The following is a 248,568-nucleotide window of genomic DNA, read 5'->3' as shown; positions in this document are numbered from 1 at the left end:
AACCGGGATCCGTGTGAGCTGTGGTCCTGCGGGCTGACCGTCTCCATGCCTCGCTGCGTCTCCAGATGCTCGGCTGTCCACCACATGGTAACTTTGCGCACACAGCACGCTGGAAAGAGGACATATAGAGAAGAGATCTGAATGACTGGGGTCGAGATTCCCTCGCGTTTCTCTTCTCGCCTCCCTAAGACAGTTGTATGTGTTTTATATCCTGCTGGTTGACGGTGTCTCGCGTTATCGGCCCGTATCGATCCAGCGCTGGATAGATCACACCTCATCCAAACAGGGAGCAGCAAATGTCGAAGAAACGGAAAAGTCCTGACGACCAGGGCGTCGAAGAATCCCCGCCTGCAGGGTGCAGCCACCAAGGTAGGAGTCACGGTCACACACACGCCATGTGGAAGTTGAACAGTAGATCGGAGTGCAGGTGGTGGTGGTGGTGGTGTGTGTGTGTGTGTAATCATCGAAAGGAAAGAATGGAGTAATAGGTGTTTAATCTGGTGTTTACAGTCTATAGAGCACTTTGTGAGCACTTAATGTCACAAAAATCACAGGTCCATGTGCCAAGACACAGCCAGGGTGAAGGGTCGTTTGACTCTGGTCCCATCTGAAATGTATCACTACCAATTTAAAATGATAAACTGATGGGAATACATTTGTATGACAGATGGATATACCAGATTAGGTTATTGAGAGAAGGTTAGAAGCAAAGTGTCCCGTGACATCACTGTTGTAGAGGCTGAGTGGACTCTTGTAAGCTCGATTGGCTGTCCATCCTTCAGACAGACCGGACCTGTTGATTCCAAAGGTGGTTTGAATTCTGATATGCTGGCTCAGAGGTTGTTTACAGGGCTGGGTCTTGGCAGGATCTGCCATCAGGGCGTCTCTCTGGCCAATATATGCCAGTGGGCCCGAGCATGTAACAAGAGGAAAAGCAACGCATTAGAAAATGGCCATTAATGAGTAAAGATGTGGCCCAGAGCACAGACCAAATGACATCAGAAGGCCTGTGTCGTGTTGAGTGATTGGTAAAGTAGCATTTGGTGGTGTTTTACACAAATTCAATGTCGGTATTCCAGTGAGTTAAACAAGCAGGTTTTGCAGTAAGTAAAGAGAAACAGCTGCCCCTTAGATTGAACACCAAGTGGCCCATTAAACACATCGTCTCAAATTTGATCACAACTGTATTGTTTTTCTTTAAAAATGAAAAAGAAAAGACTAATCTCATCAGTGTGAGACTAAAGACTATGATACATAAACACATGAGCTTCTACTACATCACTGTTTGCGAGTATGGATGGAAATGTTGTCTCAGCTTATCCTTTGGATGAAATACAAGCTGTCCTCTAATTCAGGAAGCAGCTTTTGAAAGACCTGGATCGTCAGCGTGGCTGTTCTTTGTACCGGCAAGCACAGCAGTTACAGTTCAAGTTCAAGGCCAAGAAAAGCATCAGAGTGTGGAGTGTTCGTTTCTCTGAATGGCACTGCAGGAATGGAAAAGGCTCAGAAAAGGACTTAGAAGTATGACATGTTCCTTTTCTGTCATATATAATCCCATGAATGATGCTGTGTTTGTCATGGTTACAATATCATCATGTTCATCTCTATTTTGATGCATTTGATGTTTGTTTCGTCCCACTTGGCCTTGATGTAACCTTCTAAATGTGTGTGACGCAGCTGCTGTCCACAGCATGTACGTCTTTTCTCCGGCCTGTCGTATTGTTCCTTCGCACTTAAAGATTTGACCTATTTCGACTACAGTTAGTGACTCTGTGTCTTTTTGGGTCCAAGCCCAAGTGAGAGTTTCCCTTGGCCAACGCAGAAGGAGAGCCGGGCACTTCCTTCCCCGACTGAGCCGGGGCATCTGTGACTCGTCAGGGGGTCCTCGCCGCAGCCCGTCCCTCGGAACACTCTGCCATGTTGCATGCTTTGCTGTCACACACACACACACACGCGCGTTTCTGTCTCATACACACAAACACTCACACACCACGTTGATTCTGAGCAGTAGGTTTTCTGTACATATGACTGTGTGAGTGACTGTGAAGGAAAACAAGAGGGGCACTCATTAGACTGCATACCTCCACCAAGCCAGAGCAAGCTTTTCTCAAAATGCGTCTTCTAATAATACACAAACCAAAACAGGAAGAAGCCTCTTCCAAGGCTGAGGAAGAAGCCTAGCAGGCACCCGGCTATGCCTGGAAAAATATAGCTGATTCCCCGGAAGTGCATTTTTGGGATTGTTATCCATAAAGCACAAAAAATTTCCACATTTGATCTCTCAGTAATAAATAATTTCCTAAATTCACACCTGGATCCTCATCTGCCTTAAAATGTAATGAATTCTTCTGTGGCCCAAGACACACATATGAAGAAAACTTGATAAAACATTTGTCTATCATCTATTGAATTATCCAAAACACAAGCAAACAAACAAACAATGGCTTCATTTGTCACAAAGAACAGGGATTTCTGGACCAGATTTCATCTGCACCAAGTTATTGTGGCATAAATATGGCTGATTTGTTTTCCTTGACATTAGTGTGTTATTTGTAAAGAAAACAGAGCAATGAAAAATATTGAAAAATACCCCGTTTCCAGATGTTTCAAAACAATGTTTTTACAGATTCTTTGGGGTCGGATCAGGGCAACAGTTTAATAGGTTCTTGGCCGGTGCTATTGCTCAAACTTCTTCCAAAGCTGATTAATCCTGCTAACAATCAAGCAAACAAATAAACCAACAGACTCTGGGGGAAACATACATCCATGAGGGAGGGTATGAAGGAAAATGTGACTTTAGTCTAAATCCTGTTTTTGTTCAGATGGGCCAATAATGTGTCATCCTTTGCTCAACCAGTACAATCAAGAGGAGCTGATCACTTATGAATTGAGCCTAACCTCACCAAACTAATCATATCAAAGTTTAACCCTACATGATCTGGAGGATAATGTGTGGATTCTGTTGAATTTAATAAGTTAAATGTTTTAAACACAATGTATCTTAAATTTGAGTCAGTCAACACTTTTTAAAAATACATTTGTTCATAACTGCTGCTGTTATACTAGCAAAAAAAAAAGCAAAACAATACAATACAATGTAATGCCCTTGCTATAAAATCATACTTTAGATTAAAATAGATTATATCTTTGCAAAGGGGAATATAATGCAGTTCTTTATAACAGCACAAATAACAATGGCCATAACAATAACCGTTGAATTAAATCAACATATCTGACACAATGTCAACCAAACCGAATAGAGTTTTATAGCAAGAGTTGTGTTGTATTGCACTGGATTGCAAAGGTGCGTCCAATAAAATGGCCACTGATTGTATTTGTGCATTACATCATTAAATTCTGAGTATCTGTCCATTTGGCTCCGGCCTTGCACCGTTAACGCTGCGGCCCGTTTCACAGTTGCCTCTCGGTGCTCAAGCTTGTATTTTCTCATGGAGATTGTTTTTGTGCGCTCAGATGTCGGCGGTGAGGCCAGGAGAGGAGGGCATAGAGACACGGGCATTGAGATTCATATCAGGGACACAAAGCGTTTTTTGTCTTGCCTCTTGGTGTGCGGCCTGGACCTGTCAATTGCAGGGACGCTCCTGGTCGCACACACAACCCAACCCACCGCCCCAAACCCCCCCACAACCCACAACGCGCCGCCGCCACCGCTGTTAGCCGGCAGCCTTCAGCCATACCTCGGATCAGCTCTCTCCACTGAGCTGCTATTGCGAAGCTGTAACTTCTAATCAGTACAGAGTTTATGGAGGATCATGAGTTGAGCACGATACTGCCATGATGTACAATATCCAGTCAGCATGGGCCTCCTAAATTACTATAAGAGGAAATCACAAGTCCTTATATCACAACACATGTAACAACTGATCTGAACTATCCTCAGCATTTCACTACAGTATTCCAGTGTTGTCCAACATGGCCTTGAGTGTGTGTGTAGGATGATTTGTTCAGACTAATATTATTTGTATCATTTTTGAGATCTGATCCAGTTTAGGAGACTAGTTTAAAGTGTGTTCTGCAATCCATGACTATGATTTACCGTTACTGTGAGAAATTATACTATCAAGGGATTCCATATCTAGTTATCCAAGATCTGCAATTTATAATCATGGTCACAGGAAGGTGTGTCTTTAAGTCATCAGGAGATTTCCTGCGATAAATATAGCATAAATAGAAATGCAAAATTTGTGATTGTGTGGTAATTACCCATAAAAGAACGGAAATACGTACAAGGAAATTCTGCATTCATTCAATTTCTTCCTCACGTTTTGCACCAAGCTTTGGTTCTGCCACACCTTTGATTTCTCGCACATGCCTTCTTTCTGCTTTACATCAGTTCCACTCAGGGTGATAGCGTTATTGCATCGTTAAAGTATTCCCACCAGTAGCATATTTTATATCGCAATCTGCAAAGCGCGAACCAATCACAATCCCAGCTGGGGACAGGCCACCAAAAACAAGAGTCCAGAAAAAAGCGGGATGTCTGGTAGCCTCTTTTTCCTAATGCACATTTTGTGTACGATATGACCGCGTTTCGCAGATTTGTGGGTAAGTCGTTTTTCTTAGTGGTATCTGTTACGATTTGACTTTGGGCAGGAGATAAGCGTGTGTGGAGCTTGTGCGCAGTGTTTGGAGAGTGTCCACTCACCCTCCATGCGCTGTGCACTGAATGTACACATGTGACATGATGCCTGAGGATATGTTACACAAAATACACATTATATCTTATATATATTATACATTATACAAACTTCTGTACGTCATACTCCAAAACAATTCTTCAAATAGTAAATTTGCACTCTGTAATAGTTTAGTGTTTGCAAACTTGAACAGCAGGTCAAACCTTTCTCATGTTGAGTGATATGTTGCTGAAATGCAAAATGTTTTATTGTGTGTGTTTAAATTAGAAACATGTGTTGCTTGAATATGAAAAACAATGTTCTGTTCAGATTCAACCTGTGTAGAAAGACACAAATGCAGCCCAACAAGCCTATAACACAACAAATTGGCTGATACACCGTCCTGACTTATCACAGCAGTACAAAGTTGCTGAATGTGGCAGCAAAAAGTTGCCCACTCACCCATTCATCAGATACAAAGCAACTTAAGCCATCAACATTCACTCTGTAGTACTTTTCAGTCTCCACTAACTCCTGATCAAAGGATCTTTGGCTTCAGTTCTGTAGATTATGACTTTCTTCACCAGCTACTCATTCATTTGGCCTGCAGTGTGGTTCTGTGGTTCTGTGTTGGTCAGTGTACAGTTGACTTATCACAGCTTGTAATGGAAACAGCTGTTTTCCACTGAAAATAGGGCTGGTGGGATCAGCCAAGACTCAGTTCAACCGTAAATGTGCAGCTGGAAAACCACAACAAGACTAAAAGTAACTCAAATCTCTACAGAGCTGCAGTCGGCTGAAATCTCTGAACGCAGAACGTTTACATGGATTTTAAAACTTTGATTGTATTCTGACTAAGGCAGCAAATCCATGATTCAGAAGTTGAAGCTTATTCTGACCCACAGACTTAAGGCTATTCAAGTTTATGTGGATTTATTCAGTCATGTTAATGTTATATCCTCTATGATTCCATCCAAGCCACAATCGTACAGACAACATGTTGTAATCCAAGTCTTATTCACATCTTTGCTTCATATGCAGTACAGGCAAAAGTGTGTGTAGGTAAACATACTGACACATTATCTTTTGATTCCATGATAATATCAAGACGTTGATGAATGCAGGTTTGACCAGTCTGTCCTTGTTTATTAACCACAGTATGTCTTGCAAATGCAGGAATAGGTAAGGTGAGGTATGGCCATAAAATGATGACAAAACATGTCACAGATAAAACAAGAGGATAAAGCAAATCACTGCTCTGTAATAATAGCCAAATGTCTCTTCAAAGTGACGAACAAAAGCATCACAAATGATGATGGTGGGTGGCAGGATAACATTTTAACATTTTCAATGTGTCATCTTTCTTTTCATGCATCAGGCTCTTTTGAGGGAACGGTTGCCACATACTTTCCACTGAAACAATGCTGCTGCTCCCACCTCATTAACAATACGTTAAGAAGAACATTACAAATTGGCACTGCACTGACTGGAACAAAAAGCCACTGTTCTTGCATGACAGAAGATCAGCTTGTTCTGGGCCTGTGACAGTTTCTCCTTCATTCTGCATTGAGCTGTAATATGAATGACTGTCGAGACCAAAGGTCCAGATCTTGTGGACTTGATTGTCCTCACAGATTAAAGTGAGAGGGAGCCAGCATGGCTCTCCAGCGGTGTCCCATGTGTCTATGTCGCCAGTTTTGTGCTCAGGATGCTGAGAGACTTTGGAAATGCAACAGAGGCTCATGGGATTGTACTTGGCACTTGCATAACGTCACAACTTTGGCCAACAGCTCAAAGCTGTTAGTGCTTAAACCTCATTCAACTTTACACACACAGAGATTTGTGTGTGTGTGTGCGCACGAGTGTGTTTCTGTCTGTCCTTCATGTCAGATCTTTTAAAGTTCTTAACCTTGTTTTAAGATTGTTATCAGAAAACAATATCTGATTCTCTAATAGTTGTGCTATTTGGAACATGGTCAACTTGTACAATAGCACCAATTAGTGGTATGGTCTGGAATTGCAAGTCACAAGTATGTATCACTTTTACTCATTTTAACTGTTATTTATTATGTTTTTAAATGACACATTTATCAGATTTTGGCCTTCTACATTTAACCCTAGTTTGGCCATAGTTGCAGCAGTCAGTGTCCCCAGACAGACAGACAGACAGACACTAGGTGGGGCTGCAGTATAAACAACACCCATGGGGAGTGGTATCTAGGGAATCCAAGGAGGAGCAGGCAACCGCTAACATTAGTTTAAGATATTCAACATGATTATGATTTGCAGATGAAAAGACTGATAAATAACTTTAAAGGCTTCAAAATATCACAGGTTTATCTGTTAATATCTAATCATGTACGGTCCAATAAGGTTTTCATTTCCAGCATTTTTGGTAGATGCCAAAATAACTAATAGTAAATAATTCCATTCCGTTTTAATGAAGTCAGTAGATGCTGCAATATTACAAATGTGAAATGCTGTAAATTAAAAATCACCACAGTAGACTAGAATTGTATTAATGAATTATGTATCAATGAATTCATACATATAGAATTTGAGCATGTTACAAGGTGTGTGTGGTTGTGTGGTTGTGTGAGTGAGTTTGTGTGTGTGTGTGTGTGTGTGTGTGTGTGTGTGTGTGCGCTTATGTGCCTGCGTGTGTGTGTTTTGTTCATGAATGGATGGTGTGCATGTGTTATCAGGAAACAGGCAGGCCTGACGTCTGGCTGCCCGGCCTCTCGCTTTGTTCTGATGTCTGCTCTGTGTGTGATTGACAGGTCTGTACGTCAGCACCCATATTTCTCACCTATGATTCATACTGACTCTGTTTGGCTTCTGATGAGGGATGCAGGCCATCACTCTCCCTGCAGCCACTCCCCAAATTCTTTGAGCTCAAACGGAGCTTTTTACTGGCTCTTATTTTCTGAGACACACTCACTATTTTATGAACTTATAAAACATTTCGGGCTTCCCTGCATCAGTCACTATGGGCCGAGGTTTGTCTTTCCATGATGCTTCTCTCAACATTGAACTGAACTAAAGTAGACTGCATTCAGCAATTCACAAACTAAACACAACATTTTAAATACGGTTTTATAATTTATTTGTTACCATACTAAACTTCATGAGCCTTGATGTTTACACATTTTTAAATTTTCATATTTGGCCCATAACTACTCACCTTAAGATAGATAAACTTGATAAATCGGTGTTGTGCCACTGATGGAGGTTGAAGCGCCCCCTGGTGGTACAAACATGACCTCAGAAAATCTAAATTTCAATTTCAAATTCAATTCCAATCTATGGAAATTCTGTCACTGTAGCAAATTCCTCACAAATAAAATGGTTTCATTATGAAATTAAAGGTTAAATTCTTATTCTCTTTTGATTAAAAATGCAATTTTTCGTTGATAGTAGCATAACTCCTTCCAATCTGCGTGGCTTGTTGGTGAGGTTGTAGCTATAGACTGTATGTTTGACACGAAATCCGCGCTTCCATCCCTTTGATGCGGTCTCGCTTCACACAGCAACAAAAGTAGTTGGCGTGACTGTAACTGTCTGCCATGTTAGTACAGTCACATGACATTGAGACGCAGGTGAATATGGTCTATTAGTTAAATCAACAAGGTACATGAAGTGATTTGAGGTTCAGATAAAACCGTGTAGGTAAAAACTAAACTGTAAATGTGGGGAATCAACTACACTGTTTAGACCTAAATGCTTTGAACTGCGCTGCTTTGTTAAATAACACACACTCCTGCTAATTTCCTCCCTGTGTGCTTGTGCAAGAGGCAGAGTTAAACAATCAGTCGACGGCACCTCACTGTATATACAACGTATACACTGATAGGCTGTGTGACATCACCGGGCTGTAAGTAATGGTTCCATTGTGTGTTGTCGGTTAAAAGGCGGCAGACGTCTGAGCACATTGTCGCAGGTGTTGGCGTGGCAGCACGGCGAGCAGCACACTCGCGTGCCGCCATTGGTTAGAGCTGAACGGCAGCACAATTGCAGCATGTAACACTGGGGGGTTGTTTGCTTTTTTGTGGTGCCAGTAATAACTCGGCCCTGTGTGTGTGTGTGTAGGAGAGGTACAGAGCAGCATGATGGTTTGATGGCGAGCTGATGAGGTCATGGCTCATGTCCCCTGCTTGCGTCACCACCTATAGGAGCTGGCTCCTGCTGGCAGAGCTCCAGCTGCTGCTGTCGTCGTCGTTGCAGTGTCACAGACACACAAAAAGGCGCCGCTGGGTCACGTGTTATCCCGACAGATTGATGCAAATCATCAGAGGCAGACACAAGGAGAACGGCAACAATTGTGTGATGAAAGAATTACAGAGTGCGTCTCAAAAAATAGAATTTCTATTTTTACATTTTTACATCACTGAATTTAGTTGGGGTACTTACAGCACGGTGTGTGTGTGTGTGTGCGTGTGTGTTGATCTGCTCTCGGCACACGGCTGCACGTTTCTGCTCGCATTTGCACACTGGAGGACCTTTTTTTGTCGTTGACCTCTTGTTTTGCCTGCAGTTTGATGAGACTGCACCGAAGCGTGTTACGTGTGTGAGTGACGTCAGTAAAGTGAATGAGCAGCTTTTGTTTATTTCCCCCTGAGATGCCTCACCACATGCTCATCATAATCTTCCTCCTGTATTTACGCCTGGGATAATCTAGGTTAGAAGATGCACCGACGGAATCATTACCATCTCATCTTATTAACCATTGGAAACCATGCGTGTGTGTGTGTAAATGTATATACCATCTGTGCTTTTATGAATGTGTGCTTGTGTTTGCATTTGCTAGAAGTGTAGGTTCCAAGGAATTTTTTATGCAGCACTGCTCCATGTTTTGAAGATTTAGTGCAAAATACTGCAGTAAATTTTCATGCGATATCTTTGATTTCTCGGAATTCTTACCAAATTACCAATGATATATTATAAATGTAATAAATGTAACACCGTTCTGCCCTCCACAGTCCTGTACTAAATAGAAAACCCTTTAAAGCAATCATAAATTAGCCATTAATTCTGACAGGGCATGGCAGAAAATTAACTGCTTATATACGTAAATATGTCAACCTGGCTTAGTGTCATAGCTGGTGTTACAAATAATGTGAAAGATTGTGGATGATAGAAACAAGACTCCACTTATTGTATATTATGTTTCTAATGCGTAAAATGATCTTGCCTGTACTTCAGCTCAGACTGTCTGAAAGTGAACTTGTCTACATGCCCCTGAATGGTGCAGATAATGTGTGTGTAAGGCACATAAATAATCTTAGTGCATGTGTGTGAGTGTCTGATTGTGTGTGTGTGAGCGAGCGAGGGGGAAAGCGAGAGAGACACGCTGGGGCAGGCATAATTTGTGCCAGCTCTGTGACGTAGAGGACATGAGGACCAGTCGGGCACTCTGAGTGGCAGTAACAGCATCTCCTGCTTGAGCCTGCCCTATCTCTGACTTCATTGGCTCCAGCTCTGACGCAAATACCCCCCCCACCACCACCACCACCACCACCACCACCACCACACACTCTATCACACACACACACACACACACACACTCCTTCCCCATGTTCCCCACCCCATTCACTTCTTTTATCACCCTTTTTTTCTCCTCCTCCTATTTCAATGTTTTTTTGATTCATACTCTCTCTGCAGCTCCCCCCCACCCCACCCCCCCCACCCCACCGCTGCAGCGTTCCACGCAGCTCCAGATCTGCACCACCTGCCCTGCCGTGTGCTCTCTAAATGTATTTCCTCGTGTGTGCATTGATTTCCTTTTTATTTACGTCTCTCCATATTATCCACATTAATCCTCAATCCTTTTAAATGTAATTGTACAGTATGCGGTCTGGCTCACAGTGAGCCGCTGAGAGCATCAGAGGTGTTATGGTCACATTAAATTTGTCGGCATGTGGCACGCAATTATAACAGGGGCTCCAGCTTTTTCACTCAACTGCTGCATAAATACTGGTGTAATGTAGAACAGACTATGTTCATCATATGGGAAGTCATTCATTTCATTCTGTCTGCCAATCAGGACTGCTGCATCATCCAGCGTTCTCCAACTCATTTCACTATATTATGTTTAATTTATAACAGATATTTTAGGTACTGTATAGGGTTTATAATAAGTCTGACCTCTTAATTGTGACGGTCTTTGTCATTTCCTTTGGGTCATAGTTATCTACATCTATCTGTGTCTAATTCTGCATCATTATCAATAGGCGCAATTTGATGTGCCGACGGACTCAAATGTAAGCTTGGGCCGAGACCACATTAACGGAATTGCTGCACAGTAACAAAAGCGAGCAGAATTATGCAACAGCCTCTGACGTGCAGATGATGCTGAATCTGTTACATATAAATGGTCTCAATGTATCTTTAATGGTTACGGAGAAAGATCCAGAAAATCATTGATGACTGTATCAGTGTCTCTCTCTTTGGGTTTAACACTACTGCTTTATATCTATAATACCACATATCTATACTACACGTTTCTATTATTAGTATATTATTAGAACATGACAACTGTTTGCCCTTCAGCACACTAAGCTACAACCACAGCAAGTCCAGCATTGTAGCTTTTGGTACCGTTTGGACTTGAACGGTAACTTTGCTTTGTGTCTCTCCCTGATCAGCTCCTCGCTTGTGGATTATACGTCAAAGGTTCTCAATCCCTGTCCCCGGGGAGCCCACAGTGTACATGTTCCTCTCCCTCGGCTCTACCCAGGCCTAATTAGCGAAGCCAGCGTTGAGAACACGTCACATATATGTCCCTGTGCTTAAATGAATGTAAGTGTTTGTACTGATATAGAATGAGTTTGAAGGAGCAGCTGAATGCATGGAAATCAGTGCAGCTGTTAAACACATAGGCGATGTCACCGATACTGTGTACTACTTTCTTTTAAAGCGAGTGTACACGACCCTCTTACTCTGACGCAACGGTGTTTGCAGTCTAACAAAAGGTGGATGAAGAAATAGAGACTGCCAGCACTATAGACTCTATAGACAGCTACTCTTGCCCAATCCTGATTTGCAAACATTTCCTCGAGTCACAGATATGTTTGGCTTGTCTGCTATCGTCGCTGGCAACAACAGTTTCATCATTTGCACAGAGATATTTGTCCAAACTGTGGATAAGGGACATTTCTAGACGGTGTCTCATGATTTTACATTTTCTATCCATTTCATCACTCGTCATTTCATAGCAGGTAAACATATTTTGTTACTGAGGTTCCTTCAGTGTAATGATCTGAGTGTATTGACAACATTCTCAGGAATCGGTTCTTGTCTTTAGCCAAAATTGATGGAAGTCTAACCCTTCCAAAAAACACTTTTATTCATATTTTGGCCCACTGAAATCAAGGTTATTACTAGTAGAACAACTAGTATTTAGTGGGTATTGCAGTCGTACAGTCTAAGAAGAGGCAAGAGTAGAGAAAGAAGGAGCGAGAACAATGACATTAATGTCCTGATGATGGGGAAAAAAAAGATAATTCCAAACATTTGCTTATGAACGAATATGTCATCTTTCCCCCTGAGACTGAGGGGATCTCTGACAACAAACTTTCCACTGGCTCTGTTGATCTACTGCAGTCTGACAGCACTTATTCAAAACGGCAATTACTAAGATGACAGAGGGCAGGCGATGATGTGCCTTGATTTGTATTCCCACTAACCTGAATTATGCACCTATGTCACATTTGTCTCAATAGATTACCGTGCGGTGACGTACATTGACGTCACGCTTTAGATGAACCGCATTGCAGTCGCATGCAAATTTGTGCATGGCAGGCTTTGTGTAAACGTCGATCTCCTTTCTTTATTATTGCATTTTGGGCAACGAAAAAAAACGAGTAAACAGAGGCAGTAATGTGCTCATTGGTTGCTGAACTAGTTGCGAGCCAAGCTGTGAAGATGTGCATAACTCCCTCAGCCCCCCAGGGACCCTGTATTTTCATGGGCCTGCCTCTGACGTCAATGCTCCGGCTGTCCTGTGGATTGTCAGAACAGACTATTCAGTTGGGGGGAGGGGACTGGAAGTCTCTGTGGTGTGTGTGTCTGCTGCATGTGATGTGTGACTGTGTGTCTGCGCTTGTGTGAGGGTCCGTGTGTGTGCCTGAGTGGATGTGCTTATGCGCTTGTGTGTAAATACTTTGTGTGTATGCGAGTCTGCTTGCATGTGATCTGTAAATGTTTCACTTATATGCAGCAGTGTGTGTGTGTGAGCAGTGTGCAAACGTGTGTACAGCGCTTTGAAACGAAAAAAAGCTGCTTCACTGAATGAGGTCTGTAATGCAGGGGTAGCGGGGGTTTAGGCTGCGTGTGAACAAGAGCGTACATGTCAGAAAATGTGCGTTTCTTGTGTCAGGGCCGTAGTCATCATGAGGATGCATGAAACACAGACGAGAGGGAGAAACCTTCTGACCACCGACTGCTTTACACGCCTCAGTCAGCTGTTGATCCCCCAGTGCACAACAGCAATGACCAGCGGTAGGAGTACAGGGACCCTCTACATCTATAACACACACACACACACACACACACACACACATACATACATACACAGACTCGCCGTATTAAAACATACAAATTTCACCGTCTTTCATCATCAACCCATTTGATTTCCCTAAGTTTCTCTGTAATACACGGCATCCGCTCACAGCTGGATGTGGGATTTGGTGGCAGGATAATGTTGACAGAGAAAAGAGTGCTCACCGCCTGTCCAAACTGATAGAGATCAAGCTAGAAAGAGCCCCCGCAGACGTTTACAAGGGTTTCTTGGGTCTGGGGTTTGTTCATCTATCCCGCCTTTGTCCACTATGAAAGAAATGAACAGATGAACCGATTGAGCCACGCAATCCATTTTACTAACCTATCAGTCGGCCTATCTGTCCTTTTTTTTTTTATCAATGTTGCATTTTACCACATTTGAGTCTCGGTACACGAGATGGTAAGACACTGACATACTGCATATAAGTATCAATGAAATGAATCTGGTAATAACAATACATCAATTAAAAACAAAAAGGTTGTTTTTTTATTTAGGAAGAAATTAAAAGAAATGTGAAAATAGGGTAGACTGGTCCTTAGTTAAATCCCTGGCAACTAACAATGCAGTTTGCTATGTGTGCTTTTTATATCGGAAACATCTGACTGCTCCAAAGTTGCTGATTCATTTTTCCCCAAACGAACAAACATTGCTGCGTGTCTTGTATACATACTTTTAAACTCAATATATAAACTTATTTTTAGTTCTAGTATTGTTTTTCTGCCTCTAACTGCAATGTCACATGAACGAACATTCATGTGACATTACAGTGTTCACTGCCGGCTGATGGATGGAAGTGAGGGATTCCTTGTGATCTACCGTGTGATTTCCCTATAACATCTTCATCCATAAGTTCTCACAGACGCCAATAAACCTCCAGGCGTGAACTCTGTAGTGAAGGTTTCACAGCATTTGTCGTCGATCTAAATCTTCCATGCGTCCTTAGGGAGGAAGAAATTAGAAACAATACTGCTTATGTTCCCTTATCTAAAATTTTTACGATTATTTGGAATTGAATGTAACTCATGTTAAGGGAAATATGGTCATGAATTGAGTTTCTGTGTGTATGTCCTACCTCAAAATGATGTTGATATCACATGTATCTCTCCTCGTATTAATAAGTGGTTGCTTGTTTTGAAATGTCACCTGGATTTCATTTGGTTCTCCCTGTTACAATCCTTTATCTAATTTACTGGAGATACCTATAGAAATAGTAATACATTACTAAAAGCCTAGAGTTGGACAGGATTCTACATTTATCTTGGATACGTGCACATGTAGCCTCACTTCAAAGACTTAAGTGTCATCTAATACCGTCATAAATGATGGCAGGGCATGTGGGAGAAATGGGAGGAGTAAAGAGCGAGAGAAAGACGGATGGAGGGAATGAGATGAGAAGGGGGGAAAGAGCAAGACTGTGCCAGAGAGAAAACATTATGTTATGCATGACCTCTGAGTGTAGCAGCTGCTTTCAAGAGTAGGAATGCCACTGATTGATAGCTCACATGCTGACGTAACTCAACAGCTCCCACGCCTCTCTCGATATGATCAGTATGTAATCCTGTGGCCGTGAGGGACGCTGCCAGTCTGGCACACCTCACGCTGTATCATGTTGCCTCAGAGCTGTTTAGGTGCACGGAGAGCTGATAAGAGCTCCACCATCGACGGAGGTTGCGAAGATAGTGGGCAACAGGTCTTTTGGGAATACTGTCGTTTCATGATCAGCAGCAAAGTGGGATCTTCACCAATGCTGGTCACAGAAACAAAACATGAACAGCAACTATTTAAAGATTTGTTGCTCATTGCTGTCATTTTGTCCTGTTGTTGAGTCTAAACCAAGATCTGTTTGTGGGATATTATGTCTATTCTACTGACTTATTGCACTATATTAGTTCCATGTCTGGATTTTGTATCCACATCCTAATATTTTATACAGGGTTTTTATGTAAAGATCTTACATCTGTAAATATAATCTGTTCAAAACGTTGTTAGTCACATGACCCTCTCTGTAGCGCTTATTAATGTGAATCAGCTTCTCAGACGTTGTGAAGGATTACCTGAATATTTTGCCATGGTTATCTATTATTAGCACTGCTGGATTGGGTATTACTAGAAAGGATATTATAGAATGTAAATTTGTGTCTAGTGTTAGCTCTTCTAGTGAGCATGTCTAAATATTTCAGTTGCACTGCAGATGGAAAGTCTGCATCGATATGCAGAGTTAGGCTAAAGGAATGTATAACTGATTTATTTTATCAGACCATTTGAAGGTGATATTTACAATTATAATTTATGTAAATCTGAGTTGGCTTAGTGATACAAATCCAGTCAATCCACTCCTTTTGTAAGCACATAATTGCAAATCTCTCCAGGTATTTGAAGGCAGGAGCTGAAATAGTAACAGGGATCCGCAATAGGCACAACATCAAATCTTATTCATGTTTGTGCAGACAAAGAACTGTAAACAGAATATTGAGATTTGACAAGATACGAATCAGACCTTATGATCAATGTTGAGACTGTCCCTTTGTGTAGCACACAGCTCATGTATCTTATTCTGTCTCACACGTGCAGAAATGTGTGTTTTTGTCTTTTGTGGAAATTATAGTTATTGTTATTATGATGAACATACGCACATCTTTATTTAAGCATTTGAATCTGGATTGTTTGTCTGATGCAGATGAGATTTGTTTTTACACATAAAAATCAGCTTGAGACTTTATTTTGTCTGTTAGAAATTTGAGGCTGAAATCTGAATTAAAGTGCTTGCATTCAAGTAATTCAAGTGATTAGATGACTTCAAAGGTCAGGGTCAATTACAGAAAGGCACCTCTAGAGCTTGAATGAAGCACCCTTTGAGTCACTGCCTGTATTTGCACGTTTTCTGTTTTATTGCTTGTGCTCTATGTATTATTGTGATTGTATTTCCATGCTTAATGTTGACAAGTAAGTATATTGACCCTCCTCTATGACCACTGGGTCGTGGATCAGGAAACATTAAGTGTGTCTCTGGAGAGGGCAGTGGGCATGTGGCTCTGCCCCTTTTACGCAGAGAAAGTAGGGAAGAGGAACAGCAGCTCATTGCGTCAATGTACGCTTCTCTGACGACAATAGGGACCACACGCCTCTTCAGAATAAGAGCACTATTTGGTAGCGTGATTTTAAAAAAAGTACAGGCCTTCGAATCAATCTTACCAAATGTTTTTTCAAACGTAATAATGATCCTCCAAAAAGTCGCTTAACATAGAATATTTACAGCCAAACTACGCTTTTATAGTCTGTGGAATTTTGCAGCAATATTGTCTGACGATATTAAGTTAACGGAATCACAACTACACCTTTCTACACCTATTTAACATGAAATTTAAATACCACGATTGCGTGCAACATTTCCCTAAATGCAGTTTTTATGACAGAAATTCCAGATACGATACTTTGCGCCTTTATTTTGAAAACTGGGTAGGAACTAGTATTTCATTATTCTAGTTAAGTGACACTGACGCGCGTCGCTCACCCGCTCTCCTTTTCTCTCGTTTGTGTGCGCGCGCGCGTGTGCGTCTGTGTGTGCGTCTGCGTGTGCGTGTGTGTGTGTGTGTGTGTGTGTGTGTGTGTGCGTGTGTGTGTGTGCATGTGTGTGTGTGCATGTGTGTGTGTGTGTGGACTCCCATTTCTATCAATGCGCCGTCGTCTCCGCTCCTCCAGTCTGCTGCACATTCACAGCGGAGCTAGCAAGACGAGGAGGCGGACTGACCGTAGCTACACCTCGGCCAGCGGTGCTGGGTAATAGCGCTGTTGGAGGCGGGGGGGAGCACGCAGCTCTCGCCGTGCACAGCCTCACGCATTACGGGCACCATCACCTCAGCGCGTCCTGGAATAGTTTGGCTTTGTCAGACGCACCAAGTTGCGGCTGCAGAGGCGCACTTTTCTCCGTGGCTCCTCTCTCTTTTTGCGCTCACAATCCGACATGGAAGATGGTCCGTCTTCAACAAGCTGTTTCAGAAGGTTAACGGACTGTTTCCTGGGTGCAAGTAGGTACAGCTCACTTCAATCAATCAACCCAAAGAGTTAAAATTATATCTGTAACACAACGGGTAGCTTTTACACATTTTCAAAAGGTGATTTGACTTGTAATCGCTTTGTAAACCACCTTATTTGCCTATTAGGCTTCTCAACTTTATGAATGACAGATTGAACGCTGATTCAGATTCATGGGTGGGGACTCCATCGTAGGGTACCAGACTGAAGTGCGATCCAAGAAAGGGTTACGATCAGTGTGTCTAGAGATAATTCAATGCATTGATCAGTTAGTTTAATTACACACATCGGATTTAAATAGACTTGCATCCGGACAGTTACACTACAATAAGGCACAGAAGGCGAAATGAAGACAACGTGGACTTAACCGAGTAAAACTCTCTAAAATATTACTTATGTACAAGATATATGCCAAGGACAGATAATGTAAGGCTTTATGTACTTTACGGTAATTTACATATTCGGTACAAATTCCGTAGATGTGTCACAATGTTATTATCATACATCCCACAATTACCTTTTTATAAATAAAATATTCAACATTTCGGACTACGTGATAAGAAATATAAATACTCGATCACTATTAATCTATTCTACCTGGATTAAATATGTTGAAAAACGTTTTTAAATATAAGGAAATCAGAAAACTGTTCAGAACACTGAGTTCATCCCAATCTATGAATTTATCCTAATTTCTCCTTGTATGTTTGTGCTACAGTGAGAAACATTGTGCTGCTTAATTGTAATTTGTTATGATCTGTATCTGCTATTGTACAGCCGTTGTAAAGATACACTTTCACAATGTGACAGTGAAGAGTCAGTGAACATCCCAGGATAGATTTGGACACGTTTCGTTGTGTTACATGAATAATACTGGTAGTGGCGGTGGCACCTCAAGTGACCTTCAGTGGCAGTCCTGTAATAACAAGTTAGCAGTTTGGGGCCTGGATACACAGTGATGCCAAAGCACACACATAGCAGTAAACTGCAGTCATGGAATGTGTTATTGAGATATGTAGGTATCCCCCCGCCTGCATGTTTACCAAAAAAGGACAAGAATTTCCAGAAAGCGTCGGCACATTATGAAATTTCAAACCAAGTGCAGATTTTTTAAATGAGCGTAACTCCAATTTAAAGGAACACACACTGTAGTAGGAGCTGGAATACTCAACCACTTTATGATATTTTTAATACTATAAATCTTTTTTTTTTACACCTGTCGTCTATCAACATTGAATGCTGCTTTTGATGTGCTCACATTTAGAGTACACTGCTTTTTGAAACATTGTACAACTGTTATTCATTTATTCTCTGCTAAATGTAAGATGATGTTGAAACACTGATTTCCTCTCCTGTGGTTTGTCGGGCACCAGGGATCCATTTTACTGTACAGTATACGAGACTGGGACTCCCATTGTTTAATTTTGATATTGATGGCGCTGTTATTATTATTAGTATTATTCATAGATTAATAGATGACCCTAAATACTGTATATAATGTCAGACAAGGTCACAGTGCAGGGAAGTGTGTGCCCTTTACTTTATGGGGGCTTAAGTTCTGGTTTCTTTTCTAGTAATTGATGGCAGATTTATCCTCTTGTCATTGTCTGTGTGTGTGTGTTCTGAAATTGGACTAGTTGTTAAAGCTTTGTACAGTGTATACCTTATTACTGCAGAATGCCGTGTGCATGTGTAAGTATGCGTGTGTTGTGTTTTGTTTGTCGCTGGCTCTCGTCTGTATCAGAGGTCAGTCTGGGTCAGCCTTAATGTGATCTCTCAGGCATTTTCAAACCCAATTGGATGTCGACAAATTGCTTAACTCGGTGAAGAAGGATGCATTGTCAGGCAGGAAGTGCTCATGCTGGACATTTCCTGCTCCACTGCATGCCTTCTCTCTCTCTCTCTCTCTCTCTCTCTCTCTCTCTCTCTCTCTCTTTCAGAAAATCATCAGCGGAGTCACTTATTATGGAAATACGTAGAACGGACAAAGTGCTTGATCTGGACATCTGTATGATTGGAATATGAATATAAACATTTGATTTCAAAATGGAATGGCTAAATAATTCCAGACTGGGTGCGAGTACACGCCAGATTGTTTCACCATGTGACTCATCTTCAGTGTTTATTTAAACTTTTAAGACCGGTCAAGCCAAAGAAAAAAGTACTTGTTATGCAATTTGAATCCTTTTTATGTCAGGATCTATGAAGGACTGGATCCACGCCAGAGCACATTGCATGATATGAGTAGCGAAACAGATGACATTATCCTCAAGGCGTCCGTTGACCCCGTGTTGACTTATGGGGGGTTAAAATCGGAGGGGATGGGAAAAGGCCACTCGCATGTAGATTTCTTCGACAACTCGTCCTCATGTCACGGCTCATAAAAGAACACAGAACTGGAGACGACGCGAGGATCTGTGGTTCTCATTACCAGGTCCCCACTGGCCTCTGTGGATTGGCTGCAGAGTTCAGCATCAGTCCAGATGTGGAGCAGGGAACATGACCCCTATCATTGATGTGGCTCTAGGGGACAGGCAGAGTGCTACATCAAACCTCCCAATTTGTGCAAGATGCCGAGGTCCCAAACGCAGCGAAGCCCCAGCCGTACTGCTACGTTTCATTATCGGCGCTGTCATAGGTTCTTGGCCCAACACCGCTTTCCTTTGATTGAAGGAAATGCATACGCAAGTTCACGTGTCGCACCGAAGTTTGGAATAACTCACTCCGACTGGATAATAATGGCAGTGTTTCTGAGTTGAGTGTGAAGGTTGGTCTTTCGTGTGTTTGACTGCAGTTAAGAGTGTTGCAGCTCGCCTGTGACCACACCATTAAACTGCAGGTCAAGGGACATGCCTTATCTACATCTCAGTTTGCCATTTATAGCTCTTACCCTTTATGTCTAATGACCTAGGCCATGGAAGTGGAAATAATGCAAATTACATTTCCATGGAAATCTCTCTCTCTCTCTCTCTCTCTCTCTCTCTCTCTCTCTCTCTCTTGCTCTCTCTCTCTCTCTCGCTTCCTCTCTCTCTCTCTTCCTTTCTCTCTCTCATGTGTGAGTTGTCACCGTGTGGGGGCGTGTCTCCGATGGCACTGCAGTTGCAAGAGCATTTTCTTAATATGACACCTACTCTCCGACTAGTGCATTGATAAGGAAATGTAGACATAAAGCAATAACTGTGTGTGGCATTGTATTGAGCATCTGTACGTGTGTGTGTTCACATGCATACAGTCACATGCTCACACTTGTCCACAGGCTGGATGAATAAAGGAGGGGAGCAGCAGGAGAGGAGTCAAAAGCATTTTCACCCTTTCTTCCTCTCCAGCCGCTCGCTGAATGCGTGTCGGACCCTGCGCTCCAGCCCTCCCATGGATAAGATAAGAACCACATGCTCTTCCCACCTCCTGGCAAGGGAGTCCCAGGCGGGCCTGCTGACGCACGCGCCCCACAGCCCCACCCCCTCCCTCCACTCTCCTGCCTCAGCCTCATGTCAGGAAAGTGAAAAGTAGTACCTTGGCAGCTTGCCCTTGACTCTCTGCCAGAAGGAGCGTGCTTCAAGAGAAGTGGTCTTTTCCCTTTTTCTCTCCTGTGCATTTTTCATCCATGTGTTGCAGCGGAGGAGCTTATTGCTCGCTCAAACATCGGCGCTTTGGAGGTGGACGTCGCGCCTCGACATTATCACGAGACACGCGTTTGCCTCTGCTCAGACACTACCAAAGAGTCAGACAGCTACTTGGTGGACAGTAGGGATGATTGATTGAGGTCGAGGTAGAGTTGTTGTGACTTTCTTAATCAGAGTCAGTTTACTGTGTGAAGTACAGCTCTACAATGGTTTCGGGAAGACCCACGAATTTTGTGATTTGTGGAGGAGCCTCAACCTGTCTCACACAATCATACAGAGAAACTCTTATTTTGAACTAGAGTGCCTCAAGTTAAATGGAAGTCAGCGGGGAAGTTCAGACTGCCGGTGCAATCAGGCTTGAATTTTAAAAAAGCTGGTAGATGAAGACGATAATATCAGGACAGATTTATGGACGCAGAGAGAGAAATGAGGCCACGCTTCATTCAGAGGGGTTTCTTGCAAATTTTCTCTTATTCTCTGAAGAACAATGAATTGTTCTTTGCCTCACTTGCCTCACTTGCGTCGATGCTCAATAGTGACCTGCAAAGTACATATTTGGACTATTAGGGAATTCTATCCTTAAGTCATTTTGTATTTGTAAGCTCACAGGCGGTGGATTCCTGTCCCAGTACAAATTCTGGTGCTGAATCAGGTTTATTGGCGGATATGATAGAAGAATGGCAAAATGTCATTAAAGCAATAAATGTTATCAATACAGAACAACTTTGTATGGATTTGTAGCGACCACGTATTTGTCACTCACCTTTAGATTTAACCCTTTTTTTATATTATTGTTATTGACTGTGAACTTGTGGATCGTTAACCATTGTCAACCATTTTCAATTTCAAAACTAGTATCAGCTGATATGTCACTGTCAGATTTGACTTCATCTCCATTGTCTATATCAGCATCAGCCTCAAAAACCACATGCACAACACAAAACACACCGGAGTGGAGTTTAACTGCAAGTAAATCCAGTGATTCTACATGAACAGGAACTGTGTGTAGTTACTTTACGACTCAGGACTTATTAACACAAATTGTATTTCATCGCCACTGGCTATAATCCAATTAATTACCAAAATAAAAGTGCTTTTTTATTTATTTTGTGAAATCATATTTGATGATGTCATGGAGTAACTTACGCACAGTTAACAACATTTCTACACGCCGTTTACTTTTCCATATAAAATCAGGCCGTGACTAATTGATTTCCTCAATAAAAAAACACCCGTTAATCTCAATCGTAACTCTGAGGAATTTACTGTTTTAAAGCTTTTTAAGGATGTTTCCAATCCTAAAATTCCGTATCAACACCCCCACCCCTTGGAATGATTCAATTATGACGATCAGCCTGTGTTTCCCCTGTCAGGCGGGAGCAGAAACCCAGACAGACTGGACTGGTCTGGCCTCCCCAGTCCCAGGGTGAGGGTGTGTACTGTTTTCTAGATGTTATGCAACAATACCTCACTGCATGAAGTTAGGTTTCCAGTTTTTTACGCAGGAAGCTTGTGGCTGAGTCAGGCACTTAAATCTGTGCAAACTGATCTTCACCGCTCGCAAAACATACGACACAACCAACTGCTTCCCTGGCTATAGGGTCTTGTAAATGAGCCACTTGTCAAACTCGTTTAAGCGTGACCATAAACATGCAAAGTAAAGGATAATTATAACCTGACGTTTGTTTTGGGCATACAGAACTATATACAGAACGTTGTAGACATGGGAAGTGCTAACTGCTCTGAATTAGAATTTTATGTCACGACTGACAGGAGTTGTCTAAAGGATCATATTCAGAGGATTTAGACTTGTATCTTGTAGGTTTTCTCCTGTATTCACTTGACGACACCGATGTCCTCAGCAGTTCTGGACTCAATGCGAAAGGAAAATTCTGAGGTTTTGACAAAAAAATTCTTAGGTCAAGCCAGTGACCAGAGCATTTCTGAGCTCGCCCTCTCTCTCTCTCTCTCTCTCTCTCTCTCTCTCTCTCTCTCTCTCTCTCTCCCTCCCTCTCCCTCTCTCTCTTTGGGGATTGAGCGAGCACACGCGGTTCCCAGTGGGGTTAACCATCCTGGGCCACAGCATCTGGGATGGTGTCGCACAGATATGGCCGCACCTTTTGATTAGCCGCCGTAGTCACCGGCCAGGCACTCTGACGCATCTCCTGCAGCACAGAGCGTCGCCGCAGTCACACCAGGTGGAGCCGTGGCTTGGAAGAATTTCACAAATGATACGGATAAATGCCTGTACGGTCGACAGAAAGCAGCAGGAATGTGCGTAATGTTCTGGAGAAACGGCCATCAGCCATCAACACACTGGAATAATGGTTGTTGGGTCAGAAATTGGCGGGTGTTATATTTTCCAGAGCTCTTTATTAGACATATTCACCAGCATACATTAACCGTCATCATCACCATAGTAATTTCAGCCAAATGTTCAGTTGACGGCTAGATTTCATCTAAATTGTGAGGGTGTTCATCTATATTTTTGGAATACACCAATCACAATGTCTTCCCATGTGTATGTATCCCATGACAATATTTATGACTTATCAATTAAATAAATCCTTAATTATATTTGTGGTCCGCTTCTCCTCTCATCATGGCAGCACAGTGGCCTTTTTCTTTTTGAAATATAGAAATTTAGAAATCCATTCCTGTTCTCAGTTTTTTTCTTCCTTGTTTTTATTGAAGCAAACATTTTACATAACATTGCGCAAACAATTATAGGATATTTTGGAGATCATTTTTTATACAGAAAGAGGGAGAAGAGGAGAGTGAGAGATAGAGAGAAAGGAGGAAGGTTGTATTATTTGTACTATTGTTGTTGTTAAACTTTATACATAGACCCTGAGGCAGAATACAACTAGATTGAAATTGCAATGATCTCATCGGGTAAAAACAGTTTTTACAGGATGATGTCAAACAGCAATGTAGGCTAGTACATATCGCATCATAGGTAAAGAGAAGGAGAGAAGAGAGAAACAAAAAACAAGAGAGGACATCCCAACCCAGCAGTCACACAACCCCACATCCATACAACCCCGTCCTGGCCTGCCTGGGATATAAAATAAAATGAAAAAATAAAAAGGAACTTCCATCAGCCAAGGGAAGGAGTCAGGGTTCATCGATGGTCGTGGTTTGAATCGGCTGTATGCTCCAAAAAGAAACACATTTTTATATATATTTGGACTGTTTTCAACGCAGCATTTTCTCCGTATTACAGCAAGTCTGTTCAAAACCTTTTTAACAACCATTTCACACGCAGTGCAAATCCTTACCTCCATTGTGTGTTTTCCCCCTCACAGAAAAAAAGACATTTGTTGTTGTTTTTGGTTCATGTGCACACATATGACAGCGGTATATTTTTCAGGGCCAGTTGACACAAAACATGTATTCATAAATTCTTACAGCATCCTTGTTTTTGATAGTGCCAGTGATCACAGTGCATTCTTTGTGTTTCAAATAGGACAAAGTCGTCAGGGTGTTTTGCTTCGCTCCCATTTTTTATTACTGTGTGTCTTTCTGTCCCCTGTAGCTCCCCCACTGCCCCCCTTAACTTTCTCTGATTTATTGAGCCGTATTCTGCCGATGTGCGTCAGAGCTGGCCCGGAGTCTCGTGAGGCGTTCCGCTCCTGAAGAGCTGTGTCTCGTGTCTGGACAGTGTCAGACCACAGCGTCCTCCTCCCCCCCCCCCCCTCCTTCTTCCTCTCCACCTCTGTTTGGCTTATTTGCCTGCGACTGAACACCCGCTCAATCTACACACACGAGGCTTTAAGCTGATGATCCACCCTGACTGAAGATCAAACGCTTTGTTTTTGGGTGGGATAGGTTAAAGGTCACAGCTAAGGACGGGACAGGGATGTTTACCAGAGTCAGGATCAGTCCCACTTTGATGCTGTTGCTGATTAAATGAAACGCTAACTAAAAACATAGACCTTAAACACATTTTCACTGAAATATAACAAGTTACCTGAGCTGAATTGGACGTAGCAGGAACCCAAAATATTATCTTTTAGCAATCTGCATTTATTTCACACCAAAAAATAAACTCTCAACCCCAAACCCGTATAAGATTTAATACAGATGTCCCACTTAGTGCTATATTCATGGTGTATATGTCTGTGTGTCTGTGTGTGTGTCTGACGGTAAGAACACATGCCTCCCAGCTGCATGTTCTCCTGTGATTCATACTTGAAGGGAGTCTACACAGATGCTGCTGATAACCAGACATTTCGTGAGAGAGCGGTATAAAAGCGATCAGGCCTGTGTGAATACATTGGCTTTATCTTTTCTATTATCTGATGAAAGATTGAATGTCTGTGTAACATACCATAAGTGCTTTAAGGATTGTTGTTTTTTTCTATTCATGATTTTCTCATTATTCTTAGTTGTTCTCCAGCATTGGTGGTCTGACGATGATGTGACATCCCGTGTCTGAATTTGGACAATTCCATTTCTTTTAGACACACACTCTTGTTTGTGCGAGTAACCCTAAACCTGATAGTTTCCTGGTGCATCACCAAAGCCTCTCAGTCAAACCGTAACAGTCGCCGGCGGGTGTATTAAAACAACTCTCCTTCAACGATGATCTGGCAAAAGCCTTTTTACCCCGACAACAAAGACAGTAAACAGCTGCACTCAGTGAGCTCTCAAGAACCTAATTGCCTATTAAGCACAATCGAGTCCTCCTTTATCCTCTAGCCTCTGTTGGGGGCTCAAATCCCCGGAGACACAGCTTTACAGTAAACATAAGTGAGCTAGCCGGGCTATCTCAGAGCTCGGACCAGGCAGGCGCTCAACCTGCAGAAGGAACAAGGGAGGCCTTTGGTTGCGAATAGGCTTGGCTGTCACAAGTCTGGTGTGTCGTGATGTTATTTTCATCCTCTTAGATCTGGCGTCGTTCCCCTCATCCGAGTCTCACGGTGTCGATATTTTCTTGCTTAGTCATTAGTAAAGTGACAAAGTATGCAAACAAGTGAGCTGTGTTTTGCTTATGTGTTCCTCAGGCTTAACCGATGACAAAGTGAAGGCCTACCTCTCCGTGCACCCGCAAATGCTGGATGACTTCGTGTTGGAGAGTGTGAGTGCAGAGACGTTGGACAGATGGCTGAAAAGGAAAACCAGCAGCAGGCCTGCAGGTACCCCCCCCCCCACCGCCACACACACACACAAATACACACACAGACGCACACAAACCGACTGACTCATGCCCCTGCCACACATGGAAATGCAACCCACTGCATCACTCACCATACTGCGGACATAATGACTGGATCAGCAGATTTCAGTGCATCAGTGCAGACTTGTAATTTTTGAGATATTTTGCTTTGGTTAAATGTTTGTTCTTTTTAGCTCACATAATCTCATACGGTTCCCTGAGTCCTAAAACCACAAATACTGGCTGCTCCGAATATCTGTAGCCACGTCAGTCATTTGCTTTTATTGCACTCAAAAACCAAAAACCTTACTCGTAAAAGACCACGGGATAGCCAGAGCCTGAGTGTGCCTCTGCGGGCTGCGTTTATTACTCGGCCGTTTGCAATACAAATCACTCATCTTAACATGTGTCTCCTTTAATCGTCAGCGTGTGTGTGTGATAGACAGGGGAGAAGGAGAGGGAACGGCCTGTCGGGTGTTTACGGGTCATTAGATGTGTTTGAGCGGGCCAAGTTGAGTCTGTGATGCGCACTCCGCACAGCGGACCGCTTCTCAGACCAACCGCATCCATCAAGGGCCCACAGGGCTGGCGCTCTGCCCAGTTGAGCTGCTGACGTCAGAGGCGACCTCCAGAGACACGCAGCCGGCTGAAGGGGGCCCACAGGGGATGGAGGGGAGGAGAGGGGAGGGGGTGTGCTGGCTCAGGGTGTGTTGAAGTGAAGAAGGAGGGGGGGTGCGGAGGATGTATTCGTCACTTTTTGGAGCTGCTTTCTAGATGAGGTCTGCAGACAGTAGTGTTCAGTCCCACTGTGCCGAGACGGTGCTTTTCTCAAAGCTAGGGTTTAAAACAAGGTCTGTGTACGTGTGTGTGTGTGTGTGTGCGTGTGTGTGTGTGTTTAGGCTAATAGGTATCGAACTGAGGCCCTCTTGTTAATCAAACTTGTTCGGGGCACAATAGGAGCAGCTAATATCCTTGTGAAAGCTTATTCCTTTCAGAGAGAGAAAGAGGTCTGAGCTTACAAAGCCTTTGCAAAGCAGAACACTGATGCACCGATTCATCACTTAACCCCCGGCTGCACCCAAAGGTGAAAAGTCTGAAACCGTTTTTCTTTTGTTCAATCATTTTTATTATACGAGACACGGAGCTGAGCCGTCCAAGGAAATGTCTGTTTTTGAGCTCTTCTTTCATAACTACAGTGTTCCTATGTTTCTCATTTAAAGAGCCATACCACAGTTTTGGCTCATTTACTACAAATTACATATAATTAACATGACTGTTAACTGTTTCTTCGAGGGATATTGTAGGGATGTTTGAATTGTGTTTTTCCTACTTTCCAGGCTCTCACTGGTTTCCATCGCTCACAGTACACTATGGTAGGAAAAACAGCTGACAGAGACCTGAACCCCGCTCGAGAAAAGTAATCCATCACATCGAAGCGAGTCAGAGTTGTGATTGCGCAATAATCCAGATGTAGGTGTAGATTGATTTGAAGTCTGCAATGCATTACCAGGCTAGTATCATAACTGTCACCAAAACAAACACATCTTAATGTACTTATATACAAACATATACTTAGAGGGATAATCTACTTCTACAACAAAGACTCCATGTTTCTAACAGTAAGGAACAGCAGCTCAGAAGAAGAAAAAACACATTAACACATCATTTAAGCACAATGACGGGTTTGTACAGTTTAGGGTTAGGGTTTCCTGTTCACCTACTCGCTACCTGCATCGCCAAAAAGTAAACAATGTCACAACAAATATAGGAAGTGAAAACATCAACAGCTAGAGGGCACTGAAGGTCACACACCTCTGCTAAGACCCAGCTGTCCTCTGATCAGATGTGATTCATCACACATTAGATCTATGTCTGTCAATTATTTTAGCTGTTAAATGATTCAAATTATTTTATCTGTTAAATCAGCATCATGTTTCTAGACTGTATATATACATCTACATAAGTGGGACCCCCTGTCCAAGCATGTATTTTAATGATGATCAATTTCTGTATTTGGGCTAAATTTTACCGTTTGAAAATCCATCATTGAAGGGTTTTCCATTACGGTGTTAGTCCGGCAATATTACAAAATCTTGTGATTTCCAGGGAAATCAAGTCCAAACTAGGTCACTGACATTGACCCTTAGTCTGCAGAATGGACCTGATGAATTCAGTTCTCTCTGGATGACTAGCATTAGAGCGTTTTTTGCTATTTGTTTTTATTGAAGCAAACATTTTACAACATTGTGATTGGATATTTTGGAGATTATTTTTTTATACAGAGGGGCAAAAAGAGTGAGGGATAGAGAGAAAGAAGGAATGTTGTATTCCTATTACTATTGTTGTTGTTGTTAAACTTTTATACATAGACCCTAAGGTAGAATACTAGTAGATTGAAATTGAGACAGTCGGAGGCCACTGCTGCTGGGGGTTGTGAGAACATGGCACAGTAGCTGGGGGCAGAGAGTACAGGATGGCATCAGCGATGTTGATGTGAGGATCTCATAGCAGAAAGTTTCTACAGGATGATGTCGAAAAGCGATGTAGGCTAGTACAAATCGCATCATAGGCTGTGGTAAAGAGAAGGAGAGAAGAGAGAAACAAAGAGAGGACGTCTTATCCCACCCAGAGACCTAACCCAACCCAGCAGTCACACAACCCCGCGGATCCATACAACCCCATCCTGGCCCGCCTGGGATGTGAAATAAAAGGAAAAAATAAAAAGGAACTGTTCGGGGGTTCTGGTTTTGATCACAAATCACAAGTATCTGACCACCATGATCCTGCTTCGTCTTGGAAAGATATATAGGGGTATATGTTCAGAATATTTAACAGCAAAGTGCCTATCCGGTATGTTTTAAAGTAATGATGAGTATACTTTATAGTACCTTATACTACTACTAGATACTCACCAGTATTGCATTTCCTCAACAGAGTCCTCCTGTTGAGGAAATGCATGTGGAGGAGGCTTACCCCTAAATGCCTGAATAAATTCATTTAGAATTGCATAATCTAGGTCTATTACTCAGAGTAAGCATGGTGCCAATTTCAATTACATTAAGGTGAATGCATGACGCTTGGACAATTATTTTGCCTTAATTGCAGTATAATTGAAGTTGTAACATGCATGTAAATGTAATGACTGCTGGCTGTTATGTTAAATGAGCTCAAATAATATCCAGCCCCTCACTTGTTATCATCAGGCATTGATGCTGGGGACTTAAAGTGTGTGAGAGGCAACCAGACTGTGAGCCAGGCTCAGGGCAAACATTAGTAATCAGCCTGACAGCGCTCTCATTATGCTGCATGTGTCTCTTGGGGTTGGTCTTTACGTCACAGCAGCAATATCACTTTAAGTCCACTTCCTCTGTAAGCCCACTGTGAACAGACACTTAGGCACCACTCTGAAGATGCTCTTCGTCTCCCTCTCAATGGCTCTATCCACTCAGATAACAAGCACTGTCTGATTACTGGGTCATCACAGGAGAGAGAATGGTCACTGTGTGGTGACGAAGGTTTAAACTCATACAGTAAATGAGGCGGCTAACGTGTCCGTAGGAGAACCTGTTTCCTTGTAGCAGCCAGACCCTTACCATAAAGTCATTGATTTACTTTAAATATGTATTTTTCCGTCTAAAAATGCGGTGATGGCTTTTTGGAGATACGCCTTATCTTATAATCTTTACATTGAGCAGCATGTATTAGATTCAAAAGCGGTGGAATAAGAGCAGCAGCAGGACAAGTCATCATGTGAGCTCGCTGAGATAACAACTACTCCCTGCAAGCAGTCCCTCCAGCCAGTCCCGTTCTCACTCATCATGTGATGGACAACATTGGATTACATAAATCAGTTTGTCTGTAAGCGTGTGAGTGAGTGAGGAAGTGAGGAAGTGAGTAATAGGGAGAGAGAGAGAGTGAGAGAGAGATAGAGACCATTCCAAAAAGAATATTCTGACTTTCGTTCAAACATGAAATCTGATGCGTTGTGAAATCTTAAAGTTCACAATGCGAAATGACAGAAGTCTTTTTCCTCTATTTATGTGTTAAAGTATTATTGTTGGAGATGGCCGTGATGACTTTAGCACGAGGTGTACTCAGCTACAGAGGGAATCTCATGCAGACACATGGACAACATGCAGATTCCACACACACGTTACATGCATCTGAATATAGTGTGCATGCAAGAAGGATTTAGTTTTGCTTTTAGGCAAAGGGTAACTACAGAGACATGTCAACAAAAAACTGAAAAGTATCAAATCAGATGACACTTTGAGTGAAACTAAGGTGGGAGAGATAGGACTGCAATTAAACATCGACCTATCAATGGATCACCCAGGGCTTTCTGCAGACCTGGTTTGCAGCAGTGTGCCAGCGAGCCGATGTTTTATGGCAGCACGCTGCACAGTGAACAGCACTTACAAGGACTCTAAAGTCCCACTGACGTCAGTTGACCATCACACCTCTCTGGACCACTATCCCACTGGCAATGTTTACTTCACACCCCACACTGTCATGGGGTATTTAATAAATCCCAAACCCTCTGCTGATCCCATCCAAAGGCCCTTCACTGCTAATCTTTGCCCTCACACACACTCAGACACTATATATGTTAGTCTAATTGTGTAACTGGCAGATTGAGAGAAGTGTTTGCCCTTCCCTGGAAATATTATCTGTATATATATATATACACACACTGTTTATATATGTATATACGTATATACACACACATATATACAAAAGGTAAACTGTGTGTTTCATGTTTCTACCAGAGAAAGCACTGTTATTTTCCTAAATGTAATATTCCAATTTTCCTGTCTAAAAGAACAGGAAAAATCTTTATAGGCTTGACCAGATTAATGATTGAATGTTTTGTGAATATGAGGACCAATGATCAATAAACAAAAAAATCAGGACCAGTGATCTAAAATGCATTTGCTTTTTGCACACACTTTGATGGAAAATGTGCACAAAGTGGTGGCTGGGGAATGAACCCTATGATCAATTTCCACTCTCTAAATGGAAACTTTGTTTTGATCTGGAAAACAGACAGCAGACAATACATTTATTAGATAATACTAATTAAAATTGTAAGAAACACTTTACTCTTGTGATCATTTGTAAAAAGTGTGGAAGGATATAGTTTAACACAAGAAGAGTACTCATTAGAGAGCACACCTCCACTAAGGACCAAAAAGTATGGGAAAGAAAGAACCAACGTTCACTTGTTGATAGTCTAACAAGAGATAAATCTGCCACTTTTTTCATTATTGGTGTATTGGTTTTGAAAACATGTGTGCATGTTTTCCACCATTGATTTGTAACACTGAGCAGTCCTGCAAACTAAAAAACTAACTCAGAGATCCAGGTTAAACACCACCTGCATTGTGGAGGTGAATAGTTGTGAAATATTTTGACAAGTTAGTATCCATGATTTATTTTTATTGAAGCAAACATTGTACATGACATTGCACCACCAGTTGTAGGATATTTTGGAGATCATATTTTATATAGAAAGAGGGGGAAGAGGAGAGAGAGAAAGAAGGAAGGTTGTATTAGTATCCATGTTTAGGAAATCATTCAGAAAGCTGCGGAGGTAACCCTTACCTGATTAGACTTAACGTAATGATTAGTGATGAGCTTTGGGGAAGAAGTCTGGTGACGTTGTCGTTGGTCTGGGTTGGGTAAGACAAGAGCATACTGATCTGTCCTGAGCTGGCCAAGCTTGAAGCAGCTGATGCTGTTTATCAGCTGTGATCTGATTGCAGTCACAAGAAGACAAAGATATGCTTGTGTAGCAGAACCTCACACCCCTCCACTGTGATAAGAGAGCTGTCGCACCTGCAGGGCTTACCATCAGAGAGGCAGCAGGCCCCCATGCAGCACTCAAATGCTGGAAAGACTTAGTTTAGACTTACATTTGTTGCCAGAAATGAAGGTTTTCGGTTTTAAAAAGTAAAATGAGAGCCTTCTTTACATAGTAATGCTTTACAAGGCTTAAACCTCCAAATTATTGTCTTAACTATGGAACAGCTGTGCGTTATTGGTGGACTTGTGTGTAGGTGAGAAGAACACATAAGGCTGTTTGCTTTTGGCAGCCACACCTCCTACATGGGATAGGTCGATGCAGGATGACCACTAGGTCAACACATTGGCCGCTGAGTCACTGCTAGTTGACCGTCCGGTGGGAGACTGTGTATATGTGGCGGCAGATCAATAAAGCTCCCATCAAGTATCGCCCACATTAGACTCAGCTGACTGAGGGGTTTTTTCCATGGCCTCAGCCCGGCTGGCTGATATCTGGTGGGTGCTTCTATCTGTCAGTGTGGTTGTGTGTCATTATGGGTGCATGTGTGTACCTAGATAAAAATCTCTTTCTCTCTTAAGCCAGACACTGCCTGTCTTTGTTAGTAGTCTTTAAAGTCAGTGGAAAAATATTTTTTAGGAACTATAGTGCATTTAGTTATGTAGAAATAATAGACCATTTTGCTAAACAGTTATATTTTTGTTCCAGTATCAGCGAATCTCCCCGCACTTTGTTCAACTTTTTAATACATGTCTTTGCATTTTTTTGTTATTGTTGTGTGACAAATTTGCTGTCTTTGTGCTCTGGGAATTAGAACAACATTTTTATCCAGGCTGAGCAAAGTTTTTTTTTTCTGACCTCAGACCAATCTGATCTTGAACTTTGCAATTAAATGCGTCTGCGAGTTGCACTTCTTTATCTTTATTCTGACCACATGCTTAAAGATGCAAATCAAGGTCAAATCAGTCAAATGTCATAGAACCATATGTCAGCTCAAGAATGTCACACTATACATTTTAATCTCTGAAGACAGACAGTTTAAGAAGGAGGTTAAAATGAAAACATGTAGTGAAGGTCATAAGGTTATGCGTTCACCCTCATCTGTTGGTTTGTTTGTTTTAGCTCAGATACTCAGAAAGTTTTGGGGCAGAAGGGATGTTAACTTTCTATCCAGTGGTGGATCCAGAGATTCTTTACATGCTGTCTCATTGCCTTTTTGTATACTTTTGTCAGTCCCCTCAATAGAAAAACATTAATCTCAATTTAAAGTAGATGCAGTTTATTCCAGATCTGGATAATCATCTAGATCCGGTAGACACAACAAATGTTCCTAGGCTTGTTCGGCCTCATGTATGGTCTCTTCAGATGTATGCATCAGAAGTAGTTCCATGGGCTTCAGTATTCAATGTTCAGTATTTGGCAGTAGGATTTCGAAGGAACATGTCCTCTCCCTCCTCTTTGGTTTACTAAAAGCACAGGGCATTTTCTGGAAATAAGGGATGACATTTGACCACACTACTGGTTTGTGTCTGTGCAGGTGGCTGACCAGTAGTGTGCTGATTACACACAAACATGCAGGCTTCCACACACGCACATGTACCTTCCCTCTGGCCCTGGGGAGTAGCTGTATCATTAGGGTTGATCCCATGACGCACACCTGATGAAACAGAGATGTTATTGTTGTCAAATAGTGGACACGGATGTCTACATATTTGCAGACTTGACCATTTATAAAATATGTGAAGCTGAACACAAAGATTATTTTCAAATTTCACAGGAGGGTTTATATACAGTATACCGTGTATTCCCCTAATGCAGTTCTAAAAGCAATGTGGAGACTACAGCAATACAAAGCAGAGATAATCCGGATTAAGTATGTTGGTGGTGTATAACCGACACGACTGCAAAATACTATAGACAACTTCATTTGTGTTGTTCGTACTATAACACTACACACCAATGATGAGTGGCCAAGACGTGTTGGTGAAACTCTCATTACTTACATGAACAGGCAGAGCAAGACAGTTAAGATAAATACTGTATATCACAATGCTCGTCTCTGGTTGCAGATAGAACGCTTGTTAAGTTGTTTCGCAGGGAAGACCAATGTCCGAACATTCACCTTCTTTAGTCATTGTAAGAAAGAGTGTTTTTTTTTTGTCATTTTGAAAGGGGTTGAAGCCTTTCTTCTAGTTTAACACTATGTCCCCGTATTGACGTCACGCCTAGCCAGGGGATCACACTAAAATAGCTCCCAGGGCTAAGTTAGGAAACTTATAGCATACGGGAGGAATGTTAAAAACAACAAACAATGTAGCTGGATTTATTTTTCCTTTTCACATGTACAAAGGGATTTGTTTCAAAAGAAGACCAGCTAGACCCCGCTTCTTTTTTCTTTTTTTTTTTAAATCTGCCGAGGTTTTTTCATGGTTTGATCACATGAAATGTTATCAAAGGGATCAGAGCAGTTAGCTGGTGTTCCCGTGTGTATTGGCTCATGTGTAATGCAAACTGTTTAAGCGAGTGGTTCTGAATGCTTTTATTTTCATTTTAAGTAGCACTCCCCTAGACTATAAGTCCAGGAACTGTTACGGTAGGGTGAGGTTCTCATTATTTATTTTTTTCTCATTATCATCACATTCTTCAGTGTCCACATCCAAAGACAATAGTCATATATCTCCTGTTTCTCCTACCAGGAATTTAATCTTGATTTCAAGAAATTGCCAAAAACTCATCAAGTTAAATTAACACCTCTGTTAATTTGGTCAGAAAATTTAACATCATTTCCATGCAGTGTTCAAATGTTATTCAAGTGATGTACAATTCATTTCAATTTGAATTTCCTTTACCATTCAACTGGCTACTGCTCAACATGTGGTTTTGCTTACGTATCCATTGCAAAGTATCCTACCTTAAGAGCACATTGGCAGCGATTGTTCAAGAAGGAAGAGTCAGTTTATCAGTACAAACTATATTTCTATTTAATCCTACACATTGACAAATCCTTATCATGGTGTCTGTCTGCGTTGATTATGATTAAATCCTGTAGAATCGGAATAATTCAAAGATTGTGACTAAGTTAAATGTGTGTAAAAGCACACACATACACACACACACACACACACACACTCCCCCCACACCATTAACTATATCAGACTTGATCCTGGAACACTATCCAGCTATTGTTAAAGTGTGTGTTTTTCTCTTTATAGATGACACATCAACTAAGGAAGTCAGCAGGGTAAGTTATTGCTTCATTCTATGTGCATATTTCTGAATTTGTGTGCTACAAGGTTCCGAACTTGTTACTATTTCCACTGTCAATACTTTCTCCACCCCCCCTTTAATTCGTAATGCTAACATTAGCTCCCAGGAATGGCGACCATAGTTAAACTTAGAACAGAGTTCAATGATGTCCTTGAATAACTGCAGATATGTCCTGGTGTACTTGATTAAGATGCAGATTAATTGCAGACTTTGACAACAGTTTTGCTTGCCCTTGTGTTTACTTCCTCGAGAACAGCGACATTATGACTTTGCCTTCCTGACTTGAAAAGCAAAGATTACTGTACATATTTATATCTGTGCCCACTTTGTCTGGATTCAGTACAGTATTGACCCCGTAAAGGTCAGCCTGTAAGCACGCTTAGGTTCAGTGCCCAGTGCATAATCACTGAGAAACAATATTGCAGACATGTTATATGTGAATGAGTTAGTAGAACATGCGTGGGAAAGGTTAGATACCCTTCGTTTTGTACATTCTTTTGTCATCTTGACACCATTATGCCTCTGTGGGACAGGGTTGTCAACAAACATAGAGGACCCAGGCGCTGGGTAGAAGTGACTTACAGCAAAAAGGAGATCCATTCTACTCCTCAGTGCGTCATCCATATGTCTGTGCAAACAGGATGTGGGAGGATGGAAGGAATCTCATGGGGAAGGCTTTCTAGTACGCCACTCTCCCTGCAGTCCTGTCCTTACCCTCTCTCCAGACACAGAAATAGACAGCTCTCTGGCCCTGTACAAGGCAGGAGGTCTGCGTCTTACATAACCACACTTTTAAGCTGAGACTGAGCAGTAAGGCTTGCCAGGACTCTAATCAAAGCTGTGGGGCTCCAGTGGCCTCCTCTTGGGACTGTAGGGGGATCCCTGTGCTTGAATGCAGCAGTGGAGGGGAGTGTGAGGGTAGTAAGAATTTTTGTGATGAATGGCTCTTTCTTTGTGAATGGCAGTAGGATAACTCCGGTTAAATAAAATGTTTCTATTTGAATGAGCGGCTAGTTGGTGCAGTGACATTATAATGGGTGACATACTGTACGGAATGCAGCTTCTCACATTTCATTGTGGTAGCACATGCTCAGTTTTGATGGTCAATCTCAGTGATCGTGCAAGGCTGTGGCGTTGCAGTTGACGTGTGTCTTGTGTCCAGCAGTACCAGGACACAAATATGCAGGGTGTGGTGTATGAACTCAACAGCTACATGGAGCAGCGTCTGGACACTGGAGGAGACAACAAGTTACTGCTCTATGACTTGTGCAACATCATCAAAACAGGTAGATGAAAGAAGAGACTAGCCAATTTATTGTGAGTCTTTCTTTCCAGCATTCTGTCTTTTCTAGCCAGCATTCCCATCTTTTCTATAAGATGTGACACAGCCAATATGAGTTTCTGGATACAAAATCTGACAATGGAGCAGCGGTTTTCAGACCGCGTCAACCAAGTGCCAAAACAAACCACAACATCGAAGTAGCACCTCACCAGCAAGCCACCGAAATAACAGGAAAACCTCATATGTGACGTGTGCTCCGCTGAAATCAGATTCTGAACTCGGATAATTTAACAATACTATAGGGTTATGTTCTGGCATTCCGGAGAAATCCCATTTGCTCTGACAGATGGCTCTAAATATTGCAGGACCCAAGAGCCTCAGCGGCCGTTAGTATGTAGGAGAGGTTTTTGTTCATTTCAGTTATGAGCGCCACGACTGTTGAATGGCTGCAATGATCCATACAGCCAGAATTTGAATCTAAATTGAATTTAAATCACCGTGTGTATTCACAGTTTGACTCACAGTTGTTTATTGTTTGCACTGATGATTCAACCGGGAGAATCTCACGAGTGTATTCAAAGTGCTCTAACTGCTCATAACCTTACAGTGTCTTTGTGGAAAACAAAAGCACCCTGACGTCCAAATATCTCCTCTAACACTGTAATTCCATGAGAGTCATTTTGAAATTATAAGACCCAGTTCTTCCTCTCATTCATCTCCATCAAGCGAAACTATGCTACTCATTAACTCGTGAATCATCTGTGTATTCAGTGACGCTCCCTAATCTCGACCCGTCTCTTTTCTGCTGCCGTCACAGTGTATGATAACATGACCTATATCTCAGGATGAAATGGGATTGGAGAGGACTGGGAACGAGGCAATCTGGATGGCAACGAAAACCCTTCGGTCACTGTGCCCTTGTTATGTGGGGCATTGTTAACAGATTGTTGTTAGATTTTTATTGGGTACTGTTGTGTCCTTGACATCCTCCATCTCAGATAGACTCATCATTTACATATGTTCTCACGTGAAAAATATAACGATTTCCTGAGCCAAACATTGTGATCTAATTGGTGTTACAATTGCTAAACGCTCATCCGACTGGTGCGTTTCTTGTTTCTACAGCAACAAAAGCTGATGGATTTGCACTTTACTTCTTGGGAGAATGCAACAATGTAAGTGCGGAAGACATTTCCTGAACACATTGCTATCGTCTATGACTGTGTTTACATATTTCACTTTTATTCCTCCATTTCTGTCTCCCACTCAACAGAGTTTATGTTTGTTCACTCCAACGGGGGCCAAGGATGGACCACCAAGCCTCATCCCCTCTGGCCCTATTGCATTTGGGACAACCATTGCCGCTCATGTTGCCAAGACTCGCAAAACACTGCTAGTAGAGGACATCATGGGGGTGGGGATAACTCTATTTTCCACCCATTAATATATGTACTAAATACTCTATGCTTGTTTAGTTTGTTGTTGTGGAGACAGCGCGCTATACTTCAGCGTATACTTTCACTGCCTCCTAATATCATACAGGTGTGATTGACAAGTTCTGAGCCTGACACATAAGAAAGCAACAATTCCTTAGATGTTTTTGCACCGCAGCTGAATTCGTTAGAGCTGAGTGATTATTGCTTAAATTTTTTTTTTTATACAATGTATAGGGTGGATTAAAAAAAAGCCTTCTGTTGTTGCCATGGCTGCCATTCACGACTGCACCTTGAAATAGTTTGCCCCGCTGACCTGATTTGCCCCTTTAGACCCTCACCACTTGCCAAACATGGAAGATGAAGATGGCTTTAGCTGGAGGCTGTTTCATCACAGATGACATCATATTTGCTATGGAGGATTTTGTTATTGGACAGCGAAGAAAAACTAGGAAGCTAGGATATGAAGTCCCTCCAGCATTGTTGGCAGAAGTGTACCAGTACCTCTGAATTAGATGTTTTAATGTTTGGCTCAGGAGTCCTTGAGGGTGGAATACATACAGACTGGGAGTTAAACAAAGTGGGATTGTTACATTCTCATTGCAAAAAAAGTAAGAACAATTTACAAAAGTGTTTACAGTCTGTTTGATAGTGAAATGTTACGACATAAGCGCATAGACAACACACGAACATGCTGCTGCTCATATGTACTATAGACGTAAACACAGCCTCACACAGAAGAAGTTGTGTCCAAAATGTCTTTAAGTCTTTGTCCTGTGCCTCAGTAGATTCTGAACTAATTATCTAACCTGACCTGTGTGTTACAGGATGAGCGCTTCCCAGAAGGCACAGGGCAGGACTCAGGGATCCACATTCACTCTGTCCTGTGCCTCCCCATCCTCACTGCCATTGGGGACCTCATTGCCATTCTGGAGCTGCGTCGACACTGGGGCAAGGAGCCCTTCAACCTCAGCCACCAGGAGGTCAGTCTGATCCAGACAAAATACAGGAACAATGGGAGACTGGATTGAGGCTCACAAAAACTACATTTAGCCTGGTATTCACCTTAATCTGGATCTGTTTAAGATCTCTATAGCTTTGTGTGGTTCTGTGGGAAATTAATATATTTCTGTCATTACTTTTATTAAACTTTATTCTTTTATTATTATAATTTTTTTAATTATTCTGGATAAGCTAGTTAGTGGTTTGCGAGATGTTTGTGGCTTCTGTTCAGATTTGAGTGTATTTACAATAAATGTACTACTTAATAATTCTCAGAATGTTTTACAAAATCTTAAACACACAGTCGTAGCATTACTGTTACAGGTCTGAGTACAGAATGTGTCTCTAGACAGTGTCTGAATCTTAAGGCTCCCAGGCTCATCGGGGATTATGAGACTGCCTGTGTGGAGAACAGATCATTATGTGGCAATAAGTAACATAAAATAAGGGCTAGATATAGAGATATAGATAAAGACATAGATGTATAGCTATAGATGAGCTTACTGTCACTTTCTTTTTCAGGTTGCAACAGCTAATTTAGCATGGGCATCAGTGGCCATTCATCAAGTGCAGGTGAGGAATAATTATAGAAAGATCTGATATGGCATGAATTTGCAAATCCAGAATATTTCAAATATGCACAGTGTGGCCGAGGTGAAGTCTACCTGCCCCACTTAATATGTTCTTGGATGACTTTGTTTGTTCTGGTTCTGAGCTGGTGTTTTTAATGGAGAACTCCACTGTGTACAGGAACTGGGTCCAATCAACAAAGCCAACGATTTAACAAACAGCTCCCCAAGGACGTCATTATGCCCCAATGCTGTTTTTATATGAACACCTCAGAGAAGCAGCGTCTCAGTGCAGCACTGGGCCACAATGGGCCTGTGTGAGGGCTTACTGGTTACTCTGTTGTAATGTAAAGTCATGGTGATGGTCCACAGCCAAATGTGTAGATACCGTGTCGGTTTTTATTTACAGTAAACGCAGGATGCCATTTCTGCTCTATGGGAAATGTGTAACACCTCTGTATGCCCGGTCATGACCCCTCTCTTCTGTGCTTGTAGGTGTGCAGAGGCCTCGCCAAACAGACTGAGCTCAATGACTTCCTACTAGATGTGTCAAAGTAAGAACCACTGTCACAGTTTGATTGTCATTGAAAACGGAAATTTAGGCTGACGTGGAGAATCAGAATCTTTGAGAAAGGCTGTATTGATAGTGAAAGCACACTTTGTTGTTACTTTGGTCTCCGCATTAAATAGAGAGATATTCAATATGTAAGAGTCACTGTCTCATCTCCTCTCGTGTCGGGTCAGTGGTAAAAATCTAACTTCTTGGTCACACAGTAGAAGAGACCGCTGCATTTTAGGAAGTTCTGTTTTCATGTGTTGAATGTAAACCTCATCAGAGCTTCCCATTTGTCAAACATCTCAATGCACCATTTCTTCTTTTCACACAGAACATACTTTGATAACATTGTGGCAATAGATTCTCTACTTGAACATATTATGGTGAGTGTGATTTCTGCAAGTATGTAATCATTCGCAATTTCTTCAAGGTTAGACATCGGGGAGGAAGAGGTTATACTTGTGAAACACATAACAGTCCATCTGGGTACTTTGGGGGATCATAAGATGATAGCAATAATAATAATAATAATAATGGATACTTGTGGATGACAATAGGAAGGTTAGAAAGTACAGAAGATATTTGGTTTAACATTTTCCTAAAATATGTCATCCCAAAACAATGCATACAGGCAAATGTGATATGGCTAAGTGGAGTATAAGTGTATAACACAATTCCGATTTCCTGTTTCTTTTTTATTAATACATACCTCTTTGTTTGCATGTGTATGTTTTGTTATCTTGAGACTGTGATGTCATCTCAGGTCATCCAAGTCATCTGTTCAAAACTTTGCAACGAACTGCAATGGCCTTCAGTAAAACTATATGTTGCAATTCTTTACCTGTAGCAATTTATCTGAAGTGATTCAGCTGCAGGTATCAAACAGAAGTGGCTGTTTTATGTAGTTTTAAACCTGTGATGCTAATGGTTGACTGTTCCTGGTGTTGTGTTGCAGATATATGCAAAAAACCTGGTGAACGCAGACCGATGCGCACTCTTCCAGGTAGATCACTCTAACAAAGAACTGTACTCTGACCTCTTCGATATTGGGGAGGAGAGCGAAGGCAGACCTGTCTTTACGAAAACCAAAGAAATTAGGTGTGTGCCATTTCCTCTTTTTCTCGTACGGTATGCTAACATTTGTATGCCCATTCAGTTTTGATACTCGGAATTATGTTTGTCTGTATTATGATTAAGGCACAAATGAGGCGTAAGACATAAATGGATTGGATTTAATACCATTCCATCATATATTCCCATATATGCATGTGCCGAATTTTGAGCTGATGGAGCGTTGACATGCTTAGGTAAATGGTAAATGTTCTTACAAATCACATAATGAGGTCTGCAACCCTAAATACACAGTATCAATGTATGCTGAGTTCAATCTGAATATGGTGTTTACATGGCATTTGGAAAAAGCCAGTTTATTGCTTTAATCCGAGTGGAATCAAAGTTTTCGCATGTATTTATACTGATTTTATTTCATTTTATTTATATACAATGTATTTGATTGGAGACAGCACTATGAATGATGACCAAAAACCTAACTCTGAATCATCTCCTCTGCTAGGTTTTCTATAGACAAGGGAATAGCTGGCCAAGTGGCTCGGACAGGGGAAGTCTTAAATATCCCAGATGCCTATGCAGATCCACGGTTCAACCGGTAAACTCCAACAAACTCTGCAAAAAGCCATCTTTACATTACTATTCTATACTATGATTATCCCCAATATAATTTCCTTCCGCATGATAGTAGCGCTGCGACTTATGCGGCGCTTCAGTTTGATTTACGTCTGATTTGTCTTCTCGTCACAGAGAGGTGGACCTCAAAACTGGCTACACGACGCGGAACATCCTGTGCATGCCCATCGTGAGCAGGGGGACCGTTATAGGTGTGGTGCAGATGGTGAACAAGCTAAGCGGAAGTGCCTTCACTAAAACAGACGAGAACAACTTTAAGATGTTTGCTGTCTTTTGTGCTCTGGCCTTACACTGTGCAAATGTGAGTGAATCTGATTAGTCATATTATTTTATTCTCTTAACAGCTATCATGATCCTTAAATCCTTGTCTTTTTACACCAGACAACAACTACATCCATGTTCACATACTGTCAGGGAAAATGAAGGCGTGGAAGTGGTCAAGTATAGAGTTTTAGTTTGAAATATGTTGTCTCAAAGTATGACAAAACATTGTGGACCCACTGGTATAAGCAGAATAATGTGCTTATTAGAGGTATTTTCCCACCGATTGTGTTTAGACTGCTTGAACCGGGCTTGTTTCCCCCTTGGTACGGTTCATTTGAGCAGGCTTTGAACACAGCCAGCGCACTTTGGGTGTGGGCCAGATCAACCACATCAAAACTCTTTTTTGGAAATGTTGTCTTGGTTTGGTCTCAGACAAACCGGAGCGGTTCCTTTGTGGTATGAACAAATGATCAAAACTGCTTCTGAACCGTCTAGAAAGTGATGTATGGATCTGTTGATTGATCTAGTCTAGTGGGCTACGGACACGTGGTTAACCCACGTCTTTGTTATTTAATATCCCAAAGCACTACATCTTTTTTTTTAAATGGCAAGAATTTTTTTTTAGACGTGGTCTTGATCTTGATGTGTAATCAAATTTGGAATTCTGTTGGCCTGTTGTTCGTGATACAGTAATGTCCAAAAGACAACTACAACTATGAACATGCTCTAATCCTCTTATTGTCAAAAACTCCCACCCCAGATCACCAAGTTGAGCAAACGCTGCTAAATTTTGGTCAACAATTATTTTTTTACCAGTGAAACCAAAATAAACGGTAAATACAAGAAACTGCGACTCATTTCAACAAGCGCAAACAGATACTTGTTTGTAAATGTCTTTTAATAGTGCGGAGGTAATTGGTGGTTTAAATTAGCTGGATTATCCATTACGTAGTTATTAGACCGTAATTAGGTTTAGTTTAGTGGTCTGTCTGTCTGTCAAAGCTTCTTCCCTCTGTGGGGCCTGATTTTACCAGAAGGCACAACAAAATTGTACAGCGTCACAAAGTTAGTTTCAAAATTGATGAGGCATTTTAATATTTTAATTCAAGCAGTCAGCATCCACCCCCTGACAGGATTTATGTTATGCTGTAATTTACGCCTGGTGTCTCTAGGAAGTGGACTTTGGCCAGCCCCTGATCTATGGTGATTTATGGTAGAAGGGTGTGAGTTTTGGCGTCTGTACCTGTCTGGAAAAGGGACAGGGATATAAACCAGATGCTGAGAAACCTTTTGGAGACACACAGATACAATGTGTTGCAAGACCCTAGCGGATGTTTATCAACTTTTGTCAATGCATCTGGTTACATTTCAAGAGAGAAACCGTCTTCATATATTTAAAATAATTCAACAAATATATGAGCACTTTCAATGGAATTTCCAAAGTGTTCACCTTCTGGTTTTTTACGATTTCCCCTCTGTGTGTCTGTAGATGTACCACCGGATCCGGCACTCTGAGTGTATTTACAGAGTGACAATGGAAAAGCTGTCCTATCACAGCATCTGCACATCTGAGGAATTGAAGACCCTAACCCAGCTCAACCTCCCAACACCCATTTATAAAGAGATTGAAATGTGAGTCAAGAGATTCGACACCTCATTGCCCGGCCTGTGTTTTGGATACAGTGTTGGCTTGAGATCCAGATTGCGCCTTCATCACTATCTCTATCAATGCGCTGAACCTGTGAGGCTGACTGCAGTTTGGCCTGCAGCCGTGTGTCTGTGAAGGAAATGATGACAGAGTCCAGACCTGCATGAAGAGGCTTTGCAAAAGGTTGGGGGGGAGACATTAAACAGGAAGGGGCTGGATTACTGGATGCTAACCTGTCAGAGCAACACCTCCAGGCCTCATATGTCCTCTGATCTGTCTCTCTTCTCTTCCCTCACAGATGTGCTGTGCACCTCATCATATATGTCACTCTCTCTCTCCTAGGTTCCACTTTGACGTGAGTCCCTTTGAGGAGATCTGGCCTGCGGTCTTCATCTACATGGTTCATAGCTCCTGCGGAAAGACCAGGTAAAGAGTTGTTATCACTACTTCAGGAACGGACTTCACGGTCCATAAACGCATCAAAACCAAATCTGTTTTCCACTTCCTCACTGCTTAGCTTTGAGCTGGAGAAGCTGTGTCGATTCACCATGTCTGTGCGGAAGAACTACCGTCGTGTACCGTACCACAACTGGAAGCACGCAGTGACGGTGGCGCACTGCATGTACGCCATCCTGCAAAAAACCACTGGGATGTTCACAGAACTAGAGGTTTGCTCCTCAAATTGAATCTGGCTTCCACCAGTAGCACACAAAATGGATTAATATGGAAATAAGATCAGCGTCTGAGGTCCTTCACAAATTAACACCGTTTTCTGTTTTTACCCATACTGCTTTACAGAAGAAGGGTCTATTGATAGCTTGTCTCTGCCATGATCTTGACCATCGGGGGTACAGCAACGCGTACCTGCAGAAGTTCGACCATCCGCTGGCTGCTCTCTACTCCACCTCCACCATGGAGCAGCACCACTTCTCTCAGACCGTCTCTATCCTCCAGGTAGAGCTCCACTATGTAGAACCTCTTGTGCAATTCCTATTTTCTATCTATGAAATATATTGCTCATAAGTGAATGGCATAGGACGTTTTTTCCTTTTCATTACTTATGCCTGCTTTAAGTTACCTTTTAAAAGGGGGAGCAAAATGATTTATTCACCATATAAACAAGCATCTCGATTGCAATTACAAAGGTAGCTACACTGGCAACTTAAGGCAACATAAGGCAACTTTTAATCACACCTTTTTAAAATGTTTTGAATCCAAATCATTCAAACATCGACTATTATATATACATGTCTGCAAATACCAGAGGCCAGGATGGGGCTGAGGTGGTTCTGCATGAGAGAACTGGGGCTTTATTAGTCAATTCTGAGTATAAGCTCAAAACATTTAGGCTGACGTTGCAACATATAGACTTTATGTAATTGCTGAAATACAGAAATCTTTTGACTGGTTTTAGAAAATTAGAGCTCACATACATGCATACTCACAACACAAACAATACCCTCAAATATTCCTTTTGACTATTTAGGCCAGTTGCTACTTAATGTATATTTAATATTTGGATTCTGTTTATGCAGCAACCAGTGTTTACACATCTAACATCCAGGATCTGCTGCCCGGAGCTGAACGAGACTTCCCCACTGGCTTTACAACCTGTTGTAGTCTAGCTGAGCTGAACGCCTCATAAGTGGAGCTTTTGCTTTTTTATTGATCTCTTTGTTTCTCATAGCTGGAAGGGCACAATATTTTCTCCAACCTGACTTCCAGCGAGTACGAGCAGGTGCTGGAGATCATTCGGAAGGCCATCATTGCCACCGATCTCGCCCTGTACTTCAACAACCACCAGCAGCTGGGTGAGCTGCTGACCTCGGGCGTGCTGGACTTGAACAACCACTCGCACAGGTCAGGTCATGACTCACGCTGGTCCACAGGTCAGGTCAGGATGCTGCCATGTTCCATAGCACAGCACTGACAAACACGGACCTGATGCACATGAGCAGCACATGGAGTTCCTTCAAATGGCTATAATGAGGCTTTGCTCGCCCCCAGGGACCGTGTGATTGGTCTGATGATGACAGCATGTGACCTGTGTTCTGTTACTAAGCGATGGCAAAGCACTCGACTCACAGCCAATGACATCTATGCTGAGTTCTGGGCTGAGGTACAGTTTAGTGTCATTCTCAGGCCGTACATACATAGCTTCATACTCAAGAATGAAAGATCTTAGGATTTAGCAAAACTCTCTCCTTGTTGTGTTCTTTTGTGATAGGGAGACGAGATGAAGAAGATAGGGATGCAGCCTATTCCCATGATGGACAGAGACAAGAAGGACGAGGTTCCCCAAGGCCAGGTGAGACCCACTCTTCTCCCTCATATGCGTAGAATTGGAAAATTCAACTTTAAGTTGGTGAACTAGGCTTTCATAGGAGTAAAACAACACGGAGAAGAAACTACACAATAATGGGAAATACTACAATAGCAGTGTTGTTATATGTTGTAAATATCCTATTTAAAATACAAACATTTGTGAAATAGTTTTACTTTTTCTTATGTTTTAAACAAAGGGAAGGGATGGCGAAAGATTTTCATCCATTGTAATAAAAAGAGTATGCTGTGTGTCCAGATATTTTGGCAAAGATACTAGGAAATGTTCATATCATTCTTATAAAACTGTTACCTATAAAAATAATTACAGAAATATGATTACTTGTGTTGAAAACTGCTCAGGTAATAGTTGGTAGTAATCAGAAGTCCTCCTTTCATACTAAATACCTTATAGAGGAAACATGCGTGTTTGTGCCTGTTGCAAATGCATGCAGAGCACATTGTGATTGCCAAATAAAATATGGATGTGGTCTGTCTCCTGTGATCATATCTGAATGACTAACTCGTCATTTGTCAATACAATCCATACAGCAGGGACACATTTCTGCGATAGAATCTGCCCACCAGTTGAAAATGTCACACCACCTTTTTCTCCCTTGGGTCTGATTTGGAGTTGAAACTCACTGTAAACGCACCGGGATCACAGGCAGTGACGCCCCATGCAAAATAATGGCTTAAGAGAACTCCCTACTGACATCCAATCACAATCCAGAGAACAGCAATGTTTTTTTTAATGCAACGTGTCTCATTGTCCATGTAACATATCCAGATAGGAGGGTCAGGAGGTGTGAATAGATTCAGAGTCACAGTGAAAGGTCTCATGTGAGAATATGTGCTCCTGTCCAGTCATTGAACTGAAATGTATTAACCCTTACTTACCAATAAACAAACTCTTTTAGCAGGTTCCTGGTGGCAAATTTTCAAACACATAAAACATATATATAGTCAATGTAAACAGATGTATTCTGGCCCAAATTGCAAATACAACGTTAACAACTTCCCTGCATGAGAAGCTGGCTGACAGTCTGGACCCTTGATTAGCATGTAACAGGATTATGCTGGAATTTAAAGCTCACCGACTACTGTCTGAGGTCACCCAGCATATCAGAATACACTTATACACACACTAACAAACCTCAGACACCCTCAGAGATTACAAAGAGAATGTTACAGCTCATCCTGAGAGATCCTTCAGCTGCCAAATTCAGTCAAAACAACCTTAGTAGCTGATATTTATTACTACTTTGAATAAATAAACCGAGTCTTAAGGTTTCCGATTGTCCCCAAATATAGGTGTGTGTAGCCTCTTTTGTTAACTTAATGTTCTGTGTGACTGAATTATATTAAAATCTATGAGAGAAATATTGTATTTATTTCTTCTTATTGATAATGGCTTTATTAACTTTTCCAAGCTCAGCCAGTTATAAAATCAACCAGTGATCATAACCAAAGCAGAAAGCTGTTGACAATGAAATGTTAAATGACTGTACCTTCCAAGTAAAGAAATGCAGTAAACAACACACACACACATCATACATCACATGTACACAGGGGAACAGCTGTTGTTCATGGCCGCGGGGAGCAAAGCCCCCTTCGCCCCCCCGCCCCCAAACAACCCTCTCGACAGTCTTTATCTATGAATAAACCATTATCATCACCTTACAGACACCAGAGAAGATGAAGATCACGAGATGTGTGTGTTGCCTTTCCGCTCATTAGCACAAAATTAATTTGTGTTATCATTTTAAATAAAGAAAAAGTTGCTATTACTGCTTAATTATTTTTTGTTTGTTTTGTAAGGTGGGATTCTACAATGCTGTTGCAATTCCATGTTACACAACTCTATCAGAGCTTTTCCCTCCATCCAGTCCTCTTTTAAGAGCCTGCAAGTAAGTTTCAAGAGTTATAGTTTGCAGAGTGTGAAAGCCTGTGAGTCCTATCTGTGTGCGTGCGTGTGTGTGTGTGTGTGCGCGCTGTAATTAAAAGCCATGCAAGATTTCGCTGCTGAGCTTTACCACAAGGTTTCATTTGAGTGATTCACCGTTTCCGAACTGTTTCTCTGTACTGATAATTATTCTAAATCCATTGATAGATTAAATAGATTAATCTGGAGAAAATGTTCACCAGCACATGTTCAAGTCTAAAGTACCAAAATGAACTAATAACCTCTAATAATACAATTATAATGGAAATACTACAACTAATAAGAAGAAGAATAGAGTGATAAGGAGTAAGTCGTACTGTATGTAGGTGCAACTTCTACTGCTTCTATATAAGCGTCATATTAAACATGAAATGATACTGAATGACTACTACTTGATGCTTAAGTGTGTTTTGTTCGTGGAATTTGTTTTCCTGAGTCAGCATTCACTGTGTGTGTGTGTGTGTAAGCTACATATCCATTTCTGCACGGTGTTTGCTCGGCTTGTTGCACAGGATCACGTTGCACAGTTGCTTCTCCCGGGTAACCTGGGGCTGTTTAAACCTTTGTGACCTTGATCTGCAGGGAATGCAAACAAAGTGAACAGTGTAATATGTAAGCCAGCGTCGCACGTCAGCACGAGCCTCTGGACTGCTACGGGCGGGCAGCAGGTCTAGACCCTGCGGAGCCCGGATTGTTGTGGGATCTGCCACAGACGTGTAAACTGCAACAGCCTTGCTAATTGAATAGAAAGGCAGCGGAGGGCGACAGTTGTTACACTTGTATGTCAGGTTTGGTTTCGAAACAGAGGAGGTCACATTCACAACAGCCAGACGAGATGGATCTGCTACTACTGATACTGAAGAATTACACTGTTCCACTCTGGCTTTGTTACTCGTGATTTTGTTTAACCATTTTGCTTTCAATCAGCTTTTTTGCACTATTGATTTCTGCCAAGTGTGTTCATTTCATCTCTTCTTCATAACACCTTCAGCTCCATTCCATCCTTGATTCTAAAGCCACCACATGTTCAAGCTGAATCCAACAGAGGTGTTTCTGTGTTTGCAGGGACAACTTGGGCCAGTGGGAGAAGATAGCACGAGGAGAAGCGGAGGACATAGTGTTTATCAGAGAGCCCAGCAAGCCTTGTGATTCAGGCCCCGTCAAGGTGGACAACTAACTACCAAAGGGGGTCGCCGGACCACCAAAGGAACACTACCTGAATCCTGCTACAGACTTTGGAACTCTCTAGAGAAAAGAACCTCCACATCCTGTGTTTCGCAGGTTACACGTAGAAAAGGCGACTCACTTTGAAAAACACAAACACGGTTACCTCATTGGGTGACGGAGGTGTCAACACTAACGGTTTCACCGATCCCAGAGACTGACAGACAGCCGATGGGGAAGGACTTCAGCCCATCACCCTACGTCCACTCAGCTTGGGAATTCATTTTGGTAGAGCGGACTCGTGCCGTTTCGTTTTGTTTTGTTTCTTTGGCTGTTTCTTTTTTTTTTGTTATTTGAATATTTTTTATTTGAGCTGATTCTTTTATGGTCTTGTATTTGCAGAGGCCTTACTCTGAACCTTTCACAGGCTTGGATATGTGAAATCTTATTGTGGGTTCAGGCGTTTTGAAATGGTACTGTTTGCCTTCTGTGGTAGGTTTATCGTATGCAGACTACTTCAGCGAGGTATTCACAGAGACAGAAGGAATGTGGAGAACAGATGCATGGTGTAATGCCACCTGTATTAAGCAGGTGGATGTCAGAATGTTTTTATTACTTTTGAGCAAAAATCCTTTGCAGTACTTGAATAAAGACACACAGCCTACTCTAGGTGGAGATTGCAGAAATCCCCCAGCAGCAGCATATTTTATAAAACATGATAAACTGTGACAAGAGGACTTAGATAATGTCAACACTTGCGAACCTGGTAGAGTGGCAGGAGAATGAAAATGTTTCATCCTGAAGTGGCCCCCTGAACACTGTCACTGGCCCCTGGCATTGGTGAACCTGCGACATACATCAAGGAGAATTTGGAGTGGGATTATCAGACCCCAGTTCATTTTTAGGACAAGAGGAAAAGTACAATGTGACAGCGTACTATTGAGTAATATCCCAACTCTCATTTATATTTCGTACCATTCTTACATCATTAGTCATTTCTCAACAATGATTTGTAAGAAAAAGTCATCTTTTCAGCGATAGACAAGATAGAAAAAAGGAAGATGTTACACACTGGCTAACTCTCCTAATGGTCTTTTAAAGATTAGTTTGTTTGCAGTGACACATTTTTCACATGTTCACTATTTTCAACTCTTGACAACCAGTCAGCATCTTAATTTATGGCATCATGAAGGCACAATACATTTTGAGGTGTAGATCAAATAAATGGAGACGATTGGACTGAGCTGTCTCCGAAGGTTCTCTGTCGCGGAGGTCATGCGATGTGGAATTCAATGAGCAGTTGTTCAAGGCACCTGGACTCGCCGTCTGAGGATCGTTCACACCTTGGATCAGGTGACTCACGGGAGTCATGTGAGGGTTAGGGTTGTTGGACTCCAAAGAGTCACCCAACAGTTATGTAACTCCCAAGCGACGATTGTAATGACCGTTAAGCGACCCTCACAGCTTCCATGTAACCCATATTACTGGGCCCAAGGTGTGAATGCCTAAGAGCGACTGGGGACGAGAACTCAAAACATCCTCAAGACTAAACAGCAGGTCAGTTACCTTGAACAAATCTTAGATATTGGAATAATTTATATTCTGTACACTCAAGGATGTGTTTCCCTTTAGTATGCTTAGTCCATGTCTTTGCAGGTTTATGATCCAGGAAGATTAATTTATCATTTTGCTACTGATTTGAGTCATCGTGGCTCAACAGAAAAGCTCCTGTGATCAGTTAATTTACAGCTTGGTCTTAGAAAGCTGCCCTCAGTGTCCTGCTTCTAAGCTGGGGATACAACTTCTCCCCCCCCAGCCAAGTAGAATCTATTGCCTGCTTCGTATTTCACCGTAAAGTCTAACGATTGCCTGTTAAGCTAAAATACATCATGTCTATCTCTGGGATTGCAGCTCATGAGTGTGAGGTTGACAGTTTGCAGGTGTGTACCAAAAGTCCTCTCCTTGCCTTCGACCTGTCAAAACATTGACCAACACATACATGGCTGCATTCAGACTCCTTCAAATGAGTTTCCAAGATCTTCCAAAAGACCATTTTCCGTCTAAAACCGTCATTCCAGTGGACATTGTCCCTCCAAGAGTAAAATTACGGTTAAAGTAATTAGTTTAATGACTGGTACTGTGGCCCCAGTGGTGTGAATGTACATTATGATGAATGTTAGGATTGGAGATCCTTGGTGGTGGCATGTGGGTTAGCACGCCATCAGTTTCCATGATGTGCTCTGTCTTACTTTTCACAATTGCTTCCAGTAACCTTCAACCAAGAGCAACAATAGCATGCACCTAAACTGAAGTTTATATATCATTTTGCATATATGGTAATCGGTGTATACTGTGTACAACCTAGCAATTAGTTTGTACAGACTAAGATGTATGCTCTGACGGTGCTAAACTGAATGGCAGTCATGCACTTTCTGACTGGATGTGTACACTGTGTGCGTGTGTGTCTGTGTGTGAGAGAGACAGAGAGAGAGAGAGAGAGCTTTTGACTTTTCTCTTTTCCCACCCTGCCCCACCTGAAAACATGGTTAAGTCCATAACACTGCACTGTCCCTTCTACTTTTCAGCACCAGTTATATCCCATTGTCTGCACTATGTTTAGCATATGATCTTTATCATTATTATTATTGATGATTATTATTATTGCTATTACTACTATTGTTATTTTCTTAGAGTTAAATTTAAATTAACTTATATTTTTTATACAAAGAAAAAGATGGCCTTTTTGTTTTGTACAAAGTAAACATTAAGATAAATGAAACGGTCTATAGACATTTACTGTTACCCAAAATAATTGAGGAATGTCTCAACTGTAAATGTAAGAGCTGTAGCCCTAATTACTTTTATTAAATACATGAAAAATAATACCACTGCGCTGCTTCGTTTCTTATGTAACTATATAACTATTTATTCAGCTCATGATACTTAAATGATGTTTCACTCCTGACTGCTGAGCCTCTTAATGCACTTAATTAGGTAAATTTCTGTCAAATTGAATTGCATTTGTATTATTTTTACATAAAATGTTGTTACTTATTTATGACGATTGTAGTGGGTTGTACTTATATTATACTTTGTACTTACATTATACCTCAAATTCACCCATTCATACAGTGATGCAGGCTCATACCATGCAAGGTGCCAAGTGTCTTGCTCAACAAATGCTCCCGTGGAGCCCAGAATCAACCGGGAACCTTCCCATCCCTTGACGAGCGCTCTACCATCCTGAGTCACCCCCAATGCATTCAAGCATTCAAAAGTAATACGTGTTTCTGTAGAATTTCCAAACTGATTATCTAGTCCTGGAGGAAGCATCTATTCAGACACAGACACAGATTGACTGTTGTGACATGTCTTTACTTATTTACTATTTCCCTGAATAATTAGATATAAAATAATCCTTACCTGTGAGCCAAATGGCCTCCTTCTTGCCCTGTTGACCTTTGGAGTCAACATTGCTCACTGGACCTTCATCCTCTCTTCATCTTGGATCTTCATCCACACACACACACACATCCAAGTTCTCTGTGCCTTTCTCCCGGCATATGTGTAACATTTAATATAGTAGAAGAGCGTATTGTTTCGATTATAAAGTTGTATCGTATTGTAGGAGACTGATTGACAGGCTAAAGGTAGTATGTGTCCACATCAAATGTGTAATATCTATTTAAAATTCTACTTAAATCAAGACACAGTAACATCAGGGACATGAAGGACAAAGTCAAACTCCATTATATACGCCCTTATTCTGGCTGAAATTCTCTACTGCTTCACTCTGTTTTTGCTCTGTAGACTACACTTGTGTCTCAGTATGTACTTACAATATCCACATGACTATTGATCACCAGTTTAAGGTAATAGATTGATTAAGTGTTAAGGAATGTTTGCAGTAACCTGATTGCCTTGATGCAGCAGTTGCAGACAGTTGGCACATTGGTGATTCTGAGACCAGAGGAATGTGAAGTATTTATAAATAGTGATTATGATAATAATGAACTTGGTCGCGGCAGTGACATCAAAGCATAGTAAGTGACATATGTCGTGTCTCTGCATGTGTGTTCGTACACATAAAACTAGGCACTGATAGATGGTTTACTTAGCTTTAACTTGAAATTAATGTAGGCATGTCTGTGGCATCAAAATCCCTACATCTCTGCCTCCCAGCTGCTAAACAACCTCATCTTGGTGACGTTTACATTACTTTTTGAAGGTTATTCTAATATATATTGTTAAAATACATTTTGTCAGGAGGATTCTTAGGATTTCCAATATTCCCACGTACCTGGAACGCATCATGAGTGTCACGCTTTGGTCTCCAGAACAACCGGAGAGGAAACAAAAGTGAGAAAAGTTTAGTTTGTTGTATTTTCGTCGAGGTAAAACATTTCAGTAAGCGGGTAGGTTCATAATTTCCGTATTGTTTGTGTTTGTGGTGTTTTTGTGCTTCGTGTGACTGTTAGCATTAGAATTTCAAAAGTCAGTGTATTGTTTGTGTCTTGGTTCACTTTACTGTCTGAGTGTAAACACGTATTTAGTGATGTTCATTTTATGTTTACTTGCCCCATTTCGTATACTTTTTATAACTTACTGAACAGCTCTTACATCGAAATGAAATTCTACTTTTTAATACATTTATATAATAGGAACTAGAGTCTGATCAATACAGAATCTGAGAGATCAATACTGATATCTATGAGTGGAAGAAAAAGATAACGGTAGCCGATTTATTATTTTACAGGCTATTTCATTATTTCATCAATTTTAACGGTATAATTCTAACACAAAGATTAACTGGAAATAAACTTCAACTTACATGAACATGCAACCTGATAAGTTATCTTTGCATATGTGCATATTTAAAATTCACTATTAAGACAATATAGCTGTGATAAGCAAACACTGGTCAATCAAATCAGCTTGCCTGACAATTTTGGTGTCCCTAAGCAAATTTTAAGTATCTTTTCTTTACTCCTCCTCTTTTTTTTCCTGATATACATGCTTACATTATTTTTAGTGCCATGAGTCCAACCACAAAATGCTGATCTGTAAACTTAACTTTGTTATGCATTCAATTCCAAATAGTTTGTAGTGTGTGTGTGAATGCTTTGTGTTCTAACTGAACCCTTAGGCAGCCCTCTGGTGGTTGAGGGGCCGTCAGCAGGCTGAACATGGGACTGCACTGCTTTACCTGTCGTACTGCTTTGCTGCAAAACATGTATGCTTTTCAGTAATGTTCCACTTGCTCTTCACAGCCATGTCCAGTAGCTGTAAGCTGAAGCCTGGGTGCTATGGGAGGGACATACACAAAATGCTTCTGGCAGCAGAAGTTGGTCAAAAGGCTGATATCCATACCTACTGCTCAGGACATCTGGGACCCCACAGCCTGGTCCAGAACAAGCCTCACACGGAGACAAAGAAGTCTTTCTGGAGGACGTCTCAGAGCCAGAAAGCAACCCCACACCTTCAGCAGAGGCACACAAAGACCCCTGCCAAGATAACAAAGAAAGAAAGCAAAGACTCTGAGGTCAAGACAAGACAAGGGCGACCGGGACAACACCAAGCTGCTCCCTCATCACATGCAGACAGCAGAGAGAATGCTAATCTGCCCGAGATGGATGTTGCAAACCCGTTCCTGGTCATGCCAAGAGAGGACCAGACAAAGTCAAACTCTTCGCCTGAAAAGGAAGAGAAGCAGAAATTCGGGTTGAGCCATTCTGACCAGGTAGACCTGACCAAGAAAGGTCAGGTAAAGACAAAGAGGTTTGGCAAGAAAGATGTGAGGGAGCAGAGCTGTATGGCTGCAGGGAACATGGCTGAGATGCATGAGCGCAAACTACAAAAGGTGAGAGTGGTCACACACACGTAATAGAGCTGCTGTGTGTGTGAATGTTTTTATTTAACTGTAGACTTTTAAGTGTTGTCAACGTTCATAGTAAATTGCAATTGCCATCTGTGCTCTACTGCAGGAGGCGCGTGAATAAGCAGAGAGAGAGAGAAACCCACACATGTGTTGACTTCCCATTGTGGCTTTGAGTTAGTTGTGTGTGTGTATGTGTGTGTGTGTGTCATATCCAGGAGCTGAGGAAGCTGTCAGTGCAGAGTTGGCCCAGCAGAGACCGCCTTGCGGTGTTCAGTGACGTCTTTGATGATGTATGTGAAGGCTCTCCAGTATTTGGACACATCCTGAGGGAAATTAAGGTTTTTCCATTTCCTTTGTACCCACTTGCACATTTTTAGCACGTGCTGTCAGACGTATTAGAGCTGAGAGAGAGAGCGAGTCCCTGGTGGAGCAATCGGAAGTAGAGCATCCAGCGGAACCTGGTCCTGATGCTTCAGGGAGCAGGTCAATGGTTCCATTACTGCTCATTCACCAATTTAGGGTCATGGGAGTTTGTCTGTCACACGTCTGGCAGCCATGTTGGAGATTTACTCTGTTCCAAAGCACGTTTGTCCTGATGAAACCCTATTCCTTCTCACATTGTACCTCAAATTCAATTTTGCTCCCGTCAAAAAAAAAAGCAACACAAAATCAACAAAAGAAATGGATTCAAATCTTTCTCTTTTCTTTTTATCTAGACGGAGTATGATTTGTACCTCAACCATATGATGGCTTCCCAGTCGCCTCTACAGAACACGGTAAGGAACACGTCTGTCATGTCTTACATAGTGTATTACTATTAATATTAGTCATATATTTGATTTTCCCAAAGGAGACTATTCAGAGATTTAAGAAGAGCAATCAATCCCTTTTCAAAATCATAATTATATAATGATACTACTACTACTATTATTACTACCACTAATAATAATTAACACTATCTGTGCTGATATTGAGACTTATAAGTCTGTGATTAATATATTTAAAATGTTTGTTCAAGCAATTATTCGTACTAGTAGCACATGATGACACGCTTAAAGAAAACCTTCTTATAAATCTCTGAGCAGACTTTCACCCTTTATAGTAAATATGTCATGTCAATCTGATTGGTTGCTAATGTTGATGTGATGCTGTAGTAACTTCTGACGCCAGCATCTCGGATGAAGAAGAGTAAATGTGTCTTTGAGGCGTCATTTCCTGGCACAAACTTCTATTTCCTTATCTGGTTGCCAGTGAATTGGCGGCCAACACAACATAAAGTTTTACACATATTGATATTAAGGAATCATCTAGCTCAGGCATGATTTTCAGCAACTTAGACAATGTATTCTAACTGTTAAACTGTATATTATACAATTTGGAAAAGTTGTGACTCAGGAATCTTGTGGACTTCAGGTAACGTGATCTTTCTTCTCCTGTTACTTTTAGTTGGAAGGTCACTGTGTATCACCGACACAGCTGAATGCAGGAGGATGTTTACTGTTACCAAGTGCTTTAGAATATTAAAACTTTCAACATCTGTGAACTGTGCTTTAAATAGGTTTGTAACAATGATTACAGCAGCATCCTCACAGGCACCATTTTGTCTTACACTGATATTTATTGTTACAAGTTGCTGAATACTTCGGTTGAACAGCTCAGAAAATCAGAAAAAGTAAGTGTAGAGGAGCTGGAAGAAGCTGAGGAGGAGGTGAGCAGACTGGAGGAGGAGGTGCTCAGACTGGAGGAGGAGGCCAGAAAAGCTCGAGAGGACAATCAAAGGTACAGTGAGAGTCTGTGTAAAAAACACTTTTTAATTCGGCCTCATTAGCATTGACTCTTTAAGCTTATTTGTTCTTATTTGTCCCCCCCCCCCCCCCCCCTCCCCCTTCCACACACACACACACACACACAGGGTCCAAAAGGAATTACAGAATGTTCCAGTCATGATTTGCCCAGAGGACAGCGGCACAAAGAGCAGCTTTCAACACAACATTGGTATGTCTGATGATTGGTAAACCACATCTAAGCATCTTTAAGGCAGCAACAAACTCTTCACATTTAAATGTAAAAATAAAACTCCTTTGTCACTGGAGCAGGAATAAAGAAAGACTTGTAAGCATCAGTAATGAGTTCACCGTGACTTCAGATTCTAGAGGAGTAAAGTCGCTTGTCCATGCCTGTGTGTGTGTGTGTGTGTGTGTGTGTGTGTGTGTGTGTGTGTGTGTGTGCAGATTGGGCCCTGTCAGAGTTCCTGCAGGACGATGGGACGGCTGGCAGCCACACCCACAGGCTTCACACCAAGAGGCTTCAGGTGTGGAACATGTGGAAAGAGACACAACAGCTGGAGCAGGAGATTAAAGAGCAGATGGTCTCCACGGCTACAGCCACTGCCATTGAAAGAGGCATCAAGGACACAAAGGTGCAGGGGGCAAAAAATACATATCCTCACGTTCCACCATTTTACTCAAGCTTTATTTTGACATTATCATTTCTTTTCCCTCTCTTTGATTCCAGGCTGAGATAATGAGACTGATAGCTTCAAACCACCGCCTGAGGAGCACCAACGAGGCAAGAACCTTTGACCCTTCCCCTGCCACGTCATCATTTTCCTTCACGTATAACAGATAATGGATGTATGTGCTGTGACTGGAGCAGAGCAGGTCATGTTTCTCACTCAGTGTTTTTCCCCCTGAAGGATCTGGAACAAAACATCAACGGAGTGCTGAATAGAGAGAAAGCAAGCAAGGCCATAAGACGGTACATGTCGTGATACACGTGCACGGTGACGCAGCTCAGGAGCTTTACTAAGAATGATCTGACTCTTACTGCTGCTCTGTTCTGTTTTTACTGGTAGAACATTATGGGATGGAATAAGGCGAACAGATGGGGAATAAGTCTTATCACTAAAGAAAGCTGAAGCTCCTCATGCAGCATGCACTGACTGACCGAGTCGATATTCAACGTGCTCGCAACACCATGCCACCACCAAGACCGAGCAAGCCTACACTTATCCTAACTAGTAGTAGTGGGGAGAAGCGTTCAGGGTCCACAGCCTAGAGTGCCTGGATCAAGGGCATTAATTCTGCCTATTAATCGTCTGTCGTGGGATAAACACACCTGGTTTTGTTCTTTGCGATGGATATAAACAATTTGGCAACTGGCCTTTCATGTAATGTTAACCATTTAAAAAAACATGTGGATCCATCACTGAAACCAGAGCAGCATCCAAACTGAATAGATTCAATTCGATTCCACTGTTTTTCCATATTTGTGAAGAATTCTGCTCCCAAACAAGAAAAGCAAACTCTTGCTGCTGAGGTCAAATGTTGTCTGGCTTGTCTTATCACGATGTATTTAACAAACCCTCACAATCTATACCAGCTTGTAATATTACGCAATATGTCCGAGCTCAGTCCTCTTTGGGTTCAACCTCTATGTTGAGTTTTGTTTCATAGGCATTAGTATTTGTCACGCTTCATTTCTCTAAAGTGCTTCAGGTGCAGCGATCACATGCTCACAGTAGAGTACGATGATCCTTGTAGAAAACGCCACAATCTGCACTTTTCACTTCTCTGGCAGTTAATGAACAGCAGTGAATCTGACACACTACATATGTTATTCTTAGGGCTTGGGGCGTTCTAATTAGTATTTGTGAGTATGAGCAACTTGTGCCTAAAGGTACAAATGAAATAACTTGTAAAGCCGTACACATGTACAGCCCAGAGCCACATCAGTCGTAATGAATGGGAGCCGACTGTAACGGTTACAGTTTCAAACCACAGGCTCCATCAAAAGAAGGCCTGGAAGCCATCTTTTTTTCTAATTTGTTTGGCGTACGAAGAGGAACATTAGCGTGACATTACAGACTATAAATGAGGATAAGTTCTTCTCTCATTTCTGGCTCAATAAAAAGCAGCTTCAACCCTGTTTACTCATCACATAATACACATAAGTGGCATTTTAAGAAATCGGACAAGGCATCCATTTTCACATCATAGTGTGCAGATTCCGCTTCAAACACTAGGGGGCAGCAGTAACCATGAAAGGAGAAGCCGGCGTGTTTGACAGTAGGTCGGCACAAACTCAATCTTCCTTAATTTGGAGTTTCATTCAGATATTTTGATTGTTTGGCAGAATATATTAACATATATATATTCTTATATCTTCCTCTGTTTTTACCTTTTGACTGACTCTAAAATAAAACTTCCCTTCACCAACACAGCTTCATGTCAAATTAATCAAACTGAGTCAGTATGAGACAGACACAGAGCTCAAGTGTCAGCCTGTGACCTTTATCAAAATACAGTGAAGAGTATTTGAGGTTTGTGTTGTTTGATAAAGGTCACAGGCTGTATTGGGATGATTAGATGTTCTGAAAGTTACCATGGATATTAAGTGGTTTTCCTTGAGGCTAAAAAAAAATCCTATTATAACTTTCTGGATAAATATGTGATGAAATTATTCAGTTGATGGGTTGAAGAATGACAGAGAATGAATAGATTAGAGGAATTGCACCAGCCAGGCCCTTTCTTTAGATTGATATGGGCTGACCTTTGCCCCCAGTATGAGAGAGTGCCTTGCTGTCTGCCAGATCTGATCAGGGGTCAAAGTCTGCCGTGTGAACAGAAATACAGTGTTTTTGGCCCCACACTATCTGAGCTGCTCTCAGTCTGTTTATTACACCTTGACTGTGACCATGCTGCTTCGGACTACGGCCCTGCTCCTCCTCTGCGTTTCGGCAGGACTGTGTGCCACTCTCGGCTTCTACCAGAGTCAAGAGAAGGAGCAGGAAGTCGTTGTTGTGGATACAGTAACTGCTGACCCACTGCTTAGTGCTGTAACAGCTGATCATGAAGCTGTGGACCGTGTCGCAGACCAACCAGTGGAAGATGATGATGCAGTTGAAGGACAAGAAGCTGAGTCCGATACCGAACCTGCAGATGCCCAAGTAGGGGACGCCCTCACAGCTGAAGAGTCTGTGGCTGATCCCCTTATTACTGATGAGGTGGCGGCTGAAACACTTGAAGCTGTGAACTCAGCTGCTGTGGAACCTGAAGTGGAGGAGCCAGCAGCAGATCAGCCAGAGCCAGATGTGGAACCTGAAGTGGAGGAGCCAGCAGCAGATCAGCCAGAGCCAGATGTGGAAGCTGAAGTGGAGGAGCCAGCAGCAGATCAGCCAGAGCCAGATGTGGAAGCTGAAGTGGACGTGCCAGCAGCCACCGCCGAGCCAGAACCAGCTGTAGATCCTGAAGTGGACGTGCCAGCAGCCGCCAACGAGTCGGAGCCAGCTGCAGAACTTGAAGCGGACTTGCCAGCAGAAGATGAGCCAGAGCCAGCCGTAGATCCTGAAGTGGACGTGCCAGCAGCCACTGACGAGCCAGAACCAGTGAGTCATGTGAACGCTGCAGATGCCCCTGGTGTGGAAGCCCTCGCTGATGAAGGTCTAACCCAGGACAGACTTACAGAGGAGGCGAACATGATACCAACAGAAGAACCATCCAGCTGGGGCATCGGCTCATTAAGAGGCAGTTTCCAAGCTATGCACGGATACTTTGACTCTCTGGTGGAGCTGGCTGGGGGGCGCGATGGTGTGTGTCAGTACCGCTGCAGATTTGGTAAGAGTCGTTGAGTAGATTTCATATACTTTAATTTTGATGAACTCCAAGGGTCTTAGTGTCCACAGCAGGGGCAGATGCTCATGTATGAGGGACTCACAGGCCTCAGGTGTGGTTCAGCTATATTCAGGATACTATAAAAGTTCTATTCCATACAAACCTCTGAATAATAAGTGATTAACATGTAGTATTCCATGTTTATCTTCTTCTTGAGTATAGTTCTTTATTCTGCAGTCAGTGGAGAACAACTGATAAGCAGAGACAATCTCAGCCCCTTCTGACTCACCACACATACAGCACATACAGCACATACAGCACATACAGCACATACAGCACATACAGCACATACAGCACATACAGTACAAAGCTATCAGCAATATTCTGTCAGATATGTAAAAGGAATTTTGACATTGTATGACCTCAGTATGTTCAAGTTATATATGGCACTTTAGTCAAAAATAAGTAAACCACGTCAACTTAGTCAGTGAAGAATGCTTTATGTTCTTGTAGGGTAATTTGTCTATTTTTCTAATTTATGTGTTAAATATCAAGTCATGCGTTATTAGATTTCAGCTAGATGGAGTCTCAAAATGTCAGAGTGTCGTATCTCAAAACAGCTTTCCAGATCCTTTAAAGATGAAAGTTACAATTTGCAATATTTCATGTCTATTTTACAATTTTTTCCTAATTTAGTTTAAAGTTTAATGTTCTTTTATTTTAATATTTTACTTGTATCCATTACTATCTGCCAATACATTACATTACGAACATTTGGCAGACGCTTTTATCCAAAGCGACTTACATTACATTACCACCCTTCGCAGAGGGGGGAGCAATTGAGGGTTCGGTGCCTTGCTCAGGGGCACCTCAGCAGGGGCTCGAACAGGCGACCCTCCGGTTCCCAAGCGGAAGCACTACCCACTGAGCCACTGCCTCCCAATACATATATATTAGTGCAGCAATGTTTTAATAACTGAATGATGTAATGATTTATTCTTGTATTTATTCTTATTGGCTGTTGTAGCCTTATCTAATTGATCTTATATTCAATTATCGTTATGGTAATGAACCATAAAAAATGTAGGATGAGGTGAACTGTAATTATCATTTCATCAACCATTTAATTCCTTATCCGAGATAACTCACCTGGCTCTCCTGCTCCTCCTGCTGACACATCATCAGTCAGAGAGGCGGGCAGTAATCACAGTTATGTAATCCATACAGACTTCCAAACAGAAGATAAATCTTATCTATTACTGAAGTGATGACATCAGTTAGTTAATGTTCTTTCCCTGCGTTAGCATTTAGCACGGTAACATAATTGCTTTTTCTCCCGTCTCCTCAGGAAGACTTCCTCAGCCTCGTCCCGGCTTCCAGCTCCCAGAACCCAACGGCTGCAGCTCCTCTCTTGTTGGCTACGAGGTGAATGGAGCTGTATGTGGCCTGTTCATACTGCATGCACTAACTGGACACTTCTTTGAGCACATACCTCTGTCAAGATAACAGTTTTCTTCTAATTATATGAGTTGTCTATGACCCGCCAACTCTGTAAGCATTATAGGACTTGCAATAATAGGACTATGCAATAATCAAATTTAGCTTTTTTAAATTACTGGATCCACTTGATCAGCACCTTCAAACCCCAAATGTTTGCTGGTCCTTTGCTTCACCCTTCAATCAAGTTTGATTGAAATCAGTTTATAACTTTTTGAACAAACAAACAACACATTTAGGCCGAAATTTAGCATCTTTAGCGGAGGTAAAAACTCACATTGATACTAACTTTAAGTGATTCACGTTCTCTGCTCTGACACACTTTGTCCTGCTTTGTGTTGACAGTTTGATATGGGAATCCCTGCTATGACCAAATGCTGTAACCAGCTTGATGTTTGCTACGACACATGTGGCACAAGCAAGTATCACTGTGACTCCAAGTTTCGCTATTGCATGCACGACCTCTGCTCAGATCTTAAGACGACTCTGGGCTATGGGTCCAAAGTACAAGGTAAGACATTTACAAAATCTCTCCCCTTTGCTCATATACATGTAAGATCTCATTATTCCCTTTGAAATATCTTAACAAACTCCCTCCTCCTCCTCTCTCTCTCTTCCTCTCCCCTCCCCTCCTCAGCCTGTGAGTCTGTGGCAGATGCCCTGTATAACACGGTGTGGACGCTGGGCTGCAGACCTTACATGAACAGCCAGAGGGCAGCGTGTCTCTGTGATGGAGAGGAGAGAGACGAGCTGTGACACAAAAACAAGCCGGACCCTGACCTTTACTTACAACACTTCACAGGACAAATAAACACAGTCAAGAGTTTTTCCAAAGATAACATATATTTGGTCAGTGAGGAAACCACGATACTCAGACTTAAAGAGGACAGAAATGAGAACTGCAAATGAGGAGTTTGTTCGTTTTTACAGTATTAGGTCTCTGATTGCATTTACATATTATACGCCCCTAGCTCTTATTATTTTTTTGCAGGATATTTTAAATCTAACAATCTAATAAAACTTTAATGACTCCAAACAAAGTGCCTCATGGGAAGGATATTATATTAGAATTAATATCTTAAATAAAAGCGGGACGCATTTATAACTACAACACACAGAGTTTGTTTAATGTTGCAACTGTTATCAAAACCAGTCTGTTCAAAAAATGTCATGCACACGTAGATTACAGCTCCGGTTTTAATGTGCCATGTAACTTATTATTTTCCTTGTTATTTTTCTATGAATAAATGCATTACTAATTACAGTCTAACTGACACGATTAAATGCATATTAATGATCAGAGTGATGAGGTGAATGCATAATTTGCAGCCAGAGCAAGATGATATCTTCTATCAAGTGATAGCTCCTATCACTGGGAAAGTAAGGCACAACGCATCTACGGATGTTATGATATGGTATATGATATGAGAAGTATAAACTATTTTCATAAATCCCCACTTAATCTTTGCTCCAGACTGAGGAAATGCCTGGATGTGTGACCTTGGAAAAACATAATTCATGCTGTGGTAGTTGCAAATGAGCTGTGGCCCCACTGAATGATTTCTAATGGAAATATCACTCTAATGCCCAGTGAAGTGAACTGCTGAGATGTTCTGTTTCGTTAAGATGCACAACGACATCATAGACAGCATTGTGACTGACAAACTTGTAATGGACTAAAGAGAAGAATGTACCAGGGTTGAACGATAAGTCCTGAGCCTGAAACAAAAGGAAAGGAGGCCATTTTTCCATTGTGGTTGTTGTTATGTAAGTGATGTATTTCCTTTCTTTATAAATGTTCTCTGTGATCCAGGTCATTGTAGTTGTAGTACTTCAATGTGACTGGCCTTAGTGTTTAGTCTGGAAGAGTCATCAATCATCTCTGTAGTTTGTTCAGTTTTGAGCAAAGGCTGGCCGTAAATCAGCATTTCTCCTCTGAGACTCATTCACAGCTTAGACCCGGTGGCTCTTCGGGAGTCATCACTACTCTAGCATCTTTATTTCCAAAGCAGTTGGCACCTCCAGTCAAGTCGCTCAACTCCAACTGGAACAGACTTTAACAACTCCAGCGACCATCTCCCGACTCTCATGTGAGCCATGGAGCCACCTGGTCCGAGGTGTGAATGAGTCTCAGAGGATAAATGACTTTTTACTGCCCACCACTGAATCAGAACTGAAATAACTACATGGGTTGAGTGATGGAACATCTCCAAGACTAAACAGTGAGTCCAGATGCTGTGAACCATGACTGCTACATGCAACTCCTCTGGGATTCATTTCAGATTATAAATAGCATGTTCCAGAGGTGCCCGTTGCTCTGTGTCATGTATAAAATGGACAAATTATGTAAACATACAGTAATACTTCCTTGCTTCCTCCAATTCATTACTGTGGCTTGATTTGGCCCCCATTTAGCTTTCACGTCTCCCTAAACAGGAAACGTCTCATTTTATCCTGTCTGGCCTCAGATGATGACATCATACCAACTGAAACTTGGATAAAACCCTTAAATCTTTGGTCATTCTTCGCTGTGCTGTGCTCAGAACTTATCAATCAATATTGCTATATGTTGTACATCTACGTGTATATGTGACACTATAGAGGCAAATCCATTTACTGTGTATGGACACATTTGTTTAAGTATATTTTACACCAAATAAACTGAAATGATGAGTTCACCTCACAGCACACTAGTCATTTCTGCTAGTTTCATATAGCCTGCTGGTGTCTCGTGGTGCTTTGTGATGTTATTTTGTGTTGTGTCATGGCTCAGGCAGGATGATGATGGGGCCTCCACTTAGTGTACGCCGGTCCTCAGGTTCAGAGGCCCCAAGTTGCCGACGCACACGACCCCTACAGTGCTGAGCACAGCGAGAGTCTCCTGTCCCACACACCAACACTTGGCAGTGGAGGAACACTTCCTGTGAACACACACACCCACACACACACAGAGACTTATGTAGGAATAGAGATGGACACAATGATCATGCAAAAATTCTAATGCTAAGTCAGATAGACAGACATTAAGCTGTATAGAAATAGTTTGAGACTCAAGACCACACACACGCACACGCACACACACACTCTAGCTAGGGTGTCCCTGTTACTCACTTGGTTGTCCTTGCCAATAAACTTGAAAACGGGGACCTGGTAGTGTTTAGAGAGTTGATCCTTTGAAGAATATTGCGTCACCATTTCATCAGAAATACACCTGGAAGAGAAACCACCGAGGGAAAGTGAGTTATGCACACTGTCTGTTTCCTCAGAGAACACACACTGATCCATATATACTTCTAACAAGCCACTTCATCAGGATTAGCTCCAGGCCCTGAAACACTATTGTATTTTTAATAGGAATGGGGAATGTAAATTACAGCCATGCTGCTGTGTTGGTGTCCGCTGGACAGCAGAGGGAAAACTCACTCTGGACTTTGGGGAGAAACAGTTTGCCCGAACCAAGTGTTCTCCTGGTGACAAGGCAGTTCTGTGCTTCGATTTTTCTTCCTAAACCATTTTTCAGTTTTCTTTCCACATTTATCAGACTGTGGGGTCGGTGGTACTTTTCAACATATCTTCCCCCCAGAGTGGAGATGTGTCAGGTGGACAAGGACTAAACATGTCAGAACTCAATCCATCTCTGAAATTGATCACTAAGGTGAAATCTGCTGTCCCAGGATTCCACTGAAATGTACAATGATGAATATGTTGTCAAATTCATCATGCCACATAATATGAGCCGCAATATTGGACCGCTGTGGCTCAAATCCTCTACTTGCTTTCAATAACACAAGATATACAGGTTAACACTTTCATTAGTGGGTATGGGGTGGATTATTATTATTAAAAGATGTATACTATTTCTTCTTCCAAACCGATTGATCTTCTATATTATTCACCCGTCTTTGATGAGGTAATATTTAAGGCCCTCGTCAGCCTTGGGTCCGGGTGTGGCAAAGCAGCTTTCCACCAGCGCGGCGAGGCCCTCCACTTTCTCCTTTGGCTCCACACCAAAGAACAAGGAGTCTTGCAGGCGGAGATGCGGAGGTGCGCGGTAGGTCTCGGAGAACTCTGCGTTCTTGAAGAGCTCCAGGGAAAAGGGAAAGATCCCCTCGCTGCGGCTCGCCAGCTGCAGGGCTGAGCTCCGCAGGCTAGCCTGGTAGCCGTCCGAGACCTGGTACTCTCTGGGGAACTCGCAGGTGACTGGGAGCAGTAGCTTGCTGGTGCGGACAATCAAGTCTCCCATGCTGCCCGGGCTGCTCCTCGGCAGCCCTGTCACCAGGTTGGTCCCCACGATCTTATCGTTTGTCACCTGTAGTCATCAATACAGTTTGCATTATTTCCATTATTTTCCATTATTAAGGGATTCCTAGCTCTGTGCAACCAGTCTAAGATCTTCTACCCTCTGACCTCCACCACTGTGCCGCAGGTCTTCAGGCTGAAGCTGAGGTTGATGTGTGTCCCATTGGAGACGCCGCGGCATGAAGAGTTGGACAGGAAGAGCTCCAATCCACCTACAAGGTCCTTAGGTACTGACACTTTAATGGAGCTGGAATCACACTGGACGGGCACTGCAGGAGACATTTACACTGCAATGAGTAAGAAACAAAATGGCAGGACTCACAACAGCACTTGACATCTTGGAATTGCTTGACTAGATGAAGACACACCACAACATGTCCCTAAACTTAATTGCACATAATAACACCTCAAGCTTGTGTTCTTGATTTTGATTGGACAAAAGAGAAGCTTAAAGACACAAAGCCAGCTGGCTGACATCAGAACTTAGCCATAATTCTCTGCCAGTTTGTGAAAAATTGCCTATCTAATGGCTTCAGACTGGCCTATCAGAGCCCCTGATCTTGAGTTCAAACAACCAATGAAACTCACTGTAGCATTCTGACCCCCTGTCACATTCTATGGAAACAAACAAGGCGACACGTGGGAGATTTGGTAGCACATCTGAGGAGGAAGGCTGCAGTCTTCCTCAGTGCAATAAAGGACAAAACCCCTGTATGTCAGTTTGGTATGAAGGCTTTATCCTTAGGCAGTATTTGCACAGACCTGACAGGGGTTAAGTGTAATAACCAGTTGAAGCATATTGCCCAGCAGTGCAGGGGAAGTGCTGAGGGAGGATCAGGACTGCTGTTTTTTGATGATACATTTCTCATATCAAGGATTACACTTATTCTATCTGAGTACTATGATGCTTTTTTACTATGTTTTAGAACTGGTTGGTTATGGAAACAAAGCTGTTTTGTTATTTTCCTCATTTTTTTTATTTTTATGTTCGCAGAAGTTGAAACACACCGACAGCTGCAGACCTGGAGTGTGATGTGATGTCATGATGATGTGAATAATCACTCCAGGTTTACGCCTCAAGCTTGTGTTCTTGATTTTGATTGGACAAATGAGAACATCAGAACTGAGCCATAATTCTCATCTGCCAGTTTGTGTAAAATTGCAAACTGGCATTCCATAGAATGTGATGGCCAGAATGCTACGATAGCCCAGTCTGAAACCATTAGATTAGGCAATTTTGTAACACGTATGAATTAACCTGCCAAGGAAGCGGTACATAAAATGGCCTGGTTTCACTCAGTGTGCACAGTGGGGGATAGAAGAAGTGGATCATTATGTTTTTAATCTAATTTTTCAGGTGTGTTTTTACTTTTTCTTTCCCGTCCATTGATGCACATTTGTTGGGATCAGTCAGTCTGGTTTGTTGTTATCTATGACATCACAGCAGCTACTCCTTATTGGCCTTCACACAATTGTTTTGTCCTGAATACTGCTCCCCCATGACCAATAACCTTAATTTGAGTTGTAAAATCTGCCTGTTTAAGAATTTCACTAATGTAGATTTATCCAAATACATAAAATGATTTCTACAGTGTCAACAACAGATTCAACTAAATCCGGTGGACAGAACTAGTATGCAAGTAAACTAAGTCGGCGATCAATAAGCAGTGTCTTTAGTCTGTAGGTCAGTAATAGCCTGAGGGAATTCATTTTGGTTTCAGTGTGCATCTATGTGCCACTTTATCCTGCTGCCTGATTATCATCTGCACACACACACACGCCCACACACAAACACTCAGCTCTCACCCTGACATGTACGTTTGTCCTCTCCGAGCTCCAGCCCCCTGGGACAGTGACACTGATAAGAGTCCAGCAGAGAGGAGCATCCATGGCTGCAGCCTCCATTGTTAACGTGACAGCCCGCTATCTCTGCGTGAGGTCAGAGAGAGAGAGAAAGAATGAAAGAAGAGCTGTAGCTGCCCGTGCTGCTGCTCTGTGTGTCACGAACGTCTGTGTATACTGTGGATGTACCTCTGCAGCTGCGTCCATCTTCATCCAGCACACGTCCCGGCCCGCACTCACAACGCCTGGAGCCTTTGGTGTTCACGCACACCTCCATACAACCCCCGTTCCCCTTCTCACACTCGTTCACATCTGAACACAGGAAACACTCATAAGTTACACCAGGCACTATAAGATAAATGTGGTATTTACATTAATTGAGCGTAAGAAAGGTGGTGTTTATCATATGCATTTAGTGGATATTAAATCAAGTCTAAGAGATTTTAAAATTGAGTTTAGGATGTGTAATGAGGGATGAAGTGAAAGGAGGAGCAGAGGTGACTGAATGAGAGAGGAGATAAAGTGAAGACAGAGATTAAGGAGGGAGAAATGAGGAAGAGAGGAGATATGTGTATAGTTTAAATGAGATCAGATGTCCACAGCCTCCTGAACCATCCACAAAGACCCACACTCACACCCACTCTCCTCCACTTGACACTATGACATCACACTATGGTAACACATGCTCTCTGTAGCCAATCAGCGCCCAGTACCTGCACCTTAGTCTTAAAGTGAATATTGAGGTCCACTGCTTTAGATTTCACTCTAAACTAAACTTTCTTCTTTTATTTATTTTTTTATATTTTTATTAAACTAAGTGGAATTTCTCATTTTGATCTACCCCAAACTGTGTAATGGCAAAGATCCTATAGATTAGGGTCTTAGTTCCACCAGTGTGATTCTACTCTGAATACCCAGTTAATTCAACTTTATTTGGATTAAATCAACCGTTTCTTAAATCTTTTAAGCTGCTAAGATTATTTTGAGGACATTAATTACTTGACAAGATAATGAGTGAACGTAGATTCAAATATCTGTGTTGTTGTTGTTGTTGTTTTGCTGTAAACATTCCCCTCCTATCTCTCCTTGCATGTTCTCTCTCTTATCTGTGTCTGTTGTGCAACCTCCCCCCTCTCACCCAGGCATGTTTGTTTGTCTGGTCCCAGGACAGTTCCAGGTGCACAGCGACACTCACGTTGACATCTGGGACCTGTGCACTCCACCTCATCACAGATATCATAGAAGTCTGCACAACAGAGATACACAAATACGAGCATAGTAACAAGAAACGTGACAAGCAGCACAACAGCACAATATCTGAGGCGCTCACTCACGGCCGCAGTAAACGTGGAAGCAGACCGAGGGTCGGGGCAGACGGTACACAAAGTATCCTCCCCTGCAAGCTTTCACATCCGCAGATGCGTTCCACTGGCAGCAGTTATCATTGAAGCTGGCACAGACGGGCAGGGTGATGATTCCGTCGCGGGGTTGGGGGTGGCTGCCGTTGAGCCAGATGGGAGCGTGGGTGCCACAGTGATTCTCAGAGATGCAGAAAGTGGGCATAGCGTCGCCGGCCATGCCAGTGAAGCGGTACCACTCTCCAGACACTTGGCTGTCACACAGGGGAACGCCAGAGGTCTGATTCACATGGTAGTCTGTGTTCCTCCAGGGTTCGTTCAGGCTGATGTAGGCCGAACATGGGTCCGGCACTGAGTCAGAGGAGGGGATGAGAGGAGTTAATGTACCTTACTTACTTTGTTATTGAGAAAGAGGAGAAGAAGATAAATCACTTGGTCAAAGAAGGAAGCCTTTGTACAACTGGTTGATTCCAATTGAGCCCAGCAGCTTGTAGGGTCATTTCAGTCCAGCCAGTTGTGCAGAATCAGGAGAACAAGCGAACGAGCAGCGTAAACAAAATGCAGCACGGCGATCGATAGTCTCTCCTCTCAACAGTGTAATTAAGAGGTAGACATAAACCAAAAGAAGAAGCAGAAGACGTGAGGCGATGACGGAAGGAATGAGAGTGGTGTGTGTGAGTGGTGACAGCAGCAGTGTGTCGGCTGGACTTTATGATGGACCTGCAGATCCTCCAGGTGCTCCAGTTTAGAGGTGGAAACTTAATTGAGTTAAAGTGAATAAAAGTTAAATTACTCTTTTTCTGCTCTACATTCCAGAGGGACTTTTCACCACATTAAGTTAATGGAGTTTACTTTGCAGGTTAAGACTTAAATGCATAAACCTGAGGAACTTGATTTTATTTTCTAATTGAAAACATTCACATCTGATAAAACATGTATAAATAACATAGAATCTAAGGACCGGATATTTTAATTATAAGCACAATATGATATAATATAATGTCATTTTTTGCAGCAAAATAAGATGAAATCTAAGGGGAAAATCCAGGATTTAGGAGGATGAGTTCAGCTCTTGTGGGGTCAAATATTAATAATCAGGTGAATCAAATAGTTACATACATAAACTATGATACTAATTGAAGATGTTTCTCTCTCATTAGGCCAGGATATTAGTGAACGAAGACATTTTCTCTATCCATGTTGGATCATGGTGGGGATTTGCCCCTCTAGTCATTATAGCAGTGTATATATAGAGTGTGAGCCATAGACTTTACATACAGTCTAAGGTGTAAGTAACTTTCTGTATGACATAGAATGTTATGTAAGAGAACAAGTTTCGAGTGGTTATTTACAATAAGAATCAGAACAATGAAGTCTTTCTATCTTCATATCTGCTGTCTTGAAGAAACATGATGACAGTCACACTGAAACACACACACACACACACACACACACACACACACACACACACACAAACTCAGATTTACAGTAATCCTGCCCCTCTTCTTCTTCTTCTACTGGCTGTCAGCAGCCATCTTATTCTGCACCTCGTTCCCCAAAGATATGAAGAAATGTAGAGGAATCTGCAACTGATTTCCCTTGCCTGAAACCTTCCCACCACAAATCATTCTCTCTGATAGAACATCTCCTTCACTTTCAGGGCCCTCCAACCACTAATGGACAATCCATCTTGCCACTGCCTGCTACTCCAATAAGAGCATCAAGGATCAATCTGCAGCCTGAGCCAGATCGACAGTATAGACGATTGTGTTTTACAGAAATATGATGGACCAACTATGCTCCAGCTCATGCGGCACAGAGGGGGCACAGTTCCAAGCTGACTAGGGAGGTTGCATGCTAATGGAGGCGTTAAATCTTCCAGGAGGGACGAGATATAATAACTTCACATGGTCATTAAGAGAACGTAGAGCCTGGCCTGACCTGTGTGAGGAGGAGGAGGAGGAGGAGACTATAACAGCTTATCTGTGGAGATGAGGCCTGCGGTGTCACACAGATCTACATACCTCTGCACAAAACATCAAGAGGAACCACCTGCAGATCATTATTCTACAGAGATGAGATTGTGATCTCATGTGATCATATATAGATCACGTGGTCTAATTTGGGTGAAAACATAAGAAAATAATCCACTCACCTACAGCTGAAACAGCAAGAACCCCCTGTAATAAAAAGGTGATCAGAAAGAATATCATGATGTGCAGAAATGTATAATCCAAGTTTGGGTCTGTGCATGTAGAGACCAGATCCTCTGATCATCCATAAGGGAAGTCGGCTTTTTAAATAGGTGCTTGTTATCTTTGCGTGTGTGTCATATTGTCATATATCTCTCTTACCTTGACCCCAGCATCTGATCCCCAAAATCCAGTGACAGGACCATCCTCCCATTGTTCAAGCTCTCGCCTCCCCCATCTGCTCTATTCTCTGTTCATGTGACCTGTGACCTGAAGGTAGGACCAAGTCATTGTTTTGCAAGACACAATGTCATAATGTACTCGATATCAAATTCACATCACACTACTGCCATGATCTGATCAAAACATTCCAGACAACCTTAGAGGCAGAAATGTGGAGATACATGAAGCTGAATGGGGGGAAATTCATCATAATAACACATTTTAATGGAGAATCTAAGGTAAGCAGTCCATCATCGAAAATGACCACAAACACAATTAAACCAAAAGCACATCTGTCTAAAAAGAAGATTATGTGTCTTTTGGAGTCCACACACACACACACACACACACACACTCTTAATCCCTCCCTTCCAAAAACAGCTTTTTGATTGCATGTGGAGTGTGTGAATTGTGGTTTATAATCTCCTTTGTGAATGTATGTGTTCTCAAATCTCTTTGCTGTCAATATCCTTATCCTCTTCTCTTTTTAAATGGGTTAGGAATGATCTAATCTGCATTAAAACGATCTGATCTGCCTAATGTCAGCAGGGTTCCTCCAGACCCTCGCTGAGGACAAGCCGAGCCTGTGGAGTGAATATGGCTGACAACAGAATCGTTGCCTTATCTGCAGTCTAAGCCAAATCCTGCAGAAAGGCTTTGGCTATTTCCCTTAGAAGCTTTCCATACTAACCTGACGTTGGCAGTTTTTGTGTCTCATATGTAATTAAATCAATGGAGACAGGAATCAATGACGCTGTTGGGAGTAATGAGGTAGAACATGTCAGGCTTCCTTTGTGATTAAACTTTGGAAATAGACACTGTTAACGCTCCTGATCACAAAACTTAGCATGCCGCAGTGACACTCAATCAGCCTACAATCTACTGCACTGTTTCTCCATGTATAGGAGAGGGAACTAGATCAACACTACACACTCTATTTACTCAATTTTCCTTTAAAATTGGCATTGTGAAAACACTTAACCTGCACCTTCAACATTCAGGTTCATTTGAGTTTGAATACTTCCATTAAAACATAGTAACAGTTCCCTCTGAACACCAACTCTTCTCCTCAGCTTAAATGACGCAAACACACAAAAAAACGTTTTCTTCTGACTCTTTGATCGCAAAAAATGTTTCTCTTTCTTCAAATGTTGAAAGTGAACCCTTGGGAATTTCTTAGATTTGTGCATAAATTACTCATCAAGCATGATCTGATCTCCACCCAAGTCGCAATAACTGACTTAAGAGTTATGATGAAGAAGAAGCTTTTGGTTCAGATTTTACAGAAATGCTCCATAGTGGTAATGAGCAATGCAGTGAGATGGAATCGAGGGACGTCTTAAAAAAAAGACTATCTGCAAAAGATGAACAAAACAAAACCTGTAGAAAGAAAAAAAATGAATATTGCATAAAACATTGCAGCACTGAAGAAGTTTATGATTGGATAAACGTCACTGAGCAGCAACACCAAAACCTCCTTCAAGCTGTGAATCAGCTTCATGGTTTGGGGCTGTTTTGCTGTTTTGGTGCCACGTGGACAAATTATCATAACTGAGGGAACAGATTTCACAGGATAAAGAAGTGTTATACAGCATAATGTCATCTGAAAGTCAAAATGAAAATGGAACTTGGATAATGCATCAAAACAAAGTAAAGCAACGACAAGGTGGTATGGCGTTAGTTTGGAATGACCGGGTCAGATCCCAGGGTTGATCTCATTGCAGATGATGCGACAGTTTTGTGGCATCAAATCTGATCAACTGTGTCAGAAAACATTTGGTGGAACTTAAAATGCTAATGGAGGTTTTTTCGTAATGATGAATCACCAGCTTTGCCAGCCTCAAGTGTGAATGATGAAAGAACATTTTTAATAAAAGCACTGACATCCGTAAGTGCTCATGTGTTATTAGTTAAGGCGGAATGTGAGTCAGAGTGCGTGTTAGTGTGACTTCAATGAGGATCAGATGACATTTAAGACTTATTAATCCAGAGGGGGTTCATCATAACTGTGATTGCTTCATGTCCCTCTTGCACACACAATATTTCCTGAACTGCAAGTCTATTTTCAAAGGATGTCCTGTCCAGAAAAACATGGGAGGTCAAGGAGAACCGGAGGAGGTGGTCAAGAGCACCAGGATTCTTGTAAACAACAGTAAAGCAACACATAAATCAAGTCCAAACACAAGAAAAACTTCAAACTTGACCACTAGCTCCAAAAACTGGATAAGGATTTTATTGATAATTGAATTACATTTTCTCTTTTATACATATTTCATAAATGATACAGGATTTTACATTTTCTTTTTTGCCAACATTACAGCATCAGATGTCAACAGAAAACAAAAGGACAAGAAAAATAAAAAAAGAGGTCTGAATGGAGTACACGATCATTTCAATCCTGCATTCTGCATCGCTCTTTAGGCATTTGAAACATTTTTCTCATTGTAAGTGCACACAAACAAGATATGCAAAAAAAAAATAAACACACGTTCAAAACACATCATATATGTCATTTGGAGAACAAAAAGGCTGAGGGATGGATGAAAATGACAGAGGGAGAGGGGCGAGTGAACAGTACAAGGAGGTGATCCCCGACAAGATGAAGGGTGCGCCCGAGACGTTCTTTGGACTCGAATCCAGGCCTGTTATGCGACTGGGGTCAAGAGGTCAAACGCTTCCTATAGGTGCACCGAGGATAGAGGCTGGTTTTCCATCGAGTGGGGAATATAAATATACAACGGGAGAGTTGGTGTGTTAACTCAAGGAGGGATGTGATGTGGTGTTGGTTGGTTGGTTGGTTGGTTGGTTGGCTGGGATTAATTCAGATTTGGCAGGACAGATTCTAAAGACGCCCTGTCCTCTGCCCTTTATAACTAGGAGTCTCTACAAACCACGTTCTTAAATGATCTTTGCATTTTTTTTTTTGGTAAATCATCTTTTTTGTTTTTACATAATTTCCCATGTAAACATACATTCATGCAACACCCGCTTTATAATAAAGTTCCCTATATTTGATATATTTTTATAAAAAAGAAAAAAAAAAGAAAAAAAGGCAATAATCGGTGGATGGTATGATCAAAAGGAGGAGGTGATGATGGAGAAAAAGTGTAAAAGGAGCAGTGGGGAGGACTCAGCTCTCACTCCTCCACAGCACGTCTCCAAGGAAACACTGTCACTGTGTGAGAGTGTGTGTGTGTGACTGTGAAAGTGTCTGTGTCGGCCTTCTGTAGCGAGGGGGTGAGGGAAATTTAAAGCTATTGATTGTGAGGGCAGAACTGATTTATATTCTATTGATCAGCAGCGATTAAAGTCAAAGAATTCATGAATATGGTAATCTTGTGTACACACACACACTCACGCACACACACACCACAAGCACTCAAACGGAGCCTCTTTGATATAATCCCCCAATTACCTTTTCATTAGCATTTCCCAAACACTATCCATCTTCTGCATTCCTTTATTTAAATCCTTAATCATCCAAAAGACAAACACTCCCCACACAGACACACACACATACACACACACACAGCGGACCAAATCTTGCCTTAAGATCTGAATGGGCGGCTTCTTTTTCATCCTAAATGCATCTTAAAAGTAAATCTGCTGAACACACACACCACAAGCTCTTTAGGAGGATTCGGTCAGCTGGACACACAAGACACAAGAAGAAGATGAATTTGAACTAAAATGTGTGTATCTGGGTCCTTTGGGCCTTTCTTTCTCTCTTCAGAGGTGAAGCTGTCACTTTAGATTGACAAACACCGACTTTGAGACCATATGTGAGACACTAATGAGGCCAGAGTGAGAGCTGCCAATACTCTCCGACTAAAGGGTTCATTCAGTGACCTAGAATGGAAAACAAAGAAATATGGCTTCTATTACCTCTGAAATGACCAACGTGAGGGTATGAGATGAGCTGGATGTGGCAAAGAAAACTGCCTAATTAAGTACAAAATGGCAATAATGCTCCTACACATTCACAAATTTCTACTGAGGGCATACCACAGCATGCAGTCTACCCTGCCTTACCATCGAGGGAGCAGGGGGCATTACAGCGACAGTGGGAGGAGAAAACTCGGGGCTTGATCTCAGGATGAAAAGCCTCTATGAATCAACACTTTGCTTTTTTTTTTTTTTACTTTTTCAAAGACTCATTAAGAAATATTGTAAAAAGCTGTACTTGAACATCTATGATATCTTTTTAATCAGACATTGAAATACACATTTCATGCTACTCAACCAAAGGTCATGTCTGTCTTAAACATTCTGGAAATGATAACGTTTACAAGTCCACGAGGAATGCTTTCAAGTCAGACAAGGCTTGATCCATATTATATCAGTTGTTGCTCAAAAACATTCCAATTGAAGCCATTTTAGCCTGATTTTATTGTGGCCATGCACAGCGGGACGGTGCTGCTTAAGAGTCTTCTGCAGATTATCTGAGGCACCTACCTGAATGTAGCAGCAGTGTTCATCACTAAACGATCGGAGGTTTAAGGTAGTAAATGGACATAATGCTGCGAGTACATGTGTGCGTGACTGACAGATCCAAATAGCAGTAGATCCAAATGAGATTTCGAATGAAATGTTGGTGAGCGAGCTCCTCCCCCCACTGAAAAAACTAGCCTCTGTTCTTCTGTTTAGTTGATTGTATACATATATTTATATATATTTATATTCTTTTCATAACAAATATACTATGGCTTTCAAAATAAAAAGTGCCAAAATATTTTTTTTGGAATAAAAGAACACACAGTGATGTTGTTGTCGGTAGTTACTCTCATCCATACGCATCAACAGGAAGAGGAAATGAGGCGCGTGGCCTGGTGTCACCCCCTACATCCTGTGACGGAGGTCACACTGAGCAGGACAGCTTTCCGTCACCCGGAGGGGGGCGTGGCCCAGGGAGGGAAGAGCAGCAGAGTTTAGCCACAGGAAGATGAAGGTCCCCCGGTGTCCAACTGCCACCAGCCCCCCCCACCCTGGCCAACAGCAGTGGGCGGGGCGAGGACTTCCTTGTAAACTTTAATGTATGGGACACAGGCTCTCCCTGGAGCCTGTCCCATCCGAGAGGAGGCATGTGTGTGTTTACAGTTTGACTGCAAGGGAACGCGGGATAACACTGTTGTGTCGACCCGTAGATTGGCCGCGGTGGGTGTCCCAGCGCAGACAATGACCACACACACACACGCGCACACACGCAGAAGTGGATGCCAATCTGCATGTCCCCCCCCCTCCCCGTAGTGGAGTGCCACAGGCGCGACACTTCCTGTTTGTCCCCTGGAGTTCCCTGCAGGCTGTCCCTCCAGAGTCTTGAGGCATATCCATAGTGACCAATTTAATTCCATCGTCGTCGTTCTTTTCATCATCACCATCCTGGGCTGTGAGAGTTTTTCAGTTCCAATATTCTCACCATCTTTCCCTTTCAGCGGTCTTGCTTGCCAATCCCAATTGGAGTTTTCAGTCAGGAAAGTAAGAAGAGGGAAAAAAAGGAAAACAAAGAAGAAAAGAAAACTAACTCCCGATAGTCAAGAAAGGGTGTGGGATAAAGGGTTAAGGAGAAGGAAGGGTGGAGTAGTGGGTGGAGGGAGAGAGAGAGAGAGAGAGAGGGAGAAGGGGCTGTGTTTGGACGGAGAGGGGGGGTGTATAGAGGGGAGGGTGTCACTCTTCCCATCAATCTTTACTAGCGGTGAGCTGCTGCACTGGGAGCTGGAGCTGGAGTGGATCCCGGAGACGCTTCAGATCTAACTCCACCTGGACAGGAGAGAGGGAGGAAGAGGAGAGAAAGTGAGGGAGGAGATGAGATGAGAAAAAAGGAAAGGAGTGCACCAGGGGGAACTTGCGTGTGTGTGGAGATGTGGGCGTCATTCAGCCGCTTGCATTTATGTCACTAAATACACAGATGACTCTACCTCAGCGATGTCGTCCTTCAGCTTGTTGTACTTCTCAACGTCGAAGCGTGTCCTCTTCAGCCCCTTGTGGAGGAACAGCAGGTACTGTCTGTCTCTGGCGTCAGGATACAGATACTCCTGCGGGTCACGGACGAGAGAGCGAGAGAGAAACAGGACAGAGTAAGAGACACTGGTTTAAACTTCCTAGTCCTTGAAGCAAAACTGGTGATAAATCCAGGATTAACTGGACCCTTTGTCCTTTTATTTCCCGTATTAACATACACAGCCGTGATTATGAAAGCCGAATTCAATTTTGCGGCCAGCAGTGTCACTTTATCAGCCTGTGATTAGGTAAGAACGTCGCTAAAGGGCAGGGTTTTCTTGTTTCCTGCTTGCAAAGAGGAGATAGTGTGTGCTTTTATTGCCAGTACATTACATTACAGTTCCTTCCTTCAGTCCCTTTCTGATAACAAAATACATACCTGCTACTTTTTCAGCACAACTTTTAACCAAGTTGAATACGGTTGATTATATTACAACAGCAGCGTAAAATCACTACACTGGTGGAAATTCTTTTATTAAGGCTATTATACATTCGTAATGGTCTTTGTGTGTATATACAGTGTGTAATGATACATAGTGTATCATTATTTAACAGTGGTTGAAGATGTCCACAGGGGCTTTGAACCCTCAACACTCCCTACAGAGGAATATGGCTTAGTGGACTTCACACTCCAATGTGCAGAATGAGAGCCAGGTCCTCTACATCTGAGGTCATGTTACTCTGGTGAGGAAAGGGAGAATTGTCCCCTCCAGGTGAGACGTGAGGGTAGGATGGGTGTCTGGATTCGCCCATAGGGACACCTAGAGGCGGCTGGGTAGAACTGCTGACCCCCTTTGAGGAGCCAGCGCAGGTTCAGGCATCTAATGAGGACGCCTCCCTAAGGGAGTATTCCAGGCATATCCAAGTGGCAGGAGAACACAGGGTGGGTCAACAATACGCTGGAGGGATTACATATGGGAAAATCTTGGGATCCCCAAAGGAAATGGATTTGATGGAGGGATACTGGAGCTACTCTCCTTTGCCTGCTGGATGGATTTTCTATGCTGTGTCAAGGTCACGTTCAGAATCCCTTACATAGTCCTTTTACAGAGGTTGTCCTTCCACTGCGTGACCTCTATTTAAACACATCAGTCATTTCTTTCCAGCTGTCTCTGTAGATGAAGGGGTTAAACTGAAAGTGTGCACTATTATCCCCCATTCTGAATGTGTGGAGTTTACAAAAACAGAGGAGAATCATTCACTCCACCATGCAGTACCGTATTAAGTTTCCTTCTAACAAGGTCTCTGACTGAGACTCAGACATCGTGTGACGCTTTCTGCCGCCTCGACTCCGCTGCAGGCTCCATTGATTAGATTTTTCACGTGTCTCGTCTCATCTCAAGAACATAAGAGACGACTTCTTTATTCTTTATGTGCATGTAAGCAGAGATAAGAGGCTTATTTGAGCCGACTTGCATATAACTTGGAAAGTAGATGACGGCAAGACGCTGCAGTCAGTGGAAGTAAAAAAAAAAAGCTCTAGGAAAATTTTAAACGCTTCCACACACACACACCACTTATTGTTTTTACTTTGATGATTTTGCACATGACTGGGAGGGACGGACACATTGGGAGAGGATCCTTCTCAAACTTCCTGCTGATGTGGTTTGTTGTTGAACTTCACGGTTTTCAGGCCTCTAACTGGTTTCCGTCTACATCAAGAACACCCACACTTGAATGCTCTACCGAGAGTTTGTTTCAGTAAGGCATAACGGAGCACACGGATTGGTTACTTGTGGAGGTCAGTCTCGAGATTACATCATTTTGATTGCATGATGTTGCATTTGAGCCTCTGCATTATGCGAATCTACTCAGAGCAGCACTCGGCTCCATATTAAGTCTTAAGTTCTTCCACACCAGCTGGTAGACTTTTGAACTTGCAAACAAGACATCTAATAAGCTGCCAACATGTGTAGTCAAAACAAATGTTTAAGCCTGCGTTGTAGGTATAACACTATACTATCTATTCACCTTCTCACTTCTTTCTGTACCATCACCTAAAGCGTTGTGTTTGACTACCTTTCAAAGAGATATGAATACTTTAATAGGCCCAATGAGTGACATTAGGAATTAAGGTAAAACTTGATGCCTAATCAATATGAAAGGGGTGTAACCACAAACCAAAAAGGAAAATTGATTCTAAAGTCAAAGATACGACAGTATTGATTAAATAATTACAATCTGGTACGATGTCAGTAGGAATTCAGCCAAACAACGCTGAGGATGTCTCACTTTACTGCATCTTGGGAGTTTTTTGTGAGATTTTCCCACGACAGCAGCGGGTTTTCACTGCTTGTATTAATAATATGAATGAGGTTTATCACATTGTTACGGTTGACATTTTGGCAGTCAGTTTGCAGATTGCTTGGCAACCGGCAGCACCTTTGTTCTGTCTTGTGCAATATTGCTTACTTCAAATTGTTTTTATGTACACTCCTAAAATATAGCATGTACACTAGGTGGTATGATTGATTACGTCTTGTTTCTTACCTGGCGTGTGAGCACAAAGTATGCATACATGGCCATAGCTGTGCCATAGGTGATGAAGTATGTGACGGGCTCCATGATATCCCAGGAGTACTCCCACCAGGTCAGCCTGGCCAGGATGCCAAACTGGGTGGCCATGTACGCCATGCCGCCCCACAGCACCCAGGTTGTACGGCGTTCTGCCTTCCTACACAACTCCTCCTTCACCTACACAGTCAAGCGTGTCGTGAGTGAGGCAAACCGAATTACAAGAATGAATATTTATTCATATTCTAATGAGAAACAAGGACAACACCATGTAAAAATGTTTTTGGCTGCCAAACAGAAGCCCAGAGATAGAAGCCCAGAGAGAGAAACCTAAATCCTAATTATCTCTATGCCCGTTGTCCATAGCGATGACTTATGGACAGTCAATTATGACTGAAAGGAAATGTGCTTAATATCTCGAGATGGAGACATAATTAAATCAACATTTTGAAATGACAAGACGAAATGCGGAACCACAAGATTATAATTTGTAATCAGGAAATTATGAAGTCATGATTATGAGAAAACATTTTAATGTCTCAACATAATGAGGTAATTAATTCCCGAAGTTGCACATTAAGGATGTTCAATTAACCGCACGGTCACACATGTTTAGGCATTCTGACATTTTAGAGTAAATATTGATTGAAGTGAAGTGACTGCCGAGTGTGTGTGTGTGTTAAATGTGGACTCAAACCTTCTCTAGGGGGCGGAGCTGAGAGTTGAGGTCCTCCAGTCGTCCAGTCAGATCACGTTCTTTGCAGAGTTGGTGCTCCTCGATACGCAGGGTGGTGTAGAGCTGCTGGACCAGAAACTTGACGTCATTCAGCCTATCCGCCTCCTCGTGGGGCAGCAGATCTGGGAAACACACACACAAAGACATTTGATAGGGTTTCCTATGCTCCGCTTACTACCAAGAAACCATCTCTTTCATTGACTTGATGGTGAAGGAATGACGCCGGCCCGTCTCTTTACTTTACCCCGGCCTCACCTCTCCTTGGTGGCCGCACTAGGTGTGTGGTATCATTGATGACAAGCTTGAAATCATCCAGCAGCAGAATGTCTATACCTGTGGAGGAGGCAACCCTCGCTCCATCTGCACAACGAGAGAGAGAGGGGGAGGGAGCAAAATGGAGACAGACAACCAGACAGACAGACAGAATGGCAGAGACAGAGAGCTGAGCATTAGCCACTTGAAACACACTTAACTTCTCTTGATAATCAGGCTGTCTGATTTTCAACAGAGGTAAAAGCAGACCAGGACCGTATGAGCATGCAGAGTATTTAACATAAAGATAGAGCAACAGGAACACTTAACATCTGAGAGGCTGTAAGTGTGTGTGTATACGTAAATGGATGTAGCATTGTGTTGTGTGTGTGTGTGTGTGTGTGTGCGCGTGTACTGTATATCCACATGCTTGTGATCATACCTATGGAGTAGATGGCTACCCTGTCGATGCCTCTGTCCTCCTCCTGCAGCTGCTGCAGGAACACTCCCACGCAGTCGCTGAGTGGCTTAAGGGTGAACTGGCAGCGCTCTCGCCTGGACGGCAAACTGACGGAGATCACTGGCAGCCCATTCTGATACACCACCGTCACCTCTGAGGGGCAGGGAAGCAAAAAAGCAGCGTCACACAGAGGCAAATGGCCCCTCTCCAAAAAGTGTAAAATTAATATACGATGGTTGAATATGGGGGGAAAAGCTTTCATGCACTCTGTTGTGGAACCCAGTAAAGGTGTCTTTCTCCAAATGGCATGTATAAATCTGATTGACCGAGCTGAGGTACGGAGGCGCCCCAGCAGGGGGCAGTGCAGCAGCAGCTCCATCTGTCTGAGGAGTTCCAACAACCAGAGCAGCCCTGGAGCTGAAGCACATAGCCTACATATGAGCTGGACGCAACCCTCGCCACAGTCAATATCCCTCAAGCTGCACAGTCACATCATTCTTGGCACTTTGCGACAACACTCATGGAGAATCACCTTGGCCGGGTTTACCACATTAGCCATGGGAATCAACTTTAGGACTTTTTTAAGGTCTGGATGAATTTTGTGCTCTACTTTACAGAACACATGCTGTGACAGTTTATATAACAGCGTTTCACTTCTACTGATGCTTAACACCACTCGAATTTGATAATCTATGCAATTGCTACATGTTTATGTCTAATATGACTATATGTGCACTTATGATGTAGTATTATGAGCTCTTATGAAAGGCGACAAGGCCTCATATTGATGCTTGTGATAAATAAAACATTATTGAGGTAGATTACAGTTTATTCCTTTCTCGTTTTGGCCTTTCAATGCAGCTATTCACGTCTGCTATAAAGAAAAATGATTCCATTTGGAACTCTCTGGCTATTATGTCACATTAATGCATAAGGAGTCCTTGTGGTTCCAAGCATACAAGTCACTGTTCTGCCCAGTAACATAATTTTCTAGTATAACAACAATAATGGTCTCTTAATGCAGCTCTACTGGTCCATAACCAAACTCCGGTTATATAATGAGCCTGCACAGCTTATACCATTATCATGCTGAGTGGTCCCCAATGACAGAGAAATGAATCAACGCACAGGGCTGCCAGCCCACAGACACAGGTGATCCAGGCTGCACCCGACAACCTCTGCCTCCTCCTCAGGACCACTGCAGTGAATCAGCACATCTCCGCCTGGGTTCACACCGAGAACTGAGGAATTGCGACTGTCACCAGCAAAACCACTCCCGATCGCTTTCAAGAGAGTCTTGACCAAGTTAGGAAACGCGGCGGCACATAGCTGCACATATATTTCATTTTACACTCTATTACAGCAACGATTTGACATCTTGCCCCAAGTGGCTGAGCTGTTCTCTTCCTGCACCTGCTCCCTCCGTCCTGTTATACGGCGTCATCACAGAGACGGGCTTTAAAATACGAGGATCCTCTGACTGCCTGCCTGCCTGTCTCCACACTCCAATTGCACAGCTATTAAAGTCTGATTTAAAATCAAATCAGCACGCTCTGCAATGCTGCTTCTCTTTTCAGACATCCTCACCCCCCCTCACCACCACCACCACACACACACACACACAGTGTTGGTTCTCTTCATCTCCCCCGCCTTTCACACAAACGAGCAGATGCCGCTTGACACAGATTCCATATTAATGACTTCTGGCTGTTAACTCCATATGAGCGTCTCTTGCCTGATCAATGCTGAATTCATCTCCAGCTCAGAGCTTTTTTCTCTCAGACAGAGCAGAGAGAGCATGTTTGCGTTTTCTCTAACAAGGGAAACCCAAGCATCCGTTGCTTTCTGCCCGAGAGCCGCTTGTAGCCCATATGGGTATAAATAAGTAAACTGCAGAAGGTGTGGGCTCAGATTGGCTGAGCAGCATGTGAGGTGTAAGGGAGTGAGAGGACATGTGGTCTTACCCGCTGGAGCAGCAGAGGTACACAAAAGTCTCTGGCCGTGCCATGAGGGGGCGCCCCTCCAAACCTGCAAGGAGAGACCACAAGGTTAATAGAATTTCATCTCACTTATCTCATCATCTTTCATTTCATCATCACATTGAACATTTCAGTCCCCGTCAGCTGGAGGCGCTGAGAGATGCGACCATCAGATGAGACGACCATAACATCTAAGCCATTTATTTTGTTTAACTACTTAAGTGTGAGACTGACCAGGTGTTATGTTTTAAAATGGCTCCCTTCTGCTCCAGGCTCTAAAATGTTCCCATATAAGGAATGGAGCCACTCCCACTGCAGCTGCCCAATCATGGAAACACTGTACAATGTTCTGATGACACAGACTGAGCCACATTCTTCCAAGATCAGGTCCACGTGCACCACAATCCTCACACAAAAACCACACAACTTTGATGGAAATGTCACAGAGGGAGACACAGAAGAAGAAAAAAAACGTATCCCTGAATAACAAAGTGGTTCAGTATGAATTCTCCACTTATGCGAGAAGCTGAGGGAGCAGAGCAGGAATGAGGGGAGGAGGAAGACTTTTCAAATGGGAGTGTCCATGTGGGCTGTGGCGCTATGTTGGGAATTACAGCGATGGTCGCCTTTTCTGCCGAGTCCCTATAAGGCAGAAGATCAGCTGCTGGGTTTCCTCCAGCTGCTGGGTTTCCTTCTCCTTAACAGAAAGGAGAAGTCTGCTGAGGAGGAGGAGACACGGGAAATGAACCAAGAGGAGCACCAGCGGTCAATCAAGTTCTGATTGAAGATTTAGTCCCTATATGTCCACATACACAGACAAAACACTGCATACTTTCACTACACTACAAAGAAAAGCTCCACAGATCCCAAGAGTTCCCAAGACCCAAGAATTGTCAGATTTCATATTTGTTTTGTCAATATAAAGCCAGCCAATGAAATTTGATGTGCAAAACGATTAATTATGCAAATGTATTGTGCAGATATCCATTAAGATCAAAATGCTGAACCAGCATCAACTTGGCCATATATTAGTGGTAGAGTCATGTGTCCTGACACCTGGATCAGTTTGTGTGTGTGTGGATCTGGACTGGATGTCTATTTTTTTTTCATTATGACTAGTGACTTATTACACAATGTGAAAAGATGTTGCCAGAAGTCATGCAACTTGCCATGCTGCAGTGCTGTGTTTGCACTATACACACACACACTCCCAGGAGCTCAGAGCCTCTTTTCCCCCCAACACATCTATTTACTCTGGCTCCTTGTTTCTACTGCAACCGACACTCTGCTTCTTTCACACCCCGTCTCTCCACGGCTTCTAATAGACCTGATCCGACCCGGTCTGCCTCAAGCATCCACAGCACTCCTGCATAGAATTGCAGCAAGATAAATTTTCCCGGTAAACAAAAATTCATACCCTTAGTGAACCGAACCATAACAGTTTATAGGAGACTCAAAGTGCAGCGTCTCTTTTATGAATGTAACCCCAACTGCCTTCAGCCCACACTGAGGTATTAAATGATGCCCCGGAGAGCTGCAGGTGTGTGTTAGAGTGTGTGCGTTTGTGTGTGCTTCGTGTTGTGTCGCCACCGCAATTCTTTTCCCTAGATCTGTAGCACCTAGAATGAAACACAGGCACTGCGGCTATCTGATCCTCTCACAGCATCTCCTTACTCAGCAGGAGCAGGCAACCGATCAACTTCAACACTAATGTTGGGCGGCAAATGTCACTGGTCTGGCTGCTAAGGCCAGATGTTATCATGTATCCCTGGCAACAATAGAGGAAGCCCACGTGTTGAGAATGAACAGTTTGCTCAGTGCAAACCAGGGGCTTGGGATGTATAATGGAGCCATTATCAGTAAAAGAAAAGCTCTGTATCAGATCGTTCACATGCTGACTGACAGGTTGCCAAACACTATCTGAATTGTCTGCACTGCCAGATTAAAACCCACCCAGGGCAACAGAAATGCTGGAAATATGCAAATAATCGATGTCTTAAGTTCGAGAGGCCCCAGCAGAGTGGCCTTTCACTTCTGAGCATCAAACAGAGGAACAGCACTGTGTCAGAAGCTCAGAGAAACAGAGCTGCCACGCAAAAGTTTGCTGATTAAATGTCCTGGCTGCCAATCACAACTCCACTGTGGACCGATTGAGTCTAAAAAGTAAGGTTTAGGTTTGAGTCCATACGCATCAGGCAGCTGTAAGTGCGAGTAATGAGGACGTGTCTGACGGTAAACATTTGGGACGTCAACAGCAATGCAACACTGTCCAGACATTGAGAGGCACAGTGAGTATCCAGATGCAGCCCCTGCTGAGTGTTCACTCTGCTCGTGTTGTATTCATGCTTCCCTCCCACGAGGGAAATAAAAAATATCTGGCGAGGGTGAACTTTCTGTTTTTCATCATCAGCAAACACAAAGCCCCAAATTAGAGACCTTCTAAGTCTCGGAACAACACCGCCACTGCCACCACTGCAACAGTAAACACAGGACTTCTACAGCGACATCCACTGTAAACTAAGAACCACCACAGGGACCACAGTAGTCTGAGCACAGGCATCAGAGTTGTGAAATTTATTTTTGACACCAAATAGCCCCCAGAAGCCTGAATACTGCTGCAATGGCTGTGTGTGTGTGTGTGTGTGTGTGTGTGTGTCTGTGCGCGTTCAAAGAGTATAGTGATAAAATTCCCATGGCCCAGAAACTAAGGGGCAGCCAAACAGTGATTAGTGTGCTGATCAGACGAGATGCTGACATGAGGTGTTCTGGCTGGTGTTGAATAACAGTCCCAGTCTGCACAGGGCAGACCAGCGCGGCTCCGTCTGTGTCCTTTCATTATCGTCCCTGTTAAACGGCAGGGGGAGAGGAGTTCCTCTAGATAACCGAGATATCACCAACACCAACCCACGCACGCTGAGGCAGGGCAGCACTACAAACATATGCAAATGGAGGGAGTGGTGTCTGCCAGCGAACACGCACGGATGTGCATGTGCAAGTCCATCTGTGCTCACCAAGTGTGGAGTGACACGTGCGTTGAAGTGTACCTCTGTTGCAGGTGCGCCCGTCTGTTCACAAGTCGGTTTGTCAGCACTACTTCCACAGCGTCTGAGCAAAGGGAGCCCCCCCCCCCCCCCCCTTCTTCCCCCCCTCCTCTCCCTCGGCACACAGCCACTGAAATGCTGCCTGAAATATTTAACAGCGTAGCAGCAGTCAATAGCACAGCAACCTTGGAATCAATGTCGTACAGCTAAGAAAGGGCAAAACACAAAAAAGGGGGGAAGAGGAAGATGGACAGAACGGAGATAGGGAGGGGGGGAGAGAGAGAGAGGGGGGGAGAGAGAGAGAGAGAGAGGATAAATGGAGGTGCAGCTCGGGAGAGACGGAGATAAATGTAGGCCGGAGTCAAAGAGCGTGACTCGTGAGTCGTGTTTAGAGTGCATTACCAAACCATGTGCTGCATGTAGTAGGAGCCCAACGCAGACGGCCCTCCCTGCAGAAACGTGACTGTAGTGTGTGCAAATGAAGGAGAGGGGCGGTGGGCGAGAGAGAGAGGGGAGGAAGGATTAAGGGTACCAGAAAGAGAGCGAGGGAGGGGGATAAAAGAGAAACGAGTGAGCTGCCAGTGTGAGAAAAACCAGAGAGCAGGGAGAGGGGGAGTGAGGAAGGGGGCGGGGTGGACTGCTGATCACTGCAGTAAAGGAATCCCTCGTCTAGAAAGGGGGGTTGCCCCTCGCCGTCAACTCTCCCTCCTCCTTCTCCATCCCCATCTTACCCTCACTGAATCCTGATGTGCCGGTTAGATCGCCGCTCAATTCTCATCTGCACTGCGCTTAAACTTCCACCGCATTTCACCCCGCTTGTGTGTGTGTGTGTGTGTGTGTGTGGCGTGTGTATGTGTGTGAGTCCACGTGCCTTTAGTAAGCAGACCTAAGGACACTACTGAATATCCTCAGACATGAAAAGATAATGCCTCTCTGATAAGAACAAGAAGGAATAAGAAATCACATAAGAAAAGGAAAGCGCAAAGCTCCACAGCACTAAAAATGTCTCACCCTCTGCAGGAGTCCAACATTCTGTAATAACCTTTGCAATCTGCAGTTAAAATTAATCATCCTCGCGACTGACCGGTAACGAAGGCGTACAAGCTTTGCCAGCTCTCAGAAGAGAACCCATTAACACATTCACACACACACACATTCCAGTGTGAAACTGCTGCAGCTACAGCCCGGCTATCAATATCGTCTCTGTGTGCAGCGACGACGACGACCGTTTCCCTTCGCCTGCGATGGAGTCGGACAACATAATCACATTCTTGTATTCATGAATTCGAATATGTTTTAGTGCAGATTATTTATGTGGAGAAATTTGCAACATTTATTACTTTCGTTCCTCCCTAGACACAAATACAGATTCAGAGAGAGTTTGCGGGTCTATTTTGAGGGCTGATGGATTATGTGGGAATATTTGAGATGATGAGAAACATCCCCAGAGGCTATTTCCATTTATTTTTCAAAAAAACGCCCTCTGAGCTACAAAACTTGTGGAATGACTACTTCTTGGTGTGTGTCCTTAGTGAGAGACCTGACCAAATGACACAGCAGCTTAAATGTTTTATCTCCACAGACACACTGCAGGGGGAATCTGGTATGGATTAGAGTACGCATGTCTGCAAGTGGGAGACCAATGTTGAGGAATAACACCACTGACATAATTCCCATTACACGGTGCCCTTCTTCTAGACTGGAAACCCCCCCCGTCATTTATCTACGCAATAGCTGCATCCATCTACTCTGTAATGTGCTGTCCAGGGTGCAGCCTGCAGGCCAGATAATGCGGGCGGTCGGGCGCTGGCACCAACATATCTTTCATAAACACACACATAAGCCCGTATAACTTAAAGGGCATTCCATTGCGGCGTAGCTGCACACACACACGCCTCATTCTCACGCTCGGAATCCCTTCCTTTCTAATCTACTTTAATGTTGGACGTAAGAAAGCCTGGATGTATTTACTATCGAGCTTGCCGGGGATCAATTTCAAAAGTCAATGTGATAAAGTTGAGGGTCAAGGAGATGCGATGCGTTTCATCATGCTATTACGACATGTGAGGCCCGGAGAGGAGCGCATGGTCAAGGTAGGGTCAACGAGAGGTCACTGGTTTGTGCGCTGGGCGGATCAATGCAAACCCGGTCACACGACAGACAGGGACCAGTGAGTCAACGGGTCCATCCATCATCCTCGAGGTGGATAAATAATCGGATGAGTAAAGATCCTATGTTAAGTAAAGTTTCTTTGCCATTCCTTTGATTCACTGCCAGCTGATATTAACAAGGATCTAAGTCATCACCAACAACCAGCTGAGACACTTGATTTAACTGTGGGGACTAATTATGTGTGGATTGTTAAAACGGAAGCAAATGCGGTTTATGAGCTGTTAAATTGGAAATATCACACCAAGCCTACCGGGAATCTGCATCGAAACACGTTCTTAGTCATTTGTCATGATTTCAAAATCTCTCTCTTGACATTATTTCTCTCATTATTAACTTGGTGTAAAAGAAGCCCAAGCTCCCCTAGTGTTGTCTCATTGTAATAGCAGGTATTTAGTGAGAGCGTCTCTCCCTGATCCACTCTTGGCTCCGCGCCAAGCACACACTCCACGCTCCACTGCAGTGAGACAGCTCGGGTGTGTTTGTACGTCTCTATTCACAGGCACACACGCCAGACTGTGGTGGTGGCGGTATTTGTTTGTTAACATCGTGCAGTCACTTCTTTTGTCAAAAGTTACATTGTGCCCTTTGAAACGAAGATTGAATAAAAGCAAATGCGTGTATCACTTTGTGTTTACGACTGAATGACTCAAAAAGTGCATACCTCTACTCGACATCCTTCTTTTGATCACTGTGCACACTGGGACTTTAGGCTCCATTTTACCTGGAACCATAACCATAACCGCTATAAACAAAACTATCACAAAACCATTTGATACTGTGGTAGATGCCCATATCTATCAACAGCAACCAGATAAGAAGCTTCTCAACGCAGAACCGGGAAGTTAACACAATCAATATGTTATGCATGGTTCAAATTTTAAATCTCAACTCGTGCAACTCAACCATATCGAATGAGAAACTGAAGCGTGTTGGAAAGCTCCCGCGTGCCCAAACTGACACATCCAGGGGATGAACAACACATTTTAATCCACCAGACCCACATCTAATATGGATCTGGGCTGAGCCGCGTCTGAAGGAAACGCACGTCTGAAGATATCTTGGGTTTTGGGGAAATAAGCAAATGTCAATCATGGGCCCAATGTCTTCCTTGAGTAAATTCCACCCATCTACAAAATGTATTCAAAATCTGGAGAATCCTTCTGCCAGACATAAGCACAATTATAGAGGTAAATAATGCTTATGAGGACAGTCTTGACAGTTCAGCACAGGCTTAGATGAACAGATGCTTACAAGATGTGAAAGTGGCTAAACTTGACTGATCTTAACCCCTCTAAAACAGCTGCCCCGGGGCTCTTCACACTATATAACAGGTATGAGGGGGTGTTGGTGCAGTACAGCTGACGTGTCCTGTCTTCTGTGTCATCTCAGCTCTCTAACCTGCTCCTGAGGTCCTGTCCACTCAGCTACCTGCCAGCTCACACACCCCCACTGTGGGTTTATGAAGTAGAGACGCACAGCTGCTCTTCATCTGAACACGCTCACATTCACAATCCCATGCACGCACACACACTCCTTCCCTTTAGAAATAGAGACAAAAGGAAACATCTACCCAGATAACGTCAGCACTCTGTAACTGCTACGGAGGAAAGTGGATTTCAATACAGTGACAGTAATCACTCACTTTTTTCTAGGCAGTGACAAGCTTATGTAACAAGGGAAACACCGCCTATTCTCTTTCCGCTATTGTCCTCGCCTGGTAAAAAGCTATTAACAGATATAAAATCTGTAATCACATTCTAAGAACAGCCACAGTATTAGGCAATTTCTGCCTATGCATTGCGAGGGAGAGCGTGACAAAGCACAGCGCCTCATATGAAAACCCAAACCAATCTCATCTCTCCACTGCATTGCAGTCGACAGTGTAAACACCCCCCCCCTCCCCCCCGATTAGGAATTTCAAACATCAAAAATCACTGCAAGATAAAGCAAGCGGTTCATTTTTCTGGCCCGATTTTCTATATAATTTCAATAAATTGCCCACTTTGATTAATTAATGCGAGCTCATGGCCGGCTTAATCCACAGGATAAGATCTCAGCTGAGAGGAAATCTATTTTTATGACACGCAAGCTTAGGGAGCGCATTGCTTCAAACAGCCAGCAGGGACGACCTCCAGCCCAGTGGATTTCTGATGGGAGTTTTGTTTTAGTATCTCAAGAATAAAACGAAGCTTAAAAACAAAATCCAACCACAGCCTGTTTAGGCAAACAAGAGGATAATGACTTTTTTCCCGAAACTGCCTAGTTTAGTTTTATAGATATTCCAAAATTGTCCCGATAGTACATTTGCCAATATTTGACAGATACTAGATTTTTATGTCTGATCTTAAAAAATAAAAAACTAAAAAGAAAAAACTTGAAAAGAAAAATCAACTTAAAAGGAATGGACCCAATTTTCAAGTTCAGATTTTTAGTTAATAATCAAAAATCTACTGACTGGAAGGAGCACAGACCAACACCACCCACATCCCCAAACATCCCCAACACCTCACAGCAACACACACTGCTGCTGGCTGCCTTCCCAGGGACCAACAGCAGTGGAACCTGATGCATTATTGAATAACGGCCAAGGCTTAAATGCCTCAGTTGAGAAATCAGTAACTAACTATTGAAGGTTTTGATTAGATAGATGATGCTGAGAACTGCATCCAAACCACATCTGCATGTTCTAACCTCCTCAAGTCATTCCATAGATAGAAGTGAAAACATGGTTTGCATACAAGATGTGTGTGTGTGTGTGTGTTAGGTCTTGCAGGCACAGTGAGACCCTCTGCGATTGCTTCTTCACCAGATGGCACTACCTGCTTGTGTCAGTGTTAATTTTAGTGCAGGTCACGCAATCCTCAACCTCACAGTAGACTGGATGTGGGACCTTCTCCTTTTCATCCATCATCTTTTCATATTTCCCTCGATCCTGTGGACCCTTCACGTTCACCAAGATTTAGTAGTTTCCCTCTCTTCCAGGCAATTCCTTACCTGGCATTCATAGACACGCAGCAGCATCTATGGAATGCATGCATGCATGCATGCACACACACAGCCTGCACTGCACACACACACACACATGCACACACTCGACACCGGCTCTCATCTTCCTGGTGATCCTAACAGGCCTGATAAAGATTCAGGAGAAGGTGGACGCCTGCAGCTCCTTCACACCGCACATACTGTCTCACAGAGAAATCAATGCTGCTGAATAAGCACTATCCAATTCTTAGTCTCACACACTCTCCTCCCACCATCACTACTGTGTTGAAAAGCCTGCTATCGATACTGACCCACGATAGAATTACATTTCTGTTTCAAATACACCTCGCAGAACAGAATTACACTTTGCTCAATCGGTTCCTATTGTTTGCTGATGCATTGTTGGTATTACATATAGATAGTGGGGGACAAAACACTCCTTTGGAAATAAGCAATACTCTACCTCCCATTCATCCTCAACATGTTTAGAAACGCTAAGGCTGCTTTAGGCAACGGACAAACCCAAATATTCTATTGAGGATTACAAAATGTTTGGGCTCAGAATATTCCAAATAATCTCTAGTCTAGCGTTTGAGTATGAGGAATGTGATACCTTATAGAATTAATCCTGCAGCAAGCACATCCCCATCCAACATTCACTGTTTAGGATCAGTTTTATTAAATCCACATTGAATTAAATATTCACTTTAGAGTGCATACATTTGTAAAGAAGAACATCAATTTATATCTCATCTATGACGCTGAAGGGTGGAAGATTCTCCACGTTGCCCCTCTGCTGCTTCCACTCTTGGCTCACTTCATAATCCCACCCCGAGGTGATGACTTGGCACCGAGGCAAATACAATTGCGCAGCCACAAGCCTTATAAGTCATCTGATTAAAATCAACATTAATTAATAATATTGTCTGCTCCTGTGCATATTACAACTCAGTCGGGTTGAAAATACATGAAGAAAAAAAGGCCTTTATTCTCGTTTATGTGAGAGGGTTAAAAATGAACAAAAGCTGTTCAATGGGTTTATTTTGCATCCGGCACTGACTAATTAAATGTCCGGTCCGATAAAATATTCAGTGAAACTCTGGTGAAAATGTCAAATTTAAATATCAAGGCAGCCAGATGGCTTCAGCACTTATCTTGATGGACTGACCGTTTTTCTTCCTCCTTGTAGGAGGTGAAGGAGGCGTTGTCGTCTGGCTAATGGGACACACTGGTGGTGACATTTTGCTTTAACCTGCAGGTACTAAAGCCATCCACTCTAGTCAGACCACCTCATGGTGATTCAAGCTGAACAATGAAGAGACAGCTCAACAAATCGCAAACTTTTAAATGTCTTCTGAACAGATTCAACACGCATCAGCACCCCGATGCGTTTTATCCTTAATGCAATTACAGCAAATATGAGTTGTCGGCCGCACACATTGATGTAATTCAGATTACTGTGTTCACTCACGATACATGACTTGGTGCTTAAACGGTTTACAAGGGGGGGTTTGTGTGCATGCCGTGTGGGCACAAACATTGATTTTCAATCTGATTGTGGCATCAACAAAGAATGGGGTCGTATAAAAATTGGAGCTTGTATGTAGAAGTAGTGAATTAATAAGAACATTAAAGTTAATTGCAAAACCAATTGTGGAATTCATTTAAACACTATCTGCATGCGGATTTAATGCCATAATGAAATATTTCAATTCATAAGGTCACCTTTTATGCAAAACACATTTATGCATCCTCCCTTTGCATACTAAGCAGGATACAGGCGGCTGTAGTGACTAAAGACTATTTATGAACATGACCGCTGCAACCATAAATGGTCAAAAGACTGCTTGTAAAAGTGCAGAATAATCCCATGACACAGGCTGCGCAATGACAAGCGGATCGTGTCTCAGCTGTGTGCGAGCGTGCGAGGCTGCGTTCAGGGCAGCATACAGAATTTCAGAGACAACTGTGAACTCTTCCTGAAGTGGATATTGTTATTTATGGAGTTGAGTCTGGGAAAGATTCTTTTGAGGAAGTATCTCACTATTACCTCGCATCACAGCCTTTTGCTTCTGCCCTCTATCCTTTGAAAACACACATACACACACACACGCAAGACCATGAACATTCAGTCATGCCTGCGGTTAGATTTGGACTGTGAAAGTAAAGTAAAAGTTCAGCGGAGCATCCATTAAGAAATGCCCAGAGTGCCAGTGCTCGCTCACTGTTTCAAGTTGTCTTGTCCTGGTCACGAGAGGGTTTATGAGACTAATCTGGGATGTCTGGGAAAAAGCTCCTCTGTGCTCCCTTCGTTAAATTAGGGAGACTCGGAGTATTTAACTTAGCCACGGTACATGCCGACAGATGGCACACGGGCGTGCCAAAGCCAACTCTGGGCTAATGAACAGCGGTGAGACCCTCAGGCTGGAGCCGACTCTGTGTTGAAGTACTGTGGCTGAGAGGAGGCTAGAACACAACCATTGACTCACACAGCTCTCATCCTCCTGCAGGCTTCATTTCACGTGGTGAGGGCTTTTCATCCTGGCCTCCAAATAATAATAATAATAATGATGATGTCTGGTGTCAAATTTCTTGGCCGCGCCATGCCACATTACTAAATGTGTGTTTGTGTGTGTTTTAGGTTTATATGCATCATAAAATGCACATGGTATCCTTACTTCTCCTCAAATAGTTTGCTGTCAAGTTGCCACGGTGTACCAGTCATTGCCTGTGTTCCCCTATCATTGCCAACCCCTCTTCTGGCCTTAGGAGAAAGTTGCCTCCATTTTGCCAGCTGCTTCATTACACCCAGCACAGATTTTCAGCGGAGGAGCAGAATGCGTGAGGAGGCCAATGCTCTCTGCTTGGCCAAGCTGGCAGAACCACAGCCAACAACTGAAGCCCGTTTGCTGCTGTCTTGGTAGTTTCTCCATCATGGCACATGTGTCTCCTACCTGCATGAATGATGAATGAGTTTGCATAGTTAATGGCCAGAAGAGTGACTACATATGACTGTCGCTCTGTGATCATGTTCATCCTGTTATTGACTAACTCCTGATCCCCCTCCTCCCCCTCTGGTTCCTTCGTCATCAACACATTTTAACTGTAATTATCACAATATCAGGTTGATTGATGTTTCTTTCTTTTCTTTTTTTTGCATAAGCAGCGAGTGCACATCCCCGCCAAGTTTGCTAACAGTCGACCAATTCATTCATTCATGAGATCCAGCACTTTTTTGAAGAATGGCGCCCACTCACATTTGGCAGTTAAATTATAGCAAAAACAGTAAGAAACATCCAAAGGAAAAGATGAATCTTACTATTAACTTTTGTCTGGCTTGGTCTGTGCGTTCTACATATAAAACTTTGTGATAAATGATGCAAAATTGTAGGAGGAGACTGCCAAATGGTGTAAAACGTAGTTAGGCACTTTGATTCTATGATTTATGGTTCAAAAGATAAAGGTTGAAATGTAAAAGTAGTTATAATAGCGCTGAAATTAGGCCAAATGATGCCAAACTTGAATGGATTCTTCCCTGGATCACGTCCAACAAGCACAGCAAGTTTCATTGAGATCTGTCAATACATTTCCGATCATAGATGACCAACTCTGTGTTAAAGTCAACACTGTCAGTTTTTACTGATAGGTTGACAAAAACTGAATTTTTTATGACTACAAAATTTTTCCCCACTGCACCGAATAAAAAAGCTTCACTCTAAGACAGCAAACATTAATTATTCAGAGTTCTGCTATGGGGATCTCGCACAGATCCTCAACAGTTTATGGAAAGTGGGTCCGCATCTGCGAACCGCCTGTCAGTCCGCCCACCTGCATTGCTCAGGGAACCAAAGTCACAGCCAGCCAAATGCAAAGTCAAATACACAGACAGCCTGGTCTACAGAGCTCAACGGGGTCCCGGGCAGATATACGCATCTCCTCATGCCAGGCGTGTTGATATGATCCCCCGCCCCCCCCCTGGCTCAAGAAGCTTATGAGTGGAACACACACATAGCAATTTGACTCTCGGAAGACAAAGGCCAGAGTGTCTGATAAGACTGAGGAGTGTATATTGGTGTTGTATCACAATGATAGCTGTTGACTTTGTAAGATTGTGTCTTCCTCTCATCTCTGTTCTTTCAGATCCACTAAATAACACTGTGACCTGAAACTGAAGTCTGCCAGTCATCCCCCTGTCCCCATATCCATCCATCCAGCCTCACTCTCCCAGTCCCAATGTCTTAATCCTAATTATTATTCAACCCACTCCCATCTTTCCTCCTCGGTTCCTTCCAGTTGGAATGTCATTTCCCATATCCCTCCATATTCCTCAACAGCTTCCTCCATCCCTCGACAAACCCCCTGCTATCGTTCCTCCATCTTCCCCTCTCTCTGCAGGGCTCAGTCGAGCACGGATGTGGGTGAATGAGCTCAGACAAGGGCACCCAAGTCGTCCCCATCACCCTCCCTCCCTCCCTCCCTCCCTCCCGCAGCAGAGTTATTGCTGCAACTTTCAGTCCAGGAACAGCTCCAAAATGATGTAGAGTGACTCAGGTACCTTGCTGCTGCAAAACGTTGCTTTGCTTTCTTATTTTGTAAAAGATGTTACAACAACTGTGTTTGTTCCCTCTTCACAGAGGAAGTGATGCACCCAACAGACCTATACTGTGCAGGTTCTTCAGTCAATTTCAGCACAATCAAACTAACAACATTGACAACAAGCATCATCTTCCTGTGTTCAGCTCAAGGAGTAAGGTTCTAGTTTCGCTCCAGTATATTGAAAACAACAAGATGCACTAACTGTTCCAGTTTTAATTTGTCAGACATTAATCAAAGGCAATTTTTAGTTTGCAGCACACAATGACACATACCACAGATGTTCTACTGTTAAGACGCTTGTTTCTTCCATTGTTTTGATATTTGAAAACAATCTCTAAGCTTGAATTTCCTGTTCAGACAATAATGGTGAACGTTATTGGTCATAATCAGGTTTTTGTGTGTATGTTATGAATCTGTCGCTATGGGTGGAGTAACTGACTGAAGGAGGATATTAACAGCTGCTGGATCAGAGTTTCTCCTTCATACAGCTTGTTGAACTAGCCTAAACCTCTACACAGTAATGAAGACTTGCCTTATTAAAGGTGCTATTTAAGCTGCCAAGAATTTAAGACATGAAAATCAATAGGTCCTCAAACCCATTGCCAGTCACCTGACAGAAAGTGTCAGATAATGCTATGCAAGGGAAACGGCTTTCTTCGTAGAATTCGTAACATCGATTTTGTGATCAATGAAAGCGATACACGGAGAAGAAAAACAGATGAAAACAGACAAGCGTATTGATGTGATGCCAATGTTAAAAATGAAGAAGTGATTTTCCCTGATATGGTGTGATTCAAACTAGTGCACACACTCAGAAAGGCATATTACAAAGTTTTTGTAAAGATTCTCTTTTCCGCAAACTTTAAAAGTAGATGTTCTGTAACCTGACAGCGGTGTACATTGCATGTGATGAGATTGTGTGTGGGAGACAGATTCTAATCAAACATTCGTCATTACTAGCTTGTTGCTTATCAAAAGTTCACTAATTTGTTTACATATATTCAGCTCTGCTACCTTTCTGTGCCTACGGCCAAAAAAAGTCAAATCTCATTAATAAACCAAAAGCGCCTTTTACTGCAATTCTATCCATGTAAAAGATCCAAAAGCATGCGCAAACACACACACACACACACAAACGCATCATTAACCTAATTCGATACAGCAACTGTATCTCAGCTTTATGAAGCCGTACAAGTAGTTTGAAGATTTATCAAGCCTACTAGTATCGCTGATCTTTTTTCATGGTTGAATCTGTTTTGAGATAAACAATTTCACTTGGAGGCAAAAAATAATCCCACATTAATTTCTCAGCTGTCAAATGTTTTATCTAGTTTCACTGCATCAGTGGTTTATACACATCTGATAAAACAGATATATGTGCAAATTAGTGTAGCACAATTATGATGACTTTAAAAGCTCTAAACTCCAAAGCATGTTAATGTAAGAAAGATATACGGTAAATGAATTCACACAATGAGTCAGTCACAGTTCTAAATTCATCAGGCTGCTTTCTGGTGTGTGGATGGTGCTTGTTTGACTTCTACCTTAATGCCTGCTGCCTGACTACAAAGGATTTCCCTTGAAGGGGACATATTAATATTAATGGCACGCCATTGTTTTCATTCATGGTCAGTCTTAAAACCTCTGCACTTTTGTAATGTGCAAGAAAATGCGTACATTGATCCTGTTCTACTTTCCCTTGTTGTGCATAAAGTATTAAAACCAGCCATCTTTAAACACATACACCCACTGACGAATGGAGGCCTAAATCAACTTCAGTAAGGTTGTGGACACGGGCAGATCTCTGCATACGAAACCTTAATGTCTCCTGTGATGACCTGCTTTGCACACATGCAATAGTTTGGTTTCTACACATGTGCGGTAACACACCACCACTTGGGCAATTTCTCACTGACAGTCAATTTTCAATTTGCAAGTTGTATAAATGCAGGTGGAGACGGACTTCTTCACACAGCCGCTCATCAAAAGCAGTGTAGAACTGCTAGATTACCTGGTCTACATTCACCCACACCACAAGATGACAAAATTTGTGTCACTCAGACCCTAATTGTCCGATATGGAAAGTACAGATTGGCCTTTATACAGTGTGTGAGTGTGTGTGTCCTTTTAAGAGCATTACACACAAGCCAGCAGCACATGGAGCCTGGCCACAGAAATGTCCCACTGGGTTCTATCTCATTTATTTCTCCTTCCATCCCAGCCTTGAAAGATAAAGAAAATAGAAATGATAAAAAACTAAAGAATGAGGTACCGGTCGATTGATCAACACACACTCCATCCGCCCCCGTCAGAACGGTGCAGTTTGAACAATTACAAGAGCTTCAGCACCAGCAGGCGAGTCCTATCAATCTATTGTTTAAACAAAAGCCACCAGAGGATAGAGTTTATCTGCTCTCATTATTAGCTCCCGCTTTAACCTTACAACAACACACCTTTACACACACAGACACACACACACACACTCAAATTTCGTGCACGACACAGCCAGTTAGACAGGAAAGGGGCTGCAGGTTAATCTACTGATACAAATGGAGTGAAAGTGGGGTTTTTTTTTAACATATAAAAGGTCTATTTGTGTGTGTAACTGGGTGAACATAATAGGTACACACATTACACACACATTGGCGCCAATTGCATGTTTCTTATCTTATTTCTTACAGTGCAATGAAGCCATAAAGGTGAGTATACAATTTAAATTGCCTCTCTTGGTAGATTTAGTTGTAGTTTTTGAGAAATGCCATTTGTCGAGAATAAAGACAAAATCAACTAAATCAGTGCCACTGAGCTACACAATCCTGCTAAAATCCATCCGTTACTTTTTCAGATATCCTCCTGACAAATAAGCAAATGCCAGTGACAACATAACCTTCTGAGAGGAGGTAATAAACAAGTCAAATGAATGAAATAACAGGAAAAGGCCATATTATTTATGGTGAGCCTATAAAGAATGATTGCTGATTCATTTTGAGTGCATATAAGGGACACATATGAAGACAGCGTCAAGAACACGGCTGTACCCTTCACAGTGATTCCTGAGAGCATCACAAAACACATTGTAAACATTATATTATCTGTCAAGATTTAAAATAAGCATTCACTAAGAATAGTTTGTGACAACAATCTAATAAAATGCTTTGACCCTCAACTGCAGGGTGAGTTACGAGTTTGAACAAGCCGCTGCAAGTAGTTTATGATCAATCAGCGTAAATGGAGAGTATGGCACCAAGTCTTGCTGAGTTGTTGCCATTAAAGGTAGGAGAGAAATGGAAATGTATAATGTATATGATGGGGGGGTGCAGGGCAGTGAAGCAGCTCCTTTGCAGGGAAAAGATTTCCTGCTACGTCTGCTTGATCAGTTCAATATGTCATTTTAATAGGGCAACAAACTTCCTAAAGACTCTTCTCATAACACTTCTGTCGGCCTGCTGGTGAAGACAGCAGTTTTCAGTAATTGGCCGGCCATTTCGTAAAAACCTTATCACCCCATTGCAAGCCTGTACATGACAAGCCAGTACCTTTTCACGCACTCAGGGGATTCTTCTTTGTTTCGCACAAAAGGAAAAAGTACTCAATTAGGTACTGTAACAGTTTTAGCTCCTACTCCGCTGGAGCTCAGGAGACCAAACCATGCCCATTGGTCAGAGACAAGCTTTTCCCAGCCCACACAGAATTAAAAGGAACATATTTTTAACTGCTCGCACTGAAAAAGAAAGTGAGGTTTAATGAGTTTTGATGGAAAATTACACAAATGTGTGAAGATGCAAGCCCGTCTATCTGTTCACAAACTTTAGGACAGAGCCTTGTGTCATCCATGAAATATAGCGAAAGACCTCATTATGTTTACTGAACCTAAGAGTACTCATCAGTGCAGAGAAAGAAGATGTAGGAATTAAACAAGGCTAAAAAAAAGGCTTGCTTCAATAGATGGAGACCTCGATTGGTTGAATATATCCGTAGTCTTTCAATTACCTTATGTGTTGTGGGAAAGTGAGCAAGGAACTGACTGAGGAACCTCCCGTTACTCCAGTAATTGAGAACTTTAAGTCCACAAGTGGCTCAAATCTCTGAGCCAACAATTTTCTGAGCCAACAGAGAAGAAAGAGCAAGGAAAAATTCAACAGACCAGCACACGTTAATACCTAAAAAAAAATGCATATGTCACTGAGAGGAATCTAACATGAAAGAGCTGAGTCTGCTTTCAGCAAAGGGGGAGACAATTTCAAAGCAGGCTGGTAAAGACATCAGCCAGAGAAGAGGTTCAAGGTTCCTGTCAAATGTGATTTGCTCAAACACTGACGTCTGCACTGTGACAGCCTCTCGACCCTCTGAAATGGAAAAGTACCACTTTACTTTTAACTACTGCTGCAACATTTTTATTGGCCCCAATCCTGATACTCCTTCCTTGTTTGTCACAGTAACGCCTCCACAATTAATTCTTTTTATCTTTGCAAATGGGGTAACAAACAGATTGCAAGATTTAGCAAGATTCTATTAAGGAACCAAGAACTTCCTCTTCATTGAGTTGTTTCTATTCGTGTGCCTGTGTGACAACTTCTCCAAATTGCCACCACAGATGGGTTGAGAGGTCCTTATGCGTATAGAGCTGCAGAGTGTAACTCTGTATACGTGTGTGTGTGAGAGAGAGAGAGCGAGAGTGTGAGAGTGTGCGCAGCTCTGACCCATCAGGCCTTGTGGGAGGTTGCAGCTAAACTGATGGATGCCAAGGCATGACAGAGGGAGAAGCGAGGGAGAGGCGGCAAGAGAGGGAGGGGGTACTGGCTGTGCCAAGTAAGAGACAAGCGTTTGTACTGCAGCAATGCAGGAACAAGCAAGATGTCAATGGAATGAGAAAGAAAGATGGAAAGAAAGTATTGACAGAAAACAATGCATACACAGATGGGCAAATGGTGATCATGCCTACTTCCGATCCTTCAATGTGAGCAACTTCCACCCATCTTCGTCCATCGATGACAACGTCATCCTGAACTGTAGATAGAGACAACAAGCCCTGGCGAGGCAAACACTCCCTGCAGAGGCTCCCATGTCTTCTCCCTTGCATGCCCTCTGAACAAACAGCTCTCCCTCTGGAGGCTACATGAACAGGCAGGGTGACATCGGGGAGTATTGACTGGCTCCCTCGCAGCTCTAAGGTTTCACCCCGCTGTGAACAAGAAGGCCTCGCCACGACGTCCCATGGCTGATGTTTTTACTTCCTAACAATGTATGTCTACATTTCCTCTGTCCGCATTTAGCAACCCTATCCCATGTCAGACAAAAATACCTCCTTCTGGACATCCTGCTGCAGTGAAAAGTAAACACAGTCCCAGGAAAGCCTGCTATCATTGTTCACTGTACACCGACTGTAACCACCCCCACCCTGTGCAACCCCGTGTGCCTGCCTTCTCCATTTCATAAAGCCAAATGACACAAATGCGCAGGCACAAACAAACCTTACGCACACAACATGATCTGTATACTCCCATGCACGTAACCGCACAAACACACACACATGAACAGAAAGAAAAGGGTTAGCTAATGCACCGCTATCCACAGCAGAAGGATTGCAAGCACTCAAGGAACAAATATCCTGTTATCATAAAAATTTCATCCCATGCAAGCTTGTTGGTGGGGCTGAGCTGGGGCCGAGCGCATTTCCTGGTGAAAAATATACACACTTAACCTTCAGTTGATCTTTTTAACATAATGCATCTGCTTTATTGGATTCTTGCTGGCCCCCAACTCACAGAAAATACCAAGTGCAAGGAGGCAAACTTGGAAAAGAGACAAAGGACATCATGGCAGTGCTGAAAGGTCCTTCTGCCGTATCTTGTGACTGGCCCTCATGTTCTATTGGAAGGGCACTGACTTGACACCTTGTGTTGAGAACACTTTGATAGTGTTATATTAATCCTCAAGTGATACCATGGAGGACCCAGATAATTTCTCATGCAATCATCCACAAATATGGTCGACAACGACGCATGCTCACAAAAGTACCAAAATATATATTACTTCTATTTAAATTCCGCAGAAATCCAAACTTGAATGGAAAATTCAATCGGACACACCATGAATTTCAGGTGAGCTGACCTGTCGTGGGCTGTATTTAGATTTGGTGACCTAAGTTGACAGCATAAGCAGGGCCTTGTAAGTCAAAAGACATATGGAGAAAGTGATGCATATTCTGAGTTGTGCTGTGCTGGTGTTTAAGCATTACTTTGATTTGCTGCATCTAGTCTGCACAGCACAGGGTGCAAGGATTGTCTTGTGTTCAGCTTTACTGAGGGTTTGTATCGCGTCATTCTAACAATACACGGCACAACATCAAATGTCCAATGAGTTGTACACATATAATAATAATAATGATAGCAGCCCATTACGTAATAACATTTACATGTAATCACATGGATTGTCGCCATTATTTTTGACACAATTTGGGCCGCACAGTTCATCATATCCAAATCGAAATTGCATTTTGGCTACAGTCGATTACCAAGTTGTAAGACGCAGCAATTCATGTAAAAATACAATAGTGTGAAGAGCTCCAAATTGTGGCAGTAGAAGTGTTCCTGGGACTGGGATAATTATGGTAATCCTGGAGCTGCCCCATGGGGAATCGTGAAGTAGTCAGTTGCTCTAAAATGCAGCGTGTTTTGCCCAAAGAGATTGTAGGTGCTTCATGCAGCGTAACCACAGAAATGTGGGCAATCAAGCCAAAAGTACTGCAGTGTAATTTGTTTTACATTTAATAGTTGTCTGATCTTTTGGTTTATTCATCTTTCATCACATTTTTATGTACATATTTCAAAATATTAGGTATTGAAATGGTATCACAACAGGTTGGTCTGTCCATTGTCCAATGTGACATTGCAGTCCCTCAGGAGACCTGATTAGGACAACAATCTATATACGAATGTTTTAAACACTATGTTGGCATAGAACCTTTATACACATCATATTACAAAAGGTAGAAATTAATCATAGTTGAAATCATAATTGCAATACAACTTGCAGCCCTGTACAACTCATGCCAACATGAAAGCTGTGAATATGAGTAGCAGACTTGCAAATGATACATAGTGAGTGCAATATTGGCTCTGCCTACCTTTGTAGCACCGACACAAGTAGTCTCATTTATTTTGGCTGATCTGAACTCTTCTAAAGACCGTGTGGGTGTGCACAGCCATGCGTGATTGGCAGCTCCCAGACTCTCCAATTACATTCCTTGCACCTGTGCTGTGTTGAGGTGAATAACTTGATAGGTCTGCTCGCATATTAAAATCACATGTCGCAAAAACAGCTTGTTCTGCAATGGTACATGACACGTGATATTGCCAAGATTGGAGTTTAAAATCTAACAGTATTCTTGTGAAGTTGAGGATTTGGTGGTGCACACAGTGCCTCATGTGAATGTTGTCAGCTATATTAAATCAAAGCAATAAGACTCCAGTGAATAGGCTGCACAGAACACTGTGAGCTTTTAAACACATTTGAATGGATTTTTCTGGGTAACTGCATTATCTAAAGGCTGCTATCTGGTGACCTCATCACACATTTGAACCTTTCCCAATAAAAAGGCCACTAAACAATGGGAGTAAATAATAAAAAAATACTCTAACTACACACTGTCATTGAATTGACATCACAATGCTCCGATTATAAATATAAATGGAACTCGCAAGTTGACAAAGAAAACACAATTCTCTGCATTTTAAGAGATTAGGTACAGATGAATAATTCCCAAATGTTAGGCAGAAATGCTCCTACTGCACGTGTGTGTGTGTGAGAGAGAGAGAGAGAGAGAGAGAGAGAGAGAGTGAAAAAGAGAGAGTGAGAAAGAGAGAGTGAAAGAGATAGTGAAAGAGAGAGAGATCGCCCAGTGATAGATTGACGATCAAACAAACTGAGGGACTAGTGCCCCATCACAGACATGTTGTCTGTCCATCTGTATCTGTAGCTTTTAACAAGAATACACTGTTCGACCTGTGAGATGAAGAGACACTTGAGGAGGAGGCTGTTTTGAGCACAATGGCATTAAAAGTGGAAGAGCAGATACAAACTTGCCAATTAAATGAATTGACTAATCACCAGGTATGTTTATTTTACTAAAACTAACAGATGTGGGACAACACAAATGATGATGATAATGATAATGATGACGATGATGGCTGTTGTCTGTATAATAAGAACCCACACAATCCTCTAGATTCCCATTTTGTTCCCATCCATCAAGGTACACACATACAGATGGTTTCCATAAATGTGGAGTTTGCTAAAATCCGTAATGTACAATTTGGTAACACCAAGTACTCCCAATACACTTGTGATCCACAGGCAAACACATACACACACTAACCTGTGGAGACAGGGCAGTGGGAGTCTGGGTGAAGAGTGTGGAGCGGGCTGCTGACTGTAGGCCATGTGCTCTCCTGACAGTCTGATGTGGGAAAGGGGCAGATAGTGCCTCCTGCTGAAGAGAAGACACACAAATGGATACAAACATCAAGTTGGATTCAACATTATTAAGACAAATTGGAAACAACCCATCTGCGGTGACCAAAATACAAATGGACAACAGGAGCGCGCATGCTATTTTAAACACAGGCACCATCAGGACTTAAAAGAAGCTTAAAATAATGAGCATGAAAGCTGGCAGCACAGTTACATTTTCTATTCCTGTCACGGTTTTCTTCTCTTATCAAACGTGGCGTGAGGTCAGTGTTGTTTGCAATGTTTGAGAAATATCAATTGCAACTTCCTGTGTACACTGGGAGAAGTGGCTAAGAACCTCAGACATTCTGCAGTTGCTACGCTCTGAAACCAGAATTAGAAGCACAGACCAACTTCACACTTGAGAAAAAGCATAAAACAGCATTGCTCTGTGTATGAGTGTATAAGAGAGAGAGAGATTTGGAGAGTGTGCGTGAAAGGTGCATCACAGTGGCACCGAAAATTGGAACGATTAAAATAAAATCACCTTCAAAGTTACCATAGGCACTCAGATGTTCCCTCCCTCCCTGTGCAGAGGAAAGATAAGATGGTGATAGGTTGGGACGCTCTCATCCCTGAAACTCTGAGAGCACCTTGAACAACAGCAACCTACAACTCCAAATAGAAAGTAGTGCCACAGCCCTGCATATCTCTCCAGTCTATGCCTCTCAGATCTAGACTGGAATCTGGGAGGAATCTAGCTCATCAGGTGGGGAATATGCTGTGCTGCAATACTTGAGGACCAGTATTGAGAACTATGAGCCTGGTTGTTTACAACGTGATGCTTTTCTTCTATTTATCATTGGTTCAGTTTGATTTCATATCTACTAAACCCAACCGAGTAGTTGATTGGTTAGAAATGTCTCAGGGAAGGAGGGAGAACATCAAAGCAAGAAGTGGTTAATTATCTTGGGGTAGTTATGTAACATGGACAATGAGAGAATCCCATGCCAATGAAAAACTATGTCGACAGATTGCAAACACAAGCTGCCTTCAGACAGCTAGACAGAGTGAAGACAGAATGGAGAACATGCAGTGACCTTTTAACCTTCAACGAGCTAATCTGATCAGGTTGAATATGCAACAGCTTTTTACAAGGCCCTTTGAATGCACCTTGTAGCCGGTTATAAACTGGTTTGGGACAAATCAAACGGCTCCAGAGCTCCTTGGTGATCAGACCCAGAGCAGTTTCTCAATACTGTCACTCAAACTAAATATTTGAACAAAGGATGATGCAATGAGAATACAACACAACACTTAAATAAAAGATGCTCATTTTATTATTTTCCAATAATTATTATTGTAGTTCTCTAATCTTGTGTCACGTCTCCCCCTCACTATCAGAGCTCCTATTTATGAACAGATGTCTAGAACTTGCCCGCTCTGACTCATATTGTTTTCAGTACGTTCAATCTCGTCAATAATTATGTCTTCAAAAAGATAAAGACAGATTTTTATTTTTTATCTGGTTCAAACTCTTTACCTGCAGACATCCACATAAGCAATCCTGCAGTGTTACTGTGATGATAAATGACATTTTCCCTCCAACTCTCAATATCCATCACTGAAAACAAGAAATATGAATTCCTGCAAGGTGAGTTAATGAAAATGAATTTCCCACGTTGATAATTATGTTTGATGGAGGATTTTCAACACAAAACTGAGCCAAGAAACAAACACTGGCTGAAGCTCGTTAGAAAAGCCATTCTAGGCCAGATAGGCAATTTGACAACCAGACAACCAGCATCAAGTCAAAGGAGAGGACTGTGTTCAACAGTATATAAGATTATACAAGGTCTCCATGGAGGAGGAAGAGTATTTGTCCAGTGTTTGATTTTCTGTGCAGAGATCATTACAGAAGCTATGACTCTGCTAAGTAACCACACAGACTCATTTCCATTCTAGCAGCAAACCTCTCTGCAGCAATACAGTTACAGAATATTGTGCTTGCATGGGCCAATAAGCCTGCTGTCAGAGGTTTCAGTTACTGTGAAATAACTGTGAACCTAAGGTATAATTGTAAGACTGAGGGGGTCTAGAGTGTGTTCTGTGTCTGGAATAAAGACAGGCTAAGGCTAATATGAATAAAGTAACAAAATCATCATTATAAGTGTCCAAAATAATATGTGCATTCATTATTCTGCTAAATTATGACAACCTACAAAGAAGAAACAGACAAGCACTGATTGGTCATTCATCACCGTTTTTTAAGGATGAGCCTCAATTGTTGGGCGGACAATGTTTTTAGGGTATCTACAAGTGCGGCCACCATCATCACGTCACTATCACCCCCATGTAGCCATTCAGATCAGAGCAGGCTTTGCGTTTGTTCTGTAAAAACTTAATCAACTCACTTTTATATTAGTATAATAACTATAATCAATATAACTTGACAGGATTGGGGTTTGTTAGTAAATTACCAGTCAAAAATAAGCCGTCACAGTAGTCTATGGGACACAAAACGCTTTGTTCTGAACAATAGTCAGTGTGTGGGTATGTAAGCATATGCTTCAGACACAAATAATATATTGTTAAGTGCAAAGAAGAAATAGATTTGCTATTTAAGCGGTACAAGACAGAACAACTGCTCCATGCCAAAATTAGACATTGACAATGATTCCCTACAAGCTAATTACATTTATTTACAAGAGTAGGTATTAATTGTGTTTACCTCTTACAGGACAACGACATATGCAGCAGCCTATATGAAGTGTTTTTGAGAGCAGATACTGGTGTGACCTATCTCTACAACAAACCCTGAAGCCCAGCAAGGAGCAGCACCATCTATTTCTGTTGATTAGATTGCCAGAGAGGACAACAGCTGCTCTCACTAGATACCAAGCACAACAAACTGAGCAGGGTCATATAAAATGCATACACATTCAAAACGCACCACTTACTCCACTGGCAAAAAATGCCTCAGCTGGCTGAGTCCTGACTCCCTCTTGACAACACCCTACTTTGTCGACAAAGCACAATAAGCAACAAATACTTGACGTACTTACTTTCTGCTTCAGAAACTTACAAAATAGGTCGAGCGAAAAAAAAAAAGAAAGCGAAAAAACCCATCCTGAAAGTAATATCTATATTTATACATAAAGCCCATTCTATGTGGCATCAGTTTAAACAAATCAATACCAAACAGTAGTGCCATAAGATAGGAGAGGTCAGAGTGATTGGAAGGTGCTTGTAACCCATCAAACAATATGGGGTTGTTAGTGCCCACAGTTATAGCTTTCCATAGGGTCCAAAATCACTGACAGTGCCCCTGCATGTGACACACAATCCTAAAATCCTACAGTGCATGCTTCATGATTCATGTCACGCTGAGAAAATAAGCAACCACTGCCCGCCGTTCATTGATTTACTGATTGACTTATGGCACAGCGTGTTATTGTGCTTGCTGCTCAGGGATCACTCTCAACCCAACACTGACACATCAAAGCTAAGCTCTGGGTGGCGCTGAGCCTGCAGTCTCCTTAGGTATGTACAATCACTCTACCTCATTATCCAGCATGTTTCGCATGTTGTCATTGACACCTGAGCACTACCCAACAAACAGCAACAGATACAAGAGTATATACAGGAGCCAAGGCCAGACTTCAGCACTTTGTCATGTCTGCACATTCCCCATGATCTTCACCCGGCCCTAATTACTAGAAGCCACTCATCAGCCTGGATACAGGAGACTCTGGTGTCACATTATGCATGACATCTCACACCTCAGATTGGCTTATAATTAATCTCAGATGTCTCTGATGCTAAGTGCAAAAAAGATAGACCTCTGTGTGTGTGTGTGTGTGTGTGTGTGTGTGTGTGTGTGTGTGTGTGTGTGTGTGTGTGTTCTATCTAGGGGACATCAGATTGTGTTTTTTCAGCACCATCTATCTAAGAGGTGATAAGCCTGCACAATTTTCAGATATCAAAATCATGCATAAATGGATAAATTTGGTGTTGCCTTATCTATCCTTGACTATGCCCACACCAGGTTGATATGACTAATAAATCAAAACATTAATGAAAAACAATGTGTGAGAGGAAATGTAGGAAGAAATCTCTGCATCTGCTACATATTGTACCATATTGACCAATTGTTCCCATAAAAAGGTCTAAAAATGAAACCTTTAGAAACTTCAACAGACCACAGTAGTGGCTGAGTGAATCCTGATGAAGCTTGTGGCTGTGTTTTGTTTAAAAGCACGGTGAGCAGGATGAATGCTGGATGCTCAGCAGGGTAAAACATATGACCTCACCGTTTCGATCAACCTGGGGTCAATATGACAATTATCCATGGATGCCAGTAGACCACAGCTTCAAATTTGACTCCACTATAGACCCTTATAACCTTAAGCACATGCTGATGGCCCATAAATTATCGAAATGTGTTTTGCATTCGGGGTAAAATGAAAATGAAGCCAATAAACCTTGGTCCCTGAGCAGGGTCACATCAAGCGGCTCAGTAATGGAAACAACATGATAAAAGGTTCATGCAGGTATCAGAATGTCATGTCCATGTATGCGTGTGATCCAGCATCAGATTTTTCTATTGTATAGGGCTGAGGAACAATTACAGACAAATCAATGACATTGTTACTTGCGTGGGTTTCTCAATCAGGTCCTAGTTAAGGGATTTAGAGGGGCAAACCATTACATCAGATTGTGAGAACAATGGAAGCCTAACAGAAGAGGCTAGTGGAGGTGCATAACTACCATTTTTATCCACAACCCATCTTATTGTCTTCATATATAATCAGTTTCTCTGTTTCTGCACCAGCGTGACCAACACTGGACTGTACTTGGCGAGTGATTCACATTCTGATCTAGGCATCACTTTCACTTCCTGTCTCCGTGTCTCGTCCTCTATCTTTCTCATTCCCCCTCTCACCATCTTCTTCACTACTTGGAGAAAGGCAGTCAGCCCAAGGGAGATGGGGGAGAAGGGGGATGGGTTCAGAAGCGGAGAAAGTGGGAAGGCTCCAGGCAATCACTGGCCGCAGACAGGAGAGATGGAGGGAGAGAGATAGGAGGAGAGTTAAATGAAATTTCCAACACATTAAGCACACCATGTTACCCAGCTCCTGCACATACAGGAGCAAGAGGAGCAGGGGGTTACTGAGTGACCGCTGACCAATGAAACTCTTACAGTCGAGGGGAATTGGTGAAGTTACAGGGGTTCCCTGGATGTTCCCTGCTCTTAAGCAGACATACTTTACAGTGATGAGGAAAGAAATAGGCTGCGCAGGTAAGCTAAGGGCATGTGAAGGAATCAAATTAATCACATCAAAGACATGTTCAGTGAAAGAGACTCCCAGCTCTCCGTCAAGGGCATGCGGACATTTGCACATGTCAGTGGAAGGACATGTGTGGGGGTGTTTGAGCTTTGCTGCAGGGCTTGACAAAGAAATTAGTTAACAATAGGGTTCCTGTCAGGCTATATGACCAAGAGGGAAGGGGAGAAAGCTGCATGTGCACTTCCTGAATTTCCCATTTCTCACCTGAGCAATGTGGAATCTCCCTTGCACTTGGGTATTCCATACAAATAGTGCATTACTTTGCTGTTATTTACTCATAGTTCATATGGGATATGTAGCGAAAATATCTACAAACGAACAGGGTCGTGAAGGTGTGCAGACTGTGTGGTTGACAGCTAAAGTCTCCTGATGCAGCAGAGATGAATGGCCAGGCTGAAAAAATACCTTCATTCATAATGGAATAGCTGTCTCGTCCCCAGGTGGCTAAAGGACTATATGAAGTGAACAGAAAAACCAAAGCTGCAGAGACAATGGGCTAGCATAGGAGGAAGCACCAAAGCTGATACATGCTGGAATAAAACCCTACATCTCATCTTCAAATACTGTCTCTGATTTATTGCCCCAGGTGTTGCCCCGACAAAGCTCGGAAGGGCAGGAATACTGTGGAAAACTTATACTGTCTTGTTAGATAAACTACCAAGGTAGTGCTGTAACGGCCTGGAAACGTCAGAACTTACAATGCTGAGTTTCATATTGTGAAGTTCTCGGTGCTAGATCTGCTTATCACATAGAAAAGGGGCACAATCCTGTAAACAAGAATGAATTAGAAATGGAGGAATAAGTGGCACAGAATCAGCTGAGAGTGGAGAGAGGATGTTGTGCTTACAAGGTTAAAGCCAGTGAATAGAAGAGGAACCAAAAATGTTCTGCAGAGTACACTCCTTGCTTTATCTCATACAAAATACACATAGACATGCGGTTAAGCATGGAGATAAGGCTGATCATCAGCAGTACACGGAGTAGATGCGTGGGCGTGAGGGGGAGGGAGTGCAGGCAAGAAAAAGACTGAACAGGCATTAGAGAGGAAACAAAGTCGAAGGACTGGGAGGGATAAAATTCTGTCTCAGTGCGTGTCTCTTCCACTGCATGTGTGGGCGTGTATACTCGTGCTGTACTAACATTACAAAGCCCTCATGCTTAATATCAGTGATAGCAACCTAGTAGTACAATGCTAGGCAAATACAATAACAAAATTCATTGTTTACATTAGCTATTAGAGGTGTAAATCGGTTAACCGTTAATAATTTACACAATTGACACAGTGAGGTCTCACAAACGTGCTGAGTTGGCGGATCACTGTGATTGGAATTGACTAGTATGGTCTTGCCTCCATCATCAAACTGATGTACGTCATCTAAAGTGTATAGCGCTGTTTGCACATTGCTCTCCTGCTTATACAATTTGTGTTTGCGTTGAATTCCTAACCTAGATTTTCCCATATGGGATTTATCCTTTATCTGCTTTGAGACATACAGTGGACGGTAACCAAACTTTGTTATCGTACTAAGCTTATTGAGCGAGCCTGTTAAGCACATCCTGTAATGTTATTTGTAAAATACGACAATCAAACAGACCTCATAGGTGCACACCTTATCTACTTGGAGAAAGGGATGTGTATTTATTTCATCAAAAGAAGCAGCTGTGTCCTGGGGTTTTATTTCTTGGAACAATTAACTATGTTCATGACAGCAGCTCAGACTCGGACAGAAAGCCCCATGGAGAACACCAAAGCTGTTATTGCAGCTTTCTGTTGGACCCTGAATGCTGAAATACTTGGCAGGAAAATCAGCAGTATGATACATATTTTGTATATTCCAAGATATTTTTTGTAATTTAAGTTTACAATAATAATGGAAAATGCATCCGAGTCTACTTTTACCTTTAAATGCGTAATCTATTGAAGCTTTATATTTCTAAAACCCCAAAGAATTGAGGTCCACCGCATCACTGTAAATCTGAGTGGTGATGTTTTAAGTGCCTTTCATAACTGTGTGTATAAAACTTCACTATAGCTCTGCAGCTGACTGTATATCATATCTCCTGTAGCCTTACCTAACCTGCCCCCTGACAAGGAGTTGGGAGGCCAGCCACGCAACATTGCAGCTCATGTTTGACTGGGCTGTAATTCTAGTCGAGCACATCAATCACAGTTTCATGTACCTGTCAGAGTAAGATATCAGCTGGTGTTGGAGATTCTGTGTAGATGTGGATCTAATTAAATTATACTTAACCGCGTTCCCTGATGAGAACTTTCTATGTACAAACCAAGAGGCCAAGAGGCATCACCTCTGACGTAGAGGAGGTGCAGTTGGGTGTCGCATGGCATGAAAAAGTGCACCGCAAACAAAATCCTAAAATAGCACAGTGTGGTACCACGGGTTTCATGGCTGTATCTCTTCAGAAAGTTTGTCATTGCGACTCTTCTGTCAAATATATTTGAATGGTTTAAGTCTATGTTCATGAGCCCCGAAATGTAAATTTTGGCAGGTTTTGCATCTCGTGAATACATAGTGTCACTTCTAAAGGACAAACCAATTCTTCAAACAAACAGAACACATGAGGTAGCCATCTTACCCTCAAGTACACAGAAACGGCAACAAGCATAAACTTGGCCTTTAAGTTACTGTGGGCAGCAACCAAGTGCTAATATCTTGTGTGATTAGGCTGGACGGGAAGAGGGTATGAGAAGAAGAGTTCTTACTACAATGGTCATTCATGAAATGGTTCATTGCTTAGTTTTCAACTATTTATCACGTTTTGCTGTTTGTTTTCTTAACAGATAGCTTTCCAGCATTTGGCATATCAGTAACATAAGACATTATTCTAATCGAAATCCACTCTGCTTGAGGCCCACTGAACCTGGCTTACTGTCACACACACATATCAATCTAATTCTTCTAAAAATAATCTTTACATATTTCTCCTTGTGGGTTTTGTGACAAATACAAAATAAATGAAGGGAAGGGAAAAGCTTAGCATGACAAACGATTTCACAGCAATGTTTTATATTCAATTTTTGCATCAAGGGGAGCATAAACATGAAGCTCAGCCTCATGGGCAATTTAATAATTCAAGACTGTAATGAAAAGAAAACTCATGCAGTGGCACTGCCTCTGCATTGTACCATTACATTTCATCCAAAGAGGCAATTGAATGGACTGAAGTGAACAGTGCAGGACAATGGAGCAGCCAGGTCATGAAGGAAGCTTTCTACTGTAACCTGCTAAGAGAAGAGATGACGACCAGAACAGAGAAATGATGTGGGCATAGGATGCAGTAAATAACAGACAATGCGAGCGATAACCTTCAATTCTCTGTAGCAAAAAGGACATTTTCTGTCTGCAAAGTGTTACCCAGGCAACAGCAGCACATGAAGTTTGGCTCTGGCAACCAGTTATTTTACCAGGTTGCTATTTCTTTCACATCACAGTTCACACAACTACTGAACACACACAATCCTACAGCTTCGATCACTCGTCTCATAAGGAGGCTGTCATGTCATCCTCGCTTTAGTGTAATATACCTGGATTTCCAAACAGATTCAAAAGACTGAAACATTTAAGTGCTGCCTTAGGCTGACAGCAGGAATGAAAAGCCTCGCAAATGGGCTTTGGGGTTGTGTTGCTGTCGTCAGTCATGTAAAGGAGAATGTAAAAGGGGATACTCCCACTTTCTCCTTGTCTACTGCTCTGACATCCATCCTCCCTCACAATCCATCTTTGCCACTCTGTTCAGTACCAGACAAGGATTTCCCTGGGTTCCCCTTATCAGACCCGGGTCAGAAAAGGCTATGACAGTTGAAAGCTCAGCTGGCGGTGCATCGCCGTTGCGCTCTGATTCTCAGCTGCTCTACCCCTACACAGCTTGAGCTATTTTCCCTGGGAAAACAACAAACGGACTGATTGGATGACTCACATTTGAACTCCATGTTGGGGTTTTATGGATGACTAACTAACTAATACCTTTCTGATTACCAAGTAATTGTGGTCTCTGAATTCAACACCGACGCTGAGGAGATTTGTTGCTCTGTAAATCTGTATGTACAACAGATTTCATATGGTTTAAAGTGGACGACAGTGTCGTGTTCAAAATACTTCATCAGGGCGGCAAGAAGGACTTCAAGTTGAGAGATCTCACTTAAGCTGTTTAATAAGCAAAAGAGGTTAAAGTTGTGATACAGAGCAAAACTCAGCTGAGGTCTCATGGTCTCAGCCGAGGTCTCACTGAGTTTCAGTGGTCCACAGACTGCAACCCAGTCTTGTGTGCACCTCCACTCAATGAGCCCCGAACTCAAGATCTTCATAGAATTTAAAGTGTTCCAATGTGGGTGTGTTTCTTCCTTTGTGTTGGTTGGAGGTTGGTGATCCCCTCCTCTTGGCACATCCCTCTTCATGCATCCTGTGCATTGTAGATGATATGATAGTGGCATCTTCTCCATCTTGATTCAATCACCACTTCTTTCAGTGATCCCCTTCCAATGATCACATCATGCATTATCCCTGATGTACCACATCTGATGCATTCAGTCTCTTGATTCCCTCATTGATCCTGAAAACCTCTGGACTTGATATCACTGTCCTTTGATAGATGTTCCACTCAACAACACTCTACTACAGTGCTCTGTATTGTCTTGCATTGTCCTCTCATACTAACTGACTCAACATGTGAACTTCGAACCTCCCCGCTATGGACAGAAGAAGAATCTGATCTAGTCAGTTGTAGATCACCTTAGTTGAAGCTTCCTGAGATCAAAATCTCTATCTCTGTGTCAGCAGACTTCTCTGTATCATAGTTAACCCTTAGACATAGACCACATCACACAGTTATATGACAAGCACAGTTAAAATGAAAATGAATATGATCAAACTCAACAACAGCCAGTGACACGCAAAGCAGAAATTACATGCAACAAGGTCCTTGATCAGAACTGAACCAAGGGTGCACCCATGCTTTGCATCTCAGACTGCACAGAGGGTTTTTCCCATGGAGGACCTCGAGGCCTCAGCTTAGTCACTGTGGAAATACAGAAAAGTTTTATTCTGATACCACTGCAAGTGTATAATAGGCCCAGAGCAGTACCCTGGAGGCAACAGCCACACTTTGTTGCCCGCATTAGAGGGGAACAGCTGAAATGGAACATTCAAATAATTTAAAATAGCTGCCATGTGACGGCCATGTGAGCGCTCTTAAAGCAGCAGTCTGTATGATTGTGGAGTGACAGAACAACCATGCATGACTACAGGTAGCAATTCTTCCTGTGGTAAATATTGGTATGTTTTAGGGTCGAAGTTTTCCCCCAAAATTAGAAACCACCAGTAGGAATCCCCTCAGAGACATATTTAACACATTTATTCATCCGAATGTAATGAGGAGTTCAGCAATTCTGCAATTCTACTTCAAGATATAAGATGGGGCACAACAACAGAGCAGTTATCTAATTTCATGTGAATTATATCAATTTTCTGGTGTCCTATCAGGCTAGGCTGCAGTGCCTGGGGCGCTGCTGAAGCCACGTGCTTGCTGGTTATTTGCTTGTAACCAAAGCTGATCTCGTGCCAACCAGGACTATTGGTGCAGCGGCAGCTCCTGCTGCCGCCCTGAGGGGTGGATTCATTAGCTCGCCAGATGACCGGCAGTTTAACACCACACTCCCTCCCAGCAGTGCCCTATGGAGCGATTTATAATAATAATCATGTAGAAAATAAACAAAATAATAATGATGAACAGAGATCCCCTGATGGTCCAGACATTGGGCCCAAAACCTGGATTGTCTACAAAATTATCAAACTGACACACCACCATAAAAATGTTATAACCTAGGAAGAGCCTCCAACCATCTCCAGAGCAAAACACACCTCATTAATATGATCAAGCCTCATTACAAGCTGGGGTTTGGCAGATATGTGCAGTTTTGTATGATATTCAGAACCCTGCAAGAAAGGGTGAATTCATTACCAGTATTTAAAATAATATAATAATTTATAGCCTAACTAATGCGTAGGTTTATGTCCATTCGTAGAAATTCAAAGACTTGTGCAAATAAAGTTTTAGAGGCCCTTTGTGAATCTTAGTAGTTCACTTCTCTGCGTGCAGTGCTTCCGGCTCTATGAAAATCAGTGCTTGTGGGTCATCAAGAGAAATTTTGCATGCATGCGTGCTGTGTGTGCGCTTGCTTTGCATATTGTACAACTGGCATTAGGACAGGCCCAGTAGTGTAAACCTCAGAAGTACAATTGTGCAACTGGTTTGCTGTAGTAAATGGAGCTTTTCTGCTGCCCTATTTAAAAGAGTTTAACACACAGTCACAGGACTCACAGGACCGAGTTTGTTCAGACATCTACAATCAACACAGTAACAAGCTTCCATTTTGACCACATTCCCCTGACAACTGGATAGTGTATGGCACACGACCACACAGTACACTAAGGACCCTTAACATACTTTTACATAAATGGACATCACGAATTTCACCCCTAACATCGGCTCTCTGATCACAAAGCCACAGCCCAGTGAACACGTCTCCATGGAAATGTATGCTCCAACAATGTCCCCTCTCCACCATCATCCCTTATAACCTATTTATAGACCAGTGTTCACACGCTACCTGGCAAAGGATGAGAAGCACTAGAGCAAGCATGGAAATGTGTAGTATTTCAACCTCTATGTGCCATTTACCGTTATCCTCAGAGTTGTATTTGAAATCAGAGCTTTGGAACATTGCATTCACACAAACAGCTAACTCATTATCCACGGTCTCACGAGAGATAAAAGGTTCTCTATGTGTGTGTCAAGTTGTTGCTACGCCTGCAAGCAGAGTAAAGAAGTAAAACAGCAGGCAGGAGGTTGACTGGTCAACTTCTCCAACAAAACCTGCATAATCTGATACCGTTACCATAGCAGGGTAGGAAATTGTGTTTTCATGCATATTTTTATGCCCCGTCTGAATGCAAAATACTTGGGGACGCTTTGTGAAACATAAAAATAAAGTGGAGAAGCTTTTGCTGCAGGTCTCTTTACAAGTTTGACAAGTGATTGCCTGGTTGGCTTCAGGAACCATTTATTTACAACTTTGCAGACTCCAGTGACCACTGCGTCTTCATTAAAGAGCAAATTCCTGTTCTCAGTTACTGTATTATTACAAAAGTAGCTACATATCAGCTGTGTATCAGTTTATGAAGTCATTCATTCATATTGATTAACCAAAATAAGGAATTCAATCAAAATGGTAAATGACTTGTATGAACGGTCTGTTGTACAGCTGTTTGCACCCTGATTTGACGTTGATGTCACTTGATCTAATATCCATCATCACAGTGTTTGAAGCACTGTGCACATTTGAGCAAGGCACTCTCTGAAGGAGCAGCTTATGGTTTCTACTCGAGGTGAAGTAGTTTTTCGTTCTGAGCCTTTGTTGTGAAAGTGCCTATAGACATTTTCTAATTTCCTGAAGCACTCCTCTCTCCCTCCCTTTCTCTAATGCACAGGGCTCTCTTTCACCCTTTGGCACTGCAGATGCAAACAGAACACCAGGACTGGTATGTGGCTACTCAAGACTCTTGACTGTGCAACAAAAAAATGACCTTTATCCGCAGTGCCTTTAGCTTAAAAAATATGTAAGAACTCAAGCGGGAAATACCTTCCTTATCACGCTCCTAATTAGCATTTGCCTTCATGAATGGTGTACATATTAATACCACACAACAGCTGCTTCAAAACGATGCTCCTACAAACATCACGGCGATAACTCAGTGAGCAATAGCAGCGGCTGTCGGCTCTCATTAACAAACACACTCGCTCTTGATGATCGCTAACAAGACCGCAAGTCGCCATTGGTTTATTCAAACACTTCCGTATCTGCAGCAGCGGTTGTTAAATCCCTGGGTTAATTAATGTCCCAAAATTGCTGTAAATAAAGAGTTAAGTGGTAGGTTAATCCAAAAAACAGAAGAATTTCCTAATTTTATGCGACTTGGTGTCACATTTGAGACCTCATCAACAATAGATTACAGCAGTGGGGCTATTTAAATAAGCAATTTACTTATGCCATGCTTCCCAGAGGTGCCTTTGAGTGTAGACAAGATTGTATCCCACTCAAATTATCCCCCTTTATTCCTCACTGACTTTCATAGACCAGCGAACAGAACATTACAGTATAAGGGCAGGACAAGCTGTTACAGCATTGGCTGAGATGGAGTCGCACAATGTATGCTTCATTCATTTAACACTGCCAACCGTAGTTTAATTCAATGAACACAATGATTGAACAATAAAATAATAACTGCTGTCACATTATAATATGCAAGAAAATGGTTAATATCTTACTTCTATGTTTTATTCTATTCTACTGCTATAAAGTCAAAAATCATATAAATCTGCTTCTTCCTACGTGTCCAAGAACATGCAGATTAGGTGAACCGGAAACTCTAAAATGGCCGAAGGCGTGAATGCGACTAGGAATGAGTTTGCTCAGGGCGTATCCCGTCTCTCCACTAATGAACACAGCGATAGGCTGCCTTGTCACCATCTGAAGTGGGTATAAAAAATGGATGGATGGTTGTCAAAACCTCTCCTCCATGTAGAAATATCAAATGCCGTTAAAATCACTGGATGGTTTGAACGAGTCTCCAAAGTGCTGAAGCTGAAAAAAGATCCCCCCTAAACCCTCCCACATGTTTGACCCCCTCCTCCTCTCCCCACTACACACACAACCTCAGCTCAGCTCTCGGACACGGATGGACACGGTTAATTCAACGCGGGTCTACGGTCATTGATCCACTCGTGTCGATAGAGGAGTTAATTAAAAGAGACAACGCAGACTGCTCAAATGCACGATTCATTTTCAAAGTAACCGTTACATAGCCAGGGGAGGCGGGCTTCCTGTGAACACGCTAAGCCTAGAAGAAAGTAAAAAAAATTGAATACACAGGCCAAAACACACGCTATAAACATGTGAGGTTGTGTTACAGTTGAGCTTGTTTGTCCGGTCCGACTGCATGTCACAAACATTGAAATTTGAGTGTTTAAAATGAAACGGTGGCCACAGGTGTGCATCTTTGTTTGTTTTCTCCATGGTGAATCCCCTGTGTGCATGTCTGCAATGGCACTGCTGAGGTCTGGGTAATTACATCGCAAACAGATTGGGCGCCAAGCTCAACAGAGGCTTCCTTTCTGTGGCTTGTAGGCTCTAAGGATGTACAAGGGGTCTGATAAATCTCAGCTGAGAGTCGGTTCCAAACTCTGCCAACGTTGTCACGCTCATCACTCGCAAAACACAAGACGGTTCATTTCAGGCAGAGAAAATGGACGAGAGTGAGGAAAGATGTACAGAAAGAGGGAAGAGAGGACTTTTATGACTCAGCAAAAGTGGCCTTGGACCTCTTGGTGGAGGACATGAGACATGAAAGAGCACAGCTGAACGTTTTCCCCCCCAGATGCACCTGTCTGTGTCAGAGGGTGCCAGACATGCCAGACATAGTTTTCTCTCATGACCTTTCAGTGATGGTCTGTTTTGGTTTGTGTGCGCCTTCTGGGATATCTACGCTATTGTTTCACATTTCAAAAGGGGACATTTTGTGCTTTTTGTTATTTTCTTTTTAATCCCCTAATATATTTGGCCAGTATTGTTGTTTCACAGTCAGTGATTGTTGGCAGCTCCGGCCTGATGCTGCTAAAAAAACAGATCAAAGTGGGGTGGCCTGAAAGAGACGGGAATTTAGGGAATTCATCTTCCTCCAAAATATTAAGACGAGTTTTCTTTGCTTTCACATGTTTCAGGAAAATTGATTCACTGCTATTTTTGGGCTAGGTTTGATCAAGAGGGCTGAAATTTCAGTTTAATTGCCCTAAAAGCATAAATAAGCTCTACTGTGATGGCTGTAACTAATGTGCGTCAGCCACCCAGGGTACAAAGGAGCAATGTGAGTGGATGCTAAAAAGAAACAAAAAATGTAAGCCTGCTTGGCAATTTGCCTCACTAAGCCAGCATGGAGATAAATCCTCTCAGCGACACACACACACACACACACACACACACACACACACACACACACACACACACACACACACACACACACACACACACACACACACACACACACACACACACACACACACACACACACACACACACACACACACACACACACACACACACACACACACACAATGATGTCAGAGCTCTCTCCACATCCTGTTTAACCAAGACCAGCGATACACTCATTTGCCTGGTAACCCAACACCAGTATGTACACAGACTTCCCTTTCTGCATGCAGCTTCATCCATGCACCACCCTGATCTGCTGGCCTTATCAGAGGAGACACTGGCCCATATTCTCAAATTACCAGGACAACACAGGTGTGACAAACTGGAAAATGTCAGGTCCTTGTGTCTTTAACCCCGTGGATTGATCCAGCAGCTTGAGAAATGCTACTTATGAGCGGGGAAGTGGGGCTAAGGGGGCGTCCAAGTGATTAGAGACTATTAGCTGAGCTGTTTAGTAATGTTTCTACACTTTAAGGCACGTTTCAATGTTTTCTACCAATATACCAGGTTAAACTTCAACCTAATTGAGCAGAATTGTCGCTCTGAACGCTTGGTAATGCATTACCAATTGCTCAAACCGAGGTTAGAGAGCCCCTATATGAAAATGAATGATTTACAATGTAATTATACTCAAATCAGTTGGTAAAATCATCATTTTCCCTGTAGGTGTATGCTTCTTGACGCATGGTTGCTTATGTACTCTGGAAACTGATGCTCAAATTTGAATGACATTAATTATAGATATTTAAAAGTGTGGTTGTTGCAGCAGCAGGAAGCAGAAATCTAATTTAACGCCAAAAGCACACCTCATTATGTTCTGTTTGCCATCATCTGGGTGACAACATCCGGATTGAAACCTGTTCTGTAGTTAAAACATTCCTCCTCCCACTGCTGTAACGAGCAGCTCCACCTAGCTCCTCTTCAAAGAAAGAAGTGAGCCGGAGGCTGAGGGAATTCCAACAACACACGGTCAATTATACAGCCAAGGACAACAGGCCTCCAGTTATACTCGCAAGAAGTTCTGATTAACAGTCTCCTCTCTCCTGCTTTTCACTGCGACATTGTAATTTATGGATATGCCAGATTCAATATGCAATATTGTTCTCAAATCAATAAAGCCGCATCATGAAAACAAGTGTGACAGAAACAGTGGTTAGGATATGAGCACATCTAAAGGATGGAGGAATCTGACTACGACATAAATTCTAGTAGTTCCAATGTTTATCTGCAATCCAGAATGACTGAGAGCGGCTTACCTCTACTGATCTTTGGCTTCCATCTGAGGGGGAGGGGCTTACCTAGAAGTAGGAGGGGCCAGGAGGCAAATACCTTCAGTTATGATATAAGGTAAATCCCCGAGGGGCAGATGTGGTAAGACTGGTTAGGTCATGTGTGAAAACACAGCCAAGAAGTACATGTCGATCTCAGGAACTGGGTAAGTTCCCCCAAAGGGCATCATTTGAGCAGCAACCCAAAATTAAAATAAATAAATTTTCAGGATGCGCAATAACACGCATTTGTTAGAGAATGTTATCAGTGATCTTTACAGCCCCCCCAAGCTCCGTAAATAGCAGAAATACCTTTTTGGCTAAACTGTGCCCCGGTGCCATATTGTTTCCCCTACATGATGTACAAAGTAAACATATCGAGGCAGCTCATTTCAACTAAGTGAATAAATACGGCACCAGTGCTCAGGTCAGTTAAAGGAGTAGCAGAAGTAGTTTTGGGTTGCTGCTAAAAGTCACATTGTTTGGAGGAATTAAACTACTTGTATTCATTTTACACCAGCACACTCCCAGTGGCGTACATTCTCGCTGCAGGGAAGGAGTTGATGGGTCAAACTTGGAGGATGCAGCAAGTACTTAAAATAGCCATGGCCGTGCTGGTTTAAGAGTGGAGGAGACAAACTGACAATGCTTTCACCATTACGCACTGTTTGACAGATTCAACTGCGGCTGACCTTCATGTAAACTGAACTGTCCTGCAAAATTTACAATGCTCATTGGACCTGACAATGCCGTAGATTTGTTTTGTTGTCAAAATAATGAGCTCAATTCCATATTTCCCTTATCGAAAAGCTGGGCAGCTGATGACCTTCAGCTTTTAGCTGCAGCCTCACCTGTCCCCCTTGCACAAGGACAACCCCAGCCAGACATCCTCGAGATGAGAGGGGGTAACCAAGCGTTGCTTCCATCAATCATCACATTACACACGTTGGCCTAGTTTAATGTCCTTTTCAGACCTGACTGGAAACACTGTGAGCCACACAGCAACACGGAAAGCAGCTAATTAGTCTATGCCAACAGCAGAGGTTCACCAGTCATTTACCACTTCAAGGGTGAAATTCCTTCCACAGTCATAATGAGGAGTATGTCCATCACCATAGTATCATCCATTACACTGTTACAGCATTACCATAATGAACAGAAGATTACAGCTGTCTGCACCATCAACGCAGCTGCTCAGTCTAGTGCATCTAAGAGTCTGAAACAGTGAAATAATGACAGTATGCACATATGCAGAGGGGAAACAGATTGATCAGCCTTGCTTGCTACTTCAAAACACTTGCTTCAGCGAAAAGTTCAGTGTCTAACGCCAAACCTCTTGACCTTCCAGAACAGTTCCTCTGACCAAAGGGCAAACAGCTGGTGAGCGTGAGAAGCGTGCTGAGCAGGTGCTGCAATGTGATGGACTGTATAAGGGAATAAAAGCACAGGGGAAAGAGGACACACACTCATAGGGGTGAAGAAGGACGGAACATATATTTTCTTCCTTTATAGCCATTGTGGGCCTGAAATGGCAGAAATATTATGCAGGGTTTGATTGATGAAAGCAATCAGGACATACTGGTGGATTAGTGGTTTGGGGCACTTATGTTTTAATCTCAATGTCCCTAATTCTATTCCAGCTCTGCACCATCGTCACATGTCATCCTCCTCTCTTTCTGTCCACACGTCTGTCTTCACTGTCCTATCCAATAAACAAACAGTGCTTTATCCAGCAATGGGTCGGCTTCATGTACTCAACAAACAGAACAAAGTCATGCAGACTGGGCTGGATGATGGGGGACAAAAAGCTGCTTAAATTGCAGCGTCTTGTGTCAACTTAAAAAAGCAAACACCTGCAAATATGAGGAGTGTTTTACAATACATAATAGCCACACAGCTAGCAGAGACAATGAATGATCTCAGTGATGGAAGTCACAAATAAAATCCTGTCTAATGGTAGATGTGATATAGAAAAATTCATATTATGGTACTTTGCCATTGTTCCATATACCTGTCAATACCTTAACTCTAATGGAAATAGGCAGGAGGAAACACCATTGAAACATTTGTCATTGTCACCAAATACAAAACCCATCCTGGAACACCTGCAAGGTCAAGCACACAACTGCTGATCAAAAGCAGACGTTGGAAAAATTAGAGTGAGTACTGAGAGAACCAGAGAACATTCATCACAGTGGATCAGCCTTTATCCAGATTATTACACACACTGTTGATTTTCTGTAAGAGTGTGACAACCTGTGACACCACATCGAATGCACTGGAGCCTAGAGTCTCACTTGAGTCTCTCAGGTATGCACTTGGTTCAGTTCAACACTTTCTCTGAGAGCTTATCTCATTATTTGTTTCCGCTTATTTCATCCACAATAAGTGTAACTGTTGATAGAGCAAAATATCCTTAGCAGGTCGATAACCACAAGAATAGCTTAAGAAGTGATAACAGCATGGTAGGAAAGCTTACATTTGCAACTTTTAAAGCTACACACATCCACTGACCTATTTGAGAACTACGAGTATACAAGCATGCTTTTTAAAGTTAATTTAGTTTGTCCTCTGGAAAGCTATGCACCTGTCTTTTGTATAGTCATAGTGCTACTTACCTATATGAGTAAGGTTTAAGAGCAAACAAAAACAGTGAACTCCAGTATTCCTCTTCTCGTTTTGCAATGTATTTCTCAGCATTTTCTCCTTCACTCCCAAAATGAAATGCCCAATTTACTTGCAGCCTTGTCATGGTGAACACCAATTGTTGGCCTGAGGTGAATTAGATGCGCCACCTCCTCCAACACACATGGAGTTCCCTCTGCTGTCTCTTGTCACCTGACCGCTAGGAGCTTTAAGAAGTAGACAAAACATACCCTCTGTTTCATCCTGCACCCCATATCTTGTCAGGGGGAGTCACTAGTGCCCTGACAATGTAAGATTCCTGAATAAATTCTCAGTCACATCAACTGTTGTCTGAACCATCTAAACATATTGACTGGTGCACGTGAAAGCACAATTGTATTCAACATTAGATGTATTCTTAGGACACGGATTGCTGCACTTTTTGGCTGCTAATGCTGGTTAATTGCTGACACATCATGCTGCTGCCAATGTTGGTCTCTGTATTTGGGTCTATTCAGGTCGACTGCATATTTATCTAATTCAGACAGGCAGAGGTCTGTTTCAGATCAGTGATCTGTGAAGACCTCTAAAGATGGTTGCCCAAATATTTCATAATGTCAACATTTATGATACGATCCTAAATGTTTGACACCAATATGATGAACAAAGGATTCATTGGAATAATTTGCTAAAATATCATGAACTATACAGCCAGCCTTATCATGTAAGCTCTTACCCTGACATCTGCCGAAGCACACACACTCAAACACACCTTTGCAAAGAGCCGTATCTGATGACACGCTGTTGGTCTCTGCCAGTAAAACAAAGGATAAAATACTATAGCAACGCGGCCTTGTTTCTGGATGGCCAATACAAACACAAAATAAGGAATCTACTGTGTGACAAGTTACACAGTTTATCGGGTGGTGAAGCACTACAGAAGGGCAAACACATCAAGGGAAATGTGGTTATTTGGCATTTAGAAATAGGCCAAGGATGGGCTGCCACTGAAGCAGAGAAGAATAACAAGTCTTCCTGGCAACAAAAGACTGGTTGCATGAGCTGTCTCTCCTTTGCTTCCTGTCTTGTTGTTGTACAAGCCCACTATTTAACACTAATTCAAACACTGAAGAAGTGGGCAGTCGCAGGCAGACTGAACTGTTTAGTTTAAGTGCTTAGTAGGGCTAGATATCAAATTGGCTTTAAAGCTTGATAAACTTTCAAGTTTCTCCTAAACATCAGCAAACCAATGTTTGTTAAGGTGGAATTGCATGAATACCAACAATTTAGATTATTATCAGGAATCAGGAATAATATTATAATATTACTGACTTGCTTTTTGTCTGGCTGCCCATTGTACACCTACAAACCCTTGGAAGTTGGCAGTCTAATCCTTTCCTAGGGTTTTTCCATTTTAGCCATTGATGTTTTTTGGAGATGTTCCTGTCATTTCAAAGAAGCTCTTTGGATTCCATGTTCACCAAAATAGATCTTTATGATTAAATATGCTCACGTCTGCTGGCCCCATTATCAATCCAGTTTAGATCAGGGTTAACTTGTCCAGCTCCCATTCATTGGATCCGTGCTTAAATAGGCTGCAAGATGCAACTCCTGTAAGATTTAACGGAATACATGGACGCAGAAATAAATTAATTGATGAATGGATGGGTTTGTATTGGTGGTAGTAATTGTTTGTACAATCTGTCTTAAAATGTATATTCCTCCCATATATACTCCTCCCAACTCGATTTGCTCATGCTGATTAACACTTTCAAAGCACACAGAGTATTATGTTATCCAGGCCAGAGTGAAAACATGTAATGATAAAAGCAGAAAGACAGCAGCACAGTCCATGGATTTGATAGAATATATTCTGTAGAATCAATCATCTCTGGTAACCATACCTTTGACTAACTGAAATCCTATCTCATCCCTTCACCTCAGACAGAAAGCCCATGGGAAAATTTAATTTTCTCACCCACTGAAAAAACGCCTGTAATTGCAATTAATGTCCATTAAAAGAGCCTCAGCATACTGATGGTAATCCTATATCAATGAAAAAGATGGAACAATACAACCGCACTAACCAAAGAATGTGGGGATTCATCTTCAGCGATGTATTGTATCCAGGAATAGAAATGGTGGTACTCATTGTAAACATCTTATGCCATAAACAAATGGCCGACCTGGACTTCACACCGATATACCATTAATAATTTCCCTGACAGAGACGAGCAGTCAGCCGTCAATAATGAAAAGAAAGGGACAATGAAAGAATCAAATCACTGGTTTGGAAGAGCACATATGGCACCCAATGTGACATATTTATTCATTTAATATCAAAATGTTTTGACCTCATTACAATGGGTACAATTGTAAATGCGGTCATAAATTGCGGCACAAACCAGTTTGGCCATGAAGGACAGGGTTCCATTGATGGCACACCCTCTGTGGACAGATTTATCAATCATTCGAGCATCTTATCGCCCACTTTGGTACAACAGCCACAAGCTGACAGTCACTCCCTTATCACACTAATCCGGATAACTTCAGCAGTGAGTCTGTGAAGGCAGCAGGAATAAATTAGTTTACTCCTAGCCTGATTGGATTAAAAGCAAGGCCTGGACCTCAACCCTCTGGCCCCAAGAACTACAGCTACCAACTACTCTATTTTAATGAACATGTCAGCTTAAGTGGAAATAAATAATTTAAGAAAACATGATGTGATTTCTAGACTATGGAACATTGCTCCAGCTATCATTTCCCTGCAAAGTCCACCATCTACCCAGCATGAACATGTTGACTTGACTTGCTCAATACCACACATCGCCTACCTGTGATTTATAATCACTTTTACACGGGCTGTTTATTCTCAGTGACTCAACTCCCGTGTGACACCTGAAGATGGGAGCATTTTATAGGACCGCTGTGTCAATAGTATTCCTGTGCAGGTTAAGTGTGAGTCTCACAAGTGTATAGTCGGCTCTGCATCCATTTAGAGTTGACCCCGCACAACTGCACCACATTTATGGAAGCACCATTCACATGATTTAACGTGCTCTGCCTGCAGTTGGGCTCAGGACAGCATCTTCATGTCTACTAAAAATGCTTCCCACTAACAAACCATATACACTTAATAGTGCGTCATAAGAATGCATCCCATTGCAGCTTTATAGACACAATTACAGGAAGTGAGCTACCACACTGCAGTGAAGGACTCACAAATGAAAACAGAGTCTTGGCTGTCAGATACTGACAAGATTGTGTTAGGAGCTTTAGCAGCCATGCCTCAGTGGATGAAGACACAATATGACAGGCAAACAAAACTACAACCTGAGCAGACTGACATAAATTCATAACTTATTAGGGGCAACTCTGCCGAAACCTTGGCAGCAACTTGTTTATCGCAAATGCATTTTTATACCTTGTTTTATTAAGGACAAAGGGAAGGATATTAACTCTCATCATGTACATTCTACTGGAATAATTCACAGAGGGTAGGAGGGTTCGATGCCAGTGGATAAAGTGTGTTTATTCTGACAGCTACTTAACCTACAGGCCAACCTCAGAGTCACCCTGTTCAACACGACTAGTACTTGTTTAATTTCACAAAGCCTCCGGCAATTTGTGTGCTTGTAAAGAAAGAAATGAGACCAAACAAGAATAAGGTTGAGGAATACAGGAAGGGAAGGAGGCAGTCACAATTACAGACCCCCTGATGTCTAAGCAATGTTCCCATTCCTATCTACGGTGTATTGAGGATTGGTCTGTTCTGGGCCGCAGTGACTTCCTCATTCTTTTATGTTCAGCTTCATCCAGTGCCTTAACCTCCCTCATCAGGCAGCCACTGAGAAAGGCTCAGAGTTATAGAGCAGAGGGAGTGGGTCAGCAAGGCAGGAAGGGGACACATACAACTATTGCAATCGACTTGCTTTCGTAATCACAATTACCTTGCTGCTATTGTGAGCGTTTGATCGCTACAGCGGTTCTTTAAAGGACATGCATCAGCTTGCAGGAAAACCCAGGATCTCCCAGCTGAACGGGGAAACACCCGCAGGGAGGGGAGAAACAGCAGACTGGCTGGAGAGTCTGACATCATCCAAGTGTAGGCTTCCATGTTTCTCTGTGTGTGTGTGTGTGTGTGTGTGTGTGTGTGTGTGTGTGTGTGTATAAAGTCTACCTTGCTCTCTCTCTCTCACACACAAGCTAAAAGTGACAGCAGTTTTCCTCTCCAGCTATGTGGAGATATTCATTGGTCTGAGTTTCTACTGCACCACACACACACTGAGGGAGACGCTGCAGTTCACACACCATGTAGCAGCTGGGAGGAGAGAGAGGAAGCCTTCACATAGGACAGACAGCTTAAACCTCCTAAAGGTGCAACCAAAAGGATGCTCACAAGCACGTCACGTCACCTGAAGACATTTTAGTATAACCCCAGCTGCTGGTATTCAAACCAGTCCAACAATCTAATGCAGATACTCGTAATCTATATCGTAATACCTTGAAGGAGAATGTGGTCAAATTAACAAATAGCGAGCAATGGATGATCAATCTGAGTGTTAAAGTTGAAGGATGCGGGAGAAATCATGTTCTATGAGGAGGTTTTTGTGACAGCAGGGTGTCTGGTGGCTTGTTACTGTAAACGGCGGGGCAGCGCCAGCGGGGTGTTGTGGGGCTTCAGCAAGCGCTCCTAAAAAAAACTGCAATGCAACCGTGAAAGCCTCACAAGCCCGAACGGAAGCCAGATTCAAATACATGACGCCGTCTCGTCTTGCTTTTTGAAAAGCGTAACACACTAAAATACAAAAGCGGACAATCTTGAGGCTAGTTAGCTTTACTTCCTTAGCCAGCCCGGACGCTACCTCCGCTCTCTCTCGCTCTCTCTCTCTCTTCCAAGCCTGAGCCCGCCTGTCCGCCCGTCCGCCTGGTCCTCCTCTCCCACCGGTGAGAAACACCGACGTCCTGGGACTTACCGGTCTTATGTGCTGATGGTGCCGCTGTGAAGAGACAACAAGTGCGGGGAAGCTGCCGGCCACCGCTCCGCTGCTCCGGGACAATAGGAGAACCGACCTACACACTTTCGCAGCCATCTCTACAGTGAAGGTAGGAGACTGCTGCGGGCGGACCGAGACGCATCGAAGGGAAGAGGGAGGGTGGTGGGCGGGTTGCGGGGCTGGACTATTGCTTCATACACATGCCCAGTGTTGCACCAGTATGCAATCATAAAACACTTCATGCTGGCCAGTTTGCTGTTCATTTGACGTGGATTGAAAACACTCATCACTTTGTTGCCCATGTGCGCAAAGGATCGTTCGTTATAGGTGATATTATTGATTAAATATAGGCAACATGAGTGACAGCAAATTCCATATTGATATTGCAGGTAGGTATTGATTGACTGATAGGGGCTCGGCAAAACAGATAAGTTGCTATAATATACTTGCATTATTTTTAAATTCACTAGAATTATCCCAAACAGAATTTAAGTATAGATAGACATAACCAATCGAACCACTTTTATCTATCCATTTTCCTTTACATGTTCTGAACTTCTTGATACAAATTCAAGAAAATCCAAATTATTTCAGTGCAGTATGAAAATTATTAAGAAATGTATCCTAATACCTCATATATTTCTCCAGAATATATGCAGTTATGCCTTTTTATGTATACCAAAGTATTTTATTGAAATGTGTTTCCAATATCTGTCCACATCATATCTGTGATTGAGAAGGACACATTTTAAGAAACAAATTTCAATACAATCCTTTTATATAATAGCTCAGACACGTTGTCAACAAGAACTCAGAGCGTCACAAAGGTAGGATTTACAAAAGGTGTTATACTGGTTTGTATCTACTATGGTTGCCAGTGAGAGTCGTTCAATCATTCAAGATTTGAATTCATTGGTGTGCTGCATAGCCAAGAGAGCATTTGTCTTTGAATGTGTTTTGAAGTTTGAACAGGTTGCTCTGGATATAATCAAGGATATTGTTTCCCCACCTGGCTTAAGAGTACAATACAACACATATACACACACTGCATTACAGTTTAGACTCATGGTAAAGCCAACTTTCACTCCAGAACTTTCCAACATGAACCATATATATGCCACAATTACTGGCCACACCATCCATTCCTGGCCACACAACTGTCTCTAATATTAGCTTGTCCTTCAGTCACTCTTGTCAGAATGTCCCAAGAGAATCAAATATAATTCAACTGATCTGCATTGACCCTTTCTGATACAAGTATTTTGCATTTAAATGTATTTCAGATCATATGTCCCAGAATAGTAGGACACAATCAGTCAACCACTACAAATGCAGGTAATGTGAGTGGTTATGGGTCGTTTGATCAATAATTGTCAAGGAGACTCACTCCCCTTGCTGGAATGTAACCTGCAACTTCCTTAATCTTTGACCAGGGTTGACACACAATACTCTCTACCACACCTGTACTCGATAGAAACAAGATAACGTACTCACTTCAACTCACTAATGAATAATGTAAAAGAGCAAACAGTTTCCAACCTTCACTCTAATTCAGCTTTGGCTAATAAATAAGAAATCAGATTAAAAAAAAACAGACAAGCATGGTTTTTGTTTGATTTGTTGTTGATTGTTCTTGTTGTATGTTTGTGAAATATGATGAAAAACATCTGAGGTCAGAATTCTTCAGGTGCGGTGCTTCCTGCAGTGGGAACAATGCAATTTAAATGCAAATTCTAAGCCATAGACAAGGACCTGCTTGAGCCACAGGCTGCATTGATTCACAGAGTGAATCTTGGTGTGATGCCAAATACCACCAGGACTTATCAGTATCAGTCACTACTTCACATAACTGTTATCTGCAATGATGGTGGTATGTATTTGTGCATGTTGTGTCAGCAGCTGCAGTGAAGTGAAAAATAACTTGAGGTATTAGATTTCATCAAGATATTTTTGTTCTGTTAGATGCTATGCAATTTATGTAAAGAGTGTATAGAGCCAAAGACAGCCTAGATGATTCATAATTCATTAGGTTCATATTCTTTTAAAATGTTTAATACAGTAATGGATAAATGTGATTGAGAAATGTACTTTGCTGACATTGTTGCAAACGTTGGTTTAGATGACATCACCGCTGCAATGACATCATTGCTGTTAGTTCGATGGCATCACCTGGATAGTTTGATTATGGTATGCTTTAGCAAGCTTGATAGTGCTGTGACATCAGAATCAACACAGTTTATTGATAATACATTTGACTTTGTAATTTTGTGTTTTCTAATTAAACATTTAAAAGAAATGACCTAACTCACTTGAAACAAGGCAGCAGCTCGTCCTGGAAGAAACTACCTTAGAGCAATAGAGCAGGAAGAAGCCGGCATAAAACAGCAGAAACAGTGCGAGCAGGAAGAGGCCAGCTTAAAACAACAGCAGCAACAGCGTGAGCAGGAAGAGGCCAGCTAAAAACAACAGATGCAACAGTGCGACCAGGGAGAAGCCACCTTAAGCAATAGTGGAGTCTCAAATGTGCCGCGGCACTGAGGAGAGAACAACAGCAGAGTCATGAAGAAGCCAGACCACAGGTTAAAAGAGTCACAGTGGAGTTGATGACTGGAATAAAAGTACTTGAACTTAAAAGTGCTTGAAGAAGTCAGAAAGGCAGAAAAGGGTAGGAAAGCAGTGGGAGTACCAGCACGCTGAAACAAGTGAGATGATGCGTTAGTGCGAAGAAAGAAAGAAGCAGTGTTTCGCTGCTTTAACCACTTCTTTCGGGCACGCTCACAGATGGCGTGCGACCAACCACCACCAGTGGTACAACCAAGCAAAGAAGACCTGCATGAACACCAACAAACCCTGTATCCTCGGCCACCAGCAGCACCACCAACACTGTATCCTCAAGTACAATGTCCAGGCCAGTGGAGGCAATGGTGTAATTGATTTTCTTGTAAAACAAACAATCCCAACTGCCAACAAGGGACATTCCCGTGTTCAGGGGCGACAATACAAGTCCATCTGAGTTTTGGAACATTCAATAGAACACAAGACAAGGATCAAGACAAATTATACTACATGGAGCAATTGATGTCCGAGCTAGTTCGTAGTTGTGCTCACATGCCAAGCCACGAATGTTACAATGAGGTGAACCAACTGCTCCATATCATTACGAAAATGAACTATGGATTGCCAGTGCGTTCATTGATGGCCACAAATCAAGCCTGGTGATAGAAAGGTTTTCAGTGCTTATGCAATGTTTCTGATTGAATGTTGCAATGCTATTAAAGACATAGCTTCACTGGAAGAGATGGACAACCCTACTAACCTATGGTGTTTAAACTACAGCTAGAGAGGGGTTGAAAGGTTGCAGTGGATCAAAAGTGTTGGACTTGGGAAGAAACAAGATTAAGTTTAAGTCTAAGTTTAATAGTTCATGGACAGTAAAAGTAGATTGGCTGTTACTGTTGAAATTTCGCATTTTCGAATTAAACGTTTAAAAGGAAAATACCGGGTCTTGTCGTGCGAGTATCCAGTGCAGTTTGCAAAGTTACCTAAGAAGAACTGTCACATCTACGCCGAAGATGTGACACATACATGCTGAAGTGGCAATGACATACCACTACAGTGCGTAATATGTTAACAACATAACATCAGTGTAGCCAGGTCATATGAGGAGGGTTGTACAAAGAAAACATTCTGTGAGTTTGCTGAAAAGATATCTGCCCTCACATTTTGTTTATTTTGCATTAAATATTTGCTTGTAAGTCAATACATGTACACAAAATACATCATACTCAGACTGATTAATTTTTTTCTAAAACTAAATATAAGGTAAGAGATTAGTGCCAGCAGATGCTCCATTTGAATTTGCTGTGAATGCATTATATAACAGATTAGGGAATAAGGGAAGGGAATGTGTAAGACAAGCATTTATTTAGAATGCATACATAATACATATTACAACTGATACATAACTTAGCAATTATGTTAAATGTATTTTTATTTAGCCAGTTTAGACAAATCCTTCTGAGACACATTGAAGGAAAGCAGCAACATAAAAAAAATTAAATACAAAAACAACACTGACGGATTTTCAATGAGTTTTGAACGGAAAGATGGATGATAACATTGTAGAACAAAATAGAGGACAAAACTATGAAGTAACCTATTGTGGCACCACCACTACCTTACAATTCTGTGGCTTAGTCCCTAAATGTGTCTCAGACAGATCACACTGAACTGAAACAAATGACATTCAATTGAAAGACATTGAGGTTAATATTAATTTGTGTCTTATAAATTTAAATCTCTTTCTGGATCTCTTTCCACAGTTGACCCCAACAATAAAAAACAACAGACCGTGAAGACGTTCTCTCAAGGTCAGCGTTGGGATAAATTCAGGTTACAGAGTGGTGTGAGTGTGTGTGTGTGTGTGTGTGTGTGTGTGTGTGTGTGTGTGTGTTCCCCTCGCATGCATACACCACTATAAATATCTTGTGGGACTCTGAATGATGCCCTCCTACATTTTGTTGAAAAGGTTACTCCCAAAGCAAGTATACGCTGTGGGTGTGTGACCTCTATTTCATCATGCCACCAATCTGGTATAAGACAGCGTAAACACTACCTAATTAGGCAGCGCGGATCAACTTTTGTGTTTGCTTGCTCTCACATACGAAGGTACTCTCATAACACAGCAATATGAAACTGGAGACTGCTCATTGTCTTTAACCAGTCATCCTCACTCATCAGTCCAGGGCAGGTTTTCACAGGTCATTGATCAAGTTTCAGCATTGTATTCATTGATCAAATTTCACCATTGTTTTCTTTCAAACAAGACATTAGCCATGACTTGTCTTGCATGTACAAACTGCATTAAATATGTTCATGGATTTACAATTGTTCTAAATGCAGCAATGAGTAATGAGACACCCTCTTAGACCAAGTTACCTCAGTAACCAAGTCACTAAGGTAGCAGCTTTGTTACTTACTATAACAGTTGCAGGACAGTCTATTACTTAACAACAAGAACACAGTGTGTGATGTTGTTCTATTATGCTGCTGTCCCATTTCTACATCAAACTAAATTACACATAGAAACAAAGGCAGGAGAGGTAGAAAGTTAACAATATGCCCTCATGGGCCACCTTCCTCTTGACATTCAATGAAGACTTTCGACCCTGGAAAATACTGTGTGACCTTTGAGGGTCACTGCGAAAGCCAGACTGATAGGGAATTACCACCTGACAACTATGGTAGGAAGCTCATCAATTCTGGAATGGTGCAAGGTGCAACCCCACACAATTGACAGACACACAATCTTTTCTTGCTGAGCCTCCCGTAACATCCTCCCCCTTTTATATTTTACATCAGCCCCCTGACTATTACCCGTTGACTTGGTCTTGTTTTTCTGCTCTAGAGATGTTCTCCAAGTAGTATTTGTCAGCTGAAACATCAGTGACATCACTCATGATTCTAAAAGGCGTGCGTTTCAACTTGGACATTATTCATGATTCCATTCATCCCTCCCACTACAACTATTTGGTTAAGAATAACATATTTAAGAAATGTATTTATTTATTTATTTTTAAATTTATTTTGTATTATTTTATGTAAATGAAATGAAGAGTACCCTATGCAAATGCTGGATCTAAAGTTGGAGGCGATTGGAGAAATGTTGCTCGTTGTATAGACGTACATACACAAAGTTATGGTGTTATAAAATAAGATTGTGTTAATACGCATTCATGGCTGTATTCTCCTATCTGTAGTCCTCTGCCGCGCCCCTCTGTCTCTGTGTCACGCCCCTCTCTCTCTCTGCCACGCCCCTCTGCCAGCGCCGTCGTTGGGGAACGCGGAAATGCTGCCTGTGCTTCATCTCCGCAGCTAGAAGGGAGAGACGCATCCTAAAACACTCAACATTTTCACCTTTTTTGACTGACGGGCATTTGTGTCACCACCAATGTGAGTAACCGCGTATTTTCTTTGCTAATACAGACGTCTGTGGCGTATGTAACTGCAGTGTTTTGAGGCGAACGGGAAATCTAACATGTTATATGCTCGCTAGTTTGCATTAGCATTAGCTGTCCTGCGAGATTATTGTAAGACAGCTGGACTCGTAATACATGTCGCACTACTGTAAAAAACGAGTGGCAAGAATTAGGAGTCGCAGAAGACACGTCGTACTGGTTTGGAGACATCATTATCACAACGAGCTGTATCATAGTGGTGCTAAAGGCTAAAAACAAACACTGACGTTCTGTCTAACATGAAACTTTATTTCAATGTTGCTCCAAAATGCCCATTTAAGAAGACTGGAACACAGAAGTTAGACCTATTCCTTATTTTGCAAGGGGTAGGGATTTCAAACCAATGTAGACATTTTAGGTTGGTGTCCAATTCTCACATATGCTAATAGCTTGTTTAGGCCAGTGGTTGTCCAACCTGCTGCAGCACTGATTGAGTTCTTAACTGGTCAAATCAAGATCTCCAGACTAGGGCAAGGAACTAGATACTTAGCAAACCTAGACATGTTCAAGTGTGGGTAGAGTAGGAGAGATGCCAAATGTTCAGTGCCATGGTATTCCAGGACAGTGGTTCCCAAACTTTTTCTTTCGCGCCCCCCTTATATATATCAGAAGTTTTTTTCGCTGTTCGCTGTTCTAGGACAAGGCTTTAGAACCACATGCTTACAACATGGTGATTGTGATGTTTTAACAGGCACCTGTAAACCAGCTCAACAGCACTGCACTCAGTCTGCACCTGTGCTCATATACTGTAGTATTAGTTTGATTTGTAAGTAGTTGGGTGAACTGATCACTTTCCTGCAAGTTAGTGGAATGTCAAATGATGCAGCTGAGTGTTATTGTCGACTGTTAATGTTACTTAGTGTATCAAAACGTAAAAAAGTGTGTCACAAGCGCCATAGATGTCCAAAAGAGAAAGTTTATAGATATTTTCATGAAGGCAGGTTGGCTGGTGTTAATGCTTTCCCTGCATTGTTCTACACTTTTTTAAGTTAATCAAAGTCCCTAACTTAAACACAACTTGGAAATCAACATGTAGTCGTCAGCAAGAGAAGAATGTTTATGTCCTAAGGCGATGCTGTTTATCATATATTTACCAGATGATGACTGCAGGTTGGTTCCAGGTTTTAAGGTCTTATTGGGAGCAATTTTGAAGGATCCAAGTTGAGGGTCTAGAAGAGGGTTATTTAACTAAAATTCCACTTATAAGTGTTGTTGTTGTCATTATTATTATTGTTGTCATTGCACCTAACTAAATTAAGATTAACGGTATTTCATGTTGCTTTTACATTATGTGGAAAACAGTAACACCATAAACTTTTTATTTAACTTTATCTTACATGAATTTCACCAACTTTAAACTAGCTTTGGTATGAGGAAAGATTTTACTCTTAAGGGTAAGCTCGAAAAAAATTTCATTACCAAGACATGAAAGTGCACAACTAATGTCAACATTTCTGAAATTACTAAACCAATTAAGATAACAGATAAGATCGGAAAACAAAAACATTGTCGGTTTTAGTCCAAAAATGTGTCTTTGATAATACAGAGAATAATTTCAACACAATTGTTATAGTCATTTACAGATGAAACTTCCCCTTTATTTCTCTCACTCTCGCTGTTCATTGTTTTTGATTGCTATCATAATATAGTTTCAACAGCTGCATTCATGCATTACTTCACTCTCTCCCCATCAGTAAAACAGTCAATGTGGTTGTTACAGGAGGAATGATTTGTCCATTCATATAACAATTATATAAGTTCTCTCGGCTCCAGCTAGAAGCCTGTTGAGATCTGGACGGGGACCACGTTTTGCTAGTGGGACAGACTAATCTTCTCACTGAGGAATAACCATTGTACTTTATAGCTTCTATTCACCCAGATCTAACATGAAAATGAGCTAAATTAGACTATCTAATTATCTGTTTCTATCGCAAGGGTTCCTTTCATACACTGAAGAAAAACCGTCACAATTCACTACCATTTTGAGAGGTGCAGCATTCATCTTACAGCCTCAGTGTGGCTGACAGTGTTTACCAGTTACCTTCAGATTTCTGCCCCTTTTCTGGTCCCAGGTGTAGAAATGTTTTTTTCAGTATCGGTGTGCACTGGAGCTTCATTGGTAAATGATGGATTCAAATGAAAATTTATTTTAATTAAGTAGACATGTATCAAAAAGCCCAGGAGTGTTCCACACAGCTTGAATAAATGCCGGTACTAAGGGTTTATTTTAATGGGCTGCTCAGATCAATCAGATCGAGACAAAAAGGCAGCTGTTTGTGTTTTATTTTTGGCTTGTTGTTGGTTGTGTCAGGCCACATTTGTATTGATAAAGTGTTGAAATACTACTGTCTTAATTATACATATAGGACCCTGAAATAAATACCTGTCAAGCAGACTTTGCCGATGTGTCAACAAATTCTCTTTGGTCAGCATATCGGTCTGTAATTATTGGGAAATGCTAGATCTCTCTTTTTGTTGTTGGAAGTATTTACAAAGCCGTCTGTTCCAGAGACTGCTGAGGCGTGATGCAGGTGTCTAGTATGGTTAGTGTCTCTAATGACATTGGTACCAGTGTTTTCGCTTCAGGATATTCCGATTCCAAATTATATGTGCACAGGGATTCCTGCGTAGATTCCAACTCAAGAACTGGTCCCTTTGGTCCACATGTATTGTCATGGACCGACGAATAGTCCAATTACTTCATGCCTTCTTCTTTTTTCTTTCTGTCCAATAAGTTTGACTGGCAGTGTCTGAATTGTTAGTGGGTTATTGACAGGTGGCACTTTCAGACCTCAGTGGGTTAAACCCCCCTGTCCCTTACTTGGGAAATTGCACACATTGGACTTATATAGAGTAAATACACACAGTAGCCCCTAACTTATTTGTTAATCATCTTTCCTTGACGCTGAAGAATGAAGTTCCAGAGCTTAGCTGCACTACAAGCAATTACTTTTTTACCTTAGTCCTTATGCTGTTGATTAATTGAAGTGTGCGAGGATTTCATTCCAATTTTGCATCGGCTCTCAAAGGTAATGGTTTTCCTGCAGTGCAGTAGCAACGCAGACCCCAAGAGTGCGGGGCAGTTGTTCTAAACACTTTACTTCAGGGATGAGTGTTAATTAGTTTTTCGCCAAATCCTTACATAAGACTTTTGAGGCTTATCAGCGGTAAAGGGACGTGATTAGCACAGTGATAGCCAAGTGCTAGCTTGCATTTTTGCGAGCCAAGATATTGCTGTTTATTAAAAGGTTGTTTTAGATGTTGTTCTATGCAATCTCATGAGCAAAGTCATTATGAGTATTGGTACTCTCATTAATGTTATTATTATCATGCTCATGTTATCTAATCTAGCTCTGATGCCATCTAGAAGTAATTTTCCTTTTGCCCATCATGCTTGGGACATTTATTATCTTTTATCAGTTTTGTTTATATTTCATTTTAAGCAGTTTTTGATTTAAAAAGTTCACAGGCCCAATATCAGTTTAGTGCATGTGTGTCTGTGTTTGCACGTGTCTTGAGCATTTCTCTCGTCCCCTGCAGAATGTTCCGCTTGCGGCCATTATCGGCAGCGTCAGTGGGGCTGTTGCAGGCGACGCGGCGCTACCACAGCGGGGCAGTGGGAGGGTCTAGCCGTAGGAGGCTCATGCTGGCGGCCCTAGTTGGGGTTACTGGTGTGTCTGCTGGTGCTGGACTGCTCTGGACAAGGTAAGACTGAATCTAATCTACTTATCCTACCTATTACTCTTACCTATTTTTACACATCTTTAGTATTTGTTTTCCTGCAACTTGCTTAAAAACAATATCTTTAGTTTTTCATGTGAGAATATCCATGTATCAATGTTTTTTTTTATCATTACTATCATTTTCACGAAATTACAATAGTTAAACAATCAATCTAAACTCAGGACCAGAATATAGCATGCTGTTTTTTTCTGAAATTATTTTGAATTTGCTGCCAAATTCAGGAAATGGCAGTAGTAAAATCAGTGGGTGCAAGTAACTTGGTTTTCTTAATGATAGATAATGGAACCATCTTTCTTTCCACTGTGATTCAAAACATGAACTGTGATTATGTTTGCACTGATCTATTCATCAGCAGTTGGACAGCCATTGCAAATATGAGAAGTTCTCTTCTCTTTTTGAGAATATTGCCAGCTCTTAACAGAAACTCATTGCTTATATTCCATTGAGGAAACCACTTCATGAAGTTGCTTACTTACATTTCTGTTTACATTCCAAGCGCCCACCCCAAGGGTGTCAGGAAGGTTTTTATGGCAATCAATTACTAAGGAGGCAAGTGTTTAGTTAAGGCAAAGCGTCAGGCAGGGTTTTGATGTGCGAGCCCTATGGGACAGAGTGACTGTGCTGGATGAGGCAATATGATTGATGGTGCCTCTGGGCATTAGAAACTGATGGCACGAGACCATTCCCAGCATTCATCCTGGCCTCCATTCTCACTGTTTCTCTCCTTTTTAACTGAATTATTCAGCCTACAGCAGACAGGACTCAGCTCTTTATTATTATCAATGCAATTTTCAAATTAGTCAGCATTGGTCAAGGGGGAGTTTGCTTTACGTTGTACACGTAAGCACACAATCTTTCTGTTTCCATCAATCTGTTCATTAAGTTTAGTTAGTTAGTTCCACACTCCTCTCATCTCATGTGATACCAGAGCCCAAAGACAAAGATACAGTATATTGATTATGTGTAATATTCTAATAAACCTTGTTTCCCAGATGATGCTAACCTGAGCGGTGCTTGTGTTTGTGAACATAGAGCCTATGCAGATGCAGGGCCCTCCGTCCGACACGCCCAACCACCTGTGAGAGAGGAAAGTGAATTTGGGAGGGATACAGAGTCTGAGGCAGAGTCTGAGATGTCGGTTGAGGCCAGCAGCGGAGATGAAGCTGAATTGGATGAAGGTGATGACGGGAAAAAAAAGAAACCACGCTCTGGATTCCGGGACCGCAAGGTAATCAATGAACAGTAAAGATTTAACCATTCAATCAATCGCCCATTTGATTCAGATTCAAAATGTCCAATCAATGTCCAACAAGAAAGTGTTAGTATATTTTGACATAATATTTCACAGAGACACAACAAAGTTACCGCACATTCATTTTTATTGTCATAAACTTACCACCCATCAAATGTTGTTGCTGTTTATTTGGGATATGGTCGTTTATACTGTGCCACAAGGATGGATTACATTTAATATGAAAAGAAAATAGTAATACACGTCATTAATGGGCGTTGATGTAAAGATTGTGTAAATCACTCGCCATTGTCTGCTAACATCATAGTGATTTATCAGGAACAACGACTCACAGCACTGTAGGATTCACTACTACTGTATTTTGGTTACTATTAGTTGTTGTTATCATAGCATTCGTGTTAGAAAAAGAGCCTACACGTATTTGATGACGCTAGACAAATGTAAATAATGTACGTGCTCACGTGTTCACGTAGATTGTACTGTGTGTCTCTATGTGTGCATCTGTCCTCCAGTCTTTCTGGGATTTTCTTTTTTGTCACTCCATATAGGTGTTCACAAGATAGCACTTAAATTTTGCTATCAGGTTTTTAAAGGCAATAGGGACTTTCTAAATAGCATTACCTCTAATGCCAAATTATACAGTAGGAGGATATGCTTTCACTCTCTAACTTTGAAATTGGTTTATTACCATTTTCTCAGCTTTTTCATTTGCATTTGGAAATATGAGCAAAAGAAATGGAAATGTGGTGAACGCTCAAAAGAAAGGATTATTTTGGTGATGATGAAGTCAACAGCCTGTAAATCTGAGGAAATAAAAGCCAGAGAGATGTCAGCGCTTCCCAGGGTTTCCATCCGTCAGGCTCCCCTGCATTTCTTCACGTTTGTCCTATAACCCTTCATCCTAACACTAATGGGTGTCTGGTGATTTCCCTAGAGGCCAATAAGATTCGCTGGAGAGTGAGATCCAACGCTGAAGCACGCAATCATAGCTTTAGACTCAAGAGAAGACCCCTGTGTCACCAAAGTCTCTGTGTCTGCCGCTTTCTCTTTTTCTCTCTCTTTGTTTTTTTCACACAAACAGCCATTGCAAATCACAGTAAATGGAAGACATGTCCTCATTGATTTCTTTCACTGATTCTGCAGCTACTCTTGGTCTGTAATTGTCTGTATTTACAATAAGTACTAGTGTGATTCTTCTTTTGTCTTAAGGGAAATAGAGCTAATTATTATGGTAAGCTGAGTGTATAAATTGAAACAATAAAACAAAAGCAACTGGAAAGGGATCATTAAATCAAAAAGTGAAATAAAAGAATCTTGAGATTGCTTCCCTGTTGTCAAATAACTGCCATTACTGTTTCAGAATGATAGCGGCAGTCAAATGTGTGTTTTACTTTGTCTGCAGGGAGTCTGTACATTAAACAACATTCACTGTCACAAAAATAACTGCATTCTATAACTGAGCCCGGCTCCCAAACAGAAACATTTCAGCTCTTTGTTAGTTTTGCCAGCTATGCCGCATCTGTTTCAATCTGTCTTATTCCCATTGAGAAGTGCATAAGTTTGTAAAAGCAAGTGAAAAAACAACTGATGCGTGTTGCAGAGCTGTGTGGATTAGTTTTTGTATTTCTCAAAACATTTCACTGTAAGTAATGGCTCTGACACAGTTTATGTAAAAGTCTGGGAGTCTTGCCTTCAGTCGCAATTTCCCCGAAGACACTTTTTCCCCTCTTTGATTATGTGGCAGTGTAGTAAGGAGCCATGAGGTTACTGTCCCTCTTCATCAATACTGACAGCTTGTTTTCCTTTTCTAACCTGCTTCTCTATTCTGGTCATTCCTTCACTCACCCCTTTATGTGCCTCGCTATTCATCAGATTGAAGAATTACTGGTTCTTCCATTTAGTTGATGATTCACTGAATTAGAAAATAGTGCTAATAGCTCCTGCATTCGTAAGTGTCTTCATATTCATTTGTCCTTCCTGTCTGGATGTCAGGTGATGGAGTATGAGAACAGGATAAGAGCCTACTCCACCCCAGACAAGATTTTCCGCTACTTTGCTACACTGAAGGTCATCGGTGAGCACGGAGATGCCGAGGTCTACATGACGCCGCAGGACTTCATTCGCTCCATCACTCCTAATGAGAAGCAGCCTGAGAGTGAGTCTTCTCTCTTGTTCCATAATCTTTGCCTACTATGACATCATCCCTGGCTTCGGCCTCCGCATGTGCTTTTGTTGTGTCCAGCTGTCAAGATGAATGTTGAGGCTCATCTTACACCCATGCAGTCAATGATGATGGTTATCACGATCCTTGGTGACATGTGGTGAGGGCGTCATCATTCCAGGAATAGAGCATTACCAACCCTAACTCCCTCCTGTTCTATTTATTTAGAGCGGAGTTGGCAAATGTTTGATAATTTATACCAGCTGATGGCGTGCAGATCTGACTGTCCATTTTCTGTCTGGAGGAAGATGCGGAGGTCCAGTTAGTCTTGGTTGAGGGAGCTGCGTGTGCGGTAGACATTACGACATTGCAGTTGGTGTATCATTTAACAAGTTCAAACCAGAGCAGATCTCAGGTGTCAAATGTGGAGAAAGTCAGAGATATTTGATCTTCAGCCAGGGGAGGGTTGGGAAAGCAGGGAGCTTAGCTTGGCATAAAGTTATTTTAGCACCGTCTGTGTCTTTATCAGTCTTCATCAGGTTAGTCCAGTGTGCAAAACAAATCTGTTAGTTTTGTGTGACACTTGCTGGTGCGGCGGTGTATTCGCCTCTATCGCAGATTTGTGGTTCAAGGCTCAGTGTGGGAGCGCCATTAAACCCCAAGCATTCATCCAGAGTTGAAAAGGCGGCCCTGCAGTTAGCTCTTAATATGGTCATACACGGGCCTGTCACGTTCTCCACTGCCTTTCTTGCCTTCCTCAGCACTTCCATCTAACCACCCTCAAGACTTGTCCCAGCCTGGTCCCATCCAGCTCCTTCCATTCATACTGTATGCACTTTACCCATCATCATTTAGATCTTTCTTTATCGCCGCTGTAAGTCCTTTCTAAACTGGAATTGAAGTTACGACGAGCTGAGGTCTATTGGATATGTAAAGTCAAAAGTCATACAGCAATAGTAAAAAGCCAAGAGAGAGGAATTTATTTTAGGGAGTTATTTTATTCTCTGCTCAACTTTCATTCGAAGCTCCAACACCAGTAAGATTAACCAGCAAACTTCCTGGTCTCTGTGTTGTTAGAACATAAACGTGTTGGTGGTTAAACACCCCGTTAATAATGTGTCTGAAATCTACTACTACTCAGTGTTAGTGACTTTTAAATAAAAACCTGATGAGTAAACGATTTGGTATTTATCGCCTCTGTTTGGGCAAGTTTAAGTTCCAACGTGCTGTCTTGTATTGGCTTGTACTCTGGTCTACACTGAATCTGGATAAACAGATTGCAGCATGAATCAAGACGTGCAAGTTTTTGCTCGCTCATTTCCGCAGTGGAAGAGAGGGAGAAGTTGAATCTGGTATTCGCTGAGGTAGTTTTGGCTGTGATTAGGCTCGCCAGTATGTTAAGGAAGCCACTGTCAAACTAAGCTGTGATGTTAACTCTATTAAGGTGCAGATTAACATCACTTTATATTCCAATCCTCACCCTCAGTATTCATCTTTATCAATACAGTGTGCCGTTAGTTTTTAATATTATAGCAAATTTCAAGCATATGTGTTAAAGTTCTGTGTGCTAGACTTTGGGTGCAGGTTTGACCAGACTGCCTAATTCCAAAGTCTGTTCTAAATGTGACCAAGTCTGCCTTTTACCGGAAATTGGAGTTTATGTTTTGACGCCCTCAATCCATTAGGTCATTTGTGTAATAAGCATTTAAGTGGTCCTGGCCAACGCACAAAGTCTGCAAGTAGAATTATCACATCATATTTACCAGTATTTTGCATTCAGGTAGACGTCCCTCCGCTGTGACTATGAACTTCACCAAAGAAAAAAGCACTTTTAATTTGTGATTATGGAAGTCAGACAGAAGGGCGCCACGGGCGGCGTAGCACATCCGTCTTGAATCGAAATGCAAATGTGTTTAGCTCGTACCTTTTTGGTGGTGGATTGCATACGGAGTTACAGAAAGACGAAAGGGAGCTTGAGAGAGAAACGTTCACACCACACCACACATAGCCAATCTCTGCCGGTGCCTGGCAGAGTCAGAGAGGCACAAATTCTGTGGGAAGCTGATTTCCTGAAGCGACTGTTGGTTTTCATTCCAACCTCGTTCCAACTCTCCGCCTGGTGTGTTGGATGAAGCATACAGCCTTTAAACACCACTGTTTGTTCCCATTAGCAGCCTGGACCACAGAGATGGCAGCTCACTTCGCTATTCACCTGGGCCTAGCAATTTCAAACCTTTGCCATGAATAATGGTCAGAAAACTCAGAGTTGATTGTTGCAAATCAAGTTTAAAGAAATTACAAAATGGAAATGGTTTGCTAATGGCTATTATTAATCTGAGACACATTTCAGTGATTATCGAGTTACAGTAGTGCCACCCAGTAAATTCATTTGCTCCGTTTCATGCCTTGCATAAATCTTTTCCTTGCTGTGTTTCTAGACTGGCTGTCATCTTATTTGTTCTCTTATCTGTGTGCCTCTCTTTTGTCTCCTCTTTCTGTCTCTGTTTCAGGTCTAGGCTTGGATCAGTTCATTGTCAAGCGCTTCGATGGCAAGGTAAGAAGTGGATGTCTTGGAGAGTGAGGTGTCTTCAGTACAGTGGTATATTAGCTTTCACAGAGGCCAGCAGAAGGATGGCAGTGGGCAGTTTACATAATTACATTTCAGAATTGCTTTATTCCTCATGTGTACATTCAATTAGAAATAATGAGAATTGGTGCTTTGTTGCCCCAGAAAGCTGTGTCCTATTAATATAATATTAGAGGCTATTTCCCTTACTACTGCACACATGCCAGGATATGGGAGGGTTTCATTTCTGTTGTAATCCTGGCCCAATGATAGAATATTTATATTGGATGTGATGATGTAGCGCAAACTATTTCAATAGATCAAACTGTTTCAATATATTCCATACATTTAAGGCGTTAAATTTGCATAATTTCGATTTACCTGACCCTTAATGTACTGCGACTTAATTTGGCATTAGAGACACACTCTTCCTTAGCAAAAGACTAGATTGCTCATTCAGACAGAGCGTAACCGAGGTCACATATGAATCATATTGGCCATTTAACATATAGTACATGAGCGCCACAGACACACCCTGGAGCGGTTTGAACTTAGCTCAGGGACTGAGTGGCAAACATGTCCTCTCAGCTCATCTCTGCATGTCTAACAGGCCAGATGCAGAAACACTCAAATATGTTCAGTATCTCTCCCAGATGCCCGCCCCACTCAGTATAACTATCCCAATGATGTGTGTAATCCAGTGGTTCCCAAACTAGGGGTCGCGCCCCCCTCTTTGGGAACCTCCGCTCTAATCCATACAACACAAGAACTAATGAGTATATACTAATTAATAACCTTCAAATGACATCATGACTCGTGTGTGAGCTGCTATCATGTCTTATCATTTGTGTTCAGAATGATCTGCAATATACCAAACTATTTCTAACTTTGTATGTTTATGAATTAATGTTTATCTGCGTTATCAAGGGAGTTTTTGTGTTTACACATGATGACGTAAGAGCAGTGCATTGACATTGGAGTGGTAAAGAGGTTAAATATGTTGCTAATAATAAGCCGCACTGGAATCCAATAACTGTTTGCCTTTAATTTCAACATATGCAGTAGGTCCAGCCTGCTTCAGAAAAGCCCACCTTTATAATGGAGCAGCTTCGCACTCAATCATTAAGATTGACATTTACCAAATGGCCCTGCACCGTACATAATAACCTGTTTAAAAACGATCGCAACAGGTGAACCTTGGACAGGCTAGACACTGATTGCCACAGAGTGACTTCAAGGATCGTCTGTGTTCTATGTCGTTGCATTTAGGATGAAGAGATAAAAGTCCTTTGTTCACAGTGAGGAAGCCTACAAAACACTGTTATTCAAAAACGCTATTATCTATAGCTGTGCCTTGCTTTTTAATATTAGCCAATCTTCACATGATGTATTACAAAACAGATCCTAAGGCTTGTGTAATGATGAGTTTTGTACCACATTGTTATGTTACAGCTGAAGGGGAAACATTTTGCACTCCTAGTCATTTTCTTTCACTGCTTTTGTTGCGATTTTACTGAGCTAAAGAGTTCCCAGAGCTTTGGTTTGTGCTTAAATCAATGGGTTTCAGTTTATTAGCCTTTACATTACAAGTGGGTATGAAATTCTGTGTTGTGGGCAAAGTTGAAATGGAACACCTTATATTTATGGCTGTTGTGTGCTTATGTAGCTGCCCTACCCATCAAGTCCTTTTGTGTTAGGGTTATTTGCCAACAGTACTGTATATAGCTTTTGTTTACCCAAGAGATTCCATGGCCAGGGCAGCCGGAGAGCTCCTCATTGGCTTGTTGGCCATTTCTAGCTTCCTGCATCAGGAAAATATGCTGCTCTCACTGAGATGAAATGTAGTTGACATGACTCAAAACACTGGAAATACTTCGACCCAAATGAGGTCAAGTCGTCAAGTAAATTGGAGCAACATTTCTATTCTGCGTCGATCGATAGTTATGTCAATGTAGACAGTGAAGTGATCTTTCTAAATGGATTATAACAGCATACTCTCTACATTTTTATGTAAAAGTGAATGTGTCAGAATAATCCGCTCCCACCCTCTCCTCCTGATGCGTATTCATTCTAGGCTCAGTCTGTGTGCAGAGCAAACATCACATGTTAAGTATTGGATGTTAAACAACGTATGTGCATATTGACTCATGCTGTGTTTTAATTTCATGTCTTCCTCTCTTAGAGAACACAGTTGCTCTTTGGTAGATTGTAAAAAGGAACTTATCCGTGTTTGCTAAATCAACAGTTCCTTTGTCCTTTCTCCTCTCACGCCATTTTGTTTCCCCCCTCTTCTCCGACCATACAGGCGCGCTTCCAGCTGCCGCAACGTAATGTTAATGTGACTTGACCTTGCCGTTGTCAAATGTTGTTTACTCCCCTACTCTCTGTAACCATCCTCCTTCGTTTGCATAACGAGTAATCCTTCCATTCTCTCTCTCTCTCTCTCTCTCTCTCTCTTCCCTGCCTACCGGTCTTCCCAACCACTCCACCTACTGACCTTGTTTTTTTCTCCCCATGAACTCCCCGTCCCTTCTCCTCTCCTCTCCTGTCTGTCTGTCTGTCTCCCTTCCTGCCCCTCATCTCCTCCCACATTTTGTCCCTCCCTCTCTGCAGGACTTCTGGCAGGTATGGGGTGTGTGCCGAGCAGCATGTGTGCACCTGAATGAAAAACTGCACTTTTGTAGTCACTTCCTACTCTTCTTTCTCTCTCTCTCTCTCTCTCTCTCTCTCTCTCTCTCTCTCTCTCTCTTTCTGTACTCTTTTTGTACTTCTTCCTCCACTCTTGACTTTCTCCTCTCTCTTTTTCTTTGTTAGCTTTCTCACTCTATCACTCCTCCATGATAATATAGCTATTCCCTATTGTTAGTCCAGGGGAACAGTTTAGGATTTTCTCTGTATTTACTACATTTTGGCTCCAGTAAGTGTCAAGCTTTAGTTTATTGCCTCAGCTTTGTTCATAACCACACTAGGGCCAAACCGTGCATCAAAAGTATGCAAAAAGCCAGTGGATTGGTATATATTACCAATATTGGATCTTCTGGCCATTCTCTCACTGGGGTGTACGCAGGTCTTGCACACAGCAGGAATGGGGAAGTTTATCAGTGTGAATGAAGAAGTTGAGTAATTCACAGTGCTGCATTTCCTCTTTAACAAGGCACAATACATGTCCGAGGTTTTGCTCACTTTCATCAACCTGTATCCTAGTTTCCATTTAGTTCAGGCTGTATAGGATTTGAAGTCTTGTGACATGACATGGCCCTGATATGACCGCCAGGTCAAGAGCAGTCTAGTACAGATTGTATATCCACGTAGAGTCAGAATCTATAGTGGGCACCCTACGTTGTCTTGTATGGGTTATGTGCACTCATAAAGTCTTTATTGTTGTGCGTTGGAGCCCTCCCCTGCCCTTTGTATGGCTCTGTTGAGGCAGCTGCTTACCACGGCCTCCCTGCTGAATTATTGAAACGGAGAACTTTATCTTTTGCCTCTTCAGGGATTATTAAACACTACTGCAGCACTGTTACATTATTTAAACTAGCCAAAGCCCCAAAGCAAGGTTCACACACACGTCTATATTCTAATTCGTTGACATGTCAGTTCTTAGCACTGCTGTTCCCCTGTACTCTCCTCTGCCTTGCTTTATAACGACACCTTTGCCTCCTCATTCTCTCATCTCTTCTATCAACTCTAAGCTCCGACTTTCCCCATGCTTTGGCACTGAAGCCCCTTTCCCAGCATGCACTGCCTCCTTGCCTGTGTCTCCCAGAGAGAAAGTAGCTGGCAGTGGCGCCCCCTCTCTGCGCATGGTGGCATCTCAGGATGGTCTCGATCCAGGAAATGGCTCTGTTAGCTAGTTTTGAGGCTGTGTTGATGTGCTTGATAGCCTTCACAAATCCATCTTCTGGACTGTCCGGATGTCAGTGCTGCATGTTTTTTCGTAGAGCATGACTGAAGGCAGGACCACAAACCTTAACCAAACTGTTCCTAGACTAGCTGTGGTCGTCCCTGTTTAGAAAGCCAAGGCCACTACTGTCTGACCTGCCATGACTGAGAAGGCACACCTGTCACTTAGAGGGAGTGCAGAGTGTGCGGCTGCAGTGGAAACGAGAATCTTTGTCACACCGACTGTTGTTCTGTTTTCTGATTTAACAGGAAGCTCCCAAGGGCTATTGTTTGAACTATCACAATCCTACTTCCCTTCTCTCACGGACTTGGACTGTCTTCAATCATTTAATTCCTTCCTCTTATTTTGGTGTCTGTAAAAGTACACACACACACACACACACATACACACATACACAGCCTCCTCTCGCTTTCTCTATTTCATGCTCTCCCTGACTCTCTTTACGATCTAGCAGAGGTTGAATTGTCTTTACACCTGGTCAGCTCATTTGGTTCCCCTTGTCTCTGGTGAGACTGATGCTGTTTTGACGTGACTGCGTTCCACATCAGAGTCCATTATCCTGAATGTGCCCCCGCTATAATTAGCAGTAATTAACAGTAAACCGGCTCTGCAGATACCCCTGGGACCCGTTGAGAGCTAATTCATTAATGTTCACTCCACCCTCCCACCCGTCTAGAAGCTGTTTATTATTCTTGTTGTGCTTGTTTTTGTAAAGGTGATATCTTGTGTTATGATAGATTGTGCATAGTTTTGTTTGTGTCTTGGATGGAGGCACTAGAGTAGTTGTATGTTTTGGTAAGTGTGCCTGCACACACCTAAGTAAATCTACAGTTAGACAACATAGGTCTATTACTTGGAGTGATCATACTTATACAGGTTTGAAAAGGCTAATTTATCAGTAGAATTATATTCACAGTATAATTAGAATGCAGGTGAATGTACTGACAGTCAAAGCCTTCAGCTATTAAAAGAAAAGAAAGAGACTTGGCTTACTTCACCCACAGTCAAGTGTTTTTGTCATTCTAATGAAACTCAAATATTTAATTTGCCTGCCCCAGTGATCCATATTTGACAAATGTGTCTCACCCTGGCTCACTCACTTACTCTTGTCTGTGCATCTGTCATACTGTACATGCCTTTCAGGTTCTTTTTATCGGTCTGTCCCCAATGGGCAGAACCCCAATACGCTGAGGCCTGTCAACACTTACCTGTGCTAAAAATGAGCAGTCACCTGGGAACAGGCATCAGTCATGTTCACGTACTCACACACCAGACGCACGGGAAGATTCCCCCTGCACCCTGAGCTTCCACAGTCGGTGCAAGCTCCCAGCTTTAACCCATAAATGAATCTATTTGTTGCGAGCCATGGACACTTGACTTATTTTGTCTATTGGTCCTGAAACTATGTGGCTTTTATCCATTGATCCTCGTCGCCAGTTCTCTCATTTTGTCTCCTGTTATCAGGGTCTCTGCAGCTGCAGTGTTGGACAGTGGCACAGATCTAATCGATAACAGAGCACTGCAGCCAGTCCAGTGGCATTAAAGAAGGCCAAGTCGAAGCTGCCACTGGCTTCTAGGCCAAGTGCCTGGACACACATAACTGGAGCAATATAAATGGGATTGTGCTCATAAATGAATGAAACCAGCAAGCAGGAAACTATAATGGGTGATGTGTCATGTTTTTGTGAGTCCGCTCTCCATAACAGTAACTTCAACAGCTGCCCATTTTTCTTTGTTATGACATTTGGCTACTGGGTGTCACTAAGATGTATGCCGTCTCATCATCACAGCTGTGAATTTAATTGATCTCATCAACAGCATATATTGGGATGTGGAAAAACATAATTAACTAATGGGGTAAGATAGCAGAGCGTTCATTATTTGGTGAGGATTTGCGGCTGCCAGTGACTGTTGATGCTAGCTCAGGATAAAGAACGATATCGCTACGAGTCGATACATCAAGACCTTTTTATACAGCCTTAATTTTTAAGCAATTTGGTTTGATGTGCTTATTAAGTGCTTCCTCTCATGTGAAATGAGCAGAGAGACATTCACTCATCCTGAAGGGGAAGTCACAGGCTGCGCACTGCTTGTACAAGTGTCATTGGTTGGATTCTTCAAGCTTTAGGCTGAGTTGAATTTTGTCGGGTCTGTTCTCTGGCCTGGTGCACTGGAGAAATTAGCCCTGACCGAACCCTTAACCCTGTGGGTGCGCATGTGTGTATGTGTGTGACAGTAGCTTTGACTGCTCTGCCCCCCTGCACGGTCTAGCCGGCAGCACTGTCAGCACTATGTTTCTGCCTCAGCTCCCAGGGCGATGGTTTTTCAGCCCGTCTTCTTGACACGTGGTAGCCTAACTGACACAACCGGTGTCCGGTGTCAAGTGTCTGCAGTGCTTATAGGACCGAGCTCAAGTCTCCGATTTTTAAAGCACAGTAGAGGATCTATTCTAGACGCAGAAGGCTGCAAACTAGAAACTCTTCAAGTTGTTAATCAACTTGAGTGCTGCTGCATTTCAGATTGTTGTCATTTCAAGATCAGCGCTTTGGGAAAAAATCCTTCAGTATTAAATATTCCCTCCGATGCAGTCGTGATCCATTTGGTGATTGCGGTGGGTTTTATAAGCACTTTGTCCTTTGTTAAAGAATCAGAATTAAGGAGACAGTCTGTCCTCTATCGAGTTCCTTCAAGCACCCTTTGGTGGGGACTCGATAGTGCACCTTGTCAGTAGGAGCCTAAAAGGTCAATAAGAAGGCAGATAAGCAATGTTTTGACACCTGCTGTATGGAATGGGCTGCTGCATCAGAACATCCAGAGCCCAAGCCCCACAGATTGATTGATAGTCCATCAGCTGGGCGCCTTTACTGCGGGATCCTTAAAAGAGAGGATCATTTTATCTGACTGAGACACGCTCCATCAAGGCAGAGTGAGGGAGTGCAGGCACCCTCTCAGATCTCTGTGTTCTCAGCTAAATGTGCTGTTAGGTTCCACTTTTTGGTCATTAGATATGGAACTTGTCCTCCTTCAATATCATTCCAGCAATACTGCGGGGGTGTTTTGTCCTTGACTGTGGAGTTATTATGCATAATGCGATGTGTGTGCCTCTGTTCGGGTCATTACAGTGAGGACTAGTGTGCATGCTTACAGGCAGGGGTGTTGGAGTGGGTAGGCGAGTGTGTGCGTGGACTGGCGCAAATGTGTGCGTCGTTAAGACTGGCACCGGGGCCGTGACTCACCTCGGAACCAGAGGATCTTGCGTGTCACCATTTCAAACTCAGGGCTGACCTCTCTAAGTCTCTCTCACTCTCATTTTCTCTCTCTCTCTCTCTCTCTCTCTCACACACACACACACACACACACACACACACACACACACACACACACACACACACACACACACACACACGGAAACAACCTTTTACACACCAAGTCTTACAGCACCAAGAGCTACACTGTAATGGCTTTCTCTTTATTTCTCTTCCAATCTCTTACTCTGTTCTAAAAATATCCTCCTCTAACCTCCCCCATCTCTCCCCCACTCCCTTCTCCCTCGTATATACGTATTTATAAAGAAACCCATCAATAATACATCTTATAGCAGAGAATTGCTATTTTCTACTCGTGCATAAGTCATGTACAGTAGCCAAAAGGAAACAAATTTGGAGGATTCTTGTCTAAATTCTCATTCTGGGCCTTTATATCTCATGAGGAGGGAGTGGCATCATGGGGCAAAGAATGTTTTATTTGATAATGTTGCACATTTAAGGGGGGGTGCCACCACATTTTACTATTCAGTCATGTTTTTCCTGTAAAGTTCAGTATTTAAAGTGTCCATTGTTAGCAGTAATGTAAAATATCCACGTAGGGAGGCGTTGTCTATTCCAGAGAGGAGATGGGAAATGAGACGATTATACTTTTTTTTAGAAATTTCAATTTGATTAAGAACTCTACAGGATTACATGAGTGAATACTTAATTTGAGTGGTAACCCTCTATTATTTTGTATTGGACCTGATGTTCTGAGTTTGTGCGTGTGCGTGTGCGTGTGTGTGGTGCGAGCGAGCGACAATACAAATGTACATGCATGTCTCTGTTGTTCAAGGCCCTGCTAAAGACAGCAGAGGCCCCACGTTTCCTCTAACAGTTGTCTCTCCTCCCTCCTCTTCTGAAATGGACCTCTTGCAGACGGAGGTAACTCCACGTGGGCGCCACGTGTCACCCAGCCTCCTCCCTCTCCCCCCTAGGCATGCTCTCTGTCTTGTCTGTCCACTCAGTTTGGTGGATCGCCCCACTAGCGGGATACTGTGATCTGTGATCTGTCCACTTCTCTCACTGAGTGTGTAGTGTGCATGTGGTTTAGTCACACTTTCATGCAATGCTGTGAATATACACATGCTAACAGAAACAATGGCAGTAAAGTGGGTGAGCGTGAAAGAGAGAGAGAGTTTGCCTTAATGACTAATATGTGAGGTTGTGGTTTTCGCTGTGGTTACAGTGTAATGTGTGTTTGTGTTGCAGTCTCTCTTGATGTTTTCTCTCTCTTAATGTCGGTTCCACACTGTGAGTACAGCCACTGGCGGATAACTTGTCCATGAACTGATCACAGGCTAATCGTTCCTCACTTACCATCCTCGCCTGCCTGTACGGCTTCATGTGTATGCAGCACTTGCATGACTGTAAACGTCTTGTAGACTCTCCCCTTTTTCCTTTACTTTACCGTGACTGTGTGTTTACTTTTCTGTGTTTGAGCTTTTGCCAGTTTGGGATTGAGCCGTGCTCTCGGACACAGAATCGTACTCGTAAACACAGACACAGATCCTGTAGAAGCTTAAAAGGCTGTCCCTGAGTCACGTGACACGTTTAACACTCTTTCTCCCCTTCTCTGCGCCGCCTCGGACGAGCAGAAGATCGCCCAGGAAAGGGAGAAGTTTGCAGATGAAGACAGTATATTTTACTCACTGGGAGAATGTGGCCTTATCTCCTTCTCCGACTACATCTTCCTCACCACTGTCCTCTCCAGTAAGTACACGGTTGCACTATTCTCCACTGGACCAAAGACAATATAGCAATTAAAACGTCCTACTTCAGTCCCGCATTCTTGAAATCTCACACATTCACACCGACATAGAGTCCAATATCGGCTTTGACAGAAGTAAGTGCCCGATTTAATAACGTTAGCAATGGCCATGTTGGTATGCTGTCGGCTCCAGGACTGTCAGATAATATGTGTGTGTTCGAGCTTTTGGGTTTCACACTCAGGTTGTTTTCTCTTGGATATGGCCTCGGTGCGTACAGGATGTAAGGTTCACTCGTGTAACTCTGACCTCCTTCCTCTCCAGTGACGACAAATCTTTCATCCCCCAGCTTAGCTTGACTATTTATTATAATCCGCTCATATGCGAAAAGTCTCTGGGGAACTTTTCAAGGGCAAGGCATCTTAAAGCAGACAAGGCGAGGACGCCGTATGGTCGCTTTAGTCCATTTAGATACATACTGTATACACACACACCCTTCTTTATCCCTATAGTCACACTTTTTGGCCCCTTATGCAGTTATAAGTTCGCTGTGAATGGATTCCTGCACTGATAGATGGTAATGGACAACAAAGGCAAGAAGAGGCAGTAGCTCAGTGGGTAGAGCTTCCGCTTGGGAACCGGAGGGAACCGGAGGGTCGCCGGTTCGAGCCCCTGCCGAGGTGCCCCTGAGCAAGGCACCGAACCCTCAATTGCTCCCCCCTCTGCGAAGGGTGGTAATGTAATGTAAGTCGCTTTGGATAAAAGCGTCTGCCAAATGATCGTAATGATAATGAAGAGATAAAGCTATTCTAAAAACATTCATAATAGTGATGTGGACAGAAAAATACTGTATAAGTGCTCCATAGGAATGAATATATGCAGCTTTAACTGGATGGAAATGTCTTAGAAATATTACTGAATACAATATAAGACGGTGACAAGGGTGTTACTCAACTCTGAGCAGGTGTAACCGATGTGAGAATGAGCATCGCATTCACATCTTGAACTTTTTGCAGAAAGAAAATAAAGTCCCCCAGTTGTGTAGCGCGGGGGATAAAAACGTTATTCTTTCTTCACTCTACGTGCTCGCGTTTTAAATCTGACCTGGGGTAAAGTTTGGATGAACTACAGGGCAGCAGCAGATGAAGCGTGAAAATGTCAGGTGGGAAATTGGAAACACACCTGGGGAAGAGTGGGGAATTACAAAAACGCGGGGCAGAACAAAAATAGTATTCTGTGATCATTCATACAGAGGCTGCACTCGCAACCCTCTAACAGACCCACGGTGAAGTTGATTAAGCAGCAGCCATTGTGTAGTACGATGCCCAAAGCACAAAGCAGCAGCAGCAGCTAAAGAGCTCCTTGTTGGACTTTGAGACGCGCTGTGACAGAGCCTGGTGCTGACCGGAGGAAGAGCTGATGTGTTCAGATCGAATCAGTATTGAGCTCCTTAGCAGATGTCAGGGTGGATCCATTGTGACATGTTGTTTTCATATTGTGCTGTATTGATCTCACTGATGCGTTCCTTTGTGTTGCGTTTGTGTATCCCTGTGCCGTCCAGCTCCCCAGAGGAACTTTGAAATTGCTTTCAAGATGTTTGATTTGAACGGCGATGGAGAGGTTGACCTGGAGGAGTTTGAGCAGGTTTGAACAGCAACACACACACACACGCACACGCACGCACGCACACACAAAATCAGCATATAGATAAAGACACACGCCAGCCCACATGTTTATTCAACAATATCTCTTGTAGCTCTACAGCGGTGCTTCCCCTGCTCTGTGTTATGAATCAGACTTGACTTGACTTGATCCTGGAATTATAATGAACGTCCTTCACAACGTCCTCAATCATGTCAGCCTGTACCTGCCACCTACTCATCCTGCCTGACATTGACTCCCCCCCCCCCTTCCCCTCCACCCCACCGCCTCCACTCCCAGGTGCAGAGCATCATCCGTTCGCAGACCAGCATGGGCATGAGACACCGGGACCGCTCCACCACGGGCAACACCCTGAAGACGGCGGGCTGCAGCTCCGCTCTGACCACCTACTTCTTCGGACAAGACCTGAAGGGGAAGCTCACCATCGGCAGCTTCCTGGAGTTCCAGAGGAAACTGCAACACGACGTGCTCAAACTAGAGGTGACGGAAGGAAGGAGGTCAAGAGTGAAGGAAACTTGAATCAACCTTCACCTTAAATGCTGCCGAGTTGCTGTACATGTTCCTCAGCTCTGCGTGTGTTACAGGGGCCATACATGAAGATTAACAGCTTGGTAAATTAACCCACAAAAGTTAAAAGGGCCAGAGGAAAGTAGGGAAAAAGGAGAGGAGAGGAAAGGAGCTAGTGACTTGCACGAGATCCAGTCCGTGTGTGCTTTTGTCAGCGGCGGTCAGTCCCCCTCTCATCACGGAGCAGTTGAGTGGAGAAGCCGTACCGTCGTTCCACTGTAACAGCTCCCCCCATTGTTGTCGAGCGTATGGTTATTCTTTTAATTAGCGTGGGCAGTGCCAGACACGTGTAACTGTAGCGGGAGCCGTCATCCGACTCTCCAGGAAGAGGAGTCGAATCTCGGCATCTGCCATAAAGCGCACTGACTGTCAAATCTCTATGATAACAATGCTCACAGAGTGGAATAACGATGGCACAGACAAGAATGGCACAGTTTAAACGGGAATAGGCCTCATTACGCTCGTGTTCAATCTGCAGCCGCCGCTCTCGCTAATTGCCGAGACTGCGGCCGACCCCGGGCCGTATTTTACCGGCTGTATCTATCTTTTCGCAGGATATCAATCCCCCTTTTCCTCGCTGTTTTCACTCTCCATTTTCATTCATTTAATAGCCCGGCGGTGAATTCCCTGTTTAAGGGGGAAATTGCAATTCCAGTGCACTAAATGTTTGGTTCAATAAGAGGCGGACCGCACAAATGGGGGAGAAACACAACGGCCCGTCCCTAAACTAGCCAGTTTGCCGCCGTTTCAGACGCCTTTTGCGGCTGCGGCGACGCTCCCGTCTGGCTTGGAATAATTTAGCGCTTTCACTTCAGGCTCGTTTGGGCTTAGTCATGAGCCGCCTCTCAGAAGCCTGATGAATTAGCATTTTAAGAGGTCGGCATGTTCGAAGAGGAGGGGAGGGAAGGGAGGGAGGGGAGGGGAGGGAATCCTACAGCTGACAGGCAGCCCCCCCCGCCCCCCCCCCCCCCCCCGATATAAATCTGCTGGATTGACCCGACGCAGCCGAGCTCCAGTAGAACATTGAAAAAAAGCGCACATGCAGAATTAATGTCACCGACGGCGACCAGCTGCAGGCATGATTCAACTTGAAGCCTGACACCGGTTATTTACTGTTTCCCATCTCTGCCGCCCTCCCCCTCCCCCCCCTCCTATTACTTTGTTTGTCCCGCCGCATAGCACTCAATGTTTTTCTCTTTCTCTTTCTCTCCCCCCCTCCTCCTTTCCCTCCCCTCCAGTTTGAGCGGAACGACCCGGTGGACGGCAGGATCACAGAGAGGCAGTTCGGCGGCATGCTGCTGGCCTACAGCGGCGTCCAGTCTCGCAAACTCAAGTACATGCAGAAAGGCTTGAAGAAGATGTTCAAGGACGCTCAGGTAGACGAATTTGCCCGTGGAGCCGTGAGAAGGTTGCGATCGAGGCGTGGGTGAGAGTGTGGGGACGTCTGACAGATGGTGTGTGTGATTGGGGGGAAAAGGAGTTTGTGTGTGTGTGTGTGTGTGTGAGGGAGGGAGTGAGTGAGGCGGGATGAAAGAGGAGAGCCCTGACAGCCCAATGATCCACCTGTGGGACGCCCATGAGCATCAGCTTTCACTTTGCCTCTTTCCTTCTTCCGGCGTTCCTCTCCTCCCTCTTTACTCTCCTCCGCTCCGTTCACCTCAGCGTTTCTTTGCGGTCCTCTCCACATCACTTCTCCCCCGTTCCCAGCACTTAAGACGGCTTTCGGCTTCACGCAAGGTTCTCCACTTCGCTGTAATGAGCTTGATCAATCAAACGAAGTCACTTCTGCAGGCGTCACACACGCGCGGCTCGTCGGGCTCCACCGAACCGCCGCAGATGTCAGAGTTGCTGTCGTCTCAGTTTGATGTTTAAACGCAGCGGTTAACAGAGAGAAGAACACTGGAGCTGCCAAAAGAGACGACCTCCACTCTCTCTCTCCCTCTCTCTCTCTCTCTCTCTCTCTCTGAGGCGCTGGACTGCAACGAACCGTCTCTCCCCATCCCTTATTGTCTTTGGTCCCCCCTCCCCCCCAATCTCATTTTCTCTTCGGGCTCTGAAATTACCTATAACATAAAAGAGGAAATCGTTATTTACTGTCTAAGACCAGCTGCTGGCTTTTCTTTGCAAATGGGCTCATCAGTGACTTGGCAGCTGTCTTGAGTGTGTGTGTGTCGCTTCATATGTGCGTACGTATGTGTGTGTGTTTGTGTGTCTTACACCGTCTGTTCCCCGCCCGTTCATGTGTATCCAACGGTCCCGTCCCCTTCTTTCTCGTCTGTGCGTCACGCCGCCGAGCCGCTCTCTAAATAAGACGGTAGCGGCGCTCGTCATGACAACATTTGCCCGAACGTTTCAGCGCTCCAGGCGAGGGCCGAGCGGCTTCGAGCCAAACGTGTCACAAGCTTTTTTCTTTCTTGGTTGTGTGCAGGGCATCACATTCGAGGAGGTGGAGAACTTCTTCACCTTCCTGAAGAACGTGAACGACGTGGACACGGCCCTGAGCTTCTACCACATGGCCGGAGCTTCCATAGATAAAGGTACACACACACACACACTCTCACAGTCTCTCGCTTCCTCCCTTCGCCGCTCTCGCTGCGTCTGCTTTCGACGCGTCACTGATGCAGACCGGCATGGCAACCGTCTGGGAAGTTTCATCTTAGGTCCAATTCTTCTCTCATGAATCTGTTTTGCCCATTCAGTGTGAGTCTGCTCTGTCACATCTCAACACTGAGAGTTTATTTAAAGCCAGCAGCACGAGCAGCGCTGACCTCTGACCCTCTTCATCACGTGGAGGCCGTTTAATGAGTCAGGCTTTCCTTCATTTATTGCAGTGATTCAGCTCTCAGTAGGACTCCAGATGTTTTCTGTCAGCACATCCATTAGTTCCGATTCGATGAAACAGCTGCAGCTTTAAGGGCGGGTGGGGGGTGAGGGGGGTGTGTGTGTGTGTGTGTGTGTGTGGGGGACCCAGCCCGAGGTGTGTGTGTGTGTGTGTGTGTGTTTCACTTGCATCTCTGCACAGTAACGAGACATTTTCAAGACTTTATTTGTGCGCCTGTCTGAACAGTGTGTGCGTGTGTTTGCGTGTGTGTGTGTGCGTGCGCGGGCGTGTGTGCGTCTCCAGTGTCCATGCAGAGAAGCCGTTTGTGTGTCTTTGTTCTCTCGTCTCCTCTTTGTGCTCCAATCATTCTCCTCTCCAATCGTGACTTCACACTCGTTCTGTGCTTCTTCTTCTTCTTCCTCTTCTTCTTCTTCATCATATGTGAGTGAGAACACCCCGTTGACTTTCCTGACGCTGAAACGCCACTAATGAGATTTTTGTGTTGTGCTGTAATTTCACTATTTTCCAAGCTGCTGTCTCAGGCGGTATTCTCTCACCCTGGCTCTCTCCTGTTCCTCATCCTGTCCCACCGTCACTCATGCGCCTCTGAAACACAATAATCCATCATTTCTGTGGAGGCTGAGACGGTTTTCATCATTTTTATCATCTCTTTGTTGTCCTGTTATGGCCCTGAAGCTATTCTCTCTCTCTGCCTTCCCTTTCCCCTCTCCCTCTCTCAGTTGGACGTCCCAAGTGCTTTCTGCTCGTGCGCTCTCCTCCCCTCTTCCTCCTCTCCTCCCCTCTTCCTCGTGTCTGTCAGATAAGTCTCCTCTGGTGAACGGGAGCCCCGTCTGCCATCGATCCAAAGCAGTTGGACTCGCTCACCGTGTCCGTTTATGATCTCTGCCTCGCGGCCGCATGACTCTGTGCCCGCTCGGCTCTTTATCTCTCTTTTGCACAAAATGGTAAATGTGTCTTTTTATCTGTGCTCCCCCCCCTCTCTCTCTCTCTCTCTCTTTCTCTCTTTCTCTCTCTCTCTCTCTCTCTCTCTCTCTCTCTCTCTCTCTCTTTCTCTCTCTCTCTCTCTCTCTCTCTCTCTCTCTCTCTCTCTCTCTCCCTCCCTCCCTCCCCTAGTTACCATGAAGCAGGTCGCCCGCACAGTGGCCAAGGTGGAACTCTCCGATCACGTGTGCGACGTGGTGTTTGCTCTATTCGATTGCGACGGTAAGTAGCCGGCCAGGTTTCCCTCCTGAAGCCCGTCTGAGCCGGCCATCAGGGCTCCACTGCAAATATTTACGTCACGCAAATGACCTCATCCAACAGGTGGCAAACATCAATAAGAAGGAAATCGGCTCTCATCTTCTCGTCTTTCTCACTCCGCCTGTGTTATTTCGTCTCCCCTCCCTCCCTCTCTCTCTCTCTCTCTCTCTCTCTCTCTCTCTCTCTCTCTCTCTCTCTCTCTCTCTCTTATCTTATCGCCTCTCCTCCTTCGCCTCCCTCTGCTGGCCTTCCCTCAGGAAACGGCGAGCTCAGCAATAAGGAGTTCATCGCCATCATGAAGCAGCGGCTGATGCGCGGGCTGGAGAAACCCAAGGACATGGGCTTCACCCGGCTGGTGCGAGCCATGTGGAAGTGCGCTCAGGACACGGCCTGGGACTTCGCCTCACCCAAAACACAATAAGAGACATAAGCGCGCCCGCAAAGAAAACAACACCAAAAAAAAGGTCTCAAAGACTTAAAATGCAACGAAAAAACCCCATTAAGAATGCAGCGCCGAGCAGCAGCAGCATCATCATCATCAGTCATTTCCCGCATGCCGGTGTGGTTCAAGCTTTCAACATAGGGACTGAAGCATGCTGATGCAGCGCACTGTGGCTCCGCCCCCCCGGTGCGCCTCTCCAGTGGCATCATGGGTGTTTTTGAACTTTCTTTGTATATTTATTATTTTATCATACTCTGTTGGAGAGCGCGACTTCAGAGGTGAACTCCGTGACCTTTTCCACACTAAAAACAACACTTCTGTATATTTCGTTTGACACGTTATTCCAGAATCTCGTGCGTCCTCAGCTGTACGAACACGGCACAGAGCGGCAAAGAACCCTCAGTTAGTTCTTAGATCCGGTTTGTAATCTTCTCACCTCTTTATTCCAAGCTGTGGTTCACTCTGTAAGCGCTCTTCTGCCGGTGAACACACAGCCTCGCCTTTTGCTCGACACTCTCACTGTTTAAATGTATGTATTCTAAAAATGATTATTGCTCAGTAATATAAGATGAGACATAAATGAGCTATTAAAGATGTTTTTAATAATGTAAAAGTGATTGGTCTCTATTTTGGAAGCTTTTTGTTGTTCTTGTCTTTGTGTTCTTCCAGGTCAGATTGTTCTCCTGTCATGATGTCACTGTCTCTTGACGCTCAGTGTCGATTAGAGAGAAGCGAATCTACGAGCCACAAAAGGAAGTCATTTGTCTTTATGTGTAATGAAACGGTGTGTGAACTGTTCCGGTAAAATGCATGGCTGGTTGTAAATGCGGTGGGTTTGACTGTGTGTGTGCTCCAGGAAGAAAAAATGTGCGCGTGTGTGTGTGTTAGTGGTCAGCAGTTTTGTCTAATTGATATGGACAGGATGGGCAGTTCTCTCTCTGCTCAGTCTCTGGTGCATTAAGGTTGTCCTGCAGCTCTGCACACACACACACACACACACACACACACACACACACACACACACACACACACACACACACACACACACACACACACACACACACACACACACACACACACACACACTGTGGTGCAGTGCCTCTAAAACAAGCTGGTTGTTATCCATTTTGCACACACGTCACAGCTGACAGTTAAAGTGGAGTATTTGCTCATGAAGCGATGAGCCTGGAGCGTCTCTCTCTCTCTCTCACGTCGTCGTTCATTACCCGTGTTTTTCCTAAAGCTCAGTAAGTCTGTAGGATCACAACAAATGTAAAATATGTTCCCACTCTAAAACAACATCCTCAGCCAAACCTTCTTTGACTCTTTCCTGTATTGAGCAGTGCCGCCGCCCTCTGCATATTAAGCAATATAAGCGGCTGCTTCGGGCCTTGTGACCAGCAGGGGGCCACCTATCATGATACGAGGGCCTGACTGGCTGTAGGGCCTGACCCTCTGATGCTTGCGCCAACATTCGTCCTTTCTTCTGAATATAACCGATATCTTCTAGACTCCTGAAGGTCACCAAACAACACCAAATAGCTCCAAATACATGAAATCTCTCAAAATTCCCCCTGGCTGCCTTGTAAAACCTGCCCAGTAACAGGTTTCCTCTGTACTCCACACCCTGCTCCACAGCCACGTGAACCTCGTGCTTGCTGTGTCAGATGTCTCTGCTCAGCAGCAGCAAACACTCCTTATTTTGGCATTGTTAGACTTTGGGAGTCTATATTTGGAGTGTTTCTGCAAGCCTCCCTCCTAAATCAACACTTCTTTATGCGTTGGCTTAGAAATGTACACAGCTCTCCCTGGCTGTACACACACACAGTGTATGGACAGTGAATGCACTGTCCATAATGTAGCTATATGCAAATGTTTAGGTAAGTTATGTGTCTGTTTTTATATGTAAGGAGCATCACATACGACAGATTCAACCACGACTCTGCATAGAAAGTAGTGACAAATCTTTCTTGAAGCTCCTGGAGAAGTTTTTCACCTTCCATTGTTATTATCACTGACAAAAAAGCACATGGAGGTTACGGCTGCTGCAGCTAGACTCCATTTCTGCAGCTAGACTCCATTTCTTGCCTTTGTAAGAGCTCAGCTTGAGCAGAGCCGCTGAAATCATTTCAGATTTACAGCTGCTGCTCTATTAAGTGCTCTGAGAAATCCAGGATTACATTTCCAGAGGCTTAATTTAGTGTTTCAGCCATTTAAGACTGTCAGGTTTCAGCGGGACACACAGCAGAGTGTCATCGTCGTGGCAACTGAACTCATCGCAGCATCAAGCCGGCAACCAGGATTATACAGCACATTCAAAATCTAAGAATGTAATTTATTTTCTAGTAAACCAAATCTCTGGTCACAGATGAATGTGGGGTAGAAAGGTCAGGCCAGGGAACTGTTTTCATTTGGTTACTTAATTAGTTTAATTATTTATTTCATATCGGATCTCATGGATCTTTTTAAGGCCCCATTATACTGCAAAACACTTAGGTCTATAATGGCCCCATGGTCTGTAGAATGGACCCCCACAGAGTCAAAGAACACATGGAAGAGCCTCTTAAAGCTCCTCTGAAGGAAGTTAGGGTTAGTTAGTTTTCCTGACATTTTATCCTGAAAGTCTGTACTTCATGTTTTTACTATCCTTTAGTAATTTCCAGGTGTGTTCCTATTTCTGTGCTTGCACAATCTTGCCCCAGAACATCCAGAACAGCAGTGTTATACATGCAGGGTTTGTGAGGGAAAGTAGTACCCAAAGAAAATCAATTTTACAAGGTGTTACCGCTGTTCTAGCATAACAAAGTTCTATTTGGGGAATCCACTAGATACCTTTAGCTTTTACTGTGGTGTTCAAAATGTACGTCTATGCACAGAAAGAGCCTGAATTGAAAGTGTTGGAGCTTCTTCTTGCGTCCTTCCGCCCTGACAGTTGCAGAAGTATATAAGGGCCTGAACCTGTAAGGTGCTGAAATTAGGGACCGTTAACAAATGCATGTTCTTATGTGGTAGTGTTAACTACCAATCACAACGTCGTTTATATATCAGCCCGCCCGCCCATAAATGGGAATTCAGGAAGCAGGACCAAGAGCAAACATCCATTTAATGTACGTAGTCTTTGATTACAGGTATTGTAAGAAAATTGCAAGGATACACAAAAGTTCTGACACCAAATTAAAAAAAAAGACATGGCGCTTAACTTTGCTGAAGAGATTCTACATGTCGTCTGATGGGGGGGGGGGGGGGGGGGGGGGGGGGAGGGGCATCCTTACTTCAGCAGGAAATGAAGTCTCAAAGCAAAAGAGAAAACATGAGATTGAGGTGGAGATGGAATAAAACTCAAATAAATAGTATAAAATCCAAATCCATTCTGAAGGGTTTGTAATGCTGAGAACAGCCCGACCACACACACACACCCTCACACACTTAAACTGCCCAATACAAAGTGAGTGCGGACAAGTCATGATCCATAAAAAAACAAAAAACAACCCAACTTTACCGTTTTACAAGATAAACAAGACATGAGACATTTGTCAACTGAAATCACGTGTTACAAAGAAATATGGTCAAGGACATGATAGCGTACAGGTCGGTGTCAAAACAAGTACAAAGAAATCAAGGGGCCACAAATCCACATCGCCTTAACATTAATTGGTGGCCTAGAGCCACCTAGTGGCTATAACCGATATCATTGGAGGTCAACCTTTTGTAAATCCAGTCACAGTCGGGGGAAATCGCTGTTCAGCCGTCGAGACAAATGTTCTCCATCATGAGCCGAGAGCAGATTCACATTCTTCTGTCAGTGTGCTGCTGCCGTGTGGATGGTGGTGGACAGGATGTTCTCCTGTACAGGGGAGCAGACCACCGATTGTCCTGATCAGACGGTCCTGGTGAGCGGAAATTCCTCAATCACTGTCGAACTTGATGGAGTTGATTGTAGTGGAGATGGCTCCACCGCGGTAGCTGCCCCTCTTTTTCTTTGTCTTTTCATGGCGGAAAGATTTGCCTTTGGTGAACCTGAGCACGTCGTTGGCTTTCTGGCCCCAGTCACCGTTGGCTCCGTACTGGAAAAGGTAAGGTCAGGTATCAGAAGTGCACTAATAATCTCAGTCTGTCCTGTTTTATGTTTTGTGTCTTTCCATTATAGTTCAACAAATCTCTTCTTCAGCGACTTGCCACAACATCCATTCAGTCTGAGCTTAGCATTAGTTACTGGACTCACCTTTGCGTCAAACGAGTTGTCCGCTAGTCGAGGATCCACTTCTATTTTTTCTTCTACTATCCTACGGAAAGGAACGTTGGAAGACTGAAAGACAAACATTTGTCAATATACCTTAACCCAAAGACATCCATTTCCCCTGATCTACCTGATGTTTCCTTAACCTTTAATAAAGTCAGACTAAAGTCCATGTTCCAGTTCTGCAGGTCACCTTCTCACCTTCTTATTGGCTTTAGGAAACGTCTGTGGTGTGGTCGTTACTTTCTTGGTTTTGGGGGTTGTGACTTCAGCGTCTTCCTCTTCACTTTCAGAGGATTCTTCATCTTTTTTCCCTTTCCCATTGGTACCTGCATGAACCAAGAGGCAGACAGCCCCAAAACCAGTCACACTCACATCACAGAATGATTTGGATTTTATGAAGCATGACCGTTCTAGTTTCAGAGAGTTTCTATGTGCAGCTTTCTAAAACATACACAAGTCCACAGAAATGGCCACATCATGCTGAATAACTGTGGTTTCATAGTTACCGTTGGTGACAGGGGTGGTGGGAGCTGTCGCTGCTCTTTTCGGTTCCTCATCCTCCTCTGATGAGCTGTCTGATGAGCTGCTGTCCTCTTTAGGTTTAGCAGCTACGGGGGTCTTGCTTGTTGATGCTGGGGTTGCAGGTTTCACAGCACTCTTACTGGCCTCCGCCTCCTCTTCTGAACTGCTGTCACTGGATGAGGACTCTGCAGGCTTGGCCGGAGCCTTAGCTGCTGGGGTGGAAGCCTTAGGTGTTGCCGCTTTGCCGTTTGGGACTGTGGACTTGGGAGTGGATTTGGCCTCCGTCTCAGAGTCAGAGCTATCAGAGCTGCTCTCCTCTGCCTTCTTTGTTGGTGCTGGAGGAGTCTTCGTGGCTTTAGGTGCTGGGGCCGCCTTCTTGGTCTCCTCCTCACTAGAGCTGTCATCACTAGAGCTGTCAGCATCTGCAGCAGCAGCCTTGGGAACAGGAGCAGGGCTCTTGGCTGCAGCTTTGGCTGCAGAAGGTTTAACAGCTGCTGGCTTGGCCTTGGCTGGTTCCTCGTCTTCAGATGAAGAGTCAGAACTACTTTCTGCAGCAGCAGGCTTTGCTGCGGGCGTAGCAGGCTTTGCTGCAGGTGTGGAGGGCTTTGATGCCACCGACTTGGCTGGCGCCTCATCTTCAGATGAGTCAGAGTCGGAACTACTTTCTGCAGCTACAGCCTTTGGTGCAGGGGTCGCAGGCTTTGCTGCCTGGGTGGAGGGCTTTGCTGCCGCTGGTTTGGCTGGTGCCTCGTCTTCAGATGAAGAGTCAGAACTACTTTCTGCTGCAGGGGTAGCAGGCTTTGCTGCAGGAGTGGCAGGCTTAGCAGCTGCAGCAGGCTTAGCAGCCGCTGGCTTGGCCTTGGCCGGAGCCTCATCTTCGGATGAAGAGTCAGAGTCAGAACTACTTTCTGCAGCAGCAGGCTTCGCAGCAGGGGTGGAGGGCTTTGCTGCAGGGGTAGCAGGCTTGGCAGCTGCTGGCTTAGCCTTAGCTGGTTCCTCATCTTCAGAAGAGGAGTCTGAGTCAGAGCTGCTTTGTGCTGCAGCAGGCTTTGCTGCAGGGGTGGAGGGCTTTGAGGCTGGGGTTGCTGCCTTAGCTGGTGTTGGCTTGGCCTTGGCTGGTGCCTCGTCTTCAGATGAAGAGTCGGAACTACTTTCTGCTGCAGCAGGCTTTGCTGCAGGGGTAGCAGGCTTAGCAGCAGGCTTAGCAGCTGCAGGCTTGGCCTTGGCTGGTGCCTCATCTTCAGATGAAGAGTCAGAACTACTTTCTGCAGCAGCAGGCTTTGCAGCAGGGGTGGAGGACTTTGCTGCAGGGGTAGCAGGCTTGGCAGCTACTGGCTTAGCCTTAGCTGGCTTCTCATCTTCAGAAGAGGAGTCTGAGTCAGAGCTGCTCTCGGCTGCAGAGGGCTTAGCAGCAGGAGTGGAAGGCTTGGAGGCTGCTGGGGTAGCAGCTTTAGTTGCGGCTGCCTTAACCTTAGCTGGCTCCTCTTCCTCAGAGGAGGAATCCTCCGAGCTGCTCTCGGCAGCCTTGGCTGGGGTCTTGGGTGTTGAACCAGCGGCAGGCTTTGGTGGGGCCGCAGGTTTAGCGGCTGGTTTTGCTGGGGCCTCATCATCAGAGCTGCTGTCTGATTTAGGAATAGAACCAAATATAGGTCATTCAGTATGTTGACAAACTGTAGGATGGTTGGATGAATAAATGTAACTGAAGCAGGAGTGAGGCAGCAGAGAGGGCTGGATGATACGGCAAAACATATCACCATATTTTACAATCCTATACAGTTTACAGTATCTGGATATTAACTTCCAATCACCCACACAGTTTCATGCTTTGACTGCACTGCCTGGATGTGTTTGAGGTGGATTAGATCGCTTATGTGTTCAGATTTGGTAGCTTCCTTCTTCATGAATACTTTACTAAACACTGTGGTTTGCTCTGAAACCCAAACATCTCAATATCACAGTGTGTGTGTGTGTCTTTATCTCATGCTGCACCATCTCAGGCCCCTTCTGAGTTTTGTTAAGATAAAATCATCAGCTAAACCACTGTGATGTTAACGATGACGCTTAATTTTCCAGCAAAATCTTAGCAAAATTCGGTAAACGGTCAATACACCATTTAGATGATTCTAAAGTCATAGCTGATTTTAAACAAAGACAGAACATTTAGATCTTTATACACTCATGGAGGATCTGGGATCTGTTTGTTACCTGAGCTTGAAGATTCTGCTTTTTTAGCTGGAGGCGTTTTTACAGGTGCAGCTTTTGCTGGGGTCTTCTTCACAGCCTTCTTCTTCGCTGCCTCCTCCTCCTCCGAACTGGAATCCTCTGAGGAAGATGAGTCTTTCTTAGCAGGCGTGGCTTTGGCCGGGGCTACTTTAGCAGGTGTGACTTTGACTGCTGGCTTCTTTTTCGTCTCTTCATCGGAGCTTGAATCTGTACAGACACATCAAACATGCACATGGACTCATTATGCATCCAGCACCCGATCGTACTGCTCACACTGTGGTGGTGGCTGAACTGTGATCATTACCTGAACTGTCCGAGCTGGACTCCTGCTTTTTTGCAGCAGGTTTGGGTGGAGCCGCTTTGGCAGGAGTGGACTTCACAGGTGCAGGTTTAGCTAAGAGAAGAACAACACTGTTAGACATGCCAATAGACAAGCTCACAGAGGACACTTGAGAGAAAACCAGCCCCGCTTACCAGCCACCTTCTTCTTCTCCTCTTCCTCATCACTGCTGTCTGAGGAGTCGCTGTCCTCTGTCTTTTTGGCAGCAGCTTTGGGTGTCTGAACTGTACCAGGGGGTGGGACAGCACTGTACGCTCCTACACACACACACAACTGATCAGCACCCGCACTACTGCACAAACACCTGCAGCTCCATCAGACTACACAATATTTTTCATGCTTTAAAATAAGTCAGAGGGCCACAAGTGACCACACAGTCAGTGTAATGAGCAGAGTTGTAAGGAGGGAAGAATGTATCCACCCTGTAGGCCTGTGTGACCTGGGCGTGGAAACTTAAGATATAAATAAATATCCAGCTGTCATTTGTCCTGTGCTCTGAATGGTCGGTGTCATTGAACACAGCTTCATTAGTCCAACACATGACCATGGTCCCTGATGCCGAGTAGACTTGGCAGTATTAGAATGAATATACTGGAAGTAACAATACAATGGGACTTAACACACCTGCTTTGGGTTTTTTGCTGGGAGGAGCCTCGTCTTCAGATGAAGAGTCTTCACTGCTGGATTCAGCAGCAGCAGCAGCAGGAGGAGGAGGGGGGGTCTTCTTTGGAGCCGGTTTGACTGGAGCCTACCAGGACACGTGAAATAAACAGTAAATAAACACACTACAGGATTCTGTCTCTCCTCTAAGTCATACATCCAAATTATTTCAACACCTGGAATTAAGAGTTGTTGGTAATGACATAATCCCTTTGCGTACCTTGGCTGGCTCTTCGTCTTCAGATGAACTGTCCTCACTGCTGCTCTCCTGCTTTTTCTGCGCTGCGCCTTTGGCAGGAACCAAAGTCTTGGCTGCTGCTACTGCACCAGCTTTGGGCTCTGTTATTCAGAGTAAATTAAAGTAAATTACATACAATCTATACGAGGTCAACATTAGTTTAAGGTGAATGTGAGACAATAGTGAAGATGTGGGTCCATACTGGATGCAGGGGTTTTGGCCGACTTTTCATCCTCAGAGTCGGACTCTTCACTGCTCGAGCTCGTGTCCTTCTTCCTTTTGTTACCGGCAGCAGCAGGAGGCTTCACTGGAGCCTACACACAATTGACACACAATCTAAAACTTGTAGGAGTAGTATTGAATAATATTTTGCCCATTCTGCATAAAATATACTACATTTGCTGCTGAAAAAACAGACACTGGCTTTTGAAAATGAGGGAGAGCAGATGGTTTAGCAGAGCAAAGATCTGCATATGCAAATATGAACACACCCAGCCACGCTGCACTCTACACGCTATTAGCTTCACAGCCAGACGTGCCAGACCACTCACTACCAGCTTCACTGACACGACATGAACATACAGCTCATATAGTTTGATTATATTTGCATATTGAAACATTGCTGCTCTCCACTATATTGTACTGTCATCACCTCGGATTTGAAGAAGAAATGAGAAGTCTTCAAAGAACAACAGAGTTTAACGTGGTGACAAACTCTACATCAGTCTATCCAGTGAAAGTCAAAGCACCACATGACTAAAAACATTTAAGACTCCTGTGGCCTTGCAATATTGAGTAGATCTCTCTTTACTTTGGATACTTCTGCCTACCTTCACAGGGGGTTTCACAGGAGCTTTAGCTGGAGCCTCATCCTCAGAGTCACTGGAATCTTCACTGCTGCTGGATGCAGCTTTTGCAGCTGCTGCTTTAACAGCCACCGCCTTGGCTGCTACAACAGACAGAGACAAGTAATGCAATCACATGGAACAGATTAGAAATTGTTTCCTCATACTCAATTGATCATGTAAGGAAAAAATCATTTCTCAGCATTTCAACCCTTTTCACTACGAGGAACAAGAATCTACTCCTTCAAGTGTTTTGGTCCAGGCCACCGGCAGGAGATGAAGGGAAACCCAACACGTGTTTCACCTCCACAATGAACAACATCATGAACCGCCTATATGACTTGTGTCTTTTTTTCCCTTAGCTTTTTTAGGTCTAAGGTGCTGTCTTCCTGTGGCGGGGTGACAGAGCAGCATTGGTACGCTTCCTGAAAGGATGGGCGGCTATTGAGAATGGATGGATGTTTCTTGGATGCACTTAAGCCGTAGAAAGGTAGGGAAACCCTGCATAGTCCTATTAAGTGTAATGTATTGAATTACCTGCAGCGTGTAATGTATTGAATTACCTGCAGGAGCTGCTTTGGCTGGTGGTGGTGCAGCAGCTTCATCATCCTCACTGCTCGACTCCTCACTGCTGGAGCTCTCTTTACTGCTCTTTGCTTTCTTGGCTGATGGGCCATTAGCAGCCTCAGGAGGGGATTTTCTTTTCTTGGCTTCAGGAGACCTAAAGAGAGAAATCTACACATTAATTCCTGATTTCATCTCTCCTGATGAACAGCGCAGACTGTAGTGTTGTCATCTTGAATGAAGAGTAATTCTGACGACACTCCAGTGAAAGAACTCTTGCTTTCCCTAATATATGGCCACGTTTTCTGATACACTGCTCTAAACCTAGCATTCAGGTAAAACTCACACAGATGCAATATTTCAAACATAGCTACTGACATTCCTTTACAAAAAAACAGCACGATACAACATCTAAGAGAAGTAGTCTTTAATCATCTGGTTCATACATGTAAAAACAAACCTGCTAGAAGAAGTCACACAAACCTGGTTTATGTAATGCAAATCCAGGCTTGTCAACATTGGACTAAATGAGGTACAAACTGTACAGTAGCAGAAGTGTGTGAGGCACCCCTCCCCCCCTAATGGTCACCATAGAACTGATGGCATTTAACATCTGAAGTCTATGGAAGTCTGGAAACCTCTTATTCTACAAATTACAAACATTGATTAAGTTATGAAGTTATTCTCTTGAAGAATTATTTGGTGAAAATTGCTGTGCTGGTTCTGTGTGCACACGATGTACTTTTCATTTTCCAGCAATAAATTCCTAAATTTCTGCACAGAACATGTACCTAAGTGATATTGTATTGGTGCTGTGTATGTTTGCTCAGAGGCGAGTCACTAAACAAACAAGACAAAGGCTCAGAGGACGAAACAGTAAGAACTCACTTCACCCAGAAGTTGAAGACATCGACAAGCCGCTCTTCGTTTTGATCTTGTGGGTTCTGCAGAGAAACACACGAAACAAAGTTTGTGCAAGGTAACATTCTAATATATAGTATACTATATCCACTATAATAGCAACCTTAATTATGGACACGTTCCATTTCGGAGTGCTAGTGCCTTTGTGCCGTACATGCTAGCTGAACAGATTCATTAATCAGTGTTATTATCTTCACCTGTGCTTGATGCGACAGCGCAAAACATCTGCAGCCATTAACTTTTGACAGCAATATGATATAATAGCGTTATTTGTGGTTAACGTGTGGGGTGATACACATGTTAGTGTACACGTGCAGACATGTGCATACGTAGCGTGCCCCCTCGTGTGCGCACTTTAAACAACTTCACATCTCGACAGCTTGAAATGACGCGGGTAACGGTATCAAACATCCCGAGCGGGCTACTGCTTACCACTTTAGTCTCTTTGAAGAACTGCTGAGCCGCCTTGGTGAACTTGTTCTCCAGCAGAAATGAATAAACGTATCTGTAAAGATCACTGGTCACCGCGTTTTGCGCCGCCATCTTCACCACGCTCCTTCTGGAATGGACGGAAGAAGCGGAACCGACACTTGTGCGCATGCGTACAAGGCGCGAGGCGCACAATGACGACGTTGATATTTTCAGGCTGTTCGAACAAAATATGGCAAGTTTTACAAAATGTACATAATACGAGCAAAGAGTCAGCCTGTGTTACACAATGGAGACTCTGAAGGCTCTTCTGAAGTTACACTTTGGTATTCGCCTCTCAAATAAGGAAATACTTCAGCAAAGATATGATATGAGGCTGAAAATCTGAGATAATAAGTAACAATAAGAATGAAGATTTCAATGAAGATGATGATCTGAAATTCATATCCTGAAATATAAGAAGAAGCCTCAGGGAAAGATATTTGTGTTGTAAGGTTGTTGGTTTCGATCCCTAAAAAAGGAAGGGAAGAACCTGGTGAAGAAACTGCTAAGCCCCAATTCATTGTGGATATTCTCCCTATTATAACCTCAAACAACCTTTAAGAAAATATAAACCTCTCTCTTTTATTAGAGGATTAAATAAAATAAGATACACTTTCACTTTCACTTACACTAAACTTCATCCCCCCACCCCGCCCCAGTTCCTCATAGAGGGAACAAGAGTGGTTCAACAATGATGGAGACTCAGAGAGAAGCTCTGAGAGGAGCCCACCTCAGAAGGATCTTATTAGGCTCCACTCTCAGGTTCAAAATCCACTTAATTGCCATTAAATCCTAATCCTGTTTGTGAAGCAATTTTAACTATAATTATATTTCAGCCGTGCTTGTGTAAATGAATCTGTGTTCTGTCCCTAAATCATATACCACTCCACTAAAACTAAGGTTTAAAGAAATAAAAACAGTCACACTCCTAATGGACTCTCACAGAAACACAGAAACAGTAACGCAGGAAATTCATTCATTAATAAGTAAACCCAGGATCAGGGACCGATAAGGATCCACAGTTAGTTTATAATAAGAATCAGTCTACAGGGACGGGCGTGTACAGGCAGGAATCTAGGTTAAGAACGGACTCACTAGGAGAAATTTTGGACAAAGGGCTCGACTTAAATGCGTCAGTGCTTTAACTTTAAAATGCTCAATAGAATTTGCTGTGGCTTGTGAGTCACAACAGCAGAATAAGTGAGAAGAAGTATGACCGACCTTTGGACTTATCATGGATTGACCGCAAATTAAACATTTCCTGTCCATTCCTGAACTGTTGGTCTGTGAATGTTAAGAAACACACCTTGCTGGATAATAACTTTGCAGAATTTGTTAATGTGGAAAATAAAATGAATTTAATGAAAATGTATATTAATGTCTAAAAAAATGTTTTACTGATGAAACAAGTCATTTATAATTGGGTTCCAAGTCTGTTTTTGACACACGCACACGCACACGCACACACACACACACACACACACACACACACACACACACACACACACACACACACACACACACACAGTTGTTTAAAGTGGTGAGGTCGAAATAATGTTAAATATGTAATATAATTATGCAAATAACAGGAGGAAAATATAGTAATCGGAAATAAATGTAGAACTAAATTTTTATCAACAAAACTCCCTTTTTCTTAGGAAAGTTAAGCAAACACACACATTGTTGTGGCGCATACGTTCTACGTCATAATTGAGCGTCCTTCCCGTCGTGTCATAGCATGGTCGTCTTTGGGTTGACATTAGCGTCGCCCAGCTGAGTCAAACCCGCGGATACAGGTTCCGATCACCGCAGCCATGCCTCGGTATGAACTGGCCCTCATTTTAAAGACCATGCAGCGGCCGGAGACAGCAGCAGCGCTCCGGCGGACCGTGGAGGCTCTGATGGAGCGGGGAGCAGTGGTTAGAAACCTGGAGAACCTGGGAGAGAGATTGCTGCCCTACAAGATCACCAAACACAGCCAGAGGCACACCAGGGGGTCTTACTTTCTCATCGATTTCTACGGGGGTCCTAACATTCACACAGATTTACTTAGACATCTACACCGGGATGTGGACGTGGTCAGACCCACTGTGCTGAAGAATGATGCCGAGGTTTCCACTCCAAACTGCTGTGGCCCCAAGCCGTGATTGAATGTAAGGGACGATTTATGTACAATGCACATGGTAGAACAATTAGAGCTTTTGGATTTTGAATTTCGGTGCCTTCTGTAGTTCACACACCGTAGGGGCTCAAATTGTGGTATGTGTACCAGTGGTGGTACTTAAAGTATCAGCTTGTTACGTTGTTGTACACCAGATTTTGACTGCGGCAAAAGCCGCAGTCAAAACAAATTAATTGGATACGAAGTCTGTTATCTTGCATGTATACAAATAAAATGGGTCAAACTTAACACAGAACATAGTTGTTGATCAGGCCTCCAATTGCTAATAAGAGAAATTTAAACATTAGAGGACTGAGAGGAGTTGGTACAATCATGGTAAAGTTAAATGTATTTTATATTTAATAAATGCAAAGTAAACATGTGTGATAGGCTTTGTGCAAATCCATAGGCACCAACTAAACTATAGCATATGTGGTCTGAAATATGTCTACAGTGGCAACAAACTATATGTGAAACACTCTGTAATGGTTTCCTGCTTTAATTGATCATTGATCTTTATCAAAGTCACAAGTAGAAACAAATGCAATGTGCTGAAGGTACAAAGAAATTATTATAATCTTTCATATCTTTGTTTAGGTCACAGTGAACATTCAGTGCTATGGAAAAAGTAAGTTAACCTTTGGATTGGATAATTTGATGGGATTGGATAGCACTTCTGGGAATTGTGGGTCAGACCTGCAACACATTCAGAAGGAATTTTTGCCCATGTAGAAAATCTAATTTTTGTGTTAAAACTTCAGAAATTCTTTTAACGAGAACCTCAAACCCCCCTGCAGACTTTTCTTTTCCACTCTTGACTTTGCAGGTCCATCAGTGTGCTGTCAGTCATCTTGACTAGGCACCCACTTCTAAATTGTCTCCATGTATGAACACCTATGTTAACTCTGAATTTGAGATTAATATAAGTAAGATTTATTTGTGACTCTTTCCAGGTTTATCAAATATTTATTGTAAAGACACATAAAATAAACATAATCGAAACCAACCTCCAGGGGGCCCTCTTGTAGCCACCAAGGCCCCAAGCCACGGCCTTTATGGCAGTATGGCCAGGGCTGACCTAGCACAGTGCAGGAAGATGGGTCAAGATAGTGGAACTCACCTGATTGAACTTTTTTAAGTTCACATAGTAAACTGTAAGAATCTCGAAAATCCAAATGTTAAACTTAAAAGTAGGTCATGATGCCCTCAGTGAACCCAGCAGTGCTCTGGCACATTTTGTTTATTTGTAAGTGCCAGTAGGTCTGATCATGTGGTCAGCCTGCTTTACTGCAATGATTTCATGACAAATGAGTTCAACGTGTCTTAGCCAGTCAGCGTCTTGTCTATTTCAAGAGATAAAGGTTTGGCTGACTGTGCTGTGAAACTTAAACCTCTGTAACCGTGTTTGTTTTATTTTACAGGAAGTTGCAGATCACGTACAGAAGATGAACCGCCTGATCCCTCTTTGCCCTTTACTATTGTTGTTGGTCTACGATTGTAATTGTTGAATAAAGTTATTTTTATCTTATTTAATTGTTTGTTTTTTCTCCTTTTTAAATGATTTATGTCTTCTTTTCTACTTCATGTTAGGAAGCCGTGGTTGCAGTTCCACTTCTTGTTTAAGGTTGAGCATTTCCTACATTCATGAAGTCACGTATGAGCCCATCTGGGTTGACTGGTGGTTAAGAAGAACAAACAAAAAGAAAAAGCCTTGAGTTCTGACACCTGAGTTTGTTGTGGCCTCATCAACCCCCATGTTTCTAAGAGATCAGGGTCAGTAAAGCTTGGCAGGAACGTGCACAGACATGTTAATCTGTATTAGCTGATTCGAGTGGCAGTTGAGTAAACTGCTGTTGGAACAATTACACAATCGATTGGATGAGTGACAGATTTATTGATTTTCTTTGTTTCATTAAATTGTAAATGAATTGTTTTTTAACTATAAAGACAGAGGAAGACAGAACTTTCGGATTCAAAGTTGTCATGTAAGTTTAAAGGAAAAACTGTGCACTTGTTATGACTATGTATTGCATAATCAAGATCAAACGATAATCAAAAGGGTTTGTCTTAAACATTGGTTTTCTATAGAGGCACACAACATAAATAGTACAAAAAGCAAAATAAGCACATGAAGTTGAGACTGAAATTACCAAAAGATAAAGGGTTTTCTTTAATAATATCTGCAAATTCGGGTGTCTGGTTCCTCTCATAGCCCACATGATACAATAAAGCTTAATAAGAGGAAGTACAGCAGTATTAATGCCAAAATTAAATTGAATGCGAAAAGATTGTCAGATTCGCAAGTCACTATGGCTCGATTAAGTTAGATCTCAATATGTTGTTGACGTTTGTAAAGTAGCCCAACGTTTCACATCCAAACACTGATCGACATTATTTCCATGATCTCTATGCGACTGAGTTACGGAAACGCATACAAAAATGGCTGAAACAGTGAAACTCTTGATCTCTGAGACAATAACAGAGAGGAAGGCCAAGGCAGCTGAGTCACATGTCTGCATGGAGTCAGCTGACTGTGAGTCTTCGTCATAAAAGCATTCAAAGGCCCTCAAACTGCATTGCAGCATCCATAGTCCACCGCCGTCACCTGGTTGCACACAGAGACACTCAGACATACAAGAGCCGGAAAACAACGGAGTCATGCTGCTTCTAGCGTTGCTTTTCGTGTCTTCAGGTAATGTCGTCTCAAAGTTTAACGACGGTCAATGTTTTATTTATGTCCGTGTGATTGTTTTTTTTGGTGTTTTGTTAACGAAGTGCGCTTCAAACGCGGAAGCATTTCGCGTATACACCAACAAAGCTGCTGGTTAACTTATTGACAACTAACGCGAGCTAATATAGGCTGTATTTCAGAGAGGTCCGGCGTATTGTAAGCACCGAAACTTCAAATACTTAAACAATAGCGTTTTAGCCGTTGTTGTCCTTTCATTGTGACATTTACGGACATTAGCCCACCAGCTTTCTCCTTCTGTTATTGTCATTAGCCAAACAAACCTGACCTAAAGCTAAACGCACTGTTTTTCCCTCTGTTGTTAGCAGCGTAGCTAGTGTTAGCTGGTAACTAACATGTGGACAACGGAACAACTTGTTCCAAGAGTGTAACAGGGATCCTGTGTCAGTGTTTACGTGTTTAAAGCTGGCAAACGGTGTATTTTTATTTTAACATGTGTCATACGTTAGCTCGGGTGAGTATGCTTATTTTTTTTCGAAACGTATCAACACAAAATAATTTGACGTAAAATTCGCCCGTGACCTCATTAAACATTGTTCGAAAAACAAGCTAATAATAAGAAATGACTGCAGCTGTAACCTCTGGTGCTGAATGTGTTTTATTGATTTTTATAAAGTACTAAATTTGATCGACTCATAGCAGAACCGCCCCATTTGCTTTGAATAGCTTCATGGGTACACCGCTGTGGTCTTGTGCTCTCTTCGCTTCTGGTCATAAGGAAGTTGAGATTATCTTTATCGTGGCGAGTTTCATTTCTGCTTTGCAATAAAAGGTCATGAAAATGTTTTTCTATGAGGAAACTGCATTTGTGGACCGTTTGCGCTTTTGCCTTGTCTGTAATGAAGCTTTGCATCAGAATGAAACCAAGGGAGCTTATTTACAGTATCACTCTGCTTGGCCTTGCTGTGGCCTTGTGACATTTGAAACATTGTCTTGAAATCAGTAACTCATTTGTTTCTGGTATTTTGCTGATGGTGTATGTACGGTAGTACATATCTCGGTTCAGTTAAACTCCTTTCTTTCACTTATCTACATTCCTGCATGTGTTTGCAGAGACATTCTTAAACAATGAAACGGCTGAGTAGGGTGCTACTTTAAACTCTTGTATCTGTAGGTGACTTGCTGTTGTTGAGCAATCCTGCTTTTAAGTTCCAAGTGAGTCACACCTGTCTTCTTTCTCCCTCCTCCTAAAGGTTGTTTTCCATGTATTGTCTTACTTATGGCTCTAATATAGTTATATAAAGGTAGTAGAATACGGCGTACATTCTCTGTTAGATTTGACATGGATGGTGGTTAAGTTTTTACCGCCGTGTTAAGTAGTGAGCTGATTTGTGATATAACCCTCCTGTCTGAGTACAGTGCCGGCCAGAGAACAGCTTGTTATTTTGACGACTCGTGACCCAGAAAAGGTTGAGGAGCAGTGGGAAGGCCCAGCTCTGAACTGAGCAGGAGGGGCTGGTGGGTGACTGGGTGAACATTTCTAGTGAGTGAAGCCTGGTTGTCTTTCAATTCGTGGTTATCACCAAAGGTCACTTACTGACTGATATGTGGTCTGTGTGCTTTTTGGTCACAGTAAATAACACTCATGTATTTTGGTGGAATTCCTTGCATTATAAGTTTTGTATTGCTCCAATGCTTGGAAGTTATTTTTTAGATTCAATGTTCCCCTCACCCTTTTGTCCCGACTGTTCCTCTCACTACTTGAGCTCAGTTTTTCTCCTTTTCCGAATACATTTCACAAAGTACAAAAATTACATTACATTACATTACGATCATTTGGCAGACGCTTTTATCCAAAGCGACTTACATTACATTATATTACCACCCTTCGCAGAGGGGGGAGCAATTGAGGGTTCGGTGCCTTGCTCAGGGGCACCTCGGCAGGGACTCGAACCGGCAACCCTCCGGTTCTCGACCACTGCCTCCACAGAAAAATGATCCAGATTGTGTGTGAGGCAATGACACTGCTCCTGAAGCACACTCATCAAGTGGTGATGTGTATCATGTGTTGATTGCAACATAAAATGGAAATGAAGAAATCATGAAAAGTTTAATTTCACTCAGTTGGTAACTAAGATACTGATATTAAACATGTTAAAGGCAAAAGAGTGGAAAACAAAATTAGTTAAGGCTTTGTTTATATATATTTTCCAGTTCAGGTGTAGACAAGACATCTTTGAGTTAGGCGCCAGTAACCCAGATCAATCTGGATGAAAAATCATTTAAGGGAAAGAAAACACTAAAGCGCTGTCGATGCTTTCTCACATTACCTTTGACTCTTGAAATGGGGAAATAACCTGTTGTATGTATTTTTAGCCAAAATTCAAATTTGAACATATGCACAAAAAAGGAAGTACATTCACTTCTGCTTCTGATCCAGTTGTCTTGTTTTCTGAGTAGTGTCGACAGGCTTTTAGCTGGTGGAGATTTAAACCACACAGTATTAATGAGCACATGTCCACTTAGTGCAGCAATGTGACCCAACAAGATTTGATTTGTTGTTTTTTTTCCTTTGGGGAGTGTTTTTTATTTCAGTGTAACATGTGTATCTACGCTCGCATAGAATACTAAACTCACTCACTCACATCTTATCTTTCGTACTACTCTGTGGACACAAAACCATCACTGTAGTTGATTAGATCATTCTTTAAGTGAAACGGCCTTCTGAAATTGTCAGACGGCTCAGTCAAGTGGCCTCTAATGAGCTTGTTTTTGTTTCGTGCTTCATAATGCAGAGGTGTGCCCCCCCCCCCCCCCTTCCGCCCCAGAACACGAACCTGTCCACCCAACAAATTACTAACATGAAAAGTGACTTGGTATAACATATTTGCAGGTGTGGCTCATTTGACTACCACAGGCCGATTGCTCATTGAACTGTGTTATTTAAAGAACTGGCCTATAGTTGGCACCACAACAAGATGATGGAATCAGATTGACTTACTTGGTATTCATGAGCTGCACTTGTTGATTCAAACAAAACATTTCTATTTAATAAATTTTTAGGAGGATTGAATTTCTACCTTTTGAGCTACTATGTCAGAGTAGATTTTTTTTTGGATGTTTTGAAACTTTATTGAGCTGCTTGCTGTCTCTATGAAATGCTGTTATGAGAGCTTACGAAGAGACTAGCAGATACTTTTATATTTGCATTAAATTATTGTACAACACTGTAGCTGAACGTGTGCAGTAACTTCCTCTTATTATCACAAGGGAGCCGTTAAGCATTAATTCCCTTATCTAGTTCTGTAGAACTAGATCACCCCTCTCTCCCTTTTTAATGTTCACTTCCTCATGTGCCGAAATCAACATTCCACGTGTGTTCATGACCGTTTTCATTTGGCTTGCAGCTGTAGCCACCCCACTGCTGGGCACTGAGCAGTGTGCCCGCGGCCCCCCCTACTGGTGCAAGAATGTCAAGACGGCGTCTCTGTGTGGAGCCGTTTCTCACTGCCAGCAGAACGTTTGGAACCAACCCCAAATGGTGAGGCAGTGCATTCATTACTTCATGAAACTGACACGATGCCATTGCAGTTATCTCTTGTTCGCTATTTTCAAGATAAACTCATTTTATTTCAAGCATGTCTGCCTTCTGTTCTGGATTAAGTGTATGTAGTAATACAAACCTCATTCTCCTGTTCCAGAAAACGGTGCCATGCGACCTGTGTAAGGAAGTGTTGATGGTGGTGGAGCAGTTATTGAAGAACAATGCCACTCAGGTGAGACGGAAATCAAATGACTGCCTGTTGTGCATTTCATTTCAAGGTCTTCCAAGCACCATCACAAAGACAGACGCATCATTAAAGAATTAATTTTTTTTGCTATTTCAGGCTGAGATTCTTGGATACCTGGAGAAGGCTTGTCAGCTGATCCCTGATCAGGGTTTGACCGCCGAGTGTAAGGAGATGGTGGATAGTTACTATCCCATCATCATTGGAATCATTACCGGAGAGCTGGTAAGCACCAACATGAGCTCATAAGATTTGATAAAGAGTTTGCGGTGAGAAAAGTTCCATCTGCGCTCGTGATTCAGATGGAAAAGCAAAGTGGCCGTGACCAAAGTAAGGGGGCTGAATCAGGGCTTTTGATGGGGAAGTGGGTCTGAATGTGAACAGAGAAGTCATTGTGCAACAGTGAGCCACATGACAGAGTATCTAGTGTATTCCTCTTTGATTTAACTGTCACCTCCTATCACATTGGGACCAAAAATGTCACAATTTGATTAAAGAAAAAAATATAGTTGTAAAGATCATGTTCATGAATTTCTGTAGAAAGGACAAATAAGTTAAGATGTCTTTTTTTTTTTTTTTGTATCCCAGCTTATCTAAACACTATCTAAACTATAAACACTAGTATATAAATTGAGACTGGTTATTTCAAACATCTCTGAGAGCTAATATGAAGACAAAACATTATAAAATAAATGAAGAGTTGATTCAACTTGCTGCCTTTCTGTTATAGGAGGATCCTGCTGTTGTGTGTGGAGCCATGGGGCTTTGCCAGTCTCAGCAGGCAGCCCTGGCTCATATCCAGAAGCAGCTCCTCTCCAATGAAATCCCTCAGGTTGACCTTGCCGAGCCAGTGGCCCCCTTCCTCCTCAATGTCCCCCAGCTCCTGTATCCTCAGGAGAGCCCCAAAGAGGAGGCCCCCAAAGTGGAAAGTCCAAAACAGGTACGCCGCCTTCACCTCCCTCCGCATTCGTACAAGACGCCGTCTACTTGTCCTTCATGGCCGGTGTCTTGATTTGGCCCCAAATCTTTTGTCTGCCTACAGGGAAATGGTGCCATCTGCGAGGACTGCATCAAGTTTCTGACCGACGCCAAGGAGGAAGCCAAGAAGAACGAAACGTTTCTCAGCTCCCTCATTGAGCTTATTGAGCAGCAGTGTGACCATCTGGGGCCCGGCCTCGCTGAAATGGTGAGAAACTCATAACATTTCATGGAACATCTCCTTTTTTTATTTTAAATGCGTGTTTTCAGAATTAAACATTACTGGATTTTGACTTGTTTTCCTTCATTGCAGTGTAAAGAGTATATCGGCCAGTACGCGCCCAAATTTCTTGATGAGTTCATGTCTATGGTGAGTCCTCATTTATTGTGCTTTACTGTCTTTATAGACGAGCAGGCAAAACCTTTATTGCATTTCCGTACTTGAGCAAAGTTGACTTTTAATTAATAAATTGTAGTCCTTTACTCGGCCCCATGAGCTGGTCAATTAAACTAATGATAGGTGTTGTGATGTTAAGCCCATATCCAGTTGTGTAACGCCATCTGGCTTGCTGACTTCAGTTTTTCCTCATCTTGAAATGCCTTACTTTCTTTCTTGTTTCTTTTCATTTGCTGGTGTTCATGCTCTTTTCTCTGCCCGCCTCCATTCATATTGTCCTGCTCTGTTTCTCTTCTGGGTTTTGTGTGCTGCTCCCAGGAACAGGTAGGTCTCTCTGTGTTCAGCCTGTAGCCTTTTAACCCTTAGCACTTGCCCCACCTGTGCCGTCCACTACTCACCCAACACTGTATGGCGCATGTTGAGTGTTATATTGTTGTGAATGAGACTATTGTTACTTAAGCCGGCCAGTTGTTGTACATGGAGAGCATGTTCTAACACTGTACAGAAGGTGCTCATATCTCTCAATAATACCGTGCCGTCGTATCGCATGTATGCTTGAGACTAAATTTGGAGTCATTTGTCACACAGGAAAGACGTTGCCAAAATCCCACCAACATTGTAGCAATTGTGTTTTTCTAACAGTATGGCTGACTTCATCAAGTGCGCTAGGTCAGGGCTACAGTACTTTTTTTTTTTTTTTGCCAGCATGGGTGTGTGTTGCTTTGTGTTTGCTGGCAAAAGACGGTTGCAGTAGACATTTTTGTAACATTCCCGCCATCGCATGGGTGATAATGCGTTTATCCAAATGGCGTGTGGTGTTGCACGTTTAGTGAGCCTCTGGCAGATCCAAAACTCGGTGTGTCTGACATTTTGTCCAATCTGTCCACAGGAACCCAAAGACCTCTGTTGCCGTGCTGGCCTCTGTGACGCTGTGAAGAAATCCATCCCCTTGATGACGCTGCAAGCTGCTAAAGCTGTACCTGCAAGCAAGATGTTCCCTGCCACCAGAGTGGAAGCTACACCAGCTAAGGTATCCAGGCCGGATGGCTCACTGTCACCAACACAAACATGAAGTTGTGAAGTATTGTGACAATGTGTTTTTGTCCTGTGCAGCCCATGGTGCGTACTCGTGACTCGCCCAAGTGTGCCATCTGTGAGTTTGTCATGACCAAGTTGGAGAGTATGTTGGAGGATCAGACCACAGAGGTGAGGCATGCTTCCCGGATGTCTTAATATGATTATGAACCCTAAAGCAACAAAAGTTCTGACAGCTCAGTTTTGTTTTTCTCAGGAGGAAGTTGTTCATGCTGTGCAGAAGGTGTGCTCTCTGTTGCCGGCTTCTGTGGAGGCTCAGTGTAAGGATCTGGTTGAGGCCTATGGTCGTGCCATCATTGAGCTTTTGATCCAACAAGCTGACCCCAAGACCATCTGCACAGCGTTGGCACTCTGCAATGATGCAAGCCGCACACATATCCGTAAGCTGTCCATGTCGGGCATGTTGTTTGTAAATGTTTTCGGTTGAGAGGCAAGTCGATTTGATTTTGAAAGGGTGCAGCTGTCCAGTGAATGATGTTGGTAGCAATTTTATAACCCTGAGATTTACCATTTTAACATTGCTGCAATCAGCCAATGCTTTGTTGGCCTTCTTGCATTCTGCTTGATGCTATAAAATATCAACTGTTAATGTTGGACGTAAACGCATCTTTATTGATTTTATAAAATGTGTTTCCACATTAAGATGGTAACATTGATTGTATTGTCTTCCAGCTGTAATGGACCAGGCCCAGTTTAAGAACGGTGCCTTCTGTGAATTGTGCAAGACGACCATCCGCTACCTGGATGTCCTTCTGGAGGCTAATGCCACCAAAGACAAAATTGAGGACGCTGTGAGGAGAGTGTGCAGCTTTCTGCCCAACTCTGTCCAGACTGAGGTCAGATACTGCATCTAAATGTCGTCGGATGCTGCACATACTCGTATCATTGACATGTCTTCACGTGACTGCTGTGCATTAACCCATGCGTCTGTCAACAGTGTGACCAGCTGGTGACGGAGTATGAGCCACAGCTTGTCCAGCTGTTGCTCCAGATGATGGACCCAGACTTTGTGTGCATGGTAAGGATTGATTCAGGAAAAAAAAAAAAACTTGAGTCTCTTCATTGTCAAGATGTTAGGTTTTTGGTTAGCAGTGCAAAATATTGCTTGGTCCTATATCAGTCAAATAAATCTTGGTTCATTACATTTAATTTCAGAGTAAATACATGGCTTGTACCACAATCCTGTTTCCAGAATTTAAAATCTGAATTATGTGTGTTACAGAAACTGGAAGCTTGCCCTGAAGCTGGTCAAAGGCTGCTGGGATCAGAGCGGTGCAGCTGGGGTCCTGGATTCTGGTGTAAGAACATGCAAACAGCCTCCATGTGCAATGTAAGTAGCACCATACTGTGCCATAGCAAAGTCTTGGATGACTTTATTAATTGAATGTGCTTTTATATTATGCGAACTTGAACACTTCGGTTCTGTCTAATCTCTGGTTTTTGTCTTCCAGGCTGTGGCTCACTGCAAACGTCATGTGTGGGTATAGACAAAGAAGACCAGCACAAACTGACCTTTAGGGAATTAAAGATTTGAACGTACTTTAGTGCTGCTTCCGTTTTAAGTTTGTTTTTCTTTTTAATAATTACATTTGGAGTAAATTAACTTTTTGTTTTTGAATGGTAGAAAGGGACTGGAGTTTGATAATGAGGGGGAGGGATGCAGGGGGATCTGATTCTGTATGTTTTATCTTCGAGAGTCAGAATTTCATATTTTGCTTGCATTGACATATTTCTGTCTGGCTGTCTGGTATGTAGAGACAGTTTCATGTCTGTACTAACTGTGTTAAATGGCCCTCATCACCGGAGGAAGTAACTGCAGGAGAAATAACTCAGTGTAACACTTCCCAGCATTACTTTGCCATTCTGTCCCATGTCTAGAGCAAATGTGTGTTTTGTATAAAATGTTGGATTGTGTTAGAGTGTGTGCACCTCCTATCATTTGCACTCTTCCTGCTGTTTATAAATCACTGCATTTCTAACGCACTGAAGTGTTTCAGATAAAGTTGTCAAATTCTTGAGCCAGCTGATCTGTTAACAATGTCTAAACAATTAAAGTGTTCCCAATCCACTTTTTGCATACAATATTATGTATCTTAGTTTTAAGAGATGGTGCACAAACATGACATTGGTAAGCATAAATTACCCAAGGATATCACCTGATAACTGACATGACAAGCTCAACTGGTAGTTCTGCATGTTTATTACTTTGAAACAATCACATCCACTTTGTACTCGTGACAAAGACTTGCAACACAACTTTGTCATTGGCCACTGGTGACATCACTTGTACTTTAGCCTTTTAATGGAAATGTCAAACCAAATAGGATTAAATAGGCCTAAACCCTCCTCTTCCTACCACAAGTCTATTTTCAGGAGTCATTGGCTTTCATTTATCCCTACAGTGTGACAATGGAGCTAGAGCCATCAAAAACTATTGGATCCAGAACATCTTTAGCAGTAATGTGAAGCACACATGATTTGAAGTTAATGAGATCAAAGTCGTATATCGGTAGTCCAGAATAACTTGACTGTAAATCATAAACAGGCAAAGGGATGTTAAAACTTATTTCACACACCAGATTCAGTTTATTGGTCATAAGGAACACAAGTCAGCATGAAAACAAGTGTGTAAAGGCTTTTGTGGCTGGAGAGAGAAATCGGGCCTGACCTGAGACATTGAAAGGGTTAATATTGAACCAAAGGCAGTGAATGATTGACAATCCATTTACAAAAAACAGACATAGAAAAAGTGTTCACTGACAAATACCGAACCTATCTGTGAATGTATTCCAACTATTGAACAAAAATATTGTTAGGTTTAATATTGGCTGCTTGACATCTAGTGGAAAATAAAGTATAACCATAACCTTAAGCCCCACACTGAACAAAGTTGTGCAAAAACGTGTCTGGGTTTAGCAATAATCCATTCAAAAAACATGGTTCCAGGGTTCTTAAGGCTTTTTAGGCCACTATATCAAACATACAAGAGTAACCTTGTAACCTGGTGGACACCAAGATTAGTGTAAACACAACACATAATGTGAGGTATGAGGAAGTTTAGAAACTTTGTTGAACTGAGGAAATGAAAAGCTTAAACACCTGGCTTCACTGACATGACAGTGCCTTACAGTACTTTGAAACTCAGGGGCCTCATTTATAAAACATTGCGTAGAATCCCAACTAAATTATTGAGTACACTAAAAGCACAGACATGGCATATGCCAAGAAAAAAAGACTGATTTAAAGCCATGCGCACACACACTTGTATGCAATCCCTCCTTTATAAATTACAACCAACCAAGAAAGGTTTGCATGCAGCTAAACCTCAAATACTGCCCCCTGCAATCCTACAATTGACTTTACATTGTCAATGCAAATTAATTAATTGCATATTGAAACGTCTCAACCCAAGATCAAAAGAAAAACTTTACCAAGACAGAAATCTACATACTGCTCGTGTGAGAAAGAGATGGGAAATTATGTTTTGTTTTGGGGCCATAGCAGCAGGATAATACATTTCTTAAAAATAGATGGGAAAATGCTTGCTGTTGCTTTATATTATCGTCTATTGTTCCTCTAAAGATGCAGCCTAACTTCTTCCTTTGCGTTTTCTCTCAACACAGCAGCAGCTCAGCATCTCTGTGCGCTCTGCGTGGGTTTGGAAGTGGAGGGAGGATTTAACTGAGAGGATCTACTCGCTGTATAAGTTATCAATAAAAACAGTATATAAAAACAGTAGATGTTAAGACTGTGCGACTTTCTGCGACATACATTTGAACCATAAAGGGATAGACTCTGTAGAGGAGTGAGTGTTGTGTTAAGCTACATTCTACATATTCTAACATTAGATCAAACTTTATTGTCATCTCTCTGTGCAGGAAACATAGATGCTGTGGAACGACTGTGTGAAGAATCACTCTGACATCTGGCTTTATTCACTTCCTCTCCATCTGTGTTTCCAGATCCTCTCGTCTTCAATATGTGCATAGGTATGGGTCAGAGTTTGAGTACCTGTGTGTTCAGATCACAACATTTGCATAGGCAAAGTGAAATACGCAAGTTTAAAAACCTGGTTTGTGTGAAGACAACGGTTAAACGTGAGAACCCAGGTATTGATCAGCAGGGGGGCTGTGCTGACTACTGTCCAGCCAGCTCACCTATCTTATATCACAGTACTTGACATCCTGGTCATATACAATACACCAGAAGCACAGAAAAGGCAGAACCCACTGCCAGTCCCAGAGTAAGGAAGAAGGACATGACCACACCAGTGGCCTCAGCCAGCTCCCTGGGCACCACCTTAGGCCCGTATATCATGGGTAAAGTGCCTAAGTAGCCATTAGTCAAACCGAGGAGGCAATTAAAGACTACAGGGTAAATGTCATCTGCAAACAGCACAGTGTTGGTGTGGTTCCTTGGCTGGTAATTACAGAACATGAAAAGCGGGATCAGGACAGAGCGGCACACCACCAGAACAGGCAGGACCCTGCTGGTAGGGCCTGGGACCTGCAGCCAGACTGTGACCTGCCTGCCACAGAAATCTGCTACATTGTACAGGAGGAAACTAGTGAGGGGTACAAAGAAGGTGGTGGTCCACGGGTTAGCAGGGTCTTGTCGGACGGACTGGATGCCTGAGGATACAGCAGGGAACACCATGATGGAGATAGAGAAGACATAGAAAACACTGAGGCCCAGCATCCATGTCTTCTTCAGGATAGGCGTCAGTGGTGGAATAGAGTTGCTGCTCCCTGTACCTGCCGCTGCCCCCCCACCTGTCACTCCTGGACTGGCGTATGTTGCTGCAAGCATGTAGTGTCTGTAGGAGACAAACAATGCAGGACTAGATTAGAGATTAGAGCAGTTTATGTGCAATTCTGTTAATACAATACCAATAACGAGCTCTGCTGTATGTCTGCTGAAGTACAATCAACTTCAATACATCCAACTCAGAATGACTGACTGACTGACTGACTGACTGACTGACCGTGAGTATGCCAGCTTGGGCAGCAGCAGGTATGCGATGATGCAGAGCACGATGAAGACGTCTGCTGTCAGGAAATAAGCCAGTGCGCTGTCTGAGACGTCGTCAGCCACCGCCAGGTCCAATATGGATGCCACTGCACTCAGAGTCCCTCCCATGGCCTGACCTGACACAGAAGGATTGCACGGGTGGTTTCAACACGTAGTTGTTAACATAGACACTTGAGTTGCCCAATACTCCACCACAATAAACACCTGTCAATCAATCCTGCTTATTCTTTTCCAGAATGCATTAATTCATCTGCCGAATTCTTTTGAGAAGATTACCAGCTGCTACATTTCTATGGCGACATCACCACAAACATACCTGTGATTTTGTCAATACAGTTACAACAAAGCTCCTAGTAGTAACAATGTTTTTTAAACAATATAAAAATTCAGTTAATAATTGTATAAATTGTACAATGGGACACAGGAAAAACTAGTACATGATAATACATGAAATCATACCTATGGGGAACAGTTGTAAATCAATGTGCGAGAAAATACAATGCAAGTAACCATAGCAACAATACTGTTGCTTCATCTATGTTAACAGAACTTTCACTGGTGACCTCACCGTGGGTTGAACAGATTACAAACCAACTTAAATAAGAAGATAAATGTTTGCTCTTCCTTTGTTGCCTGTGGCCAAGGCAGCAAAACTACCAGTCCGTCTCTGGCAGACATTCTCTGTCCGTCTCTGGCAGACATTCTCTGTCCCTTCTCTGCCCAGACGTCAGTACCTGATATGAGGGCCTGAGAGATCCTCATGGGGAAATGTCCGCTGATTCCAAACATGCTGCCAGAGAAGAGGTTGGAGGCTCCGCTGACCACCGCTATGCTGGCCAGTGTGCCGATAAAGAACTCCATCCTGCAGGAGGACACATCCACCTTCACCAGGATCGTGGTGATCACGAACACCACAAGGATAACAACGAGTGACGACAGGATCCGGACGTTTGGGGACAGCCTACAAATTTTGTAAACACACACATGTTGTTAAAAACAATGCTCGCACTTTATATAATATTGGCTGATAAACACAAATAGAAGAACAGACATATGAGGTGGCTAGAAAAGGTGTTGCTCTCATAATGTGGAGCAAAGTCAAGGAACATTTTGATTAATTCAGTGAGTCAATGCAAATATGGTTCAATGTTTTCTGTTGGGGAAGATGCTGTTTAAATGACACAATGACCTTCTTCCTAAATGTGATCTAGGACCAGCACACACTGATCAGAGTCCAGAGTGAATGCAAATACATCTAAACACATATGCTTTACATCAGGGGTCTCCAACCTTTTTTGCTCTGAGAGCTACTTTGACAAAATAAAAGTGTTCATGTTTTACATTATTAGTAGCATTTATCCACATGATGATTCTCCACCCAAACCAGCTGAATAAGTGTCGGCTGTGTGAACATTTACAAAATGTTGATATCTAACACTCACATTTTTATCTCAAAAACATCTTAAATAACATGATAACATTAGTAACAGTAACATGATCATGTTTTTTTCTGTATACATTTTCAGTGTGTCAAGCTCACACTAACAAATGCACATCATATTTATCTCTGTTATTACTTATTTTACTATTTGACTAATATATTTCACTGTATGTCTGTCTGTCCATATACCACTGTCACAATTTCCCTTCACATTCCCTAAAATTCTGGAAATTCCCTGTAGTTCCCATATAATCTGAATTTCACCTGCATTCAGTCTGTTCTGATGTTAGTGAGATGACAGAGAGTGTGTGGTGTCTGCTGGAGTGTATCCTCTTAAGTTCACTCTTAAGGAGCTCCGTTACCATCTCTGTTCGTAGCCTGCTAGCAGCCGGAAAGTCCCGTGTAAAGTTGTTGTGGACTTTGGTGAAGTAGCGCTCCACAGACGCGCTCACACCACAAATGAGACTAACACACTAGTGATTCACCTTTGCAAAAATGTTTAATTCCTTGTTGCCTTTTATTGGGTCTTTTTTCCCCGGTCATTGTCAAATCCGGCACGTGTTTGCTAGTCTGCTAACATTGCCTCATGTTACGGTGTCACTGATATAACCAAACTTAACAGCAGCGTCATTTGTTTGACTGACAGCTGATTGGCATATAATCATTCTGTGACAGAAGGGTGCAGGATGTCTGTGAATTTGATTGGATAGAAATTTAAACAGGTTTACCAAGTGACGTGTTGTCAAATGTATATATTCTTTGAACCTTTAGCGAGACACGGCTCGCTTAAGGTTGGCTGGCGAGCTACTGGTAGCTCGCGAGCCGCGTGTTGGAGACCCCTGCTTTACATAAATACACCTTATGTCCTAGCGTAAATAAGGGGAACTGTTTTCCACTTTCCCCAGAGAATACTTATTTTTCAAAAAAGGAGTAGATTGTTTCAGTTGGATTTTACTTTGATTATTTAAACTATGTATTTTAATGCATCGGAAACTTCACTATATAATTGTGTGTATACGAGTGTGAGTGTGTTCGTGTTGGCGAACCTGTTAACTAGTACATAGTTGAGTATCAGACACAGCACAGACGGCACAGTGGAGGCAACAGCCAGGTAGCCTTCAAAGTATTCCTGAGAAAAGAGACAAAAAAGACAAAACATGGTTTAATCAAAATGTCTAAAATGCATTAAGACATCTGTTTTTTGTTACATCAAATTCAAATTCATCCGCTCAGCACTGCATGCTGAAAAATGTGTGAACCTCTGCAGATGTGGAGATTCAAGTGGAGCAGCAAAGGACTGCTGATGACTTCTTTCAGATATCTATACATCTTTCTCTAAGGTCCCATAAAAGGTCCAGTTAATGCCTGGTTCAACTAACACTCTGGCTTTTATGGCACTTCTTTTACAAATAAAGTCTTATCTTAACTAAACCTCAACACCGTTTATAGTCGTGAAAATATCACCACGTTCCATCAGCTTTTTTGGAGCACGGTTACTGCAGAATAAATGTTGCTGTTGTTGTTCATTTTACTACAAAGATCAGACAGTAGTCCCCAGCACATTTTGGTAATTAAATCAAATAAGCTCCAGAGAGCTTCAAAGCATATCTTAAACAGCTGATTTCTGCTTGGTCACAGCACATTGCCTTAAGCCAATGTTCTTTTCTCTCTTCCTTCTACTTACAGAGGCCATATCAAATTGTATAATTATGTCGATGTATATCAATTAGATGTGAAAGGACAGTCAGTCCTCACAGCTGTCACAGGATCATTACGTTTTCTTTCAAACACACCCACAATGGCACAAGACAAACACAAACATGCTGCTTATCTACATAGTATTCCTCTGACTCACGCCAAGGTCTGATTGTTGCTCCTCGTAGCCAGTTTGATGAGTTGCGTTACTCAATTTGTAGAGCCAGTAGTGTTTGGCTGTTATAAAGAAGTTCCAGGGCAGCAGCGAGCCAATTCCCATCAGGAAGAAGATGATGTACACCATGCAGTAGGAGTCATTTGGGCTGTAGCGCACAGCCAGAGGCACTGACGAATGTGCGGGGAGGAGAGATTGAGAAGGACCCTCACCCTCATCCTCATCCTCAGAAACGTCAAGGTTACCATGAGTCCCCTTGATGTAGGTGGAGTTGAGACTGGGTTGCTGAGGCTCTGTGTCATCCATTTTGAGCGACAGAGAGCAGGACCACAAAGCAAATAAGGGGATATAGAGGAAGGCAGAGGGGAAAGGAAGCTCAGAGGTGGGGAGGGTTAGATTGAAATCTGTGTAACAAAAGAAGAAACATGTGGGTTAGAAAAGGAAATGTGACATGGTCATGGTCATGCTCTTGCAATGAGTGAAATCTAACTGAAGCTTACTTGTTCTTGAGCAGAACGGAGAAAACTGCCCGTGAAAGCCATAACCTGGGTCAAGGGTGGCAAGAGGCCCGGTTCCTGTAGGAGCAATCACGTTTAAGCTTTAGGATTGTGATTGTTTACTGTATATTATGTGATCCATGTCCACATTAATGATAGCATAAATGAAGATGCAGCATAATGCCCAGAGATCGAAAGTTGATCACAGTTTCCTCTACACTTGGATAAATGAATTATTGTTCCTAATGACGAATCAGATTGTGTGAAATGTAACATGAAGACACTTTCTGCTATTGTTGTAACACGTATGCAGCAGTAACATAAGTGGGCCTCCTGGCAGCTTTGTGAGAATATGAAGCTCCTGCTCTCCCATACTAGGGATCCAATTTTCACTTTGGACACAGATAACTGGAGTCACAGCTCTGCAATTTACACACACGCACGCACGCACGCACACACGCACACACGCACACACCTAGACTTTCAGCAAACCCTCCTTTTCATTTCAAATTGAAAGTTGTTTACATATAAAAAGCTATTCTATTCTACTTGGTTGTGAACGAAGCATATGGTTACAAATCTTGCTGCAGTGTGTAAATGTCATTATTTGAAAAAGATGGTGAGAAACAGCCGACCGTGCACCCCAAATCATCACGCGATGAGGAAGCACATCCACATGATGCACACTTCAGAAAAGACACGTGCACAGACCAAAACTTTGGACAAGTCAGCTGTTTTATCGAATAATCGGTGACTGTTCTTACACACTGCTGACACACGCTGAAACCATTCTGCTGATTCCCATCTCACAGTTTTCTCCATCTTTGTTCATTCATCTTATTAAAACGTAAATAAACGTTTAGTTTTACTTTTGTATTTGTTGTATGAGTCACTGTGCAGTCACACTAATGTAAACTGGCGTTGAGAGAAGATATCTATATAGTAATAGATATCATGACACCTATTACTATATAGATATCTTCTCTCAACGCGGAGGTTAATTATTCCACCGCACAATTTTTACACATCATAAATGAAACATACCTTAAATTAGTAGGGTGTCTGAGTTTAGCTTCTGTCCTGTTCTCCCGTGCTATAGGCGGACACAACAACAATCCATTTTCATTTCTGGTCACATGACAAACGTAGAAAAACTAATTCAGGGGCAGCGGGCGTGACTTCCGACGCAGTTCCTTCAAAATAAAGGCATTTTTCAAAATAAGAACAATTTTATTTGAATGTCTTTAATTTGGAAGAAACAACTCAAAAAAGAAGAAATGGCCAATCATATGTGTTCAACATGAAATGTTTTATTACGTTACCAAAATAAAGTTTACTTACATACCCATGTACACTTTTGTTGCATGTGTGTTGTTTCAGCGAATATATCATTTTCAAGGACCTAAATAATATTTTTTATATATGTTAGCATAAACTGTATCAAAACATCTGTTCACTAATGTACGGGTTTCCATTGTTAACTGATGTATGAAGGTTGTAGAGTCAAAGGTCAGAATATTTATCTCATAAAACAATTTGACTTGGGCATCCAGCATTACACCTTACATGATGATATATCTCTGACCTCCTCCCTTAGATCTTCCAATCAACTGCTCCTGTTGGTTCCACTGTCTTATCAAACAACTGCATTTCCATGGCTGCCCCAAGACTATGGACCAGTTTGCCAATTGATATTGGTTATTTCCTCCATTGGCACTTTGAAATCCTGTTTTAAACCTAATTTCTATTCCCTAGCCTTTGAGGCTGTTTGGCGTTATCAGTGTTAAGCAGTGCAACCTACAGTATGTATTGTTTAATAACATGATTGACATTGGCACGAGGGAGAATTTCATTTTTTTTAATTTACATTGTGGTAGTCTGTACCCTCTAGATGGCATGACCTCGTACTCCTTGTGGAGGATGTGAAATAATAATGTAAAACCCAGAGTTTCAGATGACATCAAAGTTGCTTGTTCGATGATCTCATAGGAACAGTTTTTACAGGATGACATCATACCACTGTACAGGAAACTACAGAAGACAACTTGCTGTGGTGAGAGCAAAAAGGGGGAGACATGGGGGTAAAACAAAACAAGAAAAACAAAAAGGGGAGAAATCGCACCCAAAGACCCACCCCCCACCCCTGCAGCCACACAACCCTACAATCACACACCCCCATCCTGGCCCGACTGCGATAAAGAAACCCATATTATGTACTGTTCCCCCCATTGTATGTACTTCGTACCCCCCTTATTGTTTGTACTTATCGTGTACTTATTATCTACTCACATTATTGCACTAGTTGGGGGATTTCTGATTTCTGGGTCTTGTTTTTTCATGCTGTACTGTAACTGTTGCACAGTAATTTCCCTCGGGATAATAAAATTTCATCTTATCTTATCTTATCTCTTATCTTATAAACTAAAGCTAATGACTGGAAACTTGGTGTTCAAGTTTCAAGTCAATAGTCTGGCATAGCCTGTAGATCTGTAAAGTAAGAAAGAAATAGTTAAGGGTAAACAAAAACAAACTCCTAGATGCATTTATGTGTATATTTCTTAAATAGGTTTCCATGATTTAAGACTAGAGAGTGATCACAAACTGATCATATTGTAACCTTGATACCCTTGACCCTTGCAGCCTGATCTACTAGAAGGAGCCACACATGCTAAGTCGTTTCTGATCAGATGGAAGACATTATTAGGATTATGAAAGATTACAGCCCCATGCAACCTTTACTTGACTCATCTGTACCTGCCTCTGTTCTTTTCATTACTGTAATAGAATGGTTCACACACATTTTCAAGGAGAAGCTGTTTTTGGCAAAGGAAACACTTTTGGATGTAAATTTTGTCTTCATGATCTTTTATTAATATTACAAATATCACAGTCTAAAATGAATATATTTTTTAATTAAAATGTAGTTAAAGCTAAAATTGCGTTTTGATTGATTTTATTTTGGTATGGTGTAGTTTTATAAAATTACATACTTTCCTGCATGCTGCAGTCCTGTGTTACTCATCGTTATCACCAGTAGAGGGCGCAGTAGGATAGCAGATTTAGTTGTTCAGCTGTTTGGGACACATGCAGAACTTGCAAGGGTAAAAAGACCAACCTTGTACGCAAACATGAATAAATCTGCACTCCCCAGATCCCAAGATGATAGTCAGGTGCTTTCACTGATCAGAACACGGACTCTTAGACATCCATGATACAAGATTGGAAACTACTCTAGTGGGTTCTTATTACTTACAGGTGTACTGATGACTCTTTAGTTCCAGTGAAGAGAAATCTTTCACTTTAGCACATTATCTTGGGTTATTTACCCTCATTACTATAGTACAACAGTACAAGGAATATTTGTTGAACCGTGGGCTTCATGTTCCCATAAGGCCAAACATTTAGTTGGACCATATCGACCCATTCAGTAACACTTCTTGTATATACCAATGTATGTTTTTATTGTAGATTTACTGTTACTCTTATATGTTGATCGCACCAACGACCAGAATATATTCCTTGTACTGTATGTGAAAACTTACTTGGCAATAAAGCTCTTCTGATTCTGATTCTGATTCTGATTTAGGACCCCTGGTTTTTACCCAGGTGAAAGTGAAACTCATTGCAGAATGCAGATTTCCTTCCCCACTGAGCTCACCATGTAATCAGTCTGTACAGGTCACTTTACATTGATGATAATTGATGATTAACATGTACCTTATCTGAATCTTATGGTAATGCACTGGCCACTCTACTACCTTCATAAATCATCTGATACTGTGTCACTGCAGTACTCTAAGGCTAAGTACACTGCATGTACAGGTTTGGTGATGTCATTTGTTAATTCTTTATTAACTTTGTCCATATTTTCTTTCATCATCCATGCATCTATTTATCCATCCATCCCATCCACCCCAATCCCTCCAAATGCATGCTGTTACTATTAAATTATATTATTATTATTATTGTTCGCTCTACCAAGGAGATTATGTGTTGTCTGCATCATTGCTTGATTGGTTGGTTTGATTGGTAGCAGGCAAACTTAAAACTGTCTTGAACTTGTTGGAACGTGCAGCTCATGTCTAATGGAGAACACATTGAATGTTGCTGCTGATCCAAACTCAGGATTATTATTGCAGAGAACAAGTTCCTCAATCGTGACACCCAAGTTCCTGACAGACTTTGTGGGATTGACTGGAGAGGAATCAAGCTGGAAGCTGATATGTGATGGTATGTAGTTGTCACCTGGGATGACAAGGAGCTCAGTCTTTGATAGGTTGAGCTAAAGATGCCGATCCGTCATCCAGGTTGAAATATTAGTAAGTCAGGCAGAAATATGTGCTATTCTGGCAGGAAGGACAGGAAGAGTTGTGTGTGGTCAGCATAGGAGGGGAAAGAGAAACCATATGAGCGGATGATTGCGCCAAGTGAGTTTGTATATATGGAAAAGAGAAGGGGTCCAAGCACTGAACCTTGAGGTACATTCCCCTTTCCATGACGCTCTAAGAGATCTCCCTGAGAGATAGAAATCAAACCATCGGAGAGCTGATCCTGAGAGGCCAAGCTAAGTGAGTGTGGAGAGGAGGATTTGATGGTTGACTGTGTCAAAGGCAGCCGATATAGGTCAAGCAGCATGAGAACTAAGAATTGGCCAGCAGCTTTTGCTGATCGTAGGTTTTCACTACAGACAAGAGGGCAGTTTCAGGGGAGTGACCTCACTTGAAGCCAGACTGGTTGGGATCATGCAGGTTGTTCTCAGACAGGAAGTTTGAGACTTAATTAAAGACTGCACACTCTAGTATTTTGGACAGGAAAGGAATGAGCGAGACCAGCCTGTAATTCTAAACCAAGGATGGGTTGAGTGTAGGTTTCTTGAGCAGCAGGGAGACCTGAGCTTGCTTGAAGGGTGTGGTAGGTAATACCCCTGTTGTGAGGAATCGATGTTGTTTGCCACTGCAGGGATAAGTGAGGGTGAAATGGCTTTGCAGGAGGCTGGTCGATACGGGGTCCAGAGAACAGGTTGTGGGACGGAAATCATTTAGAAGTTTTGATATGTCCTCTTCCTCCCTCAGAGGGGAGACGTCCTGTTAGCTGAGACGGTTGAACTGAGTTGGTCAGGCTCAGAGAGCTGTTTACTGACGCCTTATCAGTGAAGACCAAGATGTCTTCAGTTAGTGTAGTGGAGGGATTAGAAGAGACTGGAAAGTGGAAAATAACTTTTGAGCATCAGTGGTTTATCCTGGTAGTATGTGGTCTTAGCGTTTTTTTTTTATCCCAGAGGTGAAATACAGTATGAAAGGAGGGATTGATACTCATAGAGTTTTACACCTTTTCCTTTCAATGGAGGAGAGCGAACAAGGTTTGTTGAGTTAGGTGGCTAGAGAAGAGCAAAGTGTGTCTGTAGTCTCATTGAGGTGAGTTGAGGTAAACTCGTTCTGAGGGATCGTAATAGCTGAGACCTCATCAGATAGCTGAACCGGTGTGAGGGACCGGAGTTGTCCCCTGAAGGTCAGTTGAATATTTAATTTTGATTATGTAATTCAAAAAACAGTTTGAGTGTGTGCTATAAATACTGCACATAGCTGTGATATTACAGCATCGCCCGTTGATTCATTTCTATATCTTTTACATCCTTTAAATGTGATTGTTCCCCTTAATGTATTCACTAAGTACTAACATAAAAAAAGTCTTTGCAGGCCTGAGCACCGTCAGTTTCACTTTGTTCATTAGAAAAGGCTTCAATTATGCGATGTACTGAAGGGTGGCATATCCGTCCTCAATTATCGATGCATCTAATGAAACAGGTTCACACGGCTGCTTGCCATTTAGACCACATTGCAGTGTTCACTCACCACCTATGACTCACTGTAATATGTGTTTTCCATATAGCCCCTAATCTGATGAATCCCCGCACAACTTGGCCTCACGAGAATGTGTGCAGTTTGGAATGGCCATTGTAAAATTAGTCCTAAAAGGCCACTGATAGTGTGCCTAAAACTTGTTAATTTGAAAGCCAGGCAGCCTTCTAGTTAAAGCTTTCAGAACTAAATGGACCTTAAGGGAATTTTCCAATGAGGTGAGAGGAAAAGAGGGACAGGCTGAGTAGCTCTGCATATTGTGTGGCTGTGTGTGTGTGTGTGTGTGTGTGTGTGTGTGTGTGTGCCCGGATTTGGGGTGTGTGTGTGTGTGTGTGTGTGTGTGTGTGTGGGTGTGTGTGTGTGTGTGTGTGTGAAGCTCCTAAGAATAATGTCACAATCACTATGCATGTATAGAGAAGGCCCTCACAATTTGTCTTGTTCCCATACATTTTTTTTATTTTCATTGTATCCCAAACTGTTGTTCTGCATTTTACCCATTCTAAAATGAGCATAGAAACACAAAAAGGACTTGGGAAAGCGCCGGGATTCAAAACAATTACCTTGTTCTTGTGAAGGAACAGTGCTGACCGCTGCACCCCTCTGCCTTGATATATTATATATATATATAACATCTAACTATATATATATATATAACTTCTACTACTTCTACTATAAGTAGATTTAGTAGTAATTGTAGATAGTAGATTTATTTTGTCTAGATACAGACCAAATTGCACCAACTGATACTCTATCAGGGGATAAATACAGTATGCCTGATTTGTTTCATTGACACTGACAAACATGCAGAAATGTTCTAACAATGTTAAGAAATCAAATTAGCACCAACATCTAACAAAGTTAAACAGGTGAGTGGTGGGCCTGCACCTGAGCACTGCCCCTCCCACCACAGAAGCCTCTCAGTCTGCATCGGAGACATGATTGACACCTACTCTGAGACGCTCCCTTGAGGCGATTAGTGGTATTTTTTGGGAGTTCACAGGATCTTCCCAATTTCAGATCCCAACAGTTAGGAGCTGTCAGAAACCTGTGTATAGATTCTTATGATTGCAGCAAATTCTGTGAAAATGTGTACCAACTGTAGCTTTAAAGCAGCGGTGTGAGAGGATTGGATGGAATCACAGAACATTTCCTCCTTCCTGCAGCACCTCAGCCCTGACAGGTAATTGAGGCAGCGATTCCCCTTGGTGGTCGTTTGGGGCATAAAGGTTTTTACCCGCGAATCAAATTCCATCTGTAGGAGGTGAGACAGGAAACACGCTGGTTGTTTCTGTCAAGGGCACATTTATATCTGTCAACAATGGAATGGAGATTTCCGAAAAAATATTCCATGTTTTGAGTGATCTGATTTTTAAAAAAAGCAAAATAAACAGAGGTAATAAAATTTTATTCAACTGGTAACAAAACACACAAAAATACTTTTGTTAAACTAAGAAATATAATTTATTGCATAAAAATTATATTTAGTTACAGGTAAGAAGGCTAGACATTTATTTACAATTGGTAGTTTACAGAGATAAAATAACATCACTGAATCCATTTAGTTTTTTTTGTAAAAATGTCTTGAACAAAGGTGTTTTTTTTCTCTCTTCGACAGCTAAGTGGAATCCAGTCTTCAGGATAAATGATCCAAAGCAATGGCCAAAGATCCAACCGATACTCGATGAATAAACACTGTAGTCTACAGCTAGCAAGTTCCTGTGACAGGGTTTGGGGAAAGAGAGTAGTCCTGCAGTGTTCAGGGATCCAAAGTACTGAACCGATCGCATTCAACTGTTTGCTCATGGGCAAGAATCTGCGGGGCATCACGTTACAGTCCCAAGACGTATTGTAGCCATTATGCCAAAAGGTTCTTTCATCTTCCCACATGTGCTTTATCAGTAGTTTCCTTGATTAGCGTTCAACATCTTCAGCTCCAGATGGAGAATTTCAACATACGCCATCATGACAAAAACACTCCACAACCACTTTAAGCTACAAAATCAAAACCCTGTCAATGCCCTGATCTGAAAAAATATAATTACTCTTCCAGGAAACAAAAGAAATCAACTGCTTCGCTTTTCTTTTGTACTTGCATAGCACTTACAAAGAGAAATGACAGATCTTAAGTGTGCGTGCACATATGCACATCATCCCACCCACACACACACACACACACACACACACACACACACACACACACTTACGCTGTTTTGAGTTCATTCATACAAAACAGTGACATGACTCACTGCAGAATAGGAGGGATACTGCCTGTGTTTTGGTTTTGTGGTTTCAAAGACATGAACACTTTTTTTGCTTCGAGGGAGAAAAAGACTCAAAAACACGTAGAAATAAGGTTCGCTAACAGCATTTTGATTTCCAGCCTAACAATAACCGATGTATCAATAATGCAAATAGCTCGAGGACCCTGACCACAAAGCAGGCGATTTAGTAAAAAACGTTATCAAACTGAGAGAGGGGAGGAAATAATGAGTTACAGGAAGATGGATGGAGATGGACACGTAGATAAGTGGCGGACAGAGAATAGATTGAAACATAATCCATTTAGTGTTGAGGTAAATTTTATGGTCCCTTGCTGCCTAGGCGAGGCTAATCTATTCAGCAATGTTCATCTCTGAGCAGCACCAACTGCCCTGGGTTACAGCAAAGCAAAAAATGCCTACGGAAAACAGCTTACAGTATATTCACCTGGACTTTAACCACCTCTAATCATGTTTTACAGATCATATTTTACATTTGGAACAGATACACAATATTAAAAATAACTGAGACATACACTCTGTGCCTAACTGTCCCATTTGGCCTGTTTTTACTATAATCAAAGATAATACACAGCAGCTCAGTAGCCTAAACAAGCACAAATTATAAAATGGGTTCTTTATGATCATAACGGCAATGATAATGAAAAAAAAAGATCCACAAATATGGATAATAACTTAAAAGAGCGTTCCCCAAAGGAAACTGTAAGGGATGACCAGAAAGCTCTCCTGCAGTAAATTCTCGACAGATAGAGGGAGTGTGGAGGAGCGATAGAGGAATAGGAGAGGAGATGAAAGAGAACACCCCTGTTAGTCGGAATGATATGCCAAGGCTTTGAGGCATTTGTTGGTTCAATATAAAGAGTCAGTCTGTGCAGTTATCCACCACGTCTGAAACAAACTTCAACAAAATTCATCCTCCTACCACGGAAAGAAAAGGCAGCTCGTCTCAAGCTAAGAAGCTATTTCGCTCGAACCCTACATCCTTGAGGGTCCTGATATGATTTGTCATCAGTTGGATCAGTTAGACAAGAAATCCTAGCCTGCCTCACTCAGAAGGGATTAATGATCAGTTCGTCCGCGTGTCTGTTGGAGTGTGTCTGTAGCCTGAGGAGGTTGCAGACAGGTCGGTGCTGCCTGTTGTTCACTGCACACGCAGAATGACAATGGAATTTGAGAAATAATGTTGGTTTTTAAAAAAATAGCCTCTGCCATGAGGTGAGATGGTGTTTAATCATGCACGTTCATGCTGGTACTGAAATATGGGCATTACCGAGTCAGTGTTTGTTTATGTGCATGTATGTGTTAATGTGCGTGCTTCACTGTACTGAATAACTGATCATTGTGTTTGTTCCAAAGCACTGATATTTATATACAAGAATACGCCGCTTTTCAAACACAATCGACACCAACATTTTATGATATGATGATGCATTTACACTCATTTTACACCTTTGCTCTGTCTAATTCATTTCACATCTTGTGGAGGTGCAACATTGCTTTGGAGAATTCAAGCTGAATAGTGTTTGCATTTATTCTAGATGGGAACGGGTTTTGGTTTGTATGGGGCTACGGTGACCCATCAGGGGTCAGTGAGTGAGAGGGAGATGAGGCAGAGGTAATAAATGTGGAGGAACCAAAGACTCTACAGGCTTATGGTTTGTGCAGGGGTGTGCATATTCATAGGCATATTTTCATCACGGTGGTGAAAAAAAATGTCTTGCTTGTTCTCTTGTTCCTTGACCAATCAACAATCCCCATCTGTTGTCATGACAACTAGCACCTCGCTTTTGCCCATCTCTTCCAGCGCGGTCGCCAGAGAGACGAGATCTGCGTCACCTTGGTGACAAGCTTCCCATAAGTCCAGTAGAACACCTGTGGGGCTGGGCTTTGTTGCAAAGTAGTTCAAGTACCTGAGGGGCAGAAAGGCAACTCAAGTTAGAGGAGAAAAGCAGAAAACAACAAGATGGCAACAGTGACATTATTGTTTAGTACATCACTAATACCGCAGGCAACACTTTAGTTTGATAATCCAAACTGAAGTTCACCTATCAGGGGGGTATTTCAGAGAGCAGGATTAGCATGTTAATGAGTGCCAAGAAACATCTTCTACACAAAGTTACTAAAACAGTCTAATAAAATTCCACAGAATCGATTATTTGCAAAGTGCAAAAATAAATGCCAAGTTAACTTCTGCTGAGTGCCCCCGGTGACAGAACAACACAACCGGGTGGAAACAACAAAGTTGTATTGCCAACTTGAAGCTAGACAGCAACTCTTATTCTGTGTGGCAACTTTACTCTACTGGTGCTTTAGATTTCCACGTGTCTTGTCTTGTGCATAAGCAACGAGCCTCATGAAGATATCTGCATTTCATTCACTCTGTTTCCAGCACCACTAGATAACAACCAACCCATCATCATCTAAGCCCCAACACGTAATGGTCTTGGGCAATATCATATCCATAAAAATAATAATAACAATAATAATAATACTAATAATAAGTAGATTAATTGATTTTCAGAATGATCGATATTGACAGCACTACAGAAAGAACTTATTTACACTTGACACTTATCTTGGATGAACCCCAAACAAACAGAAACTCTGAATCAATTTTTACATCTATAGCCAGTGACTTAATCAGAGGTCTCAAGAGGAACAAACTACTTTTCACTTAAAACTCAGTATGCAAGGACATCGATTCTCCCAGCAAAGTGTGACCAGGCTGCGGAGGGAGTGCTGACCTGTCAAAGCCCAAACTACGAGCCAGGAGTCTCCAGTCACACCCGCGAGCGCTGGGTGCATCCAGGCTGGCACAGATCTTCTGGCGGATGGAGGCAGGCAGGCGAAAGGCATACGGTCCCACCTGAGAGGAAGGTAGGCAGGCTCCTCCTGAGGGGAGGGGCGAATGTGGCGGTAGGGTCTGGAGGGTGAGAGAGGATGGAGAGAACTTTACCATGAGCCCTTGTGTTTTCTCAGCGTAAACATGGCTTTCGTGTGAGCGCTTGAATCTGAGCCGTTACCTCCAGGATGTCTGTGCGCAGCTGGAATATCTGCCCCTCCCCTTCCACCTGTCGTACGCAGATCTTACAGGTGAGCTGCGACACTGCCAGGCTTCCTCTCTCCAGGCTGAAGGTGCAGTGCAGGGGTCTCTGGCTCCCGCTCCAGATGTGATAAAACGGGATCTCCTATCACACCACAAAAATTGGCAAAAAGGTTCAATACCCTGTTGTTTACTGCTGTTGCTTCAAAACTGCACTGTGCATAAATGACAAATATAATCAGATTTCCTGTTTGGTCCAAATTGCTCATTTCTGCACATGAACAGAAACACAAAAATACAGTGTGTGTATCAAACCTGGTACTTGGCCAGTAGTTTGCTTCTCCAGTGAGAGTGAGGAATGTCGTGGATGGACAGGCGCAGGTTGTGGTAGCTGTCTTTGAAGAGCAGAGGCTTGGGATCCTCCAGCAAAACTCCACCGAGGCTCCTTTCCAAATCCATCACCTCCTGCACACAGAGAGAGAGAGAGAGAGAGAGAGAGAGAGAGAGAGAAGGCAGAGGAACAGAGAGAGAGTTTTTGATTAGATCGATGTACTGATATTCTTTATGGGATCATTTTTGATGAATAAATGTTGAAACTTGCTTTGAAAAATTCTAAATTAGAATGCACAAGGTAATCTCAGAGTATGGCGTCTCCAGATGGAATTGTATGAGCCAACAGTATGAAAACTGTTTAAACTTCAGTCGACAGAAATCCTGTGATAAGATGCCAGTGAACTGCAAACAGCTCATGTTTACTAACCAGCCAAACTCATCATCACATCAGCAAAAAGTGAACAAGAAATAAAAAAGGGTTTAATGAGTTTTCATGCGCTGCAGTGAAGTGTACAGATGGGTTGTGTTTTGCTGTCTACTTTGGAATCATTGTCTCCAAAAAGTAAGGAAGCGACAAGACCAGATGACCTGCAGATCTTTCTCCTTATTGACAAATCTGAGTGTGGCGCTGCAAGGGTTGATTGTTCTGTGCCGACCACAGAACGATAAGACTCAGAGGTGTTGGAGATATTTGTTTTCCAACCTTATCTCCTTCAGTAATCTCCTTAACACGCACGTGCCATCAATGCCGGAGGGATTTCATTCTAGAAGTCTATCAAATAAAAAAAAAACAACCTCTGCAACTGATATGACATCATCCCTCGAGGCCAGACAAGTCCCAGATAAAGCCTTTTTCATGTTTGGGAAGAAGTGAAACTCTGAGAGGGCCAAATCAGGTGAGTAGGGTCGATGCTAAACTAGTTTAAAGCCACAATCACATTTAGTTTCACTATTGCTGCAGTTTTTCCATCTGGTTGAAGTCACAGAGCCTTGACTACCTTTGGAACATACTGTATGTTGCACTGTATACAATCACTGTATTCCAGTTAATGTAGATGATATTCAAAACACTTAAGGAATTGTTCACTTCCTTATGTGTCACACTCACTTCACCTTGCTTAGTCAAAGAGAAAAGAAAAGCAAAAAGCATGGCAAACTGATAAAGATACATAAATGTTTAAAGTGGCATTCATGGAATTTACCATTATGGATTCCAATGCGAAAAAAAAAGAAAAAGCCTCCAAAAGCTACTTTGCTTAAAGTTATGGGTTTGTTTAAGCCACAATATGTTCACTGTTGCCTCAAACTGTTTTCTATTGACGTTTGAAACTTCTCCTGGAGATATACTGTGCATGCAGGGTGCTGTTAGGAAAAATAGTACCCAAAGAAAATATATTCTACAAGTGCAAAACTGTTCCATTTGGGAATCCACAAGATACGTCTAACTTTTATTGTGGCGTGCATAAGTTCTATCTATCTGCTCTCATTGCCTGTCTTCTCAAAATGTGCTTCGTGACATCCACACGGGAGTTCCTGGTGTTCGTGATTGGAGGTGTAATGCAGATGGAAAATACATTACATCCACGACTAGATGTAATGTCCCTTATGGACCATGAGCGCATCCAGAGATTTTGTTTTGGATGAGTGATCTGCATTCAAGCTGTCCCAAATGCTCCGGGACAATTTGATGCCGAAGATTAAAAAAAACAAATCCATGGTGTTTAGTGTGACTTTATCGCATCGTAACACTGACAAGATATTGCACATTAAGAATTGCCAAATGCTTTATCGGTGTGCTTTTTGTACTGGTTATGGCAATATTACAGGCAGGTGCTTGTTGTAAAGGGAAGGGACAGGAGACTTGAAAAAGCTGAGCCGGTGATCCACGCAAGGCAGAGAACTGGACGAGGCTGATTTTATTCATCTGAATATGCTGTGGACTTAAGCTCCCACGCATCTCAACTCTGAATGCGGCTGTTGATGAAATAGCAACACAGATCCATAATGGTCCATTGAACAGCCTATATATCTGGCAAGTGAGGGCCAAATATCTCCGGAATGCGACAGCTTTAACAACAAAACAATGTCAGTGACTTAATTCAGACGTAAATGACCTGAAACTGTGAAATGTTGTTACATTTCTGGCCACATTCACACACACATATACCAAACACAGTACCTTGAGTGCATGAGGGGTGTCGTGGATGCAGTAGATGCGAAGGCTGAAGTCGAGTGAGAGACAAGGTGCTCGGGGGGCGAACAGCGCCAGCTGCAGGCGTTTGCAGGCAGGTTGTGGAGGACAGGATTGACCTACTAGGCCATAAGTTCCCAGCTGCTCCATGAGAACATGACAGCTCTCCTCCTCCAGCTGCAGGTAGCACGGAGATGACAACGTCTCTTCTCCCACCGTCAGCACCTCCTACAACAAAAATGAAGAACAAAGCGAAGCTGGATTTAGTGACTGACAACAGGCGACCAATTATTTGATAGCAATCCGGACGCTATCTCACCTCCCATGCCCCCTGATGGGTCTGTGTCTTGAGTGTGAGCGTCCAGTCAGGGGTAGGTGTATCTAGCTGGGCACAGTGGGGTAATGTAAGGACCACAGGTCGATTCAGCAGCATACCGGATGGGCCACAGCTCACCACAGGACTCAGTACTGTCTGACTGCCCTCAGAGGGTAGCCTGTAAATGTCACACACACAGAGAACACAGGCTGTTTGCCATAGTTGCCAAAACATCACGCTGCATTTATAAAAGAACATCACTCGCTACTGCACAGTTAGGAACTGATGAAATGTTGGTATTGATGTATTTGAGGCAAAGAACAAAAAAAACCTGTTACAAAAGTTAAGACAAGTGAACTAACTACAACTTTAGCCTCACGAAAAGCAACAGAACTTGTAAGTAAACCTCAGGAGATAAATTGACAACAGGCAGGACTTCTGTGGCAACATTTTTGATTGAGGTGAGTATGAGGTCTGTGCTGTGATTTTGTGGTGGTGAGGAAGATGATTGCAATAAGGGAACAGAGAGGAAGGGCACAGGCAGTACTCACGTTGTTTTTTCCCACTTGTTGATAATGAGGTACATCTCATAGAACTTCCCCTGGGGGATCGTGCCAGGAGGAACCAGCAGGCTCACACCTAAGAGAGAAGGTTTTTTTCCTTTTTACATTTCCTGATGTGTCATTAATTAAACTTGACGTGGGGTTCACAGCAGAAAACATTTGATGATGAAGATGAAGATGGCTGCTTGTTCTTACCCGTGTTGGGGATGGTGAGGCGTCCTCCTAAGTTACCCAGGGTTGCACTGGTGCTCAGACCGGGCTCCCTGGACAGAGTGTGGCAGTAGGGCTCTCGCTCTCTACTCATGGTGCCCACCGACTTCAGGCTGAGAATCTCCCCGTCGGCTGAGATCATGTCGGCAGGGAGCTCCACGGATGAAAGAGTGGAGGAGTTATACACCTTTATTTTAAGACTCGGCAAGGGATCCAACAGGGGAGAGGTGGTCATGGGGATTTTGTGTGGGCTGTCGTTGACCGCATGCTGCAAAGAGTAGAGGGGCCCACGGAAAGCTCCTGCTGTGGCTGTCAGATCGGGCGGAGCTGACGGGTGCAGAGCATGGGGGTTATCTGTGGACACGGAGGAAGAGCAGAGAGATTCATTTATCGCTGGAAATAACACAGGCAGCATGTGTGAAGACTGATGTGAGTGAAATTGATTAATGTTGTTAATTAATATTTGATGCTAAGATCAAGAGAAGGGACCCCATGACAAATGTTTAACAGTGTAGTAGAGAATAGCCAAAGAGGAAAGAGATTATCGTGGTGAGTGAGTTCATTTATAAGATGGTATAAATAGAAGCATGATAATGAATTGTATCATGCAGACATGTGTCTCCAAGGGCACGGAAAAGCTGTGAAAACAAACACACGGGAACATAAAAATGGCAACCAGGGAAAATGTGTATGTGTGTGTGTGTGTGTGTGTGTGTGTGTGTGTGTGTGTGTGTGTGTGTGTATGTGTGTGCGTGATCTCACCCTGTCTGGGAGGCTTGTAGTTGCCAGGGTGGAAGGCGGCAGTGAGGGCAGAAGACGAATCTGTAATGTCGCCGTGGAGATGGCGGCATCTGCGGCGATATGCTAGCACGCCCACACATAGCACAAGGATCACGCATAGCAGCAGAGCACCCACCAGCCCGGCGTAGACGGCAACACCCATACCGGGTGTCAGTGCTGCAAGGGAGACAGGAAGACAGAGGTTTAGGACAGAGAGAGACAGAGATACACACACACAAATAGAAATACAAGGGAAGTACAGCAGGGTAGAAAATATATCCTTTAATTTACAGCACAATTTGAACAGAAATGAGCTTTGAATTGAGAAACGTTTGGCAGTAAATGCAGAATACACTCTTGGATTTAATGGGCTAAAACATGCAAAACCACTGATAACATCCTATAAAACCAAACTCATTTCAGCATTGCAACTGGATCCGTTTTTTGCACTGGCAACCTGAAAGCATGTGCCTGCTATGCACTACCTAATGTTCCGTTTCATCCAGGAAAGCTAAATTAATAATTTGCTCCTCTTTAACTGCACCAAAAGTCCGGCCTTTACTGCACCTGCTCGCCTGTTGGGATCCTTTAGCCCCGATTCCTCAACACTAACCATCCCAGACCCATGGACCAGTCACACAAATAAAAGAAGGAGCGCGGAGAGTTGAAAACAGAGGAAGAGAAAGCTACAGGTCTGTGGGGAGAAGGGATGGGAGGGAGTTCGATAAGGGTATGATTTGTGGAGAGGACAGGAGGAGATGTGTGGCGAGGAGATTAGCGTAGCGGTGCTTCAGCATGAGTGAGCGTGAAAGAACCCGGAGAGAAGATCATACAGACCGCAAAAGTAGCGATGAGGGTGGAAAAGAAAGGGTGGAGCAGAGGAGGAGATGAGCACCAGAGGCAGACTGGCCCCAACCAAATCTGACAGCCGTCCACAGTTATTACCAGAAGAGGAGCAATTGCAAATTAGCTGCAATAGCAAGGCTGCTCTCCCCTGAGATCATGTCACACCGAGCTTGATGAATTACCATCACCTCAAATATACACTAAGTTATATCAGTGGCAACTTCAAATCAGATAGAAATCACCTGTTCTTCCTCAACAAATTCTTTGAGCCTGACTCATAAACCCATAACTCATATCCGGGTCTCAACATACAGTGGTTTTCATATGTAGCACATATATGATCACACTCTTCACTTTTTTTGTTTTATACTTATTAGGTCCCACAATGATAAAAATGCATTTAAAATAAATGTCCAGGATGAGCCGACAGACTACAGAAGACAGACCTATGCTACACTTAGTCAACATACTAGACAAGACCGAAACGCTCATGAGTGGGTTGCTGAACAGACTTAATGACTAATGCTGCATACAGCCACACAGAGAGACACACACACACACCTACACACACAATCTGAAAGAGTGAGCGGTGAAACGTGTGAAGTAATGGGAAGATGAACTTACGATGGCTTGAATGTTCAATAGAAATCTTTTTATCTGTTTGAACAGAGGAAAAACAAGAGAAGAAGAAGAACAGAAAAAAACAACATAAAAATGGATGGGGTGGCAGTTATGCAAATGAAAGTTGAAATAACAAAACACAAAGCTGAGGTGGGAAAATAAACAAAAGCTCATCAACATGAAATATATGGTAACATAAATATATATAAAAGGCATATGTAAAAAAAAGCAACCTAGGCATCATTGTTTAAGTAATGTTTATGAAAATAGAGAATGAATCCGAACAGAAAATGACCATGAGAGAAATGAGACTTTGGATGGGATGGTGTTTTAGGAGCCGCAGTTAGAGACTGAAACCATGTAACAGGAACACATTCACATTAACATACATCACCTTTGTCCTATTGAAAAGCATCTCTGTCCTGATGGGAACAGTCTCCTCCCAGCTCGCACCAATCTGAGTGCCACTGAGTGGTTTGATGCGTGTGGACGGCAGGATTACGTCACATAGACGATGTCTGGAATAGCCCGAGGTCCTTTTCTAAGTTTTATTTGTTTGTTTTGGTCTAAATCAGATACATGCAATGTTTGTAGAATTCCCCTTTGGTTTGGTTTCACTAACTGAAACAAACTGAATCCACTTTAAGACAACATTATGTGAAGAAGCGCAACCTTCAGATGGCTGAAGAGGGAGACTAGAGCCCACACAACCACGTGCCAACCTTCAGCATGTGAATCCAAAGACATACAGTATCCTTGTTATTTTATAGCAATAATTCACACAATGTATTCACTGAGCGCTCTGGTTCCTTGATCAAGATAAATCGGTGGATCAACAGATCAACTTATACCTCTTTCAAAACTGGTTTGGATCATGCGCACACCACAAACTGCTTCAGAGTTTGTGTGTGAGGGCGACCATGACCACTTCCCTGAAAACCCAGACAATGATCTCTTTCCAAGTGATCTGCGCCCAAAAGCAATTAGAAACACTGATTCATCAGGTTCCAGTGACGAAGGCGGTTTGCGGCCGCTCAAAGCATTTTCTACGTTTACGACTGATAATGATTACGTCGGCAGGGAGAGCGTCAGTTGTTTGCTCCGTTGAATCCTGCTTCTGTAAGTAGTGGAGAATGTGTCTCTTGTACTGCGGTTGAAGCTCTGTGTTACTGACAGTCCACACGCTCTCCCTTTGTGAGTGCGTTTCTGAGGTTTCTTTGCTTACTTGAGGTTATGGGTTTGTGTCTCAGTGCTTGTTTGCGGCTGGGTGGGTTACATGTTTTAGTGTGTACTCTGTGCTATGTATCTTACTGCTGTGAGATCCTAATGCGCTGTCACCTGGATTCCTCCCCGCTCATCACGGGCTGCACATTCGGTGCCAGTGTGAGTCTGACTCACGTTCAGATGCTCCTTCCTCTACTAATTTGTCAACTTGGTTGTGACCCACTCGCATTCGCCTCCTTTCTCCTCTCTCTCTCTCTCTCTCTCTCTCTCTCTCTCTCTCCCTCTCTCTCTGCTCTTAGACTTTGTAATTTTTTCCAAATGAAACACCAGTCTTAAATGTAACAGTTTTCCTCTCAGTTGTCTCTCTCTCTCCACACCTTCAGCATGCTTTTGCAATAGCACAACACCACAGCATTTAAGATACCAAACAGCTGTGAACTACAAGCACATAGATCACTGCAGGTAGGATCCTTGGCTAACACGGATTCCAACATCGAGCACGATGTAAACACAAGATCTCATTCCTCTTCCAGGCTTGACACTTAACAACCACCCCAGTTGCTATCAGATCAAGCGACTTACTGCGTGCACACAGGCCTTCTGTGCAGTTCTTGCTCTCCATCATGCTGCCGCTGCAGTGCTTGCCTCCGTTCCTGGGTGGCGGTGCCTGACATTCACGGCTGCGCCAGTGGGTGCACTCCGTCCCACAGGCCGACCACTTTGCCCACTCTGTCCAGCCTCCGTCCACTAAAACGGAGAAGCAGGGATGTGAAAACAGCAAAAAACTTCCATCACCAGTAACTTGGGAATGATGACATTATGGGGCGTATTCACTAAACGCACAGCTAATCACTACCAGGGATATAAAATCCTCCATTGCTGCAATACTTCAATTTTACAGGGTATTTACGAATACTGATTGTGTAAATGAGCACAGCTGCAATTCAGGTCATTTGAATGAAGTACTGCTATGTGCTTTAAAGACTATGCCGTGAGAAATCTTCCAATCTTCCTGAATATATGATTGTCTTCATAAATAAAATTGTTTTATATGAATCTGGAGGCTCCTGTGGTCTCACAAATGTGACAAAGCGATTATGTTAGAATTACATCTTGTCCAGCAGAGAATCATGGTCGATATTTTGGCCCTGAAGAAATTGACTTCCTATGGCTTAATCATAGCAGTTACATGGCCTAAAATGCTGTTCCTGTCTGGTTAAAGATTAATGGAGTGGTTGAGCCGTCTGTGGCAGGAAGCAGCATAGAGACAGCGAATTAATTACTCAAAATCTGCTTGGATTAGGAAAAAGCAGGACACAGTAAATCTTAAATCACCCTCACCTGGACACAGTGTGTTGCAGGTCACCCTCTGGAAAGGTGGGCCCTCACAGACGGCACCTCCATTGAGCGGTGCAGGATTGGTGCAGCTGCGAGTTCGCCGCTGCCAGCCCCGCCCACACCGAGCGTTACACTCTGACCACTCAGTCCACGAGGACCAACCGCCACTTACTGACAAGAAGAAAAGAGCAGATGGAGAGGGAGAGCGTCTGTCAGTTAAAGGAGTATTTTGGGCTGTTGGACAAGGATGCACACTAAAAACATCCACGTGACCTTTGTGCGCTTTGGCTTAACCGCAGCAGTTACATGGTTGTGGCAGGAAGCAGCTAAAAGCCAGAATGGTCAAAACAAATTTCAAAAATATATTCAGCGTCTCTCTCTAACTTGGCTCAATGATAAAGATTTTTAGAAAAGGTGAAACAAAAATGCAATTCCCTATACAACCCCCTGTCAAAGTTCTCTTTTATCGACTCTTGTGCCCATTGGCAAAGTAGATTCTCGTGTCAGTGATGTAAGGACTGGCCAGGGGTGTTGCACTGTGATGTTTGATCACATTTGAAATTCTCAGGACTCCATCTTTATACATCACATTTTCAAACAAAGGGGGAGAGATTTGTTTGCACGAAACCTCCATAAATGTGGAATTTACACAGCTAGAAATCCTAGATAAAAAGCTGACAATTGGCAGTTGTCAGGGTTTTCAGTGCCTCCTGCTTCCTGTGTCCATGTGCACTGCAGTGAGAAATAGCAACTATCAGAACCTTTCATGGTATGATCTGTCACAGATGGAGTATAGAGCTCAGAGAAACGCTGATACAGCTCAGCCCTCCACACAGCCCGAGGCCCAACCTGAGCCGCACAAAACCCCTAAATATAAGCGTATGGCGTTTGGTGGAAAGCTACGGTGTGTCCCAAACTGAGAAGTGTCTTCTGTGGGGGAAAAAAAAGCTGTCAAATGCAGCTCTAGAGACGAAACACTCCACTCTCTCTCCTGGAGAGGTCTCAAATACTTCAAACGTGAGGTTCATTTATATATCTTATATGCCTCTTCGATATTCCAGGTGTCATTTTTAGCTTAAAGGGGTGTATACGTGTGTGTGTATACCAGTGGCAGTGAAGTGCCATGAAGAGCACTCACTGTGAAGAGGCGCCTTGCTTTAGAAAGGTTGCAAACATCAACATAGAGTCAGTTTGAGCAGTAAAAAGTTGATCTTGAAATCTATCCAGTTGTTTTTATTGCCTCTGGTTTGCTTTTTATTTACCTTCACTTAGCTGCAGTTTCTCATTTGTAATGTCAGTCGCTTGTTATCACTCTACATAACCAAGTCAAACTGACCAGGCACACATTAACCGTCTTTGTTTTCATGATTTCTAGGGTTGGCCAATCTCCCAATAACCTCTACATTTCTGTGCACTGTCTATCATGACTTACAGCAACACAAGGTTATCCCTCCAATGTGCCTATAGATGTACGCTTGTGAGAGAAGGACGCAAACATGAATCTGAATTACCATAAACAATGACAGTAGCTGTGCTGCTGCGTCGTTTGGCCACCACGTTACGAGCCACACACGTGTAGTTTGCAGTGTCTGAGAGTCGGGCCTGCTTGATGATCAGATTGTGGTCAATGGTGATCAGGAAGTTAGAGTCCTGCGATGGATCGATTACATCCTCATTTTTCAGCCAGTCCACCTGGAGAAAGACGCACACAGATACACAGAAACATCACAATCCATTTATTAATCATAAGTTGAACGATGTAGCTTCTTAAAATTCAATGGTACAACTTCACATCGGTTACTACAGAAATCAGCAGGCGTATATGCATAATCATGTGGCAGACACACACACACACACACACACACACACACACACACACACACACACACACACACAGACAGACCCTTTCAGCAAACACTCTAAATCTGCAGGGTATTACAGCATCCCAGCACGCTTCAATGCTACATCTGATATTGACCCAACACTGTCAATATTTGATGATTTTCAGTTTGCTCAGAACAACACAAATATGTTGCTTTTTTTTTCTCCTCAAAAAACTTCCTCTCAGTGTCTCTCACTTACATTTTTCCTTGTTTATGGGTTATATGATAATAACCAACTGCAGCATTCCTTAATACCGCAATATATAATAAACACAACATTAAATACCTCTTGTGCCTGTAACAATCACTATTTGCTAATTTCATTAAAAAACAGAACAGTTTATTAATAATTTCCCATTTCATGAGGGCAATAAAACCACCTTATGTATTGCAATTGGAACAGCTTAGTGGATTTATTGTGAGTATTGTGTTTCGTTGTTTGAAAGTCTTTTGTCTCAGGTTGCTTTGTTAGGATAGAAAAGCTTATTATCCCTTCAACGTGTTCTTTTATGGCTTGTCCTTTAATTGCTCCATTGAGTTTTATGTGGCAGTATTCAGTAGCGCATCATTTTGGCCTGTGATTTATTTCTTTTCGTGGCGATGAAGGGTTTCACTTAAAAAGGAATGAACTATTTCCAATCTGCATCAACGTTTAACGCAAATTAAACCAAATCAATAACTGGAAGGCCTGGGAGATGAGAATGGAGCGGCATACCTCAGCAGCGGGCATCCCCTCTGGAGGGCGGCACTGCAGCAGCACCTCCTGCTCCAGTCGGACCTCCCGTCCCAGCGGCTCCTGCTCGAAGTTCTTCCTCAGATCTACAGGGGGCGACACATATTAAGTCAGCGGTTAGTGAGCGCTGCCCGTGACAGCAGACTGACACTGTGTTTATTTCAACAAGGTCAACTGTCACACTAACATCTCAGCAGGAGCCGCACACACACACACACACACACACGATGTAAACCTCCCAAAAGCCTCTGTCACCCTGTCGTCTTTTTTTTGTGCTTCATACCCTCATAAACATGCAGGGTGTCAATCACACGGCACCACATATTTACCACAGGGGACTAAGATGGAGCGCTTCTTTTTGCAAACATACTTAATATGATGCATTTGACAAGCAAAAAGTCAGTCTGGGTCTCTCTCTCTCTCTCTGTCTCACACACACACAAACACACACTCACATACACACACAGGCACTCACATGCTATGCGAACATAGGCTCTGTTGCTCTTGGTGGTGCCAGCTGAGCTCCAGGCCACGCACTGGCACCAGTAGTCCTCCAGCCCGAACAACTCCTCCACCTGAGTCCTGGACACGGAGATGTCCACTTCCCTCACCACCAGACCTGTGGCGAGAACACCAGGGAGCAAAATAAGAGACAGAGGAGGAATGGGAGGGAGAGATTAATGGGACGTATTTTTCACAGTGCATATAAATAATGCATTGGCTGAGGGCCAAAAGCAGTTAACATACGCATAAAACCCTATAGGAGCTAATGGATTATGTAGTTGAAAATGATGTTTGTAATTGAGTATGACGTTTATGTCTGTGAAATACAAGGTGACATTTCTCTGTGTGAGGCCGTTAACAGCATTTGTCTGTGTGTGTGTGTATGTGTGAACCTGTTAACTTATCACCTGTGATCTGGTCAAGGCTCTCTCTGGTGACGTGATCATTCTGATTGACCCATTCGCCGTTACACTTGAAGTAGATTTGGGTGGCTGGCGATGCCCGGCAGCGTAGCTGGACCGGACGGTTCTTGACGATGAAGTTGTCCTCTGGTTCCAGCAGGAATTCGGGCAGCGGTTCTGCCGGTGCCGATGGAAATGAATCAGGGAGGACCTCTGCTTCGCTGTAGTCACTGTTCTCTGAAAGCAAATCACAAATGCAATTGGGACGATTGCTCCTAAACCCCGAGACGTGGATGCAGACTTTTGAACTTGAATCTCCGTGAACATTTGGAAGATGTTGGTGATGATCCTGCCCCCTGACCTCACTGTTGAGGGGTGAGAAGTATGGAAAATGACACATTTCTCCCTCAGGGATCAATAAGCTATCACCTACCTGGAGGGAGGAGATGCGGGTGACAGCTTGTCTCGTGTGTCTCAATCCAGCTGGAGGGCATGCATGAACAAATCTGTCATCACTGTCTTACTGTACATATGAATATAAACCTGGCAGTGTATTTTTCAAGAAGACATTTAAGGTTCTGACACTGCTAGCTCTGTAAATAGAGGGGCACTGTGACATTTTCTCTCCACCGTACAGCCAATAATCTGGTCAATGCAGACCTCCTGCTCTGTTGTCTCTGAGAGGGTCCATGCCTCTCAGTGGGGGAGGAGAGCTCTTGACCTTCCATGAACAGGTCCTGATGGTGGCACATTATCCCCTGACATTTTCTATGTGACACATCCCTCCTGGCAATGCTGCCAAGAGTTTCTCCTGGCAGCAAGGACACAGTCTTTCTGACCTCCTCACTCAGACTTGTTACCCCAGAAATGACAGCTTGATCACTAATACATCAATGCCGCAATATAATTGGCTACTGCCGGCTTCCCACAGATTCACACATTTCGGAGCCTGGTATGCTATTGAAGCCTCCTTCAGCAAAACATATATATTCTATATATGTTTGCACGGTAATTAAAGCAGCTATATACAAACTGTACATGATTGGGGATTAAAAGGATCCTTTATTAGCTGATGGTTCTCACCAACCTTATTTCAAACACACAGAATAGTTAAGATGTTCACTGTCAGGCAGCTGTGCCAAGGCGGCGAAGAAGGCATTGAACATCCAGCAAACTCAAGATATATGTGTTAGAGCGACTATTTAGTTACTACTGCAGGGTTATGACTCACCCTATTGTGTGTGTGTGTGCTGCCATGTGATGTCTACCTTTGACTAGAGCATGGAATCTGCCAGACATGTTAGTTTTATGCAGTGTATTAACATCATCTCCAATCAGACTCCTGTCATCATTTTCTGACTTTCCCTCTCAGGTAATCGAGGTTCTTATGAATAGTTAATGGCTCCGACCTTATAATAGAAAACTCTGTTCTGCTTACATAAATGATCTGAATTCAATACGCATTAAACGCAAGAGTGGAAGGGAGAGCAGCAGATTGAGAGGGTCGGCTCCAATAAGGTATGGGCTTATCCAGCCAAGTGCTGTTTCTTCCCTCATCTCACACACACACACACACACACACACACACACACACATTCCTCCTGGTAAATGTAGTTTCCTCACAGAGCAACCGTTCTGAAATCTAATTCCCTGCCTTCTCTGGAAAAGGGAAAGAAGTAAGGGTTGATGCAGCTGCTTCCCCCCGCAAAGGAATAAACCAGGCAAACTCAGTTTCCAGAATATATCGAGCCCCGACCTGATCAGTTATTCTGTGACCATGGAACAAGAGAAAGTACTTTCAACGATACCATCTCCTATTTTAGGAAAGTGAGCACATCTCTGTATCCCACCCCAGCGCTCACTGTGACAGACTCTGCACCAAGACACGAGGGAAGAGCGAAGAGGAACACTCTCTTCATCACATCTGTTCAAACTAGTCGAAGTGGTGTGAACGGCTAAGGATCCAGCTGAGACAGAATGTGGACTCTCCATAGCTGAGGACAGCAGGCAATCTGGGCCCAACAGCTATATGAGACCGACGTGTGATCTTCAATCGGACTTTCTTGCTCTCAAGCCTTTTTACTTATTCTTCATCCCTTACAAGAACTTTTCCATTGGCTACATTTGTTCTCTATGCCAACATGAACCCAAACCACTGCATCTTATAATAACACATACCTATAATAGACCTTAAAGCTGTACAATAGCACACATGTACATTCTGATTTAATGCTGGCACTAATCCCATTATAGTCATTTGGTTGTTTTTAGGATCAAGTCTTCAGTCCTCAGGTCCAGTCTGAACTTGGCACCAAGTTCACACCTTCAAATTGCTTGTTTTGTTTCAGGAATAGTCTAAAATGTTACACAAGCAAATCTGTTGATCAGCTAATCCATTAATCTTTCCAGAAATAGTGTATTTACATATCCACACATATCAATCATCACTACATGTGGGATTTTTCTTCTCACTCTCACTGGAGACACAAAGTTTCTATAAAAAACGTGTTAAAACCAAACCACCACATGATAATTACATTAAAGGGTTTATAAGCAGCCATGTGGAACTCTTCCTGCACTTTATACTTTCCAAAGTCTGCCTTCCTGTTTAACATTCCATACATCTGTGTGTGTGATATCCAACAGTGTATAATCCAGTAAGTGTCACATCAAATTATGCTAAATATTAAATTCATATTCTCAGTCTACACTAACACGTTGTCAACATAAGGACACATATTTTGCCCTCACATGCCCAAATATGTAAAACTCAAGGTTGCTTTAACAAGGACAGTACAGAGCAGTAAACAAGTTGAACACGCAAACGTGAAAACATATTCATGCATTCACACGCACACACACGCACACTTCATCTCGCACACTTCATCTCGCTTCTGTACACTCAGTTAAACATCGACAATACTGTAAATGGCAACACAGCCGAACATAATGGGTGCAGGAGCAGGTACGACACAAACAAACACAATGAGTGTAATGAAAGTTAACGCATCTCAACTCGAAGCTCAACAATGAACATGAATTACAATCGGCTCTTTCTCTCTCTTTATCCCTCCCTCACCACACATCCCTTTGCTCTCCTAAGCTTGTCGCCTCCAGTCTTTCACACTCTGAATTCTGTCAATAACCAATTGTGTTACCACTCCACTCCACACACACGCGCACACACACGCACGCACGCACGCACGCACGCACGCACGCACGCACGCACGCACGCACGCACGCACGCACGCACGCACGCACGCACGCACGCACGCACGCACGCACGCACGCACGCAGGCAGGCAGGCAGGCAGGCAGGCACACACACACACACACACACACACACACACACACACACACACACACACACACACACACACACACACACGCCTTCTCCCTTTGTCCGGCATTGATCGCTCGGTGTTCAAACATCAGCCCGAAAAACACAGCCTGTCACTCTTCTGCCGCCATGAGTTGGGGGCACGAGGAAAGAAAGGGAGAGAGGAAGAATGACAGCAGGGAGGGAGAGAGGGAGAGAGAGAGAGAGAGAGAGAGAGAGAGAAAGGGAGGGAGAGACAGAGGAAGAGGGAGAGACAGCGGTTTAGACAGCGGTGGAGACGAGAGACAGAATGGGAGGAGAGGTCCTGTGTGTTTGGATACACCCCTCCCTGTGCAGTGTGTGTGTGTGTGTGTGTGTGTGTGTGTTCTGGGGCTGACAGAGGCTCAGTTTAATTAAAACACTTTTAGATGACAGAGGCAGCAGACAGACCAAGAACTACCCCCCCCCCCCCCCCCCTTTGCTCTCTCTCTCTCCCTCTCTTTCTCTTTTGCTCTCTCTCTCTCTCTCTCTCTCTCTCTCTCTCTCTCTCTCTCTCTCTCTCTCTCGGCCGGGGATAATAGAGCTCAGAGTTGAGAGTGGAACCTGTGTTTTTGGGCCGGCATACAAACATCCATCAGGCCTCAGCAGCTGGCAATTTGTGTGGAATGGTGGAGCCTTGAAGACAAGAACTCCTCGCAGTGCAGCACAGCAAGTCTTTTATTACTCTAATGATAGACAGCAGACGGCTAGAAAGCAAACACAGGCCTCTGTGTATTCTTTTCTTGAGCACAATCACACACACACAACACACACAAACACACACACACACACACACACACGCAGACAGACACAGACAGAAGATGACAACCTATGCTTTATATGGTGCACTCACCCACTCTCATCCGTGTATGCTGAAGTCAAACAGAGAGCGTGGGACATTTAAAGAGACTGTATGTGGGTACAATGTCTTCGCGAGGACTCACTGTGATCAGTCCCACCTTCGGTACAGTGTAACTGATATTCAGGGCGACAGCGGTGAAGTGAGGCCACACGAGAAGAGGCTAATGTGTGTGTGTGGGAGAGAGAGAGAGAGACAGAGAGAGAGACAGAGAGAGAGAGAGAGAAAGAGAGAGAGAAAAGGGAAAAGCGAGTCCACATCAAGGTGGCAGGATGTGAAGACAGGAATAGAGGAGTAGACAGATGGAGGGGAGAAAGAAGATGGAATTCACACACGCACATGCACACACATACACACAAACAGCTTCTATTGGATTGCTGTAATAACTGGGAAGAAAAACGAATCACAGCAAAGTCGGTCTTTGTCTCTGACCGACTGTGAAGCGCTCTGTTGTTCTTTCTGGCCCTCAGTCTGCACCCTCCCGTTTTGCTCTGCCTCTCTCTCACACACACACACACAGACAACTGTAATTTTCTTAGCCCCACAGCCCCGAGCCAGAGTGGAGTCTAAAGTGTCTGTACTTTATCATTACCTTTACAGAGTTAGTCATTACTGTCCCTAGCAGTGCCCTGGCTGTCCCAACACTACACTCTGAGAGGGACTAAAGTAAAGGAAGAAGGACACTTTGAAGCAGTCAAACAACAGAGAGAGACTACAAAAGACATGGGGTCAGGAATCTCATTTCCCTCCCATCCACTCCTGGGTATCCTATGAGGACACAAACAAACAACAACACTACATCCCTGCCTTCCGCCTTGCAGGCTGTGCTGTCTCCTCTCCTTGGCCTCCGCTCACTCTGCCCGTCCTCACTTCCTGCTGGCTGGATTCAAAGCACTTTGCTCAGCTCCAGTCGACTTCAAATGACATACCACAGTCTTAAACACAAAACACACGCGCGCAGAGGAAGAGCTATAGCCCACAGCGATGAAGCAGAACCGACTCGCCCGAGCCCACTGAGGACAAACAACCGCGTGTGGACAGACAGTTAAAACGTGAAACAAGGCCAATAAATGCAGCGATCGGCAGCCATTATATAACAGTGATGGGCTGACCGTTTCCATCCTCCTCATCCACTCTACCTCATTATCATCATTCTTGCGAGGAAGCCCTGAGGTAGGCTCGCACACTAACACACACACACACACACACATACACACACACACATACACACACACACACGCACGCACGCACAGGCGGGTTGCCGGGGATGGAGATGGATGGACAGAGACAATCTCTCCTTGCCTTCTTTAAAGGACAATTACATTGAGTGATTGAAATTCAGAGTGACCTCATCCTCATCAGGCTGAAAACTATTCTCCATAGAAACCAATGAGGGCCGAGAAGATGAAGTGAGGACATGTGTCAAGATTGTGTGTGTGTGTGTGTGTGTGCGTGTGTGTGATTGTCTCAGGCATACACTGACACGTCTCACATCAACAAAGGCAGAGGGAGTGTGAGGAGTCACGTCGCTTCCCAGTCAGACTGAACACACAAACACGACTTTACAAGCAGCCCCGCCGTGCACAGACTTGGGTGTTGGGGGGGGCGGGTGAGGAAGAATTGGTCATCTTTTAATGATAAATGTCATGATTCACTGATGAGTCACACACACACACATATATTTTCCTGGTGCCTGTGAGGCAGTGTAACACATATTCCGGCCCTGCGAGCATCCTCATAAAGCCGTCGCCACGCCGCCCTTTAAAGTTCCTCTTTTTGATATTTTGATGCTAAAGCTGAGACGTGCGCCTGCAGTGGCTCCACATGGTTCTGCTGCCTCGTCTCCTCCGCTCACCATGCCGTCTCTCTAACTAACACACACAGCTAAGCTCATACATTTCCTTTCATTTCCCTGCCTCCTCTTCTTCCTCCTCCTGTGTAGATCTTTTCCTTTGAATGTTTCTTCCCTCTAACATTTTTCTTCTTCTGACATCTCACATCCACACACCACCACCAGTCCAGATAGGGTCAATATGACAATATTAAAGTGAATAAACTTGTTTGCCATCTTGCCCAGAGTCAGATGAGAAGATCGATGTCAATTACATCTGTCGGTCCAGCACAGCAATAACATGCAGGCACTTATCTGAACACTAATACTGGAAGCAGATGGAAACTGCTTGCCTAACGCTGTCAAAAGTGAAAAATCACACCTTTTACCGAGCTGGGTGTATTTATAAACATAAAAACAATAAGACCTTGTAGCTTTATGCTTTAAAGCAGTAACGCTTAGACAAATACTACAACTCTTGTCAGTATTTCTGCAGCATTAAAATATACAGCTGCTTTGATGGTGAGCGCTTCTGCAGTCAGGTAGAAAGTAAAAAACTATTTTGTGATTGCAATAAAAATTACAGATTTTGCAAATATTGTTTTTTTTTTTTTTTACACTATTTTATTGTATTCATAAAGACTAAATAGATCTATATGACAAACACAACCAATATGCATAGAACAACCTGAGATTTCACATCGTCAACAGAGCAGAGCTACAGCGAGGGAGAATAAAGTAACTATTTAATGCTTTTAATGTTTTATTCTACATGTGTTTAAAAGACAAGATACAGCATGGAGTGCCAAAAATAACTGTGGATTTGTTGGAAGATTGTGTTTGTTTTTATTATGACTATAACCTTGTCTGGTCTCAGTATTAAGCTGGACTAATGGGCTCCAGACCTACGACTGTGCTGGACACTCAGTAATGAATTCAGGCAACACAGAAAGTGCTTTTTCTAAATGTCACAATGCTTTTCTTTCCTTTTTTCAACAGAAGCCTCTCAGAATAACAACTTTTTAATTGTTGGAGGGTAGGAAATCAGAGCACATAGTTTAAATGAGGCAGATAAAAACCTGAGTATCATATGTGGCTTCATCATCTCTCACTTCAGAAACACGCACACATGTGTACATTCTGTGACCGACAAGTAGCTGGAAATTCAACATAGCAATGGAAATGTCACACCTTTGATTGGCTCCAACATGTTAATGAGTGCGCCTTTAGCGTGGCTATTCCTGAGGAGTGTGAAAAGTCCCTGTTTCATCACCATACAAGCTTGAGTGTGTAAGGCGTGTAATTGATTGTGCAAGCCGCGTGTGCAAGTGTGTGTAAAAAGAGATGGAATCTGTGCATGTCAGAGAAAGGCACAGGGATGGGCAGAAACTATGTGTGTGTGTGTGTGTGTGAGAGGTGGCAGGGAGCTGGAGTGGCAGAAGGGAAGGCCGAGCAGGTGATGGATACACAGAGTGACAGAAATGCTTTGCTTGTCCATCCAACATGTCTGGGTGGCAGGAGGAGAGAGTGCAAGCCCGCGGACACGCTAACACACACACACACACACACACACACACACACACACACACACACATATTAATTGCTGGCACACAAAAAATGCATGGCCCATTTCCCGATCTCTTCGTAAATAGAGTGTGATTTCACACTCTTTGCTGTAAGGTGTGTTGCTCTATAACCTACTAATTGTAACTGAAGTGTGACTTGCCATTCTTAAAAAGACTCAACTTCTGCCTATTTCTTTTCCCATGAGCCCTTGCTGTTATAATGACACTTAATCAGCCTTGTTGGAGAGAATATGCCGTGGGCCCAAACACACACACGCGCACGCGCGCACACACACACACACACACACACACACACACACACACACACACACACACACACACACACACACACACACACACACACACACACAGAAACACGGTGTCTAACTATTGGTTCCAGACAGTGAATAAGACTGAATGACAGGGTGACAGTCAGCAGTGTTTCTTACTGATAGCTGGATGAGTATTGCAAAATCCTGCAGATGTTTCACAGACTCCCACACTGTATCCAAATGGTGTGTGTGTGTGTGTGTGTGAGGTAGGGCGGGCATGTTTTAACAGACGACAGGTTATATTTACCCTGTGTGTATGCAAGAGCCAACCCACTCCAACTGAGATCCTGTGCCCGTGATTCTCAAAGTGTGGGTGAGTGTGACTGTATGAGAGCGGGGGTGTGAAGTGGATTTGCACTTTTGTTAGCAGTGAGTCCAATGCATGTGAACGTACAAGGGGGGGGGGGGGGGGGGGTGCACAAGTCTCTGCTCAGAGTGTCCTCTGCTGCAGCAAGGGGGCGCCACCCCCCACGGAGCTCATTAATCACAGCCCATCAGAAAAGTAGCCCTTGTGTTCTGTGGGTGCATGTGTGTGTGTGTGAGTGCGGATCAACGACCACCTACTGCATGGGAACGCAGACGCAATAGAAGCGCCGCTATCAATCACTGTAAGAGAGAGAGAGAGAGCGAGAGAGAGAGAGAGAGAGAGAGAGAGAGAGCGAGAGTGCGAGAGAGCGAGAGAGAGACAATGTTGTTTTGCTATTATCCACTCAAAATTACAGACCAATGTCACAACTATTACATGGAGGTCAAACTCATATGGTAGAATGTGGCTTTTCCCCTTCCTGGGTGTGTGCATATGTGTGCATGTGTGTGTGTGTGTGTAGCGTTGGGCGCCACTGCTTGTCTGCCTCACCACTGTGCAGCTGCTCACCAAGAGTTGCGCAACTCTGCCCAGAGTGGCCGGTTGCCATGGCGGGTATTCACATGGATCCCGACTCCTCTAGGGGCCTGCAGTCTACACCAGCCATTAACTATGGGGCGTGCACACACACACACACACACACACACACACACACACACACAACTAAACACAGAGACACAAACAAACATACACACACACACACACACAAACACACACACACACTGAGACACATTTTCTGTCTCTCTTTGTTGCCACCTCACTGCTTCCATTTGGATGCTTTGGTGAATATCTCTGTCATGGTTTGTCTCACTCTGCCTGTGTGTGTGTGCGTGTGTGTGTGTGTGTGTGCACATGTTGGTATAGTGACTAGGTGAGCAGTACAGTGGGATGAGTGTTTGCGAGCTGGGGCTGTTTAAATGGCAGTAATTACACGAGAAGATGAGCTGCATTCCTTCCTGAGGGCAGACTGATTACAGGCCTCTCCTCACTGGGCCCCTGTAATTACCCACTCAACCCCCCCTAACCACCCTCCCACCCCCCTCACTGTCCTCCCATCGTCTCGCAATGTGCCCCCCCCCAGGCTACAGGCCCGGTCCTTGCCCTCCCCCTCACCTGCCTCTGTCCTACAGTCCACCTCTCCCCACTTACACACCACTTCACCTCACCTTCTGTCCTCTCTTGAAGTGATTACTGCACACACACACACACACACACACACACACACACACACACACACACACACACACACACTCTTGAAAACACTTAGATGATTTGGCTCTTGTTTCTCCTCAGATCGTATAAAAACACTCAGATGACAATAGGAAACACGTCAGCGCACTTTTGGCCAAACCAAGGACACAAAACACAGACACACAGACGCTCCTGACCACACAAACAGTTCATGTTTGTTATTGTTATCCTCCAATCAGATGTAGTTTTCTGGTAACTGATGAATCTGTTCATTCAATTCGTACGTTTATACGTTTGCAACCCTGTTCACTTGGAATATTGGAATATCTGCTGGAATCAAAACAAACTGTTTCAGATGCGACTTCGACCCATGAGAGGACATTTGATTAGAGATCAACCTTTTTGCCTCCCTGAACCTCTCTGCCCCCTGTGTGTTCAAGCTTCAGCTGACGATGACTGCTATCCCACTTCTGCCTGCCTCCTCGTCTCTGCATGTGTGAACGCACTGTCGCACATAATCCCCAGCTCATTCTGTGTCCCCCTACCACAGACACACACACACAAACACACACACACACGCACACACATACACACACACAAACACATGGGTGTGGTTGCACACTTGATCTCACACACACACATACACACACATAACTAGACAAAACCAGTTCATCCACAACAGTGAAGGGTTCCATTAAGACTGGAGACTCGTAGTTAGACGGTGAAATTACACAGTCTTCACCCAAACATCCTGAATTGTTGCACCAAACAACATTCTGAGTCCCTGCTACCCTTTCATTTGTTTCCATGCGTGGGACTCATTTAGTGTTTGTTCCTTAAAAGAATATGAGAAATGATTTGGAATCAACTAGTGCACAATCTTTTAATTTGGAGAAGAGTGGAGCATCAGCACATATGAGCTTTGGTTTTCTCCCCGGGGAGATAAAAATGAAAGGCTGGATCAAGCTTCTTGTACAAATTACATCAGACACCCAGAGCAGGTGATAATGAAGAGAGAGAGGAGGAGAGTCTGGGGAAAGTAAAACATGGCCGAGGATGAAGGACGGATGAAAAATGGGAGTCTCCGAGCTCTTATCGCACGGTGGAGACAGAAAGTGAGAGGGGGAGGCGACACAGGAACGGAGACAGCGGGAGGATTTAAGAAACCAGGGAGAGGCAGAAATGGAGAGAGGTCAGGGCTCGGCTCCCTCTAAGCACAGGTGACCGGTGCTGATGTAAGGTTGGTGTAGGGGCGAGAGAGGAGGAGGAGGAGGAAGAGGAGGAGGAGGAGGAGGAGGGAGAGATTAACGACAAGGCTGCGAGCTTTGCTGTAAGTGGGGAAGGAAGGTGGGAGGAAATGTGGATGGACAAGGCAAAGGGAGAAGGAGATGGAGAAAGACAGCGAAACACTCCCTGGGTGCAGATCAAGTGCACCTCTTGATTGGTGTGTGTGTGTGTGAGTGTGTTGTGGGCATTGGCTATGGCTGCCATCTATTAGAGATGCCTGCTGCTGTAATGTGTTGTGACAAGGGCTGATTCTTGTGACTAACTGCTTTGGCAGGAGAGCTCCTCTGTCATGCTAATGAACAGATGAGGAGATGAGCGGGATTGACGGGCCACAACATGCAGGCGAACACACACACGCACACACACAGGGACACTCAAAATATGTGAAGACAGACCTTGTGTCATAGATAGTGTGTGACATGTGGACGCAAAAATGTTCTCCCTCGCTCGTAAAGGCAGCCAGACAGAGGTGATGACATATCGATAAACAAAGCCAGATTAAAAACATGCACACACACACACACAGATGCATGAACACACACACACACACACACAAACACAGAGGGGTTGGCGTCACTCTGTTCCTTCATTGCGTCCCCTTGCATCAGAGAAATCCCCAGATATGCAGGGTATGCAGAGCACAACAAGCAACACGCTGTGGGCTGGCCTCAGTGTGTGTGTGTGTGTGTGTGAGTGTGTGTGTGTGCAAGAGGGAAATAAGGTTTGTGGAAATTTCAACAGATTGTGTGAAATATGCTGTTTAGACTCTTCGTAACATAACATATGCTTTTTTTTTAACTGATTTGCAAGCTGTTGGAAGCTCATCTTGAGGCAACGACGCCGTTTAAACAGCTTCAAAAAGCTCGGAAAATGCAGCAACCTTTTAACCTGAAGTTTTAAAATACGTGTGTGTTTTCAAGTGGGAGTTGAAGCGAAAAAACGAGAAATCCAGAAATAGAAATGACAAGGCGGGAGAGGAGACATAGAGAGAGTGAAGGAACAGAAAAGTCTGGAGTAATAATGGGCAGCAAATCCATGCCGGATGAGTCGATCAGGGGAGTGGAGACGGACGACGAGAAGTGATGAGGTGATAACAAAGGAGGACAAATGGAGAGAAAGAGGATAGATGCGAGATTGAACCGCCTGGCCCAGCAGAATATCATGGTCTTGTAAGCAAAACTACTCTTGTGTGGCAGTTAATAAAGGCTAATGGCCGTTTTATCCTTTTGATCTTTTTCCTGCACCGCTTTTACACCTCTCTTCATCACCCTATCCGAGGACCCAAAGGTCTGTCTCCCTCCCTGTCACCTTCCGACACACACGCTCTAACCAGGCCGATGGAGACCGCGGTGACTAATACTTCCCCGTCCACATTCTTCCCACCTAAACCTAAAATTCAGCTTGTTAGTCAAACCCAATATGTGTTTCCAATCCATCAGCAAGCAAGAAAACACCTACAGCAACGACGCAGACTTCTAAATACTGTCTAAAGTTTAAAGTTATTCTCTACCCCAAATCCATCTTGTGAAGTACACTAGGGCCTTGAAGACTGAGGGGGAGATGCTACATTTCATCCTCAACATCAGAGGAGGAAGGAAGAAGGAGAATCGTCTCTGTTTTTTTGGACAAATGCAGAGTTTCGACATCCCTGTCTCAACAAAACAAGAGCTGAGCTCTGCCTGCTGCTCCATCAGCTCCTGTGATGTTTGGACCAATTATGGACAGAAGGAGGTATCAGAGGAAGACAAAAGACAATACTGGGGCCATAAAACACACACTTGCTCCAGGGTGGAATGCAGCTGTGTAAAACCTAACTTTTTTCACTGTCAGAGAACAGCAAGCTTGGATTTCAAGTCTGACGAGAAACGTTCCTTCCACAACATTCCTGCAACATAAAAAACTGTCCAACTTTATGCTCCTATAACTAATATTTTTTACCAAAACACGACTGAATATACTGCTTCCCTCTCAATCATCCAGCACAACCCTGTCCAGCATGCAATCAGAAATGCGGGTCGGGCTTGAACTTTGACCTCTTTCCCCGCGCAGTCATTGGCTGCATCGCCTGCGGCTCAGATGGACCGAGGCGTTCAGGGTCGTGCATGAGGATGGGGCGGAAATGGTTTTATTTAGCAACACACTAGTGAGCATCCAGGAGTGGAGACGTCTCTGTGACATTTTCATACCTTTTTATATGTTGAAAGCAGGTCACTCCGGTCACTCAGTAGTTAGTATTTGTCTTATTGAGCCATTCAGTTACAGCCTAAGCATAGATTCAATAGGCGCCTGCTGCTCTCCGAATAAATACAAAGCATTGCGTAATCACAGTATCGAGCAAATCTGCCCATTTGAGGAAATCTATGTGGAGGCTGCTTACTGCGATTAGGATGTTTACATGCCTGAATAAATCAATTTGCAATCTGATAATCGTTTCTTCTGTTACTCAGTGAGCATTAAAGTGTATACATGAAGTTTGAAAAGGATGATTTGCTCTCTGAATTGCAGTATAATATACAATTCACGTAAACCCACTGACTGTTGGAATCCAATGTAACCAACGATTGCAGAAAGCACCTCTGGCCTTCTTGTCTCTGTATCTCAGGGTTTGTTTGTTTTTTAATTCATGCAAATGAATCAAACTAAAATGGAAACCTTCTGTTCTGTATGAATAAGTAATATTGAACCTTTTTTAGAGCCACATTCCTTCTGGTTAAGTGTTTGACACTCAAAGACATATCTCATTGTATAATTTTAAAAAATAGGAAACAAAAAAAACACAGATCTCGCTGTCTGACTTGCCAACTAAAGTCTGGTGCCAAAACACCGCAGCAACAGCTCAACACAGGCGCCTTGCACAGTATCACTTTAGGCCAGGCCAATTTTCCACCGTCTGGCAGTCTTCACAAACAGATTATAAAACCGGGATGACTGATAACTCTGCAATGCACAAAGGACATGGAAGACTCACTGCAAAGTTATCTGCAACCTGCACGGCCTGCCTGCTTCTCTGCCCTATTCTACAATCCGGAATCTTGTTAAGTTTCAGGTCAAAATATTGGTTGCTTCCCCTAGTGTGATGAGTCAGCATTCGAGCATCAATCATTCATGAGGCACTGGTTCTCGTCCGCTGCCAAAGTTGTCCGTTGCTCTTCGTTGCAGCTCAAGGAATGTGTCCTTGACCTGGGGGGTGGGGACGAGATGAGATGGGGCTATAGAGGGAAAGAGGACACGGCAGAGCTGCAGGCCTGGACCAGTGCGACCGGACTGGCAGGAATGGATGGTGGAGGGAATAGGGGTGATGAAGAGGATTGATGAAGAGAGAATGATGAAAATCCCTTTGGCACAGACAAATGTAATGAGCGGTTGCGCATGAGAGCGAAGGAGACGGATAGATGAAGGGAAAGAGTGTCACCCGCCAGACGCACAGGGCCGGCACAGACTGATGGTGACACTGAGTGTTCAGAGTGTGTGACACGGTGACAATAACGATGGGCGACTCTTTGTGATCTCTCTGGCTTCCTCCTCACTCCTCCCTCCGTCAGCTGCTGCAGTTCTGGCCTGTCAGCAGCTCGGCCCGTTGATTCGGCCCCCTTGACCTCCTGGGTCAAATCTGATCGACAAGCAAATTCTCCTGTGTTCATACGGAGCTCATGTGGAGGTTATGGAAGCTGAAGGAATTCAATTTCCATGCAAATCTAAGCTACATAAAAACACAAACAGCTGTCAAAAGAAAGTGTGACTGTGAAGAGAGTGTTTGTTTAAAATGCTGAAAGTTCTCAGGCATTGCTTCCTCTGTCATTCTACAACTTAAGGTACCTCATTAACGCTTATCAACCAAACAAACAAGTAAAATTTTTCAAATGTGTTTTCCCCCAGTGCGCACAGGTCCAAACAAAACTAAATTTTTAAAAAGCATGAATGCACACACACGCGCGCTGTGTTTGCTCTGTTTGAGCACACGTACACACCACGTAACCATCAACTGGTGAAACTTGACTCCAGCAGGGCAAAAGTTAAATCTGACAACTGACCGAAGACTATTTAAGTAGAAAGGTAGTATTTTATTTATATTTAGCTGTGAGAAGTTGAAGAAAACAAAATCTGTTTTCTGACGCTGTTTGTTTGCAGTACCAAGGTTGGATTTTCGCTGGGTCCTAAACAGAGCTTCGTTCTGCAGAGGTGTATTTATTTTGTTTATGTCCTGTTTGAACCCAAGGATGAGTTCCCCCTCAGCACCTGAGACCTAAATAAATCTAGTAGAGGCTTATATATCCCCTTTTGGCCCTGATCACTAGTACATTTGTATAATGTTGCCGCTCTGTAACACTTATAAGCTTGCGTCACATACAGTCATTCACTTATCGGCGCCGCAGTGGCTGAACTTTGACCTGCAAAGTGGAAGATTTAGGTGCCGCCTGTTACTCAAGGAAGCACCGCCATTACACTGAGAGGGCAAAACAGTTCTTCAGTTGAAATACAGTGAGTTCTCTTCATGCTCACTCTGCCTGTTCATCAACCATCTTGTTTGGCTTTCAATATGTGGACTGCCATTAATAGGAGGCGTCTCTCTAAACCCCTGCAGATAATTCGTTATTTGAAAAATCAATTTTCATCACAGTCTTTTGTTGTGCGATTTTGGTGTTTCGTTTACAATTCAAAACTGGATGGAAAGTCACTGAATAATTGGAAATTTGACACACGTCTGGTCTTCATCCTTTTCTCTGGACCTCGGCCTGATGAGAGAGGCTGCACACTGGCTGCATTCCTGTGGACAGCAGGGCATTATCTCTCTGTCCTAGTTCCAAATGGCTCCAGCCCACAAGACCTCCCAGACACCCGAGGGCGCCCGGAGATTCCCTCTCTGCACTGACTCTAAACAACACTGTTTACACTGTACATTTTCTGACCTGTGTATTGTGTGTGGCCTTGGCTCTCTGTCTTCCCCTTCGGTGCTCAACGCTTCAGAAGCTTCAGCAGGCTGAAGCCATGGCAGCAGAGCTGGTTAAGAGGTTTGTGTATCCCATTAGGATGATGAAGAGGCCTTTCATCAGTACACTCCCTCCGGTCAGGCACTGACAGGAGCTTTACCTCGACAAGCCTCTCAAACACACCGCTCGACATGAGACAGCACCCAGTGAGGAGGTCCGCAGGCGGTACACATGCTCGCACGAAACACACACATACACACACACTCTGAGCAGAGAAAAGACAAATAAGAGAAATTGTGTTGTAGCTTTTCACCTTTGATCTTATATCCATTTCGTATAAAAGAAGAGGACACAAAAGGAGGCCGGAGAGGAAGAAAAGTCTTGACTAATTCTGACTCGTTATACTGATCTATTTTTAATCACTGCCATGCCAGGCCTAATAGTAGAGCAGCGCTCGGGCCACATGGGCAAAGTCATTTTTCAAGGGAAGAAAGCGAAAGGCAGAAGACAGAACGTGAGGACGGAACGAGAATAGAGAGATGAGATTGGAGAGGAAAAAGACAAAGACAGAAAAGCAAAGGAGGAAGAGAGGAAGGAGAGGGAGAGACAGAGATTAATAAAGACGGAGCAGGAGAGAGAAGCCACAGGAGTCAAGCTGACCTGGATTCATCGGAGCAGTATTGATCATGTAGGGATGAAAAGCCCAGGAAAGAGCTCTGCGTAGAAACCAGATAAATGAAGTGGCAGATGCAGACCAGAGCGAACTGGGTGAAACTCACAAACAAAACCAACACACACAGAATTCAAATCATTATACATCCTTTGCCTTAAATCTATCAGGCTGAGTGAAAGCATGTCAGCTGCTTTATCCATCTCCGTGATGGATAAAGCAGCATGACAGGTATGAGGCTGTTTGTGTGTAGGCTGTACACACAAACTGTATTAAGAGACGCACAGGTGCAACATATGCAAGTCTGTGTGATCTGATTGGGTTTGATTCCAGGCAGGATTTATGGAATGTGAACAGATGATGTATGGGGGTGTGCAGTCACATACACATATACAGAATATATCTCCACTGTACTCTGGATTATTTAGATCCACGTTGATTAACTTTGTATAATCTCTTGGTGAAACCGAAGATATAAACTACAGATTCCAACCAGAGATACACAATCAAACAATAACAATGCAACAATCTCACGTAGCATATAAAGTGTATGCTCCCTTTACTTGACTCCAAAATTCTATTCCAGATTAAGGAAATAGAAAGTAATTTTAAATGGGGATGTGGAAACACACATTGATCCACTCGTACTCTTCCTATATTAACCCTATAAAGCCACTTACCCATCTTCAAACATTGTATTTGCTGCTTCAGTTTACATGAAGGAACTGCTTCTTTCCACAGGTCATCACCTTTATGAACAGCTGACAGTCCACCCACAGCACAAACACAAGTACCCACTGTTTATAATCTCTGTTGTATATACAGTACATGCACATGCTGGATGTTGTTGTAGTAAAGGACTGATGATAAAGAAGCTTTCAGGGCAGTTTAGGAGCTAAGATGTTGTTTTACTGCAGTACATAACACTTCAAAAATTAGGGAGAATAAGAAAAAGCACATTGTTTGCTTTGACAGTCACACTGTGCTACATTTACTTTATTTGCACTCAGATTGTCTTATTATGAAGCACAATGGCAAGCTGCAAACTTTCAAGTGTTTCCCATATTTGGCACATTGTTACATCAATTCACTGCGTGCATATGCAGTGAGTCATCAGTGTATAGAACAATGAATATCTATAAAACAAAGCAAAATATAGATTATATTTGCAACATTTGAGGTGTAGAGCTGTAGTCAATTCACTAGCATTAATACAGATATACACACACACACACACACGCATTAGCCAGCCTCTAGCACAATCAAATAATAAATTGGGCCACAAGCTGCGTCTGTGAGACATTGTTGAGACGTGCTATCATACATCATGCTGGTACTGCCTAATCAATCTATAATCATCATCATAATAATCTGTAGGTCAGAGGTTATAGCTTTCTGTTCACTCCGTAACCGCGGCTGCACAGCTCAATATATTAATTCCTAAACAGTTTTGCTCCACTAAGACCTCACGCTACACTGGCAAAACAAGCCAAGCAAATTAATGCTGAATGCACATCCTGGCATAAGGCCTCACCTTTCTTTAACCTTTGACCTCCATCTGCGACAGCTGGTGATCCAGATATAGCGCGGCTATTCTGCGTACATACTGTATGATGGAAAGCCGATGGATCCAGGAGTTCAATTAAATTACCAAACAGAGGCTGAGTAGTGTGTTTTCCCCAGGGAAATATTATAGCTTAAATGACAAAACTCCTTTAAAAGTAGAAGCGTATAAATATACATCATCTCCAGTCATTTAAATGTCTTTGGAGACACTGAAAGCAATCGGCTGAGCAAATAAAGAAACAAAGGAAAGGGGTTCAGAAAGACGTTGAAAGCCGAGTGGATGGAATGAGGTAAAGCTATATGTGTACTTTAGGGAGTGTGAAGATGAAACAGGTAAGCTGAGCAGAAGAGGCAATTTTGGATGGTGTGAGATTCATCGGGCCATCCTGTCTTGCACTCATCATGCTCTGGGGGTGATTCCACATAACAAGATGTGGAGATCAATAGTGTCCATTTACTGAGGTACAGCTCATCTAATCATCTGAGGCTCAGCTGCCCACAGCAGGAGCCATGACACTCACCTGGGCCTCTGGAGGAGAGAAGAGTAATGAAATGTACACTATGGCTCGCTCTGTCTTTAAGTCTCAGAAAGCACAAACACATCCCGCTTCCTCCATCTCCTCCGCCTCCACATGTGAGCAATAAACCCAGGCATCACCTCATATCCTCTCATACCAGCGCGTGCGCAAAGCTCTTGTATGTTTGCATATTGTGCGGCCCATTAGGGAACTGAGCGGTGTGAGGCGCGGAGACCAAAACGTCCATAGCACTCCTTGGTTCTCTCCCCAGCCCCATTGAGTGTGAGCCCCAGGGTAACATCATAATAAGTGCTCCTTGTCCCTGTTCCCACAATGCAATTCTATAATTCATCTTAATTGAGAAAAACAAGCAAGCAAATGAGATCAGCGAAAGGATGCAAAGAGACTGGGATTGAGGGACCTAATGTATATTTTGTGTTTTTGAGAGCTGAGTGCAGGTCCTGAAAGTTGCAGAAATGTTTTTAGACTTTTTGACTTTCATATTAATTCTCTGCAATGCATTTTTAATCAGAATTTAGTAATAAATCAGTGACAGGTCATGCAAGAAAGCCCAATGTAACAAGGTGATGATTTATATTTTTGCACTTCCTGTAATATTTAACCATATAAATCATGTTAGGAATATCATGTTCAGGGTGTACAGACAGATAGAGAAGTAATTATGGGAAAATTCAGGTTTTGGTCTGGAAGTTAAGTCTGTAACTAGCAGTTTGAGGCAAACTTTTTCTTTCCTGATCATGAACTTCCACATATTCTAGCCCAGAGCACACATTTTCAGAAAATGTTGCAGTGCAGCCTTTGTTTTCACTCCTATTTATTTTATTTTCATCAATTTTCCCGCCTCTGTGTAATCTAGGCCAGTGGTCAAGCAGTTTTTAATCATTTTTCCAAACGTAAGAGCACTGGGGCATTCCGGAAATCCCAGGGGGGCTGTGGGGGGGAATGGACATAGTAATAATAAAAACAACACAAATCTAATCGGAATTATGCTCTAAAGAGATTAGGTCAGAATAATCCCATGGAGAAACACAAACAGGGAGAGGAGGCTGCTCTGATCAAACCAGGGACTGGAGCTGCATTGCCTTTGTATTAGATTCTGTCTCCTCATTGTGAGACTTCTGGAAAGTTTTGCTTAATTTTGGGTTTTTTCGTGAACGTGCATTCATTAAATGAAACCCTGCCAACTCCATTCCATTGTGGTATGAATTCACCGCCAAGAATTAAAATTAAGCAAATCTCTCCCACGACCTACATTCATTAAAACACATCATTACCCCTGGACCTGCAAGTTAAGTTCACCCAACAAAAATAATGTTCTTTAACAGCTCCCGGTCCTGATATGACATCTTCAAATCACTATTCTTTCGATTCAACAACAATATGAACCCCATAAGGCCTCAATTTGTAGTGATTTAAAACAGACAAATGCAACAACCTCCTGTTTGTGCAGCTCAAATCAAATCAACCCCCCCAGTGTTCCTGCTCTCAGAGGCCCCTCCCTCTGTGATGCATGGTGTCACTTAGATATTACGCCCTAGTCTCCACTCCCCCACACATTCTGACAAGAAGGCGAGCGGTCCAGAGCTCTCGAGCTGAAACACATCCGTTTATCTAAAATCTAAATAGATGTTCTAGAGACAAAATGTGCTGCTGGGGTCTCGCCAAGAAGCTCAAACCTGCACATTTTTGCTGTTGTAACGGCCATCATGATACATCTACAACTAATAGAGTGGACTAATCAATTACGATCGTTTCCTGAGTAGTTTGAACTCATTTCTTTCAGCCTAGGCCCTCCCTTTGTGAGAAAACAAGCTTATTTACTCTCAACAGTAATGAGAGTAAATTAGTGGGTGTGCCTGTTATTTCAGGTCACTAATTTCTACTTACAGACAGTTACAATTGTGTGATTGCAGTGATACTTACTTAATAATGGCCTACAGAAGGTGTGGCTGCAGCAGTTTAAAGTATCACTCAGAGCAGTGGAACAAGCTTCAAACCCTTGCAGTGCATGAACTATAAATGAAGTGACCATATTTAGAGCTCCCGACTGTGTTTTCCTGCTGATTTGCTGGAGCTACTGCTGGTGTTCCCAGCGTTGACCCTATGTGGTGCTGGTTCAGGGGTCAGAGCAGACAGGCCCCGATCGGACCTCCAGGTCACCGGCGTTCCTTTCTGTTCAGCACTCTATTGTTCCACAGCTGCATGGCTGCACCACTCCAGCTCTATTCACAGCTCATTCAGCAGCCTCAGCTAAGTGCAATAGTAGACTCCACTCTTTTGTCTGAGGCCGAGTCTGTTTGAGCTGCACCAGAACGTTCACTTCATCTCCCAGTGAGTTCAGAGAAACAGTTAACTCTCCATGAATAGAGGCGGATTTACACAAGGAGAAAGACACGTTAAACACATTCAGTCAAACTGCAGCTCTCAAACAGAGCTGCTTGACCCAAACGACCTTTTCTTAATGTTCAACCACAGTGGGTGACCTCTAGAGGCATTCAGCACTTGTCTGCAACTTGTAGATTCTTAACTAAACAACACATTTGAATCAACACCTATTTTATCATAGTAGCCAGGTGTAATTCCATTTCTCCTCTGCCAAGATTGTAAAAGAGGAGCATTAAACATTTTTTAATGTGAAAATGCACAAGGGACCAGTGGCATTGCCGCTCCTTAAGTATCGCATAAGTGTATGATCATGCACACAAAATGGCCGTATCACACTCAGTAAAAAAGCCATCTGGAGGCATCAGCACTTCTACGAGCAGAATTAAGTCAGAGTGCAATGACTTCCTCGTTTTAAGTGCCTCCAAAGAGCCTCATTATTACCTTCCCAGAATGCAAATGTGCTGTGGGCCAATTAGAGGTTGAGCCAATACCAATGTAAGCCCATAAAAATCAGCCCTTCCATAATCATTCAGCGATATGACTCATGGGTGAGATTGGAGCGCCGGCCTGTAAATGTGTCACCATTATGACTCTGTGCTTTAAATGAATGGAGGAGTCGTGTATTTCATTCCCACGGCGCTGGAGCCCAGCCACGCATATGTTCGTGTCACTGCTTCTAATGAAATAAATTGACTTGTGATAGTCCTTGTTAGGCCTCCGTAAGTGGCAGGTAAAGACAAGGGCCCTGCGGTGGATCAAAGGCAGTTAAACGTCTCCTTTTAGATTTCCCTGCACCCTATCAAGAGGTATTTAGCAGAGAAGGGGGGCACTTTTTTTTTGTTTTGCAGAGACAGACGCCCTCATCCAGGATGTCTCTGCGTAATTACACGCCAGAAGACCTTCGCTTCTCTCCTCCTCGCTGAGAGAGAGAGACAGAGATGAAAGACGGGAAAGACAGAGGCATGTAATCGCTCCTCCGACTGAAAGAGGGGGAGAGAAGAGGTGAGGAACACAGAGAGGAGGAGAACAAAAGGATGGTGAGTGGCGGCGGTGTTTTAATAAACCTCCTCTGTCTCTTGTTTACAGAATCCCTTCCTACCTCTCCCCCACTCCCCCCCTACCGCCCGCACCCTCTCTGACACACACACACATGCAGAGTCTCTCTTCAGCCGAGTCCTCCATTATTCTCAGAGTTGTCTGTTCTTCGCCTCAGGACAGATGTGTAAATTGTTGTGCTAATGTAAGACCCACTGCTGAGCGCTTTAGGGAGAAGGAGATTTACACACTCCACACCACTGCAGGAGTGTCACTCACAAACGTGCACTCTCCAGAGCAAAGAGAGAGAGCGACAGGACATTTCAGCACAAGACTGCATACACAGACACACACACACACACAGATATACACACAGGAGGAGTGGGTGGACACAGGCGACGTAAAGGCTCTCTCTCCGTCTGCCAGCGCCTTAATCTAACAAAAACCCTCCCTCACCGCATCGCAAAGGGTTTGTGAGGCGCAATGAAGTTACAATCTGTTGCTGTTCCACTACAAACATCCCAGCTGCAAAGACAGTTTTCCATTACACACACATTATTTCCTCCACGAGGGGCAAAACAACAGAGAGATACTTTTAATGACCTCCTACTCCTTTTTGAAATGATATCGGGGTCGTAACCTGAGAGATCAGCAAACTGTTTTTCATACAGTGTGTACAAAACACTTGTTGCTGGGTGCAGAGTGCCTTTAAGGGTTTAGGGAATTCATTCTGTGCGTTCTATCCCATGACATCATACAGTCGCCAAAGAAGTCAAACAGGAGTGACGAAGGATCTAAGTTACACCTCCCGTCTAAAACTATGTAATTACACTCTATCACCTCCAGCAAGAAAGTCATTAGTTTGTTAGGAAGTACAAAATGTTCACATATTTTAAAACGATAGTTCCCTCGGATCAATACAGTTGTTCCTGTCTCTTCAGATTAGCATATTAACAAAACATGACAAATCTTGTTCAGCCCTTCCAGTTGGTATTGTCCTGTAGTTTCCTGTTTCCTTACAGCTCCGCTCACATCCCTGCCAAGTTTCCATGACACTGGCTGACTGACTACGCCGCTCTGTCCATCTGCCTGATGGTACCGAGGCCTCTAAGGGGCTCCAAAAAACCCATCTGCTGAGGAACCTGCCAATCTGCCTGCCCGCCTGTCTGTCTGTCTGTCTGTCTGTCTGCCTGCCTCTCTGCAGGTATGTTTGTCTGTCCCTATGTGATATGTGTTGTTTTTATGGTGCAGTGTAGGAGGAGGGCAGGAGCTGGCAGCAGCGTGAAGGTTGAAGCTATAGACAGAGAGAAACTGCTGCTGTTTAATGACCCACTGTAACTACACCGATCCATCTCCACCAGCACGCCGCTGAAATGGCGTGGACATGGTGCTCGGCAGAAGACGGTATCAGGCTAAATAATAATCCTGCTCATCAGCCGGAGCCAATAGAATTACATCAAACATTTTTCACTTGCTGCTTTTCATGCATAAAAGTCCTACTTGGGTAGACACAAAACTATACAAATGACACTAATCATCAATATGACACTACAGAGCACAAGAAGAAAGATGCCACTCATCTACGGATCCATCAACATCTAAATGCAGTTTCTTTGTTTTGCCGCTGCGCCTCCTTTACCTGGGTTTACCCTTACACGTGTGTGTACAGAAACACATGCACACACACACACACACCCACACACACTCACACCACGTCGTGTTAGTGAGATGATAGGCGGCAAGTGAAGCTGAGCAACAGCAGCGCAAGCAGCAGAGGAGTCAGAGCGGAGACACCCTGAGTTAATGAACCCACACCAGTCAGCATGGCTGTCCATCTGCTTTCATAATCCCTGTAAACAGCAGGCCACGGGTGCAGCCCAACCAGATACACACACACACACACACACACACATACAAAACGCGTTCCTAAATATCCTATGTGCGTGTGTGTGGGATGAGGCGTCAGGAGAGGGGGGGGCAGGAAGGCTGACGGCTACGTTTCCCTGCCCACGTGTTCCCGCTCAACTCACCAGCTAATCTCAGCCGAGAGGCGGAGGGGTGAGCGTGAGGTCGGACGTTTAGCCCATCTGGTCAGCAGCAGGTAAGAGGCCACTGACTGACGACGGACGCTGACATGCGTGTGAGCTTGTTCACTTAACAACGTAACTTTAATTACATGCAGGCACAGCTGCTACGTAACGCAGAGCACGTGGCGCTCATTTACAACAAAGTGCCATGACTCAGAGCCGGTGACGTCTCGCAGCATTTACCTGGTAAATGCAGCAGGGGAATAACTGATGTTTCCTCCTGTGCAATCAGGAAGGCTGCCAGAGAGAGAGAGCGAGAGAGAGAGAGAGAGAGAGAAGGAGAGGAGGGTGTGTGCACAACGGTTTGCTGATTGAGACTAGGAGTGTGACCCTGCCATGACCCATAGAGAAAAAGGTGTGATACTTAAGTAATGCAGCTGGCTTTACATCAGCATACACCCATCATGCACGCACGCACGCACGCACGCACGCACGCACGCACGCACGCACGCACGCACGCACACACAAACCCAGCCAAGAGAAGCCTGCCATCCCTGGATTGAGACCTGCATCCAAGGTGAGAACAGAATTTTTTTCTCTCTGAGGCTTCCAGTCAAAAGCCTCCAGGGATGAAAGAATTAAGTCCTCGAGCTGAAGATGGGAGGAGGAATTAAAGGACGGATGAGCGCAAATGCTGTCTTTCACTCTTTTTCTCCTCACTTTGTCATGGTTGTGATCCAAGAGTGTCGGAGCAGCAACGGAGGATTACTGTCCCTGTGGCGTGTTTGCCTGTGTATGCGTGTGCATATGTTTGGGGATGAAGCGAGGCAGACCTCTGCTTTGACAAAGGAGAGGAAAGGAAAGGAAAGAAAAGGAAAGGAAAGGAAAGGAAAGGGAAGGGAAGGGAAGGGAAGGGAAGGAAAGGAGAGGTTTGTGTGTGTTGCTGTTGACGTCTGATTAAGTGGCCAATCCAATCACCAATCACTGCTCAATTACTGAGGGAAGGGAGGCTGCTGAGACAAATATTGTGATTTAACGCAACACACACAATCACACACACACACACAGACACACACGCACACAATACCACACTTTTGATATGTAGCCAATCACAGAAATTCCACCCTCTCTCTCTCTCACACGCACGCACACACGGAAAATAGTACAGCAGCGCACATTTGATATGTAGCCAATCGCACAAATGCCACCTTCGTTCTCACACACACACACACACACACACATACAATAAGCATCATTCGCCTTGATTTGAAACGTGAGGGAGGAAAACCAAATATCTGAAAGTCCTGCTGTTGCCTAGCTGCCTGACACACAGACAGAAGGATGCAGAATCATTTCCGTTTGCTCTCTCAGTCCCATACAGACACACACACACGCACACGCACACACACACACGTATGTTCAACACCCGTCTCTCCGGGGAGGTCTGTGTGTCATTCCCCTACTTTGGACACACCAGCTGCTCAGTGTGTGCTCTCCAGTGTTAAGGCCCCCATCCCACCACACACAGGCCCCAGGCAGCACCCACATCCACTCATACAGAAGCATGACAAAGCCCCCCGCTCCTCCTCTTTCTTTACCTACCCACGACAAAACCCCAACGCCCCCCACCTTCTTAAGCACCCCGAGGGCAGATGGGACCCTAATAAGCGTTACACTCAGAGAAATGGGATTCTTCACGGTGCCTTCTAAAGAGCAATTCCCAAACTCCGCCAGGGAGGCGAGCTTGAAAAGGAAGATATGACGGAGCGAGAGCGATACGGACGAGGTCGGCGTATATGAGACTGTAAAGCTATAAATACGTCTGAGGAGGCTATCAAAAGGTGCAGGGAGGAGGACGGGGGAACAGGGAGAAGTGGAGGCACTTGATGGAAGTACATGTGAGGAGATGCAAACTACAAAACTGATGTATGACGAATGACACGATCTCTCACTGAGATGAATTTCCGGGCGAGTCTCCAAACTATGCTTGGTCATGAAGAGTCTCCACAGGATTTCCTCCCCATCAAATCAAAGCAGAGAAAGAGAAAACAATATGAAATTTGAAATTGTCTTTTTGTTGTTGTAGGTCTTACGACTCCTCCGCGTTTCTTGTCTCCCGCCGTCTTGCGCTCCACGCTGCTGTCATTCCTACTGCAACAGGATCTGGACTCTGACAGGTCCTCATATATCTCTCAGATGCTTTGCATAAGTGATGTTCAAAAACTGTTACATACGCAATGATCTCCAGTCTATTATTACTCAAAGCCACAGACGCACTTGGATGCATACACGAGCATTAACAGATTGGATATGGTTTCAGCTCTGAGTGGACTTGGCTCGAGCTCCTTCTTGAAGAATAAAAAGCCTCTGCTAAGAAGATGAGGAGAATCTGGAGAGCTCCTTTATGCAGGAGGACACACGCAGAGCGCTGGACCACAGTGCAGCCCATCAAGAACTGACACTGCCTCTGATCTATGGAGCAAACAGCTACCAGTTTCACTCTGTGTGTGTGTGTGTGTGTGTGTGTGTGTGTGTGTTGGAGTAAGGGGGTTGCTCAGGACCCAGTGTGACCCCCTATCGTGACTGCTGATCCGATTGGTCACGATGCTCTGAGTGCTGCTGAGATCTTAAATGAAATTCCTGCACTCGCTCACTCCTCCCGGGTGACCCAGCAGGTTTTTCCACCATTATACATATAAATGGTATTTCTTCATCAGAGGATGTTGCTCCTTCTTGCATATATGCGTGTGTGTGTGTGCGAAAGTGTGTGTGTGTGTGTGTGTGCGCTCTTATCCCTTAGATGTCAGATGCCACTGAACATGTCTGAGCAAATCAATCATTATGAGATTTAGAGGAGCAGTCTGGAAACGGTGTCACAAGACACACCTATAAACATGAAAACACACACACACAACACAACAACAACTCCCGGTAAAGCTGTGAATGAGTGTTGAGTGTTGAGTGTGTGTGTGTGTGTGTGTGTGTGTGTGTGTGTGTGTGTGTGTGTGTGTGTGTGAAGTCTCCCTCACCCCACACAGAGGGGCAGAAAAAGCTCTCTGGTCTCTTCTATTCATCTGCAGCACAATGGAACCCCACAGAGGTTTTCTTCCTGTTTCCCTGTCTGCCCCACCCATCTCCTCCCCCCCGCCCCCCCGCCCCTCCAGGGCAGGATCTCGAGGCAGGGGGCACCCCGTCCTACCGGCCCAACCACTCAGCTCCCATCTGCCACCAAAAAATTCTCCCTCCTCCATCCATCCATCCATCTCTTTCACCCCGAGCTCAACTTTTTCTCAACACCAGTGCCAAACTGTTTGTGCTCGGAAAGGAAACAAGAATGGAAGAATTCCCCTCAAAGCACTGACGGACTGAAATGTGCTGCGTGATGGAAACACGGCTGACTTAAATAGCTTTCTTTGATGACACGCACATATTTTGATGCGCACAAAAGAAGGATCGGTGTGTGTAGTTTGTAACAGACATCGGGTTGAACTGTATCGATTAAGCCATTACTGCCACCAGATCCTAAACACTTTCAGAACATATCGCCTCTAAAGACACCACTAATGACCCGTGCTTAAAACTATATTCATCTTCAGCCTACGTATCTCTCCACCAAACTTTCTTCTTCTGCTAATTCCACCTCCCGTTCTTTATAGTCAGCTTCCTCCTCCATTTGCCTCAGCGCTCTGTCTTCCAACAGAGCCGCTGCTGTTTGCTGCAGATTTATGGTCCAGCCTAACATGCTCAGTATTGGCAAAGCATTAAACATGTCTACTCTTAATACTGTGAGCTCTCTCCATCGATAAGAGCCTTAATAAAAACATCCCCTGGTGGATTTGTGTGTCTCTTCTTCACTTTCCGCTCTCTACATCCCTCCTCCTCGAATATCTCTCCGTCTTCACCGCCGGTTCTCCTGCTGATTTCTCCTCCTTCTCACCTGGTTTCTACGCACATCATTTCCCTTCCTCTTGTTTTTACACCTATTTCTTCCTCTCCTCCTTTCGCTGCCACAGTCCCTGGCCTGTGCCAGAGGCTTAATGATGCTTGAATGCCACTGCTATGGAGTTTTCTTCTACATTCTTTTCTCATAAAGGACATTTAAAAGCCATGCCCCGAAATCAATCTATCTCAATGTGTCTCTCACTGATTTATTCCTCTTCCATCTCTTCTTTCTACTTTCAGATGATAATGTTACCCTGTGTAACCCCTCTCCTTGTTTAGTTCACACACACTTCCTCTCGCAAACACCCCTGGGCTGCAATTGGCACGCTTGCGCCAACTGCCAGTCTTTTATCTGCTCTATAAATGCCTATTGGTCCTCTATAACCGTTCACGACCCCCAGTAGTCATCCAGGTCAGTTATGCTGATGAGAACCAAGCAGATGTTCTCCTCCCACTTTTTTCTCCTTTTGCTGTCTCTGATGCAATGTGAAGGATCTGAGCATCATAAGCACATTTTAAATATTAACAAAGACCACTTTGCACATATGAATAATACAGCAGGAGAGGGCAGTGGCTAGCCAGCGATCCCATCCCCTGCCGCCTGATGGCCATAAAACTAATGCACTGCTCCGGGACAGAGTGTGGCCTGGTCTCGTCTGCCAGCAGTATTTGCCTCAGGAACTAGTCTGGCCCATGGCAAGGCCCAAAGAGAGCTGTCTGTCTGTTTATCTATCATGGTGTCCAACCACCTGTCCAAATCTCTGCAGATGCAACAGCCTGGCAGTGTTTTTGTTTTGACTGTGTGTTTCAGAGACGCTTTAATCTAATCTGACATCTCAATCTGTTGAGCATCTTTGAAGCCAAATCTCCTTTGGTGTGTGTTGGAGATCAGCTTTGTTGTCACATTCTTCTCTTTTCTTTTCACGCATCTGCAATTCATACAGGAAACGGCAAATTTCCACCGACTGAAACTGCTGAGCAGAGCAAACGTATACTTCATGTTCGCTTTATTAAGGGACGTCATACTTGGTTGGGTTTTCTTGCAGACGCTGCACTAATATTCCAGAGTATTCCCACACTTAACACAATGAGACAGCATGTCCCAGAATAGTGTCACTATTCAGTCAGCCCTCTATGGGAGTGTCTAACATGCTACGCTTCCTAACTCTGAACACTCAACTGCCCCTTCGCCACTCTCCAACTCGCACTCCTCCTGTCCTCATCTCCCAGTCTGGACCCCCCCCCCCCCCTAACCAGCACATACTGGGCACCTGGTTTTTGTCCATTTTAATCCTGGCCACAAACACACACTCCATATGTTAGGTTTCCTAATTCTGATTAAGTCATTAATAACAATTGCACACACACACACACACACACACACACACACACACACACACACACACACACACACACACACACACACACACACACACACACACACACACACACACACTGGGAAAGGCAATGGCCAGCAAGGAAGTTACTCCAGACAGAAGTGTTCCTGGCAGTCAGAGTAATTAATGTGTATGTCAACACAGAAAGAGGAGCACCATGGCAGAAATGTGAGCTCAGCACATCCACCATACAGGCAGAGACTGAGACAGGAGGAACGGGAGTCGTGGGGAAAAAGGTATACAGATAATGGGAGAGAAGATAAATGCAATCTGTCTGTCCCATCATGCATTCCCTAAATATATCTCTGCCTTCCTCTCTCCCAAGACTCAAACTTTACTAGGGCACACTGAGCTATTGTCCCCTGATGTTGCCTCCTCCCTGCTCTCCTCCCCTAACAGGACCTCACTGCAATCCTCCTCTGTTTACACCGCCGTTTCTCATGTAAGGATTTCGGAACACTCCACAATTTTAATAAACGTAAGCTGCTTTTCTGCTCCGCCTGTTCTGGGAGAAACACACACAGAAGGACCTTGGGAAGTGCAGCAGCGGTTCTTAATGACACCTGCAGTGATATCCACAGACCTGTGCACATGGCCTCTGTATCCCCACAAGATTACCTTTCATTTGGAAGAATCGTCTTCTTCAGCGTGTCAACAGAGTCAGATTTACTCCTTGAAGTGGCCTTTCAGTAAAGCTCTGCACTGATTGTTCTTTTTTTCCCCCCTCCCTACTGTCCACCGAGATTAATCCACAATCCGTTAAACCCTCAGATTCCTGCTTTATATTTCAATCTGATTTGACAAAAGGGAGGCCGGGAGATGTAGAGGGAAATGTCCAGATACACACAGCAGCAGGTCACACCGAATGAAATCATTAAAGCTAAGAGGACAGTGGACAGTGTCACCTTGGTGTCCAGGTTCTGTCACATTAGCTCACCAAGAGTGACCTGAGTGCCAGCTGATTTCATCTCCATTAGAGCTGGAGCTGCTGCCTTTGATGGCATTAACGCCTGGGCAATCTAATGATAAGACCCCATCAAAGCCTGAGGTGTCCATCGCTTCAGCAGAATATACTGGTACTACTAATAAAACATAATAATCAAATATCACAAGTAGTTTTTAATGACCTGAGTGAATTCAGTGCTCCAGATTACACATTTTAAAACCCCACATTCAAACATATCTCGCTTCAATTTCGCTCTCTCGTCTCAAATGTGTCTTAATTTTCTGTTATGTTTTACTTTTCACAAGACAAGAAGCGAAATCCGTAATTACTCTGTGCGCACTGGGGCACTTTGATTTTTCCGCTCAAAGTAGAAAACGGGGGAGCACCAAGAGTGTGTGAGAGTGTGTGAGAGTGAACACTCGACCGGGCAGCAGGCTTCCACACACCCCTGCGTTTTGAATTGAACAATCCCGAAGCATCTCTATATAATTCCCAATGAATCTGATTTTTTAATTAAAATGTAACTTCCAGCCTGGGGGAGTTTCAGTAAAAGCAGAAAGTCAAATTGCTTTCTTATTACTAATAGATCTCTCATAAAAGTGCATGTGGCGTTTCACTTTTATTCACTATAGTCCACAGAGACGTAAATATCAAAGCTTACCTGTGTCAGAAGCGACATGTCCTCCGAGCAAGAGGAGAACCAGCAGAGGACCGAGACGTTGGTCGCGGTGCATCCGAGCAGAGGGCATCTTTGCGGGTTACGCCGCTGCGAAATGTCCCGGTGGTGCACACAGCGTAACCTGCAGCACACTGCCGCACCAAGTGGCACTTCTCCAACAAAGTCTGTCCCTCCGAAGAAATATCAATGTAAAGGGAAATCTTTACACGCCGATGAGTCCATTAACTGAAGTAAATAAGCAATAAGTCTTGGTTCTCGATTCACATCCGTCAAGCAGCGTGAGAATGTCCGATCTCCCCCTTTTTTCCTTCCGCAATTAAACTTTTAAGAAGCCGGTGATCGCAACAGCGTATGAGTGCTCGGAGACAATGTGACGGGACTGTTCCAGGTGGCTGTCCTGTCCCGCGTCCCTCAGCATGACGAGGACCCCCCAAAAGCGCAGATCTGTTCCACAAAAGTCACCAAAAAGTTGAGCGCATCATGGTCGCGGCTGAACAGAGCGAAAGAAACAGGAGAGCCGGAGATTCCAAGCGAAACGAAACTTGATTCCCGACCATAAGATCTGAGTATGAAGTGAAGCTGCCTCCGCCTCAGTCTGGACTCTGGACTCTGGACCACCGCTTTGGGGCCCCTGGGTGTCTTGATCTCTCCCCTGTCCGCAAAGTGTAAACAAGAACACGGGGGGGGAATCGACGCGGAGCGCGATGCCAGCCTCCGGACTACCAGTCCCCGCCCGACCAATCACACACCATCGTCCACCTTCCTCCTCCTCTCAGAGTGAAGGCTGAACAAGTGAAGGTAAACTAGAAGAGAGAGAGAGAGAGAGAGGGAGAGAGAGAGAGGAGGAAAAAGATGGGAGGGGAGAGATGGAAAACCCGGACCCCAGAGCGTCTTGCTCCGGCGTGGAATCAGCCACTTTGGAGGCAGTGACGTTTTAAAATGCAGCTGAGTTTAAGTTTGTTACTTTAAATAACCATCTATCTATCTATCTATCTATCTATCTATCTATCTATCTATCTATCTATCTATCTATCTATCTATCTATCTATCTATCTATCTATCTATCTATCTATCTATCTATCTATCTATCTATCTATCTATCTATCTATCTATCTATCTATCTACTCTATAATCCGGTGTATTCCAGTCATGTCTATCTAACAGATGTGTGGGATTATGTGAGCATATTTATTTGCTGTCAATCCGCGCGTCCTGCGTTCCCATCCATCGGATACTCTTCACTACTCACGATGGCCACAAGAGGGCGCCCTTTCATATAGAGCCTCTTCTAAATAGAGCGCGGGGGGAGATAACAGAGTGGACCGTCCGCACCATCCTTCATAATGAGTGGGCCGTGGAAGTGGTGATCTCTGATTGGTGAGTGGACATTGGTTTGTTGTTGGAGTTAGTGATGATGATTGGTTTTGACTTTTAAAAGCAGTTATGACACAGTCTGTTTCCTCATTACCTCACTAGATTCCCTTCACAACACAAGTTGGAAAGGTAATTGTTGGGATCTATTCAGTGAATTTGGAATAATGGCATATTTATTGGTGTTATAAAAGCAAAGTGGTGTTTTTGCATTGTGTTTCATACAGGTAACCAACCAGGCAGCTGTCTTTTGGCCTAGTTTCAGTAGGTGGCGCTCTGTTCTGTCTGTCAGGTATCATCACTTGAACTAACCTCTCTTCTTCTTTGGTTCAACAAACAATCCCCCTGTCAAAGCTGCTGGAAGCTTCAAATCCAGCGGGCATCAGATGTTGTCTGGCTTTATTTCTTCTTCCTCTAAAGTTGGCAATAAAGCAAAAGTGACATTTATACTTTGAAAATGCCACACATAATTACTTTTTGGCCCTCTGTCACATTACTCTTAATGAGCAATATCACTGCCTTGAATGCACCGAGTTTAGAATCCAGTCCCTTTTGTCGCTGAGTCACGTGGACGGTGAGGAAAATGTTTTGACCCAGCTTGGCATCCACGCTGAGATGGGATAAAGGATGTTAACTGTTTCCAAATTAAATAAAAGGCTTAAGAGTAAATGTGAACAAACACCTTGTTTTCCAATTTTGGTGGGGCAGAGACTAGAGAGAGAGAGATGCCTGCAGCTCCTTCTAAGATATGAGAGTTATCTTCTGCACTCCGCTCAAATCCAACTTCAAAGGTCATAATCCATCTGGACACGATGTATCTCTCATGTCTTCCGATGAGAGTTATGTTAGTTTCCTGAAGCACAGGATCCAGTTTGTATTGTTTATTTATTCTCTAAGTCTTCAATGTGACTGGGGGGAGAGAGAGAGAGAGACAGAGAGAGGAGAGAGACAGGGCTGGTGCCAGACATTGACAGAGACTGATATAGTTAACACATGAAATGAGAGTCTGGAGGTTGTGTGTGTGTGTGTGTGTGTGTGTGTGCGACAACTATTTTTGCTTGTGGTGCTGCAAATGCGTTTTGTTTCTGCATGTCTGTACACGTTTTAGTTTGTGATTGTGTAACTGTGTACTGACTCAATGTATTCTTACATTATATGACATCATCCCCAATCATTGTAGATCATGTATTTAATTGTATCACTCAATGGTTTTTCTCAGTGTGTGTGTGGGTGTGTGTCTGTGTGTCTGGGGGAGTCAAAAAGGGATAATGAGCTCGTTCCACAGTTGTCTTTGGTGACGCGTCTCCAACCTTGATGAGGTCGTGCGAGGCGGTAACAGTTTTTGTTAGAACAGCTTGCTCTAATTAAATAGTTTGCCCTTCTTGCCTTCTTTCAACACATATCTTCAATTATTACCAAGATGGTGACAGTGTT

General features: G+C 43.2%; 10 protein-coding genes across 16 annotated transcripts; 5 read left to right on the top strand and 5 right to left on the bottom strand.

Annotated features, from left to right (window-relative positions):
- Positions 1 to 16,760: 16,760 nt before the first annotated feature.
- On the top strand, positions 16,761 to 51,824 carry pde10a (phosphodiesterase 10A). Its single transcript, XM_076161905.1, has 22 exons — positions 16,761 to 17,222; positions 25,862 to 25,993; positions 35,029 to 35,057; positions 36,249 to 36,369; positions 37,491 to 37,540; positions 37,639 to 37,779; positions 38,626 to 38,781; positions 39,323 to 39,373; positions 39,865 to 39,923; positions 40,257 to 40,308; positions 40,881 to 41,023; positions 41,499 to 41,591; positions 41,744 to 41,930; positions 43,383 to 43,525; positions 43,884 to 43,967; positions 44,059 to 44,209; positions 44,340 to 44,495; positions 45,229 to 45,401; positions 45,549 to 45,660; positions 45,769 to 45,849; positions 47,685 to 47,773; positions 48,874 to 51,824. The coding sequence occupies exons 1-22, from the start codon at positions 17,159 to 17,161 to the stop codon at positions 48,983 to 48,985; spliced, it is 2,379 nt and encodes a 792-aa protein (XP_076018020.1). The 5' UTR covers positions 16,761 to 17,158; the 3' UTR covers positions 48,986 to 51,824.
- A 7,648-nt stretch (positions 51,825 to 59,472) lies between these two features.
- On the top strand, positions 59,473 to 63,109 carry pla2g12b (phospholipase A2, group XIIB). Of its 2 annotated transcripts, none has more exons than XM_076162887.1 (4): positions 59,473 to 60,465; positions 61,811 to 61,887; positions 62,305 to 62,470; positions 62,597 to 63,109. In XM_076162887.1, the coding sequence occupies exons 1-4, from the start codon at positions 59,547 to 59,549 to the stop codon at positions 62,713 to 62,715; spliced, it is 1,281 nt and encodes a 426-aa protein (XP_076019002.1). In that variant the 5' UTR covers positions 59,473 to 59,546; the 3' UTR covers positions 62,716 to 63,109. The 2 variants fall into 2 exon arrangements, with proteins under 2 accessions (XP_076019002.1, XP_076018993.1); XM_076162878.1 differs by having other exon boundaries at positions 61,811 to 61,899.
- On the bottom strand, positions 62,784 to 71,741 carry oit3 (oncoprotein induced transcript 3). Its single transcript, XM_076162864.1, has 9 exons — positions 71,614 to 71,741; positions 69,435 to 69,809; positions 69,239 to 69,346; positions 68,290 to 68,412; positions 68,065 to 68,187; positions 66,367 to 66,527; positions 65,856 to 66,268; positions 65,071 to 65,170; positions 62,784 to 64,880 (listed from the first exon to the last, which is right to left on the bottom strand). The coding sequence occupies exons 1-9, from the start codon at positions 71,669 to 71,671 to the stop codon at positions 64,722 to 64,724; spliced, it is 1,620 nt and encodes a 539-aa protein (XP_076018979.1). The 5' UTR covers positions 71,672 to 71,741; the 3' UTR covers positions 62,784 to 64,721.
- Positions 71,742 to 74,084: 2,343 nt separating this feature from the next.
- On the bottom strand, positions 74,085 to 129,490 carry mcu (mitochondrial calcium uniporter). 2 transcript variants are annotated; one of them, XM_076164592.1, is made up of 9 exons: positions 129,339 to 129,490; positions 104,982 to 105,095; positions 83,796 to 83,859; positions 81,814 to 81,984; positions 81,375 to 81,479; positions 81,081 to 81,241; positions 80,360 to 80,563; positions 77,788 to 77,904; positions 74,085 to 77,629 (listed from the first exon to the last, which is right to left on the bottom strand). In XM_076164592.1, the coding sequence occupies exons 1-9, from the start codon at positions 129,453 to 129,455 to the stop codon at positions 77,549 to 77,551; spliced, it is 1,134 nt and encodes a 377-aa protein (XP_076020707.1). In that variant the 5' UTR covers positions 129,456 to 129,490; the 3' UTR covers positions 74,085 to 77,548. The 2 variants fall into 2 exon arrangements, with proteins under 2 accessions (XP_076020707.1, XP_076020715.1); XM_076164600.1 differs by having other exon boundaries at positions 104,982 to 105,092.
- Positions 129,491 to 135,187: 5,697 nt separating this feature from the next.
- On the top strand, positions 135,188 to 160,808 carry micu1 (mitochondrial calcium uptake 1). Of its 2 annotated transcripts, XM_076162725.1 has the most exons (12): positions 135,188 to 135,311; positions 138,917 to 139,081; positions 140,153 to 140,348; positions 142,365 to 142,527; positions 145,044 to 145,087; positions 153,907 to 154,021; positions 155,579 to 155,661; positions 155,959 to 156,159; positions 157,485 to 157,622; positions 158,675 to 158,783; positions 160,202 to 160,291; positions 160,585 to 160,808. In XM_076162725.1, exons 2-12 carry the CDS (start codon positions 138,918 to 138,920, stop codon positions 160,746 to 160,748), a joined length of 1,467 nt encoding a protein of 488 aa, XP_076018840.1. In that variant the 5' UTR covers positions 135,188 to 135,311; position 138,917; the 3' UTR covers positions 160,749 to 160,808. The 2 variants fall into 2 exon arrangements, with proteins under 2 accessions (XP_076018840.1, XP_076018848.1); XM_076162733.1 differs by lacking the exons at positions 135,188 to 135,311; positions 138,917 to 139,081; positions 140,153 to 140,348; positions 142,365 to 142,527; positions 145,044 to 145,087 and adding an exon at positions 148,353 to 153,193.
- Positions 160,809 to 163,862: 3,054 nt separating this feature from the next.
- nolc1 (nucleolar and coiled-body phosphoprotein 1) lies at positions 163,863 to 171,891 on the bottom strand. Of its 3 annotated transcripts, none has more exons than XM_076164929.1 (14): positions 171,755 to 171,891; positions 171,290 to 171,345; positions 170,401 to 170,558; positions 169,823 to 169,941; positions 169,195 to 169,306; positions 168,975 to 169,093; positions 168,719 to 168,842; positions 168,229 to 168,351; positions 168,059 to 168,148; positions 167,737 to 167,961; positions 165,516 to 167,153; positions 165,208 to 165,335; positions 164,992 to 165,075; positions 163,863 to 164,833 (listed from the first exon to the last, which is right to left on the bottom strand). In XM_076164929.1, the coding sequence occupies exons 1-14, from the start codon at positions 171,863 to 171,865 to the stop codon at positions 164,675 to 164,677; spliced, it is 3,246 nt and encodes a 1,081-aa protein (XP_076021044.1). In that variant the 5' UTR covers positions 171,866 to 171,891; the 3' UTR covers positions 163,863 to 164,674. The 3 variants fall into 3 exon arrangements, with proteins under 3 accessions (XP_076021044.1, XP_076021052.1, XP_076021060.1); XM_076164937.1 differs by having other exon boundaries at positions 169,823 to 169,938; XM_076164945.1 differs by having other exon boundaries at positions 164,696 to 164,833; positions 164,992 to 165,052.
- Positions 171,892 to 173,514: 1,623 nt separating this feature from the next.
- Positions 173,515 to 175,487, top strand: mrps6 (mitochondrial ribosomal protein S6). Of its 2 annotated transcripts, XM_076165079.1 has the most exons (3): positions 173,515 to 173,946; positions 174,552 to 174,582; positions 175,376 to 175,487. In XM_076165079.1, the coding sequence occupies exon 1, from the start codon at positions 173,608 to 173,610 to the stop codon at positions 173,938 to 173,940; it is 333 nt and encodes a 110-aa protein (XP_076021194.1). In that variant the 5' UTR covers positions 173,515 to 173,607; the 3' UTR covers positions 173,941 to 173,946; positions 174,552 to 174,582; positions 175,376 to 175,487. The 2 variants fall into 2 exon arrangements, with proteins under 2 accessions (XP_076021194.1, XP_076021185.1); XM_076165070.1 differs by lacking the exon at positions 174,552 to 174,582.
- Positions 175,488 to 176,493: 1,006 nt separating this feature from the next.
- Positions 176,494 to 184,969, top strand: psap (prosaposin). Its single transcript, XM_076162700.1, has 14 exons — positions 176,494 to 176,646; positions 180,051 to 180,184; positions 180,345 to 180,419; positions 180,531 to 180,656; positions 181,162 to 181,371; positions 181,474 to 181,617; positions 181,723 to 181,779; positions 182,696 to 182,836; positions 182,920 to 183,012; positions 183,098 to 183,281; positions 183,574 to 183,737; positions 183,839 to 183,919; positions 184,124 to 184,231; positions 184,353 to 184,969. Exons 1-14 carry the CDS (start codon positions 176,613 to 176,615, stop codon positions 184,386 to 184,388), a joined length of 1,587 nt encoding a protein of 528 aa, XP_076018815.1. The 5' UTR covers positions 176,494 to 176,612; the 3' UTR covers positions 184,389 to 184,969.
- Positions 184,970 to 185,598: 629 nt separating this feature from the next.
- slc29a3 (solute carrier family 29 member 3) lies at positions 185,599 to 192,872 on the bottom strand. Its single transcript, XM_076162712.1, has 7 exons — positions 192,785 to 192,872; positions 191,744 to 191,818; positions 191,229 to 191,647; positions 190,420 to 190,502; positions 188,667 to 188,893; positions 187,886 to 188,048; positions 185,599 to 187,717 (listed from the first exon to the last, which is right to left on the bottom strand). Exons 3-7 carry the CDS (start codon positions 191,547 to 191,549, stop codon positions 187,090 to 187,092), a joined length of 1,422 nt encoding a protein of 473 aa, XP_076018827.1. The 5' UTR covers positions 191,550 to 191,647; positions 191,744 to 191,818; positions 192,785 to 192,872; the 3' UTR covers positions 185,599 to 187,089.
- Positions 192,873 to 199,088: 6,216 nt separating this feature from the next.
- unc5b (unc-5 netrin receptor B) lies at positions 199,089 to 246,521 on the bottom strand. Its single transcript, XM_076166619.1, has 17 exons — positions 245,746 to 246,521; positions 214,870 to 215,100; positions 214,434 to 214,577; positions 213,941 to 214,044; positions 212,854 to 213,034; positions 211,346 to 211,513; positions 210,587 to 210,751; positions 208,784 to 208,816; positions 207,296 to 207,490; positions 206,519 to 206,887; positions 206,312 to 206,399; positions 205,764 to 205,938; positions 205,433 to 205,672; positions 203,236 to 203,385; positions 202,901 to 203,065; positions 202,622 to 202,800; positions 199,089 to 201,787 (listed from the first exon to the last, which is right to left on the bottom strand). The coding sequence occupies exons 1-17, from the start codon at positions 245,831 to 245,833 to the stop codon at positions 201,622 to 201,624; spliced, it is 2,841 nt and encodes a 946-aa protein (XP_076022734.1). The 5' UTR covers positions 245,834 to 246,521; the 3' UTR covers positions 199,089 to 201,621.
- Between the last annotated feature and the right edge of the window lie 2,047 nt (positions 246,522 to 248,568).

This window comes from Genypterus blacodes, unplaced genomic scaffold (genome assembly GCF_046128005.1).
Source record: "Genypterus blacodes isolate CSIRO-AG114 ecotype Tasmania unplaced genomic scaffold, CSIRO-AGI_Gbla_v1 ptg000012l_1, whole genome shotgun sequence".
Lineage (NCBI taxonomy): Eukaryota > Metazoa > Chordata > Actinopteri > Ophidiiformes > Ophidiidae > Genypterus > Genypterus blacodes.
This window is presented reverse-complemented; position numbering and strand designations above follow the sequence as displayed.

Coding starts and splice junctions, on each gene's coding strand:
- pde10a (XM_076161905.1), top strand. CDS start 17,159: ATGGAAGATGGTCCGTCTTCAACAAGCTGTTTCAGAAGGTTAACGGAC. Junction 39,924..40,256: donor TTCCTACTAGATGTGTCAAA/GTAAGAACCACT, acceptor CTTTTCACACAG/AACATACTTTGATAACATTG. Junction 45,850..47,684: donor ACGAGGTTCCCCAAGGCCAG/GTGAGACCCACT, acceptor TTGTTTTGTAAG/GTGGGATTCTACAATGCTGT.
- pla2g12b (XM_076162878.1), top strand. CDS start 59,547: ATGCTGCTTCGGACTACGGCCCTGCTCCTCCTCTGCGTTTCGGCAGGA. Junction 60,466..61,810: donor TCAGTACCGCTGCAGATTTG/GTAAGAGTCGTT, acceptor CCGTCTCCTCAG/GAAGACTTCCTCAGCCTCGT. Junction 61,900..62,304: donor GCTACGAGGTGAATGGAGCT/GTATGTGGCCTG, acceptor TTGTGTTGACAG/TTTGATATGGGAATCCCTGC.
- oit3 (XM_076162864.1), bottom strand. CDS start 71,671: ATGATATTCTTTCTGATCACCTTTTTATTACAGGGGGTTCTTGCTGTT. Junction 68,413..69,238: donor AGACAAACAAACATGCCTGG/GTGAGAGGGGGG, acceptor TCCTGTGTTCAG/ATGTGAACGAGTGTGAGAAG. Junction 66,528..68,064: donor GGACAAACGTACATGTCAGG/GTGAGAGCTGAG, acceptor TGTCTCCTGCAG/TGCCCGTCCAGTGTGATTCC.
- mcu (XM_076164592.1), bottom strand. CDS start 129,455: ATGGCTGCGAAAGTGTGTAGGTCGGTTCTCCTATTGTCCCGGAGCAGC. Junction 81,985..83,795: donor TACCTCTGCTGCTCCAGCGG/GTAAGACCACAT, acceptor CCTGCCCCTCAG/AGGTGACGGTGGTGTATCAG. Junction 80,564..81,080: donor AGCTCCGCCCCCTAGAGAAG/GTTTGAGTCCAC, acceptor TTGACTGTGTAG/GTGAAGGAGGAGTTGTGTAG.
- micu1 (XM_076162725.1), top strand. CDS start 138,918: ATGTTCCGCTTGCGGCCATTATCGGCAGCGTCAGTGGGGCTGTTGCAG. Junction 157,623..158,674: donor AGATGTTCAAGGACGCTCAG/GTAGACGAATTT, acceptor GGTTGTGTGCAG/GGCATCACATTCGAGGAGGT. Junction 160,292..160,584: donor TGCTCTATTCGATTGCGACG/GTAAGTAGCCGG, acceptor GCCTTCCCTCAG/GAAACGGCGAGCTCAGCAAT.
- nolc1 (XM_076164929.1), bottom strand. CDS start 171,865: ATGGCGGCGCAAAACGCGGTGACCAGTGATCTTTACAGATACGTTTAT. Junction 168,352..168,718: donor CAGCAAAAAACCCAAAGCAG/GTGTGTTAAGTC, acceptor GTGTGTGTGTAG/GAGCGTACAGTGCTGTCCCA. Junction 164,834..164,991: donor ACAACTCGTTTGACGCAAAG/GTGAGTCCAGTA, acceptor TACCTTTTCCAG/TACGGAGCCAACGGTGACTG.
- mrps6 (XM_076165070.1), top strand. CDS start 173,608: ATGCCTCGGTATGAACTGGCCCTCATTTTAAAGACCATGCAGCGGCCG.
- psap (XM_076162700.1), top strand. CDS start 176,613: ATGCTGCTTCTAGCGTTGCTTTTCGTGTCTTCAG. Junction 180,657..181,161: donor GAATCATTACCGGAGAGCTG/GTAAGCACCAAC, acceptor TTTCTGTTATAG/GAGGATCCTGCTGTTGTGTG. Junction 181,618..181,722: donor GGCCCGGCCTCGCTGAAATG/GTGAGAAACTCA, acceptor CCTTCATTGCAG/TGTAAAGAGTATATCGGCCA.
- slc29a3 (XM_076162712.1), bottom strand. CDS start 191,549: ATGGATGACACAGAGCCTCAGCAACCCAGTCTCAACTCCACCTACATC. Junction 188,894..190,419: donor AACTATGTACTAGTTAACAG/GTTCGCCAACAC, acceptor CAAAATTTGTAG/GCTGTCCCCAAACGTCCGGA. Junction 188,049..188,666: donor CTCTCAGGCCCTCATATCAG/GTACTGACGTCT, acceptor CTTCTGTGTCAG/GTCAGGCCATGGGAGGGACT.
- unc5b (XM_076166619.1), bottom strand. CDS start 245,833: ATGCCCTCTGCTCGGATGCACCGCGACCAACGTCTCGGTCCTCTGCTG. Junction 207,491..208,783: donor TATTGAACATTCAAGCCATC/GTAAGTTCATCT, acceptor TCTCCCTTGCAG/CACTGACACCCGGTATGGGT. Junction 206,888..207,295: donor CTACAAGCCTCCCAGACAGG/GTGAGATCACGC, acceptor CCGTGTCCACAG/ATAACCCCCATGCTCTGCAC.